This window comes from Pithys albifrons, chromosome 3, assembly GCF_047495875.1.
Source record: "Pithys albifrons albifrons isolate INPA30051 chromosome 3, PitAlb_v1, whole genome shotgun sequence".
In the NCBI taxonomy this organism is placed as follows: Eukaryota; Metazoa; Chordata; class Aves; order Passeriformes; family Thamnophilidae; genus Pithys; species Pithys albifrons.
In genome coordinates this window covers 67109396-67352812 of record NC_092460.1, presented here as the reverse complement: position 1 = coordinate 67352812, position 243417 = coordinate 67109396, and the positions used below count along the sequence as shown (strand labels likewise).

The 243417-nt window shown below is 40.7% G+C and overlaps 3 protein-coding genes across 4 annotated transcripts; 1 reads left to right on the top strand and 2 right to left on the bottom strand.

The window, feature by feature from the left end:
• The first annotated feature begins 52568 nt into the window (after positions 1-52568).
• HMGA2 (high mobility group AT-hook 2) lies at positions 52569-161042 on the top strand. Of its 2 annotated transcripts, none has more exons than XR_011697487.1 (5): positions 52569-53222; positions 55907-55993; positions 63456-63506; positions 104544-104615; positions 137627-137655. XR_011697487.1 is itself a non-coding variant. In XM_071552279.1 (5 exons), the coding sequence occupies exons 1-5, from the start codon at positions 53112-53114 to the stop codon at positions 157909-157911; spliced, it is 330 nt and encodes a 109-aa protein (XP_071408380.1). In that variant the 5' UTR covers positions 52569-53111; the 3' UTR covers positions 157912-161042. The 2 variants fall into 2 exon arrangements, 1 of the variants encoding a protein (XP_071408380.1); XM_071552279.1 differs by lacking the exon at positions 104544-104615 and adding an exon at positions 157864-161042 and having other exon boundaries at positions 137627-137659.
• Positions 161043-227323: 66281 nt separating this feature from the next.
• LLPH (LLP homolog, long-term synaptic facilitation factor) lies at positions 227324-230993 on the bottom strand. The gene is made up of 2 exons (XM_071549971.1): positions 230676-230993; positions 227324-228176 (listed from the first exon to the last, which is right to left on the bottom strand). The coding sequence occupies exons 1-2, from the start codon at positions 230854-230856 to the stop codon at positions 228013-228015; spliced, it is 345 nt and encodes a 114-aa protein (XP_071406072.1). The 5' UTR covers positions 230857-230993; the 3' UTR covers positions 227324-228012.
• Positions 230994-231118: 125 nt separating this feature from the next.
• Positions 231119-239789, bottom strand: TMBIM4 (transmembrane BAX inhibitor motif containing 4). The gene is made up of 7 exons (XM_071552278.1): positions 239512-239789; positions 237371-237479; positions 236010-236115; positions 234610-234643; positions 233515-233632; positions 233039-233084; positions 231119-232373 (listed from the first exon to the last, which is right to left on the bottom strand). Exons 1-7 carry the CDS (start codon positions 239609-239611, stop codon positions 232167-232169), a joined length of 720 nt encoding a protein of 239 aa, XP_071408379.1. The 5' UTR covers positions 239612-239789; the 3' UTR covers positions 231119-232166.
• Between the last annotated feature and the right edge of the window lie 3628 nt (positions 239790-243417).

The following is a 243417-nucleotide window of genomic DNA, read 5'->3' as shown; positions in this document are numbered from 1 at the left end:
GAGACCAGTACCTATGTTGTTGTTCTGGAGCAACAACAGGAATGCACTTTCCCTTCGTAGACCATTTGTATTGTGTTTTAAGGAACAAAACCCACTGTCGAATTGCCATTTAAAATTCTATTGTGCATACTGAAGCTGCGCTAAAATGAAAGGTCATCTGTATCAGGAACAGAATTGCTGTAGTTTTCATTTTTTCAGTGCACTGAAGGTGGTAGGCAGACATCTGCTTTCGGATACAATTGTGCTGACCAAAGAATCCACCATCTCTGCCTGCCTCACACTTTCCACCATCTGTTTAGCACTCCCCAGTTTCGCCAGCAGAAGGACTTGCGGGAGAATTTAGGCAACCCACTGCAGACAGCAGCTGCTGGGAAGACCCAATCCATTTCCAGCAGCCATCTGACTTGAAGTAGATTCTTTGTGTCCCACTTCTGTTCTCTTTTGTCTTGCTACCTTTGTTGATCTTAAAAAAATAAACAAACAAACCAAAATCCCCATACCACTTCACCTAACAGAGCATTGCTTATGTTCTTATTCACTGCTACAACAATATTATACACAGATAGGTAAGCAAGTGGGCAGGTAAGCAGATAGATAGATAGATAGATGTCGGAGGAGACCTAGTGGATGAAGACTTTATTAAATGGCAAAAGTATTACAAGTGCTGGGTGGATGAAGACGCAGAAGTCCAAGAACCTGGAAGACCTCAAAAGAAGCTCAATAAGGACCGTGGGGGCTTTAGGAGCTACTTGGACATTTCCCCAGTTTGATTGTTATATACCCTAAGATGTCTACCCTTGTCTTTTTTCCTTCAGTCATCCCTGTCCAGGTTTCTCCTTCCCACAGACCCTCAGGGCATTTTCCCGCCAACCCTATCCTGATTGGTCCCCATTTGGTGCAGTCCACCATTTCCCTTATATGTTTATGTTCTCCTATTGGTTCTCCCCTCGTTCCTCCCCTTAATTTGCATGCCCCCAATGAGATGTGTTGCTCCTCCCCGTCTCCTCCCCTTGTTCCGCCCCTGTTCTGGAAAGTCCCATGCTCCCCTATATAAGTCCGGGCACCCCAATAAATTTTGCTTCTCTTTGTGGGCTCTCGACTCGTGTGGAACTCTTCCTTCAGGGAATCATCGCCGGGTTGGGAGCAGGAGGAGCCATCCCTGAACTTCCAAGGAGCTGGTCCCTCGAGAGCACATGCTATTGCTCTTCAAGCCCTTCTCCTAGGAGCGCCACTCCTATTCACTGTATCGGTAGTAATCAATCATTCACAGATAGATAGATAGATAGATAGATAGATAGATAGATAGATAGATAGATAGATAGATAGATAGATAGATGCATACATACATATGATTTTTTGTTCTTTAAAGAAATAGACATAAAAGCTACCATACACTTACACAAGAAAACGCATTTCCTCACACTGTAGACTTTTCTCTTAATCTCCATCTAAACATCCCAGAATAGGTTGGGACACACACCCTTTTCTGTATAAGGAAGCTTGTCCATTTTCTCCATCTCTGTCTTTCAATTTACTGGCTAATTCATTTTCCATTATTTCTTTGGAATACAGCAAAGGCAATAGGAAGAAATTACTTACTGTTAAAGGGAGTCAAAGTAATCACTGGAGATGTGTTTCTGTGTGTTGTGATGGTTCTGGCATGCAACCCATTGATCTGACTGCCCCTTTTGTCCTATTTTCATTCTTCTTGCCATATGTCATGCATGGTTAGCACATTTTATTTCACATTTCATTTCTTGCTCCCTTGTTTTATTTCCTTCCATGTATGAACAGAGTAGTTATGAAAAGATTTACCATCCATATCCATGTTGGTTACTCCTTTGAGATCTTTCTTCAATAGACTGTTTTTGATGGCATCTCTCAGGTAGCTGTGAAGCAATTAAACCTAACACAACATTCTGTTGCATAAAATGAAAACCACAATCAACAACAGTGGGAGATCCTAGCAGCTAAGCAGGTTTGATAACCTTTTTCCTTAAATCTAAGCAGCTTCCTGACTCCAGAGCCATATTTTTATTTTCTAAGAATATTTTTAACACTGGTATCAATTTAACTCCAAGCATTCAGTAAGTGCAAAATCCGCACCCTTGTTAATGAAAAGACATCTTGAACAAAATTTTCTGTAAAAGGTTCTTTAATGCTAAGTTATTAAAGGGCTTTTTCAGAAATTGTAGCATTAACCACAATAAATTTTAAGTGTGTTTCTTTTTTTTCTTACAAAAAATGAATGTCACACACAAGTTGACCTATCACACACAAAGATTATGACTCCCAGTTTTGTTTGTATTAGGATTTTAATGTGATTTTTATGACTCGCAATACCAGAGCTGACTGCAATGAACAGGGACATAGAAGGTTGTCTAAATCCTTGCAAGTGTGCTGAAAGTTTCTTTTGTCTAACACACCAGCTAACTTTTTGATTAGATAAAGACCTAAGAAAACTCCTTTGGTGGAGAAGATGGCAATCAAATGTGGAAATCTTCATTGTATAGAGCACCCTGGGGTTTGTTAAATATCTGCAGATCTTGTTGTAAGTGACAATGTTTATTCTTGCAAGAGAATTCCAAGATAGCCTGGCTTCTTTGGGATTTAATCACAGCCTTTTTTTGTTTCTCTGATTAGTTGCAAACTGTAGCAGGTCACCCTGGCTCTTTGAAGAATGAAGGGTCTCATTCCAGGTGAGGCCCAAGGAATTTGTGAATGAATGAAAAATTAATTGAGGAAAAGGGTAGAGCATACTTCAGTCACAGTTAATTTAAGCAAAGCTGATAAGTTAGTAAATAGAAACACCAGTGTATTCTTTCAAGTAGAATTTTTGCTCTTACTGATAACTTAGGTGCAGTTTTCTCTGCACCTTTTAAAGAATGGTACTTGTCATAGACACTTTATTATCTAATCTTCTGCCCAAAGAGAGATTCTGTAGTGTTGAGTAATTACAAATGTATTGAGCTCTGTTGGAAAGTGCATTTACAAAAATAAAAGGAAAGCTTATGGACTATACATTGTAAATTCTTTGCTTATCTTCTTAAAAGGATTCTTTTTTACTAGCAAACACTGGAAAACAACATGAATGACACATGGCATAATTTTTTAAGAAGGTGAATGAAATGGTTGAATCCTTTTGGGTTTTTGTTGTACTTGAAATATCTTTTGCAATCACTTCAGAATTGTGGTAAAATGCAGAAGTGTAATAACAGCTTAATAAAAGCCATCTCTTCAATTTAAAACTTTTATATTAAAACTAAAAACAAAATCCAGAAAGCTTATATGTAAGCAAATGAAAGGTACTCTTTCTTCATGTGTAGAGACATGGAAGAGAAAGCTGTATTTTGCTAGAGGAAATAGCATAACTTTGCAAAGGCATAACAGTGAACTATGACATAAAAAAAGGGACAGCAATGAAAAAAGCAAAAGCCATAGCCAGCACCTTTTAAAGCCTCCATTGCTTCCTATGTGTTCACATGCACAAGCTAATATGCAACAAAATTTTGAGGGTCCCCTCAAGCTGAAAACTTACAGCCTCCCCTTCTTTTACTAAAAGTGTAGACATTTGAGACATTAAAAATCTAAATCATAACACATGACAATGTTAAAGGTGAAAGGTAGAAGCCCACTGCTTACCTGTACACAAGAGCAACATGGCAAGTAACTAATTGAATTAATATTTCATCATACAATAGACTTGCAATGTGATCTGAAGATGCTTAGAGTTGCCAAATTGATTTCTGGGACAAGAAAACGCACCTGAGGTCCCAAGCCTAGTTAGGCAGCAGTTCAAGCCATGCAAAGTTCAGGAGGAGGAGGGAAGAACAGTGCCTTAGTCCCTACTTGACTTCATCCTACATCTAATGTACGCACTCTCCAACTGCACCTTACCACAAATATAAATTACTGAAAACTTCCCATACACCCTGCTTACTAAGTTAACAGGTTTAATTTTTGTGCTTAAAGAATGCTGAACACAGAAGGCATTGTCTGTGCCATCAAGCCAGTTGTAATTCAGCTACTTTGCTGCCCTGTAGCTCAGCTGAAGCAGCTGTCTTACAAAAATAGAAACTATCAGCAAAATAAACAACAACTGACTAAATAATTAGTTAAAGTTTTAGTGGCGGGGCAAGTTCTAGCAGCCTTAGGTCTTGTTCAGTTTCAGTAATTGTGGTTAGTCCTATGGACAGCCACAACCAACTAGTGGTGCTTCTAATCATTTTCACCATGGATACAAAGTACAAAGGTTTGTTTAAGAATATGCTGTTTAAAACTGCAGTGAACCAACTTCAAAAGCCTTTTCAAAATTGCATACAGAGGTCCAGAGTCAAAAAGAAAGAAAGAAAAAAAAAGCACCTGAGAGTTGCATGATGTAGTCTTTTCTTTTTAAGCCCCTGACTCCAGAATGCAATGAAATACACAGCTCAAGTATGATGTTTGCTGCTGCCTCTGCTCTAAGGATTCAGGTGTGTCCCTGGGGACCCTGCACAGCCCGTCAGCCCAGTGGGAGCTGCCAGAGGCCAGCACAGCGCCCTGTAACCTGGGAAGGCAGCTGTCCCCTTGCACTGACTCTGGAAATGCAAGGAACACTTCTCTTTGCCTGGAGCCTCATTCCTAAACTGGGACACCAATATACTGCCCTGTTATGGTTAACACAACACAGATTAGATCATTTATCCAGGCTGGGAGACTTAGATTTAATCCCTTCCTTACTGTGATGGGGTCTATGCCCATTTCCTGCCACCCAACCTCCAGCCTAGTCAGGATCAGGAACAATCAGCGAAAAACACTGACTTCCTCACTGCAGAGTGGGCAGAGTTCTGGGTACTAAATGGAACCAAGCTGTGTCTATACATTATTCACTTACCAGTCACTTGGAAATGAGTAAACACTCCTGGAGAAGGGGACCAAAATACCAGTGCTCTTCTGACTCAAGTCCATGAGACTTTTATACTTATTATATCTACCCCTTCCTCTGCTGTTTTGTTTTTGGAGACTTGGTCCAGCAGGCATGTGGTAGATTTGTACCAGCCAGGCAGAGCCCTCCTGAGAAGCAGCTGTTTAAATTTGCCCTTCAGCTGTGTGGCTGGGACCCTATATGCTTCCACAGAGGTCAGTGCAGAGACATCCCCACATACTGGACCAGGCTCAGGTTGAGCAGCCTGGAGCAGTAATCATGCTGCCTTCCCTTCCCCTGTCCCCTCTTTGGCCCTCAATGGCTCAAAATGAGAAACTCAGGAAACCCCAATCTGGGAGTGCTTCTTGTGTTTGCCACTGCCTTTTTTTCTCCTTTTGAAAAGTTGGAATTTTTGGAAGTTTTTTTTTTCCTCTTTTACTTTTCTCTTTAAAGGTTTAATCCATATTTCCATAGCTTCTCTGCTATCCACTGCACTGGTGTATTTTTTCTCCAGATCTGGAGAAGGCACATTTTATTAATTATATCTTAAGACACTCAACTTTTAATTTGCAAGAACTCATTTCCTCTGGTTTTGTTTCCCTTCTAAACTGCCTTGACCCGCCTCATGCCCCAACACCACATTCTCTTCTCTGGCAAATACCCACTGAGGTAAGAAGTGATGGTTATCCTGGGCCAAAACCAACTCCCTTCCTCTTTCCCCTCCCCTCCTCTCCCTCCCTCTCTTCCCATCCCTCAGCTCCTCTCCTCACAAGACTAAGGCAAGCAGGAGCAGGAAGCAAGGCAGCGGGGGCAAGGGACATTCAAGGAAAGGGCAGATCAAGCCCTGGTGCATAATTCAGAGACCCCACAAAGAATCCAGCTCAATTTAAACTCTGACCGTTTCCTCTCTCTGCTGTGATACTCGACAGGCACTTACCAAACCCAAACTGGTGAAATAACAGCTTTTTTTTGTGTGTGTGCTTTGTTTTGCTTTTACTAATGATGAAGCTGTGCCAGAGGAAAAGTCAGTCTTTTCTCTCTTTCTTAAACCAGCAAAAACTTCCATGTCACCAGTTTAACTGTGTGAAAAATATTTAGAGGGTTCTATTTAAAACTAAATAAAAATAAAATAAATACCAGTGACCAAGTCTCCCGCCACCCTCAAAAATAATAAACCATGTCTTCCATTAACTCTTCTTGAAAAGTTTTCTTTTTTTTTAAGGTATAGAAAACTGTGACTGTCCTTGTGGAATACACTTTTAATTATAGCTATCACTTTGGGATTTGTTTTTATTTAGAGATTCAGTGCTTAAGAAAATTATAGTTTAAATTAAAGTTCTCAAATTATTTTAAGTATTTTATTTTTTCAGTCTTTTAAAAGCCAATGGGATAAGTCTTTTACATCTCCCAGTCAGTCAAGGAAAATAAATGTCATTCTTACTTGATATTCTTTAAACTTCAGTGATTTTGTTACTTTAACATCTCTTAAATGTAAAGAACTTTCCAAGATGTCAATTCTCCTAACAATAAACTTAATTAATATGTACATTGAAAAGAAAGAGATTTGCTTATTACTTGACAGTCAGGGTGTATTAAAAGCTCAGACCTGTGAAAACATGGAGAATGAGGCACAAATAAAACAATCAGCATCAAAATATCATTTTCTGTCATCATTTTCCTATGTTCCTATAATAAAACTGTCAACTGCATGAAGTTATTATGTTCTTTTTATGAGCATGGATTATCCTCACTTTCCAGTGAATTAATTTCACTGATACTGTAAATTTCTGTTTGTGCTCAGTTTTCTTTTCAATTTTGGAAGTTATGATAGTTATGACTGTTTCTATATTTAAACATCCCACTGATCCATACCCCTGAATGGCTGCCTGGACTATCAGTAACTTTTTCCAGTTAATTCTGTGTAACAAGTCAGTGTTTTCTTTGTTTGAAAGGTGACTTCTAGAAACACTTGCTTCCCACCCAACAGGAATCATACCCATCTTGTTGTTTATTATTATTATTATTTTACAAAAAAATCTAAGCCATTTGTGATTTTAAATGGAATGTTGTTTGCTTCAAGGCAAACAAATAATGTTTGTGGAAAGTATAATAATTACCAAACTGTTCTTTTCTTGTTCAGAGGGCTGTATCGATTGGGGTGTGAACATATTCTGGTAAAAAGCCAGGCAACATTGGCCCTTCGCTGTCTGGCCAACTAAATCCTACACATCTACTATCACCAAAAGTAAAGCACAGAGAAATAAAAAGCTGTTTTTGTCAAAGGGTCTGGTTCTCCTTTGCTCTGACCAGAGGCACCTCTGTGATGCAGGTGGGAATGGTGCTGCCTGCCCAGTGCCACCTACCCAGTGCTGTCTGCCTGGCTCCCAGCTACCCACTGGGCACTCACAGGTCACAAGCTAGTCTTCTCCTTGGCTCATGAAAGAAAATCAACAGCTTTCCAGAGGATGGAGCCATGCCCCGTGTCTCTGCAGAAGCCTCACTACCAGACTTCCCAGCCTTGCAGATGAGGGAAGCAAGCCCCAGCAACTGAAAAGAATGGAGGGCAAAACATGACTTTTGGCCAGGATATCATGGAGAAGCAGAAACTGTCACTTTGGTGTTTGCTAGGTTGCTCGTTTTGCATGGAGAGAAAGAGGGTTCTGCAGCCCCCCTGGGAAAGTAATGATGGATGATAAGAAATCTGAGCTTCTGAAGATCTCCCCCTTTGTCCCCAAACACAATCAAACAACCCCTTCCCATCTGGCTTTCCAGGGAAGGATGGGTCAGATTAATGGCAAGTGTGGGCTCAGTAATGGTCAAACATCTACGTGAGGCCTCCTTTATGAAGCTGTTCTTATGAAGCTGTGAGAAGTAGCTAAGCTGATGAGCCTTTGTGGTACAAGCTGTCTTTGGCAGTGTGAACACAGCTGATGTGTACTTGATTGCATGACTGGCTAGGAAATTTTGACTGCAAAGACTCAGTGTGACTACTGAGAAAAAAACATGAGTAAAAGGACAAAGGCTATTTTGGGCATAATAGCTACTCATTCTGGACACTAAGGAAATACTCACATACACACACATCACAAAACATTACATATATGGAGATGCTATGACAGCTCATACTGTCTCATAATTTCCATTAAAAAGTTTCAAGGATTTCATGATTCACCCATAAGCATTTACTCTGGGGTAAAAGCAGATGTAGAATATACCTTGAAAAATGGAAAGGATTGAAAAAACTACTACCAAACCAAGTATTTTAATGCAAAGATGGTATTTTATTAGTAAAAAAATTTACAAAAAAGGCTGCTAATAAAATAACACAATTGTTTTCTGCATCAGGTTCTGTATTTGGGTCACACTAACCCCATGCTCTGCTACAGGCTTAGGGGAGACTGGCTTGAGAGCTTCTCAGAGGAAAGGGACTTGGGGGTGCTGGTTAACAGCTGTCTAGATATTAGCCAGCAGTGTGCCCAAATGGCACATGGCATCATGGCCTGTATCAAGAACAATGTGGTCAGCAGGACTAGGGCAGTGATTGTCCCCCTATACTCAGCACTGGCGAGGCCACATTTCAAATCCTGTGGTCAGTTCTGGGCCTCTCAGTACAACAAAGACTTTGAGGTCCTGGAGCATGTCCAGAGAAGGGCAGTGAAGCTGGTGAAGAGTAAAAGAGAGTAAGTCATATGAGAAGTGGCTGAGGGAGCTAGGGTTGTTTAGCCTGAAGAAAAGGAGGCTGAGAGGAGAGCTCATTGCTCTTATAACTATCTGAAAGGAGGCTGTAGCAAGGTGGGGCTCAGTCTCTTCTGCCATGTCTCAAAAGAAAGGATGAGAGGAAATGGCCTTATGTTGTGACAGGTTCAGATTAGATATTGGAAAACAAGATTTCACTGAAAGAGTGGTTAGGCATTGGGATAAGTTACCCAAGGAGGTGGTGAAGTCACAATTTCTGGAAGTGTTCAAGAGGTGTCTGGATGTGGCACTTGGGGTTATGGTTTTAGGGGTGATTATGGTGGTGCTGGACTGATGGTTGGACTAGATGATCTTGAAGGTCTGTTTCAAACTTGATGATTCTTTGATCTACATTTTCAGAGACCATAAACATATTGCATTCTTTTGGTATTCCACCTCCCACATGAGATTTTGAAAGCATTTACAACTGTTATTTCAGAGTTGCTGCCAGGTAAAGCATAAATTATTCCATTTGACACAAGAGAAAACCAAAGGCCAAGGAAGCTCGGCTTGACAAAAACTAATGGCATAAGATGACACTAATTCTCTAACTTCTTTCTTCCAAACATCACCTCTTTCTCCAGGTACAGATATGAATCTTCTTGCCTTTGCAGCAGCAAATAATAAAGAAATTTAATTTTATTTCCATTGTGATTTAGAAATGTACAGCAATAAATATGTACTATATCACTTTTGAGACAGCTGTACTCAAAGGTTTTGTCTCTGCATTGAATGATTTGCCATAATAAAAACTGGTGTATTGTCACCCTAGAATATCTGAGATTTAATCTTGAAAGTGGACAGAGTAATGTATTAGAGGTGCCAAAATTACACAGGTTGCAAAGTGTTAAAGTGGTGTCTGTCCTGGCAGGAGCTTTTGCACAGTTATCTAAGTGGAAACACTTTTCCATTCACCACTGTCCGTTAGCACTGAATGAGTTTAGAAAAATCAATTAATTAAAACCTAATAAAAGTCAAATCCAACACAATCTTTCCAACCCAGATGATTTTTTTAAAGTCCTTAGAACACATTTTTCTCACCTTTTCATGATATTTTTTTGTTCCCTGATCTCTACATTTAAGTAGAAGATCATTGGGCTCCAGGAGCTGGAGCTTCAATAAAAATGCACAACGGAGATAAGCAAATACTAAACATTGCAGTTTCACCTGTGATGGGCTTGCAAACCCAGATGCTGCTGTAAACATTTTAATTTCTGTCAAGCTCACAACCTCACTTTTAACCTTTATTACCCCACTTCTGGTTGTGACTTTTGGTTTGGGACCTGCTGCTTGAGATATTATTTCTAACACTATGCTCAGAGCTGCTAACAGCCTGACCCTGCTCCCAACAAATTGAAAACATCAAGAGTCAGACTCCAAGAAAGTTGTGAGATGGAAATTTTTAAATATGGACGTTTATAGCATTTCCTTTGAGCCCACCTTTCTGTTTTAGCACCTCTTGCCCTTCTACAGGATGCATGCATGATAATCACTGCCCTACAATCCTCCACTCGCTCATTTATAGTGAGGAAAGTAGTAGTGACCTCCTCTGGAAAAGCTCTTGTAAAAAACGAAATGCAACACCGAAATCACGTGCTATCTGACACAGTTGAGAACTTCACATCTTTAATGTAGACATTCCTGGTGACTGATGCCAGTACAGCCCAGCCCACACCCTACTCTTTCTCCAGTTGAACCTGCAGCGCTTCCCTTTCCAAGAAGGCTGTGTCCACTCCCCTGCTCCCAGAAACTGCTGGGGAGAAAGCACAGGGCTCAGAAGAGTGGCTGTCCTCACTCCCAGGCCCTAAATTTGAGACAGATTTAGTTCCCACATTTTTTCAAACAGACAGCTGTGTTTGTTACACCTGTAGAGATCTTTTGTCTCCAGTTTTCTAGGGCATTACTGGGATCAGAACTGGGCTGGTACCATTTTGTAGAAGTGAAAAGAAAGGAAACCAGAGAGAGAACTGTTTTTTGTACGTAAAGGAGGATCTGTCTCTGTAGGAGCAGGCGTTGTGCTGTTCATAGAAACATAGAATGGTTTAGAGGTTATACTTAAGTGTCCTTGTCACAGCCCGGCTGGCTGCAGAGTGAGTTTCAGTCCCTCTCCAGCGAAACAGACGAGCAGTGAGCTTTCAGATGGACTCAGTCTCTTCCCCCTGTGTTCCCCGTCCAAGAAGCAGAAAGGTACGAGCAACCAGCAGCAAATCCAAGGCAGGTAGCAGCATCAGCACGGCACGAAAAGTAGTCCGAGGTGGGCAGCGGCAAGACAGCCAGGAAAAACCCCAGCAGTAACCAGCAGGGCAGCCTGCCTCCTTCGAGCCCCCACTCCCCCGTTCCGCCGAGCCAAGACTCCGGAGAATATCCAAAAAAAACCAAAAGAGACAAACCTGCCCCCACCCCAGCGATCAACAGTTAACTGCTTCTTTTGTTAACCGCTGGCCCGGGCAGTTAAGTGGCAGGGGAGAGAATTTACATAATAATCCCAAACTACAACATTTAGTTTGGAAGGGAACCTAAGGATCATCTAATTCCAATGCACCTGCCATGGACATGTACATATTCCACTACACCAGGTTGCTCGAAGCCCCATCCAACCTGGCCTTGAACACTTCCAAGGATGGGGCATCCACAGCTACTCTGGGCAACCTGCTTCATCTCTCTCATAGTAAAGAATTTCTTCCTCATATCTAACCTAAACCTACCCACTTTCAAGTTAAAAATGTTCCCCCTTGTCCTATCACTACAGGTCCTTGTAAAAAGCCCCTCTCCAGCTCTCCTGTAGCCCCCTTCAGGTACTGGAAAGCTGCTCGAAGGTATCCTTGGAGTCTTCTCCAGGTTGAACAACATCAAGTCTTTCAGCCTGTCTTCATAGGAGGGGTACTCCAGCCTCTGAGCATCTTTGTGGCCCTCCTTGCTTCAAAAAGTTCATGTCCTCATCATATTGGGGGACCCAATCCAGATTCAGTACTCCAGCTGGGGTTTCACAAGAGGGGAGCAGAGCAGGAGAATCACCTCCCTTGCCTGTCTGATTTCTTGGTTTCTCTCCTTCTCTGAACAGTGGTGGTGGTGCAGTGGGACAGGACTTTTGGCTAATTAGAGCCAGAACTGCCTTGGTTCACCAGCTGCCAACACTGCAGCTTGTTTTGGTGGCATGTAGCCTTCTTTATGATTGTGGTAGTTTTAGTTAGGTCTCAAATTAGCAGGCTCAGAGAATCCACATAGGTTAGGAGAGAAAGAAAAAGAAACTCCAAAATTATATTTTTAACATTAAAAATTCAGGTATATGTCCACATAGGTTGAAGGATTTCAGACCCTTTTAAGGGTCTTGGAAGGAAAATGTACTGGTCTGTAGGATCAGTTCCATGACTGATAATTTTTTTTCTCTCAGAGGTGCTGCAGCTTTAACCCTTCAATACACCAGGTACACAGAGCTTTGCTTTCCAGATGCCCTATGCTCCTGCTCACCACTTCACAAGAGGGGGCAAAACAATAGGATGCCTAAGTTGAAGAAGAGTTAAGGAAGCTAAGAGTTAAAGAAGAATTAAAAGAAATAAGAACAGCTAAGATAACTGCTCAGTGAATGAACGCAGTTAGGATAAACTGTGTTTGGAGGAAGGAGAGGTGGATAATTAATTTTGGAGGTGGCAGGGGTAGAAGGATTTTGCTCATGAAAACGAATCCATATTTATACAAGAGTTGAGTCTATAACTATGTTTTGGTGTAGGGGATGGAAGAGTTCCTGGGGATGTAGTGGGAATAACTGAAATCCATCATAACAGTGTCTGAGTTTTCAGCTCTTTCTGTCACTGCTATAGGTAATGTCAGGAGTTGGAACCGTGGCTGTAGGATACAGAAACTGAGGTAGAAATGGATTCTTTCGTCAAGGGAAGTGCACAGCAGCACTGTCCAGAGATGTCACGCAAGTGGGGGTGGGAGAAAAGCAGCCAGTGGTTTCTCTGTGGTAAACTAGAGTTGGGTAATTATTGCTTGTAACAATGCTGTGAAGAACTCTGTTTAAACAAGTAAACACAATTCTGACATTCCAGGGACTTAATTTTAAGTTGTAGATACCGGGCCTGATCACCACCTAGTCCTTGTATTCCATAGTTAGTTCTTTTGACTTGCTTCATGTCATGTAAGAGCTGTTTCTTTGTTTTGCTGATTAAAGAAATATTTGTGGAATAGCAATGAATATTGAAGCAATGTCTATGATGCTAACGCTGTGGCACAGACCATGTCAATGGAATTGTAAGCTAGTTCTGAAAAATCTCCCCTTGCTCTTCACTAGCTATTTCACAGTTGTTCTATGTTAACATGTTCCACACAGGGGTCAGCAGTAGTTAACCATAATGAAGGTAATTACAAGGTACATTGAGTACAGATGTATGTTAAGGGACATACATTAAGGATGTAGACTAATGGTGCTGTGGTGACAGCATGTTCAAGACTTGTGGTAATGTTCTGTACATTGAACGCCCTTAATATCATTACTTTTTTTTAAAGTAAGTTTTATCAGCTTCTCCTCCCCCCCTCCCTCCCGACTACTGCATTTATTACCACGTGTATATTTATATCTGGGCATGGAAACTAATTACAGAAGTCAGGGATGCCAATCTCATGATGCATAAGAGGTAACAGGTGTGTTTGTATTTTTGGTCCAAGCTTTATAGATTTAAAATGACCCCATTTCTATTAAAATGGGAAAATCTGGTTTTGGTGTGTGTGTGATTTTGAAAAACATAGCTGCAGAATAGGTGAAGATGAAGCAATAGGAAAGTTGTACAAATGAAATAGCTGCGTTAGCTGCAGAAAAGAGAAATTATGTGTGAAAGGAACTGAGAATGAAGGCAAAACATGTTTACAACAGAAACACAGCTCTTGTAGATGTCTGAGCTACCTTAAGTGAGGTACTCTGACTCCTGTCAGGAGGTGCACAGAAGCAAGCTGCTCAGCTTAGGCTGTAAAACCTGCTTCAGCTTAGCTAACCCTCTACCTTGGGGGGCGGATCTGTGCTGAGCAAGACACTACTGTGCTATTACTACTAGCAACACCTGAGCTGCAGATTTAATAGCAGTCTCCAAACTACAACGACATACACCTCGTAGCTCTGCAACCAAAGGCACAACGGGTACATGCTGAGTCATCTCTTGGAGAGATCAAAGAACTCGACTGATGGCAAAGGAGTTGCACTCAGAGTGTTGGGATGGTTCAATATTGATCCAAAATCTCATTCCATGAGGATGGTGCATAATTTTATTAATCTATCTACCAATAAGACACTATGATAAAATAATAACAGAAAAATCTCACAAAGATACTCTGTATTCAATGTGAGGTTTGAACAGTACGTAGTTACCAATACTAGAAGACCCATGTTTGAGAAGAAATAGAAAAACTATTGAAGAGTTTAACAAAAAAACCATATTATGCATTGAAAGAAGCTACAGTAGTGGGGGAAAAAGTGTATTTTAATGTTTAAGACCACCACTGGGATGAAAGATGCATTTTGACTAAGCTGGCACCTTTGACCCAGGTATTTTCCAGATTGCATCCTAGTCTTTCGCAACTTGATTAAATTGTGGTATTTCTATCTTCAGTAATGTTTGCACATAATATACACTGTATATTATCTCTAACTGACAGATCACTCAAATGAATTTTATGTATCTTCACTCAAATGAATTTTATGGATGTCTTGATTACCTGATGTGACATACACACATATGTACAAGTGTACGCACATACCATGAAGGTATAATTATGCTTATATAAATGCCCACATTTAAAGTGGGACTCTTAATTTACCTTGCTAATGCAATTATCAGCATGAAAGTACTGATTAAACCTGCCTTAACACTTCGTACGTTGAAACAGTTAAATAAACCACCCAAAAAGCGAACAGGTAATTTCCTACCATGTAAGGAAGGGATTTTTACAACCAGAAAAAACAGAAGTAGTTTCTTTTTAAATAGCTTTTCCCTCAGGCCAACACCAAGCGCTCCAAGGACAGCGGGAGCGCTGCGGGAGCGGCTTGTCCTGCCGGCCGGTGCAGAACGGGAGCGGCTCTCGGTTTCCCGCTAATAAAGCAGCTGGAAGGAGCACCCTAAGCGTGTACAGCATGGGAGCGTTCAGACAAGCCGCTGCCCGTCGGCTGCGGCACCAACACGGGTTCTTACGGATTTATTTCCTTCCCCTTCGCCCTCAACCCGCTTTCGTTCACGGAACACCTCAGGGGCTGCCGCGCTGCTGGTGCCGGCGCGGCCCGGCCTTCGGCTGGACGCGCTCGGCGCCTGCGAGGCCCGGGGCGGCAGCGGCACCGCTGCGAGCGGCCCGCGGGGCGCGGGCGCTGAGTCAGCGCGCCCTGTGTCAGCGCTCCTGTGTCAGCCGGGAAGGGCCGCGGCGGCCGCCCACGGGGGACAGGGGTCTTAGTCACCATCCGGGGGCTGCCGAGCCAGGGGCTGCAGGCGGCGGAGCGGCCTCCCCGCGTCACCCTGGGCCGGGCCCGGCCCTCCCCCGGGCAGGTCTGTCACTCGGCGGCCGCCCGGCCCTGCCACCTCCGACCCGTCCCGTTCCGTCCCGTCCCCTGAGCGGGACGGAATTCGCTGGCCCGGGGGTGGAGGGAGGGAGGAAGGGTGGGTTAGCCCCCTGTGGCTGTGCAGCAGCGGGAGGCCATCGATCTTGTTTAGGAGCTGGTGCGCCGCTAACACTTCCTGCGGTAATTTGTGACCGCGGCTATTGATTGTCCGCGCCCCGCGCGCCCGCCGCCCCGACGCCGCGCAGTCTGCGGGGGAGGAGCCGGGCCCGCGAAGGGGGAGGAAATGCCCCGCCGGGCCGCCTTCCATGGAGGTCCCTGCGCCCCGCCGCCGCTTCCCTCTTCCCCCCCCCCCTTTTTTTTTAAATAATGAATGGACTGGATGCTCGGTGACACATTAAGCGCTTTTTTTCTTGTTCTTGGAAAAAGTCAGCCGGCGTGCTATGGGTTCAAACCGAGTTTAAGCAACAAGTCTCCCCACTCAGCGCGGGCCGAGGAAGGAAGGGAATTCCATGCCCCCCGCGGGCCGAGGCGGGCCGGCAGGTCCTGAGGAGGGGCGGGAGGCGGTGAGCGCTGTCCTGTCGTCAGGCTGGCCGGGCTGGGCGAGGAGGCTTCTGCCTGGCAGGCAGCGGAGCTCGGGGCAGCTAGAGGAGTTTCAGTGCTGGGGGCTCCCTCAAGGCACCCGTGGAGGGGCATCACCGCGGGCTGTGGCAAGGTCTAGGACCTTCGCCCGCCGGCTGGATTAAGCCGGCTTCGCTCGCCGATGGTAAGGCATTTACCATCTTTGCTTTACCCAGTAACTCTCCGGGTGCCCCCGCCCTTCTTCCCCTCCCGGTTTATAGACTGTCCCAGCGGTAGTGGCACACACACAGACACACACCCCCTTCCCAGCATTTACCAGACACAAAGGTAAAGGATTTGCCCCGCTCTGCCGCGGTGCATCCGCCCTCCGCCGGGCGCTGGGAGCCTGCTCGGTCGCTAACCGGTGCCCGCCTGCCTGCCCCGAGCTCCCGACGCCGGAGCAAGGGGAGGAAGCGCTTGCTTTGCCTCTCGCTAAACTTTGCCACTTAGCGATGTTTGATATTTTACCTGCGCCTTAAATGCGCCTCCCTCACTACCCCCCTCTCCAAAATATCTAGCACCGATTTTATTTTCTTTTGCTGTTTCCTTTCAACAACAGTGCTAGTCGTTCCTTAGCGTTCTTAAACAACACGATTCATTTTTATAACCTCCTCCCCCCGCTTGCCTAAGCGGAGCGGGGCGGGGGCTGCATGTTTTCTGAATGGTGGCGAGGAGGAGCGTAGGGACAGCGGTGATCTCTTGCTGCTGTCGAGCTGGCTGCCCCGATCGTGGGAAAGTGTCTGCACGTAAAGCAGCAGATTCTTTGTCCCTGTTGTTCTTCTGTAATCGATCTCACTTCAAGTCGAGGGGTGGAAAACTTCAAAGGCAGATCAGGCTGTTGGAGGTCGGGGCAAGAGCACAATCAGCTCGTAATGCACCCACTTTGCCTCCTCCCCCTCTTACTCCTCCTGCTGGAGCCGGGGGAGGGGGTGTGTGTTGGATGGGTGGGGGTGAGGGGAAGAGCCCTCTGATCTGTAAAGTACATCCAATCAATAAATAAAATGCAGATTTTGTGGAAGAAGTGAGAGGAAGGGAGAAGAGTTGGGAGCCTTAATGTACCCAAGTCAAACACGCAGGCTCCTGACTGCACTGTCTATCCTCTCTTGTCTAAATAGCTGCATTCTAGTTATATATGGAATAGTGGCTCACCTTATCATTTTTTTCCCCTCTCTAGGTCAATTTTAGGACTGTACAGTTTGCTGTGTAAGGTACTATAGAAGAAAAACTAGCTGCTTGGCACCAGCTGAAGGTTATAGTACAAAGAAATCTACTACGGCAGGCAGTTTTAGCAGTGGAGGGAGGGGGAAGCACGGCTGGTGCCAAAACAATACATAACCGCTCTGTGGACATCTGCCATTCAGAGCCAGCTGCCGCTGGGACTTTGGTCATATCTGCCAACATGTGTAAACGACATCTAGGAAGGGATATCCGAAGTCAGGGAAATACTCGCACAGAAGTACGTTGCTTTAGAACACCATTTTGATAGACTATAGTAGAAAAAATGTGTAGCTATTTTTGCCAGAAGGGATTTAAGACATTTCCTATAAAAAAGTTGGGATAATATGTCAGAAAAATTCACACAATCAGATTTATATCTACCCTCTCCACACCTGCCTATCACAATACCTTTAACTTTTTAGTACTTTGAGAAAGTTGAATTTAACCTTTTGTGATCAATGATTTAGTTAGTTTATACTGCTTTCTGATAGGCCTGGATTAAACATTTAAATATGCTTTGATTGTATAATTTTTTGATAATATTGTATCCCTATTTTGGGATTCCCTTGCCATAAACCTCCCCTCCCCCCCCTTCCGATAGCCCATAGGTGGCATGTAGCTGGAGCAAGCTATTTTGAATGCTGGGTTATGCTAGAATCAGTAATTTCAGGTAATCCTGAGCTGTTGTAACTTGTTAAAGGAACTTGATTAGCCTCAGACAGAGAAGAATTGAAAACTGCAACTCAGTTTGGCATCTTCAGTATTTTAGGTGTCAGCTCAGTAATGCTAAGGACATGGGTTTAGTCATTCTCTGAGTTTTTAAGACAGGTAATAGTATTCTTTTAATAAATACTATTTTAGCACCCTGCACAGATGTAATAACACTTCAAATATCTTTTCACTCATAGTCAGCTTCAAGTGTTACAGTGTATGTGTAGCCACATAGTACAGGGGAAGCTTGTGGCAACACCCTGTGCTTGTTCTGGGGCATTTTAAAGCCTGTTTCCACTCGATTGCTGCTTTTCAGTTATTCACCCTTTACATCATAATTTTCTGTCTGATTTCTTTCCCAAACTGAATTTTTCAGAAGCTATTTCAGAACAAAAAATATTCAGCTCTGTTTAAGTACAAAGAAAACTTGAAAATGGTAAAAAGCACTTGCCTAATGTTTTACATTGTAACCATATTTTCAACAGGGTTGTTTCTTCAGTATTGTGGGGGAAAGAATTAAAAATAGGAAGAAATCTCATTCAATTAGAAACAAGCCTTTTTAGTGAAATGGTTGTACTTGGTGTGATCACTGGGGCTGGATCAAATGAATGGGTTATTTAAAAAAAATTCCTTACATCCAATTAACTCAGCCCATGCTGGCTAAGAGAACTATCATTGCATTGTACATTTGCACATGCAATAGGAATCATATTATAGGAATAGGGCTACCATACATCTGATTTTTTTTTCCCTTTGCATGACAGCTCTCCTTCCCCTCACCCCTGGGTCCCATCTGGATAACCTTTTCACAATTGCACTCTGTGTTTTAAAATCTCTGCCAGAGTGGCAACTGGGCCTTTTTGGTTTATATTCTTTTTCCCTCTCTTTTTCCTCTTTCTGCTTTGCTTGCTACGAGAACTAGGCAAGGCGTGGGCTTGGCTCAGTGTAATATCTAATGAGAGAGTTGTAACAGAAGAGCACAAGGGGAGAGGTAGGCAATGCAATAGCAGCAACATGGAGGCATTAAGAGAAGCAGCTTGATGCAGTTCCAAACCTCAGAAGGGAGTTTGGAGCTTCTTAGGAGTCAGGATGCCCTAGGTTAGGATGATAAGGAGAATAATGCTAGTGTTTGAAGAGGCTTTAGGCACAAGGGAAGTTTGGAGTAGTATTCCATTTGCCTGGGAAGTGTGTGGGGAAAGGTACAAGAGATTGGGGTTTGACAACTCTCTCAGACTTGCAATTTGAGGATCTCTGAGTCAGAAACATTTAGGATTATCTCCCTGGCACTTCTAACAAGGACTTCCGGTTTTTGGTAAGGGACATATTTAGGGCAACTGAACATCATCTCCCACCATAAAAGCAGTAGTGGTGGGTATACCACAGGAATTTCTACAGATATGCTGCAGGAAAAGGTCACAAAATCTAACACTACTGTGATACTATTAAAGCATTTAGATGTGGTCAGTAAGGTTTGGAGGGAGGTAAATGGGAGTTATGCTCTGTTACTAGTTCTCTATCTCCTTCCTTACATTCCTTGTTTTTTAGACTCTTGCTTACCAGTTAATCTTGTTGGAAGAGCAGGATTTATCCCTGGGAGTCTCCTATGGCAAAGGCTGCAGGACAAAGTGTGCTGAAGATTCTGGGAATTAATCTTTGTACCCCTCCACCTCCATTCATATGCTCAGCATTCCTGCTCTAGCACTTTGCACAGTGTGGCACAACTTGAGTATAATGGATAGTGTAAGATTCCAGTAAGACCATCCACTTTTTCAGCTAAGAATTTTAACGTTTACCCATAATTTTAATGTTTTAATGCATTTTGAATTGTAATTCTAGTAACATATGTGCTTTGTCTAGTTGTCAAGATACAGTTCAATCTGAAGCTGAAGTTTCATCAGTATATGAGGGGTTTTTTCCCCTTTTACATGTTGCTGTTGAGTTTGGACATATTCCATCCCAATGCATCCTTACCACACTATTGCTAGAGAGGAATTAGTATTCTCATTTTGCAGGTGAGAAACCAAGGTGAGGAGAAACTCCATTTAATATTGATGAATGTGCACATTTAGAAATGAAATCTTAGAGCCTCCCTGATGTAAAGTCCCATCCTATCTCCCTCTCCTGTCTACACCGAGTGCAGACTAACTGTAGGAGCTGAGCTTTCCATTACAGCGGTGTGATACCGCATGATCTCTTGTGTCGCACGATAGAAGAGAAGCTACAGTGCAGAGCATCATTTCTGAGTTCCGTTCACACAGCCCTGCACCAAAGCTATTCCATTCATGTGTCTTGTGGATCTTCTCAAGACAGTAGTGTCTTTCTTTCTAGACGTGTTTCTAGATATTGTAGGTAATGAGGGCTAAAAGGCACTTCTGACCTCAGGTTCTGTGACTGCATGCAGGCAAAGCTGGTTAGTTCTCAGGGAAAAAGCTAAACATATTTAGTATAGATGGTCAAAGTTCAGTGGCCACCTTGAAAGTCACCCTAATAGACTAGTGTTGGCATTAAAAGGTCTTTGGCATAGCTAGGAAGTGAAGCTAGACCTCCCTAGTGCTCCTTCACTTTGCTAAACATGAGCTCTGGTTCACACTTAGCAATACCACCCATTCTGTTTCCCTAGTTGTTTTTTTTTTAATCTTTCCCTTTAGCACTTTTCTACTCCTTTTCTCTTCATATTCCATTTTCTTTCACTTTTTAACTTCAACTTAAAATGCTCTTTTTAAAAATGCAGGGGCCAGATCCTTGGAGCCAGCCAAGCCACACATGGTGCAGGCCCAGGGTAGAGGGAGGTGGAAAGTGGCTCTAAGCCACTTTTCATCTCCCTGGATTCTACGTTGACTTGATGCCAAAGTGGCCCCTGGCATAACTGAGAGCAGGAATGCTCTAAATTACACTAGTTAGAACAGTTCCCAAGGGCCTATCCTATGCCACTTGCTCCTTTTTGCCTTGACCACCTATGAAGGCCTCCTACACTGCCTTATTTTGTGCAGGGATTTCCTACATAAGGGAATGCCCAGGTGATGGAGAATAATTCCCAAAGAATTTCCAGAAAAAATAAAGCAATTCTGTTGAGGAAAATTACAGAAATAACATAGCATTAGAATTTGTCATCTTAATTACTTTGCTTGAACATCACATTTTTCCTTCCTACCCTCCATGTGTGTTTGACAGGGAAAGAACTTGTTTTGAATTAGGCTGTAAAATCTTCAAGAAGGGGGCTTTGTAGGTTGAGTAAAGAATGGTCTGGAGAACAATACAAAAAAAGGTTTTATACCATTAGAAAAATCAAAAACTTATTTGATGAAAATATTGCATGTACTTTTAGTCCATGCAAAAGGAAATGGCTGCTATGGAGATGTGACAATGGGAAGACTGAAGTGAGACTGGAAGGATTGGAACATACCCACTCAGCAGATAAATAAGAAAGGTTATAATAAAAAAGTCCCCAAATAATCCTAAATATAATCTTATATTTGACTGGAAACCTCTTTTACAAGGGGTGTTTTCAAAGAAAGATGGCAAACTGACAATCAGCCCAAGAAACTGATTTTTTATACAAGGAGGTGTTGACTGTGAAAATTGAGACTTCTCCAAAGTCATGTAATGAAGAATACAGCAAAATATTCCAAGTGAGATAACCAAAATATTCCCTGGCTTAAAAGATTAATAATTTGAGTAGGGAATAAAACCTGATACTTCAGAGTTCCATATCACTTATAGTTTAAGACCACTTTTTAGGGGTTAGAATACAATTTCTTGTGGGCAGACTATCCCACAGCTACCTAGAAAGGATTTCTGACAGCTAAATCTGAGGTGTGACAGAACCAGCTGACACAACTTGGACTAAGAATTTCTTGCATTTGATTCTGTATTGCTGTGTACAAGCAGAGATTTGGCTTTGTACTTGTAATCCAAATCCTTCTTTGGGACGACTGAGTGCCCCCATATTACAAACAACTATAATTTTGATCACAACAAATATAGTCAGAAGTCAACACGGGGGGACAGTGGAATGTCAGTTGAAAAAAGGACAGTATTAGAGCCAAACAGGTTACCATCAAAATGTGTGGGAGAGTTCAGTTTTTTAAGTGACCAAAGACCTGAAGCAACCCCTGAATTTTAATTACCACCCAACAATATCTTACCTTCCTCTTGAAAGCATTGTTTGTCATACCCACATCTTCAACTTTATGATGGTAAGTTTCCAAAAGGATTGTGGTTTGGTCTAAATCTGGCAATTTTAACAAATAGAAAGCTTTAGTATGTGCTATTGTCCAAAGCAACTGGAATTTGAGCTAGAAAGCTTGAATTGACTTTGGAAGGACTAATGTATATTCCTGACCAGCCTTAGCTGTAGCTAGTAGGTCTCTGTCCTGCTACTTGTGATGTTACATATATCTATCACCTGTATTTTGAGCACTGGGTACCAAAGCTGGAATTCAGGTCTATATCTGGTGAATGTTTCACTCGCTGATCAATCAGAAAGCCACACAGCCTCCTCACATGGAAAGATCACTCAGAAAGTTGAGGAGAAAAGTCAGTGAAATTTTTCTGCTATTTTTCATGGGATTATTTGTTTTGGAGAGATGGATTTATGGGTGGTGATGCAATTTTTTAATTCCCTTTGCTTTCTGAACTTAGATCTAAGGATTGGGAAGATGTACTGAGTGGGAAACTCCTCTTGGATGGAAGAGCTGTTTGTAGGAAGGTCTTCAGCCTTTCTGTGCATTACTGCTTTAGTTAAATACTGTTTGCTAGAAATCCTAGGAACTGATAGAATAATAGCACATGTGAAGGAACATCTTTGCAGTGAAATTGCCACAGCAGATATCTCCTTTTGAGCAAGGAGAGAAAGACTTGTCTGCCTGAAGGGATCCTCTCTTATACTTCTTTGCTCAGAACAAATTATTCAAATCAATTGAGAAATAAAAGATTTTTTTTTTCTCTTGCCAAATACAAGAAATCTTGCTCTTTGAGTTTGAGTTCTTGAGCTTCCAGAACTGTTGTATGTTCACAAGTGCAGAATGGCAACTCTATGAGCAGACTACCAAAGGGGTGTGCTTTGACAGACAGATCAGATGTCCTTTGAAGAAGTAAGAGTTCACAGCCATAGGACAATTTTTACTCTGGTTTCAATTTCCACGATCAGTCTTGTGACCTGAGGCTATGTTGCATTGCGTTTTGCTTCACATTGTCAACTTTGAGATGCTGGAAAGATGCCTCCTTGCATAGTAGATGAATTTTCTAGCTTTTAAGATACCGACAACACTGGATAGCTAGTGTGCCAACTTCTTGCAGGTCAGTCTGTGTTCATTTTAATTAGTGAGATTTTATTGGCCTGACAAGCTACCCTAGAACATGCACATGCTGAAAGTTTCGCAAAATCACACCTACTAAAATTCCCTTCTTGTACAAGACTATTTGTGAAGCACTGGAAGCACTCAGGTGGCATGTTACAGTGTCAAGAGAGGCTTTCTGAACTTACTGCTGCCACTGACCAATAAGAGCACTAAGACTTGAATAGCTTCTATTTTTTGCAGATAGCTTAAATAATCAGGTGATAGCACTTTCAAGTACTGAAGTAATTCTGTCAGGCTTTGGGGAAATCTTAAGAAAATTAATGTTTTATGACATCTTTGCCAAGCTATCTTTGCACCATATGTCAAATCTGCAGTAAGACAAACAGATACGATTCTGATTTTATAGAGGCAGAAACTGAGTTTGTACAATCTGAGCAAAGTTTCCTGGGCTGTCAATCCAGAAAGAACCTAGATATACTTTTAACTACAGGTTCATAAAAATGGTGTAAGATGAGGTCTAACTTTCTTGAGAAAAACTGATTTAGATGGAAACACATTAAAAGACCTGAACTAGAGTTCACTGAAGTCAGGCTGATAGAGTTTCTGTCTGTCTGAGCTGGATGCCTCTTTGGATGTCTAGTTCAGCTGTGGCTATGCAGAGGAGGACTATGAAGAAGAGTAGAATCTACAACTAGTACACCACCCAGGTTTATTGTATGTCTCAGAGGCAGATGGAATGAGTAGTCTTTAACTTGCCAATTCAAATTCACAAAATGGAATAAAATTCTTTGCATTCTAAAATGAAAGAGAGTTATATAGATTGGAGAAGAAAAAATTAATACAGCAACTCACATATTTTGATGTGTTTACAACTAGAGAAAGGATGAGATGTTAAAACCTTTACTGAATAGAATTTTCCCTAAAAGCTGCTAGTTACAGTATCGGAATACTCCATTGCAACATTTTTTTTATCAACTCCAGGCACACTCACATGATTTGTAAGTGAAAAAATAATCAGGGACATATCTACTTCTTCAGCATAGATGCCAGCATTTGCAGGTTGTTGGATTTGGTTTTCAGTGCCAGTTCAGAATGTTGGTATCTGCGCCACTTCTGATTAACTGCAGTCTGAGTCTGGGGGCAGTTCTTCTGAGAACCACTTATTTACACATGATAGCTGTATAATGTTGTCTGTTAAGTTTGTGAAATAGACTATAGGTTTCATTAACTGAGGAACAGATCTCTTAGTGATGCCTGAGAAGCCCCAAGGAGAGTACTGGCTAGAGAGGGATCTTCCCATCGGTGATAATATCAGCTTGTGGCAGGTTTCAGACTGCTGCAAGCCGTATCCCTGGAGAATCTGAGCTCAAATAATCACACTTGTCTGGTCTCAAATCTTAACACTACAGGAGTACAACCTGTAATTCTATCACAGAGGACTACCTGGTATGGTCTAGCTGAGTGCATATTGTGACATGTGAGAAAGATAATGCAAAATACTAGAAAGAGTAGGGCACATTGATAATAGTTAAAGGCAACTGCTAATTTTGCCTTCCTAAGTATCAGTTTTTATTGCATGAAAATTTATCCTGTGTCTGAGTAATTTTTACCCTACTGGTGGCTACATCAATGTGATGTGGGCATAGCTACCCAGACAGATGAGTAGGTGAAACAGACAAGAAGAAGGAATGTTGGCAAAAATCTTTTAGAATTATAATAAACATTAAGTAAGTTGACGTTGCTTAGTTCTATGTCCCCATGCTTTTCACAGCTCTTAGTAGCTGACATTTTTGGATTATATCCTAGAGGAAGAAAGAACTTTATTCTTTTGACCCTTATGACTGTGAACAGCCCAGATGGACTGGTTGATGGCAGTGGGAATACTCCTGGGAGGAGAAAGAGTTGGGATTAGAACTATGCAGAGGTGTCACTGTTTTGAAAGACTTTGCCCAAGTCTCACATTGAAGTTTTGCAGCTAAAAACTTGGATGCACTTGTAACTGTATGTGAAAGTTTGAACAGTATCTGCTTGCAGTTTTCAATTCATGCCAGTGTAGTTTGTCTTTTGCCTTTATATGCATCAAGTTCACTCACAGCATTTTTAGATATGAGTATTACATGTAAACTTCTCAATTATTATTACAGAAATGGTTTTAGAAGAGGTTTATCACCATTATGAACTGGTTTTATAAGACACAAATTAGCTAGTTTTCAGCTACAAAAGAGCTCCCACACTACAACTGGCTTCCAACTTTTAAAATGTCCAAACAAATGTTCTTGGAATGTGCTAAGATCTATTTGTACTTACTTGGAAGTCTGGTGTAGAATCATATGCAGTCTGACAGGCGGTTAAACCTCTGTGGCATGGGACAAAATCCTATGTTTTAATGGAATTGATTGAAAGTGTCCTATAACCCTGCTCTATTCAGTTTTCCTACAACTTTGCAATGCTTCCTTGTTACTCATCCTTCTGAACCCTAGTGCAGAGACTGCTTCCAGACATTTATCTTCATGCTCGTTTAGTCTCAAGGACCCTTGGGATTGGTCCACATATATTTCTCATTTGTGTTGATCTTTCTAATCCTGCACTCTGTCTTCATTGCACTATCCTCAGAAAATCATTGTCCCCCATTTTCTCAATGCATTTTCAGCCTTGATACTCTTCACTAGTCTGTGGGAACCACAATTCCTCCCATACTGATGTTGCTCCAGATACACAAGCAGTCTGTATTCCATCCCTATTCAGATTCTGTCCACATGCATGCACCCTAATCTTTTGCTTATCTAGTACAGGCCCTTTGGGCAAAGTCTGAAATAAGAACCCAGCAACTGGAAAGGTGCCAGCATGCCTTCCATGCTATAGTCATTTATTACAGATTCTAGAAATGAAATTTTCCACCATATAATTATAGAGAGGGATAGTGTCCATTTATTGTGATCAATCAGTTGCAGTTGTTGCTGGGTCATGCTACTGGAGCATGCACCCGTTATTCCCATTTTGTATGCTATGCTTTTTCACTAGTAATTCCAGACCTCTTCTCAGTCCCTTGTGAAATGATACTCAAACAAAGCCACAAATGGTAAAGTTTAACATTGCTCCACAGCCTGTGTACAGCTAAATGCTCTCACAGGTTTACTTACCCTTCTTGTTACAGCAATTCTCCTTTTAGCAACTTTAGAAGGTTGCATGTTCTTGCTTGCTGCTAATCAAATGGCAGGCATGCTTTCAAAAGAACTGAGCACAAAATAAGAGTCAGTCATACTCAGGTGGTTCCCAGTTTTTCTGATGGCTTTGAGAGAATGGCCATAAGAAACTGGCAGGGCAGATCTGGAAGATGGAAGGTGAAGAAAGGGTGAAGAAGTGTAACTTTTTTCATTCTAATCCTTGACTGTGAACTGCAGACTGTTACGGTGCCCTTCACATCTGTACATATGTAGACAATTTGATATAACTCATGACAAAAATCTTTGCGAAGTTGCTTGTTGTTAAAGGTTCTACCATACCACTAGGATATGTTAACTAGTTGCAGTGAATTTAGATTGTTTATAAAGAAGTTTATTGTTAGTGGCTTTTGTGGAACACATTAAGTATATCACAGGCATCTTTGATTTTTTATTTCTTCAATTGAATGAAGCTCTCAAATGGAAGCAAGCTTCTGAAATTAATGTTATCTGGTTTATTCCTTTGAAAAAGTTTGTCTGGTCCAATCAGTCTCTTATCACTGTGGCAAAGTGGATGCATTACAGTTATATCAATTACTAGAGTATGAAGATGTTATAAAAAGAGATTAAGATTCAATAAATCTAACACATATAGAAATATATTGCTGTCTGGCTGCTATAATTTTTACAACATAGGTAGAATCAGGAAAGATTCCAGGGCTATAGTTTTAGAAAATCCACTACTTTTAGAAGTCTGCAAGTTGTGGCATCCACTTGAGACACCTAAAACCTCGGTGAAGCAAAGAAGCAACAAAATCAGTGAATGCTCCATATGTGAATGGGCGGCTTGTTCAGTGTGACAAGAAACGTTTACAGTGCTCCTGTAAATATTCCCAAAAGCTTCTGATTTTGCTAAGTGTTTTTAAGATCTTCATGGGTCTTCATTAAGGTTTTTTTAGGAACTGCTTCTGACTTATTTTTTGCCCCTCATGGTGCTTATCCTCCTCAAATTCTGTTGGGACCAAGGATTGATAACCCTTAGGTTCTCTCAAGACTGGGCCCTATGAGAGAACTTCCTTGATGAGTTGAACCAGTGCTTTAAAAGTTGCTGAATTGTCTCCCATTTTGCTCTCTATCAATGGTCAATTACACTATAGGATCCCTCTTTACAAATTGGTAGAAGCCCATTCAGAGCCTTGAAAGACATTGTGTGGTTGCCATGAACTGTATATTTAATTCTTGATTTTTTTCTAATTTTTTTTCCAAGTAAAAAGGAAGCAGGAATTAATGATATTTTGTCATGTTGCTCTACTCAGATTATAGGATAAAGATGGTAACTGGGGAATTGATAGCAATGATACTGGTTACACTCATAAGCTTGCTGTTTGAGCAGGGTTCTCGAAGGAATTTCTGGAGCTATGGAGGGTTTGAATTTTTTTCCATGAGAGACAGACTTATGAAGGGTACAACACTGACAAATGATAAACCCTGAGCTCATCTGTTTATCCTTAGAACATCCACATGTGGCTGTGGCCATTGCTTTACTGCTATGCTGCCAATATTTTTACACTTTGGTCTTAGTCATTCTCCATTGCGCTTGTATCTTTATCCTTGCTTACAGGGATATCAATGCTGATCTAAGTGAGCTTGTCCATCAGAAGGAGATAGAAAATTAGCCATTTAAAGCTTTTAAGCAGTGTATTAAAAAAATAATTAAAACCATCTGTTTTGAATATGTAGCAGCAGTATTTAGAAGAGAATATTAAATGTCATTCAAAGATTTCAATGTCATTCAAAGATTTCAATCTTTAAATTTTCTTGTACGTCAGTACCTCTAATAAACCAAACAAACCAAAACCAAAATTGTCTTCATCCACAAATTAAGAGTTTTAATAACTTCATACTGCCAAAACTAAGAAAAAATACAATTTCTGCTTTAAAAATAATCCCATGAATCACACTTATTCTAAAGGCATGGTTGCTATAAAAATACATTGATAAATTCACAGCTATTCCAGCTCAGACCAGTGATCTATCTGATTTGATATCCTGCCCCCAACAGCAGCCAAAGCAGGTATAAGGGGGTAGACATGTCTCCTGGCCTTCATTGATTTGCAGTTGACGGATTTCCTGTGTGAAGGGTTGTGTCTTTGTGTTTAGAAGACCTATTGAGTTCTTTCCCCCATTAATTTGTCTAATAAACTTTTACCATCCACAGTATCCTAGGGAATGTAATTCCACAGTGTGCCTGCAGCATGTGAAGAACCACCTCTCTTTGTTTTCAATACGTAGACAAACAGGCTATTCTCATTTTTCCTCTCTGCTCTTTTTTGCTTCTCCTGTTAATTTCTTGCATTGTACGTTATGTAAGGCAGAAGTCAATTATGCCAATGCTTTCCTGGGCCAGGTTTTTGGGTTAGGGGTTTTTTTCAACTCTGTCCTTGCTTTGCAGAAGTCCTCCCCAGTCAGGCACACTCACATTATGACATTTCTTTTGGCTTAATTTCTCTTTCTGTTGAAGTTTTCCAAATCATGGCTTGTTCTTGCCCCCACTTTGAGAGTGCAAGAAAATGATCCCTAATGATAGAAAGTTGTACTCATTCCAATACCTCAACACTGTTTATTCTTTCTGTTCTGTTCACCACGGTACATTCAGTGCCCTAAAAACTGTGAACTTGCCTGAGACAGACTTGTTCGTCCATGTCTCTCATCCACACAGAATATGCTCATTACCTGCTAGTAAAGGTTTCAAGTTTAAATCATAGAATGATACAATGGTTTCAAATGGAAGGGACCTTAAAGGTCATCTAGTTACAACCCATCTGGTTACAGTCCACTACACCAGGATGCTCAAAGCCCCATCCAACCTGGTCTAGAACACTTCCAGGGCTGGGGCATCTACAGCTTCTCTGGGGACCCTGTTCCAGTGCCAAAATACCCTCACAGTAAAGAATTTCTTCCTAATACCTAATCTAAACCTACCTACTTTCAATTTAAAGCCATTCCTTCATCACTACATGCACTTGTAAAAAGATCTGGTGACAGAGCTTTAAATTTCCATGTAAGAGTGCAAAATTACACTAGCCTTACTGAATTTTAGTAATTGTATCAAAAAGACAAGCTTACATGAGTGCTATTGCAACAGGAAAACTCATCATTTAAACCTTTCCCTATTGCTCCTTATTTATTGTGTTTGATATTCATCTCACCTATTTTAGTATATCTGTAGTGGAGCCCTCTACAACTGAGAGTGCTGTTTACTTTAGAAGCAGAATATTTACACCTTCTTTGTTTCTGAAGGTCTCAGCAATTCAATTAGTCAAGCTTCCACACTGTAGGTGTCTACAGTTGGTTAGGTGAGTCATGATGTTATGAAGTAATTCTTTAGTGTTCATCCTTGTGGCTGATGCGGAAAACTACAGCATTAGGAGGAAAAGTTGGTTCCCATGTTCCACACTTAGCAGTCTTTAGAAAAATGTATGCAGAGAATCCCAAGAAGTCCAACTCATGAAGGAATGGCCTATCACTGAGAACAAGTAGAAAATATTTAAGCTCAAGATCTATAGAAGACAAACCTTAACCAAATGTACACTTACTTGAGTTTCTCCTTCAACTCAAATGCAATCATGAAGTAGAGATAATACTTCTCTCCTTGGCATTCTCAGGAGAGTCCATGGGCTACTCCATGGGCTACTAACCTTCCATTGGTCTTCTTCCTTTTCTTCAAAGCCAGTGGAGCTCAAAATCCATAGTAAGTTTATGTAGAACTTCAAAGAGAGCTCTTGACAAGTGCTACACTTAATTTCCTTCTGCATTGGAGAACTCATGGTCTCATACTAAAAGGGTTCCGCGAGTTTGGTATGCATGGCACACCAAACTTACTTTCACAGGAGGTTCCACAGATTTTATCTGTTCATATCCTGTCCCTGCTTTTCTCTTTTGTTTACAGTTGGTATTTTTTGCAAACATGTGTGCATCATGCATTCAGTACTGCCTGCCTGAGACTGCAAGTACACATTAATAATAGCGCTCAGAGAAGTAAACTACTATGCTCATCCTCTCCATAGAGTTCTGCAGAACATGCCGTTTGCTCAGAACACCATGGAATTCAGTCTTTGGCTGCATTCAGATATCCAGGATTGAGTTTTACCATACTGGAATTTCTTGCCAGCCTTTTATCTTCTCACAATAACTGATTTTATTGTGTGCTTCAGGTATTGTGCTGTGGAACAAGGGAGTTGGGAATTATGGAGCCATCTTGCAGGAGTCAGAAAATCATGCTAGAGAGGTAGTGTGGAGAGCACTGTGAGATTGAGGTGGTTGCAATTGTGAAGTTTCTGTTCTAAGGGTACTGCTATCAAGGCTCACTAGTACAAATTTTTTTCTGTGTAGTAGAAAGTAGGGAAGGTCATGTCTGAGTTTGTTTTGCCCTCTTCTGTGCCTTCTGGTACAGGACAGCATCTGGGCCACCATTTTTAAAGAGAAGTCACTCTTTCATATTTCTGTATCTGTTAGCACAATTCTCAGGCGTATGAGTCTTTCAAACCTTCTAACCATGTAGTAAAACATTTTAAAATACAAATAGGCAACTGACTCTCAAAAGCATTTGTTCTCTTCTAGCCATGGCTTCTGGTTCAAAAATCTCAGCCATTTGCTTTCCATCTTATGTATACTGATGTTATTTTTTATTTAGTCAGAATTTTATGGGGCCATTATAATAAGGGTAATTAAAACTGTATCATGGCTTCATGATCATTAGTGGTAAAAGACATCTGTTGACACAAATTTATCTCTGGGGTTTTTTTTTTCTTTTTTTTTTTTTGTTTTTTGTTTTTTTGTTTTCCACCACTTCAGAGATGCTGATGCTTTTCTTCTACAACATCAGAAGAATGTCTGCTGTACTCTTGATGTTGACAAGGGCTGGCTGCAAAAGTGTCAAGTACTTACAATAAAAATGGACAGGGCTATCTGAAACCACAGCCTGCTGCCTGCCTTTCCTGCCGCTTGGCCCTTGTTCAAAAATATAAACATTGTTAATTATTTCATCTTCCAAAATATTTTAGTTATACACAGAAGCAACTGTAACTTGCTGTGCTGTAATTAGAAGTTATTATTTCAATATTAATATAGAATAATGCAGCATGAAGATTTAAAAAGTAATCTTCTTCATATTAAGCTGGCTAGTGATAGTCACCTTAGACTGATGGGTTTGGAAAGAGTACTGTCTTTCACGCTGACTGGTAACCTGTGATCACTGTCTTTTCCTCTGTAGTGGCTACTATGTGAAAAGAGAGTGTTTTCAGCTTTTCAAAAATGGGAATATGGGCATATCTACTACACTGTCTTCTGACCAAATATTCTGGGTAATTTATATTTCTGTTGGGGAAACATTTCTGGAGTAACCTTTTTCTTTAAAACTCTATGAACAAAATTAGTACAGTTTTACAAAGCTCATACTGGTTAAATGATGGGCTTGTTGACATTTCTGTGATTTTGTTGGCAGGGCTATTCCTTAAAAGCAGATCACAACAGAAAGTATTTTTTCCTATGTTATTGCACCTATTACAGGCTTTGGAGACTTGATTTTCATGTTTTATGTTCTGTAATCAACATTATATTCCTGGCAGGGGATTAGCCTGATTAGATTCTTGGGACACATCTGTGGCACTGTCCAAAGAACAAGATGAGTGGCTCTAACCTACCAACCATGCTTATTCTGGCACCTCATGTCTACCTGTAGAGGTAACTTCATCAGAAGTACCTATGCCCTCTGAAGTCTGCAAGCACTCATAGTGTCTAGTTTCTGTTCAGAGAGTCCAGTTTCTGTGCATGGGGCTGAGCATGCTATAGCCCAGACAGGCAGTAGATACCCGCTCTATGAATGCTTTGAGTTGCAGGATAATATCTGAGAGAGTAACATCTGGCAGTGTGGGCTGATGCTGTGTGGACAAGAGAATTCCCAATACTTGGTCTGGGGTCTCCTTTTTACCCTACATTATAAGCATATGGGGTGGGTATTTTCACCTTACTCAGCAGGTAACAGAGCTACCTGTTTGTACTGTACACCCAGGCAGGAGGGGTAACTGAAGGAGAGGTGCTGAAGAGAGAAAAGGACTGAATGAAGGGAATGAATTTTGGCTGTGACCATCCCTTTCAGACAAAGCTGGTAAATGTTAAAAAATCCTCCAGAGCTGGGGAACAAGCCCAAAGCAGAAACATGCTGTAACCCAGGTCTTTTGACAGGTCACCATATGCTGCAGCCAGTGATTTCACGTGACAAATAGAAAACAGACAAATATGAATAGACCTGTTCCTAGAAACTATTTGGGATTGAATTATAATTGATTAATGTTTATTTTCCTGTGTAAACAGAATGTCCCTTTTTATCCTTTGCATGTTAATGCTCGAGATGGTCACTAAGTAGAATGGAAGTCTCCCATTGACTTCAGACGAAGGGGAATGAAAAAAATGTGCATCAGGATGAAACCCCATTTTATTCACTTAAAATCAGAGTTTTAAGTTCAAGGTTTGTCTGTGTTTGTTTTTCATTGTACATAACCTAGTGACAGTGGTTTGCCCGGTGTCTTTCACTAGACATACATTTTCTCTCCCCTTGTCTCTCAACAGAGAGTGTTTTCCAAGGATGTAGTGGATTTAGCCTTGCTCATGTCCTGGTACTTTATAGACAACTGTACCTTAAATCTCTGACAGTAACATAATGTGTATATTGGGATTCTCAATGGAAGAAACATGCAGACAATATGGTCACTGCTCTAGCATCCCTTTATTAAGCTGAAACTGCAGTTCATGAAATCATTGCAAAATAATAAAAAATGGTTGGAAGATAAATAGCATAAATACAGTCCCTAGAAACCACCTCTCTCTTTAATTGAGAGCAGCTGCAATATTGCAGAAGCCCAAGGAATGTTGCAGTTCATATTCTCTCTCCCTGGCTCCTTCTAGGGGGGCACAATACGTTTTGACTAACTTGCATACTGGCAAGTTTGTATGCAATTTTTTTTCTTAAATATAAACCAAAATGAATTTTAAAGGTCGTTGCACTCAAGAATGTTGATCCAGAGATGCTATTTTGCCATTTCCTTTGTTCATAAAACATTGTCCATGCATTGGATTGTGCCTTTAAGATTTCCAATTGAATAGGGCATCTGGAAACTCAAGGGAGCACTTGCTTTGCCAAAAATTTGCCAGCACAAATAGCAATGAATTGGAAAATGTATGTCCATTATCTCATTCATCTTCTAGTTCAAAGATTTTGTTTGGGCTAGTCTTTCATGTTACTTCTTTATCATTACCACTGGAAAAAAACAAGCATTAAGTCATACGGGGCTTTCAGAAACTCATATCTCTATTGAAACAGGCATTAGAGCAAAGAAATAGTGAGAACCTGGTATCTTTCAGTCCCACTTGTATAACTGATGAGAGACTATAACATATCCTTAGTCTGAAAATGCTCCTGTATGCATTTTCAGAGACAGGAACCAAGTATTAAGGAACACAGAGACAAAGAGCTTAATAGTCCAGGTGCATAACTTGCACTTTTAAGTCGTTCTCTCTCTCACACCCATATAAACCATATTATTTTCCTGAAGCCCAAGTCAGATGTACAACACAATATAACCATTTTAACAGCATCAAATATGTCTTTTTGTAGCTCTCCTCTTGGTAGCTTTAAGGATTGACTAGAGTGAATACAATTTTCTCAGGGAACTACCAACTTTTAGAAACCTTCAAAACAATTGCCAATCAAACACATTCAATTCCTGCCAATGAATAGCTCAGTCAGCTGAGCTGAGATAGATTTTACAGCATAACTATTTTGAAGAAAAGATGCAAACAAGAAGATAGCATCTCAGAGTGGAACAGTGCACATCATACAGAATAATGTTAAGGGTTACACTTACAGGTTAATATTTGTCCTGTGTATTGCACTAGCCATTTGGAGTGTGTGCCACACTCACTTTGTTTTAAAAATACATTGCTCCTCCTTACAAGACTTCTGTGAACATTAGTAAATAATCTCTCCAGATGGTTCTGAGAGGTACATCAGTAGCATTAATTTTTACTTTCTGATGAGAAAATGAGGCACGGCAGCTGTGTCTCTCACCCAAGATCTCCTAGACAATCTGAAAAAGAGAAAGCAAATGAATCCAAATCCCACTTACTTGAAGCCTAGCTCCTTTCCCCACTAATATTTTGTCTTCCTCTTTAATATTTCAGATTAGCCATACAGTGTGTAGAGAAAGAGTTCATAATAAGATAATTCTTCCATGGAATTTTTCCAGGGTTCCACCTAGACATGGCATTTTTATTTTTACAGAAAGACTCTCCCTTCCTCAGGCCTCACAAAAGTTTTTCTGATGAAGAGATGGGACAACTTGGGAGGTCTGTGTGAAGAACTACATTTTGCTGGATCCACTCCTGCTGTTAGCAAATTGCTCCAATGGGATGACCAGCCAACTAACTCAGTCAAACTACTAAAATGGATTCCCTATTTTATACAGCTAGGTCCTCTCAGTTAACTCATATGTTAGATTGCAAAAACTGAGAGAAGACAGAGCACACACTACATGGGGAAAGTAAAAAAAGGCTAATAGATAAGATTTTGTTTGGTACCAACAAAGATTGGTACTTCCCTGTTTGCTGTTTGGTCTACATAAGTTTTCATGCATTCCCTGTCTCTTCTCACTGATTCTGATTTTGATTCCGTAAACATAAACCACTCAAAAGTTTCCACAGGGAGCAAAGAAAGAAATCCTTGAAGATTATTGCCTGTATTGTCAAAGGAAGAAAAAGGTACACAAACACCACAAAGTATTCTCAGGAGGATCTCATCAATGTTTGGATTTAACCTGAGCTCTGTGAAATATGAATCCACTGCTCTTTACTGCTACCTGTACAAGCCAGAAACTGCCCAAGCAATTCGAAAACTGGTCCGAAGTTACACGCTTTGACTGGATGTTTCCTTCAGTCAGCTTTGGCAGTCTATGAAAGAATACTGCCTTTTGAAACAGCTAGTTCATCACATCAAAACCATACTACAGAATTGTTATTATTTCTGCTGCTGTCTTTGAAGACAAGTTCATGAATATTCTCAGTTGGCTAATTTTGCTCCTGATAGTTTTCTGGCAACAGTACTGTTACATCAGTGAGTTTCTCACAGTGTTGGGATAGCTTTAGAAAGCTAGTCACATTTTTTGAAAGAGCAATGTGTAGTTATAGCTGTGTGGCTTTTTTTTTAATTGTAGCTAGTCAAAGCAACTGATATGACAATCAGAACAGAACTGTTTGTGATCCTTCATCAACTGCTGACCTTGGATGTGGGATTGTAGCCCACATCAATATACATGGTCCTTAGTTACTTCCTGCTATTTTCAAAGCCATGATATGGCAGTTCTTGTCAGTTCTTGTCAGTGTTTCTGGCAATATCATTAAACAATGGCAGTCAAGATGGTAGCATATTATGGTTAGCTCTGTAACAAATTCAGCTATCCAGGGCTAAAAGGGAAGAGGAGAAACTAGTCAATGGTTCATCTCAAAAGCAAAATAACAAAAAAGGAGAAAACCTCCATAATTCATGGACTCTTTGTCACAACTCTGTGGGAAATGAATATGCTTGCGTCATGGGGGCATTTTTATTGAGTTGTGTTTGGTTGTCATGCTATATTAACTGATCATTGTTTTAATTGTATAAACTGTGCCAGATTGCAAATAAGCTGTAAAATCCTTCCATATATGACAAACAGATATTACACAATATTATTTCAATTAGTCTTGATTGTTTTTTGAGTCACTCTCTGAAGCCAGTGAGTCCCAGTCTTGTAAATCTATCAGAAATGACATCTGTTCTTCCACAATTTTTGTGTGCCTAGCAGTCTCCTCTTCCAATTAGGTTCTCAAGTTAAAGACTCACTCTGTTGTGTACGAAAACACTGTCATCTCCTTGTTTGCCATGCACTGATGCTTACTACAAGGTGAAAGCATTCTGCTGTTCTAGAGGTGGGTGGCTATATTATATTTTATTGAGGAGTAAGGTTGATGCGGACTGAGCCTTGCATAATAGAGTATTATTTTAAAATATATAGTAGGAGCTTTGTATCAAAAGATTGATACTAACTTGCAGTATAGCAGCCAAACATTTTAGCTCCTATTTGGACCACAAAATAGGATATATATAAAGGCATGTCATTGGCTTGTAACTCAGAAAAAAAATCCCCATTACATACCTCTGTAATTTCAGACCCTGCATGGAAAAAACCCAAACCAAATAAAAGTAAATATCTGCCTTTTTGTATCTCAGGTTCCTTGGGTGAACAAAGGAAGATGACTAGACTGGATACCTTCAACTTGCAAACAAGTGCAACTAAGCCAGCACACCTTTGTAAATGTAAGGTAAATGACCTAGATCCTTTCAGGTACGCAGGCACCACTCTGCCCAGCAAGACCTAAAGAATTAGCTCAGTGGTTTGGTGTTCAGAATGGGTCATAGATGCATAAGGTCAGATCCAATGAGGACTGAGGTGCCTATAATTTAATTCTTGCAACACCAGTCTTATCAGAGTTGCTCCTTAGGGCTCTATGCTAGATGCATATACTTCCTCTGTAGCAGGGGAAGCTGGCTTCCAAAACAGCTGACAGGTTGAACTGCTCTAAAAGCCTGGAATTTCTCCAGCTGAGAAATGTTAAGAACAGAGGTAAAACTGTACACCATCTTCACAGTGGATCTCATAAAGGCCATGGGAACTGTTTCTATTAACACTGCATCTGCAGCCTGGCACTTCTTGAATGAGGTTATCAACATCCTTTCTTTCAGAAATTCAACACAGCTCATTTTTCTTCTGAAATGAGGCTCCATTTCGGGTAGCCTTGCCATTTTGCCTTTGATATGACAGGTTGAGCACGCACAAGAGACCTGGGACAATCCCTGGCTCTGCTGGTGGGGATTCACACCCAAGAGAATTGCCTTCCAGCCGGGTGATCCAGCTGCCAGATTAAAGGCTACTGGAATGAGGGAGAAGATAGGCTTTCTCTATTCCTTCTGTTAGGGGTTGTGTCATTGCAAAATTTAAATAAGAGTCTAAGGCTAAGCATCACCTCGCGCTAGTGGTTAAACAAGTTCCACTTGCTGTTTTCAGTGTAGTTGCTGTAGTTTAGGTGAGGACTACTTAACATGAACTTAGAAATATGAATGATCCTGACAGACAGGATTAGAACTCAGGATTTTTCTCTTTGTGTTTGTTTTTAAAACTTTACTTCATTTCTAGCCCTGATAAAGGACAACCCTGCACATCTGGAAAAGGGGAAGTTTCAGTCTTTTCAGTGGCACAGAAAGAGGTGACTTATTTTATTCAGTTAGATGCAGCTGAGAAGAGCTTTCCAGGGCCACATGTCTGTATGGACAGTTAGTCTCTATTTGAATTGCTCTTTTCCAAACCCAGGCTAGTATTGTGGAACACTGAAGTGAGTGAGGCTCCTCAGCACATCAAGTTCATGGCTCTTTGGCAGGCTGCAGACTACCTATGGGACTGAAGAATGGCTAGACCTGAAAGCAGATCACATGTCAGCCTGATCCGTATGTGCAAACTTGAACTGGTGTGTGTATATCCATGTGTACCAAATATTAATCAGCAAAATTAGACAAAAGTTCAAAGTTAGAGAATTGAACAATAGGTTCATCATCCATGTCGCCATCTGCTATAATACATGTATGTCAGTAAATTGTCTTTTCTATTCATGTGTATCTAACTTTCCTAATATAAATCCAAATGGTCTAGAAAGAACTGGAGTGTAAGGAGTCTGTGGTTATCCCAGCACACTCACTTTATATCCCATCAGGCTGCACACTTAGTGGTCTCTTGGAAACAAAATTTGAGTAACCTTGAGAAATTTGAATGTCCTTTGAGACAAGGTTCAAGTATCTTCATAAGGGACTTCTACAAGTCTGTTCTATTTAGTATTTCATGCAAATACGTAGAAACACTTATCTCAGAGTTTGGATTTCTTAGACTTATACTCTCTGTTGGTTTGACATTGCTGGCCAGATACTAAATAATTATAGATGTTAATATTCGGAAGGACAATCAGTACGGCTCTTCCATTGGATATAAATCTGAAGCAGATCCATTGGTGTCAGAAGTTTTAGCCTAGATTTGGTTTTGTGTACATGAGAACAGAATTTGGACCATACATTTTATTTTTCTTTTGATATAATCCAGTGTATCTGGAAACAAGAAAGCCATCTCAAGCCCCAAATCACAGAAGTCAAGTTTCTAAAGATATCAGCTTTCTTTTACAATCTGGGTGGCCTTCACCATGTCTGGGAAAATACAAACCCAGTGGCCCTGGTAATGCATCACCTGCTTTTTCCAGACTGCTGTAATCAATTTGTCTTTATCCACCACATTACCAAAAGACACTATTAAAATTCATATCTGTGTGTTCTCCACAGAGGGTAAACCATCAGAGATCTCCAGGGTTTTGGAGGTTTTTGTGGAGATACAGAAGGCTTTAATTAAGCTTAAAATAAGATCAAATTTCTTCTCTACAGTAATATCAGATACTTCCACCAGATTCCTGTAGGGATATTTTGCATTCTGAAAACTTGATCAATTCTCAACCGCCCAAATTTCATCTTTTGTTTACATTTTTCTAGAACGTCAAAGCAGAGGAGTGTTGCCCTTAACTAGTGTTTCCAGGCTTTACAAAATGATGCTTCCAGTTTTTGCTTAAAGACTTACAATAATCTCTCCTTTAGACCCTGAAATTATTTGGGCCTGAAGGATCTTAGTTGCACTTAGGATTATCTTTTAAGATATTTGGTATTTTCTAAAAGCTGAATCCTGAGGTTATTCCTCAGGCAAAGCTGTTGAAACAAATGGAGTTCTACCCAAGGAAAGAAAGAATAAGAACCAAGTGAAAAATGAATTTTAGGCTTACAATATTAATGTTGTCTAAACTGTCAGAAGAGACACAGTATTGTTTTATTTAAGGAATTTGTTCCACTGTTTTACTAAAACCATTGGCATTATAAGTGAAGGAAGGAGACTCAGTTCTTCTTCCAGATGCCTCTTTCTGCAAAACATGACCCCAGAGAAGACGAACATCCAAAAGAACGTCTTTGTGCAAACATTCCCCTGCTTATATTTGAGGCATCTTCTTTCAAAAGAGCATCTCATGAACATGAGCAGAATTCCAGAAATAAATAAAATTGCAGAACTGGAAAGGGGAAGCGTGTTAATAATAATCTCACAATCAGACTTGTCATGAAGAACCTACTGACCTTCAGGGTGGAGCCGCCAGTAGCTCTCCACCTGTATCTGTCTGCCCACTTACTATGCTCTACTTGTCCGTCATTTCCCAGAGTGTTGTTCTGTGGAAATCCATAAGAGCACTTGATTGCTGTTTCTAAACAACAAATCTTAGTTTTCAAACACTGTAAAATTTCTTAAAGGAAATTAACACTTAAATGTGGTTTGGCTTCTCTAATATTCCATTTTAATAACTCTGTATATCTCCCTTTTATTACTTTTTGCAACATCATATTTATTGTATCCAATAAATGTTTCTTCAGTGTTATTGTTCTGTTGTTTCCAGTGTGAAAAAAAAATGTTCTTTCTATAACTGGAGTTCCAACACATAAACACTGATTGCTTGAATTCTATTTTGCTTCATTCAAACTGTTTCCCACACTCTCCTGCTCTGTTTACTGCTGGATTCTGTATCTATCCCTTACACTCCAAAGTCTTACGTGACAGCTAAGTCTGAAGCAACCATACACACTCTTCTAGGAGTATCTAATGAAGCCCGAACACACTCCCTGTGGGTGTTGGTTATCCTCTGGTTTCCCTCCTCCTTTTTGTTATGAACAATCCCACATTTGACTTTCCCTACCAGCCAAAAAGAGAAGTTTTGCAGCAAGTTTGGAACAGTACATGATCTGAATGACAGTCAATCATCTCTATGGATTGGATTAAAGGACTTTTGTCAATTTAACATACTACACCTGAATTCTGCCCAATTTTTCCTCTGTTGGAACAGTCATTCAGATCTCCCTTATTTACTTGTAGGAGCCTAATTATTTTTGAGACTGACTGTTCTTTCAAGTATGGTTGAAATTAATAATTTGTTTCTTTAGAAGGACAGGCTTAACATGATTGCTGGTGGAGTGCAATCCATTTTGCAGACCATACCAAAGGTTTCTTTAGGAAGCATACAATATTGAGAAGCTTGTTCTTCCCACAGAACAAAATAAATTAACAAATCATGACATCAAAAGCAAATCATGTTTCCCAAATATTCCAGTGCTCTGCAGTCTTCTGTATTGAGACTCCCAAGTCTCTGCAAAATTAGGAACACCTTGCAGCTTTCCCTAAATGTTAATATAATGCAACTTCAAAACTGATTGCAATTGATTTCTTTGATGACTGCAGCAGCAGTAGAATCTGTCAAAAAGAGTTTGATTGTCACATTTGGATCAAAATTGAGAACAATTTGAATTCTTTATTCCTAGTCCCATTAGTTTCCCTCTTGATTCCACCATTTCTATGCAGCACTATACAACAAAACAAAATTCAAAGTGTCAATATATGTAGCCTGCAGATGGGACTCTGGAAAGAACTGGAGTACTTTGCATTCTGCCCAGCAAAGCACATAATCTCTTTAATTTTAGGCATGTGAGTAACTCGGCTGAAAAGAACGGAATTACCTACTCAACTGGGTCCTGGCCAAAGTACTGAGCCTATGAAATATTGAATTCTCAGTGAAAATTAGCTGTCTTGGTTTGAGTGAGAGACTTTTGGAAATAGGAGAGTATTATATTTCATGCAGCTCTGTGATTCTATTATTTAGTTATGCCAATTAATGTATGAATTTCCATCAATTTTTAATTTTTTAATTTTTTTTTTTTTTACTTCATACAAAAGTCATGCATTTAGGAAAGTGCTTAATCTGTCAAAAAGGATAATTCCAGGTAATTATATTCTGTTTTAAAGGACATACACACTTGCAATAAACCAACATTCAAACATCTGGCATCTAGATTTTTGGGATTTCCTTACAATTGACACTCCAAGTATCCTGCTCAACTCAATGGAAGCATGTGTACTGATGTTACCACACAAATCACACAAATGTTACCTAATACATTGTCAGATGTTACTGCAAAAATGTGACCTAATACATTATTAGAAATCAAAATACAGTTACTACTTTTCCAGTTCTAATATGCATGTAGCACCTATTCTAAACTTCAGTAAATATAAGATACTCTGTTTTAAAAAAAAATCTGTATGAAACTGTGAAATATAAGATACTCTGTTTTAAAAAAATTCTATATGAAACTGACATATGTTTCTATTTAAAGCATTTGTTAGTAGATTCACAGAACTTTAAACATTTGGCTTTGAGGACAAAAAAGAGAAACTAACTTTCTGCTTCTTAAACTCAGAGTTCATATTTTCATTGAGATATGCATCTTTATATATTTAGACACTAGGGACACCTGTATGTTGCATATATTTTTCTGGTACTTGTTTGAAGTACCTTGCTTTTGGTTGTTCTGTACTGAAAGTGAACTAAACTCAAGTAAATATACCTTGCAAACACCCTCTTTTCATACTAAAACATTTTTATTTTTCCATGAATATGAAATATAATCCTTTATTGGGTAGGATAACCAACACTGCCACAATCTATGTTAAAGTTATGGTGTCTGTTCTAATCTTTCAGGTAAAGTAGAATTCTATTCTACAGATGAACTGAGAATCTGTAAGGCATTAGTTTTACACAAACTTAGTCACAGAGAAATATACCCTAGAACTGCCACTGGACTTTTGTGTATTAAACTGCTATATGGAAAAGTTATTTTGGATAATATTAGGAGGGTTCTACTGTGTTAATGTGTTTTTTCCTTTTCATCAGCAAGTAAAATAGTTAGGTAGTTAGACCTATAGTACTAGGGGAGCCATACTTGAAAAGAGCGAGAAAAAAGTTCATGAGAAATACAGTCAATAAATACCAAGTAGTCTCATAAGTGTGATAAATGACACAATTTTCTGTGTTATGCTTGATATTCCCTTCTCAGCACCCCTGACCACAGAAGCAGTCCCTTCTGTCTTCTGTTCCCTACTCCTTTTTCCCTCTCCCTCAATATCCTCTGTCCCTCAGATGTGTATGTGGTTGGCCCAGCTCCCTCCATAACCCTGACAAATGGACAAGAGACCGTGTATGCTATGACTCCATGCTATATGTATGTTTACTGCCTGACCAGTCTGAGCATACTCAAAGGGGTGGTGACAGACAAAATGGGAAGAAGACTGCTGAGATCCCTCTGCACCTTTTCTGCCAGTGGAGGCATCTTCATTTTTTGCTGTTAAGCTCAGATAGCATTTTAATTTTTTTTCTTCTGCTGGAGTGATTTTGGTATCTGAAGTGACCCTAGGATTCTGAATGAACTTAAAAACTTGAGGACAGAGGTCTCCTTGGTGTAGAAAGTTTCTGTTACAGAAATTGCTTTCTAACATCTGATTACTTGAGTTCAGTTTTTGCCAGTTATCTTATTTACAAGTATGGCTTGAAGTGTGGCATTGAGGAATATGGGTAATTCTGTAAATTTGAAGATGAGAAGTATAGAGACAAACAGGCTTTGTGAATTGCTGGCATTTCACTCTTTCCATCTTGCTAGGTCTTGCAGATTGACTGATCAGGCCAGGATTAAACTTTGAAAGACTTCTCAGGTAAGCAGTGAAAGTGCTGAAAGTGCTACTGGGCTTCACACTTTCTTGGATTTGGTCTGAAGGTTGGGTCCTGACTCTTTTTGAAGCATTCATATTTGCTATTGCAGCTTTTTAGAAATCAGTCGCAGCTGCCAGGTGATCCATACTATAAAACACTGCAGAAAAGTCTGATAGGGCTGATATTAAAGGTTAAGTTTCTTTGCCAGTGATCTAACACTGTCCACAACATAACAATATCAAGTGTTCATTATGCAGATATGTATCTTAAATATGTAAGATGTAAATTTGTCCTACCCTAACGCACAGTTAATAGCATATGATAACTAGAAAATTGTGAGATTGGCTTTGGCTAAACAGCTTACAAAGAAAAGCTGACTAGTAGGTGACATTTTTCTTCATCAACGTTCTTGCATGGAAGAAACTACCTTTGTTTTTCCTCACTGGCCAAGGGAATTGCTCAGGATCTGCTGGAAATAAGCCACATGCTTAGAGAGGGACTTCATTTCATGCAGATCCTGGTCAAGATGATTTTTTGTGAAAGCTTTTCTGTAAAAGATTTCTTCAAAGCCAGCCCTGGAGCTAGTCCAGGAGGGTAGTCTGTTCAGGAAGGCAAACCTGAAGAGAACTAAGAAGCATATAACTGGTGCACCATTTCTTGCCATTTCTGTTCATATATTTGAGTCAATATGGAATGAAAAAAAAAAATGGAAAGGAAAAGTAAATAACTGCTTTTACTTTCGGAGGTTCTGGAGATTTTAGTACCATTTGCTGTTGAAAGCAGAGGAGGGATCAATGCTCTAAAGACAGACTACAAAGTTTGGTCTCATAAATGTGAAAGGTTATACAGGGCTTGATTGTTCTTTCACACCAATGAAACTCCGTGGACTGAAATTAGGCACAGTAATTATACAATATACTTCTGTAAATTATTCTAACTCTGGAGTGAATGAACTGTAATATGACCTAAAGCACAAAGTGAATGCACAGCCCTGGCCCCTTGGGCATGTGTAAATAGTAACACAGCTTGTCATCGTGTGTTTTTAAATTTTTAAATCTAAATAAAATATAACACTGCATGTAATACATACTTTAAATGGCAGATGTGTAATAAACATCTCTATTTATGACAGACTTAGGCAGAAAAACATAATGAGGTGTGGTTATGGAACAAATTTTGCTTCAGGTTCACTTTGTACTTTTAACCACCACCATTAATTACACAGCTAAGATCATGCCCTGGAGAGTTTTAATTTTCTTGTGATTATATAATAGACTCTTAATGATGCCACAAAAAAAAAAAGCCTAGGAATATTTTCAGACAGACCTTTTAAATACAAAGATTTGTTAAAACACTTTTTATCTATTCTGAGCTACAAATAAAAACATATAAAGATATTTCTTTGTGTTAGGTAACCATGACCAGAAATGTCTTCATCTTCATAATGGCCCTGGAAGATAGGGAATACTCACATCTGCATTTTCCTGATAGGGCACAAACTTTTCATTCTTGCTTTGCTCAGTGTGAGGTAGACATCCAAACACCTCCGAGGAGCTGTGTGTATGTGGTTTGCGCAAGGTCAGACAGGAACAAAGAGGAGCTGTCTCTGTTTCCTGAGCTCCCAGCTGATGCTGTAAGCCCTGGACCCCACTTTGCACTCCACATATGCATACAGGGAAAATGGACAAAAAGCAACCTAATTATCAAAGAAATGCAACAGTTTGAAACATGATGACTATACACTGTAGGAAACAGGTGCTCATTCTATGGAATTCTGGCTTCTTGGCAGGGGGGACAATTCATCAGGCTCACAGCCTGTTCCCATGGCCTTCTTCCCTGGGTACAGCTCTGCAGTATGCAAGGAACAGGCTGTGTGTCAGATGAATTGTTCTGGCAGCAGCCACAGCTCCCACCCGGCCCCAGCCTTTCCTGAAGGCTCCTTGGCTGCTCTCCCATCACATGGGGGCTAAATGTGTGGGATGTGACAGGCAAATGACCCCTGGGCAAAATGGCGGCTGGGAGCAGCTGCCATTGCCAGGAAGGTTTGCTCAGGCTGCAGCCAGCTCTCCGCCTGGTTCCAAAGTAAGGCAGCGAGGCTGAAGGACTCTGCTGCTGGGGCCACAGCTTGCTCCCGGCAGCCCCGTTTGCTGAGGCAGCTCAACCTGTTGAAGCAGGGAATGACAACTAGGCCGGGGTGCAGGAAAGCCAGTGCAGCCAGGTAGCCTGGGCATGGAATTCCTGCACTGTTCTGCTCCCACTGCCACTCCAGTCAGTGAAGCACTATGCCTGGTTGGAAACCTTAGACACCTCTGGGTTTGAGCAAAGTTTTGATTAGAAAGACTACACATAGTGAGCAGCGTACACTGCGCCTCTAGAAGGGGATGGGTGTCAGACAGACGGGAGACCCAAATTATCAGCTGCTTAAACTGTCGACACTCCATCGGCCGGTCTGTGTCTTTCTGCTCCATACTAGTTTCTTTTTCTTTCCCCAGGGTTCATTTATTTGAAAAATTTGTTTTGTTCTAGCAAGCTTACAGTGGTTTTAAGGCTTCAGCAGACAACAGGAGATCTTAAGGGTCTTAGTTTCAATGCACATTCACAAAATGTCCATTAATTTGAGCAAGAATGCTGATTTTACCACCTTTTGGAATATGTACTAAGAATTTACTGTAGTGTAAATTACTCCGTATTTTGTGAAAGCAAGTATAGTGGAAAATTATATTTAGTCACTAATTTCTAAACTGAAACAGCAATATACTTCTCTGGTGTAATATGTTTTCCAGTCATGTGATGAAGAGAAGCATTTTTTTCAGCTGAGCTCACTTAAAGTTCAAAAGATAAATATATCACAATGACAAATTGCAAAATGCTGTTCATACATTTAGGTAAAAATCGTTCCCTCATTTGTTTGTATTTCACATAAACTGTGTCACTGTTATTTCCAAAGAAAATATAGTATGAAATAATTCTGATTAAAAATACAAGTATTGTTAGTGGACAAAAGCAGAGATTTATCTTAGCTTGTGGGAGAAAAAAAATGTAGAAACTTAGTATACTTTCTTTGGGTGAAAGTCCTTTCAGCACAAAATGATACCCACTCAGCCCTCTAACTGCCTAATCTTTGACTCAGAGCCTTACAGGGTGGGACATGAGTGGAGTAGCTAGTGCAGAGGGTTTTGCATCTGTTCTGTTTTGGGTGGTAGATAACTTCTCCACACGGAAAAGAGGTCTGAATTTACAGCACTGGTGGACTGTCTTAGGACTTGTCCACAAAGAGAAATTGAAAGAAATTTGGGAGTAAATTTGCCATGCTCTTGTGACTCCATATGTGAAACTGTGAGGATGCCCAGCCTGCTGTGAGCATGAACTGGTTTATCTGATGGGTACAAAATCAGTCCACATAGGGAATGAACATGCTGCAGGAGTTTCATGTTGTCTGTTTGCCACTTAAATGCATGCTCTATGTGTGGAAACACAGGCAAGAGTCAGAGGTGTCCACTGCAACAGGGCTACTAATTTCATTTTGTCTTGGGAGCAGAGATGCATTTTTCAGTTACATCTTCATGAGCTCTGTCCATACATTATGTGATTTTTGTTTGTTTGTTTTGGTTAAACCTTATGATTTGTCAAATGAAGCATCAAGTCATGCTTTTCCCCTAGATGGCTAATTTACCCTGCATGTGTATGTTCTCTTCAGCAGGGCATGAGCTTTTGGTATAATGAGTAAGGACTTTCAGCTGCTCCCTTAGTTTCATCGTCATGTAGTTTACCATTGACTAATATGTACAACTCAGTTCAAAGGAACTACATTTAGAATACAAGTAAAAATGAGGAAATGTAACAAGAATAAAATTATATAGCAACAAAAGGTGAGTGAGTAGTTTTATTGGTAGAATATATATAGTAGAGTAGCATGTTGGGATCAAAAGTTTTATTTACCACACATACAAGGCAATGAACTGCAGGTCTATAATTTCATTGCTCATTATTTTTATCACTTTTATGTTATCAGTTCAGAAATCCCTTATGGAATTGATATATCCTGATTTCTCTCTCCAAACAATTATATGCACCCTGCCTTGCTTCCAACACATATGCATGTTCTCTTGTTCTCACACACACAAAGGATTCTATAACAACAGGACTATTATAGAGAATGATCTAAAACATGTGGACTGCAGCCAGTATTTAGACATGGTATAGTAAATTCTGGAAAGTATAAAAAGAAAATAAGTGAACTCATTGCAGAGAAGAATGAGCCAGTCTTAAGTACTTTTAATCACTGAATTTCATAAAAAACCATATGCAAGATACTGAGACTAATATTGAAGGGAAAAGGAAAGGGGCTAAGGGAGAGGAGAAATCCAGTTCCACTGGTATTTGGGATGGGAGTTGCTTAGCACTTTTGTAAGAACCTTTTAGGAGATTAATGAAAACCATTTAAGCAAACATATAAATATGTTTACCAAGTTGGATGACCTGTGAACCTTATCATGCATCCCCACAGCTCAATCTGAGCTAAGAGGGTAGCCAGTATGTTGCTCCTCTTTCCTTCCACAGACACCTGTCACACCTGCTTTCCAGGCAGCTCCATTACTGTGCCCACTCCCTTTTTCCAAAGGGATCTCAGAGAAAAACAAATCACCACAGCAGTATCAGGAATGATCCCTTCCCCTTTCTCAAAATACCCAGCTGTATCCAAGTTTCTGCCAAATCAATTTTTGCTCAACATGCCAACAGCCTGAGCCGAGCTCTATTACTCACCTCCACAGCTGGGAGGCTGTGGATTGCATCTTCTCTGTGTCTGCCCTTTTGTCATTTCCCTGGATGGGTATGTTGAACGTCTGTAGATGTTCAAAAGCATATGCAGTTGCCCAGCATTCTGCAAATAGCCGTGTTCTGTATTTGCATAAAATGCTGTGCATTAACTGAAATCTGCCTGTCATTAGTCAAGGACTTTAGTGAGCTAGAGTTTTTCACCGAGATTTTTGCTGAGCCTGGACTTCAACATTTTCACACTTGCAGATTGCACTTAAAAAAGCTTGACTGCCGGCATCTGTCTGAGAGATAGTTCAAAAGTGTAACAAATGCAAAATAACACTTTCTTGTTTTAGTTAGTGTTGGACATGGATGTGGGAAAAGGATAGAGAGGGGCTTTTTAGAAGTATTAGTCTTAGTAGAGGGTAAAATACCCACTTTACCAGCTTGTTTCTTAATGGCTTCCTAAAGCACATGGAAACAGGTGAGACTACTTCTCCCAACTCTGCTCATACAAAATAGAACTTTACTGAATCAAAAATGAGCTTGAGGCTGCATGGTGCTACTCTGCATAAATAAGGCTTTCATTGTTAACATTAAAAAAGCAAAACTGCTAATGAACAAGAAACTACAGCGACAAATTAAAGGGTCTGTATTAAGAAATTAAACCAAAAAACAAATTACAAAGTTTTTGTGAGTTAAAGGGCAAAATTTATTTTGAATTAATGAATGCATGAATCAGTGAAAAGACACTACCATAACATTGGCTCTTCTGACACACATCTTCAAGTCCAGAGCTAGTGAGAACTAATGAGTGGAGGCAGTTCAATGGAGGTGACAGAAATACCAGTTTGCTGAGATGAGGTACTTAGTATTTCACATAAAAATGCAGAAAGCACCTTCTGGACTGAAAGAAATCCCCTTATGAATGGTGACAGCCTAGGTGTGTAGCTGTTGAGGTGCATTGGAAGAGTGTTTTGGTCCATAAGGTGGCTGTGTTGCATTTTGAAGCAGCTTTTAGGTTGGAGAATCATTACCAAATAATCCCTCGTGGGCTGATTCCACTGCAGCTGCACCAGAGTTAGCAACAATGGGAACCTTAGTATAGACAGCTTTCAGCTCCAGCAGCCGTTTTCAGCACTGTATCAGTTAACCCTGCTCTGAGGAGGGTTAATTGACACAGTGCTGCAAATGGCTGACTAGAGGAAAACTCATATATTATGCCTTCCAACATCTCTAACAATTGTGCAGCTGCATTCATATTGGCAATGGTGGAAATTTGGAGGAGGGAAGGAAATTCCCCAGTGCAGGCAAGGCCTGAGAGTGAGCCTTAATATTTTTTTCTGGGTCTTGTTTGTCAGTCACAGTCATGCTTCCCTAAAGCATTCTCCCAGCCATCTCTAGGTTGCTGATTATGAAGCAGCAGCCACTGTTGGTCCCACCAGCTGTATGAAAAGAGTGGAAGAGTGGAATCACCCTGGCCCATCTGATAGGTGCACTCAAGTTTCCTCTCTTCTCTCTCTTGTATCCCCAAAGACCAGAGGGAGCCAACTAAAAAAAAAACAGGGAAAACAAAAGTTAACTTTTCCCACAGATATAGACAATGTTTGTAAAATGTACTTCTGTGAGGACTGGTTCTCTAAAAGCAGAGTATTAGGATTCACAGCTCCTTGAGTAGCCATTGTAGCCTTTGACTGCATAAATCTCTTTAACTGCTCTGGTTGGCCAAAAAGTGAAATACCCAAATGATATACAACTCTTCTAGACATGGCAGACTCTGGCACTGGTGGGCCAAGGCTGTTCCTCTTAGAAGTTTTCTGAGGCAGAGCAGAGCTGTAAGCTCCTTGAAGAACTGAGGAAGTGGATAGAAAAATTCTTCTGAGTTTTACCATCTGCTCTCCCATCCTTGGCCAGAGATCTTTCAAAGTTAAAACACTGCTGTTTTCCCCAAGCTAAGGCCTTAAACTTATTACCACTTTAGAGTAGCTTGGACTCCATGAGAACTAGGGTGGAGAAAAATACTATTGCTGCTGTTAGAATGCAGAATTAAAAAAATTATCTCTGAGAACAGAGGCCAGTTAACCCTCTACAAGCCATCACACTGACTACAGAATAACAAACAGCCTCAAAGTGTTCTGGGTTAGGTAGCAAAATCTGCACCTTATTTTTGATTGTCTTCTTCTTAATCTTCTAGGAAGTCCCTCTAATTTCTTTGGAAATTTCCTGAGTTTATAGACTTATGAAGAGTGGAAAACAGGCCTTATTTCATGTCTATAAATTCCTTACCCTATTATGAATGCTTTCAGGGAAAACAAAACAAAACAAAAAACCACTGAAAATTAGTACTTCTGTTGATAGACCAAAGCTTAACTCTCAGACCAAAGCTGGTAGAAAGTAGGTCATCTATACTCCAGTGACTTTGCAGTATTCTCTTGAATTACTTATAAAGTTATATTCACTTGGTGTTTGCACTGAATATAGTGCAAATATACTGTCAGAGGATGGATTGGAACAGTGGAAGGAACAGCTACCACATCTCTGTTGGTAAGGAACTTGGGACAAAACCAAGAGCTATTTCTGGCTCCTCAGCTTCCACCAGCCACTTGAGGCAAGTCAGGCTTTGTGGGTTCTGGATGTTGTGTTGTTTCCCTGTGTTAAAGTACTCTGCATATAAATGACCTAACAACAAGTTTTTTGGTAAGTCTAGGCAGTGTTGTATCCCCAGAGCTGCCATCAGGAATATCACATTGGTTTACAATCTAAGGACTTTTGGTAAAGGAAGGAATCAGGACAGTTTCAAATAAATGAAAGACCCACAGCGATTTAGATCTTGGATATTAATTCTTATGATGGTGAATCCATTGGCAGATGGTAGGAAGACCCAAGCTATTGTGCTTGGGCACAGTGCCAGCATTAAGACCTTTCTTGTATGAACAGCTTTCAAACTGACTTTAGGAACTTTACTTCCATGGGAAGATTATTTGCTTATGGCTGTATGCTATAGTATTATTACTAGAACTACTCAAGAGAAGACTAATGGAACTATTAATAGCCCATATGACATGATTCTGCTGAGATGGCTGTTTTGGAGCTACAGGCTTGCATGTACCACTTTCTTCCAGAGAAATGGATACATGAATACCATTTAAAGAGGTTAATGGATGTTACAGAACTTGTGTGTTGCTGTAAACTATAGACTTCACAACCTCTGCTTGGAATCCTGATCTCATACAGCAGCTTAATCATATGATGTCCAGAATAGATGCAGATTTCTTCATGGGGTGATGGAAACCAAGTATTGTACAAAGTGTAACTGGGACTACAAGACTTTTCTGATAGCTCTGAGATTTAACAGGTGGACTGTGTCTATCTTCCATGGTTGGTTGTTTTAGGGTATGGGAGGGAAGCAGGCTTTGGGAGTCTTGTGATTGGATTAAGAACACTTTGGGAATATTTTCAGCCTTAAGAAGTGTTCTAGGATTACTCCTTCTTTAGCACATCTGTCTGCAGTGTACTTTTTCTGTTCCTCAGAAAATAACTCAGCTGTCTTCTCAGCACAGCCCTTGCTGGTCAATGACTCCATATGTTTGACTGTAGTACCTTTTTGCCTGCGTGTTTCCATATTTATCTATATATGCGTAGGAATTTATAAGGTATCAAGACAACTGACTGTATTTGGATAGCCAGCAGGAATGTTGCAAAAGTATCTCTGCCCTCTTCAGTATTATATATGATAATGCAACTTTTTATTTCCTTCTGAGAGCTCTCCTGTACTTGTCCACCTCTGAGTAGGGGAGGACGGATGCGATCTGACAGTTACAGAGGTGGCTCTGAGCCAAAGCGCAAGACCTTGAGGGAGGTGTGGGATGGACGAAATGTCTCAGTCGCACATGAAGTCCTGGTGCGACCGTTTTCTTTGGGGGACGCAGAGACAGCGGAGTCCTCCTTGGTCCTCGCGGCCGTCGCTGTATGCCACAGTGAAGGGGCGCCTGACCATGACTTGCGAGGGAGAGGACCGAGCGCCGGCGAGGGATAGGGCTGCTGGACAACCCTTCTTACGGAGTCCGGGAAGAGGTACCGCCTGCAGCTCCGTCGTGCCCACGGGAAGAACAATGTCGGGGCAGGGCTCTCCGCAAGAGGTCATTCCCCACGCCGTCACTCTCCCAGCAGGACAGCTCCGACCCGCTGTCGCGTTACACCGCCCCCATCTTACCGCGGCCGTGTCGCGGGGCGCCGAGCCCGTGCCGTCCCGGCAGCGCCTCCCCGAAGGCGAGGGCGCCGCGCTGCCCGGGCCAGAGCGCGGCGGGCCCGTCCCAGCACCGGCCCTGGCCCGGCCGCCTTTGTTCCTCCGGGCCGCGGGGCGCCCACGTGCAGCAGCGGCAACCCCGCGGCCGCGGTGCGTGCCGGGCGGCTGAACCGCCCCCGCCAGGAGCGGCACTGGGACCGGGACCCGGCCTGGCCCTTTAAACCTGCCGTGGCGGCGCGGCCGGGCCGGTGCGGGACACGTGAGGCGGCGGCGCGCTGTGCCGCCGCTGCCCCGGCTGCCGTGCTGCTCGTGTTTTATCTGGCCGGCCGCCAGCCCCCCATCGCCGGGTTTTCGCTCTGCCTCCTTCTCTCTTTTTTTTTTTTTTCCCCCGCACAGCCCCCTCCTGGTTTTTCTACCCACGGGTAAAGGTGGCTTTTCTTTTTTTCTTTTTTTTTTTTTTTCCTTTACCCTCATTCTAGTTTAGTCCGTGGGCAGGACTCGCATAATATTTCCAGTCCCAGCAGCTCGCATCACGGACGCGAACTCAGGCCCGCCCCCCCCCCCCCCCCCTTTTTTTTTCCCCTCCCAATCTCCCAAATCGTTTTATTATTATTTTTTAAGTGATCGCTCCTTTTGCGCGCTGCTCCCGCTGCTGCCGAAATCCCCGTCTTCCCAGGGTGCATGCTTCTGGCAAAATTGTGCAGTGTTCTCAGTCCATTTTCAGTGTGTCTTATCTTAATTTGTCCTGATCCGATCTAAGCGCGATAACCATCACTTGCTTTCAATTTGTAGGATTTTTTCCCCCTTCTCCTTTTTGGTTTGCTCCCGACTGTCCTCGGAGTTTTCCCTCTCTCCTTGCATTTCTAGGGTTGCAATTAACTCTGCCATTCCCCCCCCCCCCCCCCCCCTTAACTTCCCCTATTTTGAATTGCTTCATGTTACTAACCATTCCTAAATTGTAAGAGAGATTTATTCCCCCTCCTCTTCCACCACCACCAGCACTACTACCACCATCACCTCCTCCTCCTCCTCCCCTTCTCTTCTCCTTTTTGGCAGCACCAGGACGTCCGGTGTGGTGGTGGCAGCGAGCAGCAAAAGCGGCAAGAGCTCGGTTTGATTCCCCCCCTTCCAAGGTGCTTTGGAGAGACTGGTTTCAGGCTGAGCAGAAGCCACGATGAGTGCACGAGGTGAGGGACCCGGTCAGCCTTCCACTGCTGCCCAGGAGCAACCTGCAACAGCAGAGCCTGAGAAGAGAGGACGAGGCAGACCCAGGAAACAGCCACAGGTCAGTACCGTATAGATACGTAGAGCCGCAGATCTACAGTGTTACAGGCATGTACTTGTACGTATTGTGCTGCAAGTGAAGGACTCCTGGCGAGGGGGCGGGGGGCTTTGTTGTGCCCTGCTTCCTGGCGAGGTGGTGCAGAGGCGCAGCGAGGGGCTCCGCTGGGCGCCCCGGCGAGGGGACCCCAGGGCCCGGAGCGACGGGGCGCTGCCTGCCCGTGGCTGAGCCGCGGAGCCTCCTCGGGACTTTCACTATTGTGCAGGGAGCGAGCTGGGGCTTTTCAATGTAAATGGGGAACATGGAGCAGCGCGGCACCGACCAACCAGCGCTCGCTGGGTCATTTCGAGCTGATTTTGAAATTGCGAAAGCGAGGAGTAAAGGAATAGGGCTCTCCTGTGTCCCTGGTCTCTCAGCCCTCGCAATAGCTCAGTGTGTGTGTGCGTTGTGTCGGGTCCCACCGGGCGCTGCTGCCGCTTCCGATCTTGACCAGCCCAGCCCCTGACTGCCCCTAGATCCTGGGGCTGGGGGAGAGAAGGGTGTCTAGAAAGTCGCGTAGTTTTTTTTCGCCTTTCCCCCCCCGCTCCCCCCTCCGGCGCCTTTCCCCCCCTCCCCCCTTTTCACCTCCCTCCCTCGCCCCCGTCATCGTATGCATCGTATGCCCCCGTTGCCGATGGAGGTGGGGGAGGTAGCCGGAGAGGGCTTACCCTGCATTTGCAGCACCTTTTGCCTTTGCTCCGGCGTTTTCCCAGGGAGGTCGAAGGGAAGGGAACGCTGCCGAGTCTGGGCGCGGGGAGCGGAGCCCTCTGCTTCTATCCACCCGCACACACAGCCTTCTCCCGGGCCTGGAAAGGGACACGCTGGACTCCTCTTTTTGACTTGCAAGACCTGAATCCACGCGAAGGTTGCTAGATGGGTGCATTATTCCCACACCCCTCTCCCTTCCACCACCTTCCCTTCCTTTCCCGAAGTGCTATTGTCGCATCGCCTGGAGCTGCCGAGCCGCGCTCAGCCCCCGCCGCCGGCTGAGGGGCCTGGGGGGAGCCCCCGCGCTCTGCAGCCCCTCCGCCGGCGCCGACGAAGGGGGATTTTGCCTCTGCGGATGCAACCAATTAATCCCGCAGCTCGGCGAGGGCAGCGCGGAGCCGCCCGCAGCCTTTTCCCTGCCTCTCTCGGAGGTCACGATTGAGGAGTGGGGCTGTTCATGGAGCTTATTTCAAAGCGAGCTTCCGCGGGCTTTAAACATGTTTATTCCCATTCATTTTTGTCAGCCCCACTGCCACGAGAGCCTTCGAGGGTCTCGAAACACAGAGGGAACTGAGCAGCAGAGCCCCGAGCTGGGGGAAACACATCTGCCTTTCTTTCCTCCCCCATCCCCCGCTCCGATGTGGTTCTGTAAATTGCACAGAAAGTACTTTTTTGAAAGCTATAAAAGCAGAGATCCTGGTTTTCTCACTTGGCAGTCGGTGACACTCACTCCACCGGACCGGCCGTGAGCTCTGTCGGCCTTCCTGCCTCACCCCCTCGCTGTCCTCTTCCAGCCTCAGCAGCCCGGACCCACCGGCCCTGCGGACTTGCGCCGGAGCTCCCTTTATTTTCCCCCCCCCTCCCTCCCCCCCAGTCTTCTATGGCATTTGAATGTATGGAAGTGAACGAAAAGCGAGTCTCCTTCAACGTGCTGAGTCCACATGTGCGGTGCTTGCGAGGCTCGCCACTGGGCTGGAGCAACTGGGGAGTCCTCTCGCCAGCCTCCCTTAACTTACTCAGGAGTTATAAAAGCTGAAGGGGTTTAAACTGGTTTCAGTTAGCAAACTGCATTTAATTAGTTTTACCACATCCTGTAACCTGAATGAAATGTATAATATTTAAGACCAGAAGAGTTTTATAGTGTTTATGATACACTGAATAAATATTTGGAGTCTAAACTCTTAGTAATTCATACCCAGTTTTAAGGACTGGTTATTTACTGTTAGGCAAAGGAACCAGTTAAGAAAATAGCTAAAATAATCGGTGTTCCTGTCGACTCATTTTAGATTTGGGGGTTTGTTTCAGATTTTTCTTTGGTGGAGCTTTTGGGCTTACTGGTTTCATATTTAAAGAAACTTTTATATTTTTATTTTAATACAAATTAATTATCTTTAGAATAGGTGTGAATATAATGCCGACTGCAGAACAACAGAAAAAAATTCTTCCCACCCCAAATATTTGTGACCTTGAGGGAGAAATAATCTCAGATTACTTTACAGTATTCTATTATGTAACTTTTTTCCCCCAAAAGTGTTTGTGCTAGAAATTACATGTGATAATTATGTCTTGCTATAATGAAATGCAATTGCCATTAAATGGATAACTGTACTGTTTTGGGATAACCATTCTTATACAGGAAAATCATAGCCATCTTCTTTTAAAAATGTGTTTCCTCCTATAACTTACATGTGAGAATATGCAAACTTTTCAAAGGTTTTTTTATGTAATTATAAGGGAAGTTGAACTCTTTTATTGTGCAAAATACATTTTTTCCTTTACCTGAAGTTGTTCAATTTTTCATGTTGCATTTTTAATATTAAGTTGCATATTTATACTATTAATTCATATGTTTAAAGCAACTTCTTAGTTATAGTTTATCCTTCAGATCATCTGGATTAGTTGTTGCCTTTTGCCACAATAGCATGTTTTCCTGTATTTAGGAACCAACTGGTGAACCATCTCCTAAAAGACCAAGAGGAAGACCCAAAGGAAGCAAAAACAAGAGTCCCTCTAAAGCAGCTCAGAAGGTGAGATGATTAAAGGGAAAGAGTTACTAATGCTATTTTTTTCATCAGCTGGTAGCAAAAAATCCAATTATTTATGTCAACCCTTGGAACCCTTTTAATAATGGAAGCTACATAAAGCATGAATTTTGCATTTTTAAAATTAGAATTAACATGAAGACCCTAAGTACAGAACCTATAAGGGCAGCTTGCTTTCTGAGTAGTGTACAGATTAATGAAATAATAATATATTCGATAAGAAACCATTGGAATGTTCTATATCTAGTAAGGAAGTCAATAGTAAGGATATTATTTTCTTAATTAAGATTTTTGTAAGAGGAAGATTAATCTCTTACCCACTTACAGTTGTTACTACTACAGACCAAATCTGTATATTAAAGCTAAGTGCTTTGTCAAACTTATGTTAATTAGAAGTAAATCCAATTACGTGTTCATATATTGAAATTTACGACTTTAAAATCTGATGATAAAGTAAACTGTGAGTTACAGTAAAAGCCTGCTAGATCTTGTTTAGTAATCAGTTTCAAAGAGACTTTTACTGGAAGTGCTATTGGTCTTCTGAACCACTACTTCTGCTTGATGATGGGAGCAAACTTTTATTCTGATGGTTCCAAATGCATTTAGCTATAGGAGAAGCTCCCTGACGTCACTGCATTTAGTGCATGGACTTTACATCATAAATACAGCATGAAAATGTGACTTAGTTTTATTTGAATTGGGGAAAGCACAGCATTAAAAACTACTATCAAGACAAATTATCCCATTCTCTAGGAAATACCTTGGTGAAGGCAAATAGTTGTGTATAGGCTTGAAAACAAATATGGGAGATTTGTTTATGTTGATGGTTATACAGCAGTTAGCACTAATTTACAGGTACTGTATTGAAAACAAAAGCTTACAAAATCTGGTCGTTAACTGTAGTGCTTAAGTGTATTAGTGTCTTTTAAGGAGGTCTGTGACAAAATGTGTGAAAGGTATTTGTGTCCTTATCTAACTATGGTTCATTTTTTCAATATGCCTATGGTACTGACCATATTAAGTTTGATAGTTTTCAGTGTTATAAATTACTATAGCAACTACTGATAAATATTAATTCATTAGGAGGTGACTATGGTTTCGTGTCTGTTTTGTTTAAAATGTTTTCAACATTTGTTTGAGGTACTTTTCCAACTCCTTAAGCTCAGAATGGGTGGGGGGAGTCTTGGGGGAGTTTTTTGGTGTTTTTTTTCATCTTTCATTTTCTGATCTGGAAAAAAATCAGTATATTCTACCAAGAAATTGACGAATTAGTGAAAAATGCTTTACAGGTAAAGTATTTACAATATGTCGAAGCCATTCTTCCAGATAATGTACTTAAAATGTTGATTTTTTTTCTCTATACAGTAAAAGTGTTCCTCAGATTAACTTTAAAATAGTTTAAATGTCACTCCTGTAAAGAGAGAGAGCAGTTTTTAAATTAGTCCAGCAAATCAAAATGTGAGCTTTAGTATTTTAAGTATAACTCCTAGGAGTATTGGCTTTCCTAGGAGAAATATTTGTAATAAGATTAGATTTTAAGTAATTTGTAGAAATGTGTTTTTAAAAAATGCTCCTAAAAGAAATATTAACATTATTTAATTTATGGGAGTGATTTGGAAATCAGTATAAATGGAAAATAACTTAAAAACATTCATATATGTGTAGGTTTATCAAATCAAGGATTTTCAGATGATTCTGGTACATAGTTGTGTTTTCTTAATCTAATTTACAAACTGAGCAATTTCCTTGTAATATTTTGATTTTCAGAATGCCTCAAGTTACTGCTCTAATTAAAGCAAACCCTTTTGGGTGTTGCTAATGTAAAAAATTGACCAAAGGCCACATATCTTTTCTGTTAATAAAAAAACCCTTTGAGGGTTATGTAATTACAAATCTTACTGGTTTCTAGGTTTATAGGCAAAGTATATAAATGTTTGATAAATCCTCTAAAACGTAAAACACTTATAAAGCCTTACTAGAAGAAAGCAACTGGATCATCTTTCAAATAAATATTTTAGCTCTTTTTCCAAATTGATAGTTAACCCTCTGTGAAATGGTTCAGCTGCTCACCAGGCATCTCAAAGTATCTTTTAATGTAATATTAATTCCAGTAGTTCTTCTAACAGTTATATGATTGGGAAGGTTTTGGCACTGTAAGAAAACTTCTTTTGGTGGTGAGGGTATCACCTCAAATGAGTCATATGTTTGATTTTGTGGTAAATATATTTACACATACATATGCATATGCACATTTTATTAAGACTTTCTGCAGTCTGTCTCAACTCTCAGAAAGAGAACTGTCTATCTTAGCTTAAGCCCCTCTACATGTGAACCTGGGTACTATACAACCAACTGGAATTTCTAAAGAATAGTGCGTGCCCTGTGTGTTTCAAAGGGAGCTCATTGAAATGCTTTAGTGTTCACATGTTAGATAAACGTCGACCAGGAGAACCCACTGAGCAGCCATGAGAAGGCTCTCATGATTAATTGATTGGGTGTTCTCTTGCAAAGCATTACACATCACAATTAAAAATGTATTGCACAAACGAGCAGTGAGTTAAAAATACTCCAGAACTGAGGCTTTGTTTTGTTATACTTTGCAAAGGAAATACCCTTAAATCAGTTGATGGACAATTTACCCTGGAATCATGGTTGTGTTGTATTTAAAATTTCTTGGTTCACAGGATTTTTTTTTGAGCTTTCAAAGCTTGTGTTTGGTTTTAGTAAACTGGCCTTGGGGCATCGGAAAACAAACTGTGCTTGTTAGGAAATTAGCAATGTGAAACTTGACAATGCATACAGAATGTTGCAAAACTAACTGTACAGCTAATAATGTGGCAATTACTCTAATTTTAGGTTTGGTGTTTTTTTTTTAAAGGCTTGCATATCACACATGCCTAACTTGTTATAAATTTGACACAGAAGGTAAACTGCATTTTATAGAGGACCAAACCATTTCTCAATTTAATTTTCACAAACAGAAACAACACAATGTGTTAACAGATGAGAAGAGATAGATACAAAAAGACTCCTTATCACCTTGCATTTGAGTCCCCACAACTGGGTTGATATTGCAGTCTGTGTCTTCAAACCAGTTATTCTGTTATTCATTTAAAATATTTGTAAAAACATAGCAAGATATGAAGTGATTTTTTTCTCCCCTAAAGCACAACTAGTTTTCCAGGAAGATCCTAGTGGGGATATTCCTTTTTAATTTCCTGGGTGTTCTGTGGTTGAGTTTTATTTATTAGGCTGAGCTGTTTCCCTTTCAAGGGCTTTTCTCTGTTTAGTGCCAATAGTTTGGCTTGACAAAAATACTATATAGGTATAAATACTGGCCAGGTTGGAAGCAGGGAACACATTTGCCAGGTTAAAAAAAGGAGTGATAGTTACGATGTGTTTGTTTTTAAAGATATTGTCAAGGGATGTCTCAGGAATATCCAATGGTAAGAGCTCTTCGGTAAAATTTACCTTCAGTTAAAATTTGTTGAGTTTTGTTGTAGTTATTGATGTAGTGAGATTCACTGAAAATATCTGCAGAACTTGATATATCATCTTCTGAAAATCAGAACTTGTGATCCTGTGTGTGACTACACTTGCTGCTGTCACTGTATTACATGGCCAGAGTTTGGTATGTAGAAATGCATGTCCCTGGGTTAAGCAGTCCAAAGGTAAAAACAAAACAAAAAAAAACCAAACCACAAACCCACAAAAAACAACAAACTAAGGCAGAAAAGTGCATGTGACCAGGACTCTGCCCTAAATGGGTTCATGAAAATCTGGTTGGCTCCTCCATGCTTCATTCATTTTCACCAACAGCAGTCCTTACAGGCTTAAAGGAAAAACACAATCAGATTTATCTAGTGATTGTAGCATAGTTATTGCACTGATAAAATAAGAGATCTCAAAATCAGGTGTTTTGAGCAAGATGAGAAAAGCAGCAGACTGATTCTTGTTTAGAATTAAAATACATAAAACAGGACATGGAAAGTGTGTTATTTTTGTATTTAGCCAACGCCTAAGGTTTTTTTAAGAGTATTTTTTTACTAAATAACTGGGGGTTTTTATGAGAGGAGCACATTCCTGGGCAAGGTCTTTTGACACTAACAATGGTGATCTTCCTCCCAAACTCTTGCTTATTTCCCCTGACTTAGAGTTTTGACATACTTTGATTGAGATCTCCGACAGTTCAGTTTGCAAAGTAGAGTTCTTCAGATTTGGATTCTGTTGCATTTGCGGTCTTCCTTCACAATAGATATATGCCCAAAGAGTGATTTATAGCCATTCAATTATTTATACTTGTCTTGTCTTGTTAATTGCTTTCAGTAGTACAGCCTCAGTTTCTGTCTGGGCACAGCACGTTTTTGCATCAAGGAGGCAGAGGTGATGGGCAGTCAAGTCTGAGGGTTGACAGGAGCTGTTTGGAAGCAGGGATTGATGGACCTGTGGTAAGGGTTTAGGTGGATTGCAAGTCTGCCTGGGGACTGTTAGCTCACTTGCAGACAGCAGTGACTGGAATGCCAATCTTTTTCACCTGGGATAAATAGAGAACATTCCTATATAGGTCATGGCCTTAAAAGTGTGTCAATTTAGTTCTGTTCCTAAAATGTGATATAGGAAAAATGATGTATTCATTTTATTGTTTATAAGAAATGTCATTTTTTTATTAAATAAATTTTGTGTTTGATAACATACCTGGCCCTTTAAGTTTGGTGATTTCACGCCATAGCTGTATAGAGCAAGGTTATGCCTTATAGCATAGCACCAAATGTTAAAAAAAGCCTGACTAAGCACCACCTCTGGGTGGCCTGGAGTGCTGTCTGGATTTTCCTCTAGCTTCAGAGGCAACACTTTAATTAAAGCAAAGAACCAATAGACTGGTATGTTTCTGATGATGCAAATACCTGTTCAGAAGAAAGGCAGTGTTTTTGGCACTTATATGTTCCTTCTCTTAATTGAAAATTATATGGAAAAACATTGCATTATTGATCTGACATGCAGTAAAACATTCCTTCAAGTGCTTAAATTAAAAGACAGTCTTGTGCTGTTGGAGAAAATAGAGGCCGTGTTTGCAAAATGCAAACTAAAAACTAATCCAGAGGGAAGAAGGTGGAATATTTTCCTAAACTTCATGTCTATTATTACCATTATACTGGCACTACTACTTTTGGTTGTTCCACAAGTGTTTTGTCTTTTTCTTCTCTTGGAAAGGAGATACAAATGTCCACTTTGGAGGTTCTTGTCATTCATTTTCTGTAGTTTAGTCTATGAAAACCTTGCTGTTTACTTACAGAATCACTCAGTACCAAATCATCTCTGGCATGCCTGACTGTTTGTTCAGCTCACCTCTGGGAAAGATTTGGTTTTGATAAAAACTATGGAAATGTTTTTCTTCTGACATGAGGTGGAAGTCATATACAGCAGGAATATAGTGCCTTTCAATCTGAAAGGTCCCCGAGTACTTGACAAACCAATACCCAAGCTAGCAGAAACACTAGTCTCTTCTGGCATGGACCTTCCTTGGTGGTAAAGCACAGCACTACTCACGGCAAGGAGCCACACTGTGTGGCAGTTTATGGCAGGAAGCAAAGATTAGTTATTCAAAGAAATCTCTTGTGTTCTCTTTCCCATCAGACTAGATTATACGCTATAGTTAAACTTACAATTTTTGTCAGGTTTGTAGGAACTTTAAATGTGAGACCAAGGTAGGTTTTATTTCCAGAAAGTTAATTCTTTTTTAATAGAGTTTTGGAAAAGAGTCTTTCCCTCAGATGTGGTAATACACAGAAGAAAATAAATGGCATTAGTGATTTGATAAAATGTCAGGTGTTGATTTGTTAAGAACAATTTTAACCAATATTTTCTTTTAAGATTTATGCTCAGTGTTTCATGAACTAAACATAGACACAAAGGTCTACAGCTTGTCAAAACTAAACCACATGGCTTTTTTGCATCCTTCAAGCTACAAGGTATAAAGAATTGAATACTTACAGGAAACAAAACTCTGAAATACACAGCTACAGGATAAAGTAAATGCACTTTAACAAGTATTCTCATAAGAGGGTTTCACCTTACATGTAACACTGGTATAAATGATTAAAGCTCAAGTTTACTCTTAACAAGTCTGAGTGATAATTTTGCCCTTTAGGAGTGTGAATTTTATTTTTCACAGTTTTCTTATTGGCAAAGTATTTATTGCAAAGTAATTGCATTTAAGTCACAGGGCAGATTTTTTGTAGAGATTTCTACACTAGTTCCTCGGCTCAGGTTCTCTTTTAAAGAGATCCGATTTACACAGCATTAGGTTACAGTACATGTTACAGAGATTGACCAGCAAGTGATTTATGTAATGGCACAGTTGATTTCTAAGGGCAAATCAAATAAACATACAGTCAACTGGAATAAAAAAGCAATTCACGTGTACTAGAATTTTTCTTTTTTGGGGACTTTGTATGTGGCAAATTCTACCCTGACTAAAGGGGGTTGCAAAATCCTCATCACTCTCAGTGGAAACAAAGGATTATTTACCTGGTGGGATGTATGGATGAGCATAGCCTATCCAGGGAAAATAACCTGATTTTTTCATTTGAAACTCTATGTATTTTAGTGTACTGCATAAGTAGTAGCAGCAGTAGTATTCACAATGTCACATATTGAATTAATGGAAGAGTTGGTAGGAGAACCAATACTTCCTTTACATTGAGCTCCAAGAACAACATAAATGGGCTTACATAAATATAGCTGTCACTTTTAGGCCTGCTTCCATGCTATTTCCTTAAACCTGGAAAGGGAAGGTGTGTTTTGGACAGTAAAAAGTTTACTTACAGCTTTTACCTGGATAACTTCAAGTGGAAAGTAGAGAAGTTATTTCCGAATATGAACACAGACATGTTCATGGTGTTACTCTGGCCTAATCCATTTTGTGCATGAACATGAGACTAAAAAAGAAATTGTAGCTGCTATAAACTGCTTCAACCAGCCTTGAATGAGGGTAAATTTTTAATTTAGTATCTTCAAGTACTTTGTGATAGCCTGCAAAAGACTGTTTGATGTTATTGGACATTCTCAGGTTTCTGAACTGCCCTGCATCCCCAACCTCAGCCTGCATATTCCAGGGCTGGCCTAGGCCTGGGCACTGCAGGCTCTGCTGTGGGCACTGAGCAGCTGGTGGTGTGTGGGTGTGCTCCATCATGCCCATAAACAGTGTGAATCAGGGCTGGGGGCACCCTTGGGCTCTGGAAAAGCATCGCCTGGCTGCACTGGCTAGGAAATGCCAGGAAAATCCACATAATCACATGGTACCCAGAGCATATAGATTAGGTGGAGGGACTGGTGCCACCCAGGAGATATAATTGTAGCTAATGTTACAGGAAAGGAGTTCCTAGTTACCGGGGTTGTTAAGTAATGCTGAGGTATAAAATATGTTGTATTTCTTTTCCTTTTACAGAAAGCAGAAGCTGCTGGTGAAAAGCGACCCAGAGGCCGACCCAGAAAATGGGTAGGTATTACACTTCCAGATTTATTTGCCGTGTTATAAACCTTGCTGTTAAGTCCATTCTTTTAGAGAAGAATAATATCTGCTCCGTTTGTAAAAAAGAGCATCCATCTTCTGCATCTGTTTGTTCTGGTGGATTGACTAAAGGGTTAAGATAGCAGAGAAGTTAACCACAGCTTCCTACCTTTAGACTCTGGTAGTTTGCTCAAGACACTTTACAATTAAATGTTTGCTGGGAGTGAATATTTATGTGTCTCTTATCAGCATGAAAAGAGGCACAACTCTTCCTTCAAAAGAGAGTAACAATAAGATAACTTGTTCGGTAATTGAGTAACAAAGGTTAAAGGGGCACCATCAGACATCAGAAGATGATAAGATTCAGATGCAGTGTGCACAAAATAGTGTTTAAAACCCAAAATGTCTTTGTCCTATATTGCCTGGAAACATGCATATTTTCCTAAAATCCAGCAAGAAAGAGCAAGATTCTTGCATTTAGAATTTTCCGCTCTTCCTAGCCCCTTTTAGTCTGTGGATGTGTCTGTTAGACACATGTGTTTCTATTCTTTGACCATGGAAATATTTCAGTCTTGGATACCTGAAATTCTGTGTTTTCACTGATGTTTACAACTAATAAGGGTCTGCCTAGTGCACCTCTCCTTTCCATGTCTTTCACTTATGCATAGGCTTTCATGAGAAAAGTTATTGGTGTGTCACTTGGAAAACTTGTTTGGGTATTAGAAGACTCAAAGGTGTGGCTGTGTGCTCCATTATAACTTATTATTTATGATTTCCCTTTTCCAGTTTCCCTTCCCTGGTCAACATTTTTCTTTAAACTTTTTTTTCAAATCCACCCCCAGCCATCAAAATTTCAATCCCTCATTTCACTCTGCACTCACTTTCCTCTCTTCAGTCCTGTCATTTCCCCCCTCATTTCATTCACTTTGTTTGTATAGCTTTAACAGAGCTGTAAAAGTGTATGCTTGCAAAAGCTCAAACACCAGAAGGTAGGTACTGTGAAAACTACAGCTGAGGTTCTTCAGAGTATCAGCAGCTAAACACAGGAAAGTTGGCTTTAAGAGTCACTTTAAGAACTAGTTCTATAGTGTTGTCTGGCCAAAACCTACCCCAGGACATTTTTTTTGAGAAAACAGACAATTGCATACTAGATGAGTTGTTTATACCTGTAGCTTTTAAGTCAGGCAGTTTTGGGGTATGTGAAGAAGCTCACTGCCATTAGAAAAAAGTGTGGTGTATTGAAACATTCTTATGCTGATGATCTTCTCATTAAACAGCTTGGAGTAGGCAAATGCCACATGCAGTAAAATAGGGATCGGTTCCTGTCTGCTTCTTTCCATCTGACTCGAACCTTGCACATGTGGATGCTGAGTGTTGCTTGCTCGATCCTCACCTTGGATGTAATCCCAGGGAAAGCAGCAGAAATATCTGGTCTATAAGAATAATTAATTTATAACAGGCAGGCCACCCCCACTGATTTCGGAGTGTGTGACAGGTTAATAGGGGTGGTTGAAGAGTTTAGGGAAAAGCAGCAGTCTGAAGTGTTAAAAAGATTTTCTCTTCCAGGCACTCACGGTCAGAAACTAAGGTGAATTTTCAGTGAAAAGGGCTAAATATAGCGCTTGTAGCATCTTGTAGGCTAGAATGTTTCCCTTTCATGTTTGTATCTTTATGGGGAAGAAAGAATGGACAGTATCAGTGGAGCATTCAATATATTTGTAAGGTGAAGATCTGATTTGCAGATATAGGAATTACTGGTTATTTAGTTGGTGTATGCATTACTTCATTGTGAGACCAATACTTACAGCAGTTTGGTTTTTTTTTTTAATGTAATGCATGTTTTCAAATTTGGTATTACTTTGCTGATGTGCCTGTTGCAAGTGTAGTCTTTTTATTTTCTTATTCCAGTGATATGATTGCTTCTTGTCATTTTTCAGAGAAAATGCTCCTGTCTTCAGTTTGCTTTAAGATAATTCTACAGACCATGATAATGGTTTTTGCTTTTTTTCCCCCTCTCTTTCTTGTCTTTTTCCAGTTTAACTTAAGTTCATGGGTTCCTTCTCTGTGCATGATGAAGTGGAGAGTGAGGTTATATTTTGTTCTAAAAAGAAATGTGGTTAAATTATTATAAGCCATTATGGTGCCAGCTATAAACAAAGCTTGTATTTGAAATCAAAGGGAGATTTTCCTGAAAGCACATGGTACAGAGTCATCCTTTCTGTTTAGACATCCAACATGTACTCTGAAAATGTCTCTCTTTATCACCTATACTTCAGTTTAATCCTTAATGATTATATTCTTCTTTAATTTTTTATATATATCAAGCCTTAATGATGATAGTTACGTATCAGCGAAAGTAAGGAGTATGTAGGTCTGTTTTCTTTTTGGAAAGGGCAGAATTTTACATGGCAGGTACTTTCCTAAGTTGGTAACCCCTTTTTTGGGAGTCTAGAGGCTCTCTGTCATATGTTGTTCATCAAATTGTAAAGTATTATTTCTGCTGTTTCCTTCAATATGCACATGCAGAGACATATGAGCTAACAGACCACTGTAGAATTCCGGTAGCTGTCTTTCTGCTGGTTCAAATTAAGTATTTAATGTTTGTGACTCACGGTATAATTTTTTTATATATTATTTTTTAGAAGAGAAGTAAATCTTTTTTGACTAGTATAAAATGGAGAAGGGGGCAGGAGAGCCCAAGTGAAGTGAGCAAGCAGCCCAGTTTATCACAAGCATATGAGACATGAGATGATCTTTTCAATAATGTGTACGTTGCAAAGTTGTCAAAGGAAAGAAGATGCTTGTCAATAGAAAAGGTAGTAAAGATCAACAAAATTTTCTGAAAATAAAATACTCAGCCTTCTAAATGTGGAGAGCTAATTGAATAAAAGCCGTGAAGATAATAAGGTCAAGCAGGTGGGAAATGAACTTATTTGGAAGAAACATAGTGCCTGCTGCTGTAAAACTGACTTCACTGTAGGTTTCTCTGCGTCTGAAACTCACTGAAGGCTGTAAGTCCTATCACCTATTAATCCTTTTCATGGGGGCCATGGTACTTCTCAATTTTAGACCTTTTATTGCACTAACATATTCCAAGCTCTTTGGATGCATTTACATTACTGTGTCAGGTCAAATCAGGAGTGTGCTATGGAAATGGAACTCCCAATTTTTCTCATTTACTATGCATTGCGTAGCAGTCCCAGAACTCATTGGCTGGACTGCTTTCAAATGAAACAAAATTGGAAGCTGTGCTGCAGAAGTGCAGTGTGGTAGACAATGCATAGGACTAGGCTAGAGTGTAATAAAAAACCTCTTGGAAAGTGCATGGTGTGGACTGTAGGTCCTCAGAACCAGCGTTTTCTTTTCCTGTGGTCCATATTGTAGACTATAGCCTTTGATGCTTGCAAAAGGCTATGAAGCAATCTGGTTTATATTAGCAGAATTATTTTATGTAGCACTGGCATAAAGTCAAATTCATAGGCGTGGAGATTCACATTCCCAAAAGCCTGTGAAGGGTTTGTCATTGACTTCATCAGTGCCAGGTGTTTGCCACTGAGGTCTGCTGCTGCTGCTCATGAAACCAGGAACAGTCTTGCTCATGGCCTCACATAGCCCTTTGTAAAGAGCCATCAAAGGGGTTTTATTTTATGTATTTAATTTGTGTATGCCTATAATTTCAACGAAAGGAAGGGACTGAAGGTTTATGAGTAGATAAGAAGACTAAGTAATCAATTACTTTGATGTTTGTTCCAAAGAACTGCATTGATAAGCCCTGGAAGTTTCATAGGCTTCTAGTGCTTAGAGGCATCAGTTTAATGGAGAAATCTGAAACATAGTTCTGAAGGGTATTAAAAGGGTATTTGTTTTTAATTTGCATTGGTTTTGTTATGTCTTTAGGTAGAATTTTTGGGCATTTTCATATTGTTTAACCTGAGCCACAGACTGTCTGCATGGCATAGCAGGATTGCTCCAAACCTCCAGGGAACAGTCCAGAGTTTTTACAGCCTTAAGTAGGACTTGGGTGAGGAGGAGAGATGGCTGATGTCATACCGTGTATCTGTTGGATGGACAGATGGATAAAAGGTGGATAGATGAAGTTCTAGAATCTGCGTGATTGTGACAGCAGAGGATGGTTAATGACCTTCTGACCAGTGACATGCAGGATGTGCGTGAAGTATCTGCTTGTGCGTTTTTGTCACTGATGCTCAAATTAACAACTGTGACTTGTTCATAAAACCTCTCTCTTTCAACAATTTTTTTTCTGTTGGGTAGTACGGATTGCACATTTCAGGTTGGTAGAAGATAAAGGATAATAAGAAATTAACTTAATTTTCTTAAGCAGAAGCTTAATCTGATGAATCATGATCATCTAGACAATCTGACAGCCTAGAGAAAAGCCTTCATGCAGACTTTAGAGCAGCTTTCTGATACCTAAAGCGGGGGGCTACAAGAGATGGACTTTATACAAGGGCCTGTAATGATAGGCCAAAAAGAAATGGCTTTCAGCTGGAAGAGGCTGGATTTAGGTTAGATATTATGAAGAAATTATTTAGTGTGGGGTTGGTGAGGCACTTGAACAGGTTGCTCAGAAAAGTTGTGGATGCTCCATTTCTGGTAGTGTTCAAGGCCAGGTTGGATGGGGCTCTGAGCAACCTGGTCTGGTCAAAGGTGGGCTGGAACTAGATGATCTTCCAGGTCCCTTCCAACACTATTATTAGAGTAATTTTTGAGGCTTCTTTTCAATGAGGGCAGAGTTTCACTTTGTACAGAAACTCAGTTTAAGCAGTGCCAAATCATGTTTAAAAAATCATTACAAAAATGCTTTTTTATAATAACTTTTTCTTCAGATTATTTCCCAGTGCAATTTTGACTTAGCAGCGATACCAAGCCTTAAACATGGAACTGGCGAGAAGTTTCTATACAAGCATTTCCAAAAGGCCTGTGACAGGGCAAGGACTCCTAATGCTCATTATCTTGTAAGATTTTGAAAATGAGGTTCTGAATTTTGAAGAAATGCATACCAAGAGAATCTCGTTGCCTCAGAGGACTCATCAATGTTTTGACAATGTTTCTTGACCATATTGAGCCTTTGCACACCAAAGTCAAGTCTCTTAGGTCAAATTTGTGTCTGATAGTGATGTGTGATTTGTGTCTGATAGTGATTGTGTCTCTCTGTGATGTGAAGCCATTTAACTATTGTTTCTTATTCGCATGCAGTGCAGTCATTTTTGTCTCCTATGAAGCCATGGTCTAGGACATGCTTAAAGTCGTGCAGGCTTCTTCACTTGGTGGTAGAGTGAAGGATGTTCTGAGATGATAGTCCATCCTGCCCTAAAGAATGCTTTCTTGTAGTGAATTCTCTTCTGGAGATAGCAAACTTTTGACATTATGGAAGACAACCTGGACAACAAAATGTCACATGTATGACTTCTAGATAGCAAAAGCTATGTGTAAGATATTCCCCCTTTGATGTAGTTCTTACCAGTGCATCCCTGACTAGGATAGAGATTCTGTTGTTATGAGAACATGTTTTTGTTTAAATTAATTACTACCTGATCCATTTGGAGCAAACCATGATTGAGTTAAAACTGAAGTCACAGGTACTAGATGATGAATGAAAAAGCTACTATTTATGTAATTATAGAAATTATAATTGTAATTATACTTCAAAGATAGTACAGATGAAAGTTCAGTTTCTTCTATTTGGAAGAATAATGTCACTTTGAGTTACTTTGAGTCTTTACAAATTTTGACTGTAATATATAAGGTGTTACTGCTTCATGTGAAGCATGTCATAAAAATTTGCATATGTTGCTTTTAATTTAGGCTTCTAAACTACCTAAGCTCCTTTGTGAAGGTCATAGATACTATTTTGTAACTTGGTAATATAAAATACCTTCTTTCTTGAAGATGTTGTACATCTGTGTGGGCAAGAAAGTCACCTGAGAGGGTTCATTGTTACAGTTGTCTAAAGAGCCTGAAGGGGTGTTTATGAAAACCAGACTATTGACGTCTCTCCTTTAAAATTCCTAAACTTAAGAAGTGAATGAAGGACATGAATTGAAAGCCTTAAAAGCTTTATACCTATACATTTACTTTCCAGTGGAGATGATCTGTAAAAGAAATCATCTCTAAAAACCTGAAAATTTTGACAGAAGCGGTGATTGTTGAACTTTTCTCCTATGACTAACAGATGCTCCTTTTTTTGCCTTTTTTTGTTGTTTGCTCCTGTATTTTTGTTGTTTTCTATTCATCATTCTAGGAAGGGAAAAAAAAATCTCACATGCTTGTACCAAATGTGTTAAAAATCACTAAAAATATGTTGTCTCACCTGTGTTCAGAGAGGTATGTGTCTTCATTTCTTTAGGACCTTTTCTAAGGAAATAGTGGCCTTCCTTGGAATTTCAGAGTCCTCTTTCTCATTGGTATAAGTACACGTGGCACATTTATTTGAAGAACATCACAACAGAAAATTCAGCTGTGATATTTCTTTTCTAAATTGTATTTATATTACCAAAAGGATATTTCATTCCTTCTCTAGTTCACTTCCACTTCTGTTAAGGTATATTAGAAGATATCAGTTTAGCTAAAAATATTTTTACTTAAGCTGACATTTCAGACTCCTTAAAGGAAAATATTTTATTCTTTTTGAGGTCCAAAGAGGAAAATTTAACAGGCAAAAAATGAAGAGAGTAAAATTAGAGCACCTCTAGTGAAAGGCAGACTGAAATTCTGAGCTATTTCCTTTTTATGATCTCAGATAATGGGTGTTCAAGAACTTTATATAGTAGTTTTCAGTTTGGCTGTGTACTTTGATTTTGTTAAGCCTCATTGCCCATTTGACATATGAGGAAATGGAGCACTGTGGCTGTCCTCAGCAACATCAGGAGGCATTTTTGCACCTGTAGTTTTTGAATTCTGAGGGTTTTTTTTTCACTAGCACAGTTATTGGCAACTGTGCATCTGAATACCTGACAGAGAAAACATACCAGTTTGTGAAAAGTTCAGGTACTCATTCTTGCTCCTACAATTCCGTTTTCATTATCAAAAACGTGAATGGAGAAAGAGAAACTGGACCTCACTTCCATTGAAAGTGTACTCCACAAGGTTAATTGCCTTGCCCAAGGAAATCTATAGGAGAGCCAGGAATAGAACTCAGATTTCCTGGCAGCCTGCCCTGTGCCATCAGCTCAAGGCCATCCTCCTCCAGTAAAGCTTGCTTAAGAACATTTTGGATAAGGCAGAGAGGGAAACACACTTTTCAGTTCTGTATCTTAAACCAACATATGTTTTTCTTATGTGTTTCTGTAAACTCAGGTGTATTTCAGTGTCTAGCATATGTCTACCTGGTGGACGAGTGCTAGGAGTAAGATATTTAAAATCCTTCTTGGAGATACTCAAAAGATGCGTAGATGAGGTGCTTAGGGACATTGTTTACTGGTGGACTTGGCAGTGCTGTTTTAACAATTGGACTCAATGATCTTACAGGTCTTTTGCAACCTGAATGATTCTGGTATTCTATGATTCTATATACAGGATGGAGTGAATAGATTTAAGACCATAAGGGTTTTGAACCAATCACAGATATAAGCCTGAAAGGTATTTGATGCATATGGATGGTATTTTCTCTTTTTTGTACCTTGATTATACAAAAGTCCAATACCGATCTATTAAATGACAAACATAGTCACAAAACCAAGGTGCTTGGTTCCTTGAATATTTTGAATATGGTTACTCTTGTTTTCAGCATTAGCCATGTGAGCCATAGCTGTGGGACAGGGCCATTTCAAGTCACCTCACCCAGAGATGATATTTCTATTCCCTGTCCTCTCAAAAGGTAGTGTTGCAGGGGGAATGAAAACCTGTGTTTTAACATGTAATTGAGGATAGAAGATTAGTAGTCAAGACTACTAGGTTTTCTTATAATTTCTGACTAATAGTGGAGTTTATTTAATATAATTTAATTTAATTCTGCTTTATACTGAAGGCTGTAGTGCAGTAGTTTACAGGAAGATACCACATTTTTGCTCTGCCAGAGAAAGACCATCTTAAAAATGCCCCTGTGTGGGTGCATTTACTCCTGTCAATTAGGAGTTACCATAATAATTAAAGAGGGTTACTTCTGGTCTCATTCTGCATTCCTTACAGACTCAAACAGGTGATGTGAATACCAAAGGTTGATCATCTCCTGGAAAGGCTGAAGGGAGTCTAGTACTGTGGTAATTAGTATTTGAAGAGTACTTTCAGGTGTTTCAGTGATAGTTGTTATATGCTTTAAGTGCAAGTATTGTAATTTCTTCTTTCTTAATCCTGGGACTAAGCCTCACTTCAAATTACAGTTCAGTATTATATTTTAGGTATAAGGTTAGATTTTCAACAAGAAAGTAGGCTTCTTTCAGTAAATGGCTGCAAAATATATTCACCAGGAGTTGTCTTCTGATTCTGTTGCACACAACATTGAGTGAGGAAATAAACCTTTTTTTTGGCTCTGCTATTTTGAATTTCTTTTGTGCTAGTTCAAGTTTAAAATACAAATGGAGTGTAGTTTATAATGATGTTTACAAGTGCACCTGTTTTTCTGTCCCAAGGCCTATGTGAGAGATTCATCAGACTGCAAAAGAAAACAAAAATAAAAATAGAGGCACAAGAGCCTGATATTTGAAAATTTTGACTTCAAAAGGTGTATTGCTTAAATAGTCAGATTGGTATATATAGTTTGATGGTTTAAAGGTGCAGTAGTGACACTACTGCTAAAAGAGAAAGAGATCTTTTCAGGTCCAAGAGAATCCATATGATTTCAGTCTTAGGGGAACCCTGAAACTGAGAACAGGGAAGCCTGGGAAGATGATAGACTGAACGACAAAGCCTGTGTTGAGAAGCACGTAGCTGTGGAGTGGAGGCTGATAATGCTGCTGGCACTGTTTGTTTTCCATTCTTTTTTTGCATTCTTTTATTGTTCCCTGTTCAGCATGGTTCTGGTTGCACAGAAGATGCTAATCAGCCTTGCTGTTACTGGAGGCTGTTGTTGGGATATGATTTCCTTCTTTGCAATACAGTAAGGCAGGTTTCTTGGTTGTTTTGATGTTTCAGATTCTAAGAAGGAAATCTTGCTGCTCCACAAGGGCAGCCACCGACCTGTGCTGGCAGGTTTTGTTTCCCAAACACAGGCTGTGTTTCATCCCTTTTCTTTCATAACCTGACATTGTGCTTCCTCCTCTCTACAAAGTGGTCCTCTGAACTTAGATGGAATTAATGCATCCACCCCTCCACTCTGTGTATGGGGAACCAGAAATGTGGCACTTCTCTTCATCCTACGCAGGACCAATTTGCTTTGCCCTCTCATAAGGATGGACAATTTGTGGAGGAAGACTGTAAGTCCATCTCTAGTGTAACAGCATAATAGCAGAAGCACTGAGAGACTCTAGGTACTACTCTGCCAGTCTGAACCTGTGGGCCAAGACAAGTGATGTGCCATGAGCTGGTCTGGGAGACAACTCTTTAGACCCAGGACTTCTAGTCAGCAATAAAAGTAGTGGGACCACATGGAAGAAGAAAACAAGAGGAAACCCGTCCATGTAGAGATCCGAGGTTACATCTCTGAGGCTGCTTTTTGTATGATTAAAAATGCAGACATAGTCTGGAATCCCACTTCTGTCTCAATTTGAAAGCTGGCCTTAACTAGTACTCAAAATACACCATTTTTTATCTTGTTTTTACTTGGAGCTGCTTCTCTGCATGGGATTTCAGCTTCAAGACAAAGGCTGGAGAATGCTTCTCATCCAGGAAAACTCAGAAGTTTGTGATTGGGACACTTACATAGCAGGTGTCAATTTAAATATTCATCATGTTCACTAATAGGCAGACCCCTTGTGAGCAGTCTTGCTCAGACATATTTGTGTTCAGGTTGGTCATGAGCACTCTGAATGGTGCTGTGCTCTGCCCTGTGCTTACATAGTTCTGAAGGTTTCTCCAGGGATAGAGCTAGATTTTGAGTGCCTTTCAGTTGAAACTTGAAATAACAATGAACTTTTACAGAGGAGTTAAGGCTTGCTACGTTAGATTAACAATTTTGAGCATGTTCAACCAATTAAACTTCAGTCGGCAGAGGGTTTGAGGTAGGCAGTTGAGAAACTTCCAGAGATAGAGAGTTGCAGAGATGGATCAAACCCCATGGTAGTGATAAGACTTTGTGTGTTTTATAGCATGGATGCTGGAATTTTACTGGCAATGGCTTGCTGCAATCTATTTGCATGTGATTTTGTTTCCTTCTCTTACCAGTTCAAATTGTATTCCCCATTATTATTGCAAGTGTTGTAGAGTTTCTTTAGCAATTTTAAGAGACTAGTAATGCATAATGTATGTCTTTATTCTGCTTTTTCTTTTTACTTCTTTAAACTTGCTGTTTTCAGTTTGTTTTATTCTAATCTGTCAATCCTGACAGCTATTGAACTGTGGAACTTCAGGGTCAAACTTTAGTGCTACATGATGATTTGAATAATAGTACCAATAAACAAAATTTGATGTAATGTACTACTTGTATATCTGTATTAGTAGCATCAATGGGAATGGCATCTGGTCTGCAGAGGTTAATTTGCTTTGATTAAAAGTGATTTGTCAATAGTGGCAGTCTCTCTTTTGGAGCCTCAAAATTATTAGTGAATTGGTACAATTTAGGATTTTTACGTTCTGTTCTCGTAGAGTAACTGCTGAGAGTTTACAAACAGTCAGTCTGGTAGTTCCTGTATACGCCAGAAATCATGGTGTTACCTTACATATTACCCTAACCCATTGTGGCTGTTATATCAATTATCTTCATAGACAGTGATTAGAGCCTTTTACACGATCTAATACAAACACATATGTGAGTTTCACTATTATGATCTTAACAAAGTTTCAGTGTGTTAGCATATTCTTGGGGTTTCCTTAGTTTCCACTCAACCCAACCCTGGCTGCTCATCCTGGATTGTTTCCTGTTAATGATACTAAATGCCTTGAAAAATCTGCTTGGGAACTCTCCTTCTGTATACAGCTGTCTATTTGGGTCTTGAAAAACAACTCACATAATTGACAAAGTCTGTGTAGTACTTGGATCACAGTATTAAACTATTCTGAGAAGTCAGAGATACTTGCAATTTTCAAGGTACTTCTGCAAACTTTAAAGTCAAGAATGACCATTCAAGCAATTGTTTTAGGAAGCTTTATGAGTAATTCTGAAAGAGGTAGGTAGTCAGACAAGTGGTCCGCCAGTGACACATGATGCCCCTGGTCAAGTAGATTGAATGTGTAGCCAGGAGATGTGTGATAGAATCTTAGGCTTGTTGAAGTCAATGATCAAACTCCTAATGGAATCACTGTCCTAGATTTCAGCCTGTCTCCATCTGCCACTAATGTGATACATTAATGTGTCTGCTGCTCTGTAAATCGTGCAAGTAGCCATATTTACACAAAACTGAGGTAATTTGAAGAAGAAGACCTATACATGTTCAACAGAAACTTCATGGTGACTCTCACATAACAAGGAATAGTATTTGAATTGATATATGAATATGATGAATTTGTTATTAATATCAGTAAGTTTTGAGCAGTCACTACATGAGTAACAGGTGGAGTAGACTTGTACAGAGATACAGACAAAAGATTTTTATTGGAGCTTTTTTCATTATAAAGCAACTTGTATGCCACATGAACAGTAATACTTCTTAAAAATAGAATTTTGGGGTTTTTAATTATTTCTGTGGACTATTTGAAAAGTGGGATATGGACTCCGCTGTACTCTTAAGCTTCAGCAAATTTTTCAAAGATATGCAAAGATGTGGTTTTGAAAATGCCTGAATTATGTTTTTAACTTGTGTATAACTTTCATTAAGGATATACTCAGTTGTGGTCATAGGTAGACATGTACAGAGGGTGTATTACTCACTGAAACAAATTCTTTTAAAGGTGAGTCCTTGTAAAGTAGTGAGTCCATTGAAGTGAATCCAATAGCAAGGTTCCAATTTACTTGGTTGAAGTCAGGACTTTTCTCTCCAAAGACTTGTAAGTGATGATATATAAATTGCAAACCCTTTCTTAGTTATGCTTAGAAAAAACACTGATTATGGTTTTGAGTGAGAGAAAGAATTTGCCCTTTAATCTGCAGTGTATCTTGAGGGAGAAGGTTTGCACGTTGTACTTTTTGTTTCAACTAGAACAAATTCCATAGGTGAAGACAGTATCATTGCACGGAGAGTAACAAAGAGAAATTACGTCACAACTGAAGTTCACACATGAGCACAGAAACGTTTGAAAATTATATCCTTAATAATAATTTTGCTCCAAGCAGAAAACTACTTATCTCTTTGATTACTCATTTCAGGAAGTAGGTGGTCTTGAAATCTCTTCAGGCAAACCAAATGCTGTTGATTTCCAAGAAAGGGGTTGTTAAATTTATTGTGCCAAATCACTAAGCTGTTTAAGGGAGAAGTTAGTCATCATGATCTTTTTGCATAATTATGAAACATTGTGGTTTCCTTTGCATGATTAAAAATTCAAGTAGTAATTAAGTAATGTCCCAGAGCAAGCTTTGTGCATTGCAAAGCTCTGCATACCTCTCTTCACATCCCCAAAAGCTATTATCTTGAGTGTATAGTAATGGAAGGCAGAACTCTAGTGATCTATTTAGCTTCCTTATTTCCAGTGGCTTGTTAGTTTTCAGAAAACATTTTAGTGATCTTAAAAAACAAACCAAACCAAAAAACAAACAAACAAAACCTCCAAAGTGGAGGAATTCTGTACTTTCTTCACATTTCTGTGGTGTGAGCATTCCAGACAGCTTGTACAAATATAGAAGCAGAGGTGAACGTAGCTGCATCCATTCTGTTTGTCTTCTCTGGATCAATGTTTGAATACTTAGCTTGCCTGCTCTCTTCATTCCGAGCTACATTAATGTCATGGAGAGGAACTTTGAAAAAATTCTCATTTTGAGTAATTTGAACGTGATAAGGCAGTTGAAAAATTGAAAAGGGTATTTATTTAATTTAAAAAAATGTCTGACTAGATTTATTTGGAAGCTATCCAACAAAATAAGCATCTAGTCCAAGACTAAATATGAGTATAGGAGAAATATGAGAAATTTCAGGTAACCTTTGAGAAAGTCTTACAGTAAACAGTAGGAGATGGGCAGAAAGAATGAATAAAGAGCCCAAGTCTCTGTAAGACTTGAAGCAGTGGGGAATACTCCTGGGTTCTTGGACCGAATCTGATCTCGCCAGCTGTCAGCTCTGTTGTGTCCCTTTTGCTGGTATTAGAGCTTTCAGTAGAGGATGAGTGCCTAAGTTATTCATCTCTTATTTTGCATGCCCATGCGGGGTCAGTCATAGCCCCTCTGCCTCTTGCAGTGTAGGAAACGGAAAGGAAAAAGAGCTTTTCTTCTTTCAGAAACAAAAGTGATGCGTGAAGCTCTTTTGTTTACATCAATTATGCTCTGTATCTCAAGGCTCAGGATGGTTGTCTTACGCACCTGGGTTAGATGTGGAAAGATACAGTTCAGTGGGTTACATTCCTTTTTTTAATCCTATTGCTCCGCCAGATATCTGGGGGTCCCCAGTAGCTAGTTTATTATGGTTATCTTACTTTATTGGAGAGAAAATAGCCAGACCTCAGATAAAAAAGCCATGCCAGCTTGAGGATGAGCGCAGAATCATGGGAAGTTTGATGGTAGTTCAAAATCACTTCATTCCCTTCCTATCCTGTCTTAAGCTGTATGTCTGATTTTGCACTTCCAGCGAGTGCAGCAGAGTTGGACCCACAGCATGTGATTTAAACTGCTGCTGACATCAAGCTTGAGTTTGGGTGGCAACACATCAGCACTATGAATGACTTATGAATGAAACAGACATTTTTTAAGAGGACATTTTTATACTTGGCTTGAGTGAAAAGTAGGGAATATTATTTATGCAGATGGAAATGTCTGTGCCCAGTAAGGTGCAGTGTTGTCTTTTCTAATACCAGATATATTTGTATTTGAGTATGGATTTTCTCCTTTGCACAGAGGTTCACTTTCTAGTTGGTCTGTCAATGAAGTCATAACCCCACAGTTGACATCATAGTCTGTAATCATGGAAAGTATTGCAATCTCACAAATACAGTTTTATAGCAGTCTGTAAGTGATGCAAAAATGAGCTGTAAGACAGGAAGTTTCTGTTTAAAATCAAATCAATGGCAGTTATCAGAAATAGAGAAAGTATTAAGACATAGTTGTGTAGGGCCAAACTGATTCTTGCTGTAGTATTCCTGAAGGCACTTGAGTTACCCCAGGGAGGAACTTGCCCCCTGTGTCTGGAATGACTTGATGACAAGCATAGAGAGGAAGTGAATTTATGCTCCAGTTTAATACATTGGAAAGTTTTCCCTTGTCTAAAAGTCTTTCTTTATCTCTGAATTTCCTGGCTTTTGAGGATTTATGTTAGATCTTTAATCTTATTTCAATTTATTTTTTCTGGTTTTTTGATGTCTTTGGGGTTGTTTTTACTGGGATTATAATATATATGTATTTAATGAAAATAAAAGCTGCCTTCCATTAAGAAGGTTTGCAAAGCTTTCATGAACACTGCATGACTACCAAACACAAGGTGTCTCCTTGTTTCACATTGGTGGTTTTTACATGTGTAGCTGAAGCATTCATTTCAATAATCTGCAAATATCTCTAAAAGAATATTTTAACACCTGTTTTTCAAGGTTAAATATTACTGTAACTTTTACTTTTTTACAAAAGAATTCCTTCACCAACTCTGTATGCAAAGGGTTTGTAACCTCTTAAAATTAATGATCTATGGTATAAATAGAACATCCATACATTATGCTTGTTGAAACCTTAACAAATGGTTATTTGTAAGATACATGGAAAGGTAGGATAACAGTTACATGTTGTACCTATGTGCACATTGCTCACCCTTATTCAAAAGACACCAGGATTCCCTATTCTAAGCCTGGTAGGAGTCAGAGATTATGAACAGGCCATGGAGAGGAGAGGCTTTTGAGGATACCAGTGAAGGAAGAGTATCATGGTGCACAAGCCAACTTCCTAACAGAAACAGAACTCGATTCTCCCTCACTTGCAGTCTCCCGAGTCCATATAATTTCCCTAGTTATGTCTTGCTGTAAGAGAACAAGGGGCAATGGGCCACAAATTTCAGCAAGGAAAATTACTGTGGAGCAAGTGAAAAAAAATCCACCATAGAGGGGGGTGAGCAGGGGTCATGCTCTACAGAGAGGCTGAGGAATCTCCCCCCCTTGAAGATTTCCAAACATCAACCAGAGAATGCCCAGGCCAACCTGATCTAACTTTTGATTTAAAAGTCAGCACAGCTTTGATTAGAAGGCTGGAGAAGATAAGGTCTAGGCACCTTCAAAAACAAAATTTCAATGTTTTTATGCTGTACCTGTCAATGTACTTGAGCCTGTTGTGTCTCAAGTATTCTAATGACTGAAAATGTCACCAAGGTAAATTGACAATAAGGCACAATATTTGCACGAATTCTTAGTTAATCTGTAGGGGGTGCATCAGGCTTAAGGCTTTTCCACTAGGTTTTTATGGAAGCATTTAGACTTATATTAGATTTAGTCAGTGTAAAGCCCTTCTGGTGCATAAAAGGAAAAAGCTGTGTGCTGGGTTCCTCCCCATCAAGAACAGGCCTGTCATAACCCTGTCAGCTTTGCGCTGTTTTTTCTGAGAAGGAAAGGAGGAAAAGACTTTGAAAATGGCCAGTGCAGCTCTTTTTACCAAGCAGCAGAGTCGAGTTATTTGTTGTGGAGCTGACCAGCTTTCTTCATGTTCTTTCTGATTGACAGTATGAGATGTATTTGAGCCTTGTCTACTTACAGGTTTCTTTTTGTGGCAGATCTAGTCTGTAGTGAATAGCTGAGTTGCCCCAGTTTTGCCTTAAATGCCCATCCCCCTCATTGCTAAGTGAAGGGAGGACTGAGAACCTTGGTTCTGCAAAGTCCTGGTGAGAGCCAGATGGCAACCCAGTACTGCATGTACTCTTTACTTCTAAGAGAAAGAGATTTACACCCATTTATTAAGTGGATTTTTACCCCTTTTACTAAGAATCTGTTTGTCTTAAACAAAGGTGAAAGGCAATTTCCTCTGTGTTACCTAGAAGAGCAGAACCAGGGGACCAAAATCTGTCCAAGCACCCTGTGTTTGTTCTGTGAGCAATAAGGCAGGGCACATGCCAGAAAGCTATGCTCCTAGCAGCCCTACTGGAGGCCTGTGAGGTGAAAGACCTGGGGGCAGCACATACATGGACTATGAAAGTGGGAAAAATTGACAGCATGGCTCTGTGCCCGTAACAGGATCAGCCATAAAGGTAGTAGACAACTTAATACTATTCTTGTTTCTCTGCTGCACTTTTTGAGGTATCTCATGTATGTGCAGTGACAGGCTACACTTACATGTTTATCGTGCAGGAGAGAGGCAGCTTATCATTGCTTCAGGGCAGTGCGAACTGGCATGGCTAGACACCAAGCTGCAATGATCAGGAGCTGTCTGAGATGCAAAGCATGGTTAGCTCTGGGTTCTCTGTTGGTCACAGCTCTTTAGGCTTATAGAGGGGAAGTGCTCCAACATGCTTGGGCTGCACACCCCATACCGACCATTCAGAATCACAACCTCTCTTCTCTGCTCTAACCTCACCTGCTACATCTGATTGACAGATCTGCCATCTCACTGCTGAAGATGGCTGCTGCCAGACCAGGAGAGAGAGGCTGCAGTGGTCAGTAAGCTCATGGGAAAGGTTCTTGCTCATGCCCCATCAGGCAAAGGCTTCAGCTGCAGGCTTATGCCTGTACTGCCATGCTGACCCTGCAGCTGGCCATCCTCATCTGTGTCCTGTAACTTGCTACGCCCGTGTCACCTGCCAAGGGGAGAGAGTTTACCAGTTTGAGCATTAGGGTATCTCATGGCAAAGAAGTGTGGGCAGCAGTTGCTCTGATGGATGGATGTTGCAGCAGGTAGGTGCCATGAGAGGTTGGTTTTAGTTAGTTTGATCTGAAGTCCATCAAGGAGCTTATTTTAACAACATGCCAAATGCGTTGTTTTCCAAGGGGAAAAAAGAATTGTCCATCCACAGATTAGCCACAGAATAGTTGTTTTGTTCTCTTTTTAGAATGAAAGAGAAGCATAAGGTTCACAGTAGTTTGAAAGTAAGGTGCTGTGTTCTAGAAGTATCTTATCAAGATGCACCAAATATAGTCAATAGACAGTAGATTTTTGTGAACATTGCTTCTGGACCAAAAGTCATGAAGAAAATTCTTCTGTCCTGGTCTGTGTTAGCACTGTGTGAACATATGTCATAGATCAGCTTTGGAGGAAAGTTTTTGTTTTCCTTTTTTTTTTATTTCAGTATATAGTTGCAATAAAACCTTTTTAACAGTTCATCTCTTCAACCTCTTTGTTCCCTGGTTGGAGTTTTACTAATCCTTCTTTTTCGTGACATCATAATGATTTCCACAGTGACCAGTTGTGAGGTTGAAAACAAAGAGTTATGACTGCAGGTGCAGAATGAACAGACAAACTCTTAAGAAACAGGTTTTATAGAAAATGACTCTATTAATAAAGAATAGGAATGTTGGATAAAAATCCCCAAACAGATGATGTGCAGTACTGACGGAGGTGATTCAAACTGAACAGTTGTTAGGATTTCCTGTGAGGCTCTAGTATGGTTTGAAGGCCATAAAAATACATGAATCTGCAAGAAATTATTTTTTCGTCTCTCTGTTAGAAATACTGAAGTTACTGTTTAAAGCTGCAGTGTTTGCCAAAATGAGGTTACCCCTTGACTTGTGTGTTGTTTCAAAACAACACAAGCCCCTGAGGTATAACTATTATTCCAAAAGACACTATTGATTCCTCAAGGACTTTGTTGTGAGCGTGATCCATGTGTAGGTGACAGCCATGATGAGTTTCTTGCAAAAACTTCTTCAGATTATCAGCAGCAAACATTTCTGATGAACTTCATCACATTCACTGTTGGAATGAAGGGACATGATGGAGAAATTCTACCAGGAGTAATCTTACCTTTGTTGCTGGAAATTTCCAGATCTTTTGGATGATGTTTCCGACTTCCAGCTTCACTTTTGGATTTGTGGCTCACTTCTGCTATGACTCATAAACCCCACTTGAAAGCGTCATGACAGTCCTCAGCGTTCAGGAGTGTCTGCCTTACATCCCCACCAAGCAGACAGATTTTTAATTCCTCCCCAGTACATTGGATTTGTAAGTTTAAAAATGACAGGAGATGCTGAACTTAGTCCATAACAACCATGTAATTCCCATGGCCATCCTTTTGTGTTCGTATCCCTGTAGTCTTTGTTATTCCTTGGGCAGCTTACTGGAAAAGCTTACAAATCACAGCAGCTTTGGAAGCTTGTTTCTTCCTGGCTGCTGACAGAGATAGAAGGCTGTCCATGTCCATGCTTTGGCCTTGCTTCAAGACTGTGCAGCATTCATGGCCCCAGCTCACTTCAGATGGGTACCCGTCACCCATCAACCGCTTCATCTCCTTGTGGTGGTGATCTTCTCACCCTACCCCATTCCTGGGCATCTTTATCCTAAAGCACCTGGAAAAGAATAGCAGATTTGTGGAGATTTCATTAAATGGGCAGCAAGTCCTATGTGGAGCTTTCTTCTCTCCATACTTTTTCTTCAGCTTCTTCCCATATCAGACCTCAAGACAGGATTCATGTTTATTGCCAGAGTTACATTAGGTCTTGCCTTGTTTAATTTTGTTTGTGTTCTTCAGCATCTTTGTCTTTGTTTCCCTCTCCTGATAACAACAGGAGGAGTGTTTGTGTGGGCCACTTGTTCTAAAACTCTAAATACTTCCCCAATTTCCTTTCCCTTTTGTTTCCCACGGACACTATTCCTTAGTTTCTCTGAAATACTTCCCCTAGGATTTGTCTTTTTTTTCCCCCCTAGCATTTCAAAGTTTGGACAGGCACTCTCTCCTTCATGGAGTTTTAATAATTACATCCTCTGTGCCCAGACATGGCCTGTTAATGGAGTCATGCACACTGGGTTTCTTACAGGAATTTTTGTTTGCTGCTCCCAAGACAGCAGAGAGTCTTCTCACAACTAGTATTGGAGTAAAAACAACAAATGCATTGGCCTTTTCCTGAGCAGCAGGACAATCGGGAGGGGCTTCTGACTCTTGATTTATCTATCCTGAGAAAATTACCAGTAAAAGTTTGCTCTCTTTGATGACAAGACATAGAACAGTTCTAACAGTTCTTCTCAGGAGTAGAGTGGAGTGTGCAGACCATTTTAATAATACTTCTTGTGTAACTTTTACAACTGTTTGTCAAAATGGTACGTTTTCCCTTTTGAACATCAAGGAGGTTTTGGTAACTTTGTCCACAATACAGTTTCTTCAGGTGCTTGAAAATTAGGCTGGTATAAAGGCAGAACACACTAGGCAGAAGTGAGTTTTAGGGTTGTTGCAGTGATACTGACATCTTTTCAGGGGTGTGATGTTGCAGCCCTGATTCAGGTGGGTCTGGAGGACCACCTTACAAGTTTCGTTTTCACCTTAAAAGGACATGTTTCCAGCTTCAACCAATTAGAGTCAGACCACCGCACCTGGGGCGGGGTCACTTGAAGTCACATATTACCTGTATTTTTGAATAAACTTAGGATTTGCTTGAACATCATGATGGTGTGTGTAGTCTCCCTAGGCGCATGGTCAGCAACAATGTGAAATACTTCAGTTTGTGTGAGCAATATTCAGGTAACTAGATTTATGATTGAGGTCATTATTCACTTTTCCTCAATGACTAATGAGTCGAGAGGTGATCAGCCATCCCTTGAGCTGCCTCTCTGGTTTGAATATAAAGCTATGTCATGAAGAAAGGAGAAAACTAGTTGTAAGGTTCTAGTTTTATTCTTCTTTTGTCCCTTGCCTATCATGTTTTTCCTTTTGTCTCCTGGGCTCTGTCTTCCAGCCTGCTCAAGGTTGCTGTAGGCCTTTCTTTCCAGTTCTCTTTCAGCTGAGTAAACCTGATGCATGGGAATGGTGCTCCTAGAAATGTTTGCTCTAGTAGACACTGCTTTGCCTCAGCGTTGTAGATAAAAGCAGATCCTTCAGCTTTCCGAGGAAATGTGTAGACACCAACAGGTGGTATCTGCTGAGGTTTTTGTATGCCAGAAAGGACAAAGAGCATAAAAAGAAAACGTGTCACTAATATCAGGTACCTAGAAGATCTGTGGTTGTCAATGGATAAATGCAAACACACACTCTTGACATTCCTGGTCTTGAAGAACTCAGAAATCCTACTGCAATTGTTGTGAAGTCACTCACCTTTATACACACCAAGCAATATTTTAGCCGTGCTGTGGGTGGTTATTTTAGACTCAGTTTCACAGTAACTCTACCTAGGTTACTCCACCAGCAGCAATGTGAAACATCTTAATGCAAACAGCAGCGATGGGTGGCAATAGGCTGGAATCTTCCATACCCCCACCTCTGCTGCAGCCCTGCTGCACATCAAGGCTTCCCACAGCTGGGAGTACTTAACTTACAGCCTCCAAGTAAGTAGCTTCTATTTAATTTTGAGCAGCAGAACATCTCTACTAAAAAAGAAACTGAATTTCCTGAAGCTTGTGGAGCTAGGATTGGAGAAAAACATATTTGTAGGAGGTTCAAACATTAAAAAAATTGAGATTAGCCTCATGTCTGGGTTTGATTTTTTTAGTCTCTTCTCAGCTTCTTCTCTTTCTTAAATGAATATTTTATTCCATTAGCCTTGGTGAGGAGAACTTCCAGAGACTAATGGGGAATGCATTTTAGTGTTCATTCAGTTCAATACTCTTCAGATGTTACATATGTAAAACTGCCATGGCTGATGAATGCATTATAGTATATTTATGTAACATACGAAAATACTTAAGGGCCTGCAGTCTTTTCATAACACCTGAATAATGCCTTGATTTGTTTGAAAAAGTCAGGAGGCTGTGAGTGGCTGTGATGAGAAGTCATGTAAGGATCAGTCAGATCTGATTTGGTCAGAATAAAATGTTGAATGAGAAGCCAGAAAGCGATACCTTTTGTATGAATTGGATGCCATCTGAGAAAGAACAGATCAACAGGTATGTGACTTGTGAGGTCCTTTGAAGTGCCTGTATTTGAGCAATTTTTCTACATACATATGCAGTCAGACAGACATACATATTTTCAAACCAAAGAAGTCTCAAAAATTAGCTTTTAATATAGAAAACAGAAAATACTAATATAACAGAAATAGAAAATATTAAATAATATAAATTGTATTTAATTGTATACAAATTTAGAATACTAATTAATATAACAAATAATACTGCAGTTAAAACTTTTAAATCCTAATGTTTTTAAGCCCGAGAGACTGAAAATTCAGGTTATATTTGGAAAAAATGCCCCCAACAAACAACTCAAAACCCTGCCATATGCAATTTCCCAAAGCTGGAAAATACGCAAACACTTACTTAAGGTCAGTTGACTTTGTCTTCTCCTGTTGTCCCTTTCCTCGCAACCAGAATTTTAGTGACCTTTCCTGTAGAGACACTGCAGTAGTGACCCCTAATACTAAAACTGGGGTTTTTTAATAAGTTACTTTTCATTACAGCTGTGACAGACATTAGTGGGGACAAAGTGTTAACCTCTCCAGTGAAAACACGTGGTTATTTTTCAGTGTTTGGTTGTGACTTTTCTTTTTCTAACTGTGATTTTTACTTTATCCTTAAATAGCATGTCTGAATCCAAAAAACATACTGGGATATCATTTAAAGAGGGATGGCCAACCTTACGACTCTATTTCATCTGATGGATTATGTTTTGTCTGGAATTACTGTGGCAGCTCTTGTTGATGTCCGGCTGTGTGGGGAGCATGCTCAGGTCTGGAGACCGAGTTGTCCATGGGACAAGTTCAATTTGCAGATTGTGGGTAGGGTGTCTCTTGTTTGTACCCAGTGATAGCAAAGTTACTGAATTTTATATTTCTTTGCAAAAAAAAAAAAGGAGTCCATCTTGCTCCTTAAGTCCTTTACAACCCAGCAGCATTGATCAATGATTACTACTGCTTTCTTAGTCACAAAGATGTTCTCTTTCTAAATAGAAAATTATGTGATACAAATCCTTAAGTTATGGAATAAATAATATGGAGTGCCATGTACAAAATATTAAAAATATATCAGATGCACCAAGAGTAATGTTTAATGATTTGGCAAGCAATCATTTGGCAAACAAGCAATTTTGGCAGAAATGCTCAGACTGCATTTAATGTGGCATTCCTACATGTGACATTCAGCTCCTTGTGACGTTTTCATTTAGTTCACTGACTTGTGCAGTGGTTTTGTTGAGGTGCTTAGGAAAAGGAAGTTTTGCAGCAACTAATCTCTTTCAGGAAAATAATGATAGTGTAGCACTTTACAAAATAAATATGGAAAGTAACTGTTTGGCATGGTTAGTGAGAAGAGTTAAGGTTAGGGTATATAATATAATCAGAATGGAACAATCCTGTCTTTCACTTGTTTGTGTGCTTATAGTGCTAATTGCTGCCTCAGTTTTTATTTTAAAAGTTGCAAGTGGATATGCTGCTTTAAAAGGCATGAACTTATCTTACCCAGTGAATGAGCAATGATGCACTTTCAAGAATACTTGTTAAAGAGTCATTTCCTAGTACCACAAACTGAGGAAGTAATTTGAAATGAGTAACTAGCCGATTTAATAAGTCAGCTAATGTACTCTTGAAAGGAATGGAAATAATTTAATATCAAACTAAAATATTTGATAAAGAACCTGTTGTACCTTTATCTCTCAGACTTGAATCAAGTATTTAAAATCTGTGGAAGTGTTTTCTGTGACTGAAGTGTGGGTTAATCAGATTTCTGCAAATACATTAAACAGTTAGACTGGTTGATCCTTTACAGCATGGTTCTTACAGGAGGTTATATAGATACATGGTAATTTTGACCTTTAGTAACATTGCTTTCTGTAGTGGTCAGTGAAGATTTGTGAATAGTCATGAGGTGCTGATGTAAAATGGTTTGCTATTACTACCAAAATGTCTCCTTAAGTACTAGTATGCAGTTAGCAAAGCTGAGCAATAAAAGCTGTTTGTTCAGCTAAACTCCAAAACTTGGATTTTAATATGTTTGACAAGGTCTTTCACAAGAAAACCATTTCCCTTAAGGCAGACTTCCAAGTGGGTTTTTCCTCTATTTTTAAGTGACATTTGTAGGTCAGACAGGAGAAGTTGTCTTGGCCTGTTACCTTCTTCACATAACAGTAACCAAGTTTTATGGCTTCAAAAATTTTTTGTTCTAGGTATTAAAAATAAGTATAACAGGAATAGATTGCACTAGGAGTAATGAGTCATAAAAACAATGCAGAAACCCCCAAATGAATACATAGTTGCTTTTTAGTACTTCATTTTCAGTGATTTTCGCAGCTTTTTTCCCCAGGAAGGAATTCTGCACGTGTTAAATGAGCAGGCCTGAAAATTTGCTTTCATGGGAAAGTCATTAATGGTGGATTGTAGTAGAAATTTATGTGGCTATAGAGTTTAATTTGTTTCCTTAGGATTCTTTTTCTAAAATAAGTAGCAAATAATAGAAAAATATGTTCTTTTAAAATATCCTGTATAATGCAGTAGCAAAGATGTACCCTAGCTTCAAGATTTTTTTTCCTTTTGCTACTCTTGAGATTTTTATTGATATTAGTAATAGAATTCATGATGCAAATATTTTTGTAATTAAAATTGGGGTTTCTTTATTCATCAGAGGCTTGAGAATCAATATGCAGAACAGTATCTATGTAGTGGGTCTGGCTGAGCCAGAATTTATTTTGCTGTAGTAGCTCTTGCAGTGCTGTTAGCAGAGATTTAGCACTTTCAGCACATTTAATGTAAAGATGAAAAAGGACCAATAAAAACCAAAATATAAGGTTAGTATAATAGGAAAAACTGAACAAAGGGAACTTTAATTTGGATATCAAGAATATTTCTAAAAAAAAGTAAACTATATTAGGTCATGTAGCAGTGTCTCAGGGGTTCTGCTGGAAAGCCAATTGCTTTAGTGCCTTAAAGGAGAGCTACCAAACTGCAATGAAATTGGAGTTAAGCTCAGCTATGCCTGTTAATACGCTGTTTCTCTCATCAGGAGTCATCACAGCAAGTTCAGCTGCTTCAATTCCTCACTGCCTTTTGCTGGTCTGGTGGAGTCCAGCCCATTCATCTCAGTTGCTCCCCTAGAAGAACGCCAGGTTGTTGTGTTGATGTGCCAGCGGATGCAATCACGCACTTTCTCAGTCTAGGAAGCACTGTCTCAAGGTCTGCCTCAGTCTGTCCTGATGTTACAGCTGTGGCTTTTCACAGATATGAAGCCAGATGGCCCTTGCAACCACTGATCACCTTTACTCTTTCTCAGGTTCATATTGTCCTGGAGGGCCAATCCCAACAGCAGTGCAACATTCTTATCATATGCTTTGTGGCAGAAAATGGACATTACAAGAGTTCCTAAACACAAAGTGTAAGATGCCCTAGCTTATGGAGACCTAAGCAAAATAATGAGTGCCTACACACATTTTCCTGCTTTAGTTTTTCTTATCTCTATGGGGAAAGAGAATGTGAGAAGTCTGTGATGTTCTTTGTGATACTTCTGTTCTTTTCTGATCCATGGAGTCAGTTTCTTTTGGCGATGAATTTCTATCTGCTTCAACTAGTTCAGCAATGAGTCATGTTTCTCCCCTAAGAAAGTGCTTCTTTTTTCTGCTAAAGGCTCCTGTTGGCATGAGGCCTGTCCCTGTCCTCTTACCTTCATATTTTTAAAAGCTTTTCCCAACACCTAGTTTCTTTGTTCTACTTTTTCTTTAGATCTGTGTTTCTTTTCAGATATTGGGAAAAAAACTCTAATTGAGAAGAGGTAGAGTAAGGAAGACCATCTGACAGTGATTGTGGACAGCTCCAAAGAGTCTGTGGGCAGTGGAACTAAGCATGCACTAAAAGAAAAGGACTGAGCACAACATATTTTCAGAGCAAGAGGCTAAAAGGACAGCTAAAGAAGGAGTCCTACTCTTTAGACAGTTAAAAACCTGGGGATAGTGTATAGAAGTAATCAGTGTAATAGTTGGGGTGGAGAGGCTCTTTCATCTGTGTCTTTGATTAGGAGACTGAACCACTGGGTATGAAGATGGGATGATAAAACAGGATTGAGTGGCAGAGATTCAGTGTGAGAAAGGGGAGAAAAAATGCAGGAGTAGTATAGAAGAGGCATCACAGAAAGGAAAAGAGGAAAAGCCTGTGGATGGAAAGAGGAAACAGACACTAAAGACAAATGGAAAGAAAGATAGTCTGTAATCTACTGTACAATATAAAAAAAGGAAAGGTGGAGCAAAGCCAGAAGGGGTAAGAAAAAGAAATAGATTACCTTGCATTATACAAAAATATAGTAGAAAATCAGTGGGGTTTCCTGCAGTCAGGGGACTAGATGAGGCGAGTATTGCAGGGTCCAGACTCGTGGTTCTGTAACACTAAGGAAGCAGAAAGAGGGGAGAAGCTCAAAGGAGGGACAGATTAAATAACAGTTGGAGTGGCATAAAAAAGGCAGAACTCTAGAGGAAACCCCATATTTTACGAGTGTAAACTCACAGAATTCTTGAGTTTATACTTGTGTATTAAAGGGAGATTCCATGAAGCTGTCCACTGTTAAAAATATTACTACATAGGAAGCTGTACTGAGCAACCCTGAAGACAATGCTCACAGGCTGATCAGGAGCTCAGTGTGGTCAGCAGAACTGTCCCATTATACATTGGCTTATTTCCAGAGTCTCTGACCACTCAACCCAAAAGGCAAATGCAGAACTTTGCCATTACAATTTGGCAAGTGTTTCTGAAGCAAAGGAAGTAGTCATGAGCATGTTTTGCCCACTGACATGCCCTCTGACTAAGTTGTTGGTGTAGGAGGGAGACTCTATATAAGAGCAATGAGACAGAGTATTTCTGCTATTGCTGTCCGTGGTTAAAGGAAATAACTCAGAACTTGTTCTAGCATCGTCACTCAGCAAACCACACACTAGTATCACTCAAGGAGTATTTAGATGGCATTCCTGTCTTGGGTACTCAACAGTGTAACATGTTTCTCTCTTAATAATATCATCTAGAAAGGCTGACTAAAAGTCCAGATGCTATTTTCCAGTTTCTCTTTGTTTCCTTCCCTTTCTGTAGAGATGGCTGGAATCTTTATAATGTATTTAACCCTAGTGGGTACCAGATAAGCAACATTTGTAAGCAAGTTTATGTGTCTCTGTAACTAATCAGCAGTTGCTAAAACTCTCACATTCCTTGACCATATCTGGTGTGCTGTGAGTTTTTCTACCATTATTTGATCAGTAAGTTACTCTTCACAGTTTTTTCTGAAAGAGAACTGTTATCTGTATTTTCACATTCAAGCTCTCCATCCCCTTGTGCCATATGTTCCATTTAAAGTTCCAGGCCAGGAAGTATACTAGAGATACCCTTCACTTTCACATCTAATGATAATTAAGTGCTTTACATTGATTCAGACTTTCAGTTTCCCAGTTCCAGCATTCCACAGATGGGACTTTGTGTTAAAGAAATGGAAGTTAAAGAAAGCTTTGCCACTGTGTTCAAGTGCAGATTTTGTAATTTCCTGTCATTACTGTCCAAGACAAAACCAGGCAAAATGCCTTTTGTCTGTTGTGGATTTTTATTCCCATGGGAAGATTTTTAAGATACAGTTTAACGTTTTAAGAGAATCTTGAGGTCTGTGTTACTCTTAACTTTTATGCAAAGGTGCTAAATTCTATGGGCAGAAGCCAGGTTGTGAGGGGAGGTGAAGTATTTGCGTAAGATTTCTTATCTGCAGAAAGCTGCAATAATTCTGACGTTTTATACTAATTGAGGATTCCAACAGGGTGCACTCACATTTAAAAATAGTATTTTTTTTGGTGTTCTGGGATTTTTAATAGGTTGGGTTTAAGTCATCAGAAAACTGAAGAGCAGCAATGCTGAGGTCTACCAGAGTTGTAGCAGGTGTTGCCATCAGGCTCACTAGTCAGCTCCAATAATCAGACATCTTTTTCGGAGTCTTGATGTCAGTGTAAGGCATTATGCTGTGTGCAGCCCAAATATCCTCTAGAAGGAAGATTCTGTCAGACTGTATATGTCTATCTATCTGAGATACATGACTATCTATGTATCTATCTATTTGTCTGTCTATCTATCTATCTATCTATCTATCTATCTATCTATCTTCCTATCTTCCATGCTCCTTGACTTTTATTCTTTTAATCTACAAAAGATAATGACCTGAGGATGATAGACCAGAGCCTGTGATGCTATTGAAATTGCCAGAGGTTGAAAGGGAGTCACTCAAAGTAGCATTTCTCCCAGACTCATTGTCTTCAAACCTCGTGTAGTTAAAAGAAGCAGAGGCTGCACTTTTTATTATCTGGGTTATACATCCAAGAGACACTATGCAGTGAAGTACAAATAGACAAACAGATCTTAGGTGCATTTGTCCAGCTTTTTTTACAGTCCATAATAATTCAGGCTTGAAAAGGCCAAGCCTAAAGTAGTACTTGTCACCACATAACATTTACAGCCTCACTAAACATAGCCAATATCCAACAATTATGAGCCTAGCCTTTGCTGCTTTGGCTATGACACCTCTAGGTGCATTTTAGTCCTGCTGAGGATCCTTTTATCTACAATTAAAAACACATTTCAAGTATGGTTGTGGAAAGTGGCCTTTTTTTTGGCCTGCAAATTCACCTGAGGAATAATTTGTGGTTGCCATTTAAGGTACTTAGAACACTAACTACCCAATCACATCTACAAATTAGACAATTAAATATCTAAGTAGTAGGAAATGAACCTCTGAAATAATCCTCACAGGTATTTCTGGAAGCAAAATTCCAACCAAATAATTAATGAGATCAGGCTCTTTCAGTAACAGCAAAAAGCCCAGGGCCACTAAATTTGTTGTCTTGCAAAATGGTTATTGCCAGTTTTTATTAGGTGAATGATGATACAAATATCTGATTAATACAGAAAAGCAATGACCTAAAGTGGTAATTAACAGTGTTGACAAAAACAATGCTTGTTTAGAATACAGATATCTTAATGAAACTAAAGTTATTAATTAAAGGTGGTGGCCTCTGAAATAGTATTCTGCATGCAAATAAAAATTTCATCATGGCTGGAAGAATTGCAGGTTAGCCCACACTGCTCCACCTGTTTGCCTAAAGCTCTTGAAGGATAGATTTAAATACAGGCTCTGGAGTCTTGTCTCTGAAATCCTCAAAAGTGTGGACTTGAACTGAGGAATAGTATTTATGAGGAGCTGAATCTGATGCCACAGACTTCTTTAATGGAAACTAGTCAACTAGTGTTTAAAGCCGAGTCACTCGTTGCTGGGTCTGTACATGAATGCATGATTGCAGAGCAAAGAGCATTTTCTTGGGAAAAGGAACTTCAAATTCCTTTACATAAAAAGAGTATATATAAAATTTTTATAGTCATACTGGGCAAAAATGTCTTACTGAATAATTCTTGTTCTACTTCACTGTAATTTCTTCACAGTCATAAGTAGGTACAACATACCACTGAGGTTAAAAGGAAGGGTCAATAGGCTGAAGTGACTTTTCACTCAGCAAGAAGACTTCTTACAGACATCTTAAGTGTTCCAAGTATGTATATACCAACTATGAAAATTACTTTAAAATGATTATGAAGTGGTTGCCATTTTTAAGGAGATGAGTGGAGAGGAAAATTTTAAATAAACTCAAAAAGTAGAAGTCATGTCCAAATGAAGGAGAAAAGAAAATATGTTTATGTTAAGTGTGAAGCATGTTAAATGGGAAGCATTGATGGAGGACTAAAAAGGTGCTGAGGAATAGCCTGGTAAGGGCTTGGAAGTACTAATAAAGGTACAGAATTATTTCCCCACAAAGAGAGATAAACAGACCAATAAGAGAGAAACTCTTAAAAATAAGAGAGAAACTTAAGAAGAAAAAGGACCAAGACCTGTACATCTAATTAATTCTGCATAGAACATGAATAGAAAATAATTATTTATATAATTATTTATATAATTATTTATTATTTCCCAAAATAATAAAGAGGATTTTCTAACAACTAAAACATAACATCTAACAACTAGAAGACCAATAGAAATAGTTCAGGTAAAAACAAGCAAAAAGGAGTATTTTTTCACACAACAGAGTTAAATTGTTGAGCCCATTAGCAAAGAAGTTTTTTATGTCAGATGGGTAAATTGGTTTACAAAACTTTTAGACAAATTAAAAGAAAAAAATAAGATAAAGGATTTTTACAGACTTACACAGAAAGTATTTTTTAAACTCAGTGAACTTAATGCCATCTCCCAGTTTAAAAATTCTGGAAATGTCATTCCGTATTTGCCATGTGTATTTTTCCTCAGTATCCATTATTAGCCACTGTCTGAGCTGGCACCACTCTAGAAATAGATTTTTATTCTGACTCACTGCAAATGCTTTTAAGATCTTAATTTCTATTTCAATATGCTTCTATATTATAGTTAATAATTAAAAGATAAGAAATTTCAGCTGAAATTGTAATTCCAACATATTCTACAGTGAAGAATATGTGTTTTGATGGGTATAAAGTATCTGAGACACTTATACTGGAATTATGTCTCCCAGTTCTTACATCTTTTTACATAACACAAATTAAGATTATAATTTCTGTTATATGCAGAGAAACCGAAGTTGTTTCTGTGTGCTGACAGTTCTTTACCTGCTTTAGATATGCCAGTGTATGACAGTATGCTTCAGGAGAACTTTTCTGAACACTGAATAAAAATATTAGTATTTTTAATAAATCTTGAGTATAGGACATTTAGTCCTGTAACAGTGCATCTTCAGTTCCATAGCAACGTATCTGCATCTCTTTTTCCATTATCATACATACATCTACACTCGTCTATATATGTCTATGAGAATAACCCCTAGCACATTGCAAATAAGTTCTGTAGGAGAATAGCTTTCCATATTAATAATCAAACATTTCCAAATGTTCAGCATTAGTTAAGCATAACAAAGTGTATTTATTAGATAGAAAGAATTGTGATTGTGCTGAATTTCAGGTAATATTGTGGTAGAAATTGCATTGTGATTTACTGAATTTCATCCCAGCAGCATGAGATGAGATATAATAAATATAGGCAGATCAAGAAAATAATATCAATTGCACTGCTGTTCTTTATGGTTGAACTCAATGATTTTAAAGGTCTTTTCCAACCTAAATGATTCTGGGATTCTGATCTTTATCTTAGAAAACAAACAAAAACCAACCAGACAAAAAAACCCACCCCAAAGCCAATCCACAAATTAATAAACCCATTGCAACAAAAACCCCCAAATCATGAATTAAAAGCACCCTTTTGGAATCACAAGTCATATAACTGTGGTAGAAGTCTGCTTCATCAGTTGACTTATTCCATGGATGATTTTGCACAAACAAAATTTCAATTACGTGATTCAGACATGAATGCCCTCAGTGGGTGCTGGGAGGTGAACTGCACCTGAGTGCTGCCAGGCAAGGAAACAGGTCACCAGGCAGATGGGGTAGCAGAGGTGCCTCTGTGGTAGCTTTCCCCCAGGGCTTACAGGGAGAACAGCAGCAACTTTCCCTTGTGGAAGCTAAATTCTGCTGGCAGCAGGGACTTCAGGGAAGTGTTGAGTTAGAGGACGTTCTGCAGTATGGCACAGTTACTGTCCCCACCTGATGGGAAGCAGGGTTTTTTTCCTTTTTTCCTCTGGTTTATGTGAGTGCAAGTTTGCATGAATTAGAGATGTTTTCTAATATGTTCTACTAGACTCTTTATCCCCTAACGTTTGAAAACATAGTCTTTACCTGTTGCAGTAGAGTCTGAGCTTCTATAAAGGGTTTGTGACCTAAACTGGAACAGATACAAGACAGTAATATCTCCTTTTATAGTCAGCAAAAATTATGTTCACTGTTTTGTTCAGAGGAATATAGAGAGTTTTTAGCACAACTAGGAACAGCACTGAAATCTGTCACTCCTGCTACCTTTGGGGTCATTCCTCCTGCATCAACTTCTGCACCACAGACATGAAACCTTTGAACAGTGATTTGTGAAACTAAGCACATGTCAAGGTAGATTTATGTAATATTTTAAAGAGGTTCCAGATAAAGTTGGGGGGCCGGTTACACATTTTTAAAAATATGTTTATAATCAGGTTAATTCAAGCCTTAAAACATTAGCGAATACTGCAATGTCTGCCTCTGTCATGTTGATGTAGCTCAATGGTGGTTTAATTTCACCTTTTTCTTAACTCTGGAGAAAGCAGATGTTGAAGTAGACATAAAAATCTATCAAGTGTCCAAATCTATGCTGGGTTCTATGCAGAGACAATATTATGACAATGATTCTGTTTTCACTACAAAATTCTACTCCAATTCCAATTTAGATCCTGTTACTGCAGCTGTTGTAAGAAGAGAAACCAGATCCTTCAAGCTACTGTCTCCCTTGTCTGAAGGGGACAATTTAACAGCAGGAAGACCATGTTACCATTTGACAGATAATGGGTTTCCCAAAGCAACTGGAATGTTGTGAGAAGAGCAATTTAGAGCAGCTTAGGGCAACGGTGGGTTGCTGCAAAACTAATTTAACTGGACTTGCACATGCAGTATCTGATTTCTTAATTAAAAAACAAAGAAACCATGAATAAAAACAAATAATGAGAATATGTACTCTTCATGCTTAACAAGAATCTTGGAAACGTTGGTAACTTGGTGAAACAGCACAGGGTGGTTTTGGTCTTTTTTTTTTCCTTCTTTTAGTCTCTGTAGACCCGTAAAGAGAACAAGGTAAAACCTGCAAACCTGTCCCCAGTGTTGCCTTGGCTCCCCTGCCTTCTGCAGACTGAACTTTTGGGGAAGCCAGAGGTCTCAAGGAAGGGTTGCAGCTAAGCTGATATTTTGCAGGAGAAGACAGAGACTTGTGTGTGGCAGTTCCAGTGCAGCTATTTCCAAAATGTGGTATGTTCTGCACAGACACAGGGAAGGCCTGCAGTCAGCAAGCTAGAAGAGAAAAGAAACAAGAGAACTGAGCTGGCACCATGTTTCAAGCCATTGCCATATAGTTTATCCCACCTCAGGGGCAAAGATATGTGACTGACGCTGGGAAGTTGACACAGCAACAGGCTGCTTCTTAGAGCAGTGCGCTGAAACGGCATGCAGGATTTTTAAGATGCCTGAGTTCATGCTATCATCAGAAAAGCATCACCACTCCATTGAGTTGTAAAGGACAAAATCGATGTGACTTTGCATGTTCCACATGACCGCAGAGCAACAGAAATTGTTACTTACCCAAACACCTAGAGGTGCAGAATAAATTCAGGTGAAGAATCTAACAGACCAGAGCTGTTTGCCCAGAAAGGAATGTGACAGTGGGTGAGATGCATTTAAGGGATCTCAAAAATCAGCCATGGCACACAGAAGGGGAAATGTTCACTGTCATTCTTCTGGTAGCAGAACTGGGGTCATTTATTGGAAGTAGTAGTTGGTAGGCCTGAAAGAAACAAAAGAAGATGCTTTATCATACAAGGCATATTGAAACACCTCTTTACAAAATGTTGCACAAACTGAAAGTGTCTATGAGAATTCAAAGATTTATTGGATAAGTTCAAAGAATGTGATTTTTATCTTGGGTGTTCAATACCAGAGCTTACATTCAGGAAGTCCCAGAGCCATAAAGCATTGAAAACCAAGGTACCATTATGGGAAATATCTCTGTGTGCTTGTCTTGCTCATACTCTCTTCCCTAAGTGTCCCTCACTGACAACTATTTCAGAAGGAATACTGGCCTTGATAGTGTAACACAAATGCCTGTTCTCATTTTTAGGAAAGAGATAATGAAGAAAAGATAGCATTTTAGATCTGAATAATGATACAGACGTTGTACTAATAGCATGATACTAGAAACGAACTAGAAAAGGCATTACTGTAACTGAAAGAAGAGGATCAAGTATACCATATTACCAGTCACTTGTATTTCATTATCAGAGACCTTTGAAGCCCTGCTCCAGCTGTTTGGAAACTCTGTGAGGTCCCTGAGTTCCAGGTACTGAGTAATGTCAGTTGTCAGTGAAGGAAGTCCTTCTGAGAGCAAAGTGATTTCAAACTGGCAACAAGTGGGATTAGGTCGTTTATCCCTCTTTCCCTCAGATGAAATATGTTACATAACATAGAAATTAGTTTCTACTTTAACAGACATCGCAAAATTAGTATATGATAAACTGCAAACAGGATTTTGTTGAATGTTACTTTGGAGCTGTAATTAATTTACTTGAATAGGCTCTTTGTTTTTGTAATTTCCGTTTAGCTGGGCTGGCAGACTGTAGAGCAGATAGAGACACTCAACACTGTAAGTCATGTAGAATGTAAATATAAATGTATAGTGATAATGTATGAACAATTTCTGTTTCTTGGTGTTCCTGTGCTTTGCCCCTTAGTTGTAATATCCCTTAAAACATAAAAGCTCTCCTATGTAAAAACTATGTATGTGATTTTGCAGAAGTGCCTTGGTACCTTCTATATGTAATTTCTGTAGCTGTACAGAACTTCTACTAAAAAAGAAAGTATACACCAGTCTTCATGGCAGTGGCTGAAAATCTTAAGAGACTTAAAAATGGAGCTGCTTTTATATTTGTCTTCAAGATTTTGAGCTTTTCCTTTTAAAATAACTTAATGTATTTTAATTGTGGAGTATTATAATATTTTTATATATGCATTTGAGTCCAGCATCTGAGAGTTTAAGAAACTCAGCAAGTACCACAGGGCATGTCACAAAACTTAGTGAACCAGTCTTTCAAAGTGGGAGTTCCCAGCTGTTTTTCTACCAGACTTCATTGCCATCCTCTCTCCTCTTCAGCATCCTGACCACTCCCGGTCAGAACTGTTGCTTCCATAACCTGCCTTGCTGGCCCCAGTAGCCCAGCTTTCCCCTCTTCTGGTTCCCTGGCTCTTACCAAGTCCCACCAAGGCGGCACAGAGCTCAGCCTAATCATATCTGTCAGGGAATGAGCTTGGGCTCTGTGCCATGTCTCACCTTTGTTGTTGATACACCCCACCAATCAGAAATGCAGTATTTCCAGAACAATTATTTTGACTGTTATAATCCAGGGGTACTCTTATGCATGAGTATTTCCAGGCTTATATCCATGCCCACAAGTAATACTACAGTCAGTACAAGTGGTAAAGTGAAAGTCAGAAGAAAATGTTTCCCATTCTGTTAGATGAAATTTTACATGGGAATCTCTGAGGAGGACATTTTCCAGACATGAATTACATACTCTTCAGACTGTGGTAGTTCCAAATAAGCCATTTCAACCTACCATATGGATTACTTACCTGAATGCTTTGGTATGTTGTACAAAATACGAATTTAGGGCAGAGATTTTGGGAGGCAGTTTCTTGGGGACACACACATGTGCATAGTCAAAGAAAACTGTGTCTTCAAAGATGTGCAAGTCTGTCTATTAAAATGGAAGACCAAGTCCTGCTCCAACTGAAGCCATTTTAAGAAATGAGGTGGAGCCTCATGCAATGCCAACTCTCTCTCCACATTTGTTAGTAAAAATGCAGTAATCCAGAGCCATACTAAGATTTCTCATTACAGAGATGTCACACCTTTTTCAGTACTCTGCAGCCCATTTGCTGATGCATTATTAGTTATTAGCACAAGCAGTAAAAGTTCATCTGAAAAGCAGCATGCTCCATCAGGCAGATAAGTTATTTCTTCCTCCTTACTTTGTTTCTCATTCACTAGATGACAAACACAGCCAATTTAAGCCTGGGAAATTCAGCAAAGTGTCATTGGCACAGGCTAATAGCACGAGATACAGTGAGGCTTTTCTGAGGATACATCCTTGCAAGACAGGGTTGCACAGATTCAGTGTACCAGTTCCAGCTGGCCTCCCAGTACTTGTGGGGCAGGTTGTAGATGAGGTAGGTGATGGAACAGGAGCAGTACTGGGGCATCTGCCAAGAAGTGCATCTCCAGAACTGAGGTGATGTAAAATAGGAAAAAATTCATCTATGGTGAAGACATTCTCTGCACCAATGAGGAACCTATGAGGGTTCTGTTGAGGAGCTGCAGGCAGAGAGCTGGATACCCCAGGTGTAGCACAAACGAAGTTTTTCATGCTGACATAGTTTAGGGCTAAGGTACAGCATTGAGGAGGTATGACAAAGCCACACCAGCAGGCTGTAAGGTGTTATTTCCTTCCCTTGCTTTGGGTGAGAACAGTGGTGCAGGATTGTTGCCCATAGGGAACCTTGGCTAGTGGATTCCCCCTGTGCAGTCATTCTGTGCTCATTCCACACTGTGCTGACCCCACAGAGACCATGCAGGTCTCTGGTCAAGAAAAAGGTCCACAGTGAGAACCATTTTAAACACCTGTGATTTTTCAAATTATTGGTTTGTTGTGGCAACCTTAGTTATACATCAGAAAGTTTTCTGGAGAATCATAGGTGATTGTTCCAGAAAATCTGCTCCCTAAGACCAAGGCTGTGCTCTGCATACCAGCAATAGCATCCATGCTCTTCCAGAGATCTAGCCAGTTGCTGCTCCTTGCTGAGCATCTCCTGCGTATGCACTGTGCCTACACAGGGCTGGAAGTTGCATTTGCACTGGTAGGAGTGCACAGGGAAAACTGAACCAAGGAGCTCTGAACTCACAGTAAGGCTAGGCAGGTTTCATTTCAGTCACTAGCTTCTAAAGAGCATGTATGTGAGCTCAGCATCTTGAACACCTGCTTGCCATTCTGTCTGGCCTGTGAACTTTCACCATCATGTGTGTAATTTAGCATGAAACAATTCTAATTTCTTCAGTGCTGAGCATCATGTGAATTCTATCTGGAAGGCATATTGTTCAAGGAGTGAGATATCTGAATCCTTGCACACACAGAATATGCACCTCCTAAGCTGCCTTTTTATGACTGAATATGTTGGACATTATTCTTTTATTTTCCCAATCAGACTAGTTGACTAAGATATCAATGTTTCTTGGTACAAAAAAGTATCCAGATGTGGTAACCTCAATTTTTTTTTTCAAAACATGATTTTAAGAGAGCCAAACATTTCTGAAATGCAGTAAAAAAAATTTGCTTCATCTGACAGCTGTGTGCACCAAGTTGTGCTTAGTGAACCAGTTTTACAGCTGGTTGTAAAGTCTCACATACAGAGGTTTATAATGGAAACTGCAAGGCTGCCTTCACCAAGGCTGTGTAGACACACTGCTGTAATACTGATTTCATTAGACACTTTGTTAAATCAGTTATTCCTGGTAACAAAAGCAAAGGTCATGTGGTGTTTTAGCATCGCACATACTGCTTTTATCCAGGATACTTGGCAGGTGAATATTTGAAGGGGAGAATTAGGAATAGGGGCTCTAAGCTGTTTGAATTCCCTCCTTGCAGCATGAGTTTGTGATTTATTTGAGCTGCAGCCTATAGACCATACATCACCTTCCTGGTTGGCTTTGTTGGCACCTTGTCACATTCTTGTGGGCTTGAGGAATTCATTGTTCTTGTTTGAACTGATAAGAACAAAAATGGATTTTCTGCCGAGACCTTGGGAAAGGCAGAGGGGGAGGAATGTTGACATGAAACAGCAGGGCTGCACTTTCCTAAGCCTTTCAGCCAGTGCACCAGCCTGTGTTCTTCCCTAGCTGGGGAGCCCTGGTTAAGGTGTGATAAGCACTGCTTTCCTTGCTGTTGCTGCCCAAAAGTGGGGCCCTGGGCTTGGATCACTTTGAAGGGAATCTCTCATAGTGGCAGGAGATCATGCTTTCCAGGATGAATGTCAAGTATAGTGTTGCTTAATTTGAGCCAGTCCTCCAAAATTCACCTTGTTCTGTGTATGCCTTTTGGGAAAAGTACCACCCTGATTCTTCTTCCTCCACTGTATCCTTGAATGCTCAACTTACAAAGGTGACCTAAAGTTCAGGGTTCCAGAACCACTCCTTGAAGGTGGAACATGTTACGGATATTGAGAGCATCACTTGTTTCTTACAGGCTTGGTAACAAGCACTGTCATGGACACAGTATCTCATTACTGTCCTGAGGGTCACTATCCTGAATGAAAACTCTAGAGGAGTTTTTGTGTTGGTTTGTTTTTGTTTTTTTTTTTCAAAGTTCCTCAACATTAAAAGTATATGCTTTCTTACTTCTCTTGAAAGCACAAGAACTCACCACAAGGGCTTGAAGCTTACAGAGATGTGCCATTATGAACTGTGTTGGTACTGATAAGTAGTGAGCTACAAAAAGTACCAATTAAAACTAGAATTTTTGCTGGAGCAGACAAGCATCTGCTCCAAAGTTTTTCTGCTTTTGTGTGCACAGAGAAGTGTTCTGCATGTTATGCCTTCCAGGTGCCTGTGGAAAGGGGATCGTTGCCTCCTTAAGCTCTCTTGTTGAGAGGATATCAGATAGGCCTAACAGAGGCTGTCCTTGAAATAGTATCAGCTCTCTTTGTGATAATGATAATAATAACAAAACCAAAACCAACAATAATTTTAAAAATGAACTCTTTACCTTTCCAGATGGGGCCAAACTTAAATTTCAGGACACTGATGACAAATAGAGAGGATTTTACAATTTTTAAATTCAAACAGAAACAAGGATGTTGGCTCCAGCGGGAGTATGTGAGATCAGCGTGTGGTGAAGGATCCAATACACTCCTTAGTTTTTGCTTTCATGATTATTCTTCTTACCATTTTTGCTACTGATCTGCTCATGTATGGGGCCATCTGGAGTGATCCATAGATAAAACATGCCACTTGGCAGTACAGTATAAGATGATGGAGAAAGCTGCTAAAGTAGCATCTCTCTTATAAGGAAAGGCTGAGCAAACTAGCCTGTTCAGTCTTGAGAAGAGATGGTTGAGAGGGGGCTTTTATCAATGCCTATATGTGTCTGAAGCAGAGGTGCCAAGAGGATGAATCCAGGCTCTTCTTGGTGGTTCTGAGCAATAAGACAAGAGGCAATGGGCAGAAACTAATGGACAGGAATTTCCACCTGAATATAAGGAAGAACTTCTTTACTGCGCAAGTGACTGCACAATGGAACAGATCGCCCAGAGAGGTTGTAGAATCTCCCTCACTGGAAATATTCAAAAACTTTCTGGGAACAATTCTGTGCTGTGTGCTCTAGGATGACCTTGCTTGAGCAGAGAGTCTGGACCAGATGAACCGCTGTGGTTCCTTCCAACTTGACCCATTCTGTAAACTCAGTTGTAGCACAAATATGAAGGCCGAACTAACAATGCTTTTCAGACAACACAATTTGTGTGATATACTGGATGCTCTCTGGGGATTTTTTCACTGTTAAGAGCAGACTTCTGTCTACATATGGGACACAGAGCTGAAAGAAATTAGTTATGATTTAGATCACACAAAGAGGTGACTCTCACTAGACCAGGTTTCCTGCTGATCCAGGGCACTGTGGGAAGCATTGGCTTGAAAGCTCTACAAGGAGTACAAGCACCCCCACCAATACTGCTGACACAGGAGGATGGGGGGCAAAATAAGGCAGCAACCAAGGAGGAGAGAGCAGGCTGATGTTGACAGGATAGAAGGGAAATAGTGAGGGATGCTGAGATGGTAGTGGCAGAGAGACAAGGTGATGTGATAGGTAAAAAAGCAGTGTCAGGATGTCCTGGCTACAAGCAGGTTGGGAAGCATCAGTGTGCAATGCAAAACTTGCCTTCCTGGCTTCAAGTCCTCAGTCCAGACAATATACTTTGTGAGCTTCAGTTTTCATCATGTGTAAAATGGGAATGTTAATTCCAATCTTTTGCTTTATGAAATATTTTGACATCTTTAGATGAAAATCCAAAGATTTATTTTACTAACAGATTGAACAGATTAAAACCTTTCTACCTAGGAAAACCTTCTGTGGCTCCAGATAAGTTCCTTTGGTGTTGGGACAGTTAAGGCCATCATCTACCTGTTGCCTAGACCACACAAATGAAATCTGTAATTTAACATTCTGTACCTTTCATTGCTTAAGAGGTGTTCACATTTTGACATTTTTATTACTGGTAGTGGCTATATAGAGAATATACACAAGGATCAAATACAAACAAGGTGTAAATGGTGTGTATATGCCTGTGTGCATGTGCAAACCTATTTTTGTAATACGTGGAGCAGCTTACATACAGGACTAAGACTGAGACAAGTTTGTTGAGTTTTTTAAATCAGTATTTGCAGGTCTAATAAAAGAGTCTATTTCTGCCTGCCTATCTTTCCTGGCTCATAACCTGAGCTGGTCACAATTGCAGTGCCTGTGACATTTCAAACACAGTTTGTAGGAGATGCTGTTCTCTTGGGAGCATGGCATCTTCTTGATATCACTTGAATAGCTATATGCGTCTTTAGCAATTGTTGCCAGAGAGTATTCAATACTAATTTCAAGGCAGGAGAGTTTGTGTTACAAATGGCCACTGCACTGGGCTTACAGTGCAGTGCAAGCACTGCAAGGATCACATCTCGCATCTCATGTGAGTATTCCTCTTGAAGTGAGGGCTGCTGGCTCAGGCACTGCCTTTGCAGGTGTTCTTAATGATTTTCTTGTCAGATGACCCCCACATTGTTGTCTGTTTCTCCAAGTCCAGCTCCTCTGACATTCACATTGGCAAGCTTGTCAGCTCTGAGCTTTGCCTTTTTTTCTGGAAGCTGTCTTGCTTTCCAGGACTGAGCTCACTGACAGTGTATCACTGCTCTCTGCTGGAGAAGCACTGAGCTGGCCCAGGCCTCTCTGGGTTTCCAGCTGTTTGTTAGGAATGCAGGTGTGATGGCCAAATCGATAACCTCTGAGCCTTCAAGAGCAAACTTAATGCACAGCTTATTCTTGTTACCCCTACACCACAGTTTAGGGTCTCAGTTGTGCAGGCAGGGGACAAGAGTTTTCAGAAAGAAAATGAGACCAATAAAGAAGGTGATGCTGGGTGAATATAAACATCTGGGGTCACATGGACTCACTCCTTGGTAGTGCACGATAACAGACGGTGTCATTTGCACAGGTTTCTGCTCTAGCCTGGAGTATAATTCCCAATTTTATTTGCAGTCTTATTATGATCCCTCTATAAAATGTTTCTTTAGGTCAGATGGAATGTCCAGTTAGGAGAGTGGTTTTCTACACAAGGGTCATAGCAAGCATGAGGTCCTAAGAGTTCATGTTGAAAGAGGCTTGTTCCTATCATCTCGATTAAATTTTGGTAGTTGCAGAAGCTATTCTGGCTGTTACATTGAGTCAATTTTCAAAGACACAGGCTAATGATCAGATCTTCCCCACAAAATGAGAATTATTTAAAACAATGTCTCCCACTTGAGCCCACACACACACTCATTCATATCGTGTACATGCACACATGATACATTTTTAATGTCATAGACTTTTGTAGCCTTGGCATATTTTTTGCTTAAAAACAACTCAAACGTAAATAATTAAAAGGCACCCTTACAACAGCTTTAAAGTGCTGTTATATTCTGCAGCATTCCAAGTGAGTTATTGCTGTGCTGTCAAAGAAAACAAAAACATTTGGGAAGGACTGTTTATTTTACAGTGGTTGACCAAAAGTATGCAAGTGGTTATAAAAAATGTAGACAGCCAACAATGGGAGCTGCCATTGCTGATTCTGTAACCCATTCACAAACCTTTGACGCCGATTTTAGATCACTAGAGACAGAGCTAGGCACTTCCCACAGGAAAACACACACACTTCCAAATTACTCAAATTATAAGCAAAACAGACCTTTCTCCCCTCCCTCAGTCCACCATGATCCTTCTTCCCCACCCACCCACATAGCTAACTGTTCTTTGAACTGGTTTCCACTATGACAAGGTGGTAGTAGAGATGTGTATGTAAATTTGACTTGTCTTTTAGAAAAACCTTTTTATTAACAAGGTACCACTTTTACTGCTATAGGGTACTGGTTCCTACGATTAGATTTGCTGTGTGTTGAGCTCCCCACCAAAAATTGTTGCATGCAAGTTGAAGGTAAGTTGGAGTCTGTAAGCTAGTGTGCTTGTCATTAGAGATAAGGTATGTGGTTCTGGTCTACTCATCCTAGAAAGTGAGTAGTAGAACAGAAGGCAACCCAAAGAGTATATGAGTGGCTGCTCTGTGACGAATGACTGAGTAAGCTGGGACTCTTCCGACTGGAAGAGGGATGACTTCAGAAGAGTCTACAAAGTCATAGAGGCATGGAGAGAGTTGGTTCTTGACTAGTGTCTCTAAAACAGAGGGATTGGAATGAAACAAAATCAGTAGTAGCCTATTTCAGAACAAGCAGAGATGGTTCTTCACACTGCAGGTTGTAGATCAGTGGAACTCCTTGCCACAGGGCATTGGATACTAACCTTTCATTAGAGTTCAAGGGAAGACTGGAGAAATTCATGGGAGGGAGATCTTTCGAGGATTACTAAACACACACAGACCACGTATGACTGCGGAGCTCCCAACCTAAACAACTAAAGGTTTGGAGAGTATCAGGGCGTTATTCTTTCTCTGCATGGCCTTTTTCTTAGGCAAACACTTACAGGTTTGCCAGAACACAGGTACAGGTCAAACCCTGTTTTGTCCTAGTAGGATCAATCCTGTATAGATAGTATAGTGCAACAGTGGGGATATCTTGTGAGTCCACTCAGCTCCTTTTGCCTTCCCTCTTAACAATAATAATACAGGCAGGAAGGAATTCTTGAAGACACTGAACACCTTATTAAATGAGGCCATTAAGAAATGGAAAATGGCAGAAAAAATAAAGAAATGGCAGAAAAATTATCTCTGATTTGGGAATGGTCTTACATTGTATTTCCTTAGTCTGCAGAGTCCTTGAATTAGCCTTGATGGTCATCTTGCCTTGATGGTCACACTGTAAATATTGGGGTGGGTGAAAAATCCTTAAGAGTCATAATAATACTCATGGTCATAAGAGTCATAGTTGTAATCATAATCACAGTCATAATTTATTAATAAATCCCCCTTGTGAGTACTTCTTGGAAAGTGCTAGAAAGTTCAGCCTTGGTCTGCATCAGATTTTAGCTGCCAATATCCTACAGGGCACTAAAAAAAGAGAATGGAAGAAAGAAAACTGTTAAAATATTGTCTGCCCACTGCCCTGCTCTGTGCATGCCAAAATGCACAAGTTCCATACAGTTGTTAATGAAGATCTGTTGATAAAGAAAGAATGTGAATCCCAGTGAACCTGCCTTTCATAAATGTGCTGAGATTACTGTGTCACTGCTGTTGACACATTTCCTTTCCCCGTAGGTGCACACCCTTTCCCATGTGTTCCTGCAGTGCATGACAGTTTGCCTGAATAGTACTCCAGTTACAGATCTTAAGTGGAATTTCATTTGAAAATCGCAGTGGGGAATGTCTGCGAGCTGACTAGCAGCTGATTAGTCCTTTTGCCCTCTATTTACTACCCTTGTACATTAGCAGTGCCAGAGGACTGTACAGTATTGCCTTGCATGGCTACATAATTAAAACTATCATCCCTGACCAGAGGGAAATAAGCATGCAAAAGTCTGCTGCTGTTTGCCAAAAGGAACCTTAGTCAGTGGGAGAGAGAGAGAGTGCTTGCGCTTGGTCTTTTCGCTGCTTATATTAGAATAATGCACGGCTATTTTCCTCTATTTTGTGAATTGGCGTCAGTCCACCTTTTCTGTTCATGCTCAAACAGCCAGGACCAGTACAGTGGGAGAGGAAGCCCCTTCTCGTATGTTGCTGACTGAACTGCCAGTGGCTTGTGTTTGTAGTGGATCCAGCAACAAAACAAAGCAACCTCATCCCATCAGCTGTGTGTGCTAACAAATAAGTCCATTGAATAGTATTGGAGCAGTGTCCCAGACCTTCTCTTCCTCTTCAGTTGCAATAAAAGCATTAGATTTGTTTAAAGTCCAAAGCAAAAAATGACATATATTTCTCTAAACTTGAATAGCTATTTTTATTAGACAAAATAAAAACAAAAGCAACAAAAAACCACAATCAAAACAATTAAAAAATACCCAACAACACAACATACCAGGAGGAAAACCCTGAGACTTACTACTTAAATGTATGTGTAGACAAATGAACTTGATCTGAACTGGTCAAGTTGATTAGATGGTTTAATTGAGCTCTGGTACAGCAGAAAACTAATTAGAAATCTCTTCTGACCAGGAAATGGTAAAAGCAGCTTATAAACAGCCTGTAATGACAGAATCTGAGTCATTAACTTGCATGTGCAGACAGGGCATACCCTTATGTGTCTCATGCCTAAGTTAACAGCCTCAACAGAAATACTTTTATGGGGACTGAATAATAGTTGGGAGAAACAGAAGGGGTACGGAAGCAAGAAAATCAGCCAAGTAATTGAAAACATCCTCTAGAAAAGCAGCCTACAAATGACATTTGGGATGCTGAATGTGAGCTGGCAATATGAATACAGTTCTTACTGAAAAGCTGTTTGTCGAGGTAGTCATCATTTTGGGTCTGCCTGATTTGAAAGCCTCATTTGCTGATAGAAACAGACTTATCCTAGCCTTCCCCTGTGAGAACAGTTCCTACTGATGCTGGAGCTGAATTCTGCTCTTGGTGTCATGCTGGAAAATAATCTTTTAGTTTTTCTTCCACCCACTCATTCTGAACTACCAATTTATGTGATCACCATGGGAGTCAAGGTACACCCAAGGCGCTGTGCTCTGTGCTAACCGTAGTGAAACTGTTGACTAGCTGCAGTACAAAGACTCAGATCAATCTGTTATGTTTTCTATAGCAGCTTGCTATTAACAATGAGAGAAGCGATTATTTCTAACATGAATAGTATTATATTGTTGTAATTGGACACTTTTATTTCCAGAATTTATTGGTGTTTGCAAATACTGCTTTCTCCCGTTAAGACAGCGGTAACAATGATTTATTCAGCTTTCTGAAAATTCTAGAATAGGATAGATTAATGTAGTTAAGGGGAGTTAATAATAATTTATTTTAAATGGATTGACTGGCATTTTAAATCATCCCTTTTCATCTAAATTTTCTTCTAAAATAACTTGTATTTTTGTTCTCAGTCCTTTGGACCTTTCACTGGGGAAGTACTTTTTACAAGAGTGTGAAAAATTGAATATACTCTACATGTACCACGTTTCTGATGTGTAGATCTTTTGGGCATTGGATAAATGATAATGCCATTGTTCTGTGTAGGAAATTAGGCAACAGAAAGTGAATTGGCAGTATATTCCAATGCTTCATTCCCTACCTGGTAGACTTTTCTGTTTCTGTTACCTATAAGTGTGTTTCAGGATTTTAAATTTTGTTATAAAACACACATTATATTTTCCTATTCTTTGCAAGAAAAATAATGTCTTTTGAAAAGTTTTATCCATCAGGTGGGAGAAAAGATTATTGTGAAGGTATTTCAGGAACTGACAGCACATTTGGTCAAAGATTGTCCTTTCATGTCGAGAGCCAATGGTTTCTGCCTCGGCTCCATAAAAAGAAATACTTTGAAAATGTAAAACTTAGTCAATGGGTTTCTCATGTTACAGAAAAAGAGCAAGAGTTGACCCCAGGCATTTCACATGTTCTTGTTCAGTATCTTTTTTCTGCAAAGCCAGTTGGAGCTGTGATTATTTCTGTGTGTTATTTCATAGAGAAAACTCACAAAAGGAATGGAACCTAGGGTCAGTTTTGCCTGTTGGCTGATCTGCAGTAGCCAGCCACATGTATGTGGTTAGTTTGCTGCAGATGAAAGGTAAATGGCATCACTTAAACTGCTGTCAGTGAGCGTGTTGCCAATAACTTGACTGTACTTGTGACTTCTATTTTGAACTGACCCAGAAACAGTTGGTTGGTAGTAAAAACCTACCTGAGAAATATTTGGCAGGGAAAGTTTAAGCTGTGGGTATGGGATTTAGGTATTAAATTTAATTAACAAGATTAAAGTATGGGAACAGCCTAAGGAAAAAAGGGGTTGTCAGTATAGCTGCAATGTCTGTGAAAGGTGGGCATTCACTTCTGTGAAGTCCCTGAGCCTGGAGTGTCTGGGTGTAGGAACACTGTGTACACAGATCAAAACACTGGAGATTAGAGCATTTGGGGTGCTTTTCTTTCCTTGCTTTTATGGAAAATGAATGAACCCGGGAGAAAAATATGTCTAGATTTACTGGACATGTTTGAAGTCTCATATTCTTTCTGGTACAAGGTAAGCTGTGAAAGTTCAAGATTTCACTTCTGTGTAAATCAGTGTGGTGCAATCAAGGAAATGGAGACAGCACTTGAGTACAAGAATTAGGGCATAATTTGATAAAAAAAAGCTAGGTCAGTGTTACTGAACTGGAACCTTTTCCCTACCTTAAAGCAAGTAAAAACATCCAAGCTTTTCTTGTGACCAAGCATTCCTCTTGATAATTTTTCAGTCATTTAGAAGCAAGCTACTAATCTGCAAGGCCAGGTAGAGATGCTTTCAGTTGTGCCTTAAAGAATGAACGTTTTATGATTCTGAATCTCCATTCTTATTTATATGTCTAGTGATCTGGTCTGTCACTGCTATTCTTTGTGTGAAAAGGAAATATTTTCTCTAAGATGGGTGTTGATTTTTGTACAGGTAAATAATACCAGCATATTATTTGAAAAACATCTGAAAGGCAGGATTCTTTCATCTGGAGACTCTGCATCAAAGACTACATGGATTTTCCATCATTCTGTTTTTGCTAGGAGTACTCACTCTATTCTTTATGCTCTAGGTACTCAATAGCAGCTAGTGGGTATGTTCAGCTGCTGATGACTTGCAAGTGCTATGCACTGTCTTTTTTTTCTTCACTTAAAACCCTATTTCAGGACTGTATTGTTGACCCTTACTGTAGTTCCTGGATGCCTTCTGCATAAAATCAATGCCAGTAGCTAAGACCCTAGAGAAGGGCACAAAACCTCTCAGTCATCTCTGCAGCTGAGGTGAAAACCTTTGTCAGAGGCACAGGTTTGTGAGATTGGCTGGCAGGAGAGCAGGTGGCTATGCAGCTCAGGTGACGCTGTGACAGCTGCTCTTGCACCCTGCTGGAAATGCTTGCTGATCTTGCAAGTACCCTCAGCCCTCACCTCAGCTCTCAGTGACAGCATAGGCAACTTTGAGAAATGGAAGAAAAACTCCTGTCCATGGATCTTCAAGTTTTTGTACATGTCCCCTGCTTGTTGAAGCATTCAGAAGCTCATGTGTTGCATGCCCCACCTCCTTCACATGTGAAGTGTATTTATTCCTGCCTCAGCTGAAACCATGACCTTGGCACACAAAACAGCATTACACATGATGTCCTCTTTTCTCACCTTTTGCAGAGTGATGTGACCTAGGCACTCATGTTTCTCAAACTCCTCTCTGTTAATACCTTTCTTCACACTCTCCCATTCTGGGCCCTGATGCTACAGTCCCAGAAAACAGCTCACGACGAAGTTAGGCAACCTCAGAGCTCTGCTGTGAAGGGCTCTCCCTTGCCCGGTTGAAAGCAGTGTTGTACTCTTGGCTGAGTGAGGGACAGATAAAGCGTGTGCCTTTGGGTGGATGGGAGGGAGGGAAGATGGGGTGCTCAGCCACCTCACAGCAGGCTGCAGCATCCAGCCAGCCTCACACATCCCCCTTTCCTTCTCTCCCTCTATTTCAGCCTCCTTCTTGCTCCTTTTCACCTTCTACTTACTCCACCACCTATTTAGTTAACTAGTCCTGTGATTACAGGTCTCTAATGCTGCAGTTGCTTGTGTCCTCAGAGGAGAAGGAGGGAGTGAGGAAGGGAGGGATTGCCTGCTGACGTTCACCCCCAAGGTCTTGGCTTGGGGACAGCCACTGTTGGCAGCGGTCTGGGAGGAACTCGCAGTGGTAGCAGAAGAAAAGAATTTGGCAGGGAGGTGAACCACATGATTGTGATTCATCGTACACTCTTGAAATGTGGCAGGAGGGGTAGGAAAGGCTTCGTGTGCCAGCACTGAGAGCGGAGATATTCACATTCAAACATCACTTTCTTTTTATAGTAAGGCATGTCTCATAGGAAAAATATTGAACTTGGCCTTCCAGAGTAAAGAAAATAGGCCTAACTGTGATTTTACTGCTTGAGTCACTCGCTTAATCAGTTACTGGTTGCACATAGGAAGCCTTCTATTAGGCTGACTTGGAAAAATTGTTTTTCATTAATTAATAGTGACACTGAGCTGGTTTTCAGTTTGCTCAAAACTGATTTCATTAGTAGGTCACCTTATGCAAAAACACTCCTAAGATACTATGATTCAGAAGAGTGATCACCTTAATCCTGTCACTTGATGTGACTGCCTTCCAGATAGGGCTCTAATTTTTCATCAGGAGTTTAAAGTTTGCTGTAAAGGGTGAACAGTGTTGTACTGGAATTGTGATGACTTCTGGGCCCAATTCTTCCACCTTTCCTCATACAGGATACCCCCTTAGCCCTGGGTTGCATGTGTGTCCTGTTCACAAACCACACAGGAATGAAAGCAACTCTCATTTAATATGCATGAGAGTGCAGGGTGGCAGTTTGAAGACCATATAACAAATCACTTCCAGTACAGCTTAAAAATTTGGGCTTTCCTTTTGTAGGTCACAATTTTGTGAAAATCCAGCATAACAAGAACCTCTCCTTAGCCTTATTTCGACCCATCTCCTCTTTCTGGCAGGAGGTGGTTACAAACACAGGTGTGGAAGTGCAGTTCAGCTGAGAGCACCAGTCTGCACAGCCTTGCACACTAGCAAGGCCCATACTGGCTCAAAGGGTGATTGCTTCCCATGCACCATAAATCTGCATCTGCATCCAAAAATGTGAAGGCCACAGTGTATCAAAGTTCCTCTTCCTCCCTGTGTTTATGACAGATTTATATTGATGGCAGCAGTGTACTACAACCACAGACTTCTATTATATTCAGGCTCTCCTAACTCAGTCCCTGTTTCCTGTGAAGGTGAGACAAGGTTCTCTATGAATGAGGGGTGAAATTACAGCTGAACTTTCTAATTGCTGTTAGTACAGGAGAACCTTTAAGAAACAGAGCAAGACCTTTTGTGTTCAAAGCTAACCCCACCCTCCCTTTACCAGTTCACTTTACGTTATGTTCATATTTTTCCCCCTGCAAAAAAACAGTAAGTGTGTCTATATATATCACTATGTTTATAGAGGGCATTTGAAAGGAAGGTCAGAAGTGCTTTAATTCTTGAAAAAACCCAGCCAGTTTCAGCTACCCAGAACTTTCAAAGTGTACACAAAACCACAAATGCTGGTAACTGTTATTTCAGGCCTCAGGCTTAGACATGATAAATTAACACTGTCCAGATTTCATTTTGGAAGCAGTGCCTACTCCTGCACAGACATTCATATCCTGATGAACTCCTGGGCGGCCCAGAGGGGGAATCACCACTTCCTCTGTCTGACCTTGACAGTGACTGCTTCCTCCTACCTCCTGTGCTGGGGCTGAATAGCCAAGTCTGGGTGTGAACACCAACCACAGCTCTGAAAGCCAACTAAATGTCAAGTTCAGCTCTTCCAGAGTATTCTAGGACTAGATAATTCTTAATTTCATCCTCCTTTGCCTCTGCCCTCTCCCTGTTTCCCTGTGACAGAGGAGGAAATAAACTTTGATATTTACTTTGAGTGTTTCAGAGGTTCCTAGTGTGTTTTAGGAGTGATTCCAGTGTCTTTGGGGCTTTGAAGAACCCTCTTATGAAGCTGCTCTGATAAACCACAGTCCTCTTTCTGTTCTGATACTGATTTGGCACCACTGTTTTATTTGGAATAATTCCTTCTCAATTCTAAGTCGAAACTGGGAACCAGAAGGAGGCAATACTGAGTGGTAACCAGAAAGAGGCAGTGACACCTTGCCCCTTCCTCTCTCCTTTAAATATTTTTGAATCTTATGTTTGTTGGACAAACATCCTTTTTATTTAGCTTGTTGTTGTGAGCTCTGGTTGCTTGACCAAGAGATTGGAGAAGAAGAATGAACACGAGCAGTACCTAACTCCTTGAAAGAGATTATCAAAGAGGCTGGAGCAACCTCAGAAATAATGGGGTGCCTCCAGGGCGCCTCCAGGATGCCTATCCACTTGTCTTCATCTGTACAGCCTCTGAACCTAGGCTGGTCAGTTATTTCTTGTTTAATCTTTGTTTCACTACAGGATTCAATGGCTTAGGACTTAACGGTTGTTTGCAGTGGTAAATAACTCTGCCTTTGATTGAAAGGAGAGTTCAAAATCTTCTGAACCAAATCCCCTCTTTAAACAGCCTGTCTTTATTTTTTTCTTTAAAGCAGAAATCACTGGTGTGTTACTCTGTGTGTTTGCTATGATTCACCCATCAGCCACCTCATTCATGGTGATTTAATGCTGTTCCTGCCCAATCTTCTGTGTCACCTCTTGTGCTAGAGGTTGTGCTTCTGGCTGAGCTGGGGCATCTGAATGGCCAAGGTGTCTGCAGGCTTTTTTGGCTGACATACTATTGCAAACATCTGTCTGTGCCTTTAGTTTTGTAAGATATCTTTAAATGTCTGGGTGTATGCATCTTTCCAAAGACACAGAGGAAGATTGTGGTAGAGAAGGAACCTCTCCCTGGAGAAGAGACCCTGACAGTGCAGAGCAGCAAGTAAATCACCTAATTCGAGTAAATCACTGCCGTTCGTGGAGGAGCTCAAAACACCCTCTAGTAAAAGGAGCATGTGTGAGATGATGTCACCATGGCTTCAGAGGAAGAGCCCAGGGCTTCACTCCGCTCTGTGGCAGTAAGACAAGTCAGGCTTCCAGTGACAGTCATTTGCCCTGCTAGCCTGGAATTCATGGATTATGGCTGAAGTTGTTATGGTCCGTTTGATGGAAAACAAATGATCAAATAAACAGACAAACGTACCTGTAGTTTTAGGAGGCTACTTGAAAGTGTCAGCCATCTGTTAGGCAGAGGCTCAATCAATCAGGGTTGCATGAGGAGGTTAGTGCACACACGTGCGCGCCTGAGTTCTGCAGGCTTCGCATACTTCTCCAATGACCAGTTTTCTCAGTTGATTCTTATTTTGCAGAAGATGCTCTTAGGATTTATGCAGCTGATGGCAATTAGAGAACTATGCTGGAGAGACTATCTCAATCTGTTTCTTTTTTCACTGAAGCCAACTATCTAACCTTGGAAGGTGCTGAATATCTGCACTTCCCATTGCATTTAATTGGTACTGTAGGTGTGGAATACTTTTGCTGGAGGAATGATGTATCTTCAGATCTGTTGTTTCACTCAGTGCCTGCAATAAGTGTGGGCCCAGGGCAGGTGGGTGGCACAGACCTTCCAGTCTGTCTGCCTTAATGCCATTTTGTTCTCAAGGACTCATTCTCAGGGCAACTTACGCATAGAGTTTGGTATCTCAGAGGAATCCCATTGAAGAAAACAGGTCAGCATGAATGAGAGTGAAAGATTCCAGCTCTCCTTTTCCTACCCAAGAAGGAGATACTGTCTGAAGTTTTGTAGTCAGTTACAGTGGCAGTGCTCCTGCTGATGAGCTAGAGCTTCCTAACTATCTCCCTCGGGGGAATATGGAGGAGAAAGCAGAACCTAGGTGTTAGCAGAAATTTTTGATTGCTTTCATTCATTAAAAAACAAAGGAGAAGAGTTCTTTTAATATAAGTGCCTTTTTTTACACATGACCGCAGAACCCAGCTTTGTTTGTACAGCCAGCTCTTTATCCCTTCAGTGCCATGACGCTGCTGTGTGGATGTAAACCCACCTGGACCAGTAAAAGACCAGTTAAAACAAAGAGGAAAATGAACAGCATTTGCACAGTGAAGGAGGAAACACCTTTGCAAACAATTCATGGTCATTTTGAAAAACAGTATAGTGTCAGCCTCCAAAGTTGCCTGTAATACTAGGTTTCAGATCCATGCACACAAATAGATGCAGCATATGCCCACATACACAGCCCACTTCCAACCGCATGAATACTTCTTCACTATCACAGCAAATCCTTTAATGCATGACATAAAAGTAATGAACAATGTTATGAGGAAGCATATTGTGTTTACGTGCACATTGTGGAAAAAAAAGGCAAAAAAAAGATTCTGCAGAGCATAGGAAGTGAGGATGGAGGAAATTGTGTTTGTGTTTATGTGAGGATTACATGCAGTTTATGCAATTCAAGATTTCAGAAGCAGGTAAGGTCTTCTAAATCAGTCATAAAATTTGTGTCAGATTTTTCACACCAAAGAAATAACAGGAAATTTCTTTGGAGAAAAATAGACTGAAGGAGGCATAGGGCCAAATTCTGATCTCACTTTCACTGGTATTCAGTGAAACTGTTGCAAATCTGCTGGATTTACACTGATGTAAGTGAGATTAGAACCTTGCCTGTGGCAGACAGAATGTTATCTCTGTACATGTAGTATGGTTTGGGGCTATTTTAATACAAAAACCGTGTTGCTGTAAAGTAGTTGAAAAGGTTGTGGTGAGCAAATACAAACATAATATAACAACTTGCAGCTTTAATATAATTTTGCTGATATTTTGCTGAGTTCTTTGGATCTCTATATATTTTTTTGTTTAAATGTGTTTCTTATGAACAAGTTATTAACTTAAGAGAAGTTAAAAGCATCCACTATGTGAATCTGAAATGAATCAACACCCACATGTCATGTCCCTTTCAGCTGCTAAGTGAATACTTGTCCAATCTTGTGGATTTAATTTCTGCCAGGGTATGTTTATACTCTTAAAATGAATCTATCCAGGCAAGTCTTTCATTCTGTGAAACATTCTTAGCTGCCCTGAGTAGTTCATAGGTGATGCATATTCATTTGTCATTAACAAGGTGGGATGAATCAGAGATGAGGTACCCACATACCTTCTCCACTGACTGTAGGCACATTCTGTTGTTTGGGTGCATTTCTTCTATTTTCTGGGCTAAATCTGAGGTCTAATTCTTTACTGCTGTAAGGCAGCAGAGTTCCTTTTATTTCAGTGGATCTGCAGCAATTTGCACTGGCTGAGAACTGGGCCCCTAAAAGCTTGTGTCAACAAAAGATTTAACTGGGAGAAAAGCAGTAGAAAAAAATTAAGTGAAGCTGTTGCTGTTGGGAGATATTTCTATTATGTAATCCTAAAGTAGTAGTGTTTTGAGTATAGTCTGTTTGGTCATCCTAGACAGAATTAGTACAGTTGGGAAAGAGGGGGAGGTGTGAATGTTTCAAGGAGGTCTTTGAACAGTTTCTTCAAATGTTCATTGCATCTAAGATCCCATTTTTTGTGCGCCTTTATTTGCTCCAGAATACCGCTGGACTGCCAACAAAGGAGGGCCTGTCCTCCTAGGAATTTTCTGCATTCCTCTCTGGAGTAGGCATTTTTCTCAGCTACAAAAGGCCTCTGGCAAATTCCCTCTAATCATTGGATTTACCCTGGACTCTGATAGGTGCCATTCATGAACTTGGTCTACTGTTTGATGGGGCTGAAGCATTAACGGGAACTTTTCATGATAAACAAAACAGAGTAGCATTACTGGAGGAATCACAAGGCTACTGCTGTAGGGCAGTGAAGTTCTTTCTCCTTCTGTTCTCTCTCTGTTCCCCTCCATTTTCCGTTTTCCTTCCATTTTTTTTTTCTGATCATGTACTTGCTTTTATGAACATGTGTTCTTTTTTGTCTCTGGGACCATTTTTAGTGGTAGATCTTCCCAGCTCTGCTCACCTCAGGAGACAGTGGGCTAGCTCATTGCATCTGCTTCGCTGCAGGAGATGCAGTAAACGCATACAAACAGCCCATGTTTATCAGCTCAGTGTTTTCTCTAAGAGTCTTACAGACTATCAAAGCAGAGACATCCATGGATCCTGAATCCCATCTTCACTCCCTTGGGTTTCATTCTCATCAATGAGCTTTGCTTCCATCAACAACCAGTGTTCAAATAAGGAGGGAATTGAAAGGAAATTATGGAAGGACTCAGCTTGGTATTGAAGTAAAAGCCGAAGTTGCTTCTGCTTTTGAAGTCTGTTGGTAATGGTGACTTTGTAGTCTTTTAGATAACCTATGTGCTTATTTTTCCCTCTAGTCACTTTTAAAAAGTGCTATACTGTCCTAGTAATGGGTATGTTGTGAAAAGCAATATTCTGAACTTATAGAGGTTACACAAAAGTAATTGTATGCATTAAAAAAAAAAAGCTCAGCAACCAGAGATAAGGCAGACTGCATCTTTGCTTTGACGTTGTTTATGCTTGTCTTTGTGGGGTGATGGGAGCCAATAAATGTAAACAACACAGTACTCTTTCTACCACCTCCCCTTTCACTGAAACATCTCACACACCTTCTGATGAACCATCACAATAATGGCTTAGGTGAGCAGTACAACACCTTTTGAGAAAACAAAAATTGCAAGATTTTTTTTAAAAATGCCTTTGATTTAAAAATCTGAGTTCAAAAACCACTGCATTTCCAACTGACAGTTTCAAACCACTTAATTTTCACATTCACCACTTTTTAAAATCATCAATATTTTAAGCCAATAGTGAAATGTTTAAGTAAATATGAAGAGCTGAGTATGTTTCAGAGTTTACTAAAGTCACCCGACCTTTTTTCAGAAAAAGAATTTTTTGCTGGAATTTTTGTCTCCAAAATTAAAAGAGGGAGGAATCAGACAGAAGGGAAGTGAGCATGTTGTATTCCATGTGCTGCACATAACTTCTCACACTTTCATCCTGCTGAACAACACTGTGTTTGGAAAATGTCAAGGGAAAAGCTGAGTGTACTGCAAGTACGTTAGAGACCTCTTCTTAGACTTAGATCAACAGGCTACATATGAAGTCATTGCAGTCTGTTACTCCTTTTTTTTGTATACTAGAGACCCTCCTGGTTTTTCAAGTAAGAGACATAACCTTATGCACCTGATGGGATTTTAGTTTGGAGGAAACATGAGATTTGCTGTAATTTGGCCTAGCAGTAGCTCTTTTGGGGAAATCTTCCCAAATCTTCCTTTGTTCCTTCATCTGTTCATCTGGTTATCCATCTATCCATCTTGGTCTCATTGCAAAACTGTCAGAGAAGGCAAGGCTAGTTTTATGTACTTGGAAGACAAGAAAGGCTGCCTGAGCTGACAGTCACAGGAACGGAAAGCCGCAGTAGATCCAGCTGACAGCTCTGAAGTGAGAATGAATGTGAATGAGAGTAAGAGGTTGCATCTCTGACAGATAAGGGAAAAAGGGGGTACAAAGGACTATGGTGCTGTGTAAGCTAACCAGGCTGGCTCACCTGGACATGACGGGTACCTAGTCTGCCTTGGTCATGCCACGGCCAAGACTTGGGTGTGTTTCACCAGCTTCCAAGTGCTGTGTTTCCAGTGGGACCACATCTGATAGCATGAGCTTGTGGAAATTTAGCAGCTACAGAGAGGTGGAAGAGTGCAGAAAGGACTCACATCACTGGCTTGACAAAAATTCAGTCTCTTCAACCCTAAGGAAAAGAAGATTTGAATGACCTCAAGGCCCCAGAGCTCTGGCTTTTCCATATCAACTTCCAAAACTGAAGTGTATGATGTTTTATTAAAGTTGCTGTAACTATAAACACTTACTTGGCACAAGTCACTATAGTGTCCAAGGACCTTTCTGCATTTTGGTGAATTAATTAAACATATTACAGCATTTAATGCCCACGGTGGGAGATTCAGCCCTGGATCATGTGGACTCAGAGCTGCATGGCTTGAGTGGGACACGTGATTAAAGGATGCTAGTCGTAATTCCAGTCATGCACAGACAATACTATTTTGGATTTGTACTTTTTTTTAAAATTCACATTCCAAAAACTCATTGCCAAAAATACTGTAGGAATAATGAAATAATGTGAAATTCATGCCTTTTCAGAATGTATTGACTGGTATAGAAATTAGAGGCAACTTTAAATAATGGAGTCTTTTAAAGTTTATTGATTAAAAATTAGTTTTGCTATCCTCAGGGAACAACTGCTATAAAATGCCAGTCATAGTTTAATTGTGATGCAGAATGTTAATTCTATGTGACAGTCTAGAGGTCTTTGAAGTCTAATTCTTGATGGTGTCTAATCTGGGTTTTTATGGCACTGAACTTTAAGAGATAGGCCTGCAGCTAAACTGATGGAGGTAAATATAGTCACGAGGTCACAGTTAACACTGATTGAAGGTGAAGTCCTTCTAATGTTCACTTGGAGACTAGAGTCATGAAGGGGTCGCTCCAGAGGTCAGTCTCCAGCCACAGGCTCACATTTTCTGCAGATCTATTTACCATGTATTTGACTGAAAAAAGGTAAGAATAACTTTTTAAAAACTGTGGTGACTCAAGTAAAATGCCATCCTTCCCACTGCATATAGGAAATGCTGTCATGAGGAGTGGAAAGGCTGTGTCTCCTTGTGCAAGTTGGCCTCTTTGAATGCACTGAAAAAGGTATTGGACCTCTGCCTCTGCTGGATGGAGTGAACTAGAAGATGAAGGTCTGCTGAGGGTCTTCTCAGCAGACATACCCTTGAGTGGCCTGAATGCTCTGTGTGAGAGATAAAATTTGCATTGGAGAAAACCTGTCATTGTAGAAAGAGCACAGTGACAATTGACTCCTTAGATCCCAGTGTTGCTAACAGGTTGAGGTCTTCTTCAAGGGAGGAACAGATGACAGCATACAAAAGTGCTTGTTTTGGACTTCATTCCAAGTTCTGCTTCCCTTCTGCCCACACCTGCTGCACAGCTGGACCATGAGCAGTTGTGTCCCACCATTGCCATGAGTTCACAGTACCACCTCTCCTTTTCCTCTCAGTTGTAGAGGTGTAGTTCACAAGTAATACCAACTGAATGTGAGGGTATGTGTTCTCTCTGTGTTACACACATGGCTATGATTACAACTGCAGCAAAATTTGAGATGCAGTAGTGTGGGTTTCAGCTTGGGTAGGAGTTGACTGGAGCTGGTTTGGAATTTTTTGAGAATTTTTTTCCATCCAGAAACAGTAAACTGTTCAATCAAATTCCTAAAAGGAAGGGTCCATTTCAGCATATTTCCCATTTCAGTTAAAACCAATGAAATGAAACATGTCAGTTAATTCATTGTGGTGTTTTTGTTTCATGAAGCTTTATTGATTGTTTTATTTTTAAGGGACTTTTTAACTTTTCTTCCTCAATACTTGAATTACCAGTTGGTACATCAAACAAGTGCTACTTCTCTGACCCTTACCATAACATTTGTCAGATCGCAAGGCAAAGTCACTTTGGTTTCATGTCAGCAACACATCCTCTGTCTGTGTTCATACGAAGGAACCAGAGCTGTAGCTGGAAAGTAGAACGTGCTCTTTGATTGATAGCACCATGGTCTCTTTTAACTTCAGGAGCTGTCTTTTCAGCCCCAGCTGTTTGACAGGCAAACCAGTCTGGTGGCCAGAGAAGAGCCATGCTTTAGTTACCATCATGGTGGCTGTTGTGGATCATGTATCTTGTGCAAAAATCATAGAATTTGTCAAGTCCATTTTGGTTTTGAAAGAGAAACAGTCTGAAAAGCTCTCATAAAATGAGGAAAATGCTCTTCTCATGCTAAATTCTGCACAAGATCTTTGAGAAAGATAGTATAGCCTCTTGTATGGAGTTACAATAACCTCATAAAACTGATAGGAGGTTGATTTTTCACTTGTGCCAGATCACCAGAACTTGGCTCACTCACCCTTTGCATTTTCAGTTCCCACATGCTCGTGAAGCGTACCTTTTGAAGAAAGGAGGCAAGTGATCGTGGGAACAGCTTGCTTAGGGGATGTGGTGAATTCTTTTAAGACTTGCAGTCTTTAAATCACAATTGGATGTTTTTCTAAAAGATATGCATTACTTCAACCTGAAATTACAATGTTGATGCAAAATTGCTGTGCAAAGCTCTATGGCTTGTGCTGTGGAGGAAGTCAGACTAGATGATGGCAATGGCACCTTCTTACTGGTCTTACTCATGTCTGTTAGGTGTATTTGGGGATTTGTTAATTACTACGACCACTGTGCCTCATTTCAGTGTTTTATTCATGTTGGTGTTACCATGAAGACTATTCACATTGTTGTAGCAGTAGAAATTATCTGACAGCAAAGTTTCATTGTTACCAGAGCTACATCCTGGCAAGAACTGATTGCCTGAGTGCTACAGAGGAGGTTAGGTCAGTGGAAGAAAGAGGTCAAGTCATACTAGCTGCCCATTGCTAGTTGAGGCACTGCATAGTTAGGCTGTAGGTAGACGATCCCATTGAGCTGCAGCTGCGCTGGTGGAAGAGGTCACTGCCCTCGGCTGCTTGTCAGAGCCTACTACCTAGAAATGACTGATCTTGCCCAACTGCAGCTGGGTGCTGTCTGTGAGCACTTCCTAATCTGCTCCAGGCAAAATCAGTGGGATTAGTTCAATGAGTTTAAATGGTTGATCTGAGCAAGCCTGGCCACTTTTGTCAGAAGGGGTGGGAAGGTGTGTCACAATGCATGCTGGTGGCAGAGCTGTAAGAGTGGCACCTCTCAAGTTCTCAGCTGGCAGCAGTGTAATCCTCCTGTGGGAAAAGCACGCCAGTATTCAGATTCAGAGTTGGCTCTCACTTTCCCTCTTCTGTGCTCAGTTCCCACCTTGGAGACTGTCTCATCAGGAACAGATGATTAGGCTTCTTATATTACATATCTAATTATCCTGTGGCATGAGGCCTTTTGTTGCCTTATTTGCACACACTCAACCCCTGCCTGAATTCCACTGTAATTATCTTGACTGCACCTCCACCATATTGAGCCCAGGTTACAGGCACATCCTTTGGAGAAGGATTTGTTTTAATTACTCGTCTAGGAAACAGAAATTCACATCCTGTGAGTTGTACTGATCTTGTTTTTTCCTGCTCATTTCTGGCATTACACTGCCACTACTACAAAAATCTGTTTAACTTTGTTGTCTCCCAACAAGCAATAATTGTGCTCTATCAAGTTATCAGTAAACCTATAAAGCAGTGTCTTTTCATGAACCCCTATGCCTTGCAGCCTCAGTGCTTGCAAAGTAGCACAGATGAAAAAGATTGTGAGGCCTGTCATCAGTACAGACTTGTGCTGAGGCTGGCTTCATTTAGTGCAAATTTGTTACCTGTGGAATTTAAAAAGGATGTGCAGTGTAGCGTGTCTGACTGGCAGGAAGCGAATAAGGCTTGATTTTTAACTCTGGTTAATATCCAAATATTTTGTTTTACAGGAACTGCTAACTTTTGTTTAATCTTTTTAACAGATACCGAGCCAAAGTCAGCTTTAGTCACAAACTCAGTAAGGAGGCTGAAGTCTTGCATATCCAGCAGTGATATTCTAGGTTTAAAGAAGTGTAATCTGGTCAAATGAAGAGGAAATCTGGTCTAGCATTGGTAGTTTACTGTTGATTTGAAGAAGATGCATCAGTTTATAAATTCTGTTACTCTGTTGGATGAATTTGAGAATGGCAGTCTTTGAGAACTGACAGCAGTCAGTCTACATTGGTTTTATTTTATTCTGAGCATAACATTAGTTGGCATGTGATGAGATCAGAGCTCCTCTTAGTTGTTAGTTGAATTTATTACGGTGGCTCTTGCTGGTATCATTTCAGTAGAGGTTGTGTCAATTTTTCCATTAGGAACTTTGTTTATTAGTAATAGATCAGGCATAAAAATTCTGTCCCGATTGAAATGTAGTAAACAAGTTCTCAACTGAGTTCCAACAACATTTGTCTTTTCCATAAAATTTGAAAGAAATTATTTTGACCGTGGTTTAGTTAGAATGAGACAAAAGTATTGTAGACATTTTACATTCCTTTTTCTAAAACAGAAGCAGAGGCTTTATAGGCAGTCATTTTCTTTACTGTCTTTTATATATAGCAAAACTAGGGAACTAGACAGTAAAAAGATTTTGTGTACAATTTGTCTGACTATCCACATGTGAAAATGTGCCTGTGCTGGTTTAAAGGTAAACCGACAGGAGAAGTGAACCCAAAACAAAAGGGATTAGAAGTCAGCGTTACAATTTAATAAAAATATTACAATAAATGCAATGATTCAAAGAGAAATTGGTTTTAACCCACAAAACCCAGAAGTATAACCCAGCCCCCTGGGGCACAAACAGAATGATGTTCGTTAGCCCCTGTGCTGAGACTCCCCCAGCTTTGGTTCCTCTGAGTCCAAAGGAAAATGAAAGACCTGTTGATGTAGATGACAGTTACAGTCTGGTAAAGGTTCTGGTCCTCCTCTGGATCTGGCGAGTGGTCCCAGAAGTCTCCAAACTCCAAGATTATATACCCTCAGGTTCAGGTGGGAACACCCAGTACGTCCCCCAGGGCGGGAAGTTCCACAATGGGTGATCTGTGAGTCATGGGGTATTTTGGAATCACTTATGGGCCATTAGCAGACATGACCCCTGGAGGTGGGTGTGGAGGTGCTAACAACTCCCCAGAGGGGAGTTATCACAGCTTCTCTCTCACAGGTTTCTTTAACACCCAGCTCGCACCCTGAGGGGTCAGGTGTGCCCTGGACAGCTGCTGCAAATGGTCCATTGTTAACAGTTCATGAGAAATTACTTAGAGGGTGTAGAACATACTGCTTTGGTCATACCCACACAGTGACAAACTGGTCCCAGCTGCTGAACTAGGACAGTGGCGTATTTCCCAATCTTCTCAGTAAGGAAATTCTGTTTTACCAGTTGGCAGTGAGGGTATGTTAATATTGTTACTGTCCTGGTTTCATTGGGATGCAGTTAATTTTCTTCATAGTAGGTGGTACAATGCTGCCTTTCTCAATTTACTCTAAGAACAATGTTGGTTACACACTGGTGTTCTAGTTGTTTCTAGTAATGCTTATTCTAAGGCAAGGACCATGTCTCATGCTCTGCCAATGAAGGGGTGTACAAGAATCTGTGAGGGAGCATGGCCAGTACAGCTGACACGAACTGGCCAAAGGGATATTCTATACCATAGAAAATCATGTTCAGTATATAAACTGAGACGGAATTGGACAAGAGGGGCCCAGTACTGCTTGGGGACTGGCTGGGCATTGGTCAGTAGATGGTGAGCATTGTATTGTGCATCACTTGTCTTTCTGGTGGCAGAATATTTCTCTCTCTCTCTTTTTCTTGTCTTCCTTTTCATTGCAATTATTATTATAACATTATTATTATTGTTGATATTGTTGTTGTTATTATTATTATTATATTTCAAGTATTAAACTCTTCCTATCTCAGCCCATGGGTTTTATCATCTTTCCAATTCTCTGCCCCATCCCACTGGGATGAGCAAGTGGCTGTGTGGCATTTAATTGCTGACTGGGGTTAAACCACAACAGTTACACTCTGCAGGTACCATGTAGGCATCTCCTTATAAAAAAAATACATGTGCAGTACAGGATTAGATCCTGGATTTGTAAATCTAATGTCCTGTATATAGTAGTCAACACCAGAAAAGGATACTCTTCTAATAGACAGTTACTAACAAAGGAAGCCTGCAAGGGAAGATTCAGTGTGGCTTGTGGGCCTTCAGGGCTTGTCAGGTGCTTTGAAAAATAAGGATGTAGATATCAAATGCCACTAATTCACTTTTTCATTTCTCTCCATTCTCCTTTAGTTTCTCTAGCTACTTTTGATTATTTGATGTAAATAAATGACCTCCAAGCAAGAAGATGCCCCTACAGACCACTCCCATCTATAGGCCATTTGGGAACTGCAGAGGTGACATAATCTAAACCCTGGGAACACAGCAATGTAGGGGTGCCCAGACTATTGGTGAGCAGACAAATCCAGTGGTTTAATATGTGCTAACCTCCTCATTGCTTAGGTAACTCGAGGATAAAAGCAGGGCACTCGGGAGTCCGTGTCAGTGAAATCTCCATCCATGGATGTGCAGGCCATGTTGAAAGCCAGAATGTTTAGGTATTGAGAAAGATACAGGTTTCAGGAGGAGAAGCATACAGAGGTGTGCTGTTACAGCAGACTATAAAACAAGGCTATTTCTATTGAAATATTCTCATCAGAATATTGTGTTTTAGGTGAAAATTAAATTTTGAACTGAAAGTACTTGCTCACTTCAGAAAATATTTTCTTCATAGAAAGCCCCAAAATGTAACTTTTTATATTCCATGCTGAACTAGCATATCGGAAATCAGTTTTCCTATGAAAAGGTGATCTGAGCTCTCCTTCAGTGTCAGGAAGTATCTGTGGAGGTATATGTGGAGCAAGGGGAGGTGTCAGAAGTGCATGTGCATTTTCCAGCTGAATTGAACTGTCCAAGACTTGAACCAAATCCAAATAGTTCAGAGGTGTACCAAGATACATGGTATTAACATATTCACAAGTTTGAAACAGAGGGGAGGAAGAAGATACTCACAGAGATATCACGCTCATGTGAACCTTGCAGGCCAACTGTTGGAACTAGTGTAAACTGGTCTGGCTCCAGTGACCTTGAGCTATGCTAAGTATGCATTAGAGGGTCAGATGCATTCAAGCAGATCTTGCTTTGTTTGCATTCATTCAGAAATTGTGCCAGTATACAAAACCTCACATGAGCATATATTTTAGAATTGAAAAATATAAATCTGGCTGATTTTGAATGTGCTATATTTTTTTTCCTTTGTATTAGTTATTCATGACTCTGGAAAGTACAGATTAGCATGATGCCAAGGAAGTTTTTGATCTAAAATAAGGAAAATTCCTTTAAAGGGGAAATGTTTACGGGACTGATTGTTATTTATTTTATTAATCATATGAGGGTTGTTTGGTTTTGTGTATTGCCTGTAATTCCTGGGTTTGGAACAGTGCTGACAGGAAAACGGGATCCAGCATTTTAGGAAAGGTGATACTGTGTCAACAGATAGGCAATGGGTAAGGACATGCGACAGTAATCTTCCATGGCATTCAGAGCATTCAGACTATATGCTTTAACCATCACTAAAATCCATGTCAGGACCACTTTCTCTCCATGTCCCCCTCCTGAGGACCAAAGTGAGGGGAAAACCAAGGAGGGGAGTTGGGGTGCTCTCTAGAAAGGAAATGGGTTTGAGGGGTGCAGAGGGAAACCACAGTGCCTTCTCTCAAATGAATGAATGAATGAAGTTCAAATATGTAAGAGCTGAACTCAAGATTAGCTCAGTTGGTTAAAACTTTTTGCTAATAATGCCAGGATCATAGGTTCAATCCTCTGTATGGAACATTCACTTAAGACTTGAACTCGATGATCCTTTTGGGTCTCTTCCAGCTCAGAATATTCTGTGATTCTGTGAATGAACAGGGCAACAGCTGTGTTGTGTTAGCACGACCTGGTGGACTGGTGTGAGCTTTGCTCATGAATATTTACTGACTGTTTTTTGGATGGACTTGTTGCAGCAAACTCATAGAAATAAATGGTGGAAGCATGACCATTGGCTATTGTTTCTAATATTGCTGTTCTGCACTATCCTGGTTTCCATCTATAGGTTGTAAGAGTGCTTTAGCATGTCTTAGCATGTGTAGTTTACAGAGGGAATAAAGACTAAAGAATGTTAAAAAAATATTTTTGTCTTTGAAGGCACACTAAAGACTCCCAGGATATTGGCTGCCCTGTAGTTGGAGTGTATAATGGCTGAGTCATGCAAGCTACGGCTTTCTTGTCAGTCAGGAAGCTATCTGGAATTGTGATAGTGCATCTGTAAGATTAATGAAATCATCAGTTTCGAGCTTGCAAGCCAGTTTACAGTCAGCAAAACATTGTCTTTTTGATGGAGAAGAAGAAGAAAAAATAATCCCAGCATTTACTAAGTAAAGTGGAGCTAGACTGTATCCCTTTCACGATCTACGTGTTTGCTTAACTATGAAAAAAAAGTCTTTTTTCAGTGATAAAGGACAATTCTACAATGCCAAATCAGGAAAATAACCAGATATTCCCAAGGGCATATGCCAGGAAGGGTGGGCATGAATTAAAATGAAAAAAGTGACTGAAAAGTCCACATGTTTATTATGTAAATGCATCTAAATTAGTCAGGAAGACAGGCAATCCTGGGAGGTGGTAAAAGGCAAAGTGCCACGGTCAACTCCTTATCCCTTCACTGTCTTCCACTTTTTTAAAGTGCTCATATAACAGACAGTGAATATCCTGACTGTCCTCCTGCCAGTGCTGTTCAGCCACAAAGCTGAAGCAGACACATTCCTGCACAGATTGTTGTGCTGAGAGATGGCTGAATTTCTTCAGAAAGAGCACATGCTCCTGTATGTGTTATCAGCCTTGTGGATGGGTTGAAATCTTCTGCTCACCAAAGCAGTACAGTCCCAGGACCTTCTTATTTCTCTCTTCCCTTTTTATTATCTTAGAAGATAAAGAACTCCCATAAAGCCTACAAAATGCATCTGACCCTAAAATCTAACCAAACTTCTCAATTGCTCTCTCTAAAAACACCACAAAACCCTCAAAATATGTCAATAGTGCACACCTTTTAAGAGCATAGAAGAAAACAAAAGTATGACAACAATACAGCAGCCATCTTGTGTGCATTGGTGGACAAAAAGAAGTATGAACAGTGTACTTCTGTTTTTCCTCTCAGTTCTTTGCATGTATTGAGCAGTGCAGAGACCTTGTTCCCATTTGTGTGTAAGCAAAGATGGTGGTGTGCATTTGGTCCCAATCTTTCCTTACACCTCTCCTTGCCATTTTCATTCCTCCATCCCATCCCATCCCTTTCAAACTTTCTCTCTGTACAACCCAACCAAAACTTCCCAACACTGTTTCCTACTAGCCAAAGATTTCCAGAACTGCCTAGGTGTACACACACTGCCCCAAGCAATGCTGTTGTTTCCTCATACCACCTCCAAATGCTGTCCTTTCTTTACCGGTGGCCTCCTTGCTGGCTATGTGTTTTGCCTGGGAGAGCAGTGGACTCACAGCAACCTCTGGTGTCCATGGGACTTGCCTCAAGGCACACTCTCATGCTCCCAGGCTCCCTCCTCAAGAGAAAGCCTTGCTTGAGATGAAGTAGTCACAGTCACAGAATGTGGGGATATTTAGGTGCCTGGGAGCAGCCTGCTGACGACCAGCAGAAAGACCTTGCTCCACACTATCACCCTTACCTGTTAAAATCTAAAGTATCAGAGTATCCTTGGCCACATTGCTGCCAAGGCTAAAATGATCTTGCAGCTGCTGTTAATAGATCTGGTGCTGATATAACACCTGATCTCACTGAGGCAGATTATGTTCAGTTGCAAATCAAGTATCTGTCTACCCAGTGTACCTAATTCCCTGAAAAGGTATGCCTCTCTGTGCCAACTGCAGCAGGATGTGAAGACCAGGTCTCCTTCTTTCATCCAGCAAGATGCTTTCCCTTCTGCTGCCATGACCACTTAGCCACAGATACTATTAACTGGTATATTTTTGGCACGTCCCAAACCACAGAGATTCCAAGCAAAATAAACTGTAACTATTGGGAGATGGAAGCATTTACCTCTACCAGAGTAGACTCTGGAAGTGGTTTGAACCAAGGGCAGAATTTAGCCAAGAATAGGATTTAGTTGTGTTTTTTGCAGCATGATAAATCAGGGTTTGTCACTTCAGCAATAGAAGCAATAAAATATGGAAGAGTTTTCAGGAAGAGAGAGTAAATATCTGTCAGTCCTGTTGTCTGAAACGACCTGCATTTGGTAAAATGTTCACAGGCCCTCCCTAGCAACCCTGACATTTAAAAGCAGGCTGCTTCCCAAATGGTTGATGAAGCTTTGTGAGCAAGGAAAACACTTTAAGCTGTACCAGGGAGTGGGGCTGTAGGAAGGTGCTCCGGGCACTGCATTCTTGATCTGGTATCTGGTTTCAATACTATTATGAAAAAATCTGCAGGGGATTTGCGTGCATACCTTACACACATACCTTTGATGTTTACATTGTTAGATCCAAGCAACAAATAGAATCATTAGGTCAGATGTAACTTCCAAAAGGGTATTAAATAACTGTAGCTAGACAGTCAGGTAATTGTCCTATAACATTATGGTCACATTCTTCTTTCCTAGACTGGGCTAAATTCAGAGTCTGTCCAGGGAGGTAAATAGAACAACTCCAAAATTACATCAGGATTAACAAGAGCAGAATCTTTTTCTTCTTTACTCTCTTACCTTTTTTTCATTCTCCTTCAGACCAAGGGAAGCTTGTGTACTCAGACACTACTGATATTTCTGCTGCTCCTAAGAGGCTGACAATAGGGTATTGTAGATGTTGACTGTGCAATCTTTTATTAAATGGGTTCTAGCTAGATAAAAAGAGAAAAGCAGTTTGCCACTGTCTTTCAAAATATATTACTCTGTTACATTGATTTTATAATGATGCATGTGATGACATTTCTATTAATGAGTAAAATCACACCAGAAATGCAATGCAGTGGTTTGGGGGGTGGGTTCTGCTTTGCAATGGTGGGCCTAGAAATTAGGTCTTTGAACATAATGAATGTAATTTCCATTTGAAAAATAAGAGTATGAACTGAGTTCAGTATTTAACATGCCACACACCAGAATGATCCCAAAATATATCAAGCCAGGAAGTGGATTCATTGCAACAATTTGCCACCAAGGCCCTGGTATATTTCAAATATGTCAAAAATGTATTTCTGTTTTGGACACTGACTTCTTTATGAAACTGTGCCAGAATATCAGCAGTCTCTGTTTGGACACTGACAGACAATCTTAGCAGCATCCATCAGTGTCCTGGAGGCAGTAATAATTATCAAATCTATTCAATAGAGAGACAGCTATCAGACATCTGTATAGCCCAGGCATAGAAAAACATCCCCAGCCAGCCATGTGGCTACCAATGGATCTGCTCAGACAAAGAAGTTCAAGAGAAGTGCCTCAGGCCTCAGCTGCAGAAAATCAGCCAGGCACAGTCGATTGGCCTTCCTCTCTGTGTGCCTTTTCTTTGGAGAAAACCCCTGCCCAGCCATCACAGGGCAGTGGGAGGTCATGGAGGCAATGGGTTGGATGGGAAGGGGAAACTCCTGCAGGAGCTTAGTGTTGTGCCTGGGGCTGACCACGTAGGCTCTGTACAAGATGCTTTATGTCCCTGAAGTGTTAGAAATGGCTGTGCATAAAAGGATGCCTACATGACTTGTACCCTTATGCCGGTTTGTGCAGACTAGAGGGCAGAGAGCTCTTCCTAACATTATCTAGTGCTATGTTTGTGCTCAGTGCCTGAACACAGACAGCCTCAAGCACTACCCTGCAGTTGTCTGTGCCGTGCAGCTGGGAGCATTCTTTCCTTCACCATCTTGTCCTCTGCCACATAAAAGATGCTGTTGTGGAAGTAGCACTACCCAGGGCTCTTTGTTTTAGGCAGTCTGGAAGACATGGCTACATGCAAGAGGAGAAAAGGTGGTATGGATGCAAGCTAGGCTGAGGTCCTGGACTGGATTGTTTCCTCCTGCTGGTGAAGTCTGCAGGTTTTCTGGGCAGAGCCCGGTCTCCTGAGCCTGCCTTACTATAGTGCCTACTCTGATGCTGTCCTCCTTTGGTTGAGATGTGCCTTGCTAAAACATGAAGTGCAGATCTCTGGAGGCAGCAGCTCTTGTGGGATGCAGTAAAACTGAGGAAACATGCCACAGGCTGCCACTGAGAAATACCCAAGGGAGGACACAGACAAGGTAGCTTGACTGACTGCCTTTCCAGCGTGATGAAGGTGCCTAAGGGCCAAGGGAAGTGCATACTGTGTTTACACCAGTATCCGCCTTCAGGAGCTCTTGTGAAGTGCAGGTCTGGGCTGTGGCACGGCCATTGCAGCAGTACTGTGGTGGATATGGGGAGCTAGGGATAGAGTTGCCACCTGATATTGCTGGGACACTGCTGTAGTCCCAGTGTTGCCCAGAGGAGCAGTTTACCCCTTGTTTTTTATCATGGCCAATCCAGTTCTTTTTCCATTCCTTTCTCTAGGCTTGGGTCTGTTGGCAGAATTTTTCATAGGCCTGGAAATGAAGTTGATTGTTTGTATATAAGCCTACATTGTGGAAAATGGGATGTGCATGTTGTCAAGTTTCTAAATGACTCAAGGACACTGTTACTGAATGAGTGGAGGTATTTTTGACTTTAAAATGAGGAGAAGAATGAACATAGACCCAAAAGGGAAATACTACCTGACAATAGTTACACTTTGAGCAAAATCACTGAAGTTTGGAGTTCACTTTCCAAACAGCAGTGATTTTGCAGCAGATCAACTTGTTTGGGACTTTACTGTGCTATTTACTGTGTTGCCTCACTGGAAACCAGTGCAAAAGTCAGGAGAATCTGGAGCTCCTGGCAGCCAGGTCCAGAGACGAGTCCACTGCTGACACTCCTGCTGCTCTGATCAGCTCCATGCAGCCGCCATCAGTGGGAATGGCCTCTGCAGCAGGAGCTGCCCTGGATTTTCAGTCTGTATGGCAGGAGGTGCCTGAGCAAGAAGAGAGAGAAGACTCTAAAACCAAAGTTGGAACCAGATGGTAATGTGATACAGTGATTTCCACCTCTAGGTCATCAATTCAAATCTAGCCTGTTTAATAGTGACCAAAAATCATTTCCACATGGGCCAAGAAAAATGAATGGTGAACACAGAGGTTGCTGTATCCAAACAACCAAGATAGTCTGAAGATAAACAGTTGCACAATACTTATTTTTCTGGAGATGTCTGCAAGGTATAAAGCTAAGTAGTTTCTGATTGCTGTATCCCTGAATAATGAGGGTTTGGTTTCTTTGCAAATAACTTATACTTTATTTCTGTCTACTAAAATGTAGGGCTTTGTCTTCACACTATAGCTAAGAATAAATGAAACCTCCCCTTTGGCTTTCTCAATAGTCTGTCTGTGTAGGGAGTTATAAATAGTCAGACACATATGACATTTGCCAGACAAAAGAGCCGGCTCATGTTTCCTTAGGTGTATACCAAGAAAACCTGAATGCTGAACTGTGTGCTAGAATTATTCTGAAAGACAAAAAATGTTTCTTGATGTTTTAGCAGAAAAATTCACAGGATGCCAAACTAAACCTAAGCCAAATGCATCAGAAAAGCTTACCGAGTATACGATGGATGGTAATGAAGTAGCAAGGGAACCCAATAGTGCAGCAGTGACTCTGAAGAAGAGCAGTCAGCAACAGAAGATCCACCTGCTGACATAATGTGTTGATTTTAGCTGAGTACATAAATTTAAACTTTACCCATTAAATGGCTATTTCATATGCTGCACTACCTTAAATATTTTATGGAAATGCAACCAATACTGGCTGAAACATTATAAAAATTAATACTATCTATTAAGGGCACTGAACTAACACCTACTGTACTTTGAATTTTTATTATATCACTGATAAGCTCAATGGAATATTGTTGTGCTTGAACTAACAGTTCAGCTAACAGATGAATAAAAATGATGGATTTTCCCTTCCCATTCTAACCATTATATCTGTACTTACGAAGATCTATAGTGATGGGAAGAAGGTTGTGTCAAAGCAACTGAAAAATAATGGATTATATGAGCATAAAGGAAAACAGAATTTGATTTTTTAAATACATTTTTTCACTGTTTTATTCCTCTCAGAACATAAAACTATTGCAAATATATCAGTTAACAGATGTTTTGTAGTGAAGGTAGCTTTCTGTAAACAAAACATATGAAACCCTAACCTTGATGAAGTTAGTTTCTTGACTTCCACTGGATATATACAAGCCTAAGTGGATATGTGTGCGACTGCCTGAATTTTCAGACTAAAAAAAGCATCATTGAAGCAGTGTGTTTTGAATTTGCAAATTAAAATAGAATATTTTGTTGCCAGTCAAATTAAAAGTCACTTTGTGTACTTGGAAAACTCTCATGCTCTCTGCTCTCCTCAACAATTGGAGTAGAAATACTGTTTATTATCAACTAATTGGTGCAACTTCTGATACGCTGCAGGGTTTTCCAACATTAGTCAGGGAAGGTCAGCTGAATAGCTAATAAAGTTTTTTTTAATGACCTGACTTTGTGTTTTGTATTAAAAACTCAAGAGGAGTGCCAAGTAGGAGAGAAAATAAAGAATAGTTCCATAGATTTTGCCAGAATTCTCCATGGATTACTATTAGCTTCATTTATGAGACTGCACAGAGAACTGTGAAATATCCTTTGAACTCTAAGGGCCAGATGGTTTTGCTGTTAGATTCTAATGACCCACAGCAGTGTGCAGACACAGACACCATGGTTGCCAGTTGACTGCAAACATGTGATGGAGGCAGGAAAATTCATGACCTGTGTTTCCAAAACACAAGCCAGTCCTGCTTGGGGAGAGTGGGCTTCCCTGCTCACTACTGATGGGAGAAAAAAGCATTTCTGCTACTGCTTTAAAAGGGAGATAGTTTCTAAAGCAAGCCGTGAGTATACGTGGACCTGAGGAGCAAATGGCAGGCCCATTGTCCCATGCAATCTGGGATAGATTCCTGCTGATGATCAGGAAGCTGCACGTGGATTTGCTTGAAGGCGGGGGTTCTCTGGCTGCCAGGCTGTGTGGGCCCCTGGTCCCAGCCCTGTATCATGCTGTGCTGGAAGAAGGAGGGAAAGTCTCGACTCAAACCAATTAAAGCTGTAGGGCAGAATAGTAGTTACACTCTTCTCATATGGAACTATTTGCAAGACATGATTTATTTTGGATTTTATTGGTTTCAATTGATATAATATGAACTCCCTGATTTTTCAAGGATATGTAGACAAAACAGACTAATTTTGATTATTTGACTCATTTTTTATTTAGGATTACAAGTGTTTGAGTGACCTGTGAAATTATTTTAATGATTTCTGCACAACACTGAACTGTCGGCACTATAAATATCATCCTAACTGGATATTAGTTTCCACCGTGGTCATTTAGTCTCACCAGCAGAGCTATGACCATGGAAATGTCATGTCTGTGTCAAGCTGCTGGAAAAAATCAGTCACCATTGCCAAGAAGCATCAGTCAGACATCTTCATAATACCCAGTTTGAAGAGGAAGACACAAACACAAAATCTAAGAGCACTGTGAGTTGTGCAGCTTGCCCTTGGAGCTTCAGGTACAGCAGTCAGAGGGTGATTTGCATTCAAAGCAGTGCTTTTATCTCTGCTTATCAAAAATGTGTTCCAGCATTGCTCATACTAGCTGACATAGACTTACCTTATCCTTTCCTTTTCCTTCCTTAGCTTTCTAACATTATGAAAAAGTCACAGGATAAGAGGATTCCAGTGAATCAGACGTGTGACAAATTGAATTTGATACAACTTTTGACCACTGGTACAAGATGAATATGAATTCATCACATAAGGCTGCTCTTTTGTTCTCATAAAGAAGGCAAAGAAATTGTTTGACCAGTGACTGTACAGGCTGTAAGGATGCATCTAAGATACAGACAAAGAGTAAAGTAACAGAATTTGAAAATAAAAATAGTAAAATGAGGGATGTGGTGACAGAGGAGTGGAAGAAGTGTCTTGTAGAATATAGACAGTTGGGCTTTGAACATCCAAAACTTACAGCAACGATAAAACAATTAAAAACTTCATATGCTTTCCTTTTCAGATATTTTGTGGGGGCTTTTTCTGTTCAAAGTTAGGAATATTAGACTAAAGTTCTAAATTATTATCTTTCACTTTAGTTCACGTACTTAATATTTTAAACCTGGCAAAAGAAGCACTTCTGTATTATTGTTTTGTTCTTGTATGAGAGACATTTTGAAGACTTGGTTATAGGATTTTTCACACACTGTCACTTGTTCTTTATGTCTCCTGTAGATTTAAGAAAATTACTTAATGTTGACTTGTACTTGCATATGATGTAAAAAACCCTGAAGTTTGCTTTCAAGTGTAGGAAACTTCAGCTGATATACATGCAGTGTACAATAGCTGTTTTTCAAACCTAGGATAAAAATGAAATGTGGAAGTGCTGTGTTGCACAAACCTCCCCTTACTTATGTTCACTGACATTAATGAGGGAGTCTCTGACAGAGTAGAAACTCTGCCATCTTACTCTGCAGGCTCCTGGCGGGGAGAATACGGAACAGTTCAGAGTTCCTTTGTCTTGTGTACACTTTATTTTGCTACAGAGCGCCTCATTGAAGTCTCTTGTCCATGGGTATTTTATGGTTCCAGTCTTCTCAATAACCAAGGCAGTTTCTCTTTCTTTCCAGGTGGTTCAGCATGCAGTTGCAACACTCTTGTAAATTAGAGGTGTCTTTTTTGAAGCCCTGAAAATATAACTCAGTGAACACGAAGTTTAGCGAGTTGAGGCATTAGCATCTATAGTGTGTCAAAAAAGGTTCTAAAGGCATCACATCCACAACAGTTAAAGAAGTGAAAGAGGTGCTTTGGAAATTTCTTGTTACTCCCCTACATCTCAGTTCTTCTGGTCTGGGTGACCTAAGTGACAATGCAGTCCTAACAGGACTGGACCTTCGTGGATTTATTTTTCCACCTAGCTGTCCCACTCAGCCAGGCTGAAGCAGGAAAGCAGTGCCCCTGAAAACTGGTCCTTGCAGTGATTCAGCTGCCACAAGCCATAGCCCTCAGTGTGACATGAGTGGGCACAGCTCCCAGCATGTCAGTGGTGTGTGCCACTAATACCAGCTGAGGGACTGAACCCTACTGCTGAGCTTGCATAGATGAGTTTATTCCTTTTAAGGGAGAGAGCATAACACACACTGAACTCCAGATCCCAAATCCAGTGGAAAACTAGCCAGCAGTAAGCAAGCACTGCCAAGGAGCACTGTGATAGCAAAGTTCTTGAATGACTAAGATTCTTGCAAGCCTTGGTCAGTATAAGGGACAGTTTCCAACTAGGCAAAGTACAGTATTTTTCCTCTGCTTTTTATGAATGGCTGGATATAGGATTGTGCTGGAGTCAGAGTACGCTGTGGAAGCCATTCATAAATATAACAACAAAGCAAAACAGAACAAACACACACACACACACAAAAAAACTTTCTAGGTCCATTCCAGAGACACTGGGTGCCAGAGGCTGGGAAAACATGCTGGCAGCTCAAGCCCCAGCTATCACTGAAAGTATTCAAGGGGCTTTTTGGTGGTCTGAAAAGTATGAACTGCTGTGTAGAAGGGCAGCTGGTAGAATTACTATGACACATACTAGGCAGAAAGCCAGAGTTGGCCTGGTTTCAGACATTGTCTTTCCTCTCATTGAAGTGTCAGGACCTAATTCATGGAAAATTTGGTGAGTTGGCAGCTCTTTCAGACTTCGTTGAGCTACAGTGTGTGAGAATCACATGAATGTAGAGTGCACAGCCAAAAATATATGGGGATTTCTCAGCAGGACAAAACAGTCAGCCTCTTAAAATGTCTATGGATTTCATGTGGTTTGGGAGTAAACACATGTACAGGTGTAGTCAGGAGGCAAAAAAAAGAAAATAAAGTGGAAAAGCACTAATGGCAGATTATGGAAGAGCTCAATGAGTTCTGTAAATATGAGAGATTCCTTTGAAACAAATAACTCCTTAGTCCAAGGGCAGCTAATGCCCATTAATGTGTTCAGGTCTTACAGTCCACCTGGAGAAGGCATCCATAAAACATGTGCCTTGATAATAGCTTTTCCATTGCAAGGGAGTTTAATGGAAAAGGGTCCACCCTAAAGTTTAAAGGCAGACCCAGTCATCACATAATTTTTTTCTCATGTTTATTTGAGAACAGAAGTTGAAGCCTGAGGCACAGATACAAAAATATAACAGCAGTAGGATTCTTCTGAGTTAGAAAAAGACTGAAAATAAACAAAGCATCTCTTGTTAAAATGGGACACTTGTGGTGAGCAGCCTGAATTAATCAGTTACATTTAATTTACATTTTCATTGATCCTTCCCACTGAAATACTGCTCTGAAAGGCCAGTTACACTAAACTGCTTATTCAGAAATATTCCAGTTATTTCCTACTTCACTGTCATGAAAATTAGGTTTTTGGCCATGCAGAGGGATAGCGTGTTGGCTTCTGCCTAAGCAATGCACTAAAATCACGGCTGGGATTGGAAAAAAACAGGAAGGAAGGGCAGGAAGAAAATCATCAGGTGTGATTCATATACTTTGAAAACAGAAAGTTTGGGAAAGGGGAGTAGGCAGCAGCTTTGCCCCACTGAAGTAAGAAAAGCTCTTTTGTTCTCTCTGTGTCAAGATTTCATCCTTTATATGTGGTCTTATTGTTCCATGCTGCTCCTAGCACGGCCATCACATCATGATGGTAGATTTGAAGCATGCCTGTATTTGTTCCTTAATTGGTCCTCCTCCTCCCCCAGGTGGGGAATGAAGTGCACTGGCACCCTGGTGGGTCTCCAGACTCATGTGAGGACTCAGTCCTCCATGGGAGCATCCAGGTGGGAGACTTGCTGAAGAACTGCTCTGGCACCAGGTGCTGCATAGGCAGGTGGACACACCCAACCTGCCTAATGATGGCATCCCCAAAATCACATCAATAGCTTCATGAGGGTCATGAGTCACAGCATCACCTTCATGCAGCTGAAGGTCTCAAACTAGAGCTTCCAAGAGCTGGAACCACTGCCTGTTGCAGCATCCTGGTTTTGTCAGGGATGGCTTTGGTCAGGTGGGAAGCTATGGCTCTGGAATGAGGCTGTGTCTTTCACGTCTCTGCCCAAGCTGTGCCCCAGCTGTGCTCATGGCCAAGAGGAAGGGCTTCACAGGGCAGTCCACTCATGGTTCAGAGCACATCATAAGAGAGAGAACAGCATCAGTATAGACGACAAAATACAGTTATAAAATCAGATCGCGCTCATGTTCTGGCAAGTTAATGCAGCAAAATAAATCTAGCAGTACCATAGAAGAGATGAAAGATGCAACCTGTTAAATTAGAGTTCGCTTTGGTTTTAATGATACAAATTTAACATACTCCTCTTCATCCACACTAATCTGAACTACTTAAGAGCAAGGCAATAGATAGGTGTAGGAGAGGATGGGTGCAAGAGCTGATTATGTTCATGTTTCCGTTTCTGAATGTGGGCTTTTCCTGTGTTTTATTTCTGTTGCTGAAAACATTTTTCCCAGCACTCGTGAAACCACATTTAAGTGCTTTCAGTAAATTTTGTTTCTCACTGTGCTTTTGTTTTACTTTTCAGCCTCAACAAGTGGTTGGAAAGAAGCCTGGTCAGGTAAGAAAAGCTAATTTAAATTCTTTAGACTAGGTGAAATAGCTTTTAGTATTTCAACTGATCTCCTATACTGTAAAGAAAGAAGGAAAGTACCTCTATTGTATAAGCTGCAGGAAAGCTGTTGGCTTCCTAAGTGCAACTACCAGAACAATTCACACAGTCGTCCTTGGGAAAGAGAAGAGGAAGCAGTGGATGGTGCTTGCTCAGAATTGTCCTCTTTCTGCATCGCTCACCTTGCAATGATAATGCAGACACACGTGCACACCTCTGTGGTGTGAGTCCAGCATGTGATAGATAACTCTGTGTGTCCTGAACATGGGTTACTGCGGACTGCATTACAGCAGGGAAGGGCATATGCAGAAAACCAGTCACCCCATGAGTCTAAAGATTCTCTAAATCCACAAAGTAGGCTGAACTTTGTAACTAGACTGGATCCATCATAAAGACTAATACATTTGAACATTTTTTTTGGATGGTATTAATCTTCTTTAATATTTTGGACAAAATGCAAGCCACAAGGTGTCATGAAACCAGTCAAACACTACAGCTACAATCACTTTCATTTTCTTATCCCAGCCTACCCTGTGTTAAAAATGTCAGTAACCAAACTCTAGCACTCTGTTATATGTCCAGTAGAAAAGCCTGTCAGCATGAGAGCAAGTCCATCCCTGGGTCCTCAGAGTCCATGGGCTGTGCTGCTGTACTATATGTAGATGAATGATTGCTGACTCAAGAGCATAAAGGGTCCATTGCTTTTCTGGAAAGAAGTCTGCTTTCAGAAGGGAATCATATTTTCATTTTTCCACCTTATGGTTTTAATACATTATTGTACAGTGCACATTGTCATAATATCCACTGTAATCTGAATTAGGAGCTGTTACATAGGAAACAGAAAACATCCTAACTGTGAGTTGATGGGGTAAAATGATGTAATTCTCCAAAGCATGTGCAGGAATCAGATTTCTACAAAGAAATCAAGACAGTTGCAGCAGTGCAAATCCATGCACAGGTTAGTGTTTCTGAATGGTGGAGATAACATACAGGATGAATGTAGTCGTACTTTCAAGTAAGGTAAGTTTTGTGTGGAGAGGTAATGTCTTTTATTAGGCCAGGTTATGCAAGAAACACAGTGTAAGTCCCCAGGGACTTACTGTGTATAGCCATCTGACTATACCACAGAATTCAAAACACAACAAGTTGTTCTCATAAGGGATATTTCCTCTCCTTGGTCTCACTTATATCCTTCAAATGTTACGGCTGCAATCGGGCTGTTCCTATTACAACATCATAGTAAATCTGTGAGTGCACAAGCCAGCTATCTCCTCTGTGGTGCCTGAGAGACATGGAGGCTTAAACCCTACTATGCAGACGAGGCCAAATCCAGAAGGCAAAGACTTCTGGGAGGCTGTTTGTGTTTCCTTTTCCTCTGGCACATATCACTGGGGTCAGCAGGAAGTAGTGGTCTAGAGCTGGTGGCTCTGCCTGAAGCCTAGCCTGGCAGAAACCACTGCTGCTGATGGCCCATGTGGTGCTGCCAGGGCTACAAGTTCCCTGGGCACTTACTCCTGTGAGTGTTTTGTTTGAACAATAATTGTCCAAAACCTGAGTGCTACAGAGTAAGAAGTGCGGGGACTGAGGCTGGGCTGGGGTGTAGGAGGACAAAGAGGGGACCTGGACTCTGTCATTTGGTAGCAGAACAAAGTAATGACAGGTTTAATTTAATTGGTGGCAAAATGATGTAGGCACTTGAACCAAAGCACCAGCATTCCCTGTGTGCATTTTCCTGTCCCTTTGCTGAAGCAATGACTCTGGTGAGGATGCTGTAGCATGTTTCAACCAGCTGGATGCCACCGCTTCTGCAACGGTGCCTTGGCAGCATCTCTGTAGTCAGAGGCACAGAGAGAGAAAGAGAAAAGAAAGTTCTTTGGTATTCCCATTAGTAATGAAAGGGATTGTGCAGAAAGCAAGGAGGCACAGGCGAATACATGAAAGGAAGGAGAAGGTTGTCTAGAACATTCCAGTTGTCACAACTGACTAGTAATGTAACACTCTTTAAATTATTTGTATGCCACGGTCTTTTTTTTTCTTTCTTTTTTTTTTTTTTTAAATCCTTGGCTTGAGGGATGTTCAGTGAAATCATTGACTTGTCTTTAATCCTTCATGGTTTCAACAGGACCCTCTCCCATGCTTACAGTAGCACAGCATTGCAGCTTTGCTGGTATAGGTACATGGCAGAGAACAAAAATTATCTTTGTGAGAAAATGCTCATGACAGTGTCTTCCTGAGGCTGCAAGGAGAGGTAAAACTGTGAGATTATCAGGAACTTCATGCTGCTGGGTTTCACTCCAGTCTTGTTGCCTTTTTCTGATTTCTTTTTATACTACTGAATTTCCCTCAGAATTAACAAGAACATGAGCTCATTCAGGCTTCCTAATCCGAGCTGTCTGAGGAAATAGTGATAAATTATATAAACATGGGGGCTACATGGAAGTTCATGGAGGATAATGTAAATCTTATTCTATGTTCAGAGGAATCTCTTCCTTTTCCATCTGTTTCCTTCAAAATACCCTCCCAGATGGCTTTACCATGTGGCAGTCTGGATCAAGTTAGAAATGTATCCTTTCTTCATTGTTGGGTACTGTAAGAGGTTACAGTCGAGAACTGCTGTGTGATGATGAGTCTGCCTTGGCAAAAGTGGCAGAAACTCTTGGTCAGGCTGCATCCTGAGTGCTTTGAATTTTAGGTGTGTTTCTACGAGTGTTAGTGTACACCACCGTTACTCTTGTTACTGCTGCTAGTACCTGTGTCTTTCAGGTTTGTGTAATTTTTTTAAATACAGAAAGCAGTAGAACCAGATAAAATTCTCATTTTACAAATAACAGCTCTGTTCCTATCACCATTTCACAGATGTTAAGCATCATACAGGGCTCTGCCATGTTCTAAATCTCTGTATGGAAATCTGCTGTCCAGTTTAGGGCCATACAGATGCCTGTATAAAGTTCTGCAATATGTTTAAAACATTCCCAGAGCTCTTAGGATTTACCACCACACAGACAGTAAATTACAGCAGTAAAATCCACTGGAAATCTACACCCCCGTATCATTAATACAAACCTTTGAATGCTGTGGTCTATACACACCTTTGTGATGCATATTCTCACACTTGGCTCAGGTAAATGCAGAAACAATAGCCAGCCTAACTGGGTGACAGTTGTGAGTTTAGCACTTTCACATAAATATTTGCCTAAACCTCAAAACAAGACTCTTTGAAATCTGTTCTGTCCCCAAAGAATGTACAGCCAGATCTTGAAATCATGATGTGGTAATATTCTTACCAAGGTGTGAAAATGAACAGTCCAAATAGAAATTTTCTCCATTTCCTTAATTTTAAGCAATTTGTAGCAGCTGTAGACTCAGCCATACGGGGGAGTTACAATCTTAAGTAATACAAAGAAAATAGGTATTTTTATGAAAACGTAGTGAAAGCTACCAAAGTTTTCTGTTTTATTTTTATCACTTCTGGAGAGCAGGAATACTGTGCATATAGAACAGCCCTTTGAAAATCTTACAGTCTCTTTTGGTGGTCTATTAAAATCTCAGATCTTTGCAAATCCTTCATATCTGAGTCTAGAAGACAGCATACCAGGTCAGAGGATAGTGTATAGATTAGAAAAATAAATTGTATCAGTCAGAAAAATACACATAAAGTGTATATTGAAAAAATGTACACAAAAAAGTGTACAGAAAATGTACACCTATTGATAAATGTAGTAGATGCTTTTAAAACAATGTCCAAAAAAGTCAAATCCCAACAAGAATAAACACTAGAAAGTATTATTTTGGTTAGAAAAGAAGATGGGGATGTGCTTTATTTTTTCCTGTTACTCATTTTTCAATCTTTGTATCAATAAAGTTATGCATGTTACTTAGTCATAATATACATACACCTCAAATTGTTACCATCACATATGTCTACTCAATTTAGGACACAGTAAATGTTAAAAGCATCAGACAGCTCTGCAGCCCAGGAACTACATCTGTGATTCATACATTCATATGTAGCCCAAAAGTCACAGACTTTGTGAGCAGAGCTGAGCCTGGGACCCATCGTGGTTGTGTGGCAGGTCCAGCGTGCTGGGATACCCTGGCCAGTAGGCTCAGGGTTCAAATATTTCATCACTTCCTTTGTCTGAGGACTTAAAAAAAAAGTAGATCCATTTTTGGAATAAAACAATAACAGATGAAGCTCTAACCTGGGCTGAAGAAGAAGGTCTAGAAAGGGATGTCAGGTATTTCTGACAGCAGGTATTTTTATATGATATAACATCTGAATAGACTGAATAATGTAATTTAATGAGGCTATGTCTAAATACCCAAATCAGTATAAGACTTGTGTAGCCAAGGTTTTAGGTATTTATGGTTATCATTTATTACATAAATGTGATAAAATAAATTTTTGAAATGGCTGCTTCCAGAAATTTGGCTGTAAATAAATTCAACAAATTGAGATATTATATGACCAGCAGGAAAGGAAGAAAATGAAAATAATACCCTTCAGGACAGGAGTATATTCAGATATTTAGTAATTTTAAAGAATCAAAAATCAGGAATACATGCAGTGATCTGAAGATGTAGGTTGCTGCTCTATGAGGCGATGTTTTTCTGCATTTTCATAGTTTCTTTTATTGATAGTGGTAGGTACATGGTGATCTCTCAGCTGTGGGGTGGTGAAGACTTTGCCAGCAAGTACAGTTTTACACAATGGACTCTGGAGACACAGGATCATTACCAAAAATCAATTTTATAAAAATCACTGTTATAAAAGTTTGTTTTGCTCACTGATCATTTGAGCACTTTCTTCAGCTGAACCGATCCTACCAGTAATGAAATATAGAATGAGCTCACCCAGTGTTTCCCCATTTTATGGAGAGCGCAAAAGGAACAGGCAGGTGATTTTTACAAAGATAGTTAAACATTTAAGTATGTTTTATAACCACTGCTTCACTAGATACTCAAATAACCTTTCTAATCCAGCCCTCAATCTTTTTTATTTACTAGGAGATACACATTTCACAGCAGGTAGAATTTTTGTCTTTCATAGATAAAGTCACGAAATACCCTGATTCGTACCTGCCCAGCCTCTCTTGCAGTCGACAGGTGCCTTAGCTTCACCATAGGAGTGCGGGGCATTTGCCTAGCAGCTGCACTGTTGTAAGGCTCTGCCTACCCCAGGCTCCTGTCTTGCATCATCTAGGACTTAATAACTCTGTATGGCCTTTGCTAAGATCCAGCATTTGGTGGGTGGTGGTGGGAATGCAATGATCTTTGCAGGGTAGCAGGAGTAGCCTGCTTCTCCTGTGACTGGTGGCCCCAGGCATTTGCTTTGCAAGAAGGTCACCCGAGCAGCAGCCCCATTTCTCATCCCAGCAGCTCTCCAGGCTACCAGGGGAGGAGCGTTCTTTATGCTGCTCTCTGAACCTGAGACGCAGTGCAGCTTAGGATTCAAAGGTCAGAAAGCCACTGAGTGAACAAGCAGCACACAAGATGATTTGATTTGGTTGAGTCCGTACATCTCTTAAATGCAAATGCATAATTCGGTAAATGCTGACTAAATTATGCATCCCCTTGCTTAACATACCTGTGGTCCACAATGCAGGCCGAGGTACCTGTTGCTGTACCCCATACACTGCTTAAGGAGAAGCGGTGCCCCAGTCAGCACTATGCCAGGGAAGCACAGCTTCTTTTGAAACCATTATTTCTGAACACTGCACTGTGCAGGTCCTCTTTTAGGCAACTCTCACAATGTCTTGATTCCCCGTCTGCTAAAATTGAGGTGCTGATGTTCCCTTTTTGCATAAGGGAGTACACACATTTACAAGCTGATGGGACAAAAAAGAATCAGATTTAACTAGATCTTTTTAGTTCATGGCTTGTCAAGGAGTATCTATGGGAGTCAGTCTTGCCTGCTGCAATGTGCCACCTGGAGATATGATGTCCTTGTCAGCCAGTTTCTGACTCAGTCAAACATCAGGAGTGCCATGGCATAGCCCAACACGGAAGGAGCCTTCAGCTCTGAACAAGATTCTTAACTGCTCAAATATGTAACATTTAATTCCCCAGAAACAAACCCTAGATCTGGAGGCAGCTTTCTGAATGCAACACTAGTCACACATTGGCCTATTCAATCCAGACATGATTTCAAGTTGCTGCTCTTTTCCTGTGTGCTGGGCAAGACCTGTCCCTAAAAGCAGGGATATAAAACTTCAGGGACTACAGCTGTTGAGCCGCTCCATATATAGCACTGGGAGCAGGTGTTGCAGTTGGGGGTAGAAGGCTAGAGCATGAAGGGATAAGCTAAAACATTCCCCTAAGCCAGCAAGGGTCCTCTTTATCCTCTCCCCACCTCTTCCCCCCACTTCCTTGCTTGTGGAAGAAGCTTCAGATGGGCAGGTGATGTCTGTGGACAGGGCAGCTTTGTGTTTGACCCCATGGCTGTGGCCATGCAAGGTGTTAGGGAAGTACTCCATTCAGTTCAGAACTTGGCTCTAAATTGACATGAACTGAAGTCTCACTAATAATAGCCAGAAGAGAAGAGGTTGTGGCGTGTTCTTGGGCAATGCCATTGAGGAACATGGCTGAGCAGTGTTCAAAACAGTGTCAGTCAAGAGTAAATGAAACAGTGCTACTTCTACATACACATGCTAGATATTTTGGCAGAGATTTCAAGAGTACCAAGAGTCAGTGCTGCTAACACTTCAGTATCTTTCTTCACAGACATACAAGATTCTCAGCAACACTTGGTTATCCTCTGAAAATCTGTATTCTTTTAAAGTATTTATTAAGGGATATCCAGAAAATTAAAACTATCAGAATGATCAGTCTGTGGACTTACAGAAACAAAAATAATCAAAATGCTGATTAGCAAAGATGAGGTGTGTGAGAAGGCTGCACAGGAAAAAAGTGCTCTTTGCTGAGAGCTTGGTTCTGAGTTTCTCATAAAGGCGCTGCATTTTTAACAGTCAGCATCATTGTTGCTCCTCCACATCCAGCTGAAGTAACTGAATGATGCCCTATTTCCTGACTGAAATACCATTAGCAGATACTCCAGGGCTATATCCTTGCTCATTTGCTGCACCAAAATACATGGGAAACAAACCTCCTGTGTAACCACTCTTGGAAATTGTTCCATCTTTGCCATTCCAGTTCAGGGCTATGTAAATTCTGTTGCAAGTTGTGTGCTGTGATACATGTGTAATAAGGTAAACACAAAAAAATCCAAGTTAAGACAAAGGAAAATATGGGTTTCATTTGTTAAATAATTTGCTAAGATAGTTACAGGATTTGCATACCAGCACTATTAAAGTTTGGCTAGGAAAAAAGTAGTATACTCAGACCTTATTAAATAATATACATATTTAAATGTGTTTTGGAGGGAAGTAGTAAGAAGCCAATATCTCATTTTATTTTGGCATTTCTCTGACATCTGGGGAATTTTATAAGATCCACTTGTCCAAAATAACAGCCTTGAAATATAAGAAAAAGAAGCATTTCACAGGTACTCTGTGGGGCATTTGTGGTATTTGGTGGATTTAGTTCCTTGAAATCAGTGCTGCCATGCTACCCCAGAGTGACATCTGGCCTCCTCAGTCAGCCTGTCAGCTTGTGACATCTGTGTCAAACATTAAGGCTAGGTTGGATAGGCTGAACCTATGAGTATGCCTCATCCGTTGCAGTCCAGAGAGGACAACTCAGGTGAAGAATTCATAGTGTGAAAAAAAAATCATAATAGACACTTTAAAACCATTTTTCTGGTGAAGCTTCTATCCCATATCACTTTCATTAGTGCTCTCACTGTACTGTTCCTTAGTGCTGCGATGGAGTGAAGGAACCCAGATGGCAAGCACAGGCTGTGACAGGCAGGGTGCCGTTCAGAGCTCATGGTCATTAGATTGCTCATTGGATATTGTAGGTGTGGGGTTGTTGTGTTTATAGACAGAATAAGAAGTATAGGAGTATCACAGACTCATAGTAGACCACGCAGTTAGAATTATATTCCTGGGTACTTCACATTGAAGGCTGCAGGAATACATAGGTGGTTTTCAGACATCAGCATATTGCCAAGCAGTGCATGAAGGATCTAAACCACTGGGCAGTCTGTAAGCATCTTGAGTTCATCATTATAGGATGTAAATAAATAAATGTGCTTTTCCCTCACCGAGGAAGGAAGAAAGCCATTCAAAACTAGTGCCTGACTGTTGGGCACTGTAGCAGTCACACTGTCATAGCAAACTATCTCATGGATCCTTCTTCTTTGGGATCCTGATGCAATGAATGTTAAATTCTTTATGAAGTCTGCTCCGCCAGATGGTGAGCATCACCATGATGAAGTTCTGCTACTGATCCCACTGTAAGGCGTTTATGGAAATGCCAGAATGTTTTCAGAGAATATTGGTTGAAATCTCTTTAGAAATGACTGTTGCATATATTAGAAAGGGATATAATATTGCCTGTGTACTTCTTGCTTTGCCTTTGCTCTGTCAGTGTAGTCACACTGTTCAGGGCTGATCTCTGATCTCAGGTTTGAAGAGTTATTTGTCAGACAACAACCATGGGAAAAGAGAAGAAGAGAAATAAAAAAAAAATGCATCACCCACATTCTGCCTGATTTCAGATCTCAGATTTCCCACATCCTGGTATTTAATTTCTCACAGAGTTACCAATGGTTGATCTCACGGCAGGATTAGTGGGAAGAAAAATGAGAACTCCATTGAAACCAGACTTGAGTCTGAAAGGAAGGAACATGTGAGCTCCAGGACCTGAGAGATATCAGATTCAGGGTAGTGAATGGTTTCCACCCTCTCCCCTTCCCTGATCCTCATGCTTGTTTTTGGGGCAAATTTTGGAAACTGAAAACAGAGCAGCAAAGACACAGGTACAGTAAATTAGGGAGCTCACGCATGACTTTTATAGTCTCCTGAGAACTCTGTGAGGCCTTAACTGTAATTTATATTAGTATTTTTTATGTTTAGAAAGAGGAGTATAGATAAGCATTGAGTTATAAATTGAAGTAAATCTGCCTCAGTGCTAAAAGAAAACATGTTTTAATGAACATTCCCACCAGGATACCTTCTCTGGTTTGATTATGGAATATAGATATGTTCAACTGAAAAAGAAATTCCCACAAAAGTTTCTAAAATTACTATCTATTAAGTTGGACTGCCTCACTCACTTTGAATCAGATTAGCTTGCCTAGGAAAAGAAAAAACTTTATCCTGTGATAGAAGGACACTATGTAGATGGAGCTCAAAAAGTTGGGTTGATGCTCTAAGCTGAGAAGGACCAAACTTTCTCACCCTTTCCACCAGATTGTATGGAGGTATTCAAGAAGTAGAAAAACCCTTTAAATGTATTACTCTAAATGCTTTAGGAGTTGAAGATATTAAGATGACAAGGAGACTATGTCATTAAACCATAACTACCCTTTTTGGATTACCTGGTATTTGTAGGTTTATTGGCAAGGTGGCTTAAATTAGGGATATATTTTTAGCCTGCAGCATTACATCATAAAATAACAGTTGAATTCTGTGCAGTAAAAAAAGGGAAGCAATGGGGGGAGTTTATTAAAACCAACACAAACCTCTCTGATTTTGTGCTTTCGTCTGCACAAAGAGGTGCTCCATGGTTACACAATCAGTAAAGTTTGTGAGAGAAGCATTTCCATTGCCCCATTGTGCTCAGGAGCTGTCGCCTGCTTTTCGCTGCAGACCTGCTGTTTAGTCTGAAACTGAAAATTAAACCCAGAACTTCAGCTCTCAAAAGTTAAATACTCGCATTGCTGGAAGCACGCAGCCTTGCCAGTGTCTGTGTGGCAAGATCCATGATCAAACTCTTCAAAAATTTTAGAAGCATTTAACAAGTCTGTTAAGCTTTATTGGTTTTGTTTTGGTTTGCGCTTTTTTTTTAAGGAAAAAAATAATTTTCTGAATTATGCCAGGAAGTCTCATGTGAACTGTACTGAACCAACTCAGAGAGCTTGGCTCGTGATCTTTCAGAAATATGTTTCTCATTTTGGAGGGCTTTTCTGAGAATGGCTCTGGCAAGGTAGAGACCTGTATGTTAAACTTGCTCCTTCAGAAACAAAAAAAAAAAAAAAAAAAAAAGGAAAAATCAGGGGAGAGGAAGAGCAAAGATGGCGGTGGCAGCAGAGTCCCGTGCCCTACCCTGCTGAGGGCTGCCCTGGCAGGCGGGAGCAAGGCGTGGACTGCTCAGCCTCAGGGCTGACGCTCAGAACAGTGTCACCCATGCATTTCCACTGTGAAAGGCACTTTTATCTCCCCTTTTCCAGTGGGTATTTCCAGTGGAGCTGCTGCTCAGCCTTCCCGCATGGCTGGACCCTAATGAAGTGTGTGCGGCTCTTGGCTGCAAGTTTTCAATCTCCTTCTTATTACTTCAAAGCTGCTGCTCCAAGGTTCAGACAAGTTTGATCACTTGACAAAATCTCTCAGTTGGGATTCAAAAGGGAAGATGTTTTATTTTATTATTTATCATTGCAGATAGATAGCTCTTCCCAAACTCTGTTGCCAGTGACTCTGTGGGCAGATCTACAATGCTTTTTCAAGTGATAAAGGATTGAAGGTGAATAACTTTTGGCAGTTGCTTCTTGTCTGTAACAAGTGGTCGATTTTAGGGGAAGAAGAAAAGGAGAATCAAAATCTAATAAGCCTTACTTTATTTTCCTTTTCATGTTCTAAACTGGAGGGACAAGGGGTACAGGGGGAACAGTGGGGACAGAAGATAAACAGTGTGGGTTTGACCTCCATTTCAAAGTCTCTACTAGTGTTTCCCTACTCCATTCTGGGAGACCTTTGCTGTAGTTCTTCCTCTGTCATTCAGCATAAAATATGCACAGACACTGGTGCTGTTTCAAGTACCTCCAGGGCTCACAGGGAAGGCAGACTCATTCAGGTTTACCTATATGAGCTCCAGTATCCTTTTGGGCATTTCCATCTCCAGTGCTACAAGAAATCAGAGCTAGCACAGTCACCCACAGCATTTCAGTCAACTAGACAAGTCCAAGGACTTTTGAAGGTTGGCATCCACCTTCTTTGGTTCTTTCATCTAATTATGGACAAACACAGTAGTGGTTAGAGTTTATTATTTGAGCCTTTGCTTGCCTTATGCTCTGTTCTGGGTTTTGGCTGGGAATACAGAGCAGTTTACCACAACCTCCACAAGAGGTTTGTAAGAGCAGCTTCTCAAGGCTGGGGTTAGTCCAGCTCAGTTGTATATGTTTCTAACAGCACCACTGCCTTCTTTTTCTTAATATTTTATTTCCTTCCCACCAGAAATGTTTATATCTTGTAGGGTTGAACCTCTCCAAGGCAAAATACACCTCTGTCAGTGTTAGCATAGCACCCGCAATTGCTTCAAGCACCATTTTCACTTTAGGTCTGTGCTTTGAAGACTTTAAATGGTGTTTCCTGCAAAATTCTTCTGACTGGGACTGAGATTTTGCTGGAGATTTTCAGTCTCCTTTTAATCACATGGGGAACATATTTTTTCAAAGTGTTTTGACCTGCTTAGGTCAAAAAGGCACTTGCTGTACTCAGATGCCAAAACGCGTTTAAGAAATCTGGCCTGACGTAATTTAGACAGCTGAGTCTCAATTTCAAAAGGCTTCAGCTGCACAGGCTTTGGCATTGAGTGACCTGCTGCCTTGCAAAAATCTCTTTGCTGAGTTAACCTCAGGGCTGCTCTAAAATCCATGGCAAATTTGGGCACCTGAAGCTGAGGTTCATTCAAGCCCATCTGTAAGAGAAGTTGAGAGGCAGAACCCACAGCAGGTAATTTTTCAGATCTAAACGTCAGTCAGCGTAATTCCTGTTTCTGGAAGTTTTCAATGTAAGCCAAAAATCCTGTGTCAGATTAAGCCCTTTCAAAGTAACCAGAGAGACTCATTATCACTCCATTATATCAAACAGTTCTCCTAGTGGAAGATAAACTAGGAGATAAAGAAATGTTTTTGATTACCCCTTAATCTAACAGGAAGAAGAGACTTGAATCTGTATTTAAAATAAGCTATTCTAACATAAAGAGGAGTGTCCTGTCCTGTCCTGTCCTGTCCTGTCCTGCTGGAATCCTGGCCAATGTCCTGGTCCCCTCCAGTTACCTGAACCCGTTGCTTAAGGACCAAAACTTGGCCAAGACTGGTGAGACACTTCCTCCAGAACAGAAGGGGATCCATAGGAGATGTGCGCAAGGATGGTAATTCTGTCTGACTTCTACCAGCTGAGTCCCAACACAGCCCCAGCAACTTCACTCTGGCTGCCTCAGCTCGTTCACTTCCTTCAACAGCTGGGGATGTGGATTATCCAGTAATCCCCGTGAGCAGCCTTCTTGCTAGTCAAGCAGTGCTATTTCAGCAGTAAAAGGAGAGAACACACTGAATTTGCTTACTAACTATACAGCTGAAAAACCACAGGCTGGTCACCTGCAGGACAGCATCAGTTTTTTTGCTTTATTCTCCCTACTCCCTTTCTGTCTTTCACAGAATATTTATTTATATAAAAATGGAGTGACTTAACAGAAGAAAGATGCATCCTCCATACACAACTGTTTAGTGGGGAGGCTTCTTCCTAGAATGGAGAAAACCCAGCTTGAAGTATCTGCTTCAAATCAGAGAGCATGGGGTGGGGATTTCAAAACAAGCAGCGCTACAGGCTGGGCACAGAGTGGCTGGAGAGCAGCCAGGCAGAAAGGGACCTTGGAGTACTAATTGACAGGAAGCTCAACATGAGCCAACAGTGTGCCCAGGTGGCCAAGAAGGCCAATGGGATCCTGTTCTGTATCAAAAATAGCGTGGCCAGCAGGACCAGGGAAGTGATCCTTCCCCTGTACTCTGCGTTGGTGAGGCCACACCTTGAGTATTGTGTTCAGTTCTGGGCCCCTCAGTTCAGAAAGGATATTGAGGTGCTGGAGAGAGTCCAGAGAAGAGCAACAAGGCTGGTGAAGGGACTGGAGCACAAGCCCTGTGGGGAGAGGCTGAGGGAGCTGGGGTTGTTTAGCCTGGAGAAGAGGAGGCTCACAGGTGACCTCATCACTGTCTAGAACTACCTGAAGGGAAGTTCTAGCCAGGTGGGGGCTGGTCTCTTCTCCCAGGCACTCAGCAATAGGACAAGGGGGCACGGGCTTAAGCTCTGCCAGGGAAAATTTAAGTTGGATATCAGAAAAAATTCTTTACAGAGAGAGTAATCAGGCATTGGAATGGGCTGCCCAGAGAGGTGGTGGATTCACCATCCCTAGAGATTTTTAAACGCAGATTGGACGTGGCGCTGAGTGCCATGATCTAGTAAATGGACTAGAGTTGGACCAAGGGTTGGACTCGATGATCTCCGAGGTCTTTTCCAACCTAATCGATTCTATGATTCTATGATTCTATTCTATGATTCTATGATTCTAAGTCTACGTGTGGAGTTTCCAAACCAGTGCTATTGCATTCATGCACACTCAAACATAAGTCTTATTTTTGCTGTCTGTTGTACATTGACTTCCAGAGTATGAAAACTTTGAGGACATTGCTGAGTCAAAATGACCTTTAAGACACTTACTAGCCGTTAGATTGCTTCCAAGAGCATTAGGCAGCTCCACACTTGCCCACTAGCAAGCACTTGGGCATTGGGAAAGTTAAGCAGCAGCTGCTTGCTGGTATCTAAATACTGAACTCATGCTGTGGTCAAATCCGTGACAAAGTAGGCCATTAGAGGCTAGGTCCTTGGGAGCTTAAACATCTAAAGCACGAATTTTGGGTTCCAGTCCCTAAATCTCAACCTTAAACTGTCCCATAATTGGCCAACTGTTTGTCTCTGTTTATATTTAATGTAATTTAAGTACCAGAAGTTTTACTTCTGTGGGAGGACCTGCCTGCTCACTACTCCCAGGGCTATGCCATGCCTTAGTGTATGACTGCAGAAACAGTGCCGAGAGAGGGCAGGGCATCTCAGAACTGCAGGCAGAGTTTTTAACTGTTCTGTTAGCCACCAAGCTAAAGAATCTGTGGTACTTCTGACATGCCAGCAGTTGCAGTACAGAGAAATTGTTTGCTTCTGGGCTGATTTACTTATATGTGTTTGAATATGCAGTTTCTGTATTGATATAATTTCCTTACAATCATGCTTTAATCTGGCAGTAAGAGGAGTTGTTTCGTCTTTTCTGTATATGATCACAGTGATCTCTTCTCCCTTAATAAATCCATTTCTTGTGATTTGTGAAGTATATCTGCAAAAATTTGAGCTCTGAATCCAGCTTCTGGAATTCAGTTCAGCCTTACTGCTGAGTGACACTGTCACTGAGCTCACTAGTGCGCTTTGCAGGCAGTACAGTAGCTCAAAGCATCAGGTCCCACCCTAAGCTTCATACAAAAGCAAACCTGCTCTGTGTGTCTGTTAGTGCTGTTAGAATTTCTAAAGCAGTTTGGTGCACTGGGTGTGGAGCAGTCAGAATGGCACTGTGTCTCAGCTGGGCAGAGTCTATGCCCCTGTACCTGTTATAGAAGCCATCTGTTCCTATTGTTTTATTTCAGGTCTGCTCTGAAAACATTATCTTGCATGCCAAGGGATTTCAGACAAGTTAACAACAGACAATGGTCCACAGTTTGCAAGTTGCTCTTGTCAGCAGTTCTTTTTGATGTATCTATTCAAGCATACCTTCTTGGACTTGGAAAACAGCCAGCAAAATCTGTGCCAATAGCTAGTACTTCATTATAAGATATAAGCTCTGACAAATTCAGGGACTCCATATGGAGCATTGCTGTGATCCAGCAGTTCATTTAACTAAATGGGTTCTAGTTTTTTAAACCTGTAGTTCAGAAATTCACGAGAAAAAGGTGAAAAACTGAATTGCCAGCTGAACTGCCAGTGAGTTTCCTGGGGCAAAGACAATTAATCTTGAAGCTTTGCCCCAGCGTATTACAAGAGAATAAACATGTTTACAAAAATATCAGTTACCCTTCTGCAGGTGGGGGAATGCTCCTCTCAAACACCAATAAATTTTCTCTTCATCAGTTTTTGTTGTAACCACTTGGTGGGAGTCCAACAAAAAAAGGAATGCAGAGAATATAAAAATACTGAGCTATGTCTGTTCTTGAGTTCACTGGGATGCTACTGGCTGCTTTTATGTAAAAAAAAGTAGCCATGGCAACCAAATGTGGATCACCAAGTGGAGGTCTTGGACAGCAGGCAAAGTTACATTTCACCTGCACAGGGTGTCATGGTAAAGAATTATCTTGGGATCAGGGTGTGACTTTGACCTGAAAAAGTGCTGAAGTTTAAATACAGTCATTTGCGTCACAGCTCTGTTCTGGATGGTGCCACTTCTGAGCTTTAGGAATGCATCACAAGATCACAGAATTGTTAGGGTTGAAAGGGACCTCTTGAGGTCATCTAGTCCAACCTCCCTGCCAAGAAAGGATCACCTAGAGCAGGTTACATAGGAATGCATCCGTGTGGGTTTTGAATGTCTCCAGAGAAGGAGACTCCACGACTGACCTCCCTGGGCAGCCTGTTCCAGTGCTCTGCCACTGTCAACTTAAAGAAACTTTTCCTCATGTTGAGGTAAAACTTGTGGTTTAGTTTATGGCCAGTGCTCCTCGTCCTGTTGCTGGGCATTACCAAAAAGAGCCCAGCACCATCCTCTCCACACCCAGCTTAGAGATATTTATATGCGTTAATGAGACCCGTTTCAAGTCTTCTATAGAATAAACAGGCCCAGTTCCCTCAGTCTCTCCTTGTAAGAAAGATCCTCCAGTGCCTTAATTATCTTTGTTGCCCTCTGCTGGATCCTCTCCAGTAGCTCCTTTTCTTTCTTTTACTGAGGAGCCCAGAACTGGACATAGCACTCCAGATGTGGCCACACATTGCTGGCCACACTCTTCACGATGCACCCCAGGAACATGTACAGTGCTCGTGCTAGTGGTTATCACTTAATATATTCGTGTAATATACACCTCTTTGTTTTTCCACAGTGGAGAAACTTAAAAAGTAGAGATGTAACTTCATAGCTCTGGGGGGGGTTCATGGATCTACACATCTCGACACAGTTGTTCTGTGCCTATTGGGTGTCCCCAGGGATCACAGGCAGCCACACCGAGCAGGCAGGCATGACACAGGAGACAACACCTTTCTGCTAGATATCAGATGAGATATCCAGGGCATCCACAACAGCCTCAGGCTCCTATCTTCAGGCAACCAGATCCCACCAAGCTTGTCATATTTTAAAGTCGTGTGTTGGGCAAGCCCAAATAGGCATACTGGCTGCAAACAGCTCTTCTGACTGAAGTCAGCTGTCCTGCCTCCTGGTCCTTTTTGTTATGTTCACCACTGTTAAATCAAGGCTTACAACAGTGGTACTAGTCCCCCGCAGAGCAGTCATTGCAAAACAATTGTTCCTTCTCTCCTGCTGGAGCCTAGTATCAGTGAGATTTTAGAGTCCAGGCTGGCATCCACATCTGCCAGCCCCTTGCCAGTGACACAGCTCAAGGCCTGTTAAACATCTGTGCACAGAGGAGCTTTGGAGAAAGCCGCCTTGCAGCTCTGTTTTGGGAGAAACACCAGCTCTCTATCACTCCCTGCTTGTCTGGATAGAGGATACATGTAGGGGATGTACACATGGATGCCCGGGGAGTCACCTGGGATACTGTCTAAGCAGCAAGAGTAAAGCATGAGCTATGCAAGTATTTACCCTGCCTTTTGGGTGTTTGTCCTATTCACCCGAAGTTCTTCATGGCTGTGGCTTCCCTGTTAGCCAGATCTGACATGGTTTGAAGCTTTCTTAGATTTCTCTTTGCAGTCTGCTAGCCCAGCCTCTTGCTAGCTTGCTGCAGCAGAAAACAAAAAAGCAGAAGTAGCCCTTCAAGGCAAAACTGGGTCGATGAACATTTACGCTCAATTAACACATCACCATTCTGCCTCCACGACTACAGAGAATGCACCTAAAAACTGAGAACAACCTGAATTAAGGCTGCCACGTAACCTGAAACCTTTGCTTCTTGTCTGAGGCTTCCTGTGGTGGTTGCTGAATTTATGCTTGTGCATGGCTATCCTGCTCTGAGTGACGTGGATTTCTAATATCTGCTTGAATGACCATGCTTTCCTTCATAATTTTTTTCCTTCTCTTCAACTTTATCAGAACCACTTCTGGACTTACAAAGAGTTTAATTCCAGCCCCACTTCCTCCTTCAACTTTTGCTTCAGGGACTAATCCTATGATATATGGATATGCCATCGACCTTGACGGGTCTGTGATGTGCCTGGAGGGTGCCTACTGATGGTAACGCGTCCTTCCCCTGAGGTGCCCAGTGCCTGACTGCCAAGCAATACACTTAGTGAATCTCTGTCTGAAATGACTCAGCTCACAGCCGGTTTTCAATTTCCACAGGTTGCACAGTTGTTAGAACACCTGGCCCCCTCCATCTTTGAGGAAGCGTGTGGGTGCTGTAGAGGCAGAGGGTGGGCTGAGGATCATAGCTGCACAACCTTCTGGTATTTGCAACCAGTTTTTCACAAGTGCAAAAATCCCCTCTGTGTTTCTGCCTTACACATCTGTATTTTCTCTTTCAATTCATCTACTCACTTCTTCCTTTGGATCCCTCCATGCATTTATGTCTGATTTGTACTATCCCTTTGTTTGAATTGTAAGCTTCAGAGCAACAATCATGTCTCCATCTGTTGTCTTCACAAGAGACTTACATGATAGATTGGCTTAAAACTACTCATCTGTAACTGAGCTATCTTAGGCTTTTGCAAAGAATGGACAACCATCTGAACCCTTCAACAGCTTTTTTTCATGAAAAAGTCTTTCCCAAGATTGATGGGAATTTAAAGTCTGCCAGTCTCAAATATTTTCTAATATTTAGTTTATTATTTAAATATTGGGGAGTGTGTTATCTTAATTTTTTATTTCTCATCCTTCCAGGTACTACAGGTACACACATTTGCATGTACATATGCAGATGAGAGAAACTCTTCCTTCATAACATGAATACACGTAAAGGAAGAGCTCATGAATTTTCTTTGTCGCTACAGCAGGGGTTCCAAGGAAAAAATTACTGTGAGATTCACAGTAAAAATCACTAGAGTGGATGACTTTTGAACTAAAAAGAGCTCTCTTGTGTCTGCCCTGCCTTGGCTTTGAAATATGTCCTTCCGCTTACTTTTCCTCTCCCCCATCCTTCTTACAGTGTGATTAGAAGTCTACCTTCATGGAAAATGAGTTCATCAGTTTTCAGTAGCCTTCTGACAGGCCAACCATAAACCAGAGAGCTGCCACTCTGCACCCACACATGTGCTGCTGTCTTCCAGGAAACAATAATCAAAGGCTCAGGGCTGACCTGAGTGCTGTAAGAAATTAAGCATGTGATTATCATCAAATACCACAACATGTCTACCTGTGTTATGTTAAGAGCACAGAACCCACAGTCATAATTTTTAACTGAAATACTTGGCTTAGAGGCAAAGCTGGGGTTTTCCACGATCATTCTGAGGTCTGAGTTACCAAGGCTCAAACCCATGTATTTTGCACTGTCCCTCCATGTGCAGTGCAAATTACCCCTCCGTTAAGTGCTTGAAGATACATTTTTCTTCTTGACTGAAATGTTGTAAGAGTTACCGGATTCAATGGAGTGTGAGGTCACATCCCCTCAGCCCTGTGCCACCAAAGACAGAATAAAACTCACTTGATCATTTTGTGAGTTGGGGATCATTTCTGTTGCAGCACTGATAATATAACTTGCTACAAGTGGGCACAAGTTGTTATGAGGAAGAAATTGTTCATCTGTATGATAGATCATTATCTTCTGGAATTGAAGTATCATTTGAAAATTCAGGGTCAGAGAGCAGCTGACACTTGATTTTGTTCTCTCTCCTCTGTTCATGCCTTTGATCATGCTATGTCTTTGTGCCTGGTGCTCAAGAGAGTACCCCAGGGTCATGGCCTGTTTCCTAGTCAAGAGGTATAAACCTACTGGCTTAAATATCTGAGGCCCAAGCTTTAGCAGGGGCGGCATGAAGGAAGAGAGGGAAGCATTTCCTTCATGCTTTTCACTTTTCCCACATAACCCAAAGCAGACTAAACAAAACCAGTGTGAAATCTCATGGCTTGATGGTGCTATGTTATATTTTTTAAGCTGTCATCCATTCATTTATAGTTACGTTTATTCCCTGGATTTACAGCTTTTTTTTTTCAGCCTTTCTTGCAGTGAGGTGGGGAGGAAGTTGAAACCTTTTGAAAGGAGATTGCACTGAGCAGTGGCCTATGATTAAAGCACAGTGTTGTTCCTTGATGCTGCTCCTCCACAGCAGTGTCACACATGGTAGCATTTAGGAGCCCTTCACAGCTGAGGTGTTTCAAACACTAATGAATGGAAGTTTGGTCTTATAAGGCAGGCAAGGTTTAAGACAAGCTTTGCTGAATGGTGTACTGTAATGGCCTGGGAAAGGAAGAGAGTTATAAATTGTGTCAGTTAGCCACCCAGACAAAATGAAGCCATGTGGAAAATCAAATCTATTAAAGTATGAAGACTGTTATTAGCTGTTTTAAGCAGTCATTCCTCAAAGGTCTCAGTTGGCTGAGGAGGTAGATTCCTCTTCTTCCTAGATATTTTTCACATGCTGTCTTAGGCAGTGATGTGTAGTGTTTGATTAAAATCTTTTCCCCGACAGTCTTTTATTAGAAATGTTCATTGCCCCCAGTTCCCCACCCATGTCCTGAAAGATGCTGCACATTTGTTTAAAAAACCAGGGTTAAGAGCATCACGTTTGTTCAGGCTTGCTGAAGGTAAACATTACGCAGCACTAGGGCCAGTGAGGAGGAAAAGGCTTCCCAGAGCGACCGCTTAACACTGGATACCTGCTCAAAATGCTTTCTGTTTTCTAGCTGCCTATGTTTGCTAGCCATAAGACACCTATGACAGAGCATGGCGCAGATTACTTTTTCTTGACATCTTCTGGGGTAGAAGAAAAGGCAGGATGGTGGGATCAGAGAGCAGGGTATCTTCCTGTCCTCCCCAAGGTGCTTCTTGAGGTGTTGCAGCAGCTGTAAAGAGCATTTTGTTAGCTCAAGAGGTAGTTATCAGCTGCATGAGAGAAGAGTAAAGTGGCAGTCTAAGATGCACGGTCACCACCATATTTATTATTCCTATTTGTGTATTCCAGGAAGAGACTGAAGAAACGTCCTCACAAGAGTCTGCAGAGGAAGACTAGGACACTGCACCATGCAATTTCTACCTCATCAGCAGTTGGGTCTTTTGAAGGGAGAAGACACTGCCTTGACCACTTACTTTCTATTGCCATGGTCTTTCCACTTTTGCCTGGGAGGGGCGGAAATCACATAACCTTAAAATGGATTTGACCAATCATCTTTGTAATCCCTTCACAGTCCCAGGTTTAGTGAAAAACTGCTGTAACACAAAGGGGACACAGATTAATGATGCAACTTTTAATTACTGTTTTCTTTTTTCTTAACCTACTAATAGTTTGTTTGAGCTGCTAAGTAAGGGTGAATGGGTCCAGAAGAGCTCCAAATCAGGTTTATGTCATTCACTGCACTGTGTATAAACAAGAAACTTGTAACATAGTCATTATAAGGGGCATTGAAATAGGAAAGGCTGAGTGTGTAACACTTAGGCCTTGCAACACTTCCAGCAACCCACTCCCTACTTAGTGAACTCCCTGTTTTAGAACACCAAAGATAAGGGATGATAGATACTACTCTTTTTCTTTTGTAACCTTCTTGTAGACTTGTACTTGATTTATTTATTTTTTTTAAAGACTTACTGTTATTTCAGGAAAAAACAATGAAAGCTGATCTTTCACTTCATTCAGCTGGTAATCAGAAGAAAGAAATCAACATGAAAAAGGTACTTTAATTTTGTAAAAGGGAAGAAAGACAAAGATACATTGTATAGTTATAGATACAAACATATCAGCAGAAGTATTAGTAAACAGAATTAGTAGCTCTTACCAACTGGATAATAGGAAGCCAGACAGTTGGCTTTCTGTAAAGCCAGGCATTTTCTATGGAAACAAAAATGTCTGACACCAAATGCTCTTATGCCATTAATGACTACGTCTTTATAGAGGAAAGTGTTTTAAAACATATAGAATGGTACCTAAAAATTAATCATACATTTATCTGAACAAAAATAATCCAGAGTTTTGCTTAGTTTCAACTAATTTCCTTCACCCTGTACCAGTATTTTGAAAGAATTGAAACTCTCCTCATTACTCATCAGTAACAATGTTAGAACCAACACCATGTACCTCAGCTAAGCTTGTGCATTACTTTAAGCAATGTATTTTGACACAGGATGGTTCACTAAGCACCTCTGTGCCAGTGGCAGTTCTCCATCTTTTCATTCAAAGCAGCACTTTTAGCACCAGATGCAATATTACCCCACTATTCAATACTACCTCTGATTTTTACAAATGACTCAACAGACTGATAAATACATGCTGCTATACACATTCAATGCAGGAAATTTTTACTGGGTAGATAATAATGAGTATCTGCATTTTCCCCTTCTTTCTATTTCAACATTATTTGCAGTTAAGGAAGCAATGTCTTTTTTCATGTTTCAGCATGACTATGTGTTTTTCTCTTGCTTTATTTGTTTGGGGTTTTTCTTTTGTGTGGGTTTGGGGAATTTTTGTTTTTGTTTTTGGGGTTTTTTGCCTTGTTTTGGTTATGTTTTGTTTTATGTACTTACCCTATTCTCTGCTAGACTTCTGTGTAATGTACTGTTAACTTGAATATATTTTTGTACTGAATTGCTGATAGGTTTATGGGATAATTTTCTTCAATGACACTACATGACATAGAAAAAATTTAGCTGTAGTGTTTAAATATTACTGTCCAAGTTTGTACCTCAAATGAAATGTTTAAAGAAATGGACTAATTGATTGACAAATACCTACCTCCAGACTTTAAATGGAGTGAACTTGTTCCTTTCAGCATTAGTTTTGAGACATTTGAAACAGTTAGGACTGCAACTAATCCCTAATTCAAAACTATTTTTGTAAGATAACTTGTGGGAAATGAACACATTTTAAATTACTTTTAAATAAAAAAAAAAGAAAATCTAACAAAAAAAGCCTTCAAAGAAACTTGAAGCTTTGTAGGTGGAAAGCAACAAGCTCAGCTTTTGCATAATGCAATCACAAATATGTGTTTTTAAAAAAGAATAATTAGTAGATTGTAAGAAAATACTTGACAAGTATTTTCATGTATTTTACACAAATGTGATTTTGTAGTATGTTTCAGCCAGATTTATTTTAAATGCTTCTTATGTAGAGGTTTTTTATTCTCCCCTCTCTGACTTCTTGTTGTTCTTTCTCTATCTCACCCCTCCAACTTAATTTTCTCTTTTTCTGTTTTATTACCCTTTTTCCTCTCTTTCCTAGTCAGTGCTTTGTACCATTGTATTAATAACTGGGCCGGGGGTAGTTTCTCAGGAAGGCATCCATTGGTATGGCTTTAGTACTGAGCGAAATGTAGTTGAAGATAACTACTTACTGGCTTCTTCCAAGAGACAGTGTCAAAAAATACAGACCTTCTTGAAAGACTGCAGAGGGATCAGTAGTGGAAATTGCTGAGGAAGAGCTGATTGGAGTATTACAACTAGACATGTTAATATTAAGTGAAAGAGAAATAATCCTTGCTATACAGTGGCTCTAACAGGCCAAATCCAGTGTCACTTGAAAGCAGTAAAAGGAATTCTGCTGACATCAAAGGGCATTGAATCAAGCCTTAGCAATCCCTTCTAGGGTTTAAGGGTTTTTTTTGCATTTTTTAAACCACAGTATTCAGTGGATGACACAGAAATAATTGCTGGCTGTGTGTCACTCTTCAACCTCTGAGAGACTTACCACTCTGATGAACTGAATCTTAACATTTTCTATATATTGTAGTACAATCAAAACACATTACTACCTCTTAGGGCCTACTATACCTCATTTTTTCAGACTGAAAAATTGCATGTGGCCATTGAGTCAGTGAGAACGTCATAAAATTTTTTTATATATATAGTTTATTTTTGTGGGAGATAAATTTTATACGACTGTTCTTTGCTGCCACTGGTCACTGCTAACTATGACTGGACATGTAACTCTTCTACAATTTCTGCAAGAGGTGTGTTTGCAGGAAAAAAAATCTCTTCAAGATGTTTAACTACAGTGTACTTTTCCTTTTGAGTGTCTTCTAACTTTTTGCTTTGTTCTTCATGTAGAGTTGCTGTCTATGATTGTACTTTGAATCGCTTGCTTGTTGAAAATGTTCCTTTAATGGATTATCACAGTCTGTTCAGCACAATAAACATAATAGCCTCTGTGATCCCCACGTTGTTTGATTCCTAGACTTTTGTCACAGTTCCATAAAATGGGTAATAAAGTTTGGTCACAATGACCAAATTTGTAAAATCTTTACATGCAAGTATTCATCCCAGGACCATAGGCATGTGCTTGAGAAGAAGTGCATTTGCTGTTAGGGGCACCAGGGTTGGAAGCTTAGCAGTAGGACTTATCTTACGAGGCTCCCTGAAAGGTTTCCGTTCCTGACCTGGGACTCACTGTGCCAAGCTAAGGACTTGGGGACCAGCAATCCTACCCATCAGACAGGGAACACCATAGCATGAGCCAGGCTGATAACAGGTTTTGTTACCTAGTCTCACACCCACTTGTTTGGGGCACCCCAAGATGACGAGCCTTCTCTTTTTAGGCAAGATTTCAGTTTGCACCCAAGTTCATGGAGTTTCCATTATGCAGCCATTAGGTTAGAAAGAGCAGGTAATCAATCAGAGCAGCAGACATGGGGATGTGGATGGGTACAGTCTGGGCACAAACTGAAGAGCTCAGGGAACTGCATTAAAACTCAGGTGCCCCCAAGTTTGTCACAGGCAAGTTGAGCAGGATTCTTCTGCCGCCTTCTCTTCGTTTGCTCTTACATGGTCTCTTGTTCTGTTACAGTGAGATTTAAAGTCATAGAATCATAGAATTGAACCATAGAATATCCTGAGTTGGAAGGGACCCACAAGGAACAAGTTCAGCTCCCAGCCCTGCACAGGACAGCCCCAAGAGTCACACCATGTGCCTGAGAGCATTGTTCAAATCCTTCTTGAGCTCTGTCAGGCTTGATGCTGTGACCACTTATGTGAGTCTGTTCCAGTGTCCAACCACCCTCTGGGTGAAAAGCCTTTACTGAATATCTAACCTAAATCACCCCTGACAAAATTTTAGGCCATTCCTTGCATCCTGTCCCTGGTCACGAGAGTTAGAATAGATCAGTGTTTACCCCTCTGCTTCCCCTTTGAGGAAGTTGTAGACTTACATGAGGTCTCAGTCTCTTCTTCAGGCTAAACAGACCAAGTGACCTCAACCACTCCTCATATGGCTTCCCTTCAAGGCTCTTCACCATCTTTGTAGCCCTACTTTTGATGCTGCCTAGTAGCTTTATATCTTTTTTATACTATGGTGCCCAGAAGTGCAGACAGGACTTGAGATGGGGCTGTTTGAGTGCAGAGTAGAGTGGGACAATCACTGCCCTCATCTGGCTAAGCCTGTGGTGCATGCCCATTGATTCATATTGGCAACCATTCCTCTCTGACCTTAGGGGATTGTCCAGTTATTAATTCCTGAGATGTGTGGGCTTACACATTCTTTGTGTTCACTCATTTGCAAACTGTCCACCTAATTTCTGTTGGCCCAGTAACCTCTGCTTTGGCAGGGGCTTCATGGCATGTTCCCTTTAGGCTCAGTTACTTTTAAATTAACCAAAATATAATCACAAAAAAAGCATTCAGTAGCAACACCCATTTGGTCCTGAGTCAGCTGTGAGTAATTGCATTCATCACATTGTATTTCCTCTTCTGCTTTGTCATCCTGCTTAGTGGTATTAAGAGATCGTTCCAATTTTCAGTCTTCCTGGTGGTCATCTTCACTGTGGTTGCTATCACTTGACTCATCCTGTTATTTTATCTGGTGTGATCCTCCAGCTGTAATCCACTGACCTGATGAATGAGCCAAGTGGCTGAACTACTTCTACACTGTGCTTAACTCCTCTCTACTTCATAGTCGTTCTTCCAGCTTGCTTCACTCCCACATCCCTTCTCAGGGCATCTCTCAATCAATTTCTGCTCACTTTATTCCACAGTGAGACTATCTGGATGTATAAAACTAATTGGCTTCTGAAGGATTGAGGCCTGTGTTTGTCTAGTGGTTGAGCATGCTCTATCCAAATGCCTGTGGTGAGAGTCATATTTGCTTTCCACTCCCATAAGGTCTCACCACATAAGGATGGGGAAATTATTTAAAGCTGGCACTTCCAGTGCCTTGGACAGCTTTTTAATTGTCCATAGCTCTTTTCAAAACCAAACCTTCTGGTCTGGTTGTCATTAGAAACAGTATCCAGTGCAGTGACAACAACATGTTCCCCGATCACAGGAGAGGAGTCAGATTTGTCATGCCTCCAACTTCACCTGAAGCCTGAATGAAGCAGTGTTTTTTACCCCAGCACCTCTGCATACATGGGTGTAGAATTTTGTCTCTCAGTTTTTCTGTTTTTAATGTCCCACCATCTTCCTGATCACCTGAATTTTTAAGTATGCAGAAGCACTTAACCATTGTCATGGTTTAGTAAAGGCACTCCTGCTCCCACTGGCCCCTCACTCCAGTGAGAGAGACAAAAAACAGATTACAGGCTGAGATAAGAACAATTTACTGGAAACAGCAATGAGATAAGAAAGTGAACAGTAACACCAACAATACTAATGACAGCAGACAATAAAGGGAATGTTTCACATGCAAATTTCTCCCTGACTGATCTGATGCAATGTGACCCCAATACAATGAACACAATGGTGGCTGGACCCTCTGCACACCTGCTTTTACCCTGACAGCAAGCCATGCCCCTTCCTTACAGAACTGAGAATCCCTTACTTCAACCCCCCAGCAAGGAAGTGGGTAGTGTAGAATAACAACCCCATCACAGGTAGAGCAAAAAATTAACCATGTTCTTGGCCAAAATGAGGACAAGAATGTAGCCTTTAATACAAATAAAGGTCCAATTGCTATATGCCTTCTTGATTCAGAAATACTACCATACTACCAGCTGAATCTTTACTGAACAGGTTGTCCAGAGAAGCTGTGGATACCCCATCCCTGGCAGTGTTCAAGGCCAGGTTGGATGGGGCTTTGTGCAACCTGGTGTAGTGGAAGGGGTCCCTGCCCTTGCCAGGAGACTTGGAATTAGATGATCTCTAAGGTCCTTTTCAACCCAAACCATTCTATGATTCTGTGATTTATTACATCTACTTGCTCAATCAAATGAGTGCCTGCCACTGTGTGTTATATACATTTTCTGAACAATAAAGGCCTGGAAACAATGTCAGAATGGACAGGGCTCTGAACAATCTGATCTAGTTGAATATGTTCCTGGTCATTGCAGGAGGTTGGACTAGGTGACTTTTAAAGATCCCTTCCATCCCAAATTGTTCTGTGATTCTATGATCCTTGCTGTTTGAATGTTTCATAGCCAGCACAGTCAGTGTAGGTTAATGCTCTTCCTGCCTGGCTCCAGGACCTGGCTGCATGCCAGGATAGAAGACATTAGGGGCGGTGAAACTTCAATCCTTTTGCCATCTCACCTCACTCACAGGCACATAAGGAACAAAACCACCCCCTTGCTTCACGACATCTCTGGCATGCAAGTCTTGCTCTGGCAGAGTTCCTGCTCCAACCATCCTCATGTTCTTCAGTTGGAATGATGAGCTCTGCTGCTGCTTGTACCCTTTGGGCTTATTTACCTCTGTATAACAATAAGGTTTAACATGTCTTTTTTTTTCCACATCTTTTCCTTCCCTTTGCCACCCAAATAACCTTTTGGCCTATTGGAAATGTTTTTCATTTTTTTCCTTCCCACCTGTGATTTAATGCTTTTCCTCTCCTTTAGTACTCCAGACTTGCAGTATACATATTCAACTATTCAAGAAAAGAAAGCATCTTCCTGTAATTAACATTCTCTGGAGATATATGAATGTAATTGCAAGTACCCTGAAGATAACAGTCAACCATGGCAGCCGTTTAAGTGGGAAGCAATCTGCCTGTTTACACTCTAAAATGAATTTGCAGGTGGTTGTGCTCCAAACCTGCAGCACAGGATTACAATCAGCTTTTATCTGCTAGAAAAGGGGAAATTGAAACATTAGGAGATAAGACACAAGTCTTAAAGTGGTTCCCTACCAAAATGCAGGCAATTAAGCACAGCTAAAACCATTAACATTGTCACATAAAGGAGGAGCTTTACATTGTTAATAATGGTTAGGGTCAAACTTGAGCCAAACATATGCTACATTAAGGCATGCTATTAAAATAATCAGTGGAAGAAAATAACAAATGAAGGCTGGGTGGATCTGAAAAATCAATGGCCAGCAGAACCATTAATTAGCCCAAGAGGAAACTTATAAGTCCCATCAAAAAACAAGATTATATTACATTATATATGAATGTCAGCTACAAAATGTTATGTGGGACCACCAAAGATTATGATTTTAATCAAAGAGGTTTTTAATTCAGAAAATCTATTAAATATATATAGTCCCTTAAGGCATTTTATTCTTGGTTCAGGGAGTAGGAAGAAAAATAATGACATTTTTATTGCATTGGAACAGATTTACCATAAAAAATAGTTCTAGTAATATCACAAAATAAAAAGTAAAATTTTGAAAACAAAATCAACATTTGAAAACAAAACAGCTCAGCAAATGCACAGAAGTCACTTTGATCCTATATAACTGCAGAATATTGTCATTAGAGCTACATCATAGTCTAAGAAGATAGAGATTTTATGAGGCCAGACACACTTGAAAGGTGTTCACAATTAATTACTGCTCCTGGACTGCAGCTGTGCTTGAGGCCAAGACAAATCAATGTCTAAGGCCTGTTAATAAGACTATATTTGCCAAAGGTTCCTAATATGCTCAGTTTGGGATGGTTTAGGTTTGGCATTTATATTCCTACAAACAGCCAGTAACTTCAATGAGATTCAAGACCTGGGGAGTGTCACCTGCTGGAGTTCCCCCCATGGTGCAGACTTTTGGTCTCCCCACATATGGCTGTTGTGTTATGAGCAGTGCCCTTGAGATCCACCTCCCTGTCCAGTTATAGTCCCTAAAGGTCTCAGAGGTCCATGACTGGTTACTAAGTCACCCTCTGTCTTTGCAGAGAGAAAGGGATGTTGCCCTAAACAAAACGGTGTGTGGCAAACCTTGTGATACATAATTTGGGTTGGAGGTGACCATTACAAAACCCCACTCTCACTTTTGGAAGCAGTTTACAATCACAAGATGCATCTCTGTTTGGGTTTGGGTATGTGTAACTATATAGCAGGACCATAACTGCATCTATATCTTTTCAACAGTTAAAAAAAATTGCAATTTTCCAAAGGCTAGTGCTGCTTCTTTATCACCTGTGCCCCTAGCACACTCAAGAGAGTGTTATGCTTTATTTAAACCCATAACGCAACAATGACACAGCACAGGGTAGGAGAGCAGGATGAATGTCAGAAACTTTTTATCATCCAGACCAGTAAGTACATTGTACATTTTTTTTCATAAATAAGTTTCAGTGCATCATTATTCAAAGTTTTGGAGTGGGGAGTTACATATTCTGATTAAAATCTTTTGAATTAAATTTCTTCATCAGCACTTAATTATCTGTGCTGGGAATAGCAGCTGCCTTCCTTCTATCAGAATCTGACAAAAAACACTTTGCTGTTGGTTTTGTGTGTGTTTTTTACGTGAAAATGGTCCCCATCTTTCTTAACCAATATACACAATTAAATGGTATAGCTCCTGATTTTAACAGGAAATAAGCTTAAGAAAGGAAAATAGTAAGACTTAATTTTCTATGGAACACAAGAATCATTCATAATCTTCTGTCTATCCCCTTTCCCTTAACAACTTCAAGGCTATTTCCATTCTTTTCAGTAATTAGCCTTGACCTAGAAAGGATGACCTCTACTATTGCCTTTTTCTCATGAGAGTTTGACTTAGATCAGCTTGTAATGAATAGATTTACCTTTGCACTTCTCTGAACTCTGCATTATTGGGACTATCAAGGTCTTAAATAACTCTTAGGATGTGCAGCCCTGAAAGTAACTGGTCATAGATCAGTAATGGCTTTTCTGGTAACACCAAAACCTACAAGTTATAAGGCTAAGTAGGCACAGTTTGGGGTGTGCACAAATGACAGAGGGAAGGAAGAAAACCGTTATGGGGAGCTGGATGAAATCTCACTAGAGTTGCTTATAGCAATGAGTGTTAGGAGTAATTAATCTATTTCATGGAAGTGAAGACCAGCTAAAGTTGCAACCTCTTCTCTGTACACAAAACCTAGTGAAAGACATTTTATGGTTATTATACTAAATTATATGCAAAAAATAATAATAAAAAGGAAAAAAAAAACAGAAGTGGAGAAAGCTTAGCAAGAGTGCTCTTGACTCGAGTGATGACTACAAAGACTAAACCTGCGAGCAAAGAGGCTGCATGTGGCTCTGTTCCTACTCAGCATGTTCCTCACAAAGAGGCAGGCTTAAGACAAGCAACACTGGACCAGCTTGTCTTTCTAAAGGACACTACATCCAGGACTCTGAATGCTGGCTAATTGCTTGACTTGGATATGGAAAAGTGTTCAAATATACTTAGATGCATACATGCAGAATAGAGCAGAGGACATCCCAAAGAGTATGAGCAGGTTGGAATTTCTTCCCCTACTCACACCAGCTTTTTGAGATGGAAGGCTGCCAATATTGTATTATTTACAAAACTTGGTTTCTTTTTATATGAAAATTCAGAGGCTAACATGTAGTTCCTAATAAACTTAACATTCTGTTGTTTGCTTAAGCATAGCTATGAGTTACTCTAGAAAATTAAAAATTATCAATAAACTGTTCAGAAGTAACCACTCCCTGTCTGCCCCACACTGTCACAGCTAGTGCACAGCTTTGTTATACTCTGCAACAGAGTTTCCTTGAAATACCCTTACTGGTAAGTTCAGGACTTCTGAAGTGCCTTTGAAAGCTCATGAGCATGGTAAAGTGTAGGAACCTCACTCTAGAAAGTACTGATCACTGTGTTCCAAGGATCTGAGGTACGTGGCATTTCACAGGATCTGACCTTGGATTTGCTCTCACTTCCTTTCCGAAGGCTACTGTACTGCATATAGCGTGTTTAAATTGGTTTCTATGAGGTTTCTCTTTCACTCATTGTGGGACTTCTGTACAACTATCCAGTGGAGACTAAGCAGAGAAAAGCCAACCTTCATCTGAGAACTTCTTATTTTTGTAATTCAATGCATCTGCACCAGCCCCACTGTTTTGCAATGGGTGTTTGAGATGTACAGACATGATTTTACACTGATAGGAAGGTGATGCACAGGGATGTAAGGCTACAGTCACCTTAGATGACTGTCTCTGCTTCCTAGTGATACAAGTTCAAAGGCTTCCCTGTTCAATGGGACTGAGTCTCCCAGTGACAGGACCCTGCAATTATGTCAGCAGTGCAAACCTTTGGGATAAGCTGTTCTCCCCCACCACATGCACAAGGACGGTTCAGGACACTTTGAGAGCACGAGTAAAATGAATGGGTGCCCTCACAGTCAATGGAGGTGAAAGGGACTGTACTAGAACAGCCACACCATGTTTCAATTGAGACAAACACCCACGAGCTAAGGAGAGCTGACCTCCGGAAGGAGTGAGATAGTAGTAAATAAAAAGTTAAGTGTTTAGTGTTGATGAAAAGTTAGTGTGTTTTTCTTCAGTTAAAGGTCAAAAGAGTAGCCAAATTAAACAGGTTTTCTGCATTTAGCTGGAGATATGTGTCACCAAGCTTTAGTCATTTAAATGTTAGATGTCTCATCTAAGGTTTTCATCAGCCAGAGGGAAATTCATTTCTTCCTAAAATATGGGTGGGATGAATCACTCATCTCTCCCCACTGACTATTCAGGAAGCTGAGACAGTGATGTTAATTTAGCTCCAAAAAAAGGGAATATGGATCGTTTCCAATTACATTGCTGAGCTGAGTGCTCCTACTCATGAGCAATTGCTCTAACCCTTGCACTCCTCTTCCAGATGTGTCTCCAAGGGGAGATAAGTCAGTTGTCTTCACCACATGCACAGTGAAATCCAGAATGGGATTCAAGCTTTGTGTCCCAATTTCACAGAAATAATTGATTGCAGACTGGGAGAGGGACAGGGTCAATACAGACAGTGATCTCCCCTCTGAGCCAGCACAGCCCGTTGGCTGGAGCAGCCAGGCATTCCAATACCTGTCACTTGAATGTTACTTGTCAAAGGCTGGGTTAATGTTGCGTTTTAACTCCAGCTGGCAACTAACCCGCACACAACTCACTCTTCACCAATGAAATAAGAGAGACAATCAGAAGTGTAAAAGTGAGAAAAATCATGTATTGAGATAAAGACAGGCATTAATTCACCATTTCCCATGGGCAGGCAGGTGTTCAACCGTATGCCCCATATGCTGACTGGACTCATCTCACTGGGAAGTCTGCTGCCTACCTTGAACTCGGGTAAGAGATATTACTAGAAGTCTACCTGGACCAATTTGTGCCTTTGATTATTAACCAATTCTACAGGTTCACTAGAACTACCTGAAAAGAGATTGTAGCAAGGTGAGGGTCAGCCTCTTCTCCCAGGCAACTAGCGACAGGACAAGAGGAAATGACCTCAGGCTGCACCAGGGGAGGTTCAGGTTGGACATCAGGAAGAAACTCTTCACTGAAAGGTTGGTTGAGCATTGGGATGGGCTGCCCAGGAAGGTGATGAGTCACCATCCCTGGAAGTGTTCAAGAAACAACCATAATACTTAGTGCTATGGTTTAGTTGACGTGGTGGTGTTCAGTCAAATGTTGGACTCAATGATCTTGGGGATCTTTTCCAACCTTAATGATTCTGTGAACCATTTCATGTAGCATAAAATGGTTGTCTTCTGATTTTTTTAATTGAATTTCTCTAATTTTTCAAATAGTGTTTCCAATCACCTTGTACAATTCAATAAATAAGAAAGGCTCATTAGCGCTATAGACTAAAGAGAACTTGTGTTCTTAATCACAAGTCATTCTGCCAAAATATGCTTATACACAAGACATACTTTCTTATCTTCTCTAAAAAAAGGTCTCAATGTAGCACCTACATGAATAAACTTTAGGCTCCTTCTGTCCAGTCATGTTCTCTGTGGGCTGACAGTGAGCTCAACATGCCCAAAGTTTTAAATTTCTGGTGGAAAACAGCCATCTCAGCTGACAATTGCTGCTTAGTGACTGCACTAATGTCACAGACAGCAAGGACAAATATTTCAAATGAGAGCCAGCAGCTTCTTGGAAAGTTGATCAGCACTGCTCTTTCTGATTTTGGGTGGCATCAGGGCATGGGAGACTAAGCCCAAACCTAATCAGATTCTCTCAGCTATAGGTAATATTACAATTAAACATATTAAAATAAGCCAGACGCTTCCTGCAATTCAGATGGGTTCATTAAAACCAATGTTCACTTCAACCTACACTGCTATCATGCTCAGTCCTGCTGTGCAGGCTGCCCATGCTGGGTTGAGTTTGAGTGAAAACTGCACAGTAGAGTCTTTGAATGGAGTCTAAACTTCCAACTATGCAGCCCAGTAAAAAAGACTATAAAGAAGGCTTTTGAATTATCATTGTCCAGAACCTGATGTCATAACAATAAAGCAACATCAGGAAATAATAAAAATATGATGTACCTTTTTCACTGTAAATTCTTTGTGTCAGCTTCCCAGATGGTGTGAATCTGTGTAGCTCTGGAAAATCAATGAAACCACTCTGCCTGATGACCTGAAGAAGTCAGCCCATCAAACTCTGGCCAAAACAGTTTCAGAACCTCCTCATTTGAAAGGAGGAGAGGGAAGTTGCACAGGATCTGCAGCACTTCCCTGGAGCTTAGGACTGGTGCTCTAAAGACCCATTTGAACACCTAGATTAGACCTCACTGAGATCCAGCTAGAAGGAAAACATATTCTCTCATTACATGAGGATAAAAGAGGAATGATTGCAAAACCCACAGTTTACACTCATTTGAACAGGATATGTATGTGAAAAATTTCAGGCCTTCTAAGTTTTTTTTAATTTTTTGCATTCATGGGTCATACAAAACCTGTTCATGCATCCTCAGACATCTCATAGGTTGTGGTATCTCCAAAACCCCATGAAACATATGTTCTGCCTTGAAGCATTTTTAGAGTCAGAGCCTGATCTCAGCAGTATGCTCCACACTGAGTGTTACTCTGTGGAAACAGTGCTTACTTCCCCACGTGGAATTAATTTCAATAGGTGCTATCAATTCTGTAAGAATCAAAAGCCTCATCTTCTCTCCATCCTTGGGATGATCTGAGTCAAGAGTCTGGATGTTCCCAAAAGCAATAAACCACAGACACTGGCTAGCCCCCTTGAAAACCTCCCTCATCCATTTGCTGTATCCCAAAACAGTGTCTGGGGCAAAAAATGTGTATACCACTTCCTCCTCCACATCCTGAAAGTGATGGTGACCCAGAGCTAGAGTGCTGTCATGAAGGTGACCAAGCTAAGCACTCCACCTGAAAGGCACACCAGGGAGGAGGTCCTGCTTGCAGCAGCAGGCACAGAATCAGTGGAGCTGTGCTCTCACCTTCAGTGCTTTGCTGAATCATAACTTTACAGTCCTGCAAGATCACAAGAACAAGTGCATACAGGAAAGAAAAGAAAATTATGAACAGGAACACTAAAAGTAATATCTAACAACTGGCTATCACTTTCCAAATATTTTTCTTCTATTAATTTTAAGTGTGAAACCATTTGGGGGTAAATGGGGAATAAACTAAAACCATCTGCACCATGCTAGGCAGCTGTCAAAAAGCCAACCAAGCTCTTTGGGTATGTAGGCCTGATGTTCAGATCCACTGAAGTTATTCTAGCAGTGTCAAGCACACTGAGAACCCTTTTCAAGAGCTGTGTGCAACAGGCCTATTCTATTGTTATGGGAATATTGCTAAGATTAGAAATATGTGTTTGAAACCCCACTAAAATGATACAGCTTTGCGAGAAATTAATTTTGTCGAGAGATTACTCATATGGCACCTATCTATTTTAGAGGGCAGAGAAAAGACCTCATGTATTGATGCAATAAGATGCCTAATACAGTATGTAATTTAAACACCAGAAGTCTGGACTTGTACGGAAAGGGAGTGGAGCTGCTTATAAACATAATTTGAGAAGAATCCCTTAATGCAAGGAGTAGCTAATGGACAGCCTGATGGCTAACTTTGGCAGTTTGATCCAAGCAGTGAACACTACCAGTCCTGTAGGAGGGGCAAAGGCTTCTTGAAAAAGGAGTAAACTTCAGAGCATGTCCCATCGACTAGATTTTTGAGATAAGATTAACGAGAAATAGGTTGATTTGTACTTCCTGAGTTTACAAGTGCAGATCTCCATGGATCAATGTCCTGCCTGGCTGCTAATATTCGTACGTTAAGTAAACACAACTTCTCTTTGGAACATTATGATAGTGCAACAGTATTTTTCCAGAGCAAATATAAAACGTATTTTATTCATTTTATAGGATCAAAGTTAGCTGCGAAGGAGGCAGAAGGATCAGGATTTTTGCTGCAAGGTACTGAAACCAATTTGTCTGAAGATTTTGTAGCTCTACTGGGACAACCAGAAATTCAACTGGTATAAATATAAATTTATATATACTATTTATGATTATATTATATATTTAATAAATATGGATTTATTATCCATGAGTTTAAAATTTTTATCCTAGTGAGCAATCTTTGTAGAGGATAAAAGATGATGTATTTCTTTTAATCCATTTTAGATTTCCAGACACTTCCTTTCTCCTTGCTTACACCGTGTAGCAAAGGACACATAGAAGTTGAGTAGCTCTCCTGTACCCTTCAGTATTGCTCACAGCCTGGTCCCTGCACCCTTTCTTTACAGAGCAAACATCCTAAGGACAAAGTGGGAGCCCTCCTGTTGAGTTTCAGAGGCCTAAGTCTCACATGCAGTTCTCAGGACAAACCTTGGAGTGTATACCAAGATTTCAATGAACTCTGTGCATTTATCATTACACTCTGCATGAATTGCTGTTTTGCCAAATATTTTTATCTTGTTCCTTCAGCTCGTTTCTCTCTGCAGCCCAAAGGGGCAGAATGGAAATGTCAGTGTGATGCTGGCATATCTGTTTTCATACAGCCATACCTCATCCAGAGCCATGGACCCATATACCAAGCTGGGCTTTGCTGGGATGTGTGCCTGCAAACAGGTTACTCTGCATGCACCCAGCAAATGGTGCCAGATCAAGGAAATGGAGGGGAAGGGCTATGGGAGAGAAAATGGTGGGAGGTGAGTAACAAAAAACAGAAGAAAGGAAGCATGTGAGACAGAGGAAGAAGGTAGCAAGTTACACCTGAACTTATAGGAAACAGGAGGGAAAAATAAAAAGCAAAAGAAGGTGTGTGAAAGGTGAGATTAGAGCTTCACAGCCTCTTTAGCTGGGCACAAATCTGTGCTGTTGCTGCTGCTGCTGCTAGGGGAAGCCTCTCCTTGGGGCAGCTTCTCTCCTCTCCCTGGCCATTTCCACCCTTTCCCTGTTCAATCTAAGCTTGCTGGAAATGGCTAAACCAACTGAAGTGGGGCAGAGACAGAAGGGCTTGTGTGGTCAAGCAGGAGCCAAGGGGAACAGCAGCAAGAGGCAGGAGCCAGGAGGGCAGCATTGGGTCTCTGCCAGGTTTGAGTGCTGTCCTAGTTAGAGCAGCCAGGACCAGTTTATCACTGTATGGATGTAACCAGAACTGTATTCTGTACCTTCTATGTCATTTCTAATGATCTGTTAACAGATCATTTGCAGCAACTGCCTAGAACACACCTGACCACTCAGGCTGCAAGCTGGGTGTTAGAGATCCTGTGAGACAGGGTCTTCACCCCAATGACTCAGGTGTGATAACTCCTCTCCAGGGAGGCATTAGCACCTTCACACCCAGGTTGAGGGGTCATGTCTGCTAATGGGCCCTCAAGGACTCCAGGAATATCTCATGACTCACAGGGTAAAGCACACATTGTGAAACTCCTGGCCCTGAGGGAGGTACTGGGCATTCCCATCTGAACTTGAGCATATATAATCTTGGGGTTTGGGGACTCCTGGTACCACTCACTGGATCCAGAGGAGGACCAGAACCTTGACAGGACTGCAACCACCACTCTCGACCAGACTGCGACCATCATCTTCACCAACAGGCTTTTCCTTTCCTTTTACTTTGGACTTGGGAGACCACAGGGGACTCAGCACAGGGGCCAACGAACACGATTCTGTTTGTGCCCCAGGGTGCTGGGTTATACATCTGGGGTTTGTAGATTAAAATCAATTTCTCTTTGTATCACTGCATTTATTGTAAACTTTTTATTAGATTGTAACTCTGACTTATAATCTCTTTTGTGTTGTGTTCATTTCTCCTACAGGCTTACCTTTAAACCAGCACAAGTGCCCAGGAGCAGTTGGGGCTGTTAGCGTAACTTCCATGTGGCTGAATGTGACATCCTGAGCCCTGGAAGTGCCCACCTTGCTATGGGTTACAACAATGCCTAGAAAAGCCCATCTTAGTTGGCACCTACCTTAATGGAGAAAGCAAAGCTTATGTTTGAATGCAGTGAATCTTGCGTGAAGGCCCTTGCCTGGATTTTTCCAGTGAGGACCTTGGGCTCTAGAATCAGTCTGCTCGTCTTTGGATAGTCAGGTAGCTTACACTGGAGAACCTCCTTGGGCACACAAAACTGTGCATGTACCCCAGGTCATCAGCACTGGCACTCTGAAAAATTTCACAACCGCATTTTCAGACCACCCTGAGCCTGGTGTCCTGCAAACCTGTTGAGTGTCACAGGGAGAGATGTATTCTCCAGCGTCTGTGAATAAGACTACATCCCTCAGCAGGAGACACAAATGTTTCTATTAATTTCCAGAGGAAAATTACTGAACTGCAGGGAACTCCAAAAACATAGCTCTTCTCTATCTCATTCTGTAGAGTCATTGCATGGGAAAGAGACTTTTCTATTTCATCCTTTAGAGCAAATGCATGAGAGAGATAAATATTTATTTTAAGGATTGTTTCCTTTCTTTCTTAGGCTCCCTTTTGTTGGTTCATTTCCCAGAACAGATCCTTATCCCTGGACCAACAAGACCTGTTTAGCACCTATATCCCCTAATCTACCTTTGGTATTGCAATCAAATGAAATTCTCACATTTAGTTTCTCTAGTCAATGTGAAGAGCCAAAGCCATGAGTGGGGAAGACTGAGATCTGGCTTGCATAGCATGTGGTGAGATCCTCCCTGGATATGATTTGAGAGACCCTGGTTAAAACTTTCATTCAAAGGCTTAGGATAAAATTGTAGGAAAAAACCCCTCTCCTTGCCTGAGTTCTTGTTTGGCCTTGCAGGGTGGTCAGTCTTTCTCCTGTATCTGCAAACAGAAGCATCTCTCATGAAGCTTAAATGTTAGAATGGAACCAGCAACAGCACTGCAGATCTGTATTGTAATGCACCATGTTTTCATTATTATTTTAATTCTTTTTGCTTCTAGTAGAAGAAAGTGAAATTATAAGAAAAAGGATTAAAACAGCACAGGAGAGGGAGAAGATATTATAGATACAGTGAACTTTTTTCCTGGATTTTATTAGTATATTACGGTAACACAATTTAAGTGCTAATTATTGAGAAATAATCGTTTTGCTCTTAATTTCACACCCCTCAGCAGAGCATGAATCAGCACTCAATAAAACCATTAGTTCCATATCCATCTGTTATTTGCAGAAACATGCAATAAAACTGTAGTAATCTTGGATTACAACTATTTGCTAACTCTCACCCTCCTGTGCCGTGGTTCATTCCTACCCTGGAGTTACGGCAGCTAGAGATTTTTTTTGTAGCCACACTGTGCTTGTCTGAACTAGGGAAGCATTCAGAAAGGCTTGCATAGACTTGCTGCAGGATTCCTGAGAGCTTTATGAGAATTGAAGTATATGAAATCCCATTCATACTTTAAAAGGCCAAGCTTTATAAAGTGTGGTACAATCTGTAACCAAAATCAAAATGGACCTCTCTGTACTGGAAAGCATCCTTCTAAACCTTTGGGGAAGTGAACCTTTTTGTTCTGGTACTCAGCAAGTAGAATTCTCTTCCTATATGCTCCTAAAATAGTTTTGCTACAGATCCACCATATTTATTGAATAAAGCTATAAGCCAACACAGTCTTTCTGTGAAAACTTTATGTGTGTTTTTCCTGTGAAACACAAGTCCAAAAAACAAGATCAAAGCCGCACATTGAAGAGTCAAAAAAGTTAGGGGAAAAGAAAGAAGAGCATGTTTTAGGTGGGGAATGTATTTTCAGCAATTTAGAAAAATGCTTTAATAAAAGATTAATTACTCCATTCAAATAGACAGTGTATAAATATTAACATTTCAGTTCCATAACAAATGCTGGTCTTGTAATACTTTAGCAGTCACATCACGGAGCACTTTGAAAGGAGGTGTAGGACTTCATACTAATAGTGAAACCTGTCTACCAAGTGCTTTAGAATAAAGCAAAAGTCTCTGAGTTTTGTCACAGAGAATAAGGATATGTATTACACCAGTCAGTTCTGAGCGCTGGCAGGAGAGGTTGGGAAGTGCTGTAAGAAAGAGTGCTGGGATGCAGTTTTTCCTGGACTTCTCCCTGCTTCTGTGCTAGCAAACAGGAGAGGACTGCCTTCTGTCCATCCCCAAAACACAGCCCTCCACCCTTGCTGTGTAAGGATGGAGTGGATGTGTTTGTTGCAGCCATCCAGGTGGTGGGAACAGAAACATGTTAGTGTGGTCATCTGATTCTTCACATACATGAAGGGACCAGCTGGTGAGGAATCCACATTGCTGGACCAGAGCATGAGGGCAGATGAGTGCTGATGAGAGCAGCAAAGGAGGCAGTGGTAGAAGTGTAGGCTGAATATTTTCTTATGTTTATTTCCCATAAAACATTAGTTCAGGAAACACATACAGTATCTCACATGTGGTGACTTAAGGTAAAACTGCTGGATGTCTCCCCCAGATGATTTAGGAGCCCATGCTGCAGGTGAAGGCACTGATCTTTGCAATTTCCAATCACTGCCAGCCTCTCACACCACTAACATGCCCTGTCCAGAGCAGGCGCTGTCCTAAGGGAGAATCACAAGCCCTCCACTGAGGATGAGTGGCAAGTTCAGTGACACTCCATCATTCAGAGCAGGAGAAAAATCTTCCTTTTTCCCTTCACCAGCTGCAGAACATCCACCTTGATCCTGTTGCTGACCTGGCATATCCCTGTGGACCTGGAGCAGTGGATCATGCTGGAGGGACTTGAATCCACATCAGCAGGGACATCAGCAGAATTACAGTGTGTGGGATCTGCCACTTCAGCTCAGGTGACATGTGTGGGCCTAAATAGATTTGACTAAAAGTGGGTCTGGTACCAAAGTACCAAAATGACGTTCACCTGGATGGGTAGGTCTGGATTCAGGTCTCTACATGATTTCTGGTTTTCCTCCCAAGACTCACTATTTACTTGGCATCTGCTCTGGACACTTTACAGCTCCTAATCCTGATACACTTAAGCACTCACACACATCTTCTGCTGGGAGGGACCAGGGATGGACTCTCTCATACCATTGGAAAGGCACCACTGAAGCTCTTCATAAGGTGATTGCTCTTCACATACAACAACTGTTCAGTTGCTGAATATATGTGGGCTGAACACATATTAAAAGAACTAAATACACACCAAATATGGCCAAGAAATGCTTGATCATAAATATATCAGTTGTGGAGTAGTTTCATAACTTTGTGGGATCTTAAAGTTTTGGGAGGAGGAAGGTTATGCATGGGATAGTTACTCTGCTGTAAAGGAATTTCATTTAAACTATTAATGGGGAAAAGAAATCATGTTTCTGGTACTATGTAATTAAGATTTTAAAACAAAAAAGGAGATGAGCATATTATGGGATGGAAAGAGGATGAGAATTCAGAGCCACACCATAGCTGGTTTTAAAGCATTTCCAGCTGAAGCGCTCATATACTGTCAACTTAGCAAGATGTGCAGAAAATGGCTCCCACCAAGGACTAAAGGCTGGTTACAGCCTGCTCCCAAGCATGCTCTAAAAGATGTGAGGGTCTGGATAGTCACAGTTATTAACAGTTTATCCCAAAAAGGCACAGGGATACACCAAAACATGCCCGTTATGTCCGAGTCTGCATAAATCACTAAAACTCCTGTATCAGCCCTTTGGACCAGACCAGCCCAAGGGCAGATGCTCAGTGTCATGAGCCATCAGCCCTAAGGTTGTCATTTTGGCACTTGCTTGCTGATGATCTGGTAGGACTGTCCCATGCAGCCAATGCCTTTACTGGAGACTACTATTTTTTAATATATTGTAACACTTGTAAAGGACTTTGCAACAATAAATCTTCTCATTATTTGTGACATTTCTCCACCTCCTCTCTCAGTGTGATAATACACTTTTAAAATAAAAATTATCAGTTTATACTTTCATTAAATCCCTGTATATGCTCTTTTACGTCCCCAAGGCATTTGCTGAAGTCGTAATTGCTACCAGTGTGTGAAGTAAGAATTCAAGCCTGTAAAACCCATTCATATAGACACTGCAGCATATGCAATTTATTTGGAATTCTGTTAAAGGTTATATGTTGCCTTACTTTGCAACCATAAAAGAGTAAATAATTTCAAAGGATTGCTTGCAAGGAGACTTGTGTTTTAAATGGACTTGGGTATATGTGGGAAATTGCTGGCAAAATGTACCTAATTGACCCATTGCCATGTATGTCTTTTTGACGCTTATTTCAGCTGTGCAGGTACATCAGTCTCCTGCAGGGTGTGTAACTGGGGTGGAGAAGGGACTACACGAGGTTCCCTGTGTGTCCTAGTTCAGCAGGTGGGACCAGTTATCACTGTGTGGGAGTGATCAAAGCTGTGTATTCTACCCCCTCTATTCATTCCCCAAGGACAATGGACCATTAGCAGCAGCTGCCCAGGGAGTCATTAGCACCTTCACACCCAGCCTGGGGGGGCGTGGCTGCTAATGGGCCATCAACGGTTCAAAAATACCCCGTGACTCCCAGAGTTAATCACCCATTGTGTGAGTCCCCGCCCTGGGGGAGGGACTGGGTGCTCCCTGAGGGTACATAAGCGGGGAGTAAGAAGACCTTGAGGACCACTTGTTGGATTCAGAGGAGCAGCAGAACCTTGACAGGAGGAGGTCATCACTTTCAACCAGCTTGCAACCACCACTCTCAACCAGACTGGGACCGTCATTTACACCAACAGGTCTCTCGCTTCTTTCTATTTTGGACTTGGGGCAACCACGTGGGGTTTGTACCCCAGGGTGGTGGGTCATACTGGGTTTTGTGGGTTAAAACCCATTTCTCCTTGTGCCATTGTATTTATTGTAATATTGTTATTAAATTGTAACTCTGACTTATAATCTCTTTCGTGTAGAGTTCATTTCTCCTGCAGGTTTACCTTTAAACCAGCACACTATGTCTTTTCAGTGCTTAGCACAGTGAACAAGCCACTCCCCAGGGCTTGTTTCCTTGCTCCAGGTCCACTGGAAAACCTTTGGGTGTAGGCAGCCTTCTGCTGATGACTGTATTGCTGCCTGTATTGTCGTCTCTAAGAGCCCTTTGCAAACTTGCCCTTCTCTTGAAACCCAAAAGGTCTCTAGGTCTTGCATATTCCTGGCTATATCACAAGACCCCAGTTTTTATTAAAAAGCCTTGTCTTTTACACCCTTTTGGTTCCTCCATTATAGTTGCCCGAGACAGCTTGTCCCACTTTTTGACTCTGAATCCTGCTGCATTTGCAGTGAATGGTCTGGACAAGATGAGCAGATATGAACAAATAAAACATTAATCATTCAACTTTTTTGAAAACACTTTTTCATAAACAGCATTGTGAATATATTACCACCATTTTACCACCCACAACAACTGAGCCCTGCAAAATCCTATTTTGTTTCTTAATGAGTTGTACAAAAAGTTGACAAAAGATGCAATTTGTATTTGTTTACTTTTAGAGATGGTTCTGTTAACACTGTTTCCGTGTTCAGGCAGTTTTAGTTTTATTCATCACTATATCTTTACCAGAGATATGCAGAAAACAGGTAGATTCACATATAAGCATCAAATTTTGCCTCTGGTCAAAAGCAGAGCACATGATTACTACAACTCTGATGCATTTGCTATTCTGAATATTCTGAGTATTTCTGAATATTGTAAAACAGCAGTATTATCTCACCTTTCTGCTTCCTGCCAAAAGAAGTTCCAACAGTGCAGACACTCAACTGAATAACTGAATGTACATGGATAATTCCAGTGAGTTAAATGGAATATGCACTTCTGGAGACTAATGTATATAAAAAAAGTTGCAGATGGTGACTTACACTAACAAACTTATCTCTCAACAAGATTTAATACCTAGCATTGCTAATACTGCCACATAAAATTACATAATTTTTTCCTGTTCCCTGTTTTGGAGTGGAAGTATGCATAGTAGAAACCAACTAGAAATATGTTGCATCGTTGCCCTTATTTTGACAGATTGCAGAACTGTTCATTGTAAGCCAACATTTTCCTGATTTACCATTGTTGCGAAGTGTAACAGATTAATTCTGTGACACTAAATAAGACAAACCAAACAGCATTGAATTAGAAACCCAAGCTTACTGCTGGCACCAAACCCAACATTTCAGCAGACAATTAGCACATTGGATGTTTGCAGCTCCAGATACAATCTCATTAGAAACTAGTTCCAAACCAGCATGCTCCTGCAATAAAGGCCAGTTAGATACAAAAAGGACACAATTCTAGTCCTGCTGTAACTGCTGGCAAACTCCCACAGTTTTCAATAATCAACTAGATTGGATCCAAAATGCAGACGTTAGATATACCATGAAAGAATGACTGTCTGGGATTTATTATGCTGCAGATATGTCACCAAACTGGAAATTTCACATGGAGAGAAAAAAAATCACATTGTGTATTTAGCTCGAATAGGCTGGAAATGATGTAATAGAAGCATTATGATTTATAACAAATTTATGAGCTATGCAGGCAAGCCATTCTCTGGGGATATATGTGGTAAATGAAGAATACCAGTGGCAAATAGAATTTAGATCAAAGCAATCCTGGAAACCTCGAACGCTTATTACTCTATTCGTGACCTTTGTTAGTATACAGAAGTAGAATGCAGCTTAACATAACGTTAATGCTTACCTAAAATGAAACATTTCTGTTTAAACTATTACTGAAAATGAGATTTAAACTTTATGCAAGCTACACAACGTATATTTTTGACATTATGCACCATCATTTGAAAGCAAGTTGCCTTTAAAGGGCAGTGTAAGTTTATTGAGTCGGTACACTGCAATGCCAATGCAAGGGGGTGCTTTTCTGATAAAGTATCTGTGGTGTAGCTCAGAGGATACCAAGTGAAGTACATGTAATGTACATGATTGCAGAGTCAGGCAGGTTTTCAGCCCTTGTTTGGTGGACACCAGCCCACATAGCAGAGAGTACCATGTCATTCAAAGCTAAAGGCAAACTCCTGCAGAGGCATGGATTTCTGTATGTTGCCCCTGAAAACAGTTGCTTTGTACCCCTAAAGGGGGAGAGCAGCAGTCTCAGGGTGGTTTCCAGGGAATTTTTTCCCACTATTTTGCATGTTTTGTATTACCAGACCTGGTCAATGAAGAAATGCTGTGTAGCAGCAAATGCAGACAATCTCTCCGTCCCAACTGTGCTCCACCAGTAGATGTCCTGACCTGGTGCTAAACAATCAAGGCCTTTCTTTCTTTTGTGGATGGCAGATAGTGCCCATCTTGCTTGCATGGGCTGGGCTTCCCTCAGAAAATTCTAGAATTCTGCTTCCGTTTCACCTCCCTGATTAAGTTTTCTAGATTAAGAGCTGTATCTTTTGCCAGTGATGGACTAGTTTGTTAAAGTATCAGTCGACACAGGATATGCCCTTTTTCTAGGTGTGATCAGGAGACCAAAGTAGAAAACTGGGTGCCTTTGAGAACACTAAAACACTGCAAACCCTCTAGATGACAAAATATGTCAAAAGAACGTGGTTGTAATAAATGCTTCCTTGTAATAAATGCTCTGTTGCCAGCAGGTCAAGGCAAGTGATCCTTTCTCTCAGCACCAGTGAGGCCACACTTCAAGGCCTGTGTCAAGGTCTGGACTCCCAGTAAAAGAGAGACATTGATATACTGAAGGAAGCTCAAAAAAGGGCCACAAAGATGAGGAAGAGATGGGAATGCCTCTTCTGTGGGGAAAGGCTGAGAGCTGGGACTGTTCAGCTTGGAGAAGCAAAGGCTCAGGAGGGATCCTATCAGTGTGTATAAACAGCTGAAGGGAAGGTGCAAGGAAGAGAGAGCCAGCCCTTTTCAGTGGTGCCCAGTGATGGGAACAGTGGCGATGGGCAGAAATTGAAACACAGAAGGTTCCTACTGAACATTAGGAAACACTTTTTCACTTTGAGGGTGACTGAGTAGCAGCACAGGTTGTCCAGAGAGGTTACGGAATCTCAACTATTTTAGGTGTCACTGCTTAGGCAAGGAGGTTGGACAGGATGTCATTCAGAGGTCCTTTGCAATCCCAAAATTCTGTGATTCTGTGACAGCCCTGACAGTGTACCTCCTTCAGTGATTCTGCCAGCATCTTGAGAGTCCCACCCTCTTCGAAAGCCCTTGGGGACCGTCTGAATTTTTGAAACACTGAGTCCTTTATATACCTACACATCTTAATGCCTGTTTATATTTGTGCATTGTATCTCTTGAAGGATAAGAAAAGCAATTTTGTTTTCACTTTTGGTTTTCACATTGAGAAGAGTGAAGTGGAATTGTGTCAGGTGGTCCCAGACCTCTTAACTTTTGATAGAAGTGAATATATATTTAAAAACTTGTAAGTTATTACATATCATAGAATCACAGAAAGGTTTGGGTTGAAAGGGACCTTAACAATCACCTAGTTGCAACACCCCTGCCATAGACAGGGACAGCTTTCACTAGACCAGGTTGCTCAGAGCCTCATTCAACCTGGCCTTGAACACTTCCAGGGATGGGGCATCGAAGTCGGTCAACGTGAGCAGAACACAACTGTTTCTTGGCAGCTGGGACATAGTGAAGGATGTCTGCTAGCTTCCTGCAGCTGTTTTCAATGGAATAAAGCTTTCCTGCTATGCCTTTCACATGGAAGTGGCAATATGGTCAGAAAATTAAATTTTTTGAGAAAAAATAGCAAACAAGGAAAAAATTTATGTATTCATTTTTCTGAATGTCTAGTGCTCACTTGAAAGCCACAAAAAATTGAATGTTGGAAACTACCTCCTCCCCTACATCTCTAAGCTGTGTTTTCCTAAAGTTGAAATACATTCTGCAAGAGACTCACACACTTTTCAGTAGAACCTCCTTCATCACCTTTCACAGAAGACCCACAATGATTTATTTTGACCACACAAGTCAAATGGAACAAACTGCAAGAAGTTTTACTCATCCCTAAATCATATAGACCTGCTTCAGCTTGCAAGTTCCTCCTTCTTGAAGGAGATGGATAGCAGTGAGAGTCATACTGTCAGCCAGGCTCTTCAGGAGCTGGGTGCACCATCCTAGAGCAAAGGAATTGAAGGAAACTAAATCAGAGCATTGAATCTGAAACCCTTTAGTGCAAAGAGCAACTGTCCAAGTGTGTTATTGCACTAAGATCACTCCTGTTATTCTTTTAATATTCAGTCACCCAGCAGGAGACTGAATAGTTTTTATATAACAAAACAATGGTGTATTTATCTCAGAGTTAATCAACAAAGGCAAAGAAGGATGCTACAAGGCCAAGCTATTCAAACCTAAGGGTAATGTTGGATGTCAAACAATAGCATATTGTAAGAAATACTAAAAAGCATTTACCTCTACAGCAACATTTAGGCAAAACATATGATAACAATAAAAATTATTTCCACAACCTTTTCACCACTTGTTCCATGTGGGAATAAAGGATACTCCTGCTCTACATTTTTAAAGAAATATTCCTTGCAAATTATGCATTACAAGCTTTGTGCACTGAGCCTCTGTTATGTGTGTGTTCTCAGTTATTACTTTTCTGAAACATTAATTGTATTATGAGCATCAGTGTGTAAACTCCACTCAGGCTCATTTAAAGCCATTTCAAGGGGCTGCTTCTAGCCTTGACATCTACCAGAACTAAGGGAACAGTTCGTTTTGAGTCATCTTCCCCTAGCTGCCATTTGAGCACAAATATTCCAATTTGTTCTTTTCTAAATCAATACCGGATGGATCGTTAAATAACATACATTCATTAAACACATCATGGTCATGATCTGCATCAAGACATTGCCAGAAACATATATATGTGTATTATTGCTCAGTTCTGTGCTCTGGCTTAGATATTTAAGCCTGCATCAATTGACAGCAATAGTTTTGCAGCCAGAAGAAAGTGGATGAGCAATGGATTTTGTTTCATTAAAGGATTCCTCCAGCGGCAAGACACATGCCTCTATCAATAGGTTCAATGAGCAGAAATATTACAGCATCTTGCATCTCCATGCTTTTCATCAGCAGACCACAAAAGCTGTTGCAAACTTGGATTACATCAGTTGTTGCTACAGCCCTTAAAAGAGATAAAAATACATGATGGCTCTGGTACAGATGGCTAAACTGATGCAGAGTGCTCGAGGGCATGATTAAACGGGCTGCAATCACACCTTTGATGGCAGCAGGGACATAAAACTTACTCCAGCTCACAGAGTCAAACTGTGGCGAATCTCAACACAAAATCAACAGAGATTCCTTTGTTCTGGTCTGGCCTCCTTGGGCTGGGTTTCATTATGCCGCTTTCCTCATATCCCTTTCTCTTAAATACTGGACTAGATTAGGCAATGAGATTTTTATGAAATGTAAACTCTTCTTCTCAACTCCCTAAATAATTTTAAAAAATTGATATTTCAGTGATGGTACCCTGTGTTACTAGCCTGCCTTCACTCTTCAATTAACAAGGCTGCTGCTTCTTTCAGCTTGCCACTCTATTTCATATTTCTGACAATAGCTTTTACATAGTCTATTTTTGCCTGCACAAAAAGTAGCAATCTCAGCACAGTAGAAAAACATAGTGAAGCAGTATTTTCCTCCTCCACTTTTCTTTCCTCTTTACCACTCTCAGAATTATACCCAATTTTATCTGGAACTGGGAAGTTTAAAGGAGATTGGACTTTGTTGTTGTAACATTTCTTTCTATGTTCCTTTTTTTATTTAAGGGTTTGGGGTTTAAATCAAAGCCACACACTTGCAAGTGGCCAGACCTGTGTGCCCTTTAGCCTTTCCTACCTTGTGGTGTTCTGGCAAAAGGTTCTTCTTCACACTAGATTATTATTTTACTAGTTTATATTTAAATTCAGAGTTAATAAAGTGCCAGATTTTTTCCTACTGTAAATCAAGATACCCTGGTGTTTGAAATTAACTCCAAACTGTTGGTCTCAATGTGAACTCACAGTGATTCCCTACTCTATCCTGGCTGATATTTTCTCATTAATTGCTTTTTCCGTTTCATCCATTCATTGGCTGATGAGCCTATAAATACATTTCATCTGCTTTTACTTTGCTGTTTAAGCATACACCAATACGGAACATGTTGACTTGATTATGTCCAGAGGCAAAAGCCTTGCATGTTTCTTAAGTCACATCAATAGCTTGAAACTTGACTTTCTACTCCTTTGGTTCATCAGGATAATCAGTAGGTCACCTCCTCCTACACCCAGACTAAATAGTGTCATACAGAAGAAATGCCATATTTGAAAAGCAATTAACACTAGCACTGCTCTCAGCCAATAAAGCAGAGGGCAGAATAGTGTGGGGAAGTGGCAAATACTGACCAGGTGCTCCCCTGTTCCATGCCCTCATGCAGTTCACAGGCTGCAGGGTTTTCCTTCCCTGCTCCTCCCAGAAGACTTCTGCCCTCTCTAGTGTCTACTGCTGTATAGTAACCTATTCTTTCTGTGAAGTGCTGTCAATTTTACCCATAGCCTGTCCATACACTAACATCCCCCTACGTAAATTAACCCTTCCTCTAACTTCAGTTTCCAGCTGCCCTTCTTGAATAGAGCCAGTTGGCTCATATCATGCAGAGATTTTAAACCCTTGTAAGGATCCCAAGAGATTTTTTTCACATCTGACTCTTCTCTGGTAGCAGTGGTTAGATATCTCACTGAATTTTAAAATGTGCACTTTGTCAGCATGTTTGACCTGTCCCTGGGGAGACCACCACGGGTTCAGCTTGGGCAGCAGCTTTCATGTTGTAGCCCTGTCTACAGCTGTAGTGGCTTGACGGCGAGCTGCAGGATGGATAACACTCTGTGAAGGCAACCCACATCAAAGGAGCTCATGGGGGTGGCAAAGAAGGATGACATAGCATCAAGGTCCTCATCACTTGCAGGAGACAGGTCCTGCTTGGGCAGTGTTTCCAAAGCTCCTGCAGACAAAAACCCTAACTAGCCCGGACCTGCACATCAAAATAGCTAAAAATGAGATACTCTGAATTAAGAAAAAGCTGGATACACCTATCTGTTGAAGTTTCTCTCTGCAGGAGGGCAGCAATGAGCTTCAGGGGTCAGGCTGGAGAGGTAACTGCTTATCCAGTACAGCTACGGCCACATGAGAATGTTGCACAGAGCTGAATGTGGTAGGCATAGGGAACATAATGCATACCCTGCAGTGAATTATCACACGCTCCTGTTCTTCTTGCCTTCCTCTTGAAGCCTTTTTAAAAGAAGAAGCATTTGAAAGTAGCTGTCCTAAAGGAAGAAATGTAAAAGCTGTAGTACGTTGTTCATAAGAATTGCGGATAATAATCAGATTGTAAAATGTGGTTCCCTTCTGACATTGATTAAAATTACATTTTGCATTATATTTACATACATTAAAATTACATTTTGCATTATCTTCACTTTCTCAGATGGTTTAGCAGATTTCAATCCTTCAGACAAGTTAAGTCTCTTGTTAGCAGTAAGCTTGTTATCACAATCAGCTTTGTAAATAGATAGCTCTGATTTTAATGCAAGTACTGTGGGAAAAATAACATTCCTCCAATATAAGCAATTATGGACAGAGAAATTGATTCAAATCCCAGAGAAGGCACAGAAAGTTTATCATTGGTGACAGAGGGCTTTGTATTAGGTACACATTTTGCATCAGGTCCCAGCCCTGTGCAATGTATGTTTCAGAAAAGATGATTATAGTCCTTCCCCAAATGATGTTTCCCATGAAAAGCATCAGTTCAGCCTCCATAATATCAGCAATGCCATGTGCTGCTGGAATAACAGGATGCAAAACATCCTCTTGAAAGTGTGTGAGAGCCACTTTCATCAAAGTGGACACTGGGTCCTACTTCAAGGAAACAACCTAAATCAGGCCCCTTTTCAGACTAAAAAACCACAGTTGCTTTTACTTTGTTTACATTTAATTACATGATCTATTGAATTCTGGTCATGAATGGCATTAAAATAATCTATCAGTAATAATAAGCAAACATATTACAAGAGTGCGAGAAAATGAAAATGGTCCCAAAATGATAGAATTTCCAGATGAAATGATAAATAAATCTCTTGTCCTTCCTTACAAGTTTTTGCCGATTTCAACAGAAAAGGCATATAGAGATGAGCCTCTGATGGGGAGCTTGGCCCATCTTTCCACTGGCCTCCATGGTACCAGAAGTTGTTTCTACCAACTGCTTGTCAGTATCTGTAGCACAGTTGCTTCCATAAAAGAAACTTCCAAAGGGAAGAAATACTAGACTTGTGCTATATATCTAGATTTTATTGTCTGTGAAGATAACTTTGAAAGCTCCATAGCTTACATTGTTCCCTCCCATTTGTGTGAACAGTAAAAGTTGTATTGAATTCAATCTCAGCAAATCAAAAGGGGCACAGATGCCTTTCCCAGATAACAATAGACCAGATGCTCTGTGGTAGCAGATTTCCATTCCCAGATTTCTCCCCTGGCACCCCCTTCTCGAAGCATGGAACATGTGCTTTCTCCATCACATTTAGGCATAATTGCACCTCCTTCCCCATTATCACTTAAGCAGTTTCCCAGTGAGTGGTCCCAAAAGGGACCTTCATCTGTTTCTAGGATATTTCTTTCATACAGCTGTTGTTTGCTACCTTCATCCTCCTCCGTTTTCTTTTTCCTTGTCCCTTCTACACCTGCCCTCTTTTTCCTGCACTATAATCCAGAGGACTCTTTCTTTTCCATTTAGCTGCTCCTTTCCTAAGAAGCTTCCCAGGACCATGACAAGGGAAGACACCAGCATGGCCTCTGAACCTACCCTTACTGAAGCAGACACTGTCTGCAGATCCCACTACATCTTGCAAGCCTGGATGAGATGTCAGGTGCTAGAGTAGTGCCTTGACATGGTGGCACAGGGACCTCTGCAATGTGGACTCTCAGACCTCACCAACAGGCATGGATCTGGCTGCCATGACAATCCACCAGCAAAGGGTGTGAAGTTAGCTGCTGGTAACTGGCATGGCCATGTCATGGTAGCAGGTTCCTGGGTTTCAAAAAGTGCATGATCTGAACAGGACTGTGCATATGAAATCAGCTCAGCTTTAATTTGAGCACTCAAACAGCAACACAGTTACAGTTACAGGGTCCAGGGTGTAACAGAGCATCCCTCTGGAAGAGCTCAGCTCATGTGATTTGAGAGCAATCACACAGCACCTTCAGGGTGGACAAGGGATTAGACCTAGCCAGCATAGGTTTAGGAGGGGCAGGTCCTGTCTGACCAACCTGATCTCTTTTTACAATCAGGTGACCCACCTGGTGGATGAGGGGAAGGCTGTGGATGTGGTCTATCTCGACTTCAGCAAGGCCTTTGATACTGTCTCCCATAATATACTCCTGGAAAAGCTGGTAGCCCATGGCCTGGACAAGTGTACCCTCTCCTGGATTAAGAGCTGGCTGGAGGGTTGGGCCCAGAGAGTGCTGGTGAACGGAGCTGCATCCAGCTGGCGGCCAGTCACCAGTGGTGTTCCCCAGGGGTCTGTATTGGGTCCAGTCCTGTTTAACATCTTTATTAATGATTTAGATGTGGGGATTGAGTCCATCATCAGCAAATTTGCTGATGACACCAAGCTGGGAGGGAGTGTCGATCTGCTGGAAGGCAGGAGGGCTCTGCAGAGGGATCTGGATAGACTTGAGAGATGGGCTGATCCCAATGGGATGAAGTTCAATAAGGCCAAGTGCCAGGTCCTGCCCTTTGGCCACAACAACCCCCTGCAGCGCTACAGGCTGGGCACAGAGTGGCTGGAGAGCAGCCAGGCAGAAAAGGACCTTGGGGTACCAATTGACAGGAAGCTCAACATGAGCCAACAGTGTGCCCAGGTGGCCAAGAAGGCCAATGGGATCCTGTCCTGTATCAAAAATAGCGTGGCCAGCAGGACCAGGGAAGTGATCCTTCCCCTGTACTCTGCATTGGTGAGGCTACACCTTGAGTACTGTGCTCAGTTCTGGGCCCCTCAGTTCAGAAAGGATATTGAGATGCTGGAGCGAGTCCAGAGAAGAGCAACAAGGCTGGTGAAGGGACTGGAGCACAAGCCCTGTGGGGAGAGGCTGAGGGAGCTGGGGTTGTTTAGCCTGGAGAAGAGGAGGCTCACAGGTGACCTCATCACTGTCTAGAACTACCTGAAGGGAAGTTCTAGCCAGGTGTGGGTAGGTCTCTTCTCCCAGGCACTCAGCAATAGGACAAGGGGGCACGGGCTTAAGCTCTGCCAGGGGAAATTTAAGTTGGATATCAGAAAAAATTCTTTACAGAGAGAGTAATCAGGCATTGGAATGGGCTGCCCAGAGAGGTGGTGGATTCACCATCCCTAGAGATTTTTAAATGCAGATTGGACGTGCCATGATCTAGTAAATGGACTAGAGTTGGACCAAGGGTTGGACTTGATGATCTTGGAGGTCTTTTCCAACCCAATTGATTCTATGATTCTATGATTCTATGAGAGCAAACTTGTCTTTCCACCCAAAACCATTCTTACCACCATGTCCTCAAGGGAGACAGTTTGGCTTTAATACACCTATAGAGCACTGGCATGCCAATAGTGTGGCTTAACAACAGTGCAGTTCTCCACCACGCAATTCCAGTTTGTGAAATAGCATTAAAATCCTGCAGAGAGGAGAGAGTGCATTCTCACATTGACCAGAATCCGGTTGGCCTTGGAGGTGGGTGGGTGCCAAGTCTGTGGGAAGATTAAAAACACACTGTAACCAATATTGATATGTTCTTGCAATATACACAGTGCAGCAGTATGTCACCTGGTCTGGGGTCTGGCTGCTTCATGTTATTTATATCTGCCTATGCGGCTGATTCATGTCTCCTGAAAACTTGTTGCCACAACTTTGTTTTGAAAGGAATGCAGTGTCCCACTCCCCCAGCAGCTCCTGCCGGACCTCTTCTTGTCTCATTTTTTAATTCATTCCCTGCCAAGAACAGCATAGTGATGTAATAATGAAATGTGCTTTGAAATCAAAATGATATAAAGGACTTCTGCAAGGCTTCAGGCCGGCAAAGCACTTAAACACATGCGTGACTTTAAGCATGTGAGCAGTAGTTCTGTTGGTTTAAACAATGCTACACATGTGCTTAAGTGCTTTGCTGGATCTGGGCCCACATTTGACAGACAACTCAGGTTGTGCCTTAAACAAAGAACCTCTTTCACACAAGATTTTTTGCAGAAAAACTTGGAGTTTCATGCAACCCATGGAACCACGGGTAGAACCAACAGTGAGCCCACAGGAGCTGATAGAAGGATTACCATTGGTTTTTGAGAGGTGAGGCTTTTGCTCTGTGATCTGGAGCTGCGTGCATGTTGGTGGTTCTGACCTTCTGATGAAGTAAAAAAAATGACATCATTAGTTTTTGTCAAAAAAACACAAATAAAAAGAGTTGACTTTCATTGTTTACAGGCCGTGTATGTGGTAGCTGTGCAGATTTTAGCTGTGTTATTCTTGGAGGAAAGTCTAAAGAAGTGATTATCTTGTCTAAAAATATAGACCTGTCAAGGTTGAACAGTTATGTTTGATGTCATTGTAAGCAAAACTGACATTTTATTTACTCATTTGAACCACCAGAGTGTCAGCTCAGCAATGATTAAAGCTGTCAGTAGAATCAACAAATAATGTAAAAACAGAGAGCTGCCAGTCCAAGTTTCTGTTTCACTGAACATTTTAGTTTGAGTGAAGCTTTGCCTGAATGTTTTGATGGTTCTGTAGCTTATTTTCACTAATTAATTTCCTTGGCTATTATTCTCCTGGAGGCAAACAAGGTAATTGACAAATAAAATGTCTCTCAGTCAGTCAATCAGTCAGTCAGTCCTCCAGAGGAAATCCTGTGCAACTGATTATGAACTTCCAGCTGATCTGTAATTTTGACCAGAACCATTTTCTCTTGCTGTTCAGATTTCTGTCAAGAAGCAGGGAGTCACCTGTCTAAAGAATAATTTAATCCAGTTTAATCTCAGTAAGAAGACAAGCTTGAAAGAAATTACCTGTGGTGTTTACCTGTAGAGAGTTACCTACACCGCAGAGGCTGTTGGAAGATTTGCCTCAGTCTGTTCTTTAAAGAGGAAGGGGAAAGAGGAAAAATACAGGGAAAAACTACCCTGGATCTTCATATTTCTTCTAAAACCTCAATTGTTATCTCATTTTTTTATTGGTCCCCCCCTCCTCCCCAGTTTAGTGTTGGAAGCCATTAAAACCAGGTTCAGAAGAATAGTTTGGTTTGTTGCAAATGAGACAGAAGATTTTTTTTTCTATTACATGGATACACTGTAATAACACTAAATCCAAGATGTGTGAGAAGATAGATATGGGACTACTGCTTCGAATGGATTGCCAGTGTGGTGTTCCGAGACAGAGAAATATGATTGTATCCCATGCACTGTAACATGGTAACTGTGTGACTAGTTGTAAGTCACTTCTGTGGCAGATACTGACTTTCATGATGGAGGTCTCCATCAACAGAACTAAAGATAATGTGCTTTTTAGTAGAAGAAATGGAATGCACATGCTACAACATATTTGTTGAGAAACTATTCAGCAAGCATTGAAGTAATCAGTAAAGCAATCCATTTGCATGCCAGCAAGCCTGATCCTGCAGGAGCATACCTGTGCCTAGAGGCACGGCTCTACTGAACTTCTCCTGGAAGGAAAAAGGAAGGACTGGTGCATGGCACCACCGGCATTTGGCATTTGCACTTCACTTCACATGCTGACCTGTTGGCAGGACCTGCTCTTTTATCACAATGCTTGCATTGTATCTGGTCAAAAATAGATCATGTAAGTATGTCACTGAATGTCTGCTGTTCACAGGCTGGTTTTGACCATGGTAGCAGATAAGATTTTTGTGACTTCAAGTAGTCATATCATAAGCACCTTATGGCATTCAAAGTCAAAATTTTATCTATTTTTTCTCAAAAATCCATAAGCCAGGGAGAATCTAATTTCTTCTAAAAATTCATCTTATCACCTTTACTGTATAAAATGCACTTGCAGTCATTACTTGCCATGCTTATTTAATCTCCAGAAACAAATAAAAGGCAGCTGCACATCCTAAACCAGAAACCCCTCCTTTTATTTATAAAATATTACATAAAATTACTGAAGAAGGTTAAGCCTAAAAGTTATTCAATGTTTTCCAATTATGGAACACTGTTTTAATTTAATTTAATTTTAGTGTCCACAGTTCTGCCTCACTTATATTCTTGGACCACAAAAGTCACAATAACATTCACAATGTGTGAGTGATGATTTTGTGTTTACAGTTGAGTGCGTAAGAAACACCAAGACAGGGTCACTTAAGCATTTCCAAATTAAACTTGGGTAAACTTTAAGTAAAATTTTTTTGATCAAGTTTCTCTTTTCTGTGCAAGATTTCAACTTTTTTTGCTGACCCTGTTATCAATCTGATAGTAATACATGTTTTGTCAGCTATGTACTTGCTAGCAACATACTAGGGATGATCAGCCACCAATACATTTTATTCCGTCCTTTAGGGAAGACTTCAGTTTGGTTACAGGAATCTCTCTAATTTTAATCAAAAAAAATCTTCTGAAATGCCCTCTCAAAACATTCTTGTTGCAATCTTCTATCCTCTTCATTTTGTTTGTCTCAGAACTTTGTGCTATTGAAACACTTAATATGCAGTGTGGTCTGTAGTGACATTGTTCAGCAAAAATCAAGTCTTCAACAGATTCCTTTAAGCCTCTGATCCTTCCCTCTGCAGAGATCATGAGCATGGCCCTGCATTCCTCTCAGAAAACAACAGGATCCTGTTCATATTAAACAGCCATTTTCCGGCAAGACCTTTTAATAATTTTTGCTGTTATTAAAAAAAAAAAAAAAAAAAGAAAAAGAAAAAAAAGAAAAAAGGGGGGAAGAAAGAAAGAAAAAGATCTCAAGAAATTATTTAGTTTGACAAATGCTCTAACTGCTCTAACAGGGCACTCTTGGCTTTACCCTAGGTGACCACCTACTCAGTAGGTATGTAAGTATGGGGGGACAACATCTGGCAAAGGCTTGTGAAATACAATTTTCTTTTGCAAGTGGAAAACCATATCCTGCACTGGGTCTCAGTGGGGTTTAATGCTGTCAGAGCATACAAGGTTTGTTTTGATCTGTTATGGAGTAACACACATAGCTTTCAGTTCACACTAATAACATCCCCGTGCCTGGGGTATACACCAATCCAGAGGCTACTAATTAAAGGTTAGAATTAACCAAACACAGTTCCTCTACGAAACATATGAAACTTATTAAAACTAAAAGTGACAGCTGGTTTTTCGTATAAGTGAAGCAAAGAATGCAAGACTATTGGGAGGCTTATTTAAGCACATTTTATTTCAGCATATTAAAAATTTCCTTTGTCAGTTCAGCGCATAACATTTTAATGTTTAATGTGGAAACATAGCAAACATTTAAAAAATAAGTTATGAATCCTGCATAACATAAAATAAATCCAATTTTCAGTATTACCCATAAAGCTTTTTATGTTATTGTGATCTGAAAGGGGTTTTTTTGTATGTTCAGCATTTTAAAAGCAGAGCAGGACAACAATGCACCAAGCCAACTTATATTTATTTCACTTGCCAGCTGAGCATTTTTGGACTAACCTCACCAAAATGGGTACTCACACAAATGTAGTGTACAGCAGCTATTTCAAGACACTATTTCAATTATTAGGGCAGTCTTGCACTAATAGGACTTTATCTACAAGCAGAACACCCCCTTGAAATAGGGGGAGTGACATACTCAACCTGTTAACTTTTACTCTCTTTGCTTCCATAAACCAGAGCAGAGGGTGTGCTATGAGTGTTATGCAATTTATGTGTCCACTAGAGCCTCCTATTTACATTTTAAAAATATACTCTCATTAAGCCCTCCAGTGTTATCTACGATTTTTGAAGTAAATGCTTTTGTTGCAGATAGGTTATCGCTGTTGGCAGAGCCTCCTCTCCTCAGCAGCGAGTGTCTTCAACATGTTGCAGCCTGTACCCTCAGCCTGATAATGTCTTCACGTGGAGCTTAATGAACTCATTATCCATAATGTTTCCGTAATAAGATAGCTTGTAAATTTATTTAATTTTATTTATTTTTAATTAGATCTATTCAGCTGTGTGGATTGATTTATATACAACTAATTAATTAATGTAATTGAAAACCCTGTAAGGATATGGCCTCACAAACTTTTGTCAAATCTTTCAGCCACCACAATTAATTAAGAGACCTGGAAACAGCATCTTTGAAGTTGGTAAAAAAACTTAAAACCTGTTGAGGAATGATAGCTTCTGTAAGGGATTTTTCACGCAACAGTGCTTTTTCTCACTACTTCACCTCAGTACAAAGAAAATAAAAAGTAAGACTATAAAATCTGCACTTGTAAGCTGTTTAAAATTGGGTTAGGGTCCTATAGCTTTTGATTAAAAGATAAGAGCTGAAATCACTGAAAGTAGATGTATGTTATTAAACTGTGCACGTGTTGGTTTACAGCCAACACAAACCTTACTCCCACAGGCTCCATGTTTGTTCTTTTTTCTTTTTTTTTATCAAGTTGAAACATTAAAAAGACAACACCACCTCAGACTCATGCAGTTCCGAGCACATGGGGACTCTGTGCCAAGGCTCCTGGGTGCAATGGGAAAACTACTAATTCCCCAGTAACAAATGCTCTTAAAGACAGCAGTGAGTGTCACACCTGTTACCAGAGCTGGCCCCTGAAGTACACAGCTATGGAGCCCTGATACCACTGCATGAGGTTAAACAGGCTTTCTTTCAGCAATTTGACACAATTTAGATGGTCATTTAGTTGAATATGTACAATAATGTAGACTGTGAGTTACCCCTGGTATTCTCCTTAAGAATAGTTGGGTTTGGATTTTTTTTAAAAAGGTAATTATTTTATTTGAAAACAAATCCAACACAAATAGTTAGTGTATGTTAGTAGGAGAGGAAAGTTGAGAGGTCCATAGCTGTGTCCATCCCCTCTCTCTCCCACTACCAATTCAGCCTAGAGACACCTCATCACCTGAACTGATGCCATCTCATCCTTCAGATCACACCTCAGCTCTCACCCTGGATAACAAAATCCACCAGATCACAGCATGGTCCATGCTCACAAGAGCCATTGTCCACAGGTAAACAGAGCCTGCACTGCCAACTGATTCCTTGAAGACTGAGGATAGCTACCTGCCAGCTGGACCATAGGCAAATTGCTGTGCTACTGAGGAGCAAGTTCAACCTATTAAAAGAAAGTGACAACATAAGAAGCCATTTCAGACTGCGAGTCCTTTAGTAATAAGTGCTGAGTGCTGAGGCTTTCTGCTTCTGGGTTTTGCAAGGCCACAGATAATATATGTGTCATATACCTACCATAAATTAATACTTACATGCTGTTATAGCAATTACCTGTCACACATTAGTATTGTTTATAAGTAGAAGTATGGAAGAATGCAAGAACTCCATCTCTGAGATCCATGACTGCTTTGACCAGAAGACAGACACTGCTCCAGGTTAGCAGGAGCTACTCACAGCTACTGTAGCCTTGGGCACCACAGTGAGGGAAACTTGGTTCCTGAATGAGCTGGTACAGACTGCTCACATTTGGCGTGCTCTAGACCTATCACAAAGTATTTGGCACAGGAATTCCCTGGGCACCTGGTGGCTTTTGGCGGATTTTCTGATCCAAGTGTCCAAAATAACAGGAACGCTGTATTGCAGCCTGTCAGACTTGTTTTTGTGGCATGGCATAAGGATGTATCACATCCTGTGGAGTTTGGTGTGAGTGTGTATGGGCATGTTTGAGGGTTCAAGGTTTCCTTGAATACCATCCATATGGAGGAATCTTTTATGGATAAATAAATTCACCAAGGCTTGGATAGTTGAGATTCTGACTCAGTGACAGAGTATGCACTAATTTTCAGTTCTGTATTAAGTTCTTCCACTTTCCCACTTAAGAATTTGTTATTCCTTTTCATATTAAGAACTCCATTAGTGGGGCTTAGTACAGAATGTAAGGTTTGTTTTCTTTTCTGTTCTCAGCAAGGAAAAGAGATGTTTATTCCTGACATATTCCTGACATATTCCTGACAAGAAATTGTACTCCTAGAGGGTAAATATTGTAATAGGTAAACCTAAGAGCTCAGTCAAGGTCTTTCTGTTAAAGGATCAGTCATCTCAGTGTGCAGTGATTTTCAGGAGGTTCTCTCCATTGGAGACATCAGTTACATACTGGGAAATGAGCAGTTGTGTGTGGTGATGAATATGTTCTTTCTGAAAAAAAAAACCAAAACCACAAAACAAAACAAAACAAAACAAAACAAAAACACAAAAAAGTAAAGCAACTGTCCTCCCAGCCTATTTAAATACAATTAAACATTGTTATGCAATAGCATTCTAAGCCACCATAACACAAAGCAAACTACAAGAAAAGGAAAGGTAACACTGCCTTGCTCCTTTTCAATCAACACTCTCTCTCTGCCAAGTCTTTCTAAATGTTGCAGGAATGTAGTTCATGTGTTTCACAGATTATGAGCTACTTTTCCCATTTCTTTGACCACCAGACACAGCAGCATCCAAACACAACACAACAGTAATTCAAACAAGACTGCAGTTCCTAAGTACGTTAAAGTATAACATTGGTGTGTGAGAAAAAATAGATCTGTGACTCCTGTACAAGTCCAAAGAATGCCATGATTATTTCTGCCATACAGAAGAAAAGCTAGAGGAAAAAGTGTGGTAAAATAAAAGGCTACAAAATTAACAGGGTTGAGACTCAAATCCCTTTGATGGATAAATGCTTATCTTCAGGATGCGCTCTAGATGCCCAGCTGATTATATAGTCTGCAGGTTGGCTATAATTTTGACTAGTTTGCAGATAACTGTGTCAAAATCTTGTACAAATTGCATTTATGGAAAGGATGCTTCCAGTTGAAGCTGTTTCTACAGCACAAACCTTGTCCTCTAAAATAGCAGAGGGAAGGAAATAGACTACAGAACGAGTTTTTCTGAAGACCAGAAGTACTCGGCCCCTCCAACTCTTCTAGCCACAATCCTGAAAGAGCACACCTTATTATCACAGATCGTTCCAAAGATGCTCTCTGATCACTCCAGTAATGTAGAAATTAATCTCATCCGGGATTATGGATGCAAACATTAAACAGTCAAATTGTACCATGCAGGCACACAGCTAACTAGTTAGGGAAAGAACATTCCTTACACAGTAATGTTTAAGTCCAATAACCTTGTTTTGACTTCCACATCCTTAATCTGACTGACTTTCAGCCCTAAATGTGAATTTCTAGCCTTTCTGTTTTGTATGAACAGCACTTCTAACCAGACCTTGAACTGCAAATACATAAAACTGGTTTTGTCAGTAAGTGCTTACCCAAATGTCTTTGGATTTAGTGTAAGCTTGCCTGCTTAACCTTTCAGAGGTCAAGATGTTTTGTAATAACTAGATTTCACCACAAAGAGGAGGTCAGGTGGTATGGTGAGGACCTCGGGATAAAATCTGGAGGAGGCTTTGTGTAATGCCCAAGGCACTGGAAGAAAGAGTAGAAAGCAGAGCCACAGCATTTTCAGGATAAATTCTAAATTTGGCAGCAAAGTGACTCATGTGAGTCTATGTTTGAAATAAGATGGCAACTATCAGGAAGCTATCAGGATAATACCCAAATGCCTAAAGAAAGCCAAATTAAAATCATGGAATGGAACGGAAAACTCTTGTCATCATTTCTCCCAGTAAATAGCTCCCAGCTCCCATTTAAGTCTGTCTGAACTGCTGATGAAACTGATACTGTGCAGAAGGTGTGATTGCTGATACCCTAAGTGTGTCACCCTTTGCTTACTCTGCACTGCACCGTGCACTCCCACCTCCTGGTCACCAGTAGTTGTATGCCAGAGCAATACCACTAAAGCCTCCAAAGTCTCCTCTTCTTCTCTAATTTTTATCTTTGTTCATGCAGATTTTGGAAAGGTTTTTCCATCTGACTGCTTTTCATGCTAGGTACAACATTGATGCTATGGAGCACAGCTGATGATGTTTTCCACCTGCGATTACAGGTCATGGATGAAGCTGTGAAATTAATCTCCATTTGAAGTCAGTATCTACCCCTCCAGGGTGGCCCAGAGTTAATATTTGTCTGTGATCTTAGCACACATCACTTCTTTGCCACAGAGGTAAGGACCTACTGTCAGTTCCAAGGGAGACTGTATCTGGGAAAATTCTGAAGTGTCCAAGGTAGTTCTGAAGTGTCCAAGGTAGTCCTACTGTGAAGGCATCTCCAGCCTCATTGAGGTTGTCTCTCCCTCCTTTAACAATGGACCTTTTTTTCTCAGTGCCAGGCTCAGGTGAGTGGATGGGGTGCAGTGGGAGAGGTGGGAGAAAGATGGTGCATCCCAGGCACGGGCTGTGGTATTTTCTTTGTCTGCAGATTAAAATAAATTTATAAAGTGGCTTGGAAGCAGGGACCAGACAAAGAGTTTCCCTGTTTCCAGTCAAGGCCCTTTACAGAACAATTAGAGAAAGAGGCTCTCTCTAGCAGGATTTTCTTCCAGATCCATGAGGTTTACGTATCTCTGTGCAGCTTCAGTGGGGTGCTTTGTTCTAGAATAGCCAAAGCACTCAGCTAGTTATAGAAGCTGATATTTCAGTCACTTGAACCAAGGAGCACTTGGAACACACATTTTCCTCCTTCCTGAGCAGTCACCAAGTCACTTTGCCACTGGGGGCAAACAGCACCAGTGTTTCCAGGGAAACCCATGGTGCTCATGCCTGAAAATTGCTTTTATCTGCTGAATCTCACTTTTGCAGATGCAGTGTTTCCCACATCCATGGTCAGCAAGTTCCTCAATGAAAATCTGGACTGGGCAGCCACAATCTCCCTCTGTTCCCTGCCTTCTGTGGTGTTCACTTTGGCATCCCCAGGGTTTCACCTACACTTCACCTATACCACTGCATTGACTTTTTAGCATGATGTTAAACTGGCAGCACCTCCAGCCATGTGCTGGAATTCCCAAACTGGGACCATGCCAGAAAAATTTGGGGACTTTGGTGTTCAGTGGAACTGAGGAGGAGGGAGAGGAACTTCTTAAGTTGCTGTCACAGCTGCAATCTGCACTTCAGGTCCCAGACTCATCCCTTCTAACTTCAGTTGCTTAACTAAGGTGCCTAAATTAAAAGCCTGGTCACTTCAGGGTGGCGTGACAGGCCATGGAAAGAAAGCAGGAGAAAGAGAACAGGGGGTTGTAGGTGTCACTCTACTCCTGCCAGCTGATAAGGGAGCCACTCTGCTTCCAATTTTGGGAACTACCACAGCTCCATTTAGGGAGGAGCATGACTGGGAACCCCTCGGAGCCTGGCGTCACTGTTCACAACCTCCTCCACCACTTCAGGTCTGCAGACCCTTACGAGAGAATTAACTTTTCTTCCTTCAAGAGAGACCTTTCTTGGCATAACAGATGTCTCAATACAGATAAAGTTCATCAAATTCAATTCCAGTAAGGGTCTGCCCTTGCTAGAGGAGCACAGGGTCAGTGTTCTTCCCACCAACCCAAAGGTGCACAAACAGACTTTCCTGCAACATCCTGTGCTCTGCAAAACCCTTGCTGACGAGGACCCAAACTTCAATCATCCACAGCATTCAGATAATTATTCAGGGTTTTCACCAAGGCCCTACAGGGTGGTGGCTCACCACAATTTCATTTTTTACCCCTGCACATTTCCTTCCCAGGAAGCCTCCACCCACCATTAACTTCATCTTAGATAATGCCAAAAGAAACAAAGTTGAGGGTTTTTATATAGACAGAGCATTCAAGTTTCAACCACAGAAACCACCTGATGGCTCAGTTTTCACTCTTCTTTAAAAATCCTGCAGTTAAATAAAAATCCTGCAGGTAAATAAAAAGGCAAAAGTACTGATTGCTATATGCAGGGGATGCAGAACCTACAACCTTACCTTGAATCAGCTGGTTTCTGCCACTACTGTTTTTCAAAGAAAACATCATGGCACAGAATAAATAGTTTTAAACAAAGGAGTTTTTGAGGGTAATAGAAATGTCAAGTGGAGGATGAGCCAGCTCCTCATTTCCTACCAGCTACTGGAAATAAGTGGAGCTTTCTCAGCTCTGGCTTTGTGTGGGGACTGGATGTAGGTGTTAAACTCAGGGGGAAGGAGTGTAATAATAGGGAATGTATTAGTAATATGTACTTAGAAATCATAGTAAGGCTGAATCACAAGTTACTCAGCACTTTCCCCATTTATAATCTTGAAAGCTTGTTATGACTAATTCAATAGGCACTGACCTGGCTCAGCACATAGCTCTTTAAACAAACACAGACACGCAGGACCAAATCACCACATGCCAGGACTTGCACCACCTAATTTGAGATGCCTGTTACAGATATGTGAGTCTAGACCTTTTCTCTGGTTGCTGAGCTCCAGCAAGGGGGGCAGTTAGTGGTCTTTGGAGGTGCTCCAGAAAAACCCACACTGAGGAGAAAGATGGTTTAAGAGGTGCATGCCACGGCTCCCTCTCCTCTGAGCTCCGTGGCTAACCTCTCCCCTTCAACCCTGCTTTTTTATGCCCTTAATAGCCAGCTGGCAGAGGCAGCTATGTTCTTTATACAGTAATGCAATGGCAGGAGTGTTCATGCAGCATGTGGGAGACTCAAATTCAATTTCCCTGTTTGCCTGCAGCAGCCCAGGCTCCTGCCCTCCTTGTAGATGGAGGTAAGATATATAAGAAGATGCTGGAGCAGATGCTTGTACTCCTCCCTCCTGAAGAGCACAAATATGTACCAGCTTATTCTTCCTGACCAAGTATTTTCTACTTTTTTTTAAGCAAAAGGGTTTGCCTCAGCAAGGACAGAGCACATGGAAAACTGGTCAGGGGTTTAGTCCCACCTTGCGTGCACAGGATAACTACAGGAGAGCCCGCAGAGAGCAGCACATTGCTCACCCCTTCCTGCTGCTGCTGGGCATTAAAAGATCTGTTGGTGGGTTAGTAAGCAAGCTGTTTTTTTAGGCAGAATATGGAAAGGAGAAACACCTCCTACACAGGTCCCAGGAGACCTTCAGCCCAAGGCAGATGCCTGTGTGCCCAGGCCTCTTCAAGGCCACCTTCCCCATGCTCAGGAGCTGAGCTACCCCTGCCTAGGGTTTGGAAATGCAAAACTAAAGAGCTTCCAGACTTTCATCCCCTGCAGCACCAGGCAGTGAAGAAGTGAAAGATTTGAGGCTCTTAGCCTTAGAATAGCTTCCTAAATTCTTCCTGATTTCTGTGAAGTGTCTGGACCTCTCATGAACTTGAGCTTTAACAATTTACTGTTGCTAACTCTTCTGCTCAGAAAGAGCAACTTGTTTGTGCAGCTAAGGGTCCAACCTTCACCTCTTGTGAACTGCAAAGATGTTCCCACTATTACACACAGAGTAATACACAGGCAATACACTGCAACTAAAAATATAAAAAGTATATTTGGTTGCTTTCAGTTGATGCACTTTCTGGAGAAAGGGAGTAGTGCTGTATTCCAAGCATACTCTTCTCATGGAAAAATAAGTAAGAATTCTTGTGTTTTCCACACATGCACTTAACTCAGCAGACCAAATCTGAGCCTCTTTCCAATTCATTAGTTGCTGATACTTCAAACACAGTTTCTATTAGCAGAGTGACTGTCTCCAAAGATATGCCCATGAGTAACCATTTGTAGTACACAATTTCAAACAAGAAGGAAAGATGCCAAAATTAATCCAGTTGCCTGGGAATTTGAATTTTCTCCATCCCTGTAACACCTGAACAGCTAAGCACTAGAAATGCTTTTATTCCCATAACATCCTTGTGTGGTAGGGAAGTGCTATTATCCACATTTCTTAACCCTGTTTCCTTAGGAAACAAGGTTTATGCAACCGCAGTGTTTATCTGTCTAGCAGTTTCTCCACAAAAACTTTTTGGCCAATGTCAACCAAATTTAACAGCACAACCCATGCACAACTGGTTAGAATCCCAAAGCCTGATGAGCCAGGTGAGGACCTCAGCACCCCCAGCCCGGGGTGTAGCCCGTCCATTTCTTCCTGAATCATACATATAGAGCTGTAGGGACAGTTTGGGCAGCAACCTATAAACCCTCTCTGCTTCTGTGAAAAGTACACAGGACATGTTTGGAAAGGGTCTCACAGCTGACTCCCCTGGCAAAGGTTGGCTACCTGCTGTCACCATGAAGGCATCCAGGATAAAAGCGTACATCCCCACCACCCAAATGGTGGGTCAGCAGATGCTCTACAACAGCAACCACAGTAGCAAGAGCCTCACCTCTCCCCCCAGTCTGGGTAAAGGAAAGCATTTTTGCATGGCATCGCATCAATGTAATGTCAGTGGAAAAGGAGTTTGGTGTCAAACCTGAACCTGCCACAGGGTGTACCTGTTTCCCAAACAGCAGGTACTGTGGCAGGGAAGATACTTGTAGCAGAATCAGGAACTGAGTCCACTCTTTGGTATTTCAGTGCCTTAACTGCAAGCATGTCCCATTTCTACCTTTATATACTGGGTATTAAATTAGAAGTCAACAACAGAATGATTTTCTGTGGGGACCGTTTTCTATGCTTTGCTAGGTTTGGATGACACTTAGGTACTTAGTATGCCCAAAAGGAACAGACTACCTGCATGATGCTACTAAAAAAATAATAATGTCAGACCTTCAAATTGTTTAATGTAAAATGCTTTCCTTAACAGCCCTTATAATTTGCATGCCCACAAGGGCAGACTCTCCACTACCTCTTCCTAATCCTCACAAGTAAAATGGCAGAGAGTTTACATGCATACAACTAGGTAATGGATGTTTCTTATGTCTGTTACATGTTAGAACATTTCCTGTGAAAATGAACGCTATACGACTGTATACATATACTGAACAAATGAGTGAAAGTATTTTGCTTTTTGCCGTTGCAAATGGAGTAAAAAAAGTTCAGCAATCAGTGAAAATTATTGAAATTTGGCAAAATTGTAATTCTATAATATAATACGCCCAGATTTCTTAACAAGGCAGAAGTTTTCCATTATCTGATTAAAGAAAGAAAAAAGACAGATAAGAAAAGCGTAGAATTCTGAATGGGTTAGAAAGGGCCTTTAGTATTTATGTGCCTGACTGGTGAAGGTTAAGTGTTTTTTAAAAGTGCAGTATTCTGACATTAGTCTGACAACACTACACCTCTGAACTGTACTCAAAATAAATCCTTTCTTCTTTCATTATTCCATCATGATAACGTGACTAATGTGAACTACAAAAGCATTCTTCATGTTACAGGCCAGCTAGGAATGATGAAAATGAAGGGACTACCTTTCAGCCTCTATTAATGGGCCTGTCACTTTTTTTACCTTACCTAAAATACAACCAAAATAAACCAGACACAATGACTGATCTGCATAGCACCGAAAAACTTGCTTTGTTGTTGTGAGCAGATGTTGCTCAAAGCACATTAGCTATTCTGCTGCCCTGCTCAGCATAAAATATCCCCTAGCATAAAAATCTGGTAATTTTGGGTCCTCACAAAGCTCCATCCTCATGGTGTGGTTCTGCATTTTCTGCTAAAGATTGGTGGAAAATTAGATGCCCTCTTTGGTTATTTAAATCCAAATTTACCCTCACAGAAGTGAGAGAAGAATTGGAGTCTTTGAAGAAGGATATTATAGGCCACAAAAAATATTTCAGTGTCAATCTATTTTGGAAGTATGTGGGAAGATACATAAATTCTAAAATTGCTAAGGATTTGTTTAAAGGAACCAAGTGCTTTATTAGTTTATGGAAAAAAAACTTTTTACATTTTTTCTATAACAAAATACTGTAAAATACTAAAATTTTCATCTGGTTTAAAGCAATTCACTCATTTTCAGTTGAGGTCTCAGAGAAAACATCAATTTTTAAATTTTACTTTGTGTTTACTTAAGAGCTAAAATGTATTTAAATAGTCAAGAAAGAAAGTGGAGTCTGAACTTGTTAGAACATATTTCCACTTAGTGCAAACAAACAATATTTTAAAATAGTCCATTCGTTTTCCAATTGGAAATGACCCATTCTATTTTATGTGATGATTCAGTTATAGCTCAAGAAAACATACTGGCAAATTCAGGTTTTATTTTTAAATAGAGTGATCTCTGCTGCATTGTACTTTTAATGGCTTGCTTTTAACATTTTTGCTTCCATTTCTTTTGGGATGCACTTGGAGTTTCTTAAAATACCCATTTAAAATCTTTCCAGCACAAAAAGAAAGAACTCAAAAGAGCTGGTTATATCTTAAACATCAGGAAATGCCTGTAATAAGAACATAAGAAGTAATAAAATCAGCATTGACAGTAAAATAAATATAGCACTTTTGCTTGGGTTAAATGTCAGATGTAAGGAAGTGCTGAGCATCCTTACTTCCTATAGAATCACTCATCCTTCCTCTACTAAGACTGTTTTCAAAAAGCATTTTATTAAGTCTGGGAAAGGATGTGGCAACAAAAGATGGTAAAACACTTGAACACATGTGCATTGTAGACCCTTCTATCATGAGGCACATTTAATTCACAAAGAGAACAAACTCAGTGTCTGATGAAGAATACAAACCCACTGATTTCCATAATTGTAGCAGGGCTTAGGTAATGCCCTATGCAGTGTTTGATTTAAAATGTAAAAATATTAAAAAAGTTTTCTATAGCAGAGTGTTCCTATCAAAGTGGAATGACTCATAAGAATGCTAAATTTAAACCAGATGGGTATAAACATTCACTGAAAAAAATCAGATATTTAGAGGTCAGTATGGGTCTTCATAAAAATGAAGACATTGTCTGAGTTACTGAAAAATGAACTTCAGTGATAATAGAAAAAACAAGAGAAAGTATTAGTGATTTTATTTTAATTATACAAGCCACTACCAATTAGGAGAACTAACATTTACAAAACTTTACATTGCCATTTTAATTTGAAAAAGATGGCTGTAGCAGCCTCTAGACTTCAGACAAACAGCAGCGTAGTATCGCCTGCACAGGGAGGGAGCAAGGGATGGGGGAGTTCAGAAATAACATGCTAATATTCTGAAAAATCCCTGTGCTTCCCACTGAGAAGTAACCCTGATTACGGATTTGTATGGGACAGAAATCTTCTGACCCAGCTCAGAGGCATGATGCCAGCCTTCACTTCCCTTTGAATCAGACCACAAAAAGGGGGGGTGGGTGAAACCCTCTCGTTCCTGCTATCCTATCAAAACAGTTCATACCACCCAACATTGCTTCTGCTCTGTTGTTAAATGTGCATGTTGTTTTGTTTTTCTTTCTTTGTCTCACCCTTTGCACTCTACCATTTACAGATTGTCTGTAGAGTGTACTTATTTTAAATTTTTATACCCTACCAGAAGGAAAATATGTGGGCCCAAAATTAATATTGTTTTTGACTTATGGTGAAATTCCAATAATGTTTAACTTGGATCACTAGACTTGTGCATCTTACAGAGAGCAGAAAACACTTTTCAAGCCAAAATGTGTAATGGGAGTTCCCTACTCTTTTGTTGCTGAGATCTTGAACAAAAAGAAAAATGATGAGCATATAACTTATTCCTTTTAAAGCATACAGACTAAGTGGAGAAAATAGGGGTTCTACCTATGCCATAAGTTATAAAGGCATGTGTTTTTATCCCTGTTCCCTCATTAATTTTTTAACCACTACCATTCAACCTTCTAATAAAAAATGATTGCTCAATATACATTACTGTCGATGATTTTACATTGCAAACCATAATCTCCTGGGGCACAAGTCAGCAAAAGATATGTGTGGCTTCCATCATGCAGAAGCCCACACTATGCCATAGAAAATTATTTTTCTGGGCTTCTGAGGCCTCTTGCATGAGGATCATAATTTTATTTTGCAGAAAGTAATTGGCTGTACTTTTGGTCTATGTGTTACTGCCATTAGCAGCATCCTAAGACTAAAGGTGAAAGGTGAAACTCAGCCCCCAGCAGTGTGAGTCAGAGGTTTGCTGGTGGAGTTAGAGAAGTCAGCGTTGTCTGCAGTGTGCAGTGTGATGCTTTGCAGGGCAAGCTCCAGAGCTGTCATTACAATATCCTGAAGACTGTGTAATGCAAATATTATGCATCTTTCCTTTGGTAGCCCTTTACGATTGATCCTTTATCTTGCTGTAACTAAAAACACTGCTTGGCAATCAAACATTGCTGCACGCATCTAATTAGGGAACTCAGCTTTGAAATGCTTTGGGTCCCAGCAGATCTATCCAGATTGTATGCATGACTGTCACAAGTGGGATAATTGCAGCATTCATTCTTAAAAAATACTTTAAATTGATTCACTTTCTAAGACACTGAGTCTTGTTTGCATTCTCTCACTGCAAAATTAAGGGAGACAGTCCTTGTCCATCAATCCACACCACTACTATTACCCATTTATTTCCTACTGCTTAGAATTGAAAACTATTATCCATTTACTATTATTTCTATGGTTTAGAACAATCATTGGCAAATGCTTTGCTAGCCTCCAGTCCAAATTTTCCTCTTTGTGTCCTCAGCTCCAAACCACCAAAATCTCTCCCTGCTAAAGGGTATAAACAGTCAAAAAGACAACAAAAAAATGTCCCCACTCTGAGCAACTGTAGTGCTGCAATTTCAAAAAAAATCAAGCAGTGCACATTCATTCACTGTACCCCATTGCTGGCACCTGGTCTAGAATGAGGAGTCCATATACACACATAAACACATGTATATGCATATACACACATATGCACCCTTCTGCAATGAACACTTCTTTGGCATCCTCATGGATACCGCCTTGAAAGAGCCCAGTGGGTATTTTAAAAAAAAACATGAGCTAATCCAAGGCAGGCATCAATGGGAGTCTCTATATTCTAAATCTCAAATGCCTATAGCCTCATGTGATGGTTTACAAAATTTGGAATTGCCTCTCTCTGAAAGGCAAGGAGGTAAGAATTTGAGTGCAAGGAAGTAGCTGGTTAGGCAAAGAAGGGACTAAGATGATGGGACAAGGACCTGCTATGAAGGCGAGGAAGAAAAGGCAACAACTGTGATGGCTAGGGGAGAAACACTGAAAACTTCTGGACAAAGGGTGAATGACACTTGAGATGAACCTCAGAGTGAGACTGCTCACCGGGTGTGACAGGGAGTTCACACAGCACAGGGAGAACGTTTCAGTGCATACAGTGACTAACAGTGGTGGGAAGGTCTGCTGTATCATAAAATCTGAAATCAGTCATGGGAAAAGGCTGGAAGAGTGCTCCCTGGTCACCAGGGACTATTTCCTCTGTTTTCTGTGAAGGGAGGACAGGGTAGCTCCCTGGAGGGCATTCAGACAAGCTCTGTGAGCTGGAAGTTAAGGAACATTTTGTATGATTTGGCACACCTGGGCATTGTCAAGGATATAACATAATTGTTGCCCCTAAAAAGAATCTGAGTACACACAGCATCTTCTCTGAGGCATCCTAAAAGCCAATGGAGTAATCAAAGGAAAGCTGATCATAACAACATTCAGAAGCATGGTGGTGAGGGAAGAGCACGATAAGGAAGCGCTATTGAAGCCAGGCCATCATAGCCCACTCTAACAGGACAGTCAGGAGAGGCCAAGCACAGGCTCTGACAGACTGAAAGACCAAAGCACAACCTTCAAGGAGGTAGACTTTGTTGTCCTCAAGATTGTGGGCAGGTCATGGGAACAGTTGGAAAGGTGCGAAACTCAACAGTCAGATACAGCAAAGTAGTATTGAGATCACTGCACATCCAGGATCGGCCAGGGGGCTGCTGGGGTGAGGCAGAGGCGAGGGACAGACTCATCTTTTCTGCTCCCTGAAAGGTCATAACAAAACAAATCCTTACAAAAGAAAGATGCAACAACCTGACAGAAAAAAAGAAGGTTGCAGGAGGAAGGAGACATCAGGAAATCAGTCTGTAGAAGTCTTGGAGGTCAGATGTGCTGGCAGCATCTTCATAAATATTTTTTCTTAAAGCTGAAACAGTTCAGTTTTATAAGCATAGGATCCCCTCATGTGGCTACTGAGCATGAACCAAAGACGTTGTGGCTCTGCCTTGTTTTATATTGTGCTTTCTTGAACATCATGAGGTTGCACAGCCACAGCAAGCACAGCAGGGCTGGAGGTTGGGACCACTCCTCTCCTCCCACCCACCAGTGAAGGGGACCAAGGATGGCCTGCCTTGGGTCACAGAAATCCCAAAGAAAGAGGGATTTGAGGAGGAGTGTGAGGTCAGGCCACCAAATGGGGGACTCTGATGGGGGGAAATGGGTGGGGAAAGGCTCTAGGGAGCCACAGATCCCCACTGAGTTGTGGTAACGGGTGCAGCACAGGGAGCTGCTGCTGTTCCATCCCACTGCCCGTGCAGCAGGTCCTCCACGGAGATACAGCCTTCTGCCTTGCACCAGTTGTCCTCTTATTTCTCTTCACCATCGTCCTCATATTCCCAAACCTCAGGAGTGTCACTGGAAAAAGGACAGTAGACAGAGGTGAAAGGCTAACAAGGGCAGAGCATCCTCAAAGGACAGTGGGGACAAAGCCTGAGCAAAGAGTGCTGGCTCTGGGACAAGCTGAGAAGAGAGAACATCTGCTCCATCTGAAATTGAAGGAAAAATAATGAGAGCAGGCCATTCCTCTTTCATAAGTATCTGTCTGGTTTCACTTTCTAGTTTTTCTGCCCCAACTTTTGAGCTACAATTAATGGAAATTTTCAAATCCAAACAAAAAAAAAGCAAACCAAACACAACAGCCCTGTAAGATTACTGGGATGGGCGAGGGGCACAGGCAGGTTTGTAAGAAGGGAAGACCAAGACTACAAGCGCAGTGCTCTTACTTGCATTTTTGTTAGATGGTTTTTCTTTCTTTTCTTTTTTTTTTGTGGGGGGAAGGGGAGGGCATTGGGCTTTTTGGGTTTGGGGTGTTTTGTTGTTGTTGGCAGGGTTTGGAGTTTTTTTTTGTTTGCTTTGGTTTTTTTGGGTTTTGTGAGAGTGGCAAGTAAGATAACCTGTTTGGAGCAGAGGCTACGACTAAACTTATTACTCATTTGCTGTTGATCAAATGTGTCCAACAACTCTAGTTCCCCAATTACTTCAACCAGTGAACCAGGGCTCTCACATGCCTCAGGACATGGCTAGGGAGACTTCAGGACCCCCATGGTAGAAATGGTTGCCCTTGCCCCAGGACAGCTATCCTCTGAACTGTATAGTTGTATGCTGTGCTCATACATGACAAGGTGGAATAGCTGGGCCAGGCAGAGCTGGATTCCCAGGTGGATACTGTCACACCCATCATAAGGCAGTGAAGAAATATATCCTCTGGGTCCAGTCATGCAGTGGTGAAGGCAGTCACCCTCTGCTGCCTCCCACTGCTTGTCCTCATCCCTTTGCCCCTCCCTGCCCTGGGCCTGCAGCAGGGTCTCTCATGCAAGTGCCAGTCATGGTTCTGCTGTGGTGCCATAGTTTTCCCCACAGCCAAGGTGAAGAAGGATGTACTCTCTGGACAGCTCTAGGTGATACAGCCTACTTCATGGTGAAACCCTCACCCTGCTGAAGCTAGTGGTAGGACTCCATTGGATGTCAATCAGCCCAAAGCTTCACCCTAGCAGCTGAAGATTGACATATTTTGTAAAAACAGACTTGGATAGGTTCAATAAATGTCTTTGAGTGAATTCAGATTGCTTTTTCTCTGTTTTAGGACAGTATTTGGCTTTATGAAAAACACCTGCACAAGTTTCACACCTTTTTTTTTTCCACATCATTTGCTGTTATTCATAGACTCTACAGATGGAAAAGACCCATTAAGTCACCCAGCACTCCCTGCCAGTGGAGGACTGTTCTCCAGCAAACATGTGTTATGGTCTTGTTTATACTAGTTTCACATGCTCCAAATAATGACATTTCTGCCACTTCCCTTGGGGCAGCAGTCAGCAAGTTCATGCTGCTGGCCTGCAGGAAGGCTTTTCCTAATTTTCTTCAGCCCATTTCTTCTTTCTTCACATACATCTTTCAGTTTTACACTCTAATACCAATTTATCACAAGGTTTTTCCCTTTATTTTGCCTATCATTATAGTCCCTTTAGCTCTATGGTGCACAGAGTTTTAAAACAGTGTATGCGTCCAGTGTGGCCACTAAACCACCCCCTATGTACCCCCTATCACGTGAATGAGCATTCCTTTCTTCCAGCCTGTTCCCACTCTTGGTGCTCTCTCCAGCTTGTATGATATTGTCTCAGTTTGAGACAATTTGGAGGCGCAGAGACCTGGGACAGAAGTCTCCTCCCTCAGATTCAGTACCCCTGGCTTCTCCAATATAAAGAGAGACCAAATATGCCTGCATGTAAGAGAAAAGTAACTCTTTACCAAGAAGAATGACAGTAGCAATACTGATAAAACTGGGTTAAACCAACTGGTGAGAAAAAACTTCCCAAGCTCCACTCACCAGACCAAATTGAGGTGGCAGCCCAGCCTCCCCAACCTGGGAAAAACACATGTGGCCACAGGACAGAGACAAGTTGGACACCCTTCTGCGTGGTTCACCTTCCACACCCCTAGAAAACCTGGCAGGAAAAGTCTGGGATTCAATAGCAGCAGATGCTGGAGTGAGGTTGCGGTGCTGGCACAGGCAGCTGGAGCAGGGCCGTGGACCCCTCAGGCAACTAGAAGGGCCTGCAAGACACCCATTGCATCCAGCAATGAGACCTAGTTACTGCAATTTCCATGTTTGGTTGAAGTGGTGGTTGTAGTCCTATCAAAGTGGTGGTCACTGTCGGGATCCGTTGAGGTTCAGGGGGTGGGAGACATCCTGAAATTCACAGTTATGTATGCTTAGGTTTGGTTGGGAATGCCTCTGGTACCTTCCCTGGAGTGGAGAGTTTTATACTGGATGATGTAATACTGTGAGTCACGGGATACTTTGGAGTCTTTGACACCTTCTAAGATGTGGCAGCTGTCTCTTACATCAGTGCAGCTGAATCCATTATGGCCCATTATGGCTCATCAAGAAGAGATGAATACTTTAGGCCAGGTGTTAATGTTCCAGGGAGTTATCACAGCTGAGGCATCTACCTAAGGAAAAAGAAACACTACCCCACCTGGCAGGGTTTGCCTCTTTCCTCATCTTGTTTAACACCTAGCTTGTAGCCTGAGGTGCTGGATGTGCATGCCTTCAGCTCCTTGCCTGGGTAGCCACTCTGCAACATTCTTAGCAAAGCTTTCTGCTGACTGAGCCATCAGCACCAATTGTCCAGTTTCTTACAGCACCTGGGCGGTCACTGCAGGTGGTCACATGTTTCATCATCATGGCTAGGCTTCACGAATGAAGATTTGGGAAGGGCACTACCTATGCTTGCTGCAAGCATGGTGATGGCTAAAAAGGTAGGTGGGATAGGCAAATCCAGTCGCAAAAGACACCGCGAAATGTCTCCTTAGGCCATATTGGTGAGGAACACTTCCTTCTATGTTGTCTTTTCTCCCTGAGACTGACTCTGTGTGCGTTTCAAAGGAAGCAGCAGCATTGTGAATGGTGTGCCTCCATGAATCCTGATTGGAGGCCAGAGTGGACCATTGGTGGCAGTCAATATGGCCAAGGCTGAGGTGTTTTTCAGGGAGTCCTTGTATCCCTTCTTCAGGGCTCCTTTCTTGTGGCAGCTGATGGAGAGTTCACCATAGAGCACAATCTTTGGAAGGTGGTGATCCTCCATCCTGGAGAAGTGGCCTGCCCAGCCCAGCTGCATTCTCATCAGCATGGCCTCGGTACTGGTGACCCCTGCCTGTTCAAGAACGGACACATTGGTCATGTAATCAGACCAGTGGATGTTTAGGATTGTACAGAGACAGTGCTGATGGAAGCGTTCGAGAAGCCGCAGGTGGTGGTGATAGATGACCCATGATTCAGACCCATATAAAAGAGTAGACAGTACAAAGGTTCTGTAGACACTGATCTTTGTACTTTTCTTCAAGTGTTTATTACCCCAGACTCTTATGGAGTTTTCCGAAGGCCTTGTATGCCTTTGCTAGCCTGTTGTCTATCTCTTTGTTAATTTTACTGTCTGAGAAAATTATGCTTCCCAGATAGGTGAACTGCTGTACTGATTTAAGCTCTGATTCACCTATGGTGATGTGGGGATGATAGAAAACTTCCTGAGGTGCATGCTGGTAGAGAACTTCTGCCTTCTTCAAGCTGACTTCCAGCCCAAAAAGGTCAGCAGCCTCTGCAAAGCAGGGTGTTAAGTGCTGTAGAGCTGCTTCTGTGTGAGCAACAAGGGCGGCATCATCAGCAAAAAGCAGCTCACGGACAAGGTGATTTAGATTCTTAGTGTGGGCCTTCAGTCGCCTTAGGTTGAAGAGGCTTCCATTGGTACGATATCGGATGTAGGTGCCGTTTTCTTCATCAAGGTCTGCTGTGGCTCTTTGGAGCATCATGCTGAAGAAGATTGTGAATAGAGTTGGTGCAAGAACACAACCTTGTTTCACATCATTGGTTATTGGAAAGGGTTCAGAGAGTGCATCGCCATATCTGACTTGTCCACCCTGATCCTCATGAAGCAGGATGATTATTTTGAGGAACTTGGGGGGACAACCTAAATGTTCCAAGATCTGCCACAGGCCTTTTCTGCTCACAGTGTATAAAGCTTTGGTGAAGTCAACAAAAGTTACATAGAGTCCTTTGTTCTGTTCTCTAGCCTGCAGTACAAAAGGGACATTGCAGTTCAATCATACAAGGAAGAAATAATTTCTGCGCTCATCTATATGCTGTAAAGGGAGCTCTGTCAGCAGAAGGCACAAGAGATTCACATCTAATTTACTGCCAGTTACCTCCACAAAGTCTGCTCATTGTGGTCCCATTTTCTGTACTTCACAGGCAGTAGAATGGGCTTTGGAGTACCTCTGTCCCATAGAGTTACTAGGGGTTTTTGCAAGTCACTGCAGCTTATAATTTTTACATTTTAAATATAAAAAGCATGTTGCCTTGTAATTGTCTTTATTCTCTGTAGCAAACAGTGAACTGGGAAGTAAATGTGCTTATACAGATAGAATACTTGGTATAATATACATTTATATATAACCACAGGCATAACAGAGTAAATTCCTCTTTGGAAGAGTATTTGGGGTTTGCCAACAGGAAACAAAGCAGATTTTATTAATAAAGTAATTCCAAGTCTCAAATAATAGAAGTTAGCCTTCTTCATTTATGTTATGGAAAGCAGCATCAGCAGTTGCATGAGAAAATGAAGTAGAAAAAAGAGTGCCAAGTGTTAAGAATTTCTCTGTCAAACTAAAATACAAGTACAGAGTCAGTGCTAAATAATATGTTGGTTTGCATGAAACGTATTGCATATGTTCATACAAGAAAAACAAACAGAAGAAAAACATAAAGAAATTGTTTCCTTTCTATTTCAAAATACAGACTGCAGAGCTCCCCAGTTCACTAGTACGTTTATCAAGGAAAATAACACAAAGCCAAAGCTGGGAAATTGAAAATACGGATAAATCAAGACAAAAGCTAGCCCAATAACCACAAATGGAAGGGATCATCTTGTCAATTGAGAAGAAACATGAGCAATATGAATACCAGTTTTTTCGCTAAACCCTTAATGCTGATGGGTCCATCGTGCTTTAATTTCCTACCCCTACATATGTACTGTGCTGCAAACTTCCCACATACTTTCATTCAGTTTCAAAGTGGAGTCCCTCTCTGAAACAGCACTGTAAACATTTCATTGTGGGGTCCCAAGTTTGACTTCTGTCAGTGATTTTCAAATTAAAACTGTTCAGCTAGCAAGTAAAAACCAGATTTCTTTTTGTTTATTTCTCATCATTGTAGTCCATGGTATGAAAAGCAAATTTGGTACTTTACGATTCATGTATTAACCACACTAAAAAAATAGCATTTGGGGGAGAACACACCAATGGAAGAAGAGCTGAATAAGGATAGAGCTGGTTTGCCCTCCTGCTGTGGAATTGCCATGGCTGAGAAGGATAAAACACTGCTAGGGCAACCTCAGACAGTTGTTTGCAGCCCTTTTCATTGAGGTTATCATCTACGGAGCTTTGTTGGCAAAGAGGTGGTTTCAGCCCTCACTAATCCACCTTCCTGCAAAATGTACCAGGTTAGTTTAGATGGTTTAAATTGAATTAACCCTGCTGCTTGTCTAAAGTAGATTAGGAACTGAGAGACCTAGAAATCATCACCCTGCAGTCTTAGCCTCTGACATGCCAGAATGCAATATCCAGCCAGATGGCTTATCTCCACTTGCCTCCTTTTCTGTATAACATCAGTGTTCTCCACCTGGCCGTTTCCAGATCTTTAGTGAATATTCCAGGCTTCAGTGACCAGAACAGAGTTGGTGAAGAATCAGAATACCAATTTGTGATGGAAGAAGTGGCCATCTAGTTAAGAGCTAGATGCTTCAGAAGACCTATACACAGATGAGCTACATTTTCCAGCATAGCCATATCATTCTCCAGGCTGCTCAGGTCACCCATAGCTAATTGGCATCTTGACTCCTCTTCAAGGTAAACAATTACTCTGAATGGAGAGAAGAAAGGGAGAAGAGAATTCACAGTGTGAAGAATATGCGAAGTACTGGCACAGAAAGAAGGGGCTCAGACAGCCCTTCTGCAAAGGATTCATATTGGATTTTTGTTAGTTATTTGCAAGGCAGAAAGACTTGTGTTAGTCCCAGCTCAGCCACTAAGGCATTTACTCCTGTAAGCTCAGTTTAAACACATACTTGCATGTGTCACCAAATGAAGTCCAAAACCTGCAAGAACTAGTCATTATATAAAATAAAGTGCATTTCCAAATGTTAGAGGGTCCAGATATAGAATGGACTTGGGCTTGTGCTGAAGTACTTAGCTAAACCAGACAATAATGCACTGCAATTAATAGCATGTAATAATGAGACATTGTGCAATGTGATGCAGAAATTAAAGAGGAGATAGGAACTGAAAAACTTACCTAATAAGGAGTTTTGCTACTGGTATTAAGGTAGATGCTTCCACCTAGTGACGTATAACAGTAGCTTATAGATTCTTACTTTAGAAGGCTGGATGGCAGCTGCAGCAGAAAATGAAATTATAGAAAAACATCATTCATCATCTGCAGTCAAGAAGAGACACAGAAACTTACCTTACAAAGGGGGTCTATACATTCAGGCATCAGCAATACTCAGGGTACCCCTTCCACAGACAATGCTGGTCCAGTACATGCACTCTGATTCACCTCTGGATAAACAGCCACCCCACTGTATCTGGCTGTGCTACTGATAATCCTGGCCTTTCCAAGGCAACATATGGCAGAGCAGGAAGGATAACTCCCAGTGAGAGGAGGTGTTTCTGACATCCTAGCAGTAGGGAGGTCACAAGAATAGTGACTCCATCAAAGATATTGCCAAATTTTTCTTTCAGTTTAAAAATGTGACAGTTGTAGTATTTTGTGTTCCTTAGTAGTGCAAATGGACGTGTGCTTGGTCTGGCCTGCCAGTACGTTTTAGCAGCAACCTCAGAGCCTAGTACTGTCATTCTTATCCTCTGTGCTATCTTCTTCCTCTCAGATCCTGAGGCTTTATTCATACCTGCATGTGCAAAAGTTACTGAGTTAAGCCCTTACAACAACTCTCAACAAAAGACATAAACTCAAAAAAAAAAAAAAAAAAAAAAAGAGAAGGGCTCAGTGTTAAGCTTCAAGATCTTAGACTTCAGCAGAGATCTATAGGCTTGGATGCCTAATGACTCTTGACAATAAACAGGGAGCAATAAGTGCCTCAGCAAAAGACTTGAGAGTGTTGAATGGGCAGCTGTCTAAAATCAATCTCATCCACTTCAAAGATATATTCTGCATCTAGTTCCTCTCTGGAAGTGCCACAGCCAGGCCCAACAGGAGGTATCTGCTCACAACAAACACACAGAGAAGCTCTCTAGTGTGTTGGATGCTACTTATATCCTTCCTCCCAAAATCTCAACAGTCTTGTCTTCTCAGATACTGATGGAGGAGAAGTCCCACTAATGAGGGATACAAGACACAAATTCTGCTTGCAAGGAGTCAAGCCCTTCTGTCATGTCACCCTGTGGCTTCAGCTACCAGGTTATCGGTTCTGTTGATTGGGAAGGGAGTGTGGGAGGGAAAGAAGAATATTTAGGGGGAAAAATAATGCGCATCCCTATGCTAAAGGTCTAATCTAAATAACTCAGCCAAAGCTTTCACTGTAGTGAGTGGACAGAAACAGGTAAAGGACAATAGATTAGTATATGCAGAAGTAGCCAACAAAAAATAAGACTGAAGTTCCCCATGAGCTGTCCTTTGTTTCCTCCAGTGATGGAAAATGTAGCTAAGGATAGCCAGCTCTGATTAAAGTCTCTAACATAACAATCTGCAACAATTTTGGACAAGAACAGAGACACAACTATAGGCACCAAGTGAACACAAGAACCCAACAGAGAAGAGCAAAGGAAGCTTTCAGATCAGCTAGTGGTCCTTTATGCTTCACAGTTTTAGTGTTAGGACTCCTGTTCCTGTAGATTTCCTGCTCTATGTTCCTGGTTTCCATCAAACCTCAGTTTTCCTTGTCTCTGGCTGTACTCCCTGTGGTCATTAAGGACTGCCCTGTAAGGCACGAAACTATCTACCATGACCAGTTAAGTACCAAACTTTTCTTGAATCCCATCATTTCCCCTTTTGAAGCAAGTATCTGTGTGTTTAGCTGACTTGGGACTTGAGCCAGCATGGCATTGATAGTAGAACTCAATGACCTCAGCTTCCCTGGCCAAGAAATCAAGAGACACTGGCAAAAAACCCTACTTGAACATTGTTAAAAACCAGAACAATTAAAGCTCAAAGTTAGGAGTATGCCCAAAAGTATGACAGTTTTTAAGAAACAGATTTACTCATTTTGGTAGATGCTGTGTAATCTGTGTGTAGCTTCACTTCTCACAAAATCATGTAAGAAAGCTAATTCCCTTGTTAAAAGTCTTGGTGCACTCCCATCATTTTAATGTGTTCCTACTTTCTTTTTGTATAGCTGATTTTGCTGGAGCATTCTCTCTCATTTATTCTTTACTGAACTTTCTCAAGTTCTGAACTCCTGTAGCTAAGACAGGGCTCCAGATCTAGATGAGGTCAGAAAGAAGGAAAAGCACATTATCATCTGGCAACTTCTAGCTATTTCATGTAAAGGAATTAGTTGTACTGTGTAATATGTCTATGCATCTCGAAATGTAAAAAAAATCCCAAACACATCACCATTAAGCACAGAGAGCTTGTCAAAACAGTCTATCATTAAAACTCTGGCTGATAATTTTAATTACAGCAGGGAAATACATGAAACAACCTTCTTCTGTCAACCCTGTAGGTGAACAAGGGCTTTGGTCATCATGTCCTCATCATCTTTAAAGGTCATCACCTTTAACAATCACAATCCTCTGAGCCCCTGGCCAGTTGCAAAACAAAGCAAGACTATGTTGTTCGTCCCATTAAAATTACATCAAGTCATTGAGTCAATTCCTGAGTAAAATGTAAGGCACTTCTTCAAAACTCTTGTTCTAGATTTAGACTGTATTCCAATTTTATCTACAGTCACTGAAATATCTGTATTTTATTAAAGCAAAACATTTAGATTTAAAATACTTGAGTGTTTAAGTTAATACTACCATGTGGGTATACACACATACATGTACTCACACATATATAGGCATACATATGTTAAATTTTAATTTTTTATGCTATAATCTATAAAAACATCATATAATTTATTGAAGTGCAGAAAATCTATTTTCCCTTCTCTTCTTCTGACAGTTTCTCTCTCGCCCACATGCTTTATATGAACAATATTTATAACAGAACTGTTTTGATCTGATAAAGTCTCAGTGAATTTACTGCTGTTTCTGTCTCACTGTAACTGAACCTGACAAGAACCAGAAGAATCCAGAGTATTATTTTGGGCTTTACAGGTTTTCCTTACTCCCTTTTCTCATGCCTGGATGGGGTCGGCAGCTAAAGGCAACCCACACATTCTGCAACAACAGAAAACTGTTGGGCTGCAGGAACTGCAGGGTAAGATGAATTGCTCCTTTGATCGAAACCAGGGTCAATTTCCCCAGGCTAATAATTGGTTTGTCAAGGTTAAAAAAAAAACAAACCAAAACCAAAGACAGCACATCTTTTTCTTTACAAAGAAATGCAATCTTTCACTGCATGCAATTATAGTGTTCACAAGTAATATTAGCTGTATACAACGATTACTCTTACCATTTTAAGTGTACTGCTGTATTTTCCAAGAATTTATAGGATTTTGAAAAGGGATGAGCATTTCCTCTCTGTTGAGACAAACATTTGTTTCTGTCCCTCAGATTTCCTCCTTAACACAGTGTATAAAAATGAAACAGTTTGCCTAACTGCTCTGGATGGTGCATAGGAAGGATAAATAGGAAAGTTGTTATTTTAGGGTAAGCACTTGGTAGCTACAATCAAATTAAAAATTGCTTTTAATGAATGAGTTTGCTTTGAATTTTCTCATAAGTGTTTTTCCATAATAATACATTTTTGCTGATCTCAAACATAATTCTATTGCAAAAACAATTGCTGTAGAAAAACAACAATAAAAAGTAACCAGAGGCTTATGCCATGTTCTTTTTGTCAAGTTATAAAGTACTCCACACTCAGCTTCCCTGAAGTGTGTGAATGAAACTTCAAGAAACTGCACTCCCAGTAATTCATACTAGAATCCAATACAAACTCTTTTTTTCCCCCAGAATGTATCCACATTTATTGGCAATTACCAGATGGGATCCCAATGTAACCTCAGGGAAGAAAACTAATGGCTTTCCCATCAAGTCATATTTGGATATGATCCAATCACTGTTAACATATCCAAATTCATTAGGAACCATTGAATCCTGAATCCAAACACTGTTCAATGCAAAAAGATACTTGGGAAAGATAATTTTGGAAGTTATTTCATTTCCTTCCACAGCAAAACAATCTCTAATGATATCAGGGCAGACCAGAAGCTGCATTCATTGGTTCACACTATTGTGTTAGTGAAGTTTCTGACAGAAATAAGAACCTAAAACGTAGGGACTGTGAATGAAAGATAATGCAATAATAACTTTTAAAAATGTTTCAAATGTATTTATAAGTTTAATTTACATTTGAAAAGGTTTTGGAAAAACATTTTTTGCACATTTTAATTTGTTGTTTTTTAATGAAAGCTGGAATTTCAGCTTCTCTGGTTTGTTTTGTTTGTTGGGGTTTTTTTAAGCTTTGACTGTTTTTTCCAGACAAATGAACAGTAAAATTCTCATTCACTGGAATTGGCAGGTTTAGTTACAACATAAATTTAATTTATTTGCATTGATTTATGCAAAATTAAACCTACTTCTAACTTACTTTTTTCAAATATAACTATTTCTACAAATTAAGCAACACTTCCTTTTTCACTTTTAAATACTGTTCCATAAATATGCTCAACTGTAGCACTGTATGTCTGATTCTTAAATTTCTGTTTAGATAAAAAACATTGTTTTCTGTGTTTTTGTTAGAGTTAATCTTGTATTTCCAAAATATTTTTCTAATTTTATATTATTTTACATTAACTTTTGAAATACTTGAGATTACATTACTATTCTCAGCTTCAACGACTGTTGTAGGAATGGATACATTTGTTGTAACAATGCATGTTAGTATAAGAACAATTCCTTTCTATGCATTTCTAAAAATAAAAACACTTTTTGTTTTGTGAATGCATAGAAAACAATTTTTGTAGTTTCAGAACTAATTCTACCTTTACATAGTTACCCTTTTTTGATGTTTCTGAGGTTACTTTTAGAATTTTATAAATCCAATTCACTTTTAACCATGTGAAACTGCTGGTTTAAATCATTGCACATCATTACATTTGGACAATGAAAACAGCACAGGCATTTTTACTTGTCTCTGGACAACTTCACCTCTGGATTTCCCTGACACAGAACCTTAGTTGAAATCACCACGTGGAGATTTTAAAATGCAAGTAAAACAAGCAAATATAAAACAACTCTCTTTCCACTAAGTCTTTGAAATTTTCATTAAAACAGTTCAGTTGATTGATAAGAGGTTTTTAAATAACCTTCTTTTAAAAAACAAAACACTGTATATCAGAAAAAGTCATGGATCCCTTTGTGCCCTGTTCTGGAAAAATGACATGTTTAAGGAAATAGTCTGGGGAAGTATTTGCACAAAATAGCATTTAGTATATTTTTAGAGAGTAACTGCACAGCTGTATCAGTAAAAACATGAATTAGTTTTACACACTTAAATGTCACTCCTTACTAGAACAGGGTAATTCCAGCAGTTTTTTAGGCAGTTAGGAAAGCGCTGAACCCAAGAGCATTGGGATACCCACAGCAAACCAACCCCCCCGCCTATGGCACTGTGCTGCAATGCACGGAGCATCCCGCGTTTTTCTGCAGTTACCACGCGCCGGATTGGAAACTAGGGATACTTCTTAAACGAAAAAATATTATACAGAGTGTCGGCGATGCGATTCCCCACACGGTCGGTGAGCTGGGGACTCGTTCGAGTGCCGCTTCGTCTCGCTCTCTCCCTCTGCCCGCGGGGCGGAGCGGGGCCGGCCCGGGCTCGGGGGCTGCCGCGCCCCCGCTGCCCCCGCCGGGATGGGCTTCCCGGGCACAGCCGCCGCTCAGCCTCCTGCGGGATTGCTCCTCGGAGAGACGCGCCTTCTTAAAATACCCAGCGACGGTCCGGTTACCGATGCCAGTGATGAACTTAAGGGAAAACGGACTGAACGCACCAACTCATCATCTGTGCCCCTCTCGCGTTTGAGTGAAAAAATGACATGTTAGGAGCTAATGCCATTGAGCACGACAACCGATAATCCAGTTTCTCTTACTGGTGAGTTTGGATAATGCTGTTATGGACAGTGAAATGCAGACATAGCAATACAATGCCTGGCAGACTTTGTGCTTTGTCCTCCTCTCATCTCTATTACAGGGCAATGACCAGATGTGAAAATATAGATTCGGTTCCCACTGTTAAGGGTTTCAACAAAAAGCTTTTCTTCCATAGTAGAGGTGGGGGGTGGGGAAAGACAATTTCCTAAAATTCCAGTCTCTCTACAAGTAGAAAGGGATGATATTCTGGAGATGAGTTTTGATAAAATGTGTTAAGGACATGCACTGCTCACTGGAATCTTTCTGGTTACCTAAGTAAACAGATCTCCCTTTTTTTTTTTAATTTTATAACAATTTTTCTAAAATACTGGACACATAGAGGGCTTAGCAGATTAGTGTTTAATTTAAACAGCAAGTAAAATAACAACAAGAAATCCACAATCTTCCCCATGAGAAAACAAGAAGGCCTAGTGCTTGACATGCACTCAGTTACCTCTTTAAATGGATGGATAAAAACATAGCTGTCTATATATAAATACACCATACTTGACACTGATGCAAAAGGTTTTATGTTTATTACATCAGTAGACCAAGCTGTAACCTTTCCCATGCATAATCTTACACCCTGGTCTCGCACTTAAGGAATTAAACATTTTTTGTCCTCAGCACAGTATCAGCCAAGGCTACAAGTTGCAGTCCAGGCAACCACAAGTATATGGATCACACTATGGCTGCATTTGCTCTACAGTAAGTGTAGCTAGTTTTGTGTTGTTTTCACAAGAACTCAGGCAGCCTTAAGAACATTGAGGAGAAAAAAAACCAATCAAAGTCTCTGACAGTACACAACTGGGTTTCGGATATGTATGTTGCAGATCCACCATCAGCTTTGCACATTCTCTGGTGCGCTTCAGTCCCTGGTTTCTTTCTTTACATGCTCTAACACCACCGCATTCCAAAGGGGTGCAAGGACTTCAGAAAAAGCAATGTATCCTACCTTTCTTAGTTCTCACAAACAGTTTAGTTTTAAATATCTTTTTGCTTCTATTTTTTATAGTGGGAACTAACTTGAATTTTGCATTTGGCTGAGGCTATTCAGAAGTTATCATGAGCTAAACCTGAGATTTTATTCGCAAGGAGCTGTTGACACAGAGCCCTCCCTCTAATCCTTCATAGGAATGTTTTGTATTCACTTGCAAGAAAAACTGCAGCTCTGATCTGATCTGCACCAAGTTGTCACATTTTGCTTAAGAAAGATGGACAGAAGCACAATTGATAGATCTCAAAAGTTCTTGTTTCATACACAGACATCACAGTCCATGAAACTTTAATTTACTGAACATCTATTGCCAAAGTAATTTAAAGATTTAAGGAAGCAAGGTGTACCATAGAATAACTGTTGCACCTATACATTATGAATTTGTCAGCTTTCTAAAAAGAGACATTATACATGTTTCAAATAACATGAACATATGAATAGATCAGCTGGGCTGAGTTGAATAAGCTGTTCTGAGACAAAAAATGAACTTTTGTTTCCTGAAATGCTATCCACAAACCCCATTTCTGCATAAAGGCAAAAGTTGAAAAATGCTATAAAATCTACTTTCAGACTTTAGAAGTCTAGCAAGAAAATTAACTGCAATTAGAGAGGAAAAAATACTAAATAATAGTTTACCAAACTTGAATATAACTTGTAACTTCCAGTCTCCAGAATAGTTGACTAGATGGAAAATAGAGAAAAAGTCACTGATTGTTTGTTCTAAATATACAAGCCCTTCACAAAGCAGTTGTCATGCTACCTTGGGGAGGATCCTTAATACACAACCCTCTTGTGCCATACCATGTGCTGTTCCTAACATTTCAGACCTTTTATATGGATATATGTGCATCAGAACAATTAAGAGACCTGATAGAGCAATGTTTAGGTGACTGGGATGAGGCAGAGAGAGCAGTGCAGATATCCTCTTCCCATTCTGGCTTCTCTTTTCCTTTACGTACTGTCACTATTGATAAGGTAAAGCTGAGGGTCAGGACACTGGAGTAGTGTAGGAAGAATCTTGTCATTATTTTGCACTTTTTATTAACAGAAGAAAGCTGTTATTCTTTCTCACTTTGAGCTCACGGGAAAAAAAATCCCAGTGTCTGTTTCTCCTGAAGTAGGAAATCGTGAACTGGACAATGCAGCTGGAGAAGGGAGGGAAAAAGCCAAAAAGAGCCTCTTCCTGCAGAAATGAGCTGTTGGATGGCTCAGCCAGTCCTGCCTTGAAACCTCGCCCTTAGGTAAGTTAAAATGCATGGCAAAATCCTGGCTGAAGAGAATGATGCACAGCTATGGCTTCAGACTGCCATCCTCCCGGCAACTGCCATTACTCAGTTGACTGTGCCACCTTGAGGAGCTGCTTTGCACCGCTTGGATTTCTGCATGCTAAGGCTGTAGTCTCGCAGCCTCTGACACCAGCATAGTTCACACTACAAATTAGATACAGATCAGATATCCGGTTTCCATAGAATTCAAACCCCATGCAACTGTTTAGGCAGCAGGAGGAAAAGGTAGCATAATAGAAACAGACATACACTTTAAAGCCTTCGTACAGGATTCCTTTTGTTGTATAAAAAAACAGTTCTGACCACGTATCAGGAGAGCACTTTGCAGCATGTGGCCATGACATTCTTTCTCCAGTATGAGGCAGCCCCAAACTATATTTAGCCTCCTCTATAACCAGTGTCAGCTGTAGATAAAGCAAACTGAAAGAATCTGTAAAAGCCCACAGCTGACTGTGCATCAGTGGAGCCCATGCTGTCTGAGCATCACAGCAAAACTTAACAGGGGCTGTAAGAAAGAAGACAGCTCTCATCAGTTATTCCAATACTCTACCCTTTACTGAGAAACACTTTGAAAACCACCAGTCAATACATTTGCTTGACCTAGTCTCCAAAAATTCCCTCCTCCTTTAAAATGCTGTAACTGCATAGTGGCCATGCTGAGAGCTACTTAATGTCACAAGAGAGGCGGCTGATGAGATTATTACTTCGGCACCAGGACCACCTGACACAGCCTCGCCTTCACCAGCCATTTGTTCCCAGTCTTGGATTACCTTTTACTGACATTGCTTTTGTATGGTACAGCTGTAAACTAATCTAGCTGAAAAAAAGGGGTAAACAGGAATATTTTCATTGCATCTTAGCTAATTGGTCCCCCAACCCATGTCACTACACAGTGCAAAGGAAGTGTCTCAATGCACCAAGTTACCAGAAGAGCACAGAACCTGCACCACCACCACAGCACCAGTTATTTTAGGCACCTGAAATAACTCACTTTAAAAACCAAATCCTCAATACTGGGTCAAAAAGGGCAGACCTTGCCATCTTCTCAGGAAACTGTTGACAATATGCAGGACATTTAGCAATTTGCTAATGCAATTTTTATACTGCATACACACACATACACACGCACACACACACACATCAACATTTCAGTAAAATGACAGTATTTAATTCTTTCAGTGTTGGCTATTATGCTTATAATTCTAAAATGCCTGCATTCTTTCCCTATGTACATTTTGTACACAGGTCCATGAAATACAGTTACCACAGCACTTGGCAGGAAGGTGGCAAAGTTTCAATGGTGGGAAGTTTCAACTAAGCAGTTTCATAATAGCACAATTACAGAATTTTTTTAAAAAACACACAACTCCGACAGTGCCATTTCAAGTTATACAGTTAGACTTCCATACAGTCTAACTTCCATCAGTTAGACTTCCGTCTGGTTCCAACTGCAACCTTTTCTCCCTCAATCACAACCTAAAGAGATTTTTTCTAGGAAGACCAATTAATTATTAGAATACTGTTTAGAAGATCAACTACTTTTTTGAAAATCCCTCTAAGAACTTTCAAAATATGTATTTCAGCTAAAATCAAGTATTTTAAACTTAATTTTCTGTTGTAAAAAAACATTAGTTATTTTTTCCATCAACTCAAACAGAAATGTGTTTCAGATTCACCAGTATGAAACAAATACTCAAAGGCAACTAAAGATTTGGTATTTCCATTTGAAAAATGGAGTTACTCAAAGCAGGTCTAAAGGAAACTCCAGATAAAAAACAACAGCACCCATATATAGCACGTGTTCAAACCTCATAAGGTAGAACTTCCCTGCTGTATTCGTGAGGTTATATCCATGCTGCACACTTAGCCAGGTTCCTGCTCTCTGTCTACAAGCAAGCTTTTAGCCTGGATTACAGATCCTACCCATCCAGGCTTTAAAAATGTTTTGTGGCCCATAGAGAGCTCTGCCTTACCCAAATGAGCCCTGACATTGTACACAATACACTGGTACTAGACTAAAAGCTACCTTCCAGTAAAGACTGGGGTTTATTCCTTCCTTATCCTCCATTTCACCTCAAAAATCAAACAGGATGTCTTAAAATATCTGTAGTTTAAGTGAACATTTGACTTTATCCTGGACATTATGAAGGAAATACCTCACACAGCCAGTATTGTTTCAGGAAGGAAGCAACTGCTAAATAAAAGATCAGTGCAGCATCTGCTCACACTTGAGACTGAGATTTTTATCTGGTCACAACAGCAGCAGACTAATAAATTTGCACAACGAAGATCAGGGTTAGGTCATAAAAGCTAAAATAATAAAGATAATTTAGTTGTGAAGATAATTTTGTCTTATAGAGGAAGGAGCAGAGGCAGAACTGAAACAGCTCCAGAGAAAGGAGGGGATATAGCAAGTGCAGCAGTGGGAGGCTTGATGAAGATAAGGCAGAGCATGGCTGTGCACCTAAAGAATGAAAATAAACCAACTCTAAAGGTGTACACTTAAACAGGAGTATTTTGCCAGTTTGATTATCTCCACTCAGGAAAATTAACCTGATTTCACACCAGCAGTTGCTGGAAAGTTATCTTACTTACAAACAAGCATGTTAAAAATATCATTGTGCTTACCCTACAAGAAAAAAAACCCAATTGTTTTTTCGCATTTAAACCCAAGAAGCTCCCCTTCACAATTCCCCAAATCATGTGTTAAGCAAAATAAAGCCTAAGTCATTTGAATAGTCATGAAATGAAATCTGACTGTTCATTCAATTCCATTCCTGGTTAAACACATTCATGAACACTTTCCTCCACATGAATCAATTTTAAAATAGTCCTAATCTAAAAGTTTAGGTAAGTTTGATACCAAAATCTAGACCCATTTATCTAGTAACACCAAAAAATTGAGAGCAGCACCTGTTTTTTAGTAGGGCTACTATAAACTTAATGGAAATACTTTTAAAGTACGAAGTTATTAGTGGCAAATAATTTGGTAATATGTGATCTATGTGTCTTACCAAGTGTCGTTAATGGTCAATGTATGTTAAAACAGAAGATGCACTGGGAATTCCTCCAATACCTTTGTAGTTCTTTACCTGAGCAACAGAATACCTTTCTCCTAACAATTACAAGAAGAATAATAAACACATAATTATATTTTTCCAGAAAAAATAAGTTTTCTATCACACAGAGTTCTTCTCATTTGATTCTAGCACATTATGACCTAGTGTAATTACTTTTAAAAGAAAAAAGCTGCTTCCCTATGCCCAAGTTACCACAACAGAGACATATGACAATTTGTGGGCAATTACAACATGGATCCCCTCTTGGACGAAGCAGGACGAAGGCTGTGCCCTGTATTGATGACTGGTACTTGAAAAGGTAACATATGGAAGGACCAGTACTGTAATTATTTCCATCCTTGAAATGAGAGACATTTTAAAAATAAGCTCTCAGGACAACTAACTTTTCATCTGTCATCACATGTTATTGCCAAATAATACACCCAACTGCGGCTAATCCCAGGAATGGCATTTGTTATGCAATCCTGCAGTATTTTATCTTACATACAGACTGTAAGGCATAGATGAGTACCATTTCAGGAGGAATAAAAGGCTACTGAAAATACATACGGAAAAGAAAACCCTGTAAAACTTGGAAAACGGAAAAAAACTCTGAAACCTGGAAAATGTCTTAAAACTATTTTATTTCCATTCTGTCCATTTGCATTTTCAAAGAATCGGTCTTACTTTCTGTTATTTGGTTCCTACAATATTTCTGTTACAGACAGCAATGACATATTTTTTGTTCTCTTTGTAAATTTAAGTCAGACTGACACTCTCCTTTTACTTGCAAAAGTTTCAAGAAGGCTGGGTGTTAATTTCAGCACATAAAATTTTTGAAGTTACATGTGAAAAGTCCATTTTCCTTAATTACCAGATGTTAAAAGCAATACAAGTCAGTTGCAACAAAAATTTTACAGGATCCAAAGGATACTGCAGATTTACAGAATCCTTTGTTTAGATTTACCAAAAGACAAGTTATATTGACAAAGACCACAGTACAAAAAACATTTGCTTTAATTATTTTTAGGATTTCCTTTAGGATTTTCAGTGTTCACAACAGAAAAGATGAAGACCTGGCCCCCCTTCCAAGACAACAGACCACAGACAACTAGTCTAGTCAAAGGCACTCAGCTTGCTTTTTAAGTTCAGCAGTCACCAAGTTGATACTTGTTTCATCATTTGCTGGCCTAATAGTCTTTTGAAAAGTCTATTCAACACAATAGATCAGGGACCAAATACAAAAATACCATGAACGTATGTGAGAAATTTATTTTATTGAGTCAGATATTCATGATCTTACAAAACTGATTTTACCAGACGAGGCCTTTGGCCAATTTTGATTTTTTTTTCCCTTTAACACGCTGTGCCTTAAGCTTCTTTCTTTGCCTGGAATTCATCCATATCGGATACTGTCCATGCTGGTCTAGAAGGGTTTTTTTGTTCCGTTTATTATCCAGGTCCATTTTGCAGTCATCTGAAAATGAAAGGTATTCACAGTGAGTAAAATACCTGAATTAATCTGAGTGGAAGATGAAGACAGGTAAAGAGAACAATAAAGGCAAAAGCTGAAATACAATGATGGTATGAAGAAAAAGTCAGTAATGCCACACTTGCCTCAAGGAGTAACCACGGCATCAAGTCTAACACATTTACAAGCAGAGAGAGAAGCTTCATCTCTAGGATCAAGAAGGCTGCCCATGACATGGCTGTTCCCAAACGTGGCATCCCCAGCTAGCTAACACCCCATGAACATCACGTCTCAATGAGGCAACAAGGCTACAAGAGGAATACCTTGCAAAGAACTGACTGGAACTGTGCTCTACAATTTCATTTCAAGCTTGTTTCCCAACCATCCATGTGCAACTCAAAGTTTTAACATGTTGTGCCTGTACAATATTAGGAGACAAAGCTCATGAGGAAAAGGCCAATATGCTGCTTCAACAGTTGAAGTATTGCTGATAGTCTACAGGAATCTGCACCACAGATGTGCTTAGGGAGCCCTGGAGTTGGCACACAAATACTTGCAGTCAGCAGACAATCAGCACAGGGCCTTACTGCCTGGTGCCAGAACCAAAGGCTGATCCAGCATGGGACAGGCAGCAAAAAAGCCCCAGCTCCAGAAATCTCATGAGATATCAATCACAACATGAGCAAAAAAAACCTCAGCACCACATGCCTAAGCTTCTTCTCTGACTTGTCTTATCACGAAGCAGGTTAATCTGTTACATGAATTTTGACTGCAAAAAAGCATATCCACAGTAAATGTCTGCTGCAACATAAACTAAATAAAGACTCCTGGACAAAAAATACCAATTGTTCACACAGCACAATGTTTTTGGCGTATTTTGCAATCTCAAAGATGGTGCAGGAATCAGGAACTAGAAGAAACTCACTGAGCAGAAGCTGTACAGGGACATAAACCTATCAAAGGGGTTAAAGACAAAGAAAGAAGGACCAAAAAAAAGCTATAAAGGTTGGTTATTAAAGCAGACTTAATAAGTATGATTATCTTGAAAAATATGGGCATCCCTACAAAGATTTAAAAACAGCTACAAAGCCACTTTTGACCAAAGGCCAATCATACCTTCCATTATTTTTTTCCTAACAACAAAATCTGGAAAAAAAATGACAGTGTGCTGTGAAAAATACCTTAGAGTAACACAGTAAAATGTCCCTAATATATACCTATATACTTTCTTGGGTTGAAAAATTACTTACCTGTCTATGGAAAGTACATATACCAGATAAAGTTTTTATCTACTTCAATCCTTGTGACATTTGGTGATGGCAAACTCCCTTTCATCCACAGTTAGTACTGAAAAGTCCTCTCAAAGAGGATATCTTATTTTCACAAAACTTGCAGTTTGTGAAATACATATATTCTTAGGTATTTCCGAGGCCACTATCTCTCTGCAAAAGCAGCTTGTAGAGAAGTTGCCAGCAGAGTTAGAAGGAGGTGAAGGAAACAGCCATGCACTTACTTCAGAAACCAGGTTTAAGGCAACAATTTTTCCTTTACCTTCACCACCAGAAGGCTGACAATGTTCCAAAACATTTTAGAAATTCAGCTAAGAATCCCATAAAAAACAACTTTCACACCCAGTTTATAGGACAAATCACAGCCACGGACAAAACTTCAATTTACAGTTTAAGCTATCCTTAACTGGATAGGTGTTTTTATGTAACATTCTCTTTCCATTTTCGGAACATCTTAAGGGCCACAAATTGGAAAAGCAAAAAAAACTATGATTTAGTTTGGACTTCAGTTTTGGAAAGAAAAGGTATCTTTCTGACTTATGTCCTGTATGCAGCTATTTAAAACCTTTGTTTCCACTTCCTGGGTTACTTTCTTTACAGATTACGTCCTATTTAAGGCACAAAGAGGAAAATGGCATTATCTGTAGACACCTGATACCACCCCTCCTGCACCATGTGCAGTGTAGCATTAATTGGTATACAGAAGCTGGCTCTGTACCCCTCCCTCGGAATAGTACATTTAAGCAGCAAAAAAACCCCCACTATATTATTGATAAGAACTTCTATAAAATTATTTTAGTTTTAGTTTGTATGTTTAATGCCCTTCTTAAATTAGACCGGAAATTATATTCTAGCTCTTAACAGCGAATATAATGTTGGGCCTGGAACAACTGCTAAGCGATGAATCTTCACTCACCTCGTATTTTCAGAGCGATGTCTCTCCATAAGATGCTACACAGCTCATGGCCGTAAGATACATACTTTACATACTAAAAATCAAGTGCTAATAACCTTGTTCCACAGCTGACCACATGCAACAGGGATGCCAACGTTGCTAAATTACCATACTCAGTGCTTTAACAGCATTTTTTAGCTTGTATAAAAGTTTTCCGATTGGCTGTTCTCAACCTCTAATAATCGTAGGCCTGATGCCCGCAGTGAAAGTTCCAGGAACAGCGACAGCACTGCAGGAAAATCTACCCAGAGCCCAACTCACCCCTCTGCTCCAGGACTTTCTCGGGGGGCAGCACGGTCGCCACCTCCTTGACCTCCTGCATGACCACATCGGCGTTGGTTCCCAGGATCTTCTTCAGCCTCTCCAGCTCCTTGGGCGCATTCTTCTTCCTCTTCTCCGCCCGCATCTTCCTCCTCCATTTGCTCCTCAGGCTCTTGGCCATGTCCCGCGGGGAGGGTGGGCAGTGGTGAGGGCACTGACCCGGGTACGGGCACGGACCGGGACACGGACACGGCTCAACCCGCCCCCACCCCGCTCACCGGGCCGCGCACGAGGCCGCGCCGGCCGCTCACGCATGCGCAGATGACGCACCGGGCCCGCGCCGGGGTAGGCGGCCGTACCGTAACTCTCCGAGCGGGAGCGCAGCGCCCCGGTTGCGGCCCTACCGCGGGCGTGCGTGAACAAACAAATAAACACGCGCTTCATCACAAAAGCGGTTTTATTGTTGGCTACTGCCACGCATTTCTTAATGAAACCCTAAGGCAGAAGAGAGATATCTTCGCAGTCGCTCAAACCAACTTGCAGTCGCAGTTCAATAGCCTCAGTCCAGTTCCAGCAGTGAAAACAAGTTGTCACAGCTTGTGGCAGGACGTACATCTTTTTGCCTCATGGCTAAGCTCTCACTGACTAGAGAGGCGAGCACTACCCACACTGAACAGGAAGTAAGAGAGCGTTTCAGAATTGTTTTCACCCTGCCTGCCCCTCCAGGATCTCAACAGCTTGGGAAGCAGCCACAGTCACAGCACTGCTCCCCTGCCAGCAAAGGTCTGCAAAGTGCATTCTCAGCATCCTGAAGCTCTCCAGTCTTGGCTGAAAAAACCCGATTTTTATTGACACAATTAACCTTAATATACACAAGTGGATAAAATCTCAGATTCTGTCTCCAAATGAATTTTCAGGACACTGAAAGATAGGCAATAAATAATACTAAAATGAAGAACATTCTTTTTAACACCTTCTCAGCTTCCACAGTGACAATCCTTAACAAGAACAGAGTATCTGTCAGCGACACAACAAAAACTAAACAAAACAAATAACAGTAACAAAAAAAACCTGGGAAAAATTAGCTTAGTAAAACATTGCACAATGGTAAACTCAGTCTACCCTTATGTGGTACACACACCCCATAATCAATCCCAAAGAAAACATTTCCAGCAGCTACAGAACAGCAGAGAAGCTTCCTCTGGAGCAATAAGAAGTTGGCAAACTTTTAAATCATTAATTATGTCAAGTGCAAATTAAGTGATTAAAAAAGCGACTGTAATGATGACAGCACATTGATCGTGTAAAATACATGGTCTAGCAAAGAACTGTAGCTACATAAAAAGCATTTTTTTTCCCTAAGGAGGGATCAATATTCGTGGAATGAAAAAATATTAAAGATTCAGTCTCTAGAAGACAGAACTACTGAGTTTGCAGATCATCCAAATGCTTCACTTTAATTGCACTATAGTCAAACCACACTGCTTTTGGCTATTTTTTATTAAATGCCTCCAGTAAACGCAGCAGGTGTAAGAAGAGATTGATGATGTCCAAGTAGAGATTGATTGCAGCCAGTATGTACTCTTCAGGGGACAACTTGTGCATCAGCAAATGAGTGTCATAAATAATAAATCCACAGAACAGAAGAGCTCCAGCAGCAGCAAACACCAGCTCTACTGTCTCACTATAGAAAAACAGCTGGAGGCAGAAAAAACATGAAAAAAATATTTGTAAACTTAATTTTATTTTTAATATTAAAATCCATGCATAGTAACATGCCACACTTAAAGCACAGACTTTCTAGTTATATGTACACACAAACACAGTATGATGATGACATTTCAATGTTCTTATTCCATGTATTCCCCAGTCATAGTCTCTTTAACTGAGTAAAAGTGCCTCCATTTAAGAGGGAGGAAACTGGTGTCCAGAATATTAACAACAATTAGAAAAACAAAATACAGCTAAAGCCTCCATAATCCCCTTTCCATTCTCACAATCACGTAGTGGATCTTGATTGACAAGTTTTGTTTATCAAAACAAATACCACTTTTACATTGGCAAGAACAGCACCCAACAAAAATCTAAATAGGAAATGAGTGGTTAAAAAATCACCAGTGTGATCAAGAACAGTGATGGATCTGGTTAGGAATTTTTATTTACTAAGTTATCTTGGGCTGTCCAAAACCTTTTTGTTCTACTAGAAGTTAGTAAAAGCTCAGGCTCCAAGCAACCTGGTCTAGTGGAAGGTGTCCCTACCCATAGCAGGGGGGGTTGGAACACGATGATCTTTCAGGACCCTTCCAACCCAAACAATTCTGTGATATTATGAATCTTTTAACTGTGAACACAAGGTAACTTACCCTCAGGAAACCCGAGAAGATTAAAATCCACAAACAAGCAAAGAGGCTGAAAAAAATAATTAGAAACTGTAAGCAACAGTATACTTTCTTTTAAACTTTACTTAAAATATCCTCCCTTCTTACAAAACCTCTTCTTAGATGCCAACTGTTGATTGGTGTCAGCAGTAAAAGTTTTGCAAAGCTGTCAAAACTTAGGTTAGTTCTTTTTAAAAAAAAATATTTGAAACAGCTGCCTTCTGTCTCAGTGAAAAATCCAGGTTAAGTAGTTTTCTCGTGTTTTTAAGAATCATAATCACAGAATAGAATTTACCAGGAAAGCAGAACTATGTAAAAGTAATAATTTAAGATAAATAAACCCCTCACCATTCCCTTGCAGCAGGTTCTATTGACCTGTATTCCTTATTATACCTGCAAAGCTTGCTCTAAGAAAGGAAAAACAACCTTAACAAAAAAAATCATCAATATGACAAACATACCCTGCTCCAAACTTGCTGAAGTCTCTCTTTGACTGCAAGGTATATGCAGTCAATCCAAGAAATACAGCAGTAGTAAGAATAAAGGCTTGCAAGACGATGGAGACATCGTAGAAACTCACTATAAAACAGAAAAAGTAATCTGTCAATTAAAACCCACTACACTATGTATTTTATCTTTTGAGGAAACTGAAGTTTAAACTTTCACAGACAGGAAAAAAATCTTAACTTTGAACAAAAAAAAAGTATGTTATGCCTGAACTCGTCTTTGCACTTCAAATTCATGGTCACAGGACTGAGGGGCCTTGAAGTAGTTAAGTTTGACAGTTACTCTATACCTGTAGCTTCTGATATGGAAACAACAGGTCTTCCCTACTCACAATTAAAGAAATACCAACAAAACAAAAATATTTTAAGCATAGGTAAATAAGATCCTAAGGGAAAAACTACCTGAATTTTTCATGATACTGAAGCAAGGGGAAAAAACCCAATCCTCTGTAAATGCTCAAAGTTTTTATTAGGGGATAGGAGGGGAAAGATTACAGAAATGCATGGAACCATTTTCTTCCCTCCTTTCTCCTTAATCTTTCCTTTCTCCAAATGACTTTTTTTTGCAGGAGATCAAAAGCCACAATGAAGAGGCTTCAACTTATCATGGAAACTGTAATGCAAGGTGATGCCATGATTTGTTAGCACACTACCCCATTTCACAACCCTAACCATCAAGTACAGAACCCTTCAAACTCAAATTCTCTTCAAGGAAACTGAGGGGAAAGATAGGGGTATTTCAACTTTCAGATCAGCTCTGCTAATAGCTGTCTTATAGGCAAGAACATTGCTAGCTAGACTGAAAAAGTGGATGGCACAATTCATTTCTCACTTCAGGTTTGTACAGTTTCAGTTCTTGATCAGCATACGGTTTTCTCCCTTGATTCCCTGTTTTTTGCTAAACTTATATCACTGTCAGTAAAATTTTTGAACAGGACTCATTACCATTTTACTCACATCTAGAAAAATTTAATGGCAATTAGTAGAACAAATTGGATTCCTTTCCCAAATTCTTTATGGAATCAGACAATAGGAATGGCTACAGTTTACCTGTAATGGCAACTGTCAGTGCTTCCAGTAGTGTCTACAAAAAGCAAAACCAAAAAATTACACAGATGAAAAAACCCAGACTACAAAACACTTCTATGGAGACTTCATGTGCAGTGAGTCCCATTCTGCTACACAATCCCAGCAGATTACATTAGGCCTCCTGTTAAATCTTTGTACATGAAAACTTGTTTAGTTTTCAACAAGAAAATGGCAATCACACTGTCTTACTGTGCTAGAACATGTGTGACATAAAAAGTAACTTGTGTTACTTGTTTACATACAAACTAAAAATGAGAGACCGCCCCTACAGAAAAATACCATTTACAATTTCTACTCAAAACACAAGCATTCTTATTTCTGCATCAGATTCGTTTTCCCACTCATCCTTGTTTTGAAACAGCTAATTTTAAAACGTATTTTTGATGTCTGGGATGAAGGCTAGTATGGACCCTGAATTTTGTTAAATTATAATTTCAAATGAAGTTTCAACACAATAGAACATGAGAAGACTCTCTATGTCATGAATCAAGGCGGTTCTAAACAAAAGAACATTTAACTTGTATTTTGTTTAAACCAATTTATCACAGAGAAATTCAAATTCTTCCATTCCTACACAAAGTAATACTTAAACTGTCATTTTACAAACTCCCACATCAAATTTTCGCCAAGCTATTATGTCACTCCTTCTTACAGCTGCACTTGTTAAAAGTTTTTAAACATTTTATTCTCCTGCAAGAGTCCAGAAGTCAGAAGCGTATCACTCACTGTGTCACCATTTAAGCAATCAATCTACTTACACAGCAAAGATGTCTTTCTGTTTTATCACAAATACAATGTAGGAAACTCCTAAAGCATCAAATTCTAACTGAGTTACTGTAACTTTTCAGAAGACTGATTTGCTACATGATCCAAACTATCCAAGAGCAACCACTAGTCTGTAATTACAAACTCACAACATCAGGCACCAGGCTGAAATTTAAGACAGCCCTGACTGACCTGCCTGTGCTGTAAACATGCTCAGGATTTAGCATTAAAGAGACAACAGCTGAAGAAATAAACACTGATTTGGGTCTCTGCTGGAGGCCATCCATTACACAAATAAGGTAACAGGAATGCCTCTTCCTTTCCTACTGTGCAGCTTCATAGACAAGTGCCCGACAACAGAACAATGAGAGCTGATACACAGACAGATTGATTTGTACACCACACAGAAACCTGACTTAGAGACTACCCAGAAACAGCCTGTGGGCAGAATCTCCAAGAAGTAGCACAGACTTTCATAAGTACATAGGATATCTTTCAAGGAATACAGGAAAAACAAATCACCCACCACTAGCTTCAAGTTCACCACAATCCAAGACATTCTGGCCACTATTAAAACTGAATTTATAAATACTTACAAATCCAAACAGCAGATATAAATTAACAGGGTGCTGGTGTTTGTAAAGGGTCAGTGCCACAATTATAGCCAAAGATCCAATGACAGGTATCAAAAGAAAGGCAGGCCTGTAAAGTTTCATACAAAAGAAAATAGTCAAAATTAAAATGAAATATCTGAAAGACTGAAAAACAATCTATATAAACCCAAGTTTTTAAGTGATCATCTAGATACAGATATCCAAAATTAATGCAATGCTAGACTATAATAAAACTGTTCTAAAACATATCATTACAGATAATAAGTTAAAAATAGCATACTTTTTCATACTGAAGCTAAAGATTATCCAGGAATCCATTACCAGGAAAAGGACTCATATCAAAAATATAAGACTTTCAGTATTGTACAGATGGATTTAAGTATATGTTGTCTTTTGCCTATTATGAACTCTACATTCAGGGAAGTATTTTTTAAAACACCTGAATGCAACAAACACAGGCACTAACTGCACCAAAGAAAATCAGCACTGACTAGTAAGTATCACTAAATCATTCCAGCAGCCCTCCAAGAAAAAACTGGACTAACACCAAACAAAAAAATTACATAGTTCTGAGTAGGTAAATTTTAAATTATCAGATTTAATTTAAAAAACTGTAGCTTTATAACCTCTGTTGCATATACTATAGCTTATACAGAAAGTGAAACTTTCATATATTGTTTGATCTTCCTTTTGCATTTAGCTTTGAAGGGAAAGTGAAAGCAATTTCTGCAAGTGCATTTCAGGAAAAGAGAAAGTGGATTCCTTTCCCAGCTATTCTTTTCCCTGGCCCATTCACCAGTTTGGATATAGAGACTTTCTTTTTTATCATGAAAACCTGAGATGCAAAAGAAGCAAGGCCTTGGAAATTTTAGCAGACTACTTTTCAAGGAACCAACCAACCAACAGTACCACCAAAAACCCAAAAGATGGGGGAGGGAGGAAGAGGAGGAAGACATGATTCTGCTTTTTGAGACAGGTACCTATAAGCAACAGAATCCCAAAGAGATTCTAAAAGTACTTAGACCACAAAACAAGAAACATCAGTAACTGGGATGTTCTGCAACTCATACATAAGTTTGCACAGCAGAAATACTACAATAAGCGCTATTAATAAAGCACTGTTTAAAATAAACTTCCACTATAATAAAATTTTCATAATAAATCAAAGAGAAAAAAGTCAGAAGAAAGATTATGTCCTTCCTAATCAAGTTACAAGACTTCTATTAAAGAATCAGAACACAGGGTATAAAAATTATTGGGAAGACCAAACTGTTCCAGAACAGCAAACTACATAAACTACACTTAACACATGCTAAACATCTCAATTTCATTTTAGTATTTACCTTTCATGAACAAATTCCTTCACTCCAGTAGAGTACAGGAAAATTGCAGATGTGACTGTGGTCAACAGAACTTGAATAGAAAGAATGCTGTAGACTTTCCGTAGAAAAGCTAGAATAAGGAAAATACAAATGAAATCACTTTTGAGTTACACTTACGAAGTTCAACAGTAAATCAGATACAAGTTTTCACTTTCATAAGGAACCATTAGAAAGTCATAGTAAAAAGGCACAGAACAAAGTTGTAAAAAGACATTTTTCCTTAAAAAATTGACACATTTTTTACATTTATTACATTTTCATTATATAATATTATCTATACACACATCTATCTAAAATACTATATACATTTTTACCTTACATACAAGCAAAATTACATTTATTCTCAGATATCATTACTTAACCAATAATAAAGATGACAAAAGAAATACAAAAACATTTGCAAGGAATTTACTTCAGACAGTTTTAAAATCTATGTAAACTTAGTCTTGCTATACTAAGAGCGTACCTTTCTCATCATGTTACTGGTATATAATGGACCTAAATTATGAAAGATTAATTTGGAATTTCTGTGGAAGGCAGAAACAGTCATAAAAGTTTAAGAAGAAAAATTTTTATGGTAATATCTATTTGATTGCCCTTCTATCACCTTAAATATTGTTTACCACAGAATGCAGGAAAAAATGAAAAAATCCCAGAATTAAGCGAACAGGCTTCTTAATTCTGAAATTATGGAAAGCAGAGAGTAGTTCAGGACATACAGAGATATCATACAAAGATTCCCTGTTCTCAGTGTAAGGACACCAGGTGTACTTGGCAAAATGCTGTGAAAGGAAGAATAAGCTTAAAGGAGAAATGACTCAGTTACTGATGGCACAGCCTGAATAAGTTTAAGAGAACACACTACGAGAAGCTGAATTACCTGCTTGAAGCAGGTGAAGTACACCTGTAAGCCATGAGGAACCGGGGCCTCGTTAGTTGTAACAAACTGAACAAACCTACAAGTAGCCTCCTAGCAAGCACAGCTTCCTCCCCACATTTTTGCTAATGGCATTATCTCTTTCATATTTCCTTTTGCCCCCTAAATTTTTCAAAAAAGGAAAAACCGTACTTTAATAGAAAAAGGTATCCTGATTATCAGAAATAGAATTTCACAACATGCAGCTGTTTTTATTCCAAAATGTATCCAATAACACTGTAACTACTTCAGTAAGGATTAATGTTTATAGACATATTCTAGGAGATTATTCAATGCATTTAAGACCTGCACATGAACAGTAGAGCAGCATTTCCTGAGCATTACTATGACCTCACTACATGCCAAGTGCTCCAGCACAAGAAATTCAACTCCTCCAGTCTCATGGTTAAAATTCCAGAACTACAGACACTAATTCTAGCATTTATGAGTCACAGAATCTGTATGTATATAGGTATGTATGGCTCGGCTTCGCGAACGAAGATTTGGGAAGGGCTCTCCCCACATGGTGTGCCCTTCCAGCCTGCGCAGTGGATTTTTTAGGTGAGGCACAGCGTGTGCAGAACTGGCCCCACCCTTTAACTCCTCAGGTTCATCTGTCACGGCCGAGCGAGCTTGGACGGTGACAGTGAAGTCGTCGGGACTGTCACAGCCCCCGGTATTGCCAGGAGGTCTCCCATCCAAGCACTAACCGGGGCTGACCCTGCTTGGCTGCCGAGATCTGACGGGATGGGGTGTCAGGGAGGCATTTAACTGCCTGAATCACAGAATCACTTAGGTTGTAAAAGACCTCTGAGATCATCGAGTCCAACCTATGACCGAACATCACCGTGTCAATTAGACCATGGCACCAAGTGCCACGTCCAGTTTTTCCTTAAACACCTCCAGGTAACTGCATCTCTCCAGCGTCTGTGCACCTCAGGCAATACGTCTGGACTCCGGACAAAGCCAAGTCTGACTCTACACCGGGTTAACCCTTCTCCTGAGCAGACACACGCCCTTGGCGCCTCAAAAACAGGACCGCGGTGCCGCACCCTTGGTGCTCAGCCTGGATAAAGCAGCGCCCCGCTCCGCACTCAGCATGTCCGCGCAGCCCGGCCGGGCCGAGGGGCACGCACAGGCGCCTGTGGGGGCCGGGGCGGCGCTCGCACTGCTCGGCAGCCCCTACCCATGCGGATGTGGACGCTGGCCGAGGCCACACTGCTGCCGTAGTTGAAGTCATCCTCGATGCTGCTCTGCGGGTACCGCCGCTCCGCCGCCATCGCCATCGCCGCCGGCCCCGCCCGCCCCCGCCCGCCGACAGGGCGCCCCGCCGAGCTCCGAGCGCGTCGATCGCCGCGGCCCGGCCTTTCCTCGGACAGCGTTTACTGCGGCGGGTTGAGGGCGGGAAGGCCTGGAAAGGGCCTCAACCCGCTGCAGGAAACAGCGGAAGTTCCACGGCCTGGAAACATCCGCCCTTCGATTGGTGTTCGCATTTGATTCGCTGCCGCAGCCGCGGGCACGTCCCGCTCGCAGAGCCATAAACAGCGGCTGGCGCTCCTCGCCTCGCTATGTCCCACCACAGAGCAGTTTGCCTCCGATAAACCTCTCATGCAAACCATGCTTTAACCGCGGATTTCTCCCGGGTCTGTGTCCTGTCCTTGAGACTCTGTAACTCCACAGAATCCAAACGCGTTTTCCGAGAACCTCGCACTTCGCACCTTGTATTTGTGCCACTGCCCCCCAAGGCTCACAGAGGTGGCGGCGCACCAGGAGCAGGTTTGGGATGTGGCCCGAGGAGTGCAGGATGTTATTAACTTGTGAATGTTATTTAGGCAGTTAAATGCCACCCTGACGCCGGATCCCGTCAGATCTCGGAAGCCAAGCAGGGTCAGCCCCGGTTAGCGCTAGGATGGGAGACCTGGCAATACTGGGGGCTGTAGGTTCTGGTTCCGACGACTTCACTGGCACTGTCCAAGCTCGCTCGGCCGCGGCAGGTGAACCTGAGTTAAACGGTGGGGCCAGTTCTGTGCACGCTGTGCCTCACCTAAAACATCCACTGCGCAGGCTGGAAGGGCACACCCACGTGGGGAGAGCCCTTCCCAAATTTTCGTTCGTGAACTGGTGACGTGGTGATGATGATAAATGTTATCTAAAGTGTGCCGAGGAACTGAAGCGATAGAAGCGTCAAAAATGTATATAACAGATTAGACTAGAAGTGCTTTTAAAAACCAGAGGTCTCAACTGCATTCAGCTTCTCAAGGGAGAAATAAACCAATTATATGATTGTATGATAAAATAATTTTCAGCGTTTTTTCTACTGCCTTGACTTAACATACTACATTTCAGTTGCAGAGACAAAGATTATGAACATGACTTTTATTCTGGGAAGTATTTATGGTTTCACTAATGTCATTTTGCATTTTTAATTGCTGTAGTAAAGAATCAGCTTTAATTCTGAATCTGGAGATTGATGCATTGTTTGCATTGTTAAATAGTACCTACTTTGCAATAGGTGTGCTCAATAGGTGTGCTGTCTGCTTTCTTGTGCGTCCCTCTACGAAAGAACACTGGTGTTCTCCCCGAAGAAGCATTCAGAGTTCTGGCCAAGCATCTGGTATTGCCTTCTCCCAGTACATGCAGTGCAGTTTTTTAAAAATGCCTCTTAAAGATGCCTTCACTTCTGTGTGAGAAACCGAAAATTTCAGAGCATTGCCACGGAGCTGACTCCTGAAAATAGTTTAAGGCTAGAGACAATTGAAGGACAGACGTAATATTAGTCTTCAAATACTTTATAAAAGGCTGTTGCAGTTCTCCAGCTGTGGAGGAAGTATTACATAAGTGGTAGCATGGCTTAAACTGCAGTAGGAAAGATTCAGGATGAAAACTTGGGAATTTTTAATTTTAAGAGTTATCAGGGTAAAGATGTGGAATAGTTAGCCTGGGGTTTAGGCACAGGGAGATAGGAGATGGCAGGAAACAGACATGTGAGCCTTTGCATTTTCACACACCCACGCCCTGTGTGGAAGATGTGGGTCTGATGTAAGCCACCAAGAATCAGTAATGAACTTATTCAGAAAGGCAAGAGACAAAGCAGCAAAATAACTCAGTGACACCTCTGAGAAGCACAGTCTGCCAAAGTTGCTGCAGATGGGAATGGAAAATTATTTACATCTGTGATACTGATAAAGCGTGCGATTTTCATGCCAAAAGAGAGCATCATCTTGTCTTAAGATCTTTTTCTGTTACTTGCAGGCATATACAGAATGTACTGTGATATGAGCAGTTCTTTGGAGTGACTGTACTGAATGAAGGTTTATTAACACTGAACCTGGCTGAATGCTTTCGATGTCTTTGCAATTTTCCATTCCTCACTTGGGAAAGTATACCTTGTAAATTGCTAAAAATGCCTTATAAAAAGCAAAGTATGTTTTACAGTGCCTTTCTTTTCTGTATTTGATGTTTTCATAAACATACCTCCATCACACTATTTTTATTTGAAACCACTGCAGTCCCACAGTGACTGGCTTAGGACTGGCTAGACACTTCCACTCTGAGTGCGTGTGTGTGGGAGTGAAAGAGCTTTCTGTTCTCCCAGGTTCTGGTTTGGGCTCTGGTATGGGGAGAGGAAGCTCACTCTCACCAGAGGCCTGGTTAAGGACCATGAACTCTGTGCCTTTTGTCTCCGTTACACATAATCGGTGGCTTTACTGGAAAAAGTCCATCTGTTGCTTAGAGGTACTTGGGAAAGGTACTTGGAGCATTGCCAGGATTCTGCTTCTTTCCAGAGGTTTGTTTTTAAATCATTGTGCCAGAGCCCCTTCGTTTGCTCTAGCTTTGAGCAGTGTTCTCGTAGTGACCCCTCTCAGCATCACTTTGATATACATCTGTGTATCTTCACATCATCATGGCTATTGTTGAGGCAGAACTAAGTGTTCTCCTCTTCCCAGACTGCCAAGTCTGTGACCTCTGCATGGCTCCATAGAAGTGGATCAGGCAGAAGCACTGTAGCATTGTGGAGTGTGGAGTGTGCGGGAGTGCACCGTCACACATGGGGCCCTGTGGCTGCCTGCCAGCCCTTCCACAAGGAGGTAATATCCAGGCAGTGAGCATTCAGGACAGCACAGCACACGCAGTTCAGATGCAAAGCAATGGGGGAAAACAGAGGAGAGAAGTCTGACTATATAGGTGCATCTGCATGGCCTTTAACCATTAATTTATCCCCAGGTGAATCTTCTTCTTCAATTTCCAAATAGCTGGCTAGTTAACTTAGGGGGATCATTTTATTGTGTGACCCTGAGGAATCTTAATTTGAAGAAATGTTGAGTTATAGCAGCTTTCCAATATCTAAGGGAGGCCTACAAGAGGGGCTTTTTACAAGGTAGTGATAGGACAAGGGGTGATGGCTTTGAACTAGAAGAGAGTAGGTTTAGATTACATGTTAGAAAAAAATTCTTTACTTTGAGGATGTGAGGCACTGGAACAAGGTGCCCAGGGAATTTGTGGATTGCCAATCCTGGAAGTGTTCAATGCCAGGTTGGATGGGGATCTGAGTAATCTGGTCTAGTGGAAGGTGTCCCTCCCTATGTCAAGGTGATTGGAACTAGATGATCTTTAAGGTCATTCCAACCCCAACCATTCCACGATTCCATTAATTTCTGTGAAATTATCCTCATGTTCAAAATTACACGGTTTTCCATGGGAAGTTGAGACAATCTTGTAATTGTTAAGTTATTCCAAATTGTATTTCCAAGTGTGCAGTCCCTAGCTGCAAAACCATCATGAGGGCAGGAAAAAACCAAAGAAATTCAGGGACAGATGTGCCATCTGTTGGTGTAAAATCCCTGATAGGGAATTTTCAAATCCACTGATCCAGGGAGGAGAGTTTATCTTCTTTAGTACTTACAGTTTCATGAGAAAGACTACTCTTTAGAAAGCAGGTCATGAAGCCAAGCTATTGTTATTCCAGAATGAAAAAATTCTTTCAATATTCCTTTGGTTTCCTAGGGACCACATCTTTCATCTGCATTATATATTTTTCTCATTATACCTCACCATATTGTAGCTCATTTAGCTTTCCCTCCCGCCCCCCCCG

Bases quoted from the DNA above. Each gene is read 5' to 3' on its own strand.
- HMGA2 (XM_071552279.1), top strand. From the start codon at position 53,112: ATGAGTGCACGAGGTGAGGGACCCGGTCAGCCTTCCACTGCTGCCCAG. The intron at 55,994-63,455 runs GTGAGATGATTA...TTCCTTTTACAG, and splicing joins CCTCTAAAGCAGCTCAGAAG to AAAGCAGAAGCTGCTGGTGA. The intron at 63,507-137,626 runs GTAGGTATTACA...TTTACTTTTCAG, and splicing joins GAGGCCGACCCAGAAAATGG to CCTCAACAAGTGGTTGGAAA.
- LLPH (XM_071549971.1), bottom strand. From the start codon at position 230,856: ATGGCCAAGAGCCTGAGGAGCAAATGGAGGAGGAAGATGCGGGCGGAG. The intron at 228,177-230,675 runs GTGAGTTGGGCT...TTTCATTTTCAG, and splicing joins GAAAGTCCTGGAGCAGAGGG to ATGACTGCAAAATGGACCTG.
- TMBIM4 (XM_071552278.1), bottom strand. From the start codon at position 239,611: ATGGCGATGGCGGCGGAGCGGCGGTACCCGCAGAGCAGCATCGAGGAT. The intron at 237,480-239,511 runs GTAGGGGCTGCC...TCCTTATTCTAG, and splicing joins CAGCGTCCACATCCGCATGG to CTTTTCTACGGAAAGTCTAC. The intron at 232,374-233,038 runs GTAAGTTACCTT...TTCTGCCTCCAG, and splicing joins TCTTCTCGGGTTTCCTGAGG to CTGTTTTTCTATAGTGAGAC.